Source organism: Colossoma macropomum, unplaced genomic scaffold (genome assembly GCF_904425465.1).
Source record: "Colossoma macropomum unplaced genomic scaffold, Colossoma_macropomum, whole genome shotgun sequence".
Lineage (NCBI taxonomy): Eukaryota > Metazoa > Chordata > Actinopteri > Characiformes > Serrasalmidae > Colossoma > Colossoma macropomum.
In genome coordinates, this window is record NW_023494786.1 from 5,136,807 (window position 1) to 5,377,921 (window position 241,115).

The 241,115-nt window shown below is 38.7% G+C and overlaps 4 protein-coding genes across 5 annotated transcripts; 1 reads left to right on the forward strand and 3 right to left on the reverse strand.

Moving 5' to 3' along the window:
• Window positions 1-21,117: 21,117 nt before the first annotated feature.
• On the reverse strand, window positions 21,118-23,388 carry sst1.1 (somatostatin 1, tandem duplicate 1). 2 transcript variants are annotated; one of them, XM_036558493.1, is made up of 2 exons: window positions 23,162-23,388; window positions 21,118-22,086 (listed from the first exon to the last, which is right to left on the reverse strand). In XM_036558493.1, the coding sequence occupies exons 1-2, from the start codon at window positions 23,385-23,387 to the stop codon at window positions 21,875-21,877; spliced, it is 438 nt and encodes a 145-aa protein (XP_036414386.1). In that variant the 5' UTR covers window position 23,388; the 3' UTR covers window positions 21,118-21,874. The 2 variants fall into 2 exon arrangements, with proteins under 2 accessions (XP_036414386.1, XP_036414394.1); XM_036558501.1 differs by having other exon boundaries at window positions 21,118-22,081; window positions 23,156-23,388.
• Window positions 23,389-43,787: 20,399 nt separating this feature from the next.
• sst1.2 (somatostatin 1, tandem duplicate 2) lies at window positions 43,788-45,973 on the reverse strand. The gene is made up of 2 exons (XM_036598403.1): window positions 45,747-45,973; window positions 43,788-44,185 (listed from the first exon to the last, which is right to left on the reverse strand). The coding sequence occupies exons 1-2, from the start codon at window positions 45,903-45,905 to the stop codon at window positions 43,976-43,978; spliced, it is 369 nt and encodes a 122-aa protein (XP_036454296.1). The 5' UTR covers window positions 45,906-45,973; the 3' UTR covers window positions 43,788-43,975.
• Window positions 45,974-51,645: 5,672 nt separating this feature from the next.
• On the reverse strand, window positions 51,646-144,083 carry col4a3 (collagen, type IV, alpha 3). The gene is made up of 52 exons (XM_036556678.1): window positions 143,667-144,083; window positions 112,618-112,674; window positions 108,389-108,478; window positions 104,122-104,166; window positions 103,906-103,950; window positions 100,315-100,377; window positions 100,152-100,205; window positions 99,909-99,935; window positions 98,410-98,484; window positions 97,579-97,641; window positions 96,460-96,495; window positions 96,337-96,381; window positions 96,062-96,136; window positions 95,938-95,982; window positions 95,404-95,466; window positions 94,877-94,921; window positions 93,545-93,598; window positions 93,252-93,293; window positions 92,575-92,656; window positions 92,400-92,435; window positions 91,825-91,989; window positions 88,545-88,634; window positions 88,332-88,427; window positions 88,044-88,114; window positions 87,393-87,581; window positions 85,844-86,012; window positions 85,526-85,618; window positions 84,464-84,568; window positions 84,179-84,273; window positions 82,987-83,137; window positions 81,572-81,685; window positions 80,634-80,801; window positions 70,952-71,041; window positions 70,686-70,820; window positions 69,963-70,061; window positions 69,697-69,786; window positions 69,442-69,581; window positions 68,895-69,021; window positions 65,693-65,773; window positions 65,410-65,511; window positions 63,946-63,993; window positions 62,190-62,375; window positions 61,252-61,382; window positions 60,105-60,177; window positions 59,074-59,145; window positions 58,650-58,775; window positions 58,340-58,438; window positions 56,939-57,151; window positions 54,077-54,254; window positions 53,837-53,951; window positions 52,586-52,758; window positions 51,646-52,089 (listed from the first exon to the last, which is right to left on the reverse strand). The coding sequence occupies exons 1-52, from the start codon at window positions 143,736-143,738 to the stop codon at window positions 51,993-51,995; spliced, it is 4,995 nt and encodes a 1,664-aa protein (XP_036412571.1). The 5' UTR covers window positions 143,739-144,083; the 3' UTR covers window positions 51,646-51,992.
• A 3,167-nt stretch (window positions 144,084-147,250) lies between these two features.
• On the forward strand, window positions 147,251-237,627 carry col4a4 (collagen, type IV, alpha 4). The gene is made up of 45 exons (XM_036556687.1): window positions 147,251-147,346; window positions 147,826-147,868; window positions 169,421-169,492; window positions 184,873-185,007; window positions 185,529-185,573; window positions 187,639-187,755; window positions 187,917-187,985; window positions 188,581-188,616; window positions 194,347-194,382; window positions 194,523-194,564; window positions 194,841-194,921; window positions 195,951-195,995; window positions 197,137-197,199; window positions 197,893-197,937; window positions 198,022-198,075; window positions 198,185-198,245; window positions 199,826-199,930; window positions 200,043-200,198; window positions 201,798-201,887; window positions 208,280-208,437; window positions 208,627-208,699; window positions 208,787-208,893; window positions 209,141-209,324; window positions 209,570-209,638; window positions 212,178-212,285; window positions 213,234-213,452; window positions 214,353-214,514; window positions 216,668-216,835; window positions 217,286-217,429; window positions 219,400-219,507; window positions 219,935-220,116; window positions 220,395-220,458; window positions 221,342-221,416; window positions 222,939-223,046; window positions 224,656-224,763; window positions 225,367-225,438; window positions 226,183-226,311; window positions 226,600-226,707; window positions 228,108-228,263; window positions 230,272-230,379; window positions 231,037-231,171; window positions 231,327-231,443; window positions 233,278-233,466; window positions 236,379-236,662; window positions 237,225-237,627. The coding sequence occupies exons 1-45, from the start codon at window positions 147,303-147,305 to the stop codon at window positions 237,495-237,497; spliced, it is 4,947 nt and encodes a 1,648-aa protein (XP_036412580.1). The 5' UTR covers window positions 147,251-147,302; the 3' UTR covers window positions 237,498-237,627.
• The last annotated feature ends 3,488 nt before the right edge of the window (window positions 237,628-241,115 follow it).

Genomic DNA, 241,115 nt, shown 5'->3' on the forward strand with positions numbered 1-241,115 from the left:
TATATTGTACCTAAATCATTGCAGAAAGATGCCTTGCATGGTTGCCATGAAGATGCAGGTCACCAGGGTCAGGACAGAACTCTCCGTCTGATCAAACAAAGGTTCTATTGGAGTACTGTGGATTGTGATGTACGGGATCATGTCAGATGTTGTGTCAGGTGTGTAATGAGTAAAACACCAGAACCTGAGAGTCAAGCACCTCTTGAAAGCATCAAAACTACTGCGCCGCTTCAGTTAGTCTATATTGATTTCTGGACTGCTGAAGATTCCAAGAACAAGCAAGTGGATGTACTTGTGGTCACTGACCACTTTACCAAACTTGCTCATGCCTATCATTGTCCTGACCAGACTGCGAAGTCAGTAGCTAGGAAGTTGTGGGACAACTACTTCTGCATATTCTGCAGATACACAGAACCATAGAGAAAGCGAAAGTAACTAGAATTGTTTTTTTCACAGTGTCTCTCCAGTGTTGGATAAAACTTCATAGAACTTTTATTGTTAGAGTATACATGGTGTAGTTTCAAAATTCATAGCCATTGCCTAAACTGCTTTTCCCCTTTTATGTATTAGTTTTATACTAATGGTAAAACTTTATTCTCTGTTCATATTGCTTTTGTGTTATTGTTTGCTATCCGATGTCAACCAGAGGAGGATTCTGAGTCTTGGTTCCTCTCCTTGCCACTGTTGCCACTGACTTGCTCATTTGGGCTTGGACCCTAATTTTTTTACAGACAGACATTGCCTGTTGTAAAAAGCGCTATATAAATAAACTTTGACTTGACTTTTGACTTACTGACAGTATGACACAAATGCAACAGACAGAGATTGGAGGGAGAAATGTTGTAAGGTTCCTTTAAAATATAATTTTTTAAAATTAAAATCTATTTTGTATGTAGATTCACACTACATATTTTGATTTGTTTAAGAGATCATGGCTGAATGAAAAATTATAAAATGGTGCCAAAATCCCAGCAGCTGTCATATAGCGACACACAGACAAACACATACTCACACGCACACACAGACTTAATGAGCCGAAGAGGAAACATGGCTTTAGGGCTAAGCCAGAAAGCTGCTACCTGCTGCAAGAGGCTTAACACACATATACTCCCAAGGTCAGTCTCTGACAGTGCTGGTAATAATAAAAATGCATGTAAAATAAACCAGATAAACTTCAAGAAGATCTTGATTTAGATTACCTATATACAAGAATTACATATCCCATATGCATTATATATAGTAAATACTGTGCACAAGTTTTAGGCAGCTGAGAAAATGTAAACATGTTACTCTGGGCAGTAAAATACAAAAATAATTATATAAACACAAATAAACAAACAATTTGTACATTGTGATTTTGTGTCTGTACTTACATTTACACTTATTATAAAGATTTATTTTGGAAGATTTGTATGAACAACATTTCCAAGACAAAAAAACACACTTTTTACTTTACATTACATCCTTTTTAAATAAAAACCTTGAAAATAATTATTATAGATCTCATGACTTTTATCTTTTTCCCTTGCCAAACAAGAGTTTCTGTGCATTTGAATTCATTGTTCTTAATAAAAATATTCATTCAAATGCATATCACTGTAAAAGGAAACTACCCACAACTATGCTAATTCATCTTTGTGTGAGGACTTGTACCAGTCATTAAGTCAATGCATCACACACACCACCAAACAAAGAGAATGTTTAATATGTTTATAAAAACGTGTAGTTTTTACTTTTATATATGTGAGCCTATTTAAATGTTGATACTTTTTACTTTTACTCAAGTATGTTGTTTGTTCAATACTTTTAATTGAGCAGGATTTTGAAACAGTACCCAAAGTTTCCCTGTACTTCTTACACCTCTGTCCAAACATTTCTCTGAGGAAGTCCCATCAAGTGTGATGGTGATGGTTATGTTCATTTGTATTCATTCTAATGTTGTATAGTGTCTTTATGTAGTAGCCCTGTAAAAGGGAAGAAATTAAAAGCCAAACTCTCGGTTGTGCTGTCTCTTCTCTGTCTTTATGGCGAATGAATTTCAAATACATGTTGTACAAGTACAAGATGTACATCTAGCTTAGGCTTAACACTTCCAAAAGACAAACGTGCCAAATTCAGTATTTTCCATTCATACTTTCTTTCTCCTTTCTACATGAAATCAATGAAAACAAAAACATAACAAAAACAGGCAAGCTAGTCACAGGAAAGCCTGTATTAACAGGTCACGCCAGAATACTACTACAGAAATGTGTAAAATTACGATGTTTCAACCATTGCAATCTGACATTCAGAAGTATGTAGGTTATTATTTTTTAACCAACCATATTCGGCTTTCGCACACTATTTTAATCAGACGGAGCACGCAAAGTGCCTCGTGGTCTTTTGCTAACCATGGGGTTAAAACACATTTAACTATGTACAGAACGCTTGTCCATCACAGAACACACATTATGTATGGCTGTATACTGGATTCAACTCATTCTTAAAAAGAACTGTTTATGTTTTGTGTGTTTTTACCTGTAAAAGGTATGATAATTAAAGGACAAACTCTCTGTTGTGCTGTCTCTTCTCTGTCTTTATGGCAAATGAAGAGAGGCACGGCGAGAGCGCCCCCTCATGGCTGGCACAGGCATGAGCAATCAATCATCGATCATCGATAGTGTTTTCAATCCAGTATATAAGCCAATACTCAAAGACAGCAGATCAGTTTGTTTTAAAGGTACCAACATGTTTTGATAAAGGCCAACAGATTTTAACCCCAAATCCTCCCTTTTAGCTAGCTGCCACAGACACTGTGTAAAATACTGTATCAAACATGGATAAGAATTAACACTTTAAACATTTCCTATTACCACACACATTTCTCATTGCACACAAACACCCGTTCTTTCAATATCCATTAAGATATGTAATTATTTTAACAGTTAGTCAATGTGCTGTTATATTTGCATTTTTTAAAAGGGTAACATTTACAGGCAAAAACTCACATGCACAATTTTGCATAATAATGCATTTAAATATTTATATATAATAAGAATTTTCTAAACCCAGCCTTAACCTCAGTAACCTTTCAGTTTAAATATAGAGCTTTTCTAGAAAAGTACTTTATAAAGTCAGGACCATTCTATGAGTTAGCCCGGACGTTTTCATTCTTCAAAAGAGGTATGAATGCTCATAACTGCTCAGTGAGCAATTGTGTCTTCTCTCAACAAGTATCTCCTTTAAGCTTCTCAATCACTGCTTCTTCCTCTTGAGAGAGAGCACCGCTGCAACTGGGCCGGTCCTCTGGGTTTCTGTCAGCTGAGCCTCTGGGAGAAAAAGCAAGCTAAAGATGTGAGAACCATTAAGTCAAGTTAGTTATATAATTGTATATTGTAATTATGTTCTTACATAATAACAAATAATGGTACTTACTAAATTCCATAAAAACCTACTTGGAAAGAAATATATTCCAATTGCATTTATCAAATATATTTTTGCAATGTATGAAAATGACCAAAAATCTATTTGTTAAAGATATTTTTAAAAGCATTAATTTGTATTTGTTATTGTATTTTCTCAGTTGTATGTAGTTTTAACAAAGATTACAGATGTAACAAATTGGTACTGAATTCTGTGTTCTCACACACTGTATTTCAAATAAAAAATGTCAAATCATCAATCTGCATTTTCAGTGCATTAATACCTACAACACTTGCTTTTGCTATGTTAAGTATTTATTTGCTAACACTTAAAATTAAGATGTTACACCCCTGAGAGGGGGAATGATAGAGAATATTAGTTTCAAACAAAAACAGGACACGTACTGCTTACAGCTGTATCACTTTATAAGTGATCTGATATTATGCATAGGATTAGGATTCATTACATTAAACTCTCTTTATAACGCATTAGAGAAGCATACTCTGTTCAGGTGCTGAGCTAACACACATACATACACATACATTCACTTCACAACTTTTCAAAAGAAAGGAATATGCAAGATAAATACAGAAGCTCTCAACTAACGTTAGTGCTCTCAATACGTATTCGTAGTATGGTTACTCACTTTTAGCTTAGCACAATCACAAGTAGCAGAATTTCAGTCCTTTCCCCATGTTTCCCACAATTTTCACTTACACAGAACGATAGTACCTAATTAACTTGGTACATAAAGCTGTTGAACTCCATATACCTCAATTTAACTCTATATCAGTCACATTTTGAGCACATAAACTAGAGCAGCAAATCTACACATCACAACAGGCTTAACAATAAACAGGCACGTTCGCATTGTTTAGCTAAGCCATTTAGCCTTTTAACATTACTCACTCCATAAGTATAGCTCAGTATAAAATTACTAAAGAACAGTAAAGTAGTTTCCATACAAAATATGAACAGTGGAAAAATGAGTAAAACTTACAACAGTTATATAAGTCTCTTGTTAAATGAGCATATAACTCCTTAGAACGAAGCTGGGTAGCTTATTTTTCTCTTTTAGCTTTTATCAGAGCACCAGGTCAATGAGCTAAAACTAGTGACTTGCATTTTAGAAACGTCACATAAAGACGGAAAATTTGCTATTAAAACCACAGTTAAACAGAATTTCACAAACAAGAATGCTTCTTTAAACAGCATACTGGCAACTTTCAATAAATATTTCGTACCTGAGAGGGGGAATGATACAGAATATTATCAAACAAAAACAGGACACAACGTGTACTCCTCACAGCTGTATCACTTTATAAGCGATGCAAGCTAAACGTGCATTCTCTAGGTTCCCGCGCCCAGTCCGAACTAATCGCACATCGATCACAGGCTCGACCAATCGATTACACAGTAATGGCTCATATAGAGAAACACAGTGTTTTTTAACAGTATCAAAACAGTTAGAAACATACTTTTTCTTTCTTTTCTTCTTTTAACAGATTTTTTAAGTGCGTCACACACTCCCCCTCAATACAGATGTCGTCCCAACATCAAAAGTTTTGTCTAATTCTTACAGAAGACATATATGCAACAGTCAGACCATTCAAATAAAGTGTCCTCCTTAAGATAGGTCCACACTGCACATGGCAAATGTATTGATTAAAGAGTCCACTAACCCAATCAGTGTGTTTCTGTATATTTTTTTCTTTCACAGTCCATGTCCCGCAAATATGTATGCACAAACACTTTGCTCATTCACAGTCCATGAGTGTTGTGTATATGTGAAACAGTCCTTGACTGCAGCAATTGTGTGTGTGGGTGCGCAACAGCACTGCTGGTTCAACAGTCTTTATGTATGTTGCAGTTGTGTATGTGTAAGTGTAAGCGATCTACAAGTTCAACAGTCCTTGAATGCTGTGATTGTGTGTATATGTGTAATGGCATTGCTGATTCGACAGTCTTGATGTGTGTTGCGGTTGTGTGTGTATGCAAAAGTGTTGTTAGTTTAACAGTCCATCAATGTGTATCCTGTTTTATGGGTGTCTTCTACTCAGTACCCATGCAAGAGTACTGGCCGGTAGTGTCGTGTGGAGGGGTAAAACTGGGTAGGGTCCATGTACGGCGTCATTGTGCATACCAGATCTTCAGGCAAAAGCAGATGTGGGTGAGTGTCACTTTCCAGCTGGGTAATCCAGTGATGCATAGTAACAAACTGGATTACCCAGCTGGTCATAGGTGAATAATTTTGGTGCTCACCTTTCCCTTCTGGGTCTCTGATGCTGATGCTCCCGCTCCAGTTCGCCATCATTTTCATTAACAGCAGTGGACAGAGGAAGTGATGTGTCCTTTCCCAAGATACGTTCCTCTTGCACTGGCAGTCCCTCTTGAACAGACACCTCTAACTCAATGTTCTGATCCAACGTGCAGTCTCTGTCTTGGGCTTCACTTTGCTGGAGTACATTTTCTGAGCCAGTAACTTGATTATCAGCATTCACTGTTGGCTCATGGGCTGCATGCCGACTATCACATTTGGTATTGACACTATAATGAGGCTGTGTTACAGGTACGTAGCAGTATCCATAGTCATCTTCATCACTGTCAACCTCTGCTTGAATTTCCTCTTTGTCTCCAGTCTTTGCTCGAGCTCCTCCTTTTCTCCTTGGGTTTGCTGTCTTGAGTTGGATCTCCAGTGGTATATAATCACATGGCAACAGCAGATTGCAGTGGAGAATGCTGCTTTCTCTCTCCTTTCCTTGTTCTGGAACAACTTCATAGATTGGGAGATCCTTATTAACTTGGCGAACAACTTTGTGGATGCGTTCTTCCCAATGGTTTCGGAGTTTACCTGTCCCGCCTCTGGGTGTCATATTTCTCACAAGAACACGATCACCTTCCTGCAACACAGAACTCCTGACTTTCTTATCATGATTTCTTTTACCTCTCTCGGCAGACTTCTTAGCGTTCTCTCGTGCGACCTCATAGGCTTTCTGCATCCCAGATTTCCATCTCTTCATGTATTCCTGATGATCGCTTGTCCCACTCTCAGGAGTTAGACAAAACCAATGGTCAATTGGCAGTCTCGGGGGTCGTCCATAGAGAAGATAAAAAGGAGAAAACCCAGTGACTTCGCTGCGGGTACAATTGTAAGCATACACAAGCTTGTTCAACGAATCCTTCCAGTTTGACTTTTCTCTTTCTGTCAGCGTATTCAACATCTGGAGGAAATGCTCCACTTGGCCATTCCCTTGTGGGTGATAGGGAGTCGTCCTAGAGCCTGAAACACCACGGTTTCTCTTTAGTTGTGCAAATAGCTGAATTTTGAATTCCCCTCCCTGATCGTGGTGTATTCGCATAGGGAACCCAAACTTCAATGCATAGTCACCAAAGATCTTGTCAGCTACAGTTTTGGCAGATTTTGACATTGTACCGTACACCTGCACAAAGCGTGTGAAATGGTCGATCACTACTAAAATATATTCATATCCACCTGAACATCTGTCTACATGAAGGAAGTCGATTGACACCAGTTCAAAGGGTTGAGTAGTGGTAATGCTTGTAAGAGGAGCTCTAGTTTCTCTACTTGGTTTCTTCTGCTTTAAACACGTGCAGGAATGGGAAACATAGTGCTCAACATCCTTTTGCAAATTAGGCCAGAAGAACCTGTCTCTGATTAGTGACACTGTTCGGTCCACTCCTTGATGACCCGTTTCATTATGCAATTCTCTCAGAACCATTTCCTTGTATTTTTCTGGTAACACCAACTGTTTTCATGTAGCTGTCTGTGAGCATAAAATGCCCTTTTCATCAAAGACCAGTCGTTCCCATTCGCGGAGCAGGCGTTTACTCTGAATACTCAAATTTCCTAGCTGGTGACCAACAGTGTCTGATTCCTTGTACTCAAGAACTTGGCGAATACCAGCATCAGCATGTTGAGCTTGGTATATTTCTTCTGGTGACATAGGCTCCCGTATTGTTTCGCATAACTCAGCACACTGGACAGATATAGCCATGGACCATGCAGCACTGGAATCTGTAGCTTCGATGGATGTGATAGCTGCTTGCACTGCATGAGGGGAAAGCTCCTCTGTACACTCTCTTATCATAATCTCCACATCCACAGGCATTCAGGACAAACTATCCGCATCAACGTTCTCTCGACCTGGACGATATTTGATGACTAAATGGAAATCTGCTAGTTCCGCCACCCACCGGTGCCCGGTTGCATTCAACTTGGCTGTCGATAACACATAAGTAAGTGGGTTGTTGTCCGTGTATACGGTGCAAGATGAGCCAATCAGATAATCGCGGAACCTTTCACACACTGCCCACTTCAGAGCTAGGAACTCTAGTTTCCCTGAATGGAGGTGATAGTTCTTTTCAGACTCTGTGAGTATAAGCAATCACACGGAGTTTCCCTTCCTGTTCCTGGTACAAAATGGAACCCAGGCCCTGATTTGAGGCGTCTGTATGTAGAATGAATGACTTACTCAAGTCTGGGAATCCTAGGTGGCTGAGTTAAACAATCAATCAGCTTCTCCAGTACCTGTTGATGGGTAGCTGTCCATGTTATAGGCTGATGAGAGTGTGCTCCCTTCCTTTTCCCCTTTTGCTGCTTTTCTTTCCCTTCCTGGCTCTGTCCTCTTGGAACTTCAGGGGTGGCCTTCAAAAGGTTGTAAAGGGGCCCAGCAATGCGAAAAAAATCCCTAATGTACTGCCGATAATAGCTTAACAAGCCCATTATTGCTCTCAGTTCTCCCACTGTTTGAGGTCTTTTCTCCTTCAGAGTCCTCACTGCCCTCAGCTGACACAATACGTCCTAGGTAACGGACCTCTCGTTTTGAAGAGTTCACATTTGCCTGGCTTCAACTTGATACCATACTGTCTGAGTCGCTGCAACACCATCCTTACATTATTAACATGATCCAAGAAGGATTTACTGAACACAGTGGTGTCATCCAAATATGGGATACATATCTCGTCCCTTAGCCCTTCTAGACATTCCTCCATGCACCACTGAAAAGCAGCTGGTGCGTTCATCAACCCGAAAGGGATCCTGATCCATTCACATAGGCCCCACGGAGTAACAAAAGCAGTCATTGGCTGGCTCTCTTTGGTCATAAACCCCTGGTGGTAGGCCTTCCCCTGATCTATAGGGAATAGGGAAAACCATGAGTTGCCTTCCAGGCTGGTCTTTTTGTTCAATTCCCGGTAGTCAATGCACAAGCGCAGCATCCCTTCTTTTTTTCGTACACAGACCATGGGAGATGCGTAAGGGGAGTTTGATTTTTTCACCCAACCCTGTGCAATGAGGTCATGCAAGTAGTCTTTCATCTCCTTATACAATGATTTTGACACACTCAAGTAAGCTTTTGCAACTGGCTCAGTGTCTTTTAGTGCAATGCTAAGCTGTAGTTTATCAATACAGCCTATGTCATTGTCAGATTTTGCAAATGAACTAGACTCTTGTCTCAGCATTTTACACACAATTTCTTTTTCTGGTTCATCAAGATGGTTTAAGTCGACTGGGGGATCCCACACATCACCAGCAACTTGATCTTCCCCTGCTCCTACTTGGCTTACTGCAACTTTGACAGCTGGGCGACAACCCTCTAATACAGTGGCTGGATAAACTGCATGAACTGGCTGTACAGTTCCAACAATCATTCTCCCTGCCAGTGTGATGTCATGATCTATGGGATTCTGCAAATTTACTGGGACAAATGGCTTTGCATTCTTTCCTAGTTCCACTAGCGTCTCTGAAAATTCAAGTCCATCAGGCCACTCTGGATTGATACTGGGCTCAAACAGTAATGTAGTGTCTTGCTGTAGTGGTTTTGCTTGTACACGACACTCAACCCGAAGGGACATGTGTTTTGGTACTCTGACAAATTCTCTTGTTGTCCTGACATCATATTCAATTATTCCTTCAGCGCTCACTTGTTCCACCAGAGCTTCTGCACTGCTCATGTGAAGGTCTGGAAAGGCTGCTTTAATACTTTGTGCTAATGTGCCACCCTTCATCACAAGTGCAGGGACAATTACCTCTGGGGAGTGTGCTGTCTCAGGGGCCAATCTAAAAGTCACCTCTATCCAACCGGTGTAAGGCATACTTTCTCCATTGGCTGCCACTACATTTAGAGTGTCTTCTGCATCCAAAATCTCAGAAAGAGCCCTTAATCTGACCTCTGGCAGGTGTGCAGCTTTCCATTGCTCATCCATGATGGTTACTTGAGACCCCAAGTCCCACAATGCTCTGACCATCTGGCCCTGCATATAGCAATCTACCTGGTATTTAGTGCCTATTAGTGGAGCCTTTTCCACTCCCTTCTTCCTCTTCTGAACCTTTGTGTGGGTCGTCATACAGAAAGGTAATGCACATTGTTGCTTATGAACACTCCAATGATTTGCCTGACATGTCTTGGAACAATATAACACTCTCTTGCACTGTGCACATTGTCTTAATTTCACCATGTCTCCCTTTCTTCCACAGGACATGCATTCTTGGGACATTCCGATGTGGTTGGCCACTCCTCGCCCCGTGGGAGTGACCCTGCTTCGTTTAAAGGAGCATATCTGTCTGGTCTTTGCACTTCAACTCTGCAGCCTGCCATAAAATGCTCGTCACTAACACACTTAAAACAGTGCATGCAATCTGCTTCAGCTCCACGTTGCTGACACTTAAAACACCCTCTCTTGTGGCTTCGTCTCGGCAGGGGAAAAGGGTACTGTGGAGTAAAATGATGCCATCCGGTTGCCCCCGTGTGGTGATGAACCACATCTTTTTGCTGGTCTGAGATAGTGGAGGGGTAGTAAGCTTGTGGTAGATTTTGCGGTTTTCCACTTGGTCCTTCAGTCTGAGCTAAATGCAACTTAGGAGGGTAAAGAGGTTGTTGCATAGACTCCTTAATCTGAGACACCTCTGCCCTAAGCTCTTTCAATAAGGCCATTCCTGACTTCACCTCTTTAAGCTCAGAGAATACTTCAGGATGTCTCTTACACTGTTTTGGTTGAGTTACCTTTTCTTTGTCTTCAACAGATGTGACATCTGAGTGTGCAGAATGTACAGCAACAGGTCGCTGTGGGGTTATCATCTTCCTTTTGTTCTGCCTCTCTGCTTCATAGGCACATGCAATGTTTAATCTCTCAAGCAACAGCTCATCAGAAATGTCACTCTGTTCTAGGTAGGGTTGAAGATCACATTTAATATTGTCATTATGAAAGCCAGTCAAAACAGTATGGAGAAACAAGTTCTGCACTAACCCTGGGTCATATTTTAGACCTGACTCAGACTCCTGCAACGCGAACAAAATTTTCTGCCTCAGATCTAAAGCACGAATGCGGAAAGCTTGAGGGGTTTCTTTAAGGCCTTGAACCCCTGAAGTTAACTGCTTATACCCTGTCGCGCTCCTTTCTTGGTAGTGAGAACGGAGGATTCTACGGAGTGTAGGTAGAGTTAGATTAGCTTTCCCCTCTAAATAACTGTGCAGCTGCATGCCAGGAGCAATAGCTCTGATAACTGCATCCACAATCTCCAGTTCAGGAAAACCCTTATTTAAACCATGTTCAATTTGGCGAGCTAAACTTGAAAAAGTTAATCTGTCTTTCTGCCCTGGCTCACCAATTTGACCAGATATTTTATATTCCTTGGGCCAAGATGAAAATGTTTGAGGCTGGACAGTGTTTTGAGGCAGCATGCTACTATTAGTGTTTCTCTGAGGTTCTTTATTTTTCCTCTGCATCTCAGTCTGTCTCTGTATTGATGAAAGCTGAAACGGCACTTCTTCAATTTGTTTTATGAGCGTACTCTGTTCTGAAGGCTGCTCGCTTTGTTCTACATTTTGGGGCTCATAGGAAGGCAGCATGTCAAGCTGGCCCACAGACTCCATTGTTCGCACCTCACTCTCTGCATGAAGTTCTAGGATTTTATCTTTAAGGCTGAGTAAACCTGACATTCCTTTATCCTCAAGCTCTTCCAACTCCTCTCTGTGCAAATGGTTATTGATCATTGTGACAAGTGACATCCTATTTTTGCCTGTCACATACTTGAGATTTGGTCCTGCAATGGTTAAAAAGTCACACAATTCCACCAAGCTTTCTCTGGGTGGCTGACATAGATCCCCTAATATTTCTAACTGTAGTCTCTCCGATTCTGATGAATTGATCTCATTAGCAGTGATGTAAGCAGTAATGAAGTGTAGTGGTAGCCCCCCTTTTTTTCTTTAGATGTGCAACAGCTATGGCTCTCCTGTTACCTCCAGTTAACTCAGATGACCAGCTTTAGCCTCTAAACTCGGAACTCCACTGACTTTCCCTACTGTCTGCACACACGCTCCTAGGTAAGTTGAGGGGCTGGATGACAGCTGAGCTCAACGATCCTCTCTGAATGGCTGACTCCAGTCACACCCATCCCAGCGGTGCCTCCAAAATGTTACGCCCCTGAGAGGGGGAATGATAGAGAATATTAGTTTCAAACAAACACAGGACACAATGCGTACTGCTCACAGCTGTATCACTTTATAAGTGATGCAAGCTAAATGTGCATTCTCTAGGTTCCCGCGCCCAGTCCGAACTAATCACACATCGATCACAGGATCGACCAATTGATTACACAGTAATGGCTCAGAAACACAGTGTTTTTTAACAGTATCAAAACAGTTAGACCGCAATAGACAGGTGACCTGCCCAGGGTGTTTCCTGCTTTCTGCCCATTGACTACTGGGACAGGCTCCAGCTCCCCCATGACCCAGAAAGATAAGTGGCTTAGAAAGTGTGTGTCTGTTTTTGTATGGTACATTTCTAAGTATAATATTTCTCCATAAATAAATGTATGAAACACATTTTAGTGCTTGGAATGTATTTCGACATGGATTGCAAAGAAATGTATTTCAAATACATAAAAACATTGAAAAAATAGAACCTGATTTAATTTAATGATGTGAACCTTAACAGAAAAAAAAACAAATAAACAACAACCAAAGAAAATACTAGTAGTTATATATATGCACAGCTACTATATAAAGTAGCAGCCTATTAAAATGCTTCTATTTCAGCAGTGTTCTTGGGCACAATATTTGTGCCCAACACAATTAATATTTAAGATCTACCAACAGATTTCAGGGGACTGTGCGGGCCATTCCAAAAGCTTCAGCTTGTGTTTCTTGAAGTAGTTCATGGGGGATTTTGAGATATGTTTTGAATGATTGTATAGACCCCCTTTTGCTGTCTTATGGGGGTTTGCTTTGCCTTTCTAGACAGCATATGAGCAGTTCTATACACAAGATGTCTTGGTATTCCAGATTTTGCCTTGAATTCAACAGCTCCCCTTGCCACTTTGGTAGGTGGAAACTGTGCACATGAAAGCACTTTAATATCTTTTTATAGCCTCCCCTTACTTTCTCTTGTTTTGCCACAAATTAGCCTTATTTTCAGATCCTCAGCTGGTTAGAGGAGTACATGGTTGTTAGCAAAAGGTTTGTAAAGTCAAAGAATTTGTTACATTCTGGAATTGTCATCAGTTGCTAATGACAATCCTTGACCTGCCTAATCAATCCTAAGAAGACAATTAAGGTTCTCAGACATTAGAACTGGAAGGGTGTCCAAACATTTGCGCATGCCACAGTGACTGGTTTATGTGCAAAAAGCAGTTATAATTCATTTTTACGTGACCTTTTTCTAACCTCCCTTTACCCTTCAGAATTAAACAGTTTTGTTAAAATGTCTTTAAGGGTGTTTGAGCCAAAGTCTAAATAGTTAAAATGCACCAAATTATACATGTGGGTGTTTTTCTGTCGTGAATGTGTACACAAACACAAGCACTCTGCAGCTTTCACATTTACCTCAGTGCCAAAAAAGAAATATTTTCTATCTGAACTTTCATTACCCTATCGTGCAGTAGGATCCAGATGTATGCAGTGAATATGCTCTTGATGAAATTTATAATATAACTGATTAGGTTATGTGAAATCAGAGACACTTAATGTCTAGAAGTGTCACAGTTAGAGTAATAAAAACAAACCTTGCTTGACCACTACTTCTTCATGATCAATTGGTTTAAATACAAATTAGTTTGAATTTGCCAGATCACTGATGCCTGATCCATTCAATCAAAAAATACTGTTCACAGTCAATTAGACACAAGTAAATACTTTGCTATTGCTCATCTCCCATTATTAGCAGCAACCCGTGCTGCAAAAACACTAGGAGAGTCAAATATTAAAATAAGCAGATTATGCAGACAGTACACTATTGACCTGATGCTACAAAAAGAGGAAAGCATGCTTCAGTGGTGAATTCCCTCATTTAGTGTGGACCATCATAAAAATGCATTCCCACTAAAGTGAACTGGCTAGGTTTCAATTGGAAGGAGACTGAGACCTGCAATTTTTGGCAGACCACGGTTCAGTTGTTTGGTGCACACCCAAGTATGGGCAAAGTGTTCACAACTGTAATAATGGACCCAACTAAAGAAAAAGTTTGATTGGCTCACACCAAAAAAGCACCCAAAAACAGACATATGTAAGTGATCTCTGTTCTGATTTGCTGCCCTATTTTGTGCCTCGTTTAAAAAGCAGAAACACTCCTTATAAGTTCAAGATGAGTGGGTGAGCAAAACTGCTGTAGCCTGTTCAGGCAGATATATGTAAATGTGTTGGTTTTTGTGACACCAACAAAAACAATTTATACAAAATGGGCGGTTTGTTCAGCTTAGTTCCTAAAATGCACAGTATGAACTGGGGAGTGAATCATCTTACCATGTAGACACTTATGTAACCAGAGCTGGGATGTAACAGAATACAAGCATTGGTAATATAGTATTCAGATATACAGTATACAGTATATACGTATTACAGAAATTGTACAAAAAAGTATCTGTATTCAGTCCAAGTTATATTTTGTAAAGGCAGTATTCAGAATACAATTACTTTGAACATTAATAGGAGAATACTTTTAGAATATTTACCCACTGAATTAAAAAAAATATATACACCATCTTTAAAGGAAACACCATCAATGCTTGTTTATGAACCATTTTAAAATCAACACACAGCATGTGAAGACTTACTCTACAGAAGAACTCATTAAAAACATTAAAGTTCCTTCTAAAGCCTGGGTAGACTGATGGATCTCTGTGTTGAGACAGTTTTTAATCTGAATGTCAATCTCGTATATAATATATATTGAGAGCCAGTCTGTTCTGATGCATTTGTTTCTTGTTGTCTTTTTATGGGGCTGCTTGGCTGCCTCCCATGAGAGCGGCCTACTGCTTCTTCCTGAAACAGAAGAGTGACAGAAGATTGTAAGCAGAGGAGGATGGTTAATTTACCTCAGCTGTATCTGGAACACATATCACACGAATCAGAGAAGCTTAGGACACAATTAAATACAGAATGTGAGTTAGGAGAAAGAAAAGCACTTGATTTTAAAACACAATTCTCAACATGCTCTTGGGACTTAGGATTTAGAGAACAGAGGTGTGAAAGAAGACAGACAGAGAGAGAGAGAGAGAGAGAGAGAGAGAGAGAGAGAGATTTAAATTGAGAGAGTATTAGCCTACAGTATTTAATGAAAGTAAGAGTTTTGTGGAAAGAAGACAGCGAGAGCAAATTGAGAAAAGATGGGCACAGTTGTAAAATGATGACTAAATATGCTAATGTCTTTGTTTACTCAAAACAGCAACATTAGTGTGATCATCACTCAAGGATGAAAATAAGGCGTATGCACATAATTACAAATCACGACGTGGTTTCTCTGACTGGAAAAGGGGAGGAAAAAACAAAACACCAATTACTCCGTGGAAATCTGCTCCCAGTTAGCCTTCATCATTTTCACTCCAGAGAACATCACAGGTCCTTTGAGCTGCACAGCCACCTGGAGCTAATGAACTAGACATATATAGTGTACTGTAAATGATGTCCTATACAACATAGGAATTTGGCACCTTTGCTTGATATAAAGCCACTCTACTTATGGCTGTTATAATTTTGAAGAACTTCAGAAAACAGTAAACATTATGACTACTGGTGTGTTGTGACAATGTTTAGTCAAGTATAATTTGTCTCAGTGTTTTTAACTTATTTCTCTCTCCCTCTCTCTCTCTCTCTCTCTATTTCTCATTTTCCCTTCTTACCCTCTCCTTCTTCTATATACACTCTTGACTTCTGCGCTATTAGGTCTTCATGATGATTGGAATCCATTATCACTTCCCCTTGAACTTCTGCTATGGTCTGTGTTTGGACTGGTGATAGCTGGTCCCTGCACCTTTCAACATGTCCAACATGCCAAACATGGATTTAATTGTCATTCTCATTCTTATTAGAAAACCAAGTGATGACTATAACATTAGTCATCACTTGTCTTGGTTAATATCAACACTTCTGTCTATTGATTTGGCTCACTTTGTTCCTTTATTCATCATTCATTATTGTACATTTATTAGTCATTTCTGTATTCATTACTCTTAAACATAAAATATATGTAATTATGGGAATCAGCCAAATGCCAAATGTCCCAAATACATAAAATTGCTCATGTGTACTTATTATCCTGGAACATTTGGCCCCTCATAAAGAATGGAATGCATTGCCACACACACAGTGACACACACACAGCCTCCCTTTCCTTATGTAATGGGTGGTGGGGTGCTTTGTGAAAGGAGAGGGGTGTTAAAAACACCACCCTACTCCTCTACTTTATGCAGCAAAGGAAATATCACCCCTCCAAAGGCATGAGAATGAATCTTTTCATGCTGCCCAAAAAAAGAGAGAAATTAGTCATTTAAACACAATATCACCAGGCGAATATTGAATTAAAGGTGCAGGGTTCTTACGGCTTCCTTTAACCGCATGTTAATGAGTTTTAATAGAAGGAAAGGCAGAAGTGTGCTCTCTATTTGAATCTGCTGAAGGCTCACTAATTACGCTAAAAAGCCTGGTAGCGGATGTTAGCGCTAGCGTGACGTGTGAATTGTAAATGGAGCCATAAACAGGTGTGTGTGCGTGAGTGTGTGTGTGTGTGAGTGTGTGCATGTTCTGAGTAGCTATTGATGGATATGCATGCCTAGACACGTCACCTCTAGACAGGGTTTGAGTGTTAGAAACAAAATAGTAAATTAGAAACATTAGACATAGCTAGATGGTACAAAAGAATAGGAGGAGTTCACACACATGCATACAAACACACACACACGCATAAGGAAAGAAAGGTCACACAGAATGAAAGTATGTCTTGCTTACGTGTATCAGTGAGCATAGATGACCTAACTTTGGCTGCAAACCAAAGTATTCTCACAGATATCCTTCGAAAGTCTGATTCCCAGAACAACTCCTACCCAACAATGACCACAACAACCCTAATGCTTACAGCATTAGCCTACACTAGTAAAGCTACCCTAAAAGAATAAAGGTGCCAGAGAGGATCAAAAAATTTCTACATGATGTAAAGATTCTGTCCCAATTAAACGTTTTTTCCTAAAAATGTATGACTAAGCCAACTGCCATTTAGATTTCTTAATAATAAATATTAATTAGTTTAATCTATATAGCACCTTTCTCAAGCCAAGGACACTTGTCCAGCAACCACAAATATCCAGCCAGCAGCGTCCTGCAGGCAGCATCCTGTGACCACTGATGAAGGACTGTGCAGCTACAGATGAACTATCCAAAACTTTACATCTACTAAGTGCACCAACAAATTACAAACATTCCACTCGTACCAAGAGTGATCCGCCACCCTGCCGTGTGGTATTTAAAAAAACACTGTATTAACATTTATACTTTGCAATTCTGTTCAAACAAAGTAAAGTCAGCACATACAGATTTCAGCACCACACATATTGAAGGGAATTTCACGAGATGTCAGGTCTTGTTCATTTGATTTAACCATGCGTTTAAATGAACCGAATACTTGTTCATTGTCCACAAGTATTCGGTTCATTTAAACCAATCTATACTGTGAGCTGAATTCAGTGAAACCACTCAATAGTGCAGAAATGGAACATTGATCCCTAATAATCACGTCTCCTATAGACACAAGGTGCTCTCCCATAAAATGTTTGCTTATTGTAAAGCTCCTAGATGAAGACAAGATCCAAGTGAAGAGACACACATATTAACAGATCAAGTCTTTCAGAATGTGGAGAGTGTAGAGTCAAAGTACAGCCAGAAGAGAGAGAAAGCACAAAGTAAGGGGGGAGTACAGTAAAAAGGGTATGTGCCAAAAGTGGGGGAGAAAGGTGGCATGGTGTATCTCCTCTTTCCACATTTAAAAATTTCAAGAATCTCTCTAAATGTCAGAATTAATGATCTATTTAAAATGGCTCTACTCAATACGCAGAAGAGTTCTTTAAGACAAAAAAAAATCAAATAAAAAGTAAGGAAGTAACACATTGTTCTAATGACGACTGGATAATATGTTTTATTTCTTACACTGAAATGACTCATGTTTGTGTCATGGTTGTGTTTTTCCAGCAATGTAAAGTCTCCAATACATCATTAGCAACTACAGTTTGTTAATGGTCTTACTTTTTCTTGTCATGTTTCCCCTTTATTATTTATATTTTAAGGCCAGAGGTTCCCAATACCACCCGTGGGGACCCCACACAATGCACATTTCAGTCTTTCTCTCTCATCTAACTTACCTGTTTCAACTCCGATTCTAATTAATATGCCTCTCATGTGCTGGGTCAGACATGTTCCAGTATTGAAAACACAAAAAAGCCAGCATCCGACCCCCAGGACTGACTTTGGGAACCACTGTTCTTTTTTGTTTTATGTCTTTATTATAATGTAGACTTTGACCAAGCACGCTTAAAAGAACTAACACATAAATAGATGCTCATGTTGTACTTAACTTACATTTAATTAAATAATTATAAATTTCACCTTAACCTAGATTAGATTAGATTAGATTAGATTAGATTCAACTTTGTCATACCCATACCTGACCCTAATCCAAACATTAATTCTGACTCTTACAAATATGACTCACGTTTCTCAACTAACAGCTGTTCAGAACATGAGTATTTATAAATCAGCCATGGGGGAGCATCAAAATAAAATGTGACTGAAATAAAAGATCCTATCATTTTAAGTATTCAAAAATATCTAGATTGACCTGTATTTGTATGCAGCACACCAGTTTAGTGCATGTAATCATATTTGTCACACATTTGCTTTAAAGGGGAATTCCACTGATTTTTCAAAATGTCTACAAAACTTATATGTAACCAAAGTCATTCAGAGTGGTTTGATGTGAAGTGGCTCACTGTGTAGAAACATACAGTGCAAATGCAGCAATTTTATTTATTTTACAAAACAACCAGTGAGCCATCACGTCTTCTGAGGTTTTACATGTCATTTTGATAATGGTAGAATAGTGTTAAAACTACTAACATTACTGCATTGCCTTATAACACCCTGCATGCACCTTTTTGCCTTGAATGGATTACTAAAATACATTTAAGACCAAAAGCTTACCTTAAAACTGTCGTAAAAAAAAGTATCTGAGGCATCAGGCAGCATGTTCACACCATTTCATGTTGTAATGTTCTGTGAGGGAGCTTTTAGAAGCATAAAATTCTTGAGATGTCTGGTTTCTGTCACCAGTACTGTGAGCAACTCTGACTCGATAAGTTTCACCAGAATGAAGGATTTCACATCACACCACTTTAAATGACAATTTTGTATGTCACAATCATTTGATTATGCAGAAATTATAAAAAAAAAACAGTGGAATTCCTCTTTCAACACGATTTGTCATGCTGCTTAGCTTAGAATGTTGCGGCCTAAGTACTACTTTCAACACATCTGACTTATGCAACTTGCTAGAATAGTTGTCAAGTCTCATGGTTTATCCACTTTTGTACTATAAATTCTGTAAATCTGTGAATTCTAAATGTTTTACATCACCCTTTTCTCTATCTATTAGGATTAGGATGGTAGGTATGTACTTAAGAGTCATTGTCAAGTATGTGAGTTTAATTCATCAGGAGAGAGATGGATGAGATGTCTATAACAACAGATAAACATGGATCTCTGTCCTTTCAGTGACATTTAATAGATGTGAATTCATTATTTAACCATGTGTCTTCATCAAACAAGAACTGCTATCAGAAATCAATTTGAACTTTAAGACGTGCTCCATGGAAAACAAAGACTTGCTATTTGCAATTGTTTTTTTCCACTATTTTCTGAATAGAGCAAGCCAAAATTAACTTATAAGATGTTTTAGATGTGGACAAAGTGTATAGGCACTCCAAGATAGGACTAGAGACAGTGCTTTAGAGCAAAACTATAGCCCAAGATAGAACATCAATTTTGAAAGTCTGGTGGGTTTTTTTATGGCCATTGCTTCCCAGACACATCTCACATGGATTTTCTTCTTGAATGGTGTGCATGTTATTTTGTGTTCCTCTGGCTTATGCGATGAAGTCACCAGTGTTAAATGAACACCTGAAGAGTTTATGCAAGCCTCCTCTGCCCATTTAATGCTGGTTGAGCTAATTTAACACTGGTGATTTTATGACTGAGATTGAATTTCCCCCCTCGCCAAGCAAAGGCGCTTGGACACCTCTGATTTAGAGAGGAAAGTCGATTTATACTTATAAAGGAAACAGTATGTACACTGTGAAAGCACAACACTTCAGTTAATACACTGTAGCTCTGTGCTGGTGCTTAATTTACACTTTTAAAAAATAATGGTGCTGAAAAGGGTTCTTTAGAGCAACACCAAAAAAAAGAACCACTTTTGTTTCCCTTCTTAAGGAACAAAATTTTAAAAATGAGATATGGAAGTGTGAAGAGTGTTTTTTAAGTTTAAAGAACCACATAATGCACAGATTCCTAACCAACTGAAGAGTTTTCCTACAAGTGTATGTCCAAGCCAATACCCATTTAGGATTTGTACTTTTAAGAGTGTAGTTTACCATTCGCCATTTTGTTGAACTATATAATTTTTCTTCTATGTGCTTTGTTTCAAATCTCATTATATTGCATTGCTGTGTCATACACTCTGTCTAGTGTTGTTTTACTTCTTATAGAAACATTTTCTTACAACTTAAGCCTGTAAAATTGCTTCCTTTTCCAGGGTCATTTATGAAATGAGCCATTGAACTTTTTTCAGGGTAATAAAACACAATATTTCATGAGTCTGTCAATCCAGGACTCTTGTGTAGGAACCCAGCCTGTGCAGGGAGATAACACACACACACACACACACACACACACACACACACATTCATTGAGACTCAGCCCAAAAGCAATCATACCCACTCATGGTTTAATTGTTTGAGAGCTTTCTTAACAGAAGACATTAGCGTGGGAGAGGTTATTAAAAGTCTAGCTAATTTACCAGCCCATTTTAATTGTCCTTAATGCTCTCTCTCTCTCTTTCTCTCTCTCTCCCTCTTTCTCTCTCTCCCTCACACTCTTACAAAGACTCATATTCTAAATTCTAAGTGAACTGTAACAAATCACAGTTATTCATGCCTCATTTTTTGTGTTGTGTTGACAAGCTAACCAAACCTATTCTTCCTTTAACAGATTAATGAAGGGCAGACAGTCTTCTCTACTGTACCATCTTCAAGTTGGTTATTTTATAGTTAATTATATAATTATTTTATTCTGTTCTATACCTTTATACAAAAAGGATTCAATGAAGTATCAAAAACATTTAAAATACTTTTAACAATAACCCTTTTCAGTGCTACTTACAGCCATTTTAAAAAGGTTTATTAAATAACCATGTACAGCAGGTCTTCCATCATAGAGAAAAGCCATTTAACAATGTAAAGAACCATTTATGCATTGAAATTGTTCAGTGGGTGTTCACAGGTCCAAGTATAACCATTGCCTTTCCTAAACAACCTTTGAAGAACCTTTTTTTTAAGTTTGTTTTCTTTTCTATTCTATTCTACTGTATTCTACAAATAGGTTTCTATAAAGGTATTTTCTCAATATTCGCTTATGGGTCAGTTTTTAGACACAAATTTGAACTTAGACCAAAATTTCACTGTTTGTAAACGTTCTCTATTAATATAAGCTTCTTTCTCCTTTCTCTCTCTCTCTCTCTCTCTCTCTCTCTCTCTCGTGCATGTCTTGGACTGGGATGACAAATCTGCATAACGCATTGGATCTGAAACATAGATATTTATTCAAACAAACAATTAAAAATATTTTTCTGCCTAAAGCACAATCATTAGCAGAATTTCCATACATTCGTAAAGCATCCTTTCATAGTTACTCACGAGTCTCTCCGCAAAACTTAAAATGATCAATGACCAATTAAAACTGTCGTCACTGTCGTCAAAAGACCAAACGTAACAACTTTTATTTTCTTATTTACATCTTTTTGGAGACATTAATAATGAACATCATGATGTGGTCGTGAATGCGTGGGAACCAAAAGGAGAGAAAAAGAGAGAAAAAACTGGGGAAAAAATAGACCTCGGCGATAATTTGATGACGAACGATTAGCAGGACGTGAAAGTTTTCCAGAAGAAATTCTTGCATCCGGCTTTGCGCTCGCGGGGCGCGAGCACGGGACCGGCGGCGCGCTCCAGCTCCATGCGCACGTCCTCCTGCTCAGCTCCGCGGGGCATGTCCTCCGCTTCCAGCGCCTCATTCTCCGCCTGCGCCAGCTCTGACAGCAACTCTGCGAGCGTGTATCTGGCGAGCTCCTGTTCAGAGGAACGCAAACACACACACACACACACACACACACACACACACACACATTAACGTGCGTCAAAAAAGGCTCCACTCACTTAAAAAGGTGCTTCTTCAAGGGTTCTTTAGTAAAGGTAATCGTTCTACTTAGAACAAAGAGTTCTATCATGCTTAAATGGTTCTTTGTATGATAAAATGTCTCTTCAGGTTGAATGGTTCTCTATAGCACCAAAAGGTTATATTATCTTATATTGATTGACTTCGTAACAATAGTAGAACCCATATAGAACCATATTCAAAAAGGTTCTCTATACAACTACATACAACACATTCTCTATCACTCTGAAGAACCATTTCGAGATGCAATGAAACAGTTGTTTATAGAACTCATGGTTCTAAATTGAACCACTGCCTGTACTAAAGAACCCTTGAAGAACTACTGAATGAGACGTGTGAGTGAATCCAAGTGTTCAAAGTGTTCATTAGGTGGAGTGCTCAAAGAACCTCTACATAATGTAAAGCCTCCATATCCATTAAATGGTCTGTGCTAGAACCGTACGTCCAACACAAGAACCGTTTAGGAGCCTTTGTTTATAACAGTATTAGGAGTGCAGTTCACCCGTAAATGATTGTTACTTTGAGACAAGAGAAGCAACCCGTTCAATGAATCGTTTAAGTCCTACAGACTACAGTCGTTGTTCTTTAGCGCCTTGCGTTGCAAAGATATTAAAAAAGAATGAAAACCATTCAAAAACAAACTAAAGGTCATTGTTTTAGATAATGCAAGTGTTCAAAAGCCTGCAGAAGAATGAAAATCCAAACATTCCAGCACTTTGCAAATTTTCAGAACCTTGGACAGCTCGGCGTAGCTCAGCGTAACTGCGCAATAGCTACGGTGCGTAACTCATTATAAAAGCGTTTTAAAACCAATTGTCGAGAATAAACTTTTAATACGATATTAACTTAATGTTTTGCAGACTTTGGAGCCTTAGGAGAAAGATGTAGAAAATCTCTATTGCGCTTTCTCTCATTCTCTCTCACTCTAGTTTTTCCTCTCTTTTCTCTCGCATTCTTTCTTTCTTTACCTGTTTTCCGGACGGGCCGAGGAGCGACCTCTGAAGAAACTGCCGCAGTTTGGCATCGGACGGAGCGCCGGACACGCTGCTGAGCGCGAGTGCGAGGGAGAGGAGCGCGAGAGCGCACTGAACACGCGTGGAGAGCATCTTTCCAACGTTGGGTTTGGCGGGAAATGGCTTGAAGAGTCGTGAGGATTTGGTGGTTGCTTCTTCTTTGTCCCTCTGTCGCAGCTGATCTCATCCCACCCACGAAACCCATCTTTTTAAGCGATCTGTCTGACGTCATGAGGCAAGGGGGGTTTCCATCGTGCTCGCGTGAGTGATGAGGAGTGACAAAGTTCACAGCGTCGATCATGCGCACGGTCGCACGGTAGCCATGGTTTTTGCGCATCTTTACGCAAGGTGCTTGGCACTCTCTACCAACTATGTTCATCTCCTTAAATGGTTTATGTCTTGCAATTAGTCATATACTGTCTATCAAACATATGAAAACTCCTGATGGACTATGAGTTCACGGTTTGCGTATGAAAACGAATAGGACATGAAATAACTGCAAAAATACCAACAACAATCAACAGATTTTGCCAGTTACAAATCCTACTACTCTATGATCAGTGCATACACAGAGTTGTGCAAAATACTTTGAAAAAGTAGTGAAGGCTGAATACTGAAAAAAATGTCCTAAATATATCCAGTAATGTATTACATTATATTACACAAAAAGTAATGCATTCAAAATACATTTAGAACATATACTATATTGTCAAAAGTATTCACTCACCCATCCAAATTATTGAGTTCAGGTGTTCCAATCACCCAATCACTTCTGTAGCCACAGGTGTATAAAACCAAGCACCTAGGCATGAAACTGCTTCTACAAACATTTGTGAAAGAATGGGTCGCTCTCAGGAGCTCAGTGAATTCCAGCGTGGTACTGTAATAGGATGCCGCCTGTGCAACAAGTCCAGTTGTGAAATTTCCTCGCTACTAAATATTCCACAGTCAACTGTCAGTGGTATTATAACAAAGTGGAAGTGATTGGGAACGACAGCAACTCAGCCACGAAGTGGTAGGCCACGTAAGATGACAGAGCGGGGTCAGCGGATGCTGAGGCGCATAGTGTGCAGAGGTCTCCAACTTTCTGCAGAGCCAATCGTTATAGACCTCCAAACTTCATGTGGCCTTAGCTCAAGAACAGTGCATAGAGAGCTTCATGGAATGGGTTTCCGTGGCCGAGCAGCTGCATCCAAGCCTTACATCACCAAGCGCGATGCAAAGCGTCGAATGCAGTGGTGTAAAGCGGTGCCACTGGACTCTAGAGCAGTGGAGACGTGTTCTCTGGAGTGACGAATCACGCTTCTCCGTCTGGCATTCCGACAAGTCTGGGTTTGGCGGTTGCCAGGAGAACGGTACTTGTCTGACTGCATTGTGCCAAGTGTAAAGTTTGGTGGAGGGGGAATTGCGGTGTGGGGTTGTTTTTCAGGAGTTGGGCTCGGCCCCTTAGTTCCAGTGAAAGGAACTCTTAATGCTTCAGCATACCAAGAGATTTCGGATAATTTCATGCTCCCAACTTTGTGGGAACAGTTTGGGGATGGCCCCTTCCTGTTCCACCAGTGCACAAAGCAAGGTCCATAAAGACATGGATGAGCGAGTTTGGTGTAGAAGAACTTGACTGGCCTGTACAGAGTCCTGACCTCAACCCGATAGAACACCTTTGGGATGAATTAGAGCGGAGACTGCGAGCCAGGCCTTCTCGTCCAACATCAGTGTCTGACCCCACAAATGCGCTTCTGGAAGAATGGTCAAAAATTCCCATAAACACACTCCTAAACCTTGCGGAAAGCTTTCCCAGAAGAGTTGAAGCTGTTATAGCTGCAAAGGGTTGGCCGACATCATATTAAACCCTATGGATTAAGAATGGGATGTCACTCAAGTTCATATGCGTGTGAAGGCAGACGAGCAAATACTTTTGGCAATATAGTGTATATTGAGAAGCCACTCCCCGAGCAGGAGCCCAATACAACACCAATGCTGAGCTTATCTTTTGCAAACATGTCCACTACTAAAGAGATGATTAGCTTGCTTGTCCCTCAAAAGAGCACTGAGATTAATAATGGGCTCATCACCTTGATTCATCAGTCTACTCAGGCTTTAGCAGGAACTTTGTTTGTAAAGAAGTACTTCAGTGTTCATCTATTGAGCACATTTTCTACACACTGTGTGCTGATTTTCCAAAAAAAAAGTTAATAAACAAGCATTGCCCTTGTTTTTTTTAAAGATTACATATGTTTTTAAATTTAGTGGTTAAATGTTTGAAATATATTCTCTGTAAATTCTAAAAGGTAACCATATTTTAAATACTGCCTTTACAAAATGGTCATCCGCTGGGTTTTATGGATGCATGCTTTGTAGGGAAGCATTGGTTGTTGTGCTAATGTTAACCTGTGCTCTAATGTGTAAGTAATCTTGCTGCTGTTTTGTCTTGACTGGAAAAAAGTGCGGCCAATAGTGGTGACGTGCTAACACTGTGGTTAGTATGCTGCCATTGTGCTGCTGCATAGGCCTTGTTTAACTTGATGAAAAATCACTGACCACCCATAAAATGTTGCCAGATAGTGGCCCACTAAACATTTGTGCCCAGGGGCCCATAACTTGATGATCTGAGCATAGACCTACTGAGGACTGACAACTAAACTACGATTAATTTCTTAACATTTACATGCAAGCTCATGATTTTCCACCTGGAGAACTCAAATGCGCGTTAAGGGTGTGAGGGTGTGGGCACTGACATCATAGTTCCGAGAAGCAACCCGCACATCCCGCTGCTTGTGCTTTGTTTTGCCTCTTTCCCTCTGCAGGGTGTCTCACGACCCCCCATCCCCCTACCCCAAGCACACACAGACCCCACGCATCGGGCCGTGCGCATCTGCTAAGTGACACTAATTGCCACTCAGAACACTCGCCATACCCTTAAGCAGAACTCGTTAGAAGTCAACCGAACCCCGTGACGGTATTTACGTGGAGCCGTGGACCTGGTGACACCAGCATCTTTGTGTATTTGCACTCATGCAAAGCGCTAATTTTTCTCTGAATGCTGATGGAAGTCTAATCACTCGGCCTGCTGTTCTTTCAGATTTGATAAGTCAGTAGAGGAGACAGTGGAGAAGGGTGGAGGCCCTGCAAACAGCAGGCTGAAGGTCTGATGGCTGTTAGAGCGATGAGTTCTGACAGAACCTGCAGAGAAACAGGGAGAGAGTTTTGGGAGTTTTGTAAGTGAAAAACTAGGGCAACTAATGCACTGTGATATAACACAGGTGAATGGCAAGACTCATCTCAATGATTGTTATCAACTTGTAGACTATGCTCAAGGACTAGTTCATAGTTATCACTCCTGTGGCATTACATATACTCTTAAAAAGATGGTTCTTCAAAGGTTGTTTAGTAAAGTCAGTGCTTCTAAATAGAACCATGAACACTCAAACCATTTGCATTCTTAAAGGATTTTTTGCATGGTGAAATGGTTCTTCAGATTGATGGAGAATGTGTTGTATATGGTTCTACATAGAACCTTTTTGAAAAGGGTTCTGTTTAGCACCAAAAGTTTCTTTTATAGTTACAATGTCAAGCTTGTAACAATAGAAAAACCCTTTTTTATTCCATTCCAAAACCATTGGTAATAATATGGAGTTGCTCCCCCTTTGCAGCTATAACATCCTCCACTCTTCCTTTACACAGGTTGAAACCATGTCTTTATGGCTTTGTGCATAGCTGGAACAGGAAAGGGTGTTCTTCAAACTGTTGCCACAAAGTTAGAGGCATATAATAGTCTAAAATGTCTTTGTTTGCTGTAGCATTAGCAGTACCCTTCACTGGAACTAACTTAGCAACTCCAGACCATTATCCCCACTCTACCAAACTTTACTGTTGGCACTGTGCATTCCAGTTGGCAGCATTCTTCTGACATCTGCCAAAATCACTTTGCCAATCCCAGAGGGAAAGCCATCTATTACAGCAGCACAAAGCACAGTAAAGAGCAAGTATTGCTGTGCACTATTATATTATATATTAATATACTAAAACAACCATAAAATATAATGTGTAGTACAAAAATAAGTAAGGAAAATTGCATACATTTTATGCAAGTGGCAATGCAGTAATGCATGTCACGTTCAGTGAATGAACCGCTTAACTAAACACTGTAAACAGTAACATATGTTAATAGTTGTGCAATATGCCTGAGTGTATAAACAAGTGGCAGTGCAATATGCAATATGTACAGATGTATAAACAATGTGGCAGTGCATAGTAATAAGTAGTTATAATGTCCAGTTGGTGCTCATTGAACCTGTCCTGTCAGTGGGTCAGTATACAAAAATGTCCCTGCACAGTTCTACTACAGCAGCACTGTGGTGTTTGACTCACTCATACCAGTGCAACACATACCAGCGCAACACACACACACACACACACACGCACACATGCACACACACGCGCACACACAAACACGCACACACACACACACACACATACACACACACACACACATACATACATAACATACATATACATATATATATACATATATATATATATATATATATATATATATATATATATATATATATATACACTAACATGCAAAAGGGGAAATTCATACAAACAACTTTAATACGAAAAATAGTTTACCTCTGTTAATATGTTTGCTTAACCAATTCTGAACCTCTCCTCATGGTAGCCTAGAACTCTTTGTCATTAGTCATTATAATCCAGTACCTGCTGTGGGTGGTCAACACTTCATTTCAATGAGAAATCTGTAACTGTTTTCTGTTTGAAAAAAGGAAATGAAAACTAAACAAAAAAGAAACAACAAAAAGTACATGCACTGTGGAACTGTACTTAGCGCACACACATCTAATTAGGTCTTACGGGCAGTTTGACAGTGATCGAAATGTTTTAATTAAAGCTATTGATCAGAGAATTGAGAAATGGAGTCTTGGTGGTGTGTGTTCTCTCTTTCTCTCTCTCTTTCTCTCTCTCATTTAGCTGGAGCCCCACAACACACATTCTCCACTGCAGTTATTTGATGAGTTGAAGTGCACTCCCATTGTAATGAGAACTGGGTTTGAAGTTGGAATGGAAGTTGGAATAAACGGAATGAACTCTGACTGGAGCTTGAAGTGAAAGCAGGAAAATATTACGGTGCTAGTGAAAAGAGGTCAACTAAATTCCACTGAAACGCTCCACATATCCTGTTCGCATTACAGCAATAATAGTTGTGCAGTGCAATTACTATTTCACACATTGAAGGGAGTAAGTCATTTCTGAAAATCTTTTCATTTTTTATTATGATACAGTTGAGTGCAATTGCTTAAATGCTGAACAAGTTCACCTGTTCAGATTTTAATAGAGACATAACAAGCAAAACTTTACTTCACATATGTTACTTGTTATTGCATCAGCTGATAAATCGTGCAGTGTGAAGTCTCTGCTGTTTTCTCTTTCACAAAAAGCAGGTGATTCTACAGGGTGTTAGGATTTCTGTGTCACATTGAGCAAGCATCCCACCCCACTCTAAACACCGTGGCCACTCACTCAAATAACTCACTCAGCTTTCATACTTTAACTGTTGCTACTGCTGTTTCACACATGGACGTCTCTGATGGACAGGACAGTGTAAAACAGTGATGTAATGTCACATGTTACTAACATTAAACTAATGCATTAGTGACTGATTCAGCTGACTCTGTCGTTGATATTAACATGCTTTCTGTAGGGAAACTGGACAATATCTTGTGCTACACACTTAAAAAGATGCTTCTTCAAGGGTTGTTTAGTAAGGGCAATGCATTTAGAACCATGAGTTCTGTAAAGAATCATTTCATGCTTAAATGCTTCTCTGCTTGGTGAAATTCTTCAGAATAATGGATAATGTGTTGTATGTGGTTCGTCCCAACTTTTTGGAACTGTGTTGAGGCATCAAATTCAAAATGGGTATTTATTTTATTATATTTTACAAAAACAGTGAAATCTCTCATGGTTCTCTATATAACCATTGTCTTTACTAAAGAACCCTTGAAGAACCATCTTTTTTTCCATTTTTCCATGCAACTTGGTCCTGTCCTATTCCACCCTCCAGCTAGCTGTCCCCTAGTCACACAATATCACCAGCCCTAGGAAGATGAAGTCTAGCACATGCTTCCTCCAAGTCATGGGAAATTTTTCGAATTGCCACAACATCATTGGACAGCTAAATGCGCTTGGAGGAGAGTGCTAACCGCCAGCCCAGTTACGTCAGCTAACAGACACCGGCACTGGCTAGCGTCATGCTGAGTGATGGGGGAGAGTGAAAGCAAGCTTCAACAGTCTTTCAAAGTGAATTACAAGGTTTCTGTTTTAAGCATTGCTGTGTAATGACATGTTTGTCTGGCACAAGCTCACAATTTTTGACTGTACGTGGATTTTCTGTTTAAATAAGCTTAAAAGGTAAAACATTTATGCTCTCTTTACACTGCGACATCTGTTGCTGAGCTCTTCACCACCTCAGAAGTGTCACTGATAGAACAAACTCATATCTGTTCAGCAGAAGGGAGAGCTCTGCAAGATAGAATCATACGATGGACGATTAGACATAGAAACCCATGACTTCATAATTGAATGGGTCATTAGCTTCTCCCTCACACACACACTAGGTAGGATAACCTCTGTAACAGAGCAATCTGACTATTACTCACCTGTGTGTGTGTGTGTGTGTTTTCAGATGCTGTCACTTCAACTACTCACACACTTTGCAACAGGCGTTTGTCACAGATGACCAACTCGGCTCTGTTTGATCACCATCTGGCTGAGAGAGAGAAAGAGAGAGGGATAGACAGACAGGCAAACAGAGAGAGAGAGAGAGAGAGAGAGAGAGAGAGAGAGAGAGAGAGAGAGAGAGAGAAAGTCAGAGAGGAAGAGAGAGAAGACAGTTTTGTGCTACATCAGCCCTGAAAATTTTAAATCATTCTAAGTCATTATTAAGTCATTCTTTTACCTCCCTCTCTTCTGTCGCTCCTCTATTTTCTGTCCTTTTTCTTTTTTTCACACATTCACTCTTACAGTTCATCATTGGAACAGAGGAGTAATGTACAGGGGGGGGAGGGAGAGAGAGAGAGAGAGAGAGAGAGAGAGAGAGAGAGAGAGAGAGAGAGAGCAATAACCTCAGAGATTTGAATCACACGGTATAAAATTAACCTGTCACAATCTGTTCTCATCACAAAGCCAGCACCTTTACTCCATACACTCCCCCATTACCTCATTCTTCTCTGGCATTTACTCCTCCATTTACCATTTACACACACACACACACGTACACAAATACTACAAGGGTAAATGCATTGATATATCATGGTGCATGTATGTGTGGATCAGAACATGACTACAAGTTATTCATTTTTCAGGAGATATTTCTGAGAATGTATAGCTGTCAAGAAGCTGTTAGTGGAAAAAAAATGTCAAAAAATTAGAAAATTAGCAAATCAAATAAAGAAGCTTCTGGTGTTCACAGAACAATGGATTGACCACCCCAGACCTCACTGTGTTTGGGATTGCTTGGACTTTGAGAAGCAGAAAATTCTAAAACTGAACTTTAGAGGTGTGAATAAAATATATTTGCAGATTTTTTTTTTGAAAAATGGAAAGCAGTTGGGCACCGCATTGCTGCTGACATCCAAATTTTACAGTTGGCCCTATGCATTTGGGCAGGTATCATCCTCCTGGCATTTGCTAAACCCAGATTAGTTAGTCAGACTGCCAATTGGTGAGGCATATGTCATCGTGAAACGCCATCCTTCAAGATGCATGGAAGACAAGCATCAAGACGTTTTCCGGACCCAGATGAACTGATTTTGATGAACTGTCTTCTTGCAGTTCTATTATAGTGCCACATTTAAGGTCACTGAGCTCTTCAGTATGATCTATTCTACTGCTAATGTTTGTCTATGGAGATTGCATTGTCTTTTGGTTGATTTGATACACCTGTTGCAATGAGTGTGTCAGCCGCTACTCCTCTTTGAGGGCTTTACACTAGATGTTGGAACGTTGCTGTGAGGATGTGATTGTATTCAGCCACAACAGGATTAGTTAGATCAGATACTGACTTTTGGATGATTGGTTTTGGATCACAAACGCCAACTCATCTTAAAGGTAATCAATGGTTCATCACTACAGAGAACTTTGGTGAGTTTTCATGATGTATTGAATCATCTAAAGAGTCATAATTAAATAAAACCAATCAGAACTTGGAGTTTGCATGATGCATTGAATCACTTTTGAAATAATCACTTGAATAGAACCATTCTGAGCTTGGAGATTTACATTAGATTAAGATTAAGAGACCCTTATTAGCCCCACAACAGGGAAATTTACCTCCGCAATCTAACCCATCCATGCAGTGGAACACCACATACACCTAGTCCATGACTGCCCCATCCTTACTAACCATAGACACTCGTATTACTATCTGTGTGATGATTTTCAATGAACATGTAGCTAAATGCTATTCCTACACTAAGCCCTAACCATAGCTTTATAATCCCAGTAACCACAAGGGCGTCAATATGAAATAAAGCATTTGTTATCATTTTACAGATTTGTTTCTCGTATATATTCAGTGAAAGATCAAACGGACAACAATATTGCCAGAGTGCCAATAATTCTAGAGGGCACTGAATGTTGATGATGTATTAAACAACCTGAAGAGCCTATTCTTGTCAATTGTTGTTTATTGTTTTAATCATTATCATTATCACTATCATCCTCATTCACTTACACACCCTCCAGAAATCTTTAATAATCTTCAGGCTAATTGGGAGAAATTGCAAAGCAGAAGTATATATGAGTTTTGCATGAGTAATGGACAAGGTGATCCATTTCTCAAACTGAAAGCAATCCTTTCAGCCCTTTCAAATTCATTTTTTTAAAGGTCAGGTTGCTACTGAGCTTTGCCATCTCTGGCTCATTCTGCTCTGTCTGCTACTATATCTCACTCTCTCTCATTCTCTCTCTCTCTCACTGAATTTTTTCTGTCTAGTCTGTCATTCACTCTTTTGTTTAATCTCTTTTACACATTCACATTATAATTTGCTGTAACTAAAAGCTACCCAAGCCAGCTTTATAGCTTCAAAAGAAACAGATCTGGTACCTCCTGTCACCTGGCCTACAATACTAGTCAATACATTTTCACTTTTTAACATATCCGAAGAAGATGCTGTCAATGCAGTGTCCCATACATAAGCACATACTGCACCAAACACCTATAAATGCTTAAAAAAAAGTATGATAAATTGTGTGTGTGTGTGTGTGTGTGTGTGTGTGTGTGTGTGCAAGGGGATGCATGTGAATCGTATCTAAGGAGTGAGGTGCAGAATCAGTGGTATTCAGAAGCAGCTCAGTGAGGCAATGAAAGGAGAAAAGAGCACCTGCCATCAGAATCACAGCCTATTGACGCACAAACACACACATACATTGCTTCACAAACTCACAATCAGTGCCTACTGATGCTTAAGTACACCCATACACAACCCAGCAACACACACTCACCATCAATCACTGCTGACACTCAAATACACCCTTACACAACCCACATGCTCACGGCCCCTACTGACACATTAAAATATGACCCTACCCACACAAACTAATCTCAATAGAACTACTACGTCATCCGGATCTGGTAAAATTCTGGTGGAATTGAATGGAGGATGTCTGTTGCCATTCATATAAAGATGGAACACTGTAAAGTCTTGGTTACATTTGCAGAATTTTCCTCTCACCCTAAAGGAAGTTGATCAACCAAAGCATGTTTGGTGTCCAGAGTTGCCTTCCTTAGTTTTACACTGGAACTATAAGGCCAATACAAGTTACCTACAAGTAATGAATGCTTATAGCCATCAGTTTAGCTTTAACTGTTCATTAAACAAATATTTTTTAAAAATGCTCTTCAAACAATATTAAGTTGTTTAGTAATCATAATTTCACAAAATAGGACAAACAAAATTCAGGCTTCAAGATGGCTCCTACTGCTATTTTTATCTATGCAATGTATACTGTGCAAAAGTCAGAGACAACCTTTCACCTTCCTAACAGTTTCCATTATTTCAGGAGTCTTGCTTTCAGTTTTTTTTAAAAACATTGCAGGGATTTTTTTCCACACCTTTAAAGTTCAGTCTTAGAAGTTGGTTGTATTTTCTTCTTCATTTCTTTCTCCTCACAATCCAAGTAATTCCAAATGTATTCAATGATGTTGAGATGTGGCCTCTAGGGTGACCAGTCCATTGTTCTGAGAACACGAGCAGCTTCTTTGTTTGACTTGCAAATCAAAATTGACAGCTACATATCCTTTTAGACCCATTGCGTTGAGTTGCAGTGCTTACAGTGGAAAGATGACCTGTGGAGTTTTTCAGCTCTGCAGTTTGCACAAAGCTAATTAGAAGCTATTGGCCATAAGCTTCTATTACCTGTTCGACCTTGGCTGTTGATTTGCTGAATAAAAATAAAGGGAAAATGATGGGAAAAGGAATTGGATTTGAGGTATTCTTCTCCTTAGCTTTCAGTCAAAAGTGGAAAACAGAAAATATTTGAGACTTTTACTTTTACATAGTATGTTTAAGTGTTGATATTTTTTTGACATTTGCTTAAGCACTTTCCGCTTATAATTAGGTGAGATTTTGACACAATGTTGATATTTTCACTTTCTGTATTTTTTTCACCCCTGCTTTCAGTGTCCTTTGTCATTTATTTTTTTGAAACCAAGACTCAAGCTCAAAATGTGCCCCTTCTGACAATAAAATACAAAACACAGCCCCACACACTTAAAACCTGTCACTACTGAGACTAACATATGTTGTCACTTAAGCTCACACACTGAGAAAAGATAAACACATGGGCAGTGACTTTGAGTGTGTGTGCTTTTGTATTTGTGTTTAAGTGAGCCAAACTAAAGCATGTGGCTCTTCAATGAAATAATATTAAAAAGTCTCCAACTAAGTGCTAATAGCTTATGCCACAATGTACCAGCAACAATCCTGTTTTTTTAAGAGTCTGATATTTTGCTTTAGAGTAATCCAATCTGTGCACATGAGAACACACTAAAGTAATTAGCACTCTGATATCACCCATTAAACAAATAAAAAAAAATATGACCGTCATTTAGTAAATTTGTTTTGATTTATAATTTTGTTTTGTACTTTAATAGAATAGTATGTGTGTGTGTGTGTGTGTGTGTGTGTGCGCGTAGAATGACCCATGGTAAATGAATGGCTCTCACACTGTGTTATCTTCCGCTGCACGCTCCAGTCAGCGTCACTCAAATGACACACGACTGCCCTTTTCCTGACCGTGTGTGTGTCTGTGGGGTGTTTGAGGGAGGAGTGGTTGATTACTGCTGTGTGAGGCTGCAATGGAAGGATTTCATACCTGTCGGAAAGACTTATGCAGGGGAGTAAATGTCAGAAAGGATAGGAGAATGTGGTGTGTTTATATGTGCAATGGAGTAGCGCTTTGATAGCCCTAAACTGCTGCTGCTCTTCTGTGCATACATACAGTCAACTCCAGAATCATTTGGCAATGCTCAGAAAAATAAGTTAAAATTGTTACATAAAATAAAGCACACATCCAATGAATGATATTTTGGGCATAACAAATGAGTAAACTGGAAAAAATGTTTTTTTGTTTTTTTTTGACAACATACGTTTAAAAAATTGGCACCCCCATTACTAGGATTTGGTAAAGCCTCCCCTGGTCTTCACTTCACTTTTGTGGTTTTCTATACACACTGTAGGTGTAAAATATTCTTTAGGGTGCCTATAATTTTGCCCTATATGTTTTTGAAAGAACACTGTAGGAATGATTTCTATTAAGAATAATTAAGAGTAATTTCTCCATCTTTGAGGAACATTTAAATCATTAAATGTATGGTTCATTTTATATGCCAAATGAGCTTGCCAGCCTAAAAACATAAAAATATATGCATCATAATAAATATGACTGGTAGAAAGAAAAGATTCAATGTTAAGCTTCAAAGCATTTTTTAAATTTCTTTTTTTTTTTTTTTAAAAAATGAATTTGTAAATGAAAGGTTGCTTTTAAATGAAGCATGGTAGCCTGTGATTTAAGGAAGGCATATGTCCAACTATTATAAGTACATCATCTAGAATTTAAATGCAAGTATAACTGAAATATGATATTAGTTAGACATATCAGAATAGTATATGAAAGAGTAAAACTTATAACAATCCATTACAATTTATAGCTTCAACAATTTTAGGCAGGCATGTACACACATGCAAATTCATATGCACTAACGCACATGCATGCACACTTAAATAAATGTGCACACAAACAGATAACACAAATAAATACATTTATGTGTTTAAGTATCTGCATCTAAATACGTAATGTTTCAAAGAAATAGAAAAGATGGTTCATTAAATATCTATTTGAGGTAGAAGACCTACTTTACATTCATACCCTTTTCTTTTAGCTCTCTTACTCTCAATGTCTTTCTTTTAATCTCTAACAAATGTATAAAGATTTTTATTGATATCTTTCCCAGGAGACTGCATGGCATTTTGCCAAGCATTTTGTTATTTCAAAAGTAATCAAAGGAAAAACAAGGACAGAAAAATATTGCACATGAGGAGTAAATGATTTATGAAACATCTCAAATGTGCAATGTTTTAAAAAGTAACTCCAAATGTTGCTGTCTTTTCTCTGCCATCGCTTGTTGTGAAGATAAACACGCTGGCAGTCAGAGAGATAACACTAAAATGAAAACAATGCAAATTTAAAAAAAAGGTTGTAGTGGTCTTTGGAAAACTTCAGAAAAGTTATGAATGTGACTATGGATTCCACAAGACCACAAGATGTGGCGCAAAACACAGCAGGAACCCCTCCTGCACCTGCACACAGGTCAAGAAAGTGTGCCAACAAAGTCATGCAGTGACTTGGTTGGCAAAAGGTCTCAAACTGAGCGCAGGTGCATCTGTCCACTGAGTTTGTGTGCGACACAGCCTGCTCACACTTCTCTTCTCACAAATTCCAAAACTCTGGCAGTCTTTCAGAATTCATAGAACTATGCAAATATGCAGGGCAAAGGCCTAGTAGCTGCTGTGCAGACGGTCATCAGTGAAACACCTTTTAGCATTGCAAGGATGTAGCTATAATATACAAATATTTGGTTTGTCTAAAAAAATTAGTGGTCAAGTCAAGACAGTGCATGCAGCTCACCCACATGTTTCACCAAAGTAATCACCAAAGTAATCATGAGTAAAATCCACCAGCACTATTTTGCTGTGACGTGATTCTCACCATGAGGTTTTTTACAGGGCCCAGATGAAAGCCATGCTGTCACATATGAAAAGATACAGTCGAGTCATCATGCGCAATAAATGCTGGAGTAATAAAAAGATGCAGCAATAAATGCTCAAAACAATGTAATGTGAACCTTTTTGAATGATGGTACCACTGTTTGTTAGCTGTGGCCTTGAGATGCAGTCATTGGGATCCATAGCCCTGAAGTGTGGTTAGCCCATTGGTTATGTTTTGTTCCATGAAAACAAGCCAGAACAGCCAAGTGTCTGCCACAGTCTTGGAGGATGTAGCCTACTGTCTAAAGTAAGGTAGCAAGGAGCTCTTTGGCCAGGTGGCTTATGTAAATGAAGAGAGCAATACGGCTAACAGATGGGAAAGCAAGTGAGGCCCAGTAGTGCCACAAGCAGCCCCTGTGAGGCCCAGCAGTGTCACAAGATGGAGTGAATGGTACAAGAGGCCTTCCAGGTTTACACCTGAGGCATGTTCTCTAGTCCATAGCAACCTTGTTCTGCTATGGTTGTTAGCATTCTAGCTGCTGCTTCTGTTTGAATTAGTGAAAGGTAGACCATGTAAAAGGATAGCAAGCTTATGAGATCTTCAGCATGCTAGATTATCAGACAGAGGAACATTCAGGAAAAGCCAAGTCCAGTAATCATTGCAACAAGTAGTGCAGCAAGCATTCTCGCAAAGTGTGTAGACATGAGTAGCTTTCACAAGACTCCACCAGGAGAGTACCTAAAATTAGTTAAAGCTATAGATTTGGCATCAGTGTCCTGTAAAATGAGTAAGATGCTCTGTTCCCAGATACAAAACATTGCTCTCATAGTCTGCAGGACAGTTAGGATTCTGAACCTTCAACTTTGACATCGGGCTGTATACAAGCAATCCTTGTATACAGTATCACTGTATGAACGAAACAGCTGGCATCTTCATTGACTCTTTTAGTTTATATCGCTAAGCGTGAATTTTAGACTGGAAATCCAGTACAAATCAAAAGGATGGTAAAAGAATGTTTCCCTCTATCTTAATAGTTATACAGTGACATTGCCTGCTTTAAACCTACAGATAGTTTTGCTAAATTTGTATTCATAGTGGAATGCTACCTAACAAGTTTTCATTGGTGGTTAGCCACGTTATTTGAATTATCCTTTTTAGAAATGCCTTAAGAAAAAAGGGAAAAGCCCTAATGTGGTTATATCAATCCACAGTTGAGGGTACGGCCCATTTTCTCTCTCACTGCAGGAAAAGCGTAACCATAAACCTGACACAGTTTAAATGAGTTTAAATGAACTTAAATGGAGATCTGGAGGCAGATTCAGCCTTATTTGAATTGGTTCATTTCTCTAATGCTCTTTCGCTGCTAATAGTATACAGTGCTGTTCATGAAATTAGCGTTAATGTGTGGCTTGGACAACTGGGGGGCATTATTCTCATTTTGTTGGCTATAAACTGAACAGAATGTTAGTTTGAATCAAAGTTCATTGCAGTTCATCTAAAATACACAGGCCAGCAAGTGTTTCATATGGAGTGTAGACGGAAACTGATAGAACCACAGACATCTTGACTGAGACACCACACGCACATGCTGTCTTTCTCTCTCTTGATATGCTTCTCTCTCCCATATGCAAATTGATTGTGGTGAGTGACATACAGAAATACTGTACACACACACACACACACACACACACACTTATCTGTGGCGTAGCAGTAGGGAGAGTGTTAAATGGTGTTTAATGAGATGTATCGTGAAGAGTGTTGTTTGAGAGGGCCACGTAGGCTAATGGACTAGCCTGGTGTGCGGAAACCATGCTGTTTTGCTCAGAACATGCACATTCACACGCACGCACACGCACACACACACACACACACACAGATGCATTTATAGACAGGAAGCCATGCTGTTTGTCTCTGAACTGGCTGATTGGTTGTTTGTAGCATGTGGTGTTTGGTTAATTTTGCAAAGGTTGATTAGTTATGCTTGGTGTTGTTCTTACGTTCTTAGGGTGATGGGTCCACAAGAGCCTGTCTCACACAGAGAGGCTAATACACACATACACTTTCTCCTACAGTTTTGTTCACTATGCATCATGCACCAGTGTCAAACCATGACTGTTAAAGCTATGCCTTCAGTTAGGGACATAAATGTCAAAACGTTATTCTGTGAGTGTCCCTACGTGATACAGTATGCAGTTTTATGCAAACGTTTGTCCAAATTCAATCCAACCACTTGTACTTCTTTACAATTGAATGTACAATTACTGTTTATGTGCTTAATTTCACATTAAATAAAACATTAGCACTAAGCTAAAGTCAATGCACATGAACATTTTTGACTTTGTCTGTAGCAGTTTTATGGTGACTCCTTCAGTAAAGCTGCCATCAGTGGTTTTTATTTCTAACAACTGACTGAAATCTGGTTAGACTATCATTTGTGTGTGCAAAAGTTTGGATATCTCTGGTAAATTTACATGTTTTGTTGATTTTCTTTGTTGAGTAAAAATATGTTACAACCCCTAAAAGGAACAAACTTAAATATTTTTCTGCAAAGTTTAACAGTCTGAGAAAAATTACACACAAGATATAAAATGTGCATTAACTTTTGACTCTTTACTTATTTTTTCCCTAATATATTAGCATCAGCAAATAAACAGCAATTGTGCATTAAAATGTGTTCTCTTTACAGTATGCATGGTTGTTTTTTACTCAGAAAATCAACAAAATATGTAATTGAATTTGGGTGTCAAAACTAGGACTACCAGGAGGCCTAGTGATTTTTTCTCAAGAAAGTGGTCCCATTGTAAATCAAAACATTATTGGTTGATTGCTCTGTAACATCCTCATAATGTTGGTAGTTAATCTGACACATTATGATTTCTGTCCAGCTCCTGAGGTCTTAATCAATGGGAAAGCTTGTTTGGCTGTATCTATGTAGATACTGCAGATAAAAAAAAAAATGTGATTGGGCAACTTTTCATTAGGTGAGTATTACTACAATACTTGTAGAGCTTAAATACAACAGGCATGATGATTAATTCAATAAAGATATAAAGATATAATTACAGCCATGTATTTTTCAGATTACAGAAATCAAGGTTACCCTCAGATACACAGACACACACACACACACACGTACCACTGTCACTGTACAGCAAGCTGAACAATTATCTTTCTTTGAAGTTCTGGTTCATCAGTCTTTGTGAAGTTCAGCACACATCAGGATTATAAGGAATATGTCTGTAATTGTTAGCTTACAGCAAATGAACCATTCCTACATTGTGCAGTCAGTCAGCTGGAAATATGACTCATCATTATGAGATTAGCATGATGAACTGGCTATTTGATTGACAGCTGAACAGCTGGTGGACAGTAAGGGCTTATCTCCATCTCTGCAGACAGGGACAGGCAAACAGTTTTAAACAATGAAGCCCAAAAGATGCCAGTGAAACACTTTTACACAATAAAGAGTCAAATTCTGCATGAAGCAGGGGTGAATGAATCTGATTTTGTGGCATTCATGCAGACCTTTAGCCCCCTTTACCACACCGGTGGAGAAGAGATGAAGATAGCGAGAAAGTTAATGAGGGTTTTGTCTGTCTATATGAGCACCCACATAAACTCACGACCATCAGCAAGATTGTGCTGCAGAGACTTTGTGAACAGCAGAGATAGGAGACATTGGGAGTTTACTGTTTAGCTCATTAGCCCATAGAAAAGAGCTCATGAATGTTGAAATGTGGTTTGAAGCAGACAGGGGAGCATTCAGAAGGGATAACATGGATGTCACTGTGCAGAGAAAGTTAGGAGAGAGATTACATGTGCCTGTAAGAAATATTATTGAAGCTAAGTTGGAGAGAAAATTCTGTCAAATTCCAGTATTCTGGCTTAAAGTAGAAGCTGTCCAGAATTTCAGAAGTCCTCTTTTCTCCTACAATCAGACAATCTCTTCCCATACTACAACCAACAAAACAGGAAACAGTTGTGGTAGCATGTGAAAAGGGTTGGACATCTTTCCAGTTGTAAAGTCTCAGAACATTATTAACTTATTTGGCCTTAATTGACTCTGTTAGGCAGGTCAAGACTTGCCAGTAGCTTCCATCTTACAAACTTTCCACTGGTTGAAATGCCACTAAACAATAGCCACGTTTACATGCAGCCTGATAATCCGTTAATAATCTGACTAATAGCTCAATCGGAATACGTCCATGTAAACATCTCAATTGGAATAGTCTAGTCCGATTGAGGCCATTCGGAATACAATTTCTATCCGATTGAACAAGGTGGGTAATCCTGTAAATAATCCGTTAAATAGAAGAATAATAGCCATGTAAACGCCTCTATAGGATTACATTTCCAATCGGAATGTGTAAGTACGTTCTGCGCATGTGTGTCGCGTCATATCAAAAGCATAGCACTCAACCGGCTCTGGCAAAAGTTTATAACGTTCAACATGGCGGAGCAGAAACTGGTCTGCAGAGGAGATGAAGTTTATGCTCTGATCTTTAAAAGACGGCGGTGGGACAGACATCCAGCTTATGTGTCTCAGAACACTATGTCTTCCTCTCAGCCTTCTTTAATAAGGACATGTAAAGGACGTTTTAAATCAGTTAAAAACTCCAGCGCGCCAACTGGAAACTCATCTCACTCGGACTGGAGCTCAGGTGATGCTCGCTGTCATGGTAACGTTTACATTAAATGGTACTCCACACATGCGCGTCAATTTGGATCGGTTTACTTGTAGTGAGCATATACACAAAGATTTTCATCAGATTGTTGAGTAGAGTGAACATATAAACACCTCAGTCTTAATCTGTAATCAGAATGTATTCAATCGGATTGGCAAAAAACTTTGCATGTAAACATGGTCAATGGCAGTAAAGGGGAACTGTCAAAGTCAAGGCAAGGACTGGAAGACCAGCAAAACTCTCAGACAGAACTGCTTGTATGGGCCGAAAGACAAAGCCAAACCCCCTAAGGGTTTACCAAAGACAGCAAAGGACCTGCTAGACAGTTTAGCTGAGAAAGGAGTGCTGGTGTACCATTCTACTGTGCAAAATAACACAAACATGATCTGTATGTAAAAGTCATCAAAACAAATCTCATTACAAAAGTCAACATCTGAGTTAACATCTGCAAAACAAAATATAGATAAGCTAAGGGCATTTGGAGACAAGTGCTGTGGACTGATGAAGTAAAATGAAAAACTTTGGCCACAGTCACCAAGGTATGTTTAGGGGGAAAAAAGAGCAGCGATTGATGAAAAGAAAATCTATTCAATCAACTGTTTTGCATGGGGCTAGATCTATTATGGGGTTGTATGGCAGACAGTGGCATAGGATACACTGCATGGGTAGATGAATGGATTCCACTAAATATCAGTAAATTCTGAAAGCAAATGTGACACAGAAAAGAAACTGAACCTGATAAAAAGCTGAAAATAAGATGATCCAAATATACCTTAAAATCCACCATGAACTACTTCAACAAAACACAAGCTGAAGCTTTTAGAACAGGCCTCATAGTCACATGACTTGTATATCATTGAAAAACTGTGGGAAGATCTTAAACATGCTATGCACACAAAAGATGGTTCAAGAATATTACAGAATTAGAAGCCTTCTGCAAGGAAGAGAGAGTGAAGATTCCTAAACAGTTGTGATGGTGGCTGTCATGGTGATAGAGTCAAAACTCAGAAGACATTTTAGAGGCAGGCATAAATCTTCACTTCTATCAACGATTACAAGAAACAAGAATTTAGCCTTTTAAATGACACAATATGATGAATTGTGCTTAATATAACCAGGGATATGAGCTAACAAAGTAACAAAGAGTCTTGAATCTTTGGATTGTGAGTGCGAGTTTCAAGAGTTTTCAAAGTTGTGTTTCAAGACTTGAAAAACAAATGTGCTAGCTAAAAGTTTTCATATGCATTGTTTGGCCATATGCATATTCTAGCAAGGCAGACATATGAAGGCATGCCTGGCACTACACACACACACACACATACACCTAGTGGAGAAGAAAAACATGCCTGCTTTACTGCTTTGTAAACATCTCAGTGGAAAGCCATTTTTAATGCCTGACAAAGTCTCTCCTCAAGGTTGTTAATCAAACAGACCAGATGAGTCTAAATATTTGCGCTGCTTTCAGGAGCATAATTAAATAACAATTACTGCTGACTAACTGGCTTTTCCACCACATCTCTGTGTGAGCCTCTGGAGGCAGAGCGCTAAGCCCAGCACAGCTTTCACAGCCAATAACACACTAATGAAAAATACATCAGACTGATGTGTGTCTGTGTGTGTATCCTATTTGTCCACACACCTCACGAGTGATCAATCTTCCACGCCTGTTACTGCCTTTCCTAACACAACCAGACGTTGCTATGGATGACCGTTAATGACGTGCAGGGACAATGATCATTCGCCCTTGCTCTCTTTCCATCTTACCATCCATCTTTCCCTCCCTTGCTCCCTGTCATTCTTAATCATGTGGTTAGGTAAGGCATCTCTCAGTCTTTAACCAAATGTAGGGGTCCCTCATGTCTACTAATTATCACTAATCATGCTAATGTGGCTGCCAGAATCACACACCCACAAATGCACTGAGAGAATACCTCTCACTAACTGGCTAACCATAAAAGGGTCCAGGTTGGCTGCACAGAACAAGATGACAAACACTTTAAAATGTGGTTAAACTACTTTCTCAGACAAAAACATGTTCTGAGATATTGTATCAGCTTAGACTCGCTGTCAAAAGTTTGTCGAATTGTATGTCACCCTCCTCTTCCTGAGAACCACAGTGATATTTAGTTGAATATTTTCCTTGCTTCAGCCCTGATTCAACTCAGCAGGTACTTGTCAAGCTCTTCATGAGTTAAAACTGGTTTGAGAGCAAAGAAACACAAAACTATGTTACAGCTCTCTATTCTGGTACTGTGTGCATGTTAGAAGTCACAAGTTATTACTGATGTTTTGCCACTATTCAGGCTTAATTACATTACTGTTTGTGTAATCACATAATGAGTAACGCAGTGGAGACTTGCATTTATATTTGATTTACATTCTCTATCAACAGGTTAGAATCTGCACTTCTGAATTTTCTGCTTGTTTTGAAGTTGAAGGAATGACAAAAACGTAACATTTTTTTCTTTTTGCAAAATAAGCAAAATAAGTGTGCACAGCAATAACTGAGCTACAAGTGAGAAATAATTTATATCAAATTTCACTGTGCTTTTATCACGGCGATAATGCTGACTTTTTTAATTGTTCAATAAGAAATTCACACACATCTCCATAAAGTGACTTAAAATTAAATAAAGTATTACACTTTATTTCATAAATTACAAAGTTACAATTTCATTCAGTCAACTGATTGGCAGAATTGATCAGCTCTTGATTTGACCTCGGAGGCCCTTTCGTGGCACAGGGTACTGAGCTGGGGGCCCCAACTGGCAGCTGGATGTCACGTGAGCAGATGGGCAGGGCCTCAGCAGGAAGTGAACCCTTTCCAGTAGAAGTTCTTGCAGCCTGCTTTGCGTTCTCGAGGGGGCAGGTTGTTGGGGTTCTCCGCTGACCGCTCCAGTTCCACTCGAACATCATGTTTTGCCCCCAGACTAGTAATCTCGCTCTCTTTGAGCTCGGATTCTGGCAGTGTGAGCTGGGACAGCAGGTCTTCCATCTCTCTCTTCCTCCAGTCCTGAAAATGAACCACACACACACACACACACACACACACACACACACACAGTAAATCTCTCTGCATATAAATATCTATCTATCTATCTATCTACCTATCTATCTACCTATCTATCAAATGTTATATAGTGTTTTTAAGATAAATAATGTTAAACAATGTTTCCTGGCTGAACTTTAAGACTATAACTAATACGGTAATGCCTAAAAGTGAAAAAGAGAGAGAAAGAGAGACAGAGAGAGAGAGACAGACAGACAGAGAGAAATACTATAAATTGCAACATCTTTTGAATATTACCTGTAAAAACGCATTATCTATCAATATGTAGAGATCAGCGCAACAGTTGCACTGATCTCTATTTCTGCATTTGTTTGAGAGATTTAGGTTAAACAACTAAGCCTTGAATCTTGATACAGTGAAAGCAAGTGGTCATCTGTTTAGCCATCAGTCTGTGAGCAGATTGACTGACATCTGCGCAGAGATACTCTAATATGAGGAGTAATAAGTGAATCATAAACCAGCCTGAATCATACTTGTTATGATCAGCTATCCACTTCCAGCAGCCATAATGGCTTAAAGAGTATAAAATTTGAAGGTGATCTTAGAAATAAACAAAATAGCCACCCCAAACAGTTAGTTATGGATTTAAAACTGGCAGAAAATATCTTCTGGTTACTGAGCTTTTCTGTTTAGCCAAGATACATCAAAGATGTATCTATGAGGTCAAGAGATGATGGGACTTCATATGAGGTAATCTTGAGATCGGTATGGTATTAATTTTAGTGCTAGGCTTTATGTTTAGTTACTAATATACATATTTAACTGTTCTCAAACTGGTTCTCAAGGCCCCCCAGACAGTTATTGCTCCAACTTAACTCACAATACATAGGGATAGAACATAACGTGGACTGCATGGGTGGCCATGAGGACCATGAGGACCAGTTTGAGAACCACTGGTTTAGTTCATATCCTAATCAAACACATTTAAAGTGTCAAACAAATATTACAGACAGTGCTAGATTGGATGTGGACATAAACTTGGCAGGAAGCAGGTAAGTGCTTCTCTGTCTTTTGAAATTGTCATCATTCTGATAACATACTGGTGTGTAGCAAACAAGTACAGTAACACATGCCTTATAACATATGAAAAATGCAAGTGTACAATGCTATGTAATGCAAGGCCTCAGCATCCTGACGTCATCTCGGTTAAAGGAGATCTCTAGCCTTTGTCAACCTAATTGCATACAGTTGATTAGCATGGACAATAATTCCCATGTAAAAGAACAGAAAACCTGCTGACTCAAAACACTCCTGTAATGGAAGCCAGTGGTCAGGTGCTGAGTTTTCTGCTTCATTATAAACAGGGAAACATCAAAATTACTGTACAAGCTAATCAACTGTATGCTGCAGATACAGCAGATAGTGTTTAGGCTGAAAAACACTGGAGTATTGCTATAAGATGCTAATGGTAATTAAGTAATTTCACTCCCATCACACTGACCTGTTTAGCTTTTCTGCTGTTTTGTGTTTATGTGCGAACGTGTGAGTATACATGCAGTCTAACCTGTGCAGCCATGCCAAGGGCCCGTGCTCTTTGCAGAAGTCTGCGGTACCGGGGGTCGAGGTCCAGGTCCAGGTCCGGCTGAGAGGAGGCACCGCTGCCACACAAAACCAGAGACAAACCCAGTAGGGCCAGACAACATTGCAGCACGCAAACCCTCATCTTCCTCACAGCTCTTGGCTTGGCTTCTTCTTCTGGAATGCTCTGACCGTGCTGCAGAGAGTTAGCTGTGGTTCTGGAACCACATGCGGTGCTCTTTTTAAACTCTGCTGGGTGACTGACAGCTGCCCCGGTTGCTGGGCGATAGTGGAATGTGATGTCATAAAGCGTCCAGATTTCTCCTTGTTCTCCGCGAATGGCACTGGCTTCTCATTAAGATAACACAAGTGAAAGAATATTGACTTTACAACGAGAGGGACAATAAAACAATTTGCGAGAATGGGCCGAGGCCCTCTCAGCTAATCTAAGGCAAATACAACAGAGAAATGTCTGTGCCGTCTACCTTTGTCTCCTCAGCAGGCGCACAGTGGCCTAATTAATGATAAAAGCTTCACAAACTCAGGCTTAATGGATTCTGAGTGCGAGCTTCTCTGTATAATTTCTTTACATTTCATAAAGGACAGCTGAATGGTCGTGCCTGGTTGACTGACATGCTCCATTGTTCTGCCTTGATCAAGCTTTAATCAGTCAACCTTCATTTAGATAGCTCTTTTTTTACATATGTGGAAATGCACATATGGACTGCACAAGTGACATGTATAAAAGGTACTGTATAGAATGTAGAAGAGCAAGGAACAGCATAGAAGACCGCTAATTAAAACGGTAAGAGGAACAAGGTAAAATGGCTCCCTAGTTCACAGTGTACTAGACCACAAAACTATTAATTCTTCCTGTATGGTTTAGTTTATAAGGAATAGGAAGGCATTTAGGCCTTCAGCTAGTGCTCCAGAGTTCAACATCTACATGCCTGACATGGCTGTGAGGCAGTACAGATTCTTTAGAATAGACACTGGTCAGAACAGGCGATATTGGTGTGACGTAAAGGTTAAAACCAGGACACAATATCTGACTACAGGTTAATGCAGGTAATGAGGGTGGAACTCACTAACATTTGCAAATATTTCCCCTAGATAAAGAAACAAGCCATTATGTGTATGGGCAAACACAACAGCACAAAAAAGTAGAGTGCAGTTAAATTTTCTGTGCTGTTACCAACGTGACACACTTAAGATGCACTTTAGTTGTATGTATACATGACAGAAATCAATTAATCAATTCATGACTATGTCTAAAAGTAAAGGTTAATGGATAATGTTTCCATAGACTTGCCAGCAAGATTTCCATTCCTCACTCTTATACATTAATAAGAACTTCAATGATTAAGCCTTAAGATGTGGTCATTCATGAAGTTCAAGGGGTTAATACATTTTCCACCTCTGTGTAGTCTTGTCTGCATTTAAAATTGAATTCCAGCAATTTTTCAAAATGTATGCATAAATAAGAAGTAAACAAAGCCATTCAGATTTTGGCTTTGATGATTTGATGCACTATTCCAGAGAAACTTGCCAAGTCAGAATTGTTCACAGACGTTTGAAGCGTTTAATGCCTCACAGGAGGTTTAAAGCAAACTCACAGGAGGGTATGACATGAAGTTATGAATACCTTGATTCGACAGATGCCTGACAATTTTTAACAACATTTTGACGACAAGGCTTTGCTTAAAACTTATTTTTTAAAAAGTAATTATGGCAGAGAGGTACATGCAGAACATTAATAAGCAAAATAGTTTCTAAAGAAATACCTGTATTTTTTCAATTTACTATAAGTTTATCAATTATCCTAGCATTAAATATAAAATCCAAAAGACATGCATATTCATTGGTTGTCTTGGACTGTATTCTTGGATTTGGACTGTTCAAAACACTGAATGACTGTTCATTTCTTAGATTGAACTAAGGAAAATTTTAGAAAAAGCAGTGGAATTCCTCCTTAATATTCAAATGTAGCTCCAATCTACCATCTTGTGGTCAACAGGGGACAGGAAACTGAATGAAAAATCAAGACTGGAACATCAGATACTTCCACAACTAAGGCTTTCAGACAGCAACACTGTACCAGTGCACAAACAGGGCAATAATGTTTGTTTTCAGTGTTCCTGGTAATGTTCACTATAAACTCAAAGATAATCTTAGAGCAGCAATCGTGCCAAGATGGTCAGTTGTGATCTAGAGATTAATTATACATCCCTAAATTTCTTTTGAAAAGGTCATTTTCAATTTTCTATTGCTATTTTCTACATCTACATCATATCATATCACATTTACTGAAGTTCACACAAATGTCACTTATATTAATAACAGGAGTATTTTAAACATGTCAATCATTCATATGTTCTTACTAGGCTATTTCTCTCCAGCAAAACTTGCTAAGTACTACTTAGCTATATATTGAAATGTTATGGTTTCTAATTAATGTCATCTACTACTGAATAAATCTAAAAACAGGACACAATGAGCAAAAGTTAGACACCAAACATACAAGCGTCATCAGAAAGTTTATTCATTCAATTAGTGCAACACCTTAATGAAGGTTATGTGTGAGTTAGAAGAGAAATTTTACACAGCAAATAAAGAAATGCAACAGTAAATATAAATATAAAATACTTTTGCAGTGCACAGTAGGAAGTCATTTTAGTTTAAACCGTATTTACTGACATATATTCATACATGCATATAAATCTTGGTTATTGCAGACCATTGTATCGTTTTTAACATAACAGCATTTATAAAACCACCTCCAATAAAAAAAACAGTGGGGAAAAACTCTTGTGTAGCTTGTTAAAGTTATTTAGACTGATACTTGCATCAAAGCTATTACTACAGTACAGAGTTCAAATTTTTCCTTTGAAAATACAGGCTCTCAGTACACTTAAAAAGCGGTTAGTTGGGCACTACATAGCAGCTTAGTTTTGTACAGCACCAATGAGCTTCAACCTATCACAAGCACCCGAGCTGAGAGATAGAGCCCAAACATGCTACTCCTGCCTCCACTGCTTCAGCCCTCACGTTCCACTGCAAAGCCACCGAGGTCAAACGTGAGGTGTGGTACAACAGCCACGCACTAGTCATTAAGCACTAGAAGTTTAGTCAGCTTAGTGAGAAAGCCTAAACCATAGACACTAGTACGCAGATTCTGCATTTTCAGTTTTTTAAATGTGAGGCAATACAATAGTGTTTGCCATGTTGGAGCGGTCAACATCAGCTTTTAAACAAATACGTGTACTGAGATATTATTCTCAGAGCTCTCTTGATTAAATCAGCCATAAACTCTCTTATTACTTAACCGAATTTCATATATTTTCTTTTAAAACTGGCAGACATTTCTGCATGGTGCTGATTATTTAAATGTCCAATTTACATGTCACCATATAGTAAAACACATTGGTTACCAACAGTTAGCTAACTGCCAAAATTGAAATAAAGAAGCTGATAACCCTAAAAATTGTGAGTGAAGTAATATTTACATTTATGTAAATGCTTGCAGGTAGTGATAAGATCCCTCGTTGCAAAGAGACAGCAGATCAAATACATCAACATGTTTGCAATCTAGAGTAAAAACATCCTGACAAGTTTCTAAACGTTTGTTAACATGAATTGTCAAAAAATCTTATTAATGCAAATATATACCAGTTATAAAGTGTAAGGGCCTAGTCCAGTAACAGAGCTTAATTTGAGTCTGCAGACTTGACTACAATGTAGCAAGAAGACAGGGGTGGGCAATATGGAAAAAATATACAATATTATGATACATCATCAGGAGTTTTTGTGATACACAATATGTCACAATGTCAACATCTGGCAAGTTGGGAGAAATACCATATATAAAAACACTATCAAAAACTTTCCAATTAACCAGGCCTAATAATATTTGTAATCAAACATGCAGTTGTGAAATGTTTCTAAGTACTGATGATGTTCATGGTATGCTAATTAAACATATTGTGACATATTGTCACAATTTATAAGCACGTTCTCATTTATGAAACAGAATAAAAGCACCCAGCAAAATGTCAGAAGTACTTGCAACCTAGCTGCCGATTTATTCTTTATATTTATATTTAGCACTTTTTTATTGACTATTTGTATGCATGTATGCTCTGGAGTGCTAAAAATAAATATAAAGAATAAATCGGCAGCTAGGTTGATTTTCCAGTTCAATCACACCTTATTAATCTCACCAGTTAATTACCAGGTTTAGTTGGCATGCTAGAGCAGGGAAACTGTGCTGGTCTCTGGTGCTCAGTTCCCCACACTAGGATCTATAACCCAAGCTTGGTAGTGTAGCATTTTAAACTGGAAAGTTGCGTAACGATTAACAAATATTAAAACTGTCTTATATCCACAGATTCTGAAGTTCTTCTTTTTATCCTTAAGTCACTTAAGTTGCTCCAAGGAAACAACTGTAGATTAGAATAACCTCAAGTAGAACTTACTGATGTTGGTTACAGAGACAACCTCCCTGAAACAACTTAGAATTAGGTGCCTTACTCCAGGGCACACCAGTAGTAGGACGACATCAGCTGGGATCAAACACTGAACCTGTAAGATCATGTCCAGTCACATGATCATCAGGAACAACCTCTGAATGTCTGCACTTTGGTTCAGTCTTAGTCAGGCAATTCACGGTCATATCTTCCATGACTCGACTCACAACTTAATTTTTCTCTTGCTTTCTCCAAAGATGGTTGTAATGCAAGTCTGTCGGTTTTACACGGATGCAAAACTATTATTTACGGGAATATACTCCAGTTTTTAATGCTTAGGCTAAGTCAGTCATGTTTATTAGAAAAATGTACATATTTTCATATTATACAGTGCAATGTATCTCTAATAAGATATTAAAATGTGCATACATTTAAGTTACTAGTATAACTATTTAAAAGCAGGCACAAACAAACTTTAAAGGTACAAAGAATATCAGGGTAAAATATGTAAAAATGTAAAATATACTGTAGTAGATGAGTCATATGGGTAACAGATGTTTACAAACTAAACCAATATAGACAGTTCTCTCCGTGATTCCTGGGGCAGTATACTTGTATAAACATATAGATTACCATGGATTTACTTTTTAAGTCACAGATACATACAAACACTTGAACATTTGACTGTGATTTGGGTCTGACTGGGTAGATGCTTCCAGTTACAGTGGCAGAGCACACATAACAGGCCTGTGAATGTTTATTCTAGGTCGCTGGTGTTCTCAGAACCCTGATCACCCCAGAGCTCAGACCTCAATATTACTGATGTTGTGACTGGGAGACTATGTACTGCTAGAAGCAGAAAATGCAACCTACTTCTAAGACTGAACATCAAAAGTATGGAAAAATACCCCTGCAGATATCTTTCAAAAACTGAAAGCAATCTCCCAAAAAGAATGGAAGCTGTAATAAAGGCAGAAATATGACATTACGTTTAGTTGTTCAGGCATCTATGTAATTTGCTGTTAAATATGTTGTTGCTTTTTCCCTGATGCCAACAATCCATTTTGACTGGAAAGTAAAACATTTGCACAGTACTATAAAAATACAAGCTCCTATACAGGACATTTACTTTAAAAAGACCTTATAAATATACACTGTCGCAGTGCTTATGAATAGCACTGTAACATATTGAACAAACACCGAACACAGACAAACACATCTCATCTCTCTTATCCTATCTCTCGATAAACTTGTAAAGGCATCAATACAAAAGCTTTTTAAGGCAAGAGTGACCATAAAGGCTTAAGTCAACTGTTTTGTAGCAAAGATGATGAAAAAAACAATTTGTTAAGACCAGGCTTTAAAAAAAGAATGAAAGAACTTTGCAATAAAATACTGTCGAAGTTAATTCTGATTTAAGTGATTTTAAGAAGTGCTCTGAACAAGGTGATCATTTGGATATGCAAAAAAAGAAAAAAGATACTAGATGAAACACATAGGACCTCTGTAGAGAATAGGCAGAGAAGTAGTCCATAACTTTTAAGTTGGCCCCATTACATTTCCTCATAGCGCTCTGTGCGTACAAGTCCATCCATCAAGACCCTTTGCAGATTGCAAACATGACTGAATATGGAATGCAACCTCAGTTTAAAGGATTGTACAAACTGAAACGGCCGATTCAGGTGGGTCTGTGAGGAACTTGCATCTCACCGTATTTGGGCAGGTGACCAATGTCTCTGTGGCAGCTGTGTGAGCTGTAAAGCTCACTATCTGTAACAACATTCCATGCGCTTCATGCAGACCCGACAGCGACTGATGACGTTGCCTTGGCAGTTTCGTTTCAGTGTCTGTGGGACTGGTTTACTGAGGGACAAAACATAGATACATATTTGCAAACATTTTCTCGCATCCAAAATGAATTCTAGCTAATATAACACCAGCTAAAGCTAAATTATGTTTGATATTCAACAAAATGTCAATTTTTTGGTGAGGATGGTATTTGTTAAAACTTCACTGTTATTGCTGGTGTATAAGGCAAATACAAATGGGCTACCAAACACAAGATGTCTTAGTAAGGTGGTAGGCCATCATGAGCTAAGCATTTTTATTTCTGTCACAGAGTGTCACATGATGTTTATTGCTTCAGTGTATCATGTAGTACACTTGTGGGAAAGCATGTGCACTTATGATGGTATGATTCCACACTCATTTGCTCAGGTTTTTCTTTTAATATGTCTCCCATCTGTATTGCAGATCTGACCACAAACTCTGCTTGATTACTATACTTCCAGTTTCAATTTCCTTTTCAGTTAAAAAAAAAAATCTATCTTCAGAAAGTGTACCACAGGTGAAAATTTACCTGAACATCTGGCTTGGGTCCAGAGCAGCCAACCAGTAGCTGTAAGAATCACTGTAAAAGTTACAAGTACCACTGCCGTGGCATTCAATAAATGGAACTTTTCGGAAATCCTCCAGACAGGAGCCCGGAGAAGACAGCGGCTGTCCTGAGCCTTCTGCACCCACACCTGTATGCTAGATACAGGAAAACATACAAACCAATCTAAAACATTTTGTAAAACATTTTGAACACTCTCAGTACACTCTTGTGGTCATAGAAAAGCGCAGCACAATAACTCTACAGTAACAATACACTTAAATCACGCTATCTAATTAACTAGCTTACATCTTGGCAGAGTTTGTTCAGTAATACAGAGTCTGTTTGATATCATAGCAGTTTATGTTACATGCTATTTTTTTTTTAAATGTACTCTAGATAACTGTCATGACATTAAACATGATGACATACACCAACCAGCCACTTCATTAAAATCACTTCCTTGTTTCTACACTCACTATTCATTTTATCAGCTCCACTTACCATATAGGTGCACATTATAATTGTACAATTACAGACTGTAGTCCATCTGTTTCTTTGCATACTTTATCAGCCCCCTTTCACCTTGTTCTTCAGTAGTCAGGACCCTTACAGGACCACCACAGAGCAGGTATTATTTGGGTGGTGGATTATTCTAAGCACTGCAATGCAAGTTTCTTCAGGGAACAAAAAAGCTTCTTATGTGGCATTGCTTTAAAGAAACTTTTTTTTGATGTGGTGGTGGTGGTGTGTTAGTGTGTGTTGCGCTGGTAGAAGTGGATCAGACACAGCAGTGCTGCTGGAGCTTTAAACACCTGTGTCACTGCTGGATTGAGTACAGTCCAGTGTTGAGAATGATCCACTACCCAAAAAAAAACCTACTCTGTGGTGGTTTTGTGGGGGTCCTGAACACTGAAGAACAGGGTGAAAGGGGACAAACAAAGTAGATTTTAGAACTGCAAAGTGCATCTATATTGTAAGTGGAGGTGATAAAATGGACAAGGATGATTTTAATGAAGTGGCCAATACAATGGTTATGTGATTACTGGACATAATCTGTGAAGCAGGGTTAAAGTGTTACCTATTATTCCACAATTACAGATTTAGCTGTCATAGCTATTCAGTAAAGTAGGTATGATTTTTTAAGAGATCAAGTTAAATGAATCAACTGATTTGCATTTAAATAAACATAAAATTGTGATATAGCTTGTGTTCATGATTGTTAGTGGTTCATACCATAACAAAAGAGTACCCCTGCCACAGAGACTGCCAGCCATTAGGGCAGTCTGGAATCCGAGTGGTCTGGCTGTGCACTGCTATTACATTAGTGGAAGCCTCACATACAGAACACCTGAAAGAGAGGTAGAGACAAAGATACAGTGGGTATGAGAAAATACCTTTGTGTCAATGCATGTCTGTGTGTGTTCTACGTTTACAGTATAAATTTGTCAGAAGTCATGGCTGTTCTGAGTATACCTGCTGATGTACTGCTCCAGAGAATCACCAGATATAGGAGCCAAGTCTCTGGGCACGGACGTGTTTGTGGACAGCCAATAGGAGAAGTCGTTCCGAGAGGCATAGCGACAGGTGCTCTCAGTATTGCAGTAAAGAAATGGCATTGTGGAAAACCTCTGTAGACAGCTCCCTAGAGTGCCTGCAGACATACATACAGACAGACACACACATACACGCATAAAAATACAAAATTCAGGCATTAGTAAATCATTAATGATTTTGGTAATGATCAGCAAAGCCAAGAAAAAAAGCCTGACAAATAATATTTGCATGTATTACAACAGCATTGCTTTTTATGAAAAGAGTCCGGGTGCTAAACTGGCCTGCTCTCAGTCCAGACCTGTCACCCATTGAAAACATTTGGCGCATTATGATATGAAAAATATGACAAAGGAGACCCCGAACTGCTGAGCAGCAGAAATGCTATATCAACAAGAATGGGAAAACATTCACTTTTAAAACCACAGCAGTTGGTCCTCCTCAGTACCCAAACGTTTACAGAGTGTTGCTAAAAGAAAAGGTGGTGAAACACAGTAGTATACATGCCCCTGTCCCAACTTTTTTGAAATTAGTTGTTGGCATCAAATTCAAAATGGGCATATATTTTTCAAAAAACAACAAAATTTCTCAATTTCAACACCTGAAATGTTGTCTTTGTAGTATCTTCATTTAAAAATATGATCTACATTATTTGCACATCACTGCATTGTATTTTTAGGTACATTCTGCACAGCATCCCAACTTTTTTGGAAATGGGGTTGTATATTACCTGTAGAAAAACAGTTTATTGTGAATGTTATTATTAATATTTACTGGACATTTATGTGATTTGGGTTGTATTTTGCTACCAATTCATTACAGTTATATTTTGCTTTAAATTGTACCAAATGTATAAATCAAAGACTAAAAATCAATAAAAAATAAATCAATTAAAACATCTTGTTCTTTAAAGAACAAGGACAGCAACTTTCTTTAGGGAACAAAGAGACCTCTTATATGGCACTGCTTCAAAAACAAACTTTTTGTCACCTGTATTTATTTTAAGAGCATACCACAGTTTGGTATAAGCATATATCAAAGGCCATGAACACAAAGTATTTTGTAGCTTGCTGTCTCACAGTAAGATATTAAAGGAATGTTATAGAGTGCCCTTTCAATTTATAAAAATGTATGTTATTTTTTGATAAAAGCTACTAATAGTACAGACTAAAGGCTAATTTGTCAACCCATGAAATTAAATTCAATACAGGTTTACCAGTTAAACCTCTGTTTTGCTCCAATTTTTTTCCACTTTCTATTTTTTAAGACTTACTAGACCAAAAAGTCAATCTTACTTTGCAGATGAAACTTTCTGTTCTCAGTTAATGACAGAATGCAACCTGACTCTGCTGTCCCTCTGACTTCCTTTGACTGTGTTTCTACCATGTTAACTCCATAAGAGACTGTTTAGTTGTTCAACTTTAACTGTAAAATAAAGCAAAAATAAATCTGATTATGTGTGAAGTAAAAACTATGACTATCAGAGGAACATATCACACTACACAAAGTCAAAACTGCATACATTGCTGATGTTGCTAATGATTTGAATGGCACTTTTTGGGTATCAGTGAATTTATACAGTTTGGAGGCTGTATTGTGAATTTAATGTGAATTTAATGTTTTTTGTCTCTAGAGGTTGAAACCTATGGGTATATGTACATAAGATGCTGCGTCCCTATATAAGGGCAACACAGTTTTTATTTGGGATTTGATCTTAATTAAGAACAGAATCAAGCACATTCAAAAGCACAAAAATGCAAACAATTCTGTAGACTTTTGCTTAGCTCCTTTCTCAAGAACAAATTTAAGAAAAAACTTAGAAAGATATGGTGAATGAGGCCCAATGTTATTGTAAAATATATACATAGTAGCCTAGCAAACCAACAGTAGCCTAGTATCCTACACATTTTCAATTATACGTTATACAAACACTCACTGTTCAGCCTATCTGTGTATTTCAACTATAGATCTACAGTATGTAACATTGTACTGTTAAATATGTTTGTATTTTGGGGGCTACACTGATTACTGTATGTTGTAGGGATTTAACTAAATTTGTATAGGTTACATTATTCCGAATAAACAGAGGCATTCTAATGTAATCTAAACTGATACTAATACAGGTACAAATAAATGATAATTTTTTTTTTGCTGTTGTACATTTATGTGGTAACACTTCATAATCCTAGCCATCAAAAATTCCTACCAAGAGTTTTATGTATGAAACTACCTACCAGTTTTGGTAGGTAGCTTTGTTTTAAGTTTTGCTTGTGCAAGTGGAGCTGTGGAAGACAATTTACCTGCACTGCTTTCGCACAGACAGTGTCAACTAAATGTTAATGGTGCTCTTCTGGCACACCAAAAATGCATCATCATCAAATATTGGTTTGAAATTTCGGGACAATACAGCCATAGGCCTGATACCATTTTAAAAAGCAAATGTCGGACAGTACTAATACGATTCTGATATCATCGTGCATCCCTAAAACCTACATTCCCTAAACGCTTATTCCAACAACTGTCAGTTGTCATAAAGGCTGCTTTTGCCAACTTTGTCATTTCACTTCAGTAAGCTGCATTACAAAGCCTTAGGAACAGCGCCCTTCACTTAAGTGTTACTATTTGTTTTAACTGCATGTGTCCCTGGTTTTTACCCGTACCGAGGATGTTGTTCATTCAAAATAGTTAGCGGTTGCTACCAGTCACAAATAGCAAGAAGAAATTAAAAATGAACTAAACAATAAAGCCTTGGTCTTAAAGGGTGTCTTTGTTTGTGTGTCATACCGAGGTCCTGCCCATGTCCCCTGTTGTTTCCATTGACAAAAAGGAGTGAAAATCCAGAGTAGAGTAGCTTGGATCCTCCTGGGCAGGGTGGTTCGTCGTGTCTCTGACTATGCCTGGTGAACAAGAAGCTGTCGTCGAATCCATTGGGCTGACACTGCCCTTGCGGCCCGCTTTTGCCTTTCAGACCAGCAGAACCAATCCAACCTGGAGCTCCTGAAAGAGCATTGGCACATCTGAGCACTAATACAGACACTCCTTCAACACCACATAGCACTCAGCTGAGCATGCTACACACCTAAACAGAGGTTCTGCCCAGTGCCCCTGACCACAACATTGCACATTTTGACCACCAAAAATGCAGAGCCTGCCTTGGACTTTTTTTTTTAAATGGGAAAAAAAATTCGTTAACAGTCACCACTGTGATAATGAATGAGGCAGTGTGCCGACTCTGGTGGTTCCCTTGGCTGAATGTCAATTCACAAGCTCTGTGTTATTAGGTTACGCTTCCCACTTAAAACTCATAAGACAACTATAAGTAATGTAGGATATAATTAAAACTTCAGATCTTGCAATTTGAAAAAAATTACATTCTTTCAAATCACAATTTTGATAAAAAAATATTCATCTTTTAGATCTACCTCAGGCAGCGTAGATTTATAATAGATAGGACTGGAGCTGACAACACGAGCCGTACCGAAGTGCAGTCAAAATTTAAAATGACTTTGAAATGTTCCTGAATTTGACTGAAGCATTCGTTAGCTGTTAGCTGCCAGATCATGGACACCTACCTACAAGACTGAAAAGAAAAATGAGTAAGGAAAGCGAAAATATAATTATTGTACTATGAAAATCATTCAGAATCCCAGATCTTCTTTGTTACTTACACAAACAAAGCTAAAATAGACGTGTTTGTGCTTTTATGCACAAACAATAAATATAGCAAAAGCACAAACAGGGTGAATGAGTTTGAAACACAGATATCAGAGTCAGAGTTGTAGAAATATTTGAATACATTTTTTATTTTAACACTACACTTTTTTATACTATATATTTCACATACTATATATTTTAATACTATATTGTACTAGTAACTGGCAGCTCACTTGAAATTGTAAAAAGAGTAATTATTTGCCTGAACTAAAACGCAAATTGAATACGTTCAAGGGCTTGTCACAAAATTACTCAAAAAGCTCAACCCCACGACACCACGCAGTACAACATAAAAAAATTATTTTCTGAATAAAACAACGCAAGTGAGCAACGTATGTGAATGTGTTGAATTACGTTAACTGCTTATGAATGCACCAGTTATTCCTACTTTACAGACTGGGTCATGATTTTGTGTTTGGGACCTGTCAAACAAAAGGCTCAATCAAAATATGGAGATACGGTGGCACCTACCCTTTGGCCCTGGATACCCTCTGTCCCCCGTCTCTCCAGGTAGTCCTTTATAACCGGTTCTGCCTACTTTGCCACTGGTTCCCTTACAGCCTTTGATTCCTACAAGAAAGAGAAATACATTATTGAGGCACCTTTAATGAAAATCAGCGGCAATGCAGGACTGATAGAGATGGAGAGACAAAGGGCGAGAAAGGACTTTTGCAAGCATATTTGCTTGTGTCCCAGTTAACATGTCTATGTGTATGCATGTTTCCTCATGCATGTCTGTTTGACTTTATATGTGCACATATGTGTATCCGTGTGCGTGTACCCTCTGGCCCAGGTGGCCCAGGAGGGCCACATTCTCCGTCTAATCCTCTGTCTCCTGGCTTTCCACATGGCCCCCGGTCTCCAGGGACAGAAATGTCTACGCAGACCGCTTCTTTCCCTTTAGGACCTGAACAGATCAATCACAGTGGGTTACTTCTACTGCATAAACCAGTTTCAGTTTACTAGTAAACAACAATAGCTCTCATCTCATTTCATCAATCTCTAGAGCAAAATCTCATCTGAACCTAAAATATCAATTTCTTTCAGTTCTAAAACAACATGGTTACACAAATGCTTCTTCAGATATTTCGGCTTTACTTTTTTCAGCTTTTTAATCTTTATACATCATTATTTTTAATTAATGATCAGAAATAACATCCCAGAAAGTATAGCAAGTTCAGCTTTATAGTTTTACGAAATCTTACCTGGACATCCTGGTGGTCCTTTCAGACCTGAACATCCTGGAGGGCCAAGGGGACCACAATCTCCGTTTTGACCTGGAAAGTGCAATTCATCTACATCAGCACATTCAAATCATAACTACAGTTAATGGCTACAGCATCTCAGAGTGCTTGTATGGTAGTACACATAAAAAACAATACACTTAACATGACTTCATTTACAAGTTACAGTCATGAATAATATATAAATTGCACCTATACACTATTCACTCATTTTGATTTTTCCTCATCTTTTGACCAGGATAATGTGATGAAAAGTTCATGTTTTTATGGATTCTAAAGAATTTGTTTAACAAATCAAGCATTAACGCTGAAAATAAAAATCCTTGCCTGTTTTTTCTTGCTGAAATGTAACTAATTCGTACACAAAAGTTTGAACACTCCCGGTCAAATTACATGTTTGTTGATTTTCTAAGTGAAAATAAGTCAACACATTCTCTACAGAGAACAAACCTAAATATGGTGGTTTTTCTGCAAATGTTTGTGCACAATTTCTATTGATCTGCTGAGTTTAACATATTTGAAAAAAAAAAAAAAACAGTATAAAATGTGTCGTAACTTTTGCATACCCCCCACATTGAGGTGCATATTAAAAATTTGTTTCAAACTTCTTTTTTTTCATTTTTAACCGGCAAGTTTGGGTTTAGTGTCATTTTCCAGTAAAGTAACCAGTGCTGACTAATTACTAATTTAAACACTTTTTCAGAAACTAAGAAATTTAAGGCACTTAAATTACTAGAATGAGCTTCAGAGAAAAGGGAAGTTACTTAGGACAACAATTAAGTCAATATGGTAGTACATCTTATATTAACTACATCAGTTTTTTTAACTGCCTTTTTAAATGTTATTATTATTATTATTTTTGTTATTATTATCATCACTACTATTACTACTAGTAGTAGTAGTATTATTTTAATCTTGTGTTTTGCTTTCATCTGAGAATATTCTTTAAATTTATTCAATTCTATTTGTATTTGAGTTGAGATACTTCTCACCCAGTGGTCCAGGTTCACCCTTCAGTCCCCTTTCTCCTTTGAGGCCAGGGCAACCATTAGTCCCATCAGCACCCTTTAAAGAAATTAATTAAAATTTTGTCACATCACCAGATTCCTTAAAAAACACTTGATTTTCTTATTATACTATTTTAAATATTTAACCAAATCTTATCATTATAAAATATAAATATATTCTACATTATAAAATATAAAATGATAAAAATGAAGACCATCTTCTTTACAAATTCTTTACATTAGCCTTGTGAAAAGCTACTCACTACAAGAGTGGAACTTTGAGGTAGATGTGCTACGACTGCAAAAGACCAGATTGGGTTGCATGAACAGGAATCTGTGGCTACAGTGGGCAAAGGTTAACCGAAACTGGAGAATTTTCTGCTGTGACATGCAGATGGTAGGGTTAGGATTTGGCTTAAACATCATGAATCCATGGACCCAAACTGCCTTGTATCAGTTCAAGGTGTTGTTGCTGATGGTGTACTGGTGTGGGGAATGCTTTCTTGGCATACACTGAGCCCCCTAATACGAGTCAAGCATCATTTGAATCTCACAGCCTATCGGCGTACTTCTGCCAACCATATGCATTCCTTCATGGTCACATTTTACTGTTCTTTAATGGCCACATCCAGTATGATAAGGTGCCTTGTCACAAAGCACAAGTCCTCTCAGTCTGGTTCAATGAATATGACAAAAAGTTTGAGGTTTTTAATGGCCTCCCCAGCCCCAGATCTCAATCCAATGGCACACCTTTGAGATGTGGCAGAACAGGAGAACTGAAACACATGCAGTAATTGAATATGACAATAAGTTTGAGGTTTTTAATGGCCTCCCCAGCCCCAGATCTCAATCCAATGGCACACCTTTGAGATGTGGCAGAACAGGAGAACTGAAACACATGCAGTAATTACAATCAAATTAACCTGGACCAGAATTTCTGGGGATTGCTTTTAGCACCATGTTGAATCTATGGCATGAAGAATCCAGGCTTTTCTGAGAGCAAAGAATGGCGTTTCTTATAAAAGGGCTGGTGAGCGTATATTTGGTAACTCTGTGTAGTCCAGCATCACTATAAGGCCAAAAACTTGGTGAGGATGTGAAAAAACATAAGTATATTGTTTTAGTTACTCACAGGTGGCCCCTGTAGGCCACTGTTTCCTCTGCAACCAGGGGGTCCCGCTGGTCCTAAAACCCCACAGTCACCCTTATCACCTTTCAGCCCAGGACCAGGTAGCCCTGGAGGACCACACGTCCCCGGGGGTCCTGCTCATACACACATAAGGCCAGGAACCACATGACACACATACAGTCACACAGATGAGTATGACATTTTTTTCATTTTCCAAAGAATAAGAAAACATTTAAAATTAAATTCAAAGTAAAAGAATATTACAGCGCACAACACAAAGAAACTTTAATGAACCTTTGCTGTGCCAGAAACATACTCACCAAATTTATTTGTTAATCTTTGCTTACATGTTTGCATCATATTCAGTTATACTGAACATATAATATTTTAAAGGAAAAGTGGAATTGACATGTTATTTCTGAGACATCTATGCTCTTTTAGCTTCAGGGGCAGCATGGAAAGAGGTGCAGTTTGTTGCATTCTGAGGTGAGGTGAGGTGAGGTGGCAGCCTGGAATGAATTTATAACGTATCCCAAACTAAAACAGCTTTAATTTAATGATTTAAATATAATAACAATAATTTATAATTTATATTTAGTTACAGCTGTTGTGTCTTAAAAAAGAATAAAGCTTCTATAGAAAATGCATGAGTAATTAAATATTCAACTTCAGCCCCTCGGTTGTTTGTGTCTGTGCAAACATCCCAGTTACAAACTAGACACAAACTAAATGACCATGCTAAAGGAAGAGAATCTTCTTCTTACAGTATATATGATTTTCAAAGCATTTTCAAAACAAATACCAGTTTCAGTCTTAAGACTGCCCCCTCTCCTGGCCCCCGCCACAAAAGTTGTGAATTGGAAATTACAATGTATTTTTCTTCCATACCATGATGTATCAATCATACAACATCAGATGATGTCTTACGACTATCAGCTCACCTGGGTTTCCTGGTGGTCCATCACAACCTCGCTGTCCCTTGGGTCCATCCACACACAATCCCTTTTCACCTGGTTTCCCAGGGGGCCCAGGTATTCCTCGCAGACCAGCAAGCCCAGGGTCCCCCTCTGGTCCACACATACCTGGTGGTCCCATGGGGCCCTCTGGCCCCGGATCCCCTCTTTGGCCTAAACACAATATAAACACATGCAGTTCAGGTTGGTAGGCTAGTTTATACATGAATTAAACAAGATGCTGTTGCTGTGAAAAAAGCATTTTCCCCTTCGCAATTTCTTCTATATTTGCATATTTGTCACACTTGAATGTTTCAGATCATCAAACTACTTTTAACATTAGACAAAGACAACCCAAATAAACACAAAATGCTGTTTTTAAATGATGATTATATTTATTGAAGGAAAACTGCTGTTTAACCCTACCCTACCCTATGCAAAAAGTAATTGCCTTAGCTACTAAATCAACCAGTTAACCAAATTAATTTGAGTACTGGGCTCAGTTTCACTAGCCACACCCAGGCATGATTACTGCCAGACCTGTTGAATTTAAACATCATTCAAATAGAACCTGTCTGGCAATGTGAAGCAGGTTTGAAGGTCTCAAAAAGCAGCATGTGATGCCACGTTCAAAAGAGATTCAAACACAAATGTAAAACAAATTAATTAATATCTACTAGGCTGGAAAGGGTTACAAAGCCATTAATAAGGCTCTGGGACTCCAGTGAACCACAGTGAGAGAAGGTCTGCTTGTCAGTTTGTGACTAATAGCTCAATTGCAGTTGGGTTATGCGGCAGGACTATAATTCAAGGCACCTAAGCACCTCTGAATGGCTTAAAAGAAACAAAATTAAGGTTTTGGAGTGACTGAGTCAAAGTTCTGACATGAATCCCATTTAGATGCTGTGGCAGGACCTTAAAAGGGCAGGTCATGTGTCATTTGTCCATTTATAGATTCCAAAATTCCTCCACAGTGATGTAAAAGACTCAGTGCAAGTTACTGCAAATGTTTTATTGCAGTTGTTACTGCCAAGAGTGGCACAATCAGTTATTTGGTTGAGGGGGCAATTACTTTTTCACATGGGTGATACAGGTTTTAAATAAATCTTTATCTTCAATAAAAGGAATGATCATTTAAAAGATGCATTTTGTGTTCACCCGTGTTGTTTTTATCTTATATTAAAATTAGTTGGACGATCTGAAACATTCAAATGTGACAAACAAATACAAGCATAAATACAAGAAACTGGGCAAAGGGCAAATACTTTTTCACACCACTGCATGGGTCCAATTACAGACTCTGTCATTTGCATGGAATGACGCAGAAAAAGGCTTTGCCATTTTTGCAATATTTTGGCCACTAATTTCTTCGCAACTGTCCAGTCTGATAGCATTTACAACTGGGCATACCAACAATACTGAATATTGTATAACATGATTTTTAAATGCAAGAAGAATGCAGCACATCGGAAAAAATAATCTAAAATGTGATTTGATCTGAAAACAATAAGATCACATAAGGATTAAACATTTGTACTCATACATGTGTACAGAATTGCTAAAAATGAAGAGCTTTGTAATGATATTAAAGCAAAATGACTATGTTACAACTAGTTGTAAGCTGCATGTACTTCTGCCACCGAGAATGCCACCAAAACATGCAAGAAACAAACACTCCCACTTGAGGAGGTGCAGAATCTGGTGTTATATCAGGCACAAAATGTTATTTGTAATGGACACTTACCTTGCCCACCCATAGCACCAGGTGGCCCTGGTGATCCATATCCAGGAACTAAAAAAGGAAATTACAATTAAGTTGAAACATTGTTTGTGTTCATGTGGGTAGCTGCATGTTGTCAGGCTGTCTTTGTGCATGGTTGGCAAATACACAGCTGTACATGTATTGTTGTGCTACTATAATTGACCATTCTACAAAATGAGTTCAAACCGCAGTCCCTCAGGTTTAAAATTATTCAGACCTTAGATAAATTAAAAAAATCATGATAACCATTGTATTATCTTAGTTTAATGTCTTTTCAATGTATTATGGTCGTTTTCTTCATAACAAGCATAAAAAAATCTCTAATAGCATGCTAATGTCTCGGTAGCTAGCTAGCTAACCTTACCGTTCCACCTTAAATAATCCAGCAGTATTGACGACTGAAATGCCAGAATGTAACTGAAACGATTCAAACAAGAAACTGGCGATAGCTGACTTCAACGTCATATTACTAAAGAATCAGGGATGGGCAATAATAAATAATTATCTTATACCCCCTCTTTGAAAGCATATGATGCACTAAATGTAACTAAAATGGTAGGGATAAAAAGAAGGGTAGGGGTAAAAAGAAGAAATGGGATTGGGCCTAAATATACACAAAATCATCATGTATAGGGTACTTTTAATTGGGGAGTGCCAGATTTATTGTTACGTTAAGCGCGACCAGCATGGTGGTAACATGTTTACTCAATCATAAACAAGGATTACCAAGTGTTTTACCACTTATGCAAAGTGAGGCATCGCCGTGTGTTTCCTGGGCGATGACCATTTTTGGCGGTATTGACTCAATCACACAATTCCCTAAAAATGATGCCTGTTAATAATAATACTGATTAAATTATATTTTCTATAAATGTTTCCAAACATGTTTTGCGAAACCCCCTTCCTCTGTATGGAAAGAGTTTTATTTTGGGATCTAAATAATTGAAAAGTAATTTGGGTTGTTGAGATTCTCGATGCTCGAACTGATTTTATTGCAAGCAAGCTTTTCATCCTAATTTTCGATTTGTGCTGATCACAGCCACAGTGACTTTCTGAATAACTCTTATTTACAACGCCACACATTTTGAGTGGTGTACAGCTGCTACCGCATGAATCTGGCCTGAAGAGTTTTAGTCCATAGGCAGTGCCTTACTTTAGCCACACCCCTGCACCCCTTATAGCCATATAGTGAGCAGTTTAAACCAGTTATTTTGTAGTGAATTTTTGTAGTGAAATCACTTTGAATTGTCACATTTTTTGCAATTAAGTAAACCTTTTTGTGATTTAATGAAAATTATTATGAGCTGTGTACGAAGCAAAAGGATTTTAGTCCAAGTCAGTTAAAAGTCTGAAATGTGTCAAACTGAATTTGAACCAATTCAGCAGAATGATCTCCTAAGCATCTGGGACTGATAATGCATTTGCATGTTTGTGCAAAGTCTTTACCCCCTTTCTCTCCTTTCAATCCAGGAGGTCCAGGGATGCCATCTTTGCCCTGGCTTCCTCTGGGCCCTGCACACCCTGGATCACCTGGTAAGCCTGGACAACCTAATATACAGAAATAAGAAACAGAAACATCACTAACACAAAACAATTTTATGAAATTAAATATGAATTTAGAGAAGAACAAGCAGAAATGCATACATTATATGGATGCACACAGGACACACACACACACACACACACACACACACACACACACACAACATAAACTAAATGAAGGAAATACCCAGAGGGCCTGGTGGTCCTGGACAACCTGGGGGACCTGGATTTCCATCGCAACCTCTTTCTCCAGGTGGCCCTGGGCATCCTGGAGAAAGAAAGAGAGAGAAAGAGAGGGAGTAAGTGAGATACATTACTCTACATGAACAAAAACCAAAAACCTCTATACCAAAACACAAGTGTTTTTTGATTACTGAGTTGTGGAAAAAAAGTCACAGAAGTCACGGCTTTATTATTTTAACCACCCATGTGGAGGATGTACTATAGCTTGCCAGGCTAAAGAACAGTTTCTGCCCTTTGGGGTTAGTTTTAACACAATGTGTAACTGAAAAATGATAGAAGTCCATATCCATCCATGTAAATGCAAAACAGGCTCCTGAGTGTTGCAACCATCTAAGCGTTGGCCCTATCATCGGAAGATCGCGAGTTTGATCCCTGGTGATGCTACAATACAATCATGATACCTAAAGCAGCATTATACGAGAATTGGTATTTTTTACTCTTGGGCTCCCCCTACAGTTTCAGAGTGTATTTCTCTTTTAAACCACTGTCGTAAACAATAATCACGATGTGAGCCTCACTCATGTACACGTGCGTTTGTTGACGAGCTGAAGGATACAGAATTCAAATCCCCTTCACATGCACGTGTATCACCGAGGCATATGGACAATACAGATTATACTAGCGATTTCAGTTGATTCTACGTGTAAACAACCAAAATCGCAAACGTAATCTGTAGTGTCCATATACCCGTGTGACGCTCATGCATGCGAAGGGGAGTCGAATTCTGCCAGCAAGACGGAATCCGGCACAATGCTGCAAAGAATATCAGAAGAGAAAGAACCATGTTGACTTGCAAAGTATAGTAATACTACAGAATTTTATTACAGGAGGTTACAAACATTCAAGGCTTATCTTGCATGATACTGACAAAGACCGACCAAGATGAATTTAGATGAATTTATTGCTTTGCATGCCAGGCTGAAACAAACGACTTTTAGCATCCAGAAAAACTACAAAACACTGTGAGACAGATACAACCACCAGGTTTTATTGCCAATCTCCTATTCTTGTGCTACATTTTGCAGGGAGTCTGCAATGTCTGCCCAGGTGTAACTTTTATGTCCTGGTCTAGCTTGGAAAACGTGAGACAGCAGTTCATGAGACAGCACAGACATAACACGCTGTCACATAGGAATCCACTGTCCTTGACGTCCATGCATCGCACATTAATGCAGTCCTTCCTGCTGTACTCAAAGATTCCTCAACTTTAAGCTTCACTTCTCTGTAGAGAAAGAGTGTTGACGAGAGTGTTGACCGTGCTGAGCTGCTGTATGTACGCAGGTCTTTGCACATGAAGTAAGTGATGGATTATGCTATTTTTTAGCTTGCTCAGAAATGGAATGTAGCTTTGGTGAAGCTGATTCAATGTTGGCTTTGCCGACTTCGATTTTTTTTTCTTCTTTCATTTAAGGTGGAACGGAAAAATTCAAACAAGAAGCTGGTGAAAAAGAAGCTTAAAATTCGAACAAGAAGCTCCCTATTACCCCAGTGAAACAAGAAGTTATGAATGACCACTAAAAAGTTTGTAGAACTATTATCTTTTGGTGCCTGAGGCTATAACAGCTGTACCATTTAAGGGAAAAATCTGAACAAGAGGCTGATGAATAGGAAGTCAACTTCAGCCTTGTTTGCAGTCATCGGTTAACACCATTTCTATTTCTGGATGGTGGCGTGTGAGGTGAGCCTCCATGCTCGTAGTATTCTCTGAGTATTTTATTTTCGTACGACACTCCTTTTAAATCATGTGTCATATCCATGTCCTTTGTCCTTCCACCTCTGCTGACCTCACCAGAAAAACTCAGCACCATCTAGTGGACTAAAAAAAGCAATTGATCAAGTTATTTTAGTACCAAAAAGATTCACTCATATTTGCACTTTATGTAACAAAGTATACATACACATGTAACAATATTGGGCACCTATGTATCGATACAATATTGCTATGCAAAACATCACAATAAGATGCTGTATCAAATTTTTCTCCCTCCCCTACTTTTTAGTGACATTTACAACTTGTTACTTGTCCATGTGTTACCACTAACCCTGCTTATGGAGTTAGTTGTAACACTTTCAGCCTTACTACTGATGTTTATCTTTTTAATCTGTAGCAGAGATATGTGCATATGAACTTGAGTGACATTCTATTCTTAATCCACAGGGTTTAATATGATGTTGGCCCACTCTTTGCAGCTATAACAGCTTCAACTCTTTTGGAAAGGCTTTCCACAAGGTTTAGGAGTGTGTTTATGGGAATTTTTGACCATTCTTCCAGAAGCGCATTTGTGAGGTCAGACACTGATGTTGGACGAGAAGGCCTGGCTCGCAGTCTCCACTCTAATTCATCCCAAAGGTGTTCTATCGGGTTGAGGTCAGGACTCTGTGCAGGCCAGTCAGGTTCTCCACACCAAACTCGCTCATCCATGTCTTTATGGACCTTGCTTTGTGCACTGGTGCGCAGTCATGTTGGAACAGGAAGGGGCCATCCCCAAACTGTTCCTACAAAGTTGGGAGCATGAAATTGTCCAAAATCTCTTGGTATGCTGAAGCATTAAGAGTTCCTTTCACTGGAACTAAGGGGCCAAGCCCAACTCCTGAAAAACAACCCCACACCATAATCCCCCCTCCACCAAACTTTACACTTGGCACAGTGCAGTCATTTTACGTGGCCTACCACTTTGTGGCTGAGTTGCTGTGGTTCCCAATTGCTTCCACATTGTTATAATACCACTGACAGTTGACCGTGGAATATTTAGTAGCAAGGAAATTTCATAACTGGACTTGTTGCACAGGCAGCATCCTATTACAGTACCACGTTGGAATTCACTGAGCTCCTGAGAGTGACCCATTCTTTCACAAATGTTTGTAGAAGCAGTCTGCATGCCTAGGTGCTTGGTTTTGTACACCTGTGGCTACGGAAGTGATTGGAACACCTGAATTCAATTATTTGGATGGGTGAGTGAATACTTTTGGCAATATGGTGTACTCCAAAAGCAAGTGTTCGGAAACTGTACACTCATAAAGCTCTAGAAATTCTGACACGGTGTATTGCGTTACACTTTTTATAGCGTAAGAAGAGAGATGAGAAGGATCAGAAAATGAACAAGAAAAATAAAGAGAGGTTAGAACTGAGTGATAGATGATAATACCTGGTGTGCCTGGTGGTCCATCATTTCCTTTGGCTCCACAGGGTCCATCTGGACCTGGACATCCTACAGGGCCACACAGTCCTCTTTCTCCCTTTTGTCCTTTTCTGCCTGAAATGCCCTGCACACCCTAAAAGGGGGGAGGGTGTGTGAGAGAAAGAGAGGCTTGAACCTAGAAAAAGAATCAAGACCAATCTTCGGAAGTCCAACAGCACGTTCGTGAGAATATAAAATATTTACTGAGCGTTCTCGGCACACCACTTAACTGGCACAGTAAGGTGTGTTGCGTTAGTACAAGCGCATCAGACAGATCGGTCCTTGCTGGGGTACAACGGCTTTGCTTACATTTCAGTGTCACTTCTACTTTGAAAGTGATGCGCCACCCAAAAATATCCAGCCAAGAGTTTAAACATCCAAATTTGACAAATTCTATCTCCATCAATGTTAAACAGCCATAACATTTAATACGGGTTTCTATGCATGAATGTATTACTTCAAACAGTGGGATTGTACTACCCCATGAAGGCAATAAGGTCTAAGTGATATGCACCTTATTTCCTGGGCATCCTGGAGGCCCTGGCTCAGGTGGGCAAGGTTCGCCTTTGACCCCTTTTGGTCCACATACTCCTGGAGGTCCATCAGATCCTGGTTCTCCAGGGAGGCCATTTTCACCCTTAAAGCCTTTGATACCTGGTGACAGAAAGGAAGCAGAGACAACATAATATGTGACTGACAATAGGATCAAAAGTAGGCAAACATACACAGCTTAGGACTATAGTTTTCTCTGCATCTATGTGTGTGTTACCTGGCAACCCCATAAATCCACAATCTCCTTCGTTGCCAGGGGGACCAGGGCCACCAGGGCAGCCATCAGTGCCTGGGTTTCCAGGAGGACCTGAGAAAAAGAAAGAGAGGGAGTTAGAGAGGGTGAGAGAGAGCATACAAGAAGAGGAGAAAGAAAAAAGAGTAACAGGAACAACAAGAGACAGAAAAAAAGCAATGGTGAAATGGTGGGGGAAAAAACAGAATAGGATGAAGTGATATGATTTTTAAGTGGACTGAGATTGTTACCTGGTGGCCCCGCACATCCTGGTGCTCCATTCTTCCCATTGTTGCCATTACATCCTGGGTCTCCTTTGTCACCTTTTTCACCAGTAAGGCCAGTATCACCTACATAACACCAAGCACAACAAATAACACTTAAGTTGGTTTAAGCATTCCTTCTCCTGGAGGAGTGTCAAAGTAAATTTGTGAACGTTTTGTTTTCTGATATGCATTAAATTAGTGTTGGGTGACGATCAAATTAAACATGATGATATTTGTCATATATATATCAGTTTCATTGTATTTGCTGACATTTAAGTTTGCATTACAATTTGCTGAGATTTAAGTTTGAATTAACAGATTCTACCTGAGTACCAGTAAAAAGAATGTCTTGCAAACCTGTTTTGACTGGACTAACCTAACACAGCTTGTTATATTCTAATTTTAAAACTACTCAAAAGAGGACTTTCCATGACGGTTGTCTGTCGCTAAATAAAAATAAAAAAAAATCAATATTCCATTGTGACGCCCATACTGGTGTACCATTATAGCCGATATTTTGCCCAGCATTATATGCATAGATTCAAACAGGGAATACTTTGAATTATGCTAGTTTAATAGAAAGTGTATATATTCATACAGGTATGATGAAGGCATAATATAGATTGATCAACATGGAACAGTGAATGAAGGGGGTATCCATGCTCCAGTGCTCTTGGGACAACAGTTTTAGAGGATTACTGTACCCACCTGGGGTTCCACACTCTCCTTGATCTCCAGGGCATTCAAAAATACTTTTTTGTCCTGGACAGCCTGGATCGCCAGGGTCTCCTGGAATCCCTGGTAGACCTTTGCAACCTGGTTGTCCATCAGTGCCAATAAACCCTAGGTAGGAGACACCAACAACCTCATCACCATCTTCATCCTTACGGTTATAGTCCTTATTAGTAACCTCAGTATCAGTATTTAAGATAAAGTCAAGACAAAAATAAGATCCAGTCAATGCAATGCAGTACCTTTAGGTCCAGGCCGTCCAGGAGGGCCACAGTTTCCAGGTGGTCCAGGAGGGCCACAGAACCCAGGAGGCCCCTGGTCCCCTCGATGACCTAAAAGTATGCACAGCACAGAACCACAATAATCACTAATGATCTAGTAACATTAACAGTTTCAAGTGCTGTGTTAATGTTATTGAAAGCTTCTCGACAACAATCCATTTAGAGACTTTGTGAATGGTCCCTTAAAATCATTTAAATCTGCCTCCAGAGGAGTTATGGCATGTGCATGTCCATGCTGGCCAGAGTAAAACATATCAGCATGTGGAATTGACAGGGGAGGGGGAAGGTAGGCGGGTAAGGTAGGCAGGAAGGTGACATACAATGTTAGATGTACACACAGATCAAAGACATGACAAAGACAGTACAAAATACACAGCCAGACAAAGAACACTGCATAATCCAATTGGAAACTAGAGCTCTTAAATCATACACATTCTCCCAGTTACGTGTTGATTGCTTTTCTTTATTAAGCTTAGATGTTAGATATAACAATATGTTGAAAACTAGATATCACTGTAAGACAGTTTTTTGGTAGCTTTAAAACCTGCTATTGCCATCCTCAAAGAAAACTAAAGAGTTAAGTCATCATTTAGGAGACATAAATCCGGCAACAGTGGAACACAGAAATCAAGTAATTTTCTTAATATATAGATGTTCCGTAGACATAGATGCCCTGTACACTGTAGACGTCCGAATATCTGCTAATTTAGAACATCCCCAGAACATGTGTATAAATTACAAATATTGCAGGTGTAACTAGAAATGTGCTTCATTTGATCTCTTGTAAGGTTCTGCATATGCTCTGTGAATTATTTTGTAGTGGATAAACTGATAAGCCAAATTTCTAGAGGTCTGACCTAAATTAGACCACATAGTATATGAGTCTGAAGCAGGACCAGCTCTTGCTCCCAGAGTTGTTCAACTGCCAACAGCTTAATATGTTGAGAACCAGACTATTTTATATGAGCGATACTTTGCCCGTAGACTGTCTAGAGGTCTTATCCAGTCTGCCAATGGGCGAGACTCATGAGTACTGTCCCACGGGTCTCCGATCAAAGTTGTAAATAAAGTATGAAGAGGCAGGGAGTTTGAAAAGCATCTGAAGATGCTAAAATGACAGCAGACCATTATAGCCACTCATGTCTTCTATTGTATTTATACTTTGAGAGGACCAAAAAGAATCACAGAATGGTTTACCCCAAATTCAAAACTTAAAATTATTCCTTTGGGGGGGTCTGTAAACAGGTTTGGGCTGAAACACCCATAAAACACTTTTCAAATATTCAAGGTGTTGGACATTCTACAACCCAGTCTTTAATTACAATTTGTCCTACCACTTCCAGTCAACAATAAGTCCTGTAGTCTAAAAACTAAAGACTCTTCCACACAACTCCAGGGAACTTTAGAGTGTTGGTCCGGGGACAAAGGTGTGTCTTCCAAGCCGAAATGGAGAAGATGTTTTGGACCCTCTCATTACGCATACCCTTGGGGAACTAAAGAGTGTCATGATCATGGATATAAACTTATTACCAAACCCATAATTGCACAGCACTGCCCACATGTATTTCCACTCAAGCCTATAGAGGTTTTTCATGGCATCTAGAGAGAGAACTGCCACAGACTCAGGCAAATCAGCTGTATCCAGTATATGAAGCAATGTGACTGAAGAAGGCTCATCTCCCCCTCCCATCCTCACCATGTTCTACAGGGGGACTGTGGAGAGCATCCTGAGCAGCTGTATCATCGCCTGGTTTGGGAATTGCATCGTCTCCGACCACAAGACCCTACAGCACATAGTGAGGACAGCTGAGAAGATCATCAGGGTCTCTCTCTCCCCTCCATCATGGACATCTACACCACACACTGCATCCGCAAAGCCACCAGCATTGTGGACGAACCCATCCATCCCTCACATGGACATTTTTCACTGCTGCCCTCTGGCAGAAGGTACCGGAGCATCCGTGCCATCACTGCCAGACTCTGCAACAGCTTTGTTCCTCAGGCGATCAGGTTTTTAACTCACAATGACTGATCTGAAACCCCTCACACACATACCTCTTTTGATGCTCTTCTTGCACTATCTGGAACATTGCTGCTAACACTGTGTTTACACTGTTTATTCAAGTACTACATCAGTAACTGGTGTGTTTATGTATGTTATCTGACTGCGTAAACTCACAGATCACAGCATGTTAAATCTCTCTGCACCTTATTCCACTACCTCATATCCAGAAATGAGTGCTGTGTCGGCGCTGCACTGTCCTGTCTGTTTACTGTGTCTAATGTAATGTAAGCACACTTACGTCTGCACGTTTGCACTTTGTACTCTTTTGTTCCATGTTGCACCGTGTTGTTCCTGGAGGAACGTAATTTCACTCCACTGTGTACTTGTACATGGATGGAATGACAATAAAAGCCTCTTGACTTGATCTGCAAATCAGCCTCTAATATAACCTCTGATCATAATGTGTCACTTTATCCACAGAGTTCTATTCTTCAAACCAAAAGTTTTATATCACAACTGATCAGCGAAATGGGTCTTAGCGCATTAGCACACTCAAGGTGATCTTTCCCTTTTTTAACAGAAAAGAAGTGACAGCCATATTTTGATCTCTGTGGAAAATACCACAATCTAATTTGCCTTTATTTAGAGACCTAAGTGCATCATTAATTCTTCAAATGTCAAGGGTGATTTCAATTGATCACCTTAACTGGGAGAGAGTTTTAATAAATCCAGCTGGTTAAGAATAAAACTACTCTGAGAGGGACCCCACTTGACTTCTGACATGTAGTTACAGATTTAAGTAAAAATCTTTCATATCGCATAGCGTTCAGACTAAATTTGTCCCCTTGGGTTCCTTATAGTAAATATATTTGCTTTAGATCAGCTTTCCCTTAATGTCACCGCAGAGAAACGACTAGGCCTCTCTCCTCCTGCATAATATGTCTGCCTAATACCAGTGTCCAAAATAATGTTTTTCTCCCACTGGGGAAAAAAACACTTTTCTATTAACCCATCAATTTATTAACTGTATATACACTGTAATATTTTGTTCAAACAACAAATAACTGACTGATTTTCTTCATAGAACAATTTAAAGAATTTAATATTAATTTTAAATTAAGCTCGGTGTTTTTAGCTTCTAGCTAAGGAAGACTGCGTTTTTAGCTCAGCGAGCTAGCTAAGAGTTTCGCCGTTGTGCGAGTCATCAGTGAGCGCGTCTGTTGTTTTGGTTTTGCTGTGTTCTCTAACGAATTTTTCAGAAAAGGCGAGTTATGGACTGTAACCTTGAGTCGTCCAAGTTTCTCCTGAGAACCCCCAACGTCACACTATTGATATGTGGTGGGAACTGTGGATCTTTCACTGAAAGCTCCTTCTCATGTGCTTCTTTTGACATTGTAGTCGAACTACTGAATAAGTAAAAATCCTGTCAGGAAATCGAAGGTTAGCTCAGCGAAGCTGGCGAACAGCGAGGGAGGCAAAGCTAACCTAAAGCTGAACCCATAACGAAGTTCTTAATTATAATAAAACGTTAACGTTAGCGAAGCTGAACCGTAAGATGAACTACACAACTGAGCGGAGCGGCGGCAAACGGGGCAGTGACATCGTAAGCTAATTTGTGCACTCCTCGTTCAACTTAACCAAGAAATATAAGGCTTCTTGTTGAATCTCTTCACAATTGCAGCAATACTACAAGTTGCACGTCTCGTTTCATTCGTTTAATATCACTATTTTGTGCCTTTCTTTTTATTTACCACAGTAGCTGCCTTCCTCACCTCTCACTCACTGTTCAAACACTCTTCAAGGATTGGGGGTCACGGATCATGACGCTGCTGTGGTTCTGAACCCTGATAGGCCGGATCATTTGACACTAGGTGCAGGGGAGGCTTCTCTGCAGACCGCTGCTGCTGAGCACACGACATAGGGCGCGTTATATTTTGCAACGGTCCTTTAAATGAGCCACACCGACTGTCACTGGCTAGCCAGCGATATACTTGTTTTACTAGCCATGGCCACTGCTTATGTCAAACAGTGCTTTTATGATGTAAAATGAATTCAGCTTCGGAGAGAGACCATTTATTATATTCGGACTGTTAAGCAGCAAGCATAGTGGGATCGCCAGAACGACATGGTTTTTGTTTTGATTCTATGCTATTGTATGCTGTTGTAGATTCTAGTTCAACAAATCTAATACTGTTGAAACTGGAAGAAAAACAGACGCAAAATGCTCTTGGAAAACACTTCGTTGCTTCCCAGAAAATCTGAAAGTTATCGCATTGTTCATTTTTTCACATTTACTTGCTCTGGAAAGATACTCAGCAATGAGGAGGTATTAAAGCGCTATCTTGTGGCTCTTGTGAGCATAACATCAGGAAAAAGAAACGAACACACAACAGGAGCACGATTTGAAAGGGTGGAATAATATCTGCTTGGGCTCATTTATCAAGGGAAGGGTTTTTGTCTATTAGAAAAAAAGTATAATCCCTCTCGTGTGTATTATTAGGACACCATGTATCTACCTGGTTTAACCCAGAAAAATCCCTGAGAGCTCTGTTTGATATTGGTTCATTATCATTAACAGGCATTATGTTAAGTTTGTTTTTACTCGAATTCAAATAATCTTGGGCAAACACCCTGTACTGTACTAAGTAAAGTCCTTGGGCAACACTCTTCACAGTACCTGTGCCCACCTGTGTAAAATTATCAAAGGATAAAAACATCTGCCAAATATCATAAATGTAAATGCCACCAACCACAGCTTAGATGCTGTCAGCCAAGAGGAAGGAAAAACTATTTACAGAAAAAGTGCAAACTGCGAGGATGCTAAGCTCCTACAGGTTTTGCTAAGCATAAACACAGTTTTAGTTGTGACTGTCAGCTGCAACGCCAGAGGAGAGTTAGCAGAAAACGATTAAAGTTACTCCAGCCTCTTTGCGAATAGCCAAACTAACTATAAAAAATGAAAATCTTACTATGATCAATCAGATCACACTATTAGACGTTGGTAATACAAAGTTCAGGGGAGTTAAAGGTTAGCCATTCGCCTTGTGCTCAAACTTGAGGATTGGAAGGTAAATGAGGAAGGGGTGATGCCCAGCAGCCTGCAGGTGTTTGATGACTTGTGTAAATTTGCTCTTCTTTGCAGCCGTGGTAAGGCTGTAATCCGAAAAAAAAAATGCAAAGTGACATTTTAACGCTTGATCGGAACTGCAAGCCTCATTCAGAATAACTTGCCTACCTGCATACCTCAGCAGCCGAAAAATGATTGTCCAAGTCTTCTGGGTCCTGGCTGTGGGCTTCCTATCATATATATGATGGCAGTGGTCGATTTCAATGGTACGACCAGCCAAAGATGGAATCCACTTTGGGAGATGAGACTGTAAAAATCACATGCAATCAGACCCTTCAGCTGATTCAGGCAGGCTGATTCCCACAACTCTGTCACTTTGACCTCCATCTTGGACAGCTTGTTAGCTGTATCGCTAATCTCATGCTTGTTTGAGCGAACCACTGCTTGTAGAGAATCAACGATGGATTCAGTTCAAGATCTGCTGCTAATTTCTTTAAAGGCTCATATGCTGAAGACATTTCAGTTTCTAGAGATGCCAGCTGAGGTGTAAGAGAACAACAGCTTATTTCACTGCCATAGCTACAGAGGCATCGGAAATTCACTGTTGTTCATGAAGGGCCTGGGTAATTTCCTTCAATATGGCGGTATCGAGGTCAACTTTAGATATCGTTTCTACGTTTCTGAGCTTTTCTTGACTGGCGATGAATGTTCAAGCTCTCTCTTTTGCCCATTCTTGTTAGGTACGGATGCTACGTTAATTCAAATGCAAGGTATGAAAGATTCTTGTAGATTTGAGGAGTCTGCGACCAGAGCTAATTTTTTTCTGAGCATAAACTCATTCAGAGTGCTGTTGAGATTTGTAAACCCTTATTACTGTTCTGTAATCAGAGAAAAGAATCTGGTCTGTGACTTCTTATTCATGTATTTTCAATGTCAAATTATATAAAAATCTAATAAAAAAAAATAATTTGATCATGTTTCCCCCCCCATCAAATAATTGTAACAGCAGCACTGAGGAATCAAATCATGTTTTTGCTTTGGCATTAATAGGTTAAGGCAATCTTGTTTTTTAATAGCAAAGAACATAAACATAAATATATAGAATAGACTAACACACCACAGTGGTGCAACCATCTAAGCACTGGCCTTATCATCAGGAGATTGCGAGTTTGATCCCTGGTGATGCTACAGCCATCCATGGCCGGAAGTCCAAGAGAGCACAACTGGCCTTGCTCTCCCTGGGCCGTTGAATGGCCCTTTCTTCCCGATCACTCAGCATGATGCTAGCAAGTGCAGGCGTCTGTAAGCTGACATGACAGAACTGGTGGTTAGTGCTCTCCTTCAAGTGTGTTCAGGTGTCCAATGACATTGTGTTAGCAGCAATTTGAAAAGATTCAGTGGTTGGCTTCACATGACTCGGAGGAAGCTTGTGTTTGCCTTTGCCTTCCTGGTGCTGATGGTAAGGTGTGTGTATAGCTAGTGGGTGGAATTGGATATGACTAAATTGGGGAGAAAATTGTTAAAAAATGCTCCCTCAAAATAGCAAAATGTTTGATTCATTTTTCAAGAAAGTTTATAAGAGGGCAGTGTTCCAGTTTTCTAACAACTGCAATTAAGAAACAGTATTAAATGTGGATTGGTCATGTCTGTATATCCATTTAATCAAGTTAATATTGGTGTCAATACTAATTCAGTATATTATAATCAGTGTATCACAAATCACCACAAACACACCAACAAACGCCACAAATTCTAGCAAAATGTTTTTGTGTCATTATTCTTTTTCCTTAGTGATCAAAAACCTATTTGCTATCCTTACTCCACACAGTTTTTATAGAAGAAGGTTTAAAACTGAATGTGCAGCCAAGGGATGTGAACATGGCTGGCTGATCCAACTGCCTCTGGAAGCAACGTCAGCAAAAGACCTGTCAGGAGTTTCATGAAATAGGTTTTTGTGGCCAAAGGAGCTGCACACAAGCCTAAAATTAAAATGTGCCGAGCGTCAGCTAGAGTGCTGTAAAGCATGCCGCTACTGGACTCTGGAGCAGTGGAAACGTTCTCTGGAGTGATGAATCACGTTTCACTAACTGGCAGTTTGATGGATGAATCTGGGTTCGGTGGATGCCAGGAAAATGCTACCTACCAGAATGCATAGTGCTAACTAGGGGTGAGGGGGAAAAAATCGATTCTCGGATGCATCGCATTGCAGACGTGAACGATTCTGAATAAATTCACTAATGTCAAAAATTGATTTTCTTAATTCTAATTTATAATGTAATTTTGATGGAACTCAAAAGACGGAACTTGGAAGTGCGGAAGTGCAGCGGCACATAACAAAAACACAACTGGATGAGCGAGAAATCCGACCTGCTCCCTCTGCATTAAAAGCTAGGTTAGATCTGGAGTCGACAATCCAAATGTTAAGAAGATCCATTTTGTCCTTTCCTGTTCCAGCATGACTGTGCCCCTGTACACAAAGTGAGCTCCAAAAAAGGCATGGTTTTGAGGAGTCTGGTGTGGAGGAACTCCAAGGACTTGCGCAGAGCCCTGACTTCAACCCCACTGAACACCCTTGGTGTTTGGTTTTTGGTTTTTGATGTTTGGAACATTGATTGCAAATGAGGCCTTCTCGTCAAACTTCAGGTGTCTGGCCTCAGAAATGCTCTTGAATGAGCACAAATTCCCGCAGAATATTTTGTGGAAAGCCTCCCAGAAGAGTGAAGGCTGTTATAGACCATAATTTTGGAATGGGTTGTTCAACAAGATCGTATGGGTGCCATGTATAGGTGTCCAAATACTTTTGGCCATGTGTGTGTATTATTTGTCTTGTAGTTGTTATTATTTTTTATTGGTGCCATTTATTGATATATTTTTTAATATCATTTTAGTATTTTGTCAAATATTATTGTGTTAGTACTGTACACCATTTTTTCTTTTTTTTACTTAATTTTATGTATCTATATTTTTATTACTAATGTGTCTTATAGTTTTTGTTTGTTTATTTGCTATATTGTTTTGATTTGTTAATCTTCTTTGTATTAAAGTTTCCTAATTTTTATGTATTATGTACTATTTTAATAGTAATGTTTTGGTCTTATTTATTTTCTTTGCTATACTTGTCTATCATACTTTTATGTTTACTCTTGTCAACCCCTTTTTTTGTATCACCCTACTTAAAGTTTAAATAAAGTTTGATTGATCAATTGAGATCCTTTGTAAACTTAAATACAACATTGATCTCTTTTACTGTAGACCATGAAGGTGTAACTGACACTGTGCTTTTGGATACTAGACTTTCTTAATTCTTTCTAGTTCTCTGTTTGCACATGGATTCATGAAAATAGCTCGGTCAAGATAATCAGGCACCCTGATGAAACTACCATCAAGAACTAAATTCAGACTGTGATAAATGTCTCTCCAGCAGGAGGTGGCCTGTGGGTTAATGTGGTGTGAGGTCAATGCAATCATTTCAACACCTCCAAAACCAAGAAATTCATCATCAGCGACAGCAATGATATGTGCATATTTGATATAATACATCAGAAATTCTGGAAAAAATGTAATTATTTGGACTTTCTGTTTAGAAACATTCAACTTCATCAGGCTGAGATGAGCAGAACTTGAACTCTGTGCTAAGTGCATTTGGAAACTGCATTTGGAGTGATATTGTAAAATCTCTGAGCTCACCCAGGTTGTTTGGGAATTGTATGATGTATGCTTAAGCAGTACTGCTGTGTCTGATCCACTTGTGCCAGCTTAACACACACTAGCAGACCACCACTATGTCACTGCAGTGAAGAGAATGATATGTGCCTATGTATATTTACAAACCAATGAGCCAAAACAAGCTGCCAAGACATGGACTTTACAAGACCACCAAGGGTGCCCTATGGTTTCTGGCACAAAAATGTTAGCAACAGATCCTTCAAGTTCTATAATCTGAAATGGAGCTGCCACAGGTCAGGCTTATTGTTCTTCTTGGGAATTTGGAGGCCACAACAACACCTGCAACTCTTTGCAGTGTTGCAGGATGCATTACCTTGATGAAAGAGTCCACTGCCATTGGGGAACACCATTACCCTGAAGGGGTGTTCCTGGTTTGGAATTATGTTTAGGTAGGTGACGTGTCAAAGTGATGTCCACATAAATGCCTGGACCCAGGGTTTCACAGCAGGACATTGCCTAGAGCATTACACTCCCTCTACTGGCTTGTCTTCTTTCTACAGTGTATCCTAGGGTCATCACTTACCCAGGTAAATAAGCACCATCCGGCCATGTGATATAAAAGAAAACGTGAATCTTTGGACCAAGTGACCTTCTTCAATTGTTTCAGGTCCCAGTTCTGACACTCGCATGCTCACTGTAGGTACTTTTGACAGTCCCATACACTGCAGGATGTGATGCACTGTATGTGACACATTCTTCCCAGACTATTAAAATTTTCTGTGACTTGTGCTACAGCATCCGTTCTTTCGGTTCAAGTTTCTGATCTCCCACTATTGAATACTCAGCAGGTATTTGTGTGTGAGAGGTGTGTGCATGTGTGTGACGTCCAGATGTTTGTTCAGTACCTGGAGGGCCACACAAGCCATCCCTTCCTCTGACCCCTTTTGGTCCGATCGCCCCATCTAGACCAGGTGTTCCCTGACACCCAGGATTCCCAGCTGGACCTGTAGGACCAGGTAAACCCAACCCACAAAGTCCAGGGTCACCCTGCTCTCCTCTCTGCCCCGGGGGCCCTACAAAGAAAATTTATTACATCCTTTTGAATACAATATAGCGGTATCAGTTGAATGTTTAAAGTCTGCATTTTCAAGAGAATTTCTCAACAAATGAGTACTAATTTATAAATAATTACCATATAAAGAATTACCATATATTTTTTGCATCACTAGTGATAAATGAGGCTTCTAAGGGCTAGTATTTCTAAGTGTGATATTGTAAAATTCCATACCAATATGTCAAAACATTAGTTTGACCTAATACATCAGAAATTCTAGAAAATAAACTTCGTTTAGAAACATATTTTCAACAGGTTGAGATGAGCTGAACTTGAGTTTTGTGCTAAGTGCATTTGGAAACAGTGTGATGCTGTAAAATCTCTGAGTGCACCCAGGTTGTTTGGGAATTGTATAATCTATGCTCCTGCAGCACTGCTGTGTCTGATCCACTTGTGCCAGCGCAACACACCCTAACAGACCACCACCACTTCAGTGTCACTGTAGCGCTGAGAATAATCCACCACCGAAATAATACCTGCTCTGTGGGGGTCCAGAATAAGTGCTTCCTTATGATAATCTCCTCCCAGTATTGTGTGCTTTGAGAGAGAAACTCCTCTAAACGCATGTACAATGCATCTATTTGGTAAATCACGACAGCCACTTTTTAATGACAAAATGGAGTTTGCGGTGATGTAAAACCTTAGTAAATCTGCCCCACAATGTCTCTGTAATTTTCCATGCTTCTATTGCAGTTAAGGCCAAATTTAAATCTTTATGAATTTACTTACCTGTGGTTCCAAGTCTTCCCCTCTCACCTAGGGGTCCTTTGCTACCTGTGTATCCAGGAACACAGATTCCAGGATTGCCAGTAAACCCCAGTGGCCCAACAGATCCCACCGCACCTGACAGCAATATAAGGGTAAATTAGTAAGAATGGGTGTGTTATGCACATACCTGGATCTTTAAGCAATCCTAATATTAAGCAATATTCTGCCATTAAAAAGCAACTTTTTGGGGCTGCTGAGTGGAGCAACTGTCTAAACGTTAGTTCCATTATCAGGAGATTGCCAGTTTGATCTCATGTGACACTAAAGCTATTCATGGCTGGGAGTTCAAGAGAGCACAACTGGCCTCGCTCTCTGGGTGGGTAGGCTGCTCAGTGTACTATTAGCCAGCATGGCATAACAGACTTGGCAGTTAGCTTTCTCCTCCAAGCGTGTTGAGCTGTCCTATGATATTGGGGCGATTCGAACAGATGTGGTGCAAACAGGGTAAAATCAATACATTACGTTTACACGCACTACATTACACAACATTGTCAGCATCAGGAAACAAAGCAGAAAGCACTACATTACGCAATACATTACGTTTACACGCACCCAGTAGTCTGATCATAATTGTATTTCTGCAGTTATCTGATTATTCAAATGGTCTTGAAATAATGTTGTTTAACCACAAGATGGGGAAATTATGACATGCATATATAAACTACTGGACAGCTAAAAATTAATTTACAATGAACCAATCAAAATGGCTTTTAGCATATACAAGAAAAATACACCTAATCAGGAAAAGTTGTGTGTTTTACTGACAAGCAACTTGCTAAACAGCACACCTGCCTCCTAGGCTTGTAGCCATAGGTATGCCCAGATTGGTCATGAGCCTAATCAATGAAATAGGAAAAGAATATTTATTAAGCTGTATTTTAAGAGAATGAAACTCAATTTGTTTTCTATGAATGTTGTCATTGGCCAGTCAAAATCCTGACGCTCTCAAAGACAACATTCCATAAAGATTTTTTATGCCAGTTGTGGCAGTATGCTTTAGTTTAGATGATTGACAGTTTAGATTTTATATGTTCTGGTGCTGGTTTTATGTTATAGGCTATTTGTTAACTTTTACATGATTATACCTGATGCCAACCCATGTAGCAGTTCTAAAGCCAAACCACAGCACACAGAACTAGAACATTTATTTTTCATACTCCAAGGTTCTTCACTCTACTTACATTGATGCTTAAATTAATTCTAAAAATTGCTACGTTCACTATGTCTCACACATAGGAAGAACAAGTTTTTTTTTAATCCCAGAAGGCAGTAAAAAGGATTTTTAATGCCAGGAGGTTGGCAGTCTCAATTTGACTTGAAAATAATAAATATTCTACAAAAGAAATCTGCAGATGGTTATCAGTCCATGTAATTACCTGGAACCCCCGGTGCTCCTTCTCTCCCTGGCTGTCCACGACATCCAGTGCATCCTGGGCTACCAGAGTCACCAAAAAGGCCAAGTGGCCCATCATCTCCTGGCAGTCCTGGCCTGCCAGTGGGCCCTGGAGGGCCAAAACCTATATTACCCTAATGACAAAAACAAGAAAGATGCGATAGGTAAGATTCTAAATATTCATTTGAATCTGCACAAAAGAAAAAAGGATGGCTTTTTCATCAGCTCTGTTTAGGCAAATATACATCCCTTGTCCCTGATCATACGGTGGCTACAATGATTGACACTTTTGGTAAAGATAACCAAAAAAGGCAAAGGTTGTGTGAGGCTACTGAACATCCAAGATAAATGGTCACATTTCTTAAAGTCAATATGAATCAGATACCACATCTTCCTTCCATACTGTGACAATGAATTAAATGTGGTAGGCAGGATCTCTGAGCTAGCTGAATATTTCACTCAGTGACAAGTGGGAGAAAAAGGAGGAGTTTAACATGACATTATTGCTTAATTTTACTTTTCCTTCACTGCTGGTGCATGGTAATTAAAACTCAGAGACATTTTTTAAGAAGGACAAAAATCACTACACTTTTTTCAAAGGTTACGGGAAAACAAGAATGTTGTCTTTTTAATGGTATGGTATGATAGATTGTGACCAGCCACAGGAACAATGTGTAAAAACCGATTCCTTTTATATCATGTTGACTTTAAATTCAAATGAACAGCAGAAATTCAGTCTTGAGACAAATATTCTGCACAATCCTTGAAAGTTAAAATTTGGTCATTTTATACTTGCTTATTTGGTTCTTTGGTAAGGTGGGGAGTGATGGTGAATTAACGGGATAGATATAGCTGCTGTTCACCTGAATACTTTCCACTGTTTCAGTAAAGAGTTTCAACAGCAAATGTTTTTCAGAAAGAAGCCAACTGTCTATTTTGTATTGGCTCATGATTGTAAGGTTCTAGAATTTTTGGGGTTGATTTTGGAATAAGATGTTATGGTGGATTAAAATGAAAATGTCTGATGATATTTCATAACCGTTAGGTTATACAACTGGCGTGACTGCATTTCCGTGTTTTATCATGTTCTCATGTTATTTTAAACTGTGATACACTTTTACATTACACAATGTAAGGCATTCTTTGTCGATGTCTTTTAATGTCATTCATCTAACCTTCAAACCTGGCCCCCCAGGTGGTCCTGAAGGCCCTGGGCGACCTGGTTTCCCAACGCCAGGATCACCTGGACGACCTTGCTCACCCTTCTCACCTAAAACAGGTACAGGAAGACAGTATGTTATATTGTTGACTATGTGGATCCTAGTTTAAGTAGTCAGGGTAATTTGGACTTGATAGGTATAGTATCTTCTGTATCTTGTGTTGTGAAATCATACAAATAAATGTACACATATAGATGTACACATGCGTGCGCACACACACACACACACACACACAGGCACCTCTGGGTCCAGGATTTCCCACGTCTCCTGGTTGGGAAAGTCCCTTCTGGCCTTTTATGCCAAATGTTCCTGGGAACCCTCGCACTCCAGTGTATCCCGGATAACCTGGAACAATCCAAGGAAAAGGCAAGAAAAGTGTTACACATAAATTTCTTTTTTGTAGTTAGAGTTTTAATTGCAGCTAAAATTTTGCTCTGAAGCCAAAAACATCCCAAGAAAATGTCGCCTGAGCCCAAACCGACCAGACCAGACCCAACCCAACTTTTCCTAACCCAAGTTCTGAAAGCCAAACCTGATCACCACAAACTGGAGATGGAATAAAACTCTTTACTTATTCTGAACATTTCTAATGACAGTACTTGCTTTTAGGTTATGTATGATTTTTTTTTTTGTGTGATTTTTATAACTAGTGTAGCTAGGTCAAGTTTATTGCAGTTTTCTTTTTTCAGGTCAGTTATATACATACATATATATATACATATATATACACACACACACACACACACACACACACACACACACACACACACACACACACACACACACATTTTTTAATTCACTGTTTATTATTTTTGAATCTCCTCAAAGCAATAACTTCTGCTGCTTAAATGTGTTCCATGCAACACTGAGGGGCAAATTAAATAAGTTTATCAACCTGTTTTCCAATAAACATTCAATAAGGTTGCCAGTGCTTGCTTTTTTTTAAGGTTTTGATTCATCTTGTCCTTTTTTGGTCCGGTGGCTGAGCACCTCAAAAACCACCTCAAAAGTTTTTAGTCTGGATAAACTTTACATAGGCAAATGCGTTAGTTTCATCCTAGCACTATAGACCTCAGTGGATCTCGCTACCTTAACATAGGTTAAACTAGCTTGCCAGATACTAAACTAACAACGTAAATTCAGGCCAAAATTTCTTAAAACAGGACATGAACTACAAAATTTAAATGTGACATTGAAACCAGACATTTAAGGACCAAGCCCAACTTTTGAGAAAATATGTCCAAACAGCACTAAACCCAGTGTGAGTAGTCGGATATCATGTTTGAACTTCCTTTAATTCACCTGCTGGGCCCTGTGGGCCCCGCTGACCCTTTGCCCCCGGCTGCCCGTGTTCTCCAGGAATTGTGCAGACTTCTCCAGGCTCTCCTTTTTCACCTGTAAGACAAAATCTGTGATTTCATGGCAAAATGCTAAACAAAGGAATATCCAATGATACGAATATACAAATAAAATGGCACAAATTGTGTGAATGTGTGAGTGTTGAAAAACAACATGAACAAAGACAAAAACAGCTCTCCCTGATGGCGTTATGACACACTTGTGTTCAGATCCTAATTTCTCAGCACCATCTTACATGCACTTTTCTCTTTAGCCTCTTACCTGGTTCCCCACACTTCCCTGTCAGACCCTCTACACCAATGTCACCCTTCTCACCAGGGGACCCTGCTGCCCCTACTCCAGGGAACCCCTGAACACCCGCTGGCCCAAGGCGTCCTGGCAATCCATCTGTGCCTGGGACGCCACGGTCACCCTTCTTTCCAACAGCACCCTAAAGGACACTGAGATAAGTTAGTATGATCAAAACATATACAGTCAAATACTTTCAGTCACTTAGCTCATTCTCACACTGAAAACTTGGGCAAAACCTAATCTTTGAAGTAAATTTAGTCAAAGAAAAAAAACCTTTTGTAACAAAAACACGACACAATTACTGACATTTAGCATGTTGTGCAACTTGCCTTTGCCAACAGAACAGCAAGACATTTTCTCATACAGCTCATCTCACAGTTTTTCAGGAGGGTTTAGGTCAGAGGACTAGGATGACCATATCAAAAGCTTAATTCTATTGGTCACTAAACCATTTTTATGTGGATTTGGATGTATGTTTTGGATCACCATCCTGCCGAAAGATCCAAACATGACCTAGTTCTAGCTTTCTCGTAAATTAATTGACCAAATTCAGATTAGATAGAGTAATTTGGCCAAGTAACCAAATTAATTCATAAGTAGAACTAATTAAACTAGTCACACCCAGGCTTGACTACTGCTAACCCTTCCAACATCACTTAAAAAGAACCTTTCCATCAATGTGAGGTAGGCAAAAAGGTCTTAACAAGCAGCACACTCTGTTGCAAATTCCATACAAGAAAAAAACTTATTGAAATATATTCCACCATTAGAGAGAAATTGGGTAACATCTGTATCCATGGGAGAGTTGGCATTGGCATAAACTACAGCTAGCCAAAATGAACATAATGGCTTATCTCACATTTGCCAAAAAACACCCCGAGCCTCTTGCAATACCGTTTTGTGGACAGATTAGTAGAAAGTCGAACTTTCTGGGAGTCAAGGGTCATGTTACATCTGGCAAAAAAGCTAACACATTTCACAGCAAGAACATCAGACCAATAGTTAAACATGGTGGTGGTAGTGTTATGGTGCAGGGATGCTTTGCTGCTTCAGGACCTTGGCGACTTGACTGCACCATTAATTCTGTTCTCCACCAGTGCTGTGGTTTCATTATCTCTTCAAAAATCCCACCTGCACTGCAGCTGGTTCTCATACAAAATCTGGTAAGAACTTTAAGTTTTCTTGCTAGGGCTGCAGGTAACAAATATTTCTATAATAAGTTACCCATCGATTATTTGTTTGATTGGTCTGCACAGCAACTGATTCCTTCTTTTACAGTACAATAAACTATTAGAAACAATGTTGCTCCCAAAGATTCCAGAAGTAAATTCATTCTGTCAGAATGAAATGTTACAATCTGCATATTAACATTCACTTTCTATATAGGGGTTGCAAGACGATATGTGCTGTGAACATACATTCCATGATATTCTTGCAAAAGTAAAGTAAAATTTATGATTTTTTCTAATATTTTTGCAGCCCTACTTTACACCACTGATTGAAAGCCCTCTGTACTGACCGGATTGCCCTTTCCTCCCATTGGACCTTTAATTCCAGGAGCTCCTGGTATTCCACTCCTTCCTTTCACCCCTGGAAAACCACGTCTGCCGGGGTCACCCAAGTCCCCTTTTTCCCCTGGTCCTTCCATAAAACCATGGTCCCCTTTGGGCCCCTGATGCCCTTGCGCTCCTGGATTGCCAAGAGGTCCCTACATATTGAGAGTTTTCATAGACAATGCTGACATCATCATACTCAAAGTACTTAAATACTCCTTACAAAGCATACTTAAAAGAAGAGATGTGCAATTAATGCATTACATCAGAATTAGGAACTGGCTAAATGTGATCACATCCACCCACAATTAGCACTGACTTTACTAGCAGAAAAATCACAAACATTACAAATTGTAAATTTTATTAGGGCTGTTGTTATTGTTCAAAAACTAGTTGCTACAGTTATGACTTATGGTTATGGTTATGTTATGGTTACAGTAATTCCTGCATGGGTCCATTTCCAACTACTAAATTAAACCTGCACATTTTTGTATGTTTTAATGGATGCACTGGTACTACTCAGAAGTCTGTTTTGGCTGCCAACTGCTATTTAAAGTGGTTTCTTATTAAGTATTTAAAAATTATTTAAAAAGTGCCAATGGACCGGGGACACTCACTGGTGGGCCAGGAGGACCTTGCAAACCTTTTATACCCTGTGGTCCTTTAGTGCCTGGTGGTCCTACATCACCTGCACAGATAAAAGCAGACATCAGAACACAGATAAATGTGAGTGCACAGTTCAGACTATAAGCCATAATTTTATTATTATTCATTTATTGTCACTCTTTCATTTCAGAACACTACTGTTTAAAATCACTATTCATGATTGTGGACTAAATTTCACTGCTCTACTTTTAGTCTCTCTGCCAGCCTCACTCTCACTCACACCCTCACTTTATCAATACCTGGAACTCCAGGATTACCAGGGTGACCAGGTTTTCCAGGTGGTCCTGGTTCAGTGCCTGACAAATAGCACAATCTACAGATGTCTCCTGGGTCCCCTGTGAAAGAAACATTGTCTATTGTAATGCAGCATGGACTAATGCATTTTATTCGAAACAACAACTTGTAATTGTACATGACAGTCTGTAGTACACCTTGGTGTTGGAGATTCTTACCGTCTCCCCCCTGCTCTCCAACAGCACCTCTGAGTCCCAGCAAGCCTTCCTCCCCTCTGGATCCCTTAGGCCCCACACGTTCATAAAAACCTATAGATCAAACAGTGGAGTTCAGAGCTTTATCTACAATTTTAAACATTCATTGAATTGAAAAAAGCACTTCCAGAAACTCAGACAAACAGAAGAATTTAACAGATCAGAACATTAGGTACAGATGTTAATCACACTGCTCTCCTTCTTTCAGGTCATTCAGTACCAACCATCAGTTAACCAACGCCATCTGATCCAATAAACATCTAGAAAATATCCAAAAATTCAGAATAGAGTGGATGGAAGTGGATGTTGAGATGTCTCTACAGACATATATACTAATATCTGTACCAAACTATTTTGTTGTATTTGTGTAAATGATTAGAAGTATGGGTTTAGATTATATATGTAAGACATTTCAAATATTTTTTTAATGTCAACAGACACATTTACACTGATGGTCTAATTTACCGACATAAGAAAAGAGGTCTTAACTTTTTGTAGCATTTTTATGCCTTCTTGTAATTTAGTTGTTTGTGTTAAGTATGCTTTCATGCTCTGTGCTTATGTTTTGGGTTACATATGGTATTTTGAAATTACACATTGAATCACATGCATATGAACATCATGGAGAGTCACAGAGAGTTTTTTAAAGTAAACAATGCAAAAATAAGCATGCATGCTGTTGGGGAGACGTCTGTACTCAACCAGTTGCGAATATTCATTTTGAATAAACTGTATTTAAAAGTGTCACTGTGCTCATCTATGCAGAGATTATGTGTGATTATAAACATACTGACTATGTATTTAATTTCTGTATTTTTAGCTTAGAATGCAATGTGTGAAATCTCCCACTATGGTCTGAGTGGTAATTCTGTGTCTCTCTCCTCTCTTTATAAATGATGTTGACTTATGGAGTCATTGTAGAAGTTATTGTGAATAGATCAGATGAAGTGGTTCACTTATGAGGACAAAGCTGTAAGAGAAAAGTCTTTGTAACAGAGATGTTAACAGGTCACCATGTTATTCCCGTTCTCCCACAACAGAGCATGAGCAAACAAGGATTACAGAGAGTCACCCTCAGATGCCCAAACAGTCTTCCCCTTCAAGTACCATGGTTACGTACCAGTGATAGAGAGGCAGAGGAAAAGTACAGAACATTCTAAGATGACCCAGTAGAATCAAGTCCTTAGAGACAGTATGACAGTAGACAAAATAAGTATATAAAAGCTATAAAATTAACCACTTTCCAACAGTGACCACTGTGGCACTAAAACCTCTGGACTCCAGCTAACCATTAAACTGTCATCAGACTGCAGACGAATCTGCATTAGTTACAGGCCTGTTACCATTTATTATTTATTTTAGAAATTGAGTGCTCTGTGGGTTATTTCAATGATTAATCAAGTAATGAGAGCTTTAAAAAAGGTCAGACAATACAATTTAACAGAGCAGTAATAAGCTATACAACATAAGAGTCTAAAATAATTTCCTGAAAAAGATAAAATAAGAAGCAATAAAAAACTTCCTTAAAAAATTAATAAAAAAAAAAGGTAACATAAATTGTAGCATCCATCAGGCTCTGTTTATTTCTTTAAGAGAGACCTGTAGAGAATTTAAAATATACATTAGCATCATGCAAGTTTCCAAGTAACTGTCAATTTATTGAAAAGTTACTGAGCAACTATGAATCCTAATTAGTTCTTGACAAGGAAAGTCCTGACTTACAACATTATATAAAGATGGGGCTTCTAAGGGTGCCATGAGCAAAGCTGTGGTGCATCTCAGCATCAGAACCAAACTGATCTGCCATATGCCATAGATCTGCGTGTTAATTCTTTTTGTCATGTTGTAAATGTCAATTTTATGTATCATAGAATTGTTCCTAGCGAAAAAGTTCTTTAAGTAAATCTGACAAGGACAATTTAGTATTGTTGATTCATTTTTGTTATAAAATAATTCCTGATACTAATTTGTTAATGAATCTGTGCTGTTACTTTAAAAAATGCTAATAAACTACAGTACCATGTAGGGCTGGGGTCACTTATCGATTTATGATGATTTAACAGCCAGGAAACTGAACAATAGATTTGATCATTTTTTTTCTTCACATTTTGTATGCATTAGGGTTTGGTTCTCTCATCTGTTATCTCAAATTCAAGTCTCAGTTCTATACTGACATACTGCTATAGAGAAAATGCTGTCAGAACCAGAATTTTTATTCTTGTTTTTAGTTTAACCTCATAAAATTACAATGTATGGGGCCCACATTTCATTGAGAGTGGTTTGATGTGAAATGGCTTATGTAGAGCAACTTACAGACTCAGATATCTTTACAGTGGTGGTGACTGGAACCAGGGATTGCGATGTCTTCAAGTCGAATATAGCCAGTTTATATGTAATGTAAAACAAGGTACAAAAAAAAGTTTTTGCCTATCAACGCCCTGCATGTCTCTCCCCAAAATGATTGGATTTTTAAAAATACCAAAACACAAAACAAGAGATTTAAGCTTAAAAACGGAATAACAATCTTGCAGTTGAAGGGGTTACTGTTTAGTTGTGAGATGATTTTTATGTATAAAAAAAGCATGTGATTTTTAATGCAATTAAATGTTTGTTTCGATGCAGTTTTTATTAAATGCTGGTGGTAGGAAGGTAAAGAGGAAGAAGAAATGAATTCACAGAGCAGTAATAAGTTATCATTTTTCTTTTAGCCAGTGCTAGTCAAAGACTTGGACAGTGGATAACAGCCCATTCTGCTAAATATGTTCATGGACTCACAGGAACTGAAGATCTGCAGCAGCACTATATGTGTATGATGGAGTTTTAGGCTGTGCTTCAGCTTGGAACTGTGAGCATTTACAGGAGAAAACAAATCTCAGAAGCAACTGTGAGCTCCTATGTGAAAGATTCCATTAGTACTAATGTATAACTTTTGAGTCTTAACATGCTTTTTTCTGTCTGCAAAACTCCACAATGATGGTGAGCTTTATCGCCCTTTTCTGCCACAAATGGAAACTGCCCTACTTGTATTGAATATGTAAATGGAATATACCTGTGATTTGAAATAAAGAAAATATCTAGATTTATTGATAATGTAGTCTGGACTTATCACCACGTTACACAGACTTTTATTTTAAGAAACTTTGAGGTGATTTCTTCTGCAGAAAATTAAAACACAAACACACACCCACACACCCACACACCCACACACCCACACACCCACACACACCACAGTTTGGTTAGTTACCTGGCTGTCCCGGAAGGCCTCGCTCACCAGGAGATCCAGGTGGCCCCTGAGGTCCATCTAATCCTGGGGGGCCTACTTCATATGGTGCTGGCTCTCCCTTATCCCCTTTCAACCCCTCAAGGCCTTGCTGGCCCCGTGGCCCAGGATCTCCAATTTTAGAGGATGCTGGATTAGAAAAAAATAGGTATATTTTGCGTAAAAGAAATTAAAACACCCTGTGACACATCTCAGTCTCTCTCTAAACACAAGGGCAGATGAATGCAAGTTAGAAAGCAAAGTGCAAAATGTGACCTGATGTGCTTGTGAAGTCTCTGAAATTAGGACTGCCTACTCACTGCTCTATGCTTAGAAGATGGAGGGTTTCAAAGTCTAATTTAAATCTGGTTTTAGGAAGCAGAGGAAATATCGCACTAAACTGACTGCTGAAAATTGTAACAGAATATATAATCTAAACCTCCAACCCATTTTTTGCTTGATCCTTCCACATTTCATGCGATTCTCCCTAAAAAAAAGCTGTAAAAAGCTTAGTATAGCTGAAACAAAGTGAAGATATAATGAAGCAAAACACTGTTTACCTGGAATGCCTGGACGTCCTGGAAATCCAACTAGCCCTGTTGAAACAAAACACAATAACTCTATTATAAGGCCTTATTATTTTCTGCTACATAAAAAAAATACATACTAATTTCAGAGAAAGGCACTTTTTGTATATTTGACAAATTTGTGATTCTGACCAATGTGTCTTCTTACCTATACTGCCTTGAGGGCCAGGAGGTCCAGGTAAACCAGGAGGCCCTCTTTGGCCTTTCAATAGTTCACGTCTTACATAGATCTACATGGAGACAGAAACAGAGCTCAACTTACTATATAATTCTGTCAATCTCAATTAGTCTCAATTAATCTCAATTCCCTGTTCCTGCAACTGTGCTCAGTTCTGCTTAAGTGGCATAGCAGGCTGAGAGTCTTGGCCTGAAAGCTGTCGTTCAATCTTGCCCGCAAGAATTTTACAACGAAGATTAGGCAATTCTCAGATAAGTGTGATCAGCGATTTTTAAGCACTGTTTTACTATACTTCTGTCTTATTTTTTGTTTATTAATACCTTGCTGAATGTAATGTAATGTAACAATCAGCTGTAGTACCATATAAACATTGTAAAGCAGCACTATGGAAGTTTTTTTTTGTTAAAACTGAAAGAGGTCCTGTTACTGAGCACGTTACCACGTCATATGTCTTTATGTATTAACGTACTTGACAACAGATCTAGTTCCCTGGTTTGTTGGGGTTTGGATTCTTCAGCATGTTGTGTGCAAGTACATATTTCCAGAGGTCTCCAAATCCCTAAATGTTACATACTGCTGCTTTAAATATTTTGCACTATGTTCTGTGGGAAATCAATTCAGCAGACATAGAAAGTTACAAAACTCACTTCTCCTTGGGGACCAGGGGGACCGGGATTACCTCGTTCTCCCTACACACACACACACGAACACACACATCCACACACCCAGGGACAAGGACATGGGCTTATTCCACTGTATGTTGTTATGACCTGGACACCCAAAATATAGGACTGCCCTCAAGTGGAAGTTGAGTGAGTTTACATTAAGGATTATATTAATCAAAATATTAAGGCATGGCTAGACACTAGTCATCTTAAAAAAGTAATTATTTATGTAGCAAATATATGATAAAAGTGAAGACTTTAAAAAAAAATCTGACCTTTGGACCAGGAATCCCAGAAGGTCCAAAGTATCCCTTAATCCCTTTAAAGCCCTGTGGGGCACAAAATCCAAGCAACAGCATAAACATTAGTGATTTATTTCAAATTTCTCATTCAAAGAGGTGATTTCGGAAATTGCTCAATCACTGTTTAGGTTGGCATGTGTTGTCAGGTTTTCAGTGACACTGGAAGATTATTTAAAGGCCCTGCACATTTTTTAATATCTGTGCAAAATAAATATTTCAGCAACCAATTTAATATATCTCGATTACATTTTAATATTTTCTCCAAAAATGACATTAAAAGGAATGTTTTAACATTCTGCTGTGTGGGCATGGACACCAGCAGATTGATTGACGGCACCATTTAAGGTGGAACAGGAAATTTCAAACAAGAAGCTGGCAAGTTAGAAGCTGACTTCAGCTTCATGTTAACATTATAGTTAAAATGCTAAACAGTGCCACTGAGAAGCTGCTAAAAAGGCTGTGATTTTCAGGTTCAGGTTCTTACTCAAAATCCTCCTCATCAGGTTCATACAAGTGAGGCCGTGTTGATGTTATCCAATTTCCAGCCCGCACCATACTGAGGTGCCTACACCTTAGATGTCAACTACACTGTTAATACAAAGCTGAATAATCTTTTTGGCCAGGTTCTTGTTTGAAGTTACCCATTCTACCTTAAATGGTGCAGAAGGCATCATAATAACTGCTGGACCATTTAAGGTGGAATGGGAAAATTCTAACAAGAAGCTGGTGAGTAGGAAGTAGACTGCAGCCTCATATTGTTAACTGTAAATTTGATCTGAATATTAGCTGGATGAGCTTTTTACTGGCATGCTATCTCCCTTTTTTAGGGGGTGCAGGTGCACCACAGACAAAAGGAGAAAGGCTGCACAGTGAACACTCAATAATAAGCCCCTAGGGATGTAAATTCTCTTGTTCAGAAGAGTGCATCCAGAAACAATAGCAGTGTGTCTCTTTTATACAGAAATAGAAAATGTGGCAACACACAGAAATCTCCTTTTCCACTCACTGATACAATTTACTATGCCTAACAACATAACTACTCTGGGGACAGATTGTGAAGTTAAAGGGGACATTAGTTACACAGCCTCTAAATGTATTGCTGGGCATATGTTAGATAAAGCAGTGATTCTCAAATCTGTTCTCAGCCCCCCCAGACGGTCCATGCTCTACCCTATGCATTGTGAGTTAGGTTGGAGTGAAACTGTGAAGTGTTTGGGAGGCCGTGAGGATTGTTTTGAGGACCACTGATATAAAATATGGTTAAACAGGTTAATTCCTCTGCCAAACTCTCCCTTGACTGCTTACCTGAAGACCGTCCTCTCCCTGAAGACCATCCTTTCCATCTTTTCCCTAAAAATCAAGACATCATTCATTATTAATACTAATCACAACACAAATCAATATCAACCAATATTAGTGCTGAACAGTACATCAGTCAACATCCCTACTAGGGCACTAAGCATCCGATAACACGATTGGTTCAACTTGTCATGGTACTTGCAGTTTTTCTTCCTCTTTATTTAGACAGAGTGATCCAATACGTTTTTTGTACAGTGCAAGGAATGAACTATAGTCACATTTTGTTTCAGTTAATGCATAATAAGAAAGAAATAAAGTATCTAATTAACATCTCAGCAATTTCTCTTAGACAACAATGAAATCAGATGGAAAAACAAAAGAGACTTTTGCGAAAGTCTCGAGCCATCAAAGAGTAACTTTTGAGCACTGCTTTTGCTCTGGGTGGAGATTCAAGCGTGAAGACATCTGTAATGGTAAAATACAAATGTGGAAAGACAGGTTTAGATATGATATTCCAGTATCAAAAATTTTACCGGAGGCCCAGGATCTCCTCTCTCTCCTGCCTCTCCCTTGCGGCCAAGCGCTCCCCTTGGGCCCTTTGGAACAACAGAATGGAAGTCACTCAATTAGAAGCAGTGAACGTGTTTGGAAAAGGGGACAGTGCAAGACGGAAGAGGAGCCGCCCAATACATGATTTTGTGACATGCCATGAAAACCATGAAGTTATGCTATTTATGGAAACTTCATAAAAAATTATGAAAAAAATTGTTTATTTACAGAATAAAGTACAAATGAAGAAGTGCTGATTCAGTTATCTTTGAACTGGGATAATGCCCCTCCAAAAATCACATTTTTATGGCAAGCTGTTTTACAGGTTTGACAAGGCCAAATAATCCTTGGTATAATAGGTGAAAGTCAGTATTCAATAATATATTTTGAACCAACTAATAAGCACACACTTTAGGCATACTTTTGGCCATGTACAGTCTCAGAGGAGAACATACAGAAAGGTGAGATTTCTCTGTGAATGAGTGCATGCATGTCTCTGAGTTTGTTTATGTACTCACTGGCATTCCAGTGCAGCCTGTTTCTCCAGGATCTCCAGGTTCCCCCTGTAGCCAGTGAGAGAGTATTTATCAAAGAGGTACTAAGTTATGGAGCTAACCATTCTTTAACCATCTGAGTGCTTACTTTATTCTCCTTGATTCCTGTTGCATATAGCTTGATGCCTCTCTGTCCAGGTAAACCAGGTGGACCTCTCTCACCCTGCAATACAATGAACATGTAAGTGAATGTAGCAAACACTGTCTTATTAAGACCAGCAAACCGGTTGTCAGTTTTAATCTTTCATAAACGAGTCACTGATTTAACATACAGGCATGTAATTGTAGGCATGCAGTCAGGTGTTTTACTGACAAAAGCAACAAGGGGGTCAATTTAAACAGAACACATGGTGTGACACTGACCTTTTGACCTTGGGGGCCTGGTATTCCTGGTATTCCCTCTTTACCCTGCAAAACACAAAATTATTTCAGAGATACAATAAGATATATACTGATTACATAAAAAAATGCTACTGTAAGACTAACCTTCTCTCCCGGTTGCCCAGGATTCCCTCTTTGTCCCTGAGAAGAAAAAAAGACTTCCAATTAGGTGGCCACAAAACCAAAAGGTTAGCACATTTGCACATCCATTTCTGAAAACAAACAGATATGGTCAGTAATGCAATGGCCATTTTCTACTTCAGTAACTTTTAAAAAAGCTGTATTTGTTTTAGCTACACATTGTTCTAAACAGTAACAAAGAAAGACATTGTTAGCTAGCAAGACTAAGTAGTTATCTAACTTGTGCGTTTCATTTGGTTTTTGATGAATTTAGTTAATGTGGTCCTCCACAATGTTTAATCCAGATCCTATATACCTCTTTTCTAGTGTCTTCAGTTTAGCAAAAGGGTCAAACTCTTAGCATATCATGTAACATTGTGATTTGATTTACAAAGTAGTGGTATACTGTAAAGTTTTGAAAATCAAAGTTTCTCATTCCTGGTTACAGTTGCTAAGCTACGACAATCAGTATTTAAGGGAAAAGGTTAGCAAAGGAACACTTAAGGACTTTTCAAGTTAATAAATGCACTTAAAGCATACACACATGAATTCATGAACAGAATCTCATAGGGTATATATCACTAGCTATACTGACAGCACTGGCTATACTGAATGTACCAGCTGCACTGACTGTACAGACTCCATTGACTGCATTAGCTGTATGGATTGCACTAGTTGCATTGACTGCACTGAATGCACTGACTGTACTGACTACACTGGTTCTGTGGAACTGGTGAAACTCTCCTTGTCTGCCAGGATTGTGTTGAGAGCTGAATTAACCAGTCACCTCCATTACTGCAGCATAAAGTTGCTATCTAACTGTCAATCTTCCTATTGCCTTGCCTTGTATTATGCGTTTTGCAAAGGAACATATCATTATTACCTATATGTAGTGACCTATATACATTCAGTGCTATTGATGAAAACGCAAAGTGAGAATAATGCATTTACTGTGTTTTGGACTGTATCACCTGAAAAAAAACAAAAAACAAACACACAATAAATGCCATATTCTCACTTTGTATTTGTATCAATAGAACGGCATGCATATATATGTGCTTGTAGAGAAAGCAAGAGAAGAAAGATTCCAAACTGTTGTCTTACTGGAACTCCCTGTGATCCTTTCAGGCCAGCTGGTCCTGGCACACCTGGAAATCCGGGCCCTCCCTGCAACATAAATCAGATAATCAGATGCATCTATTCTCTTACCAAACCAAAAACAATTACCAATCACATCAATATACTGAATGTATAATCATATCTAATTGACCAAAGCAAAAGAAACTAATCAGGATTTCAGTTTGTTTCAGTAACTTCAAAGCCCATAAACACAGTCAGTAATATTGATGGCCTTGATGCTACCCTCTGGTTCTGTAGAGATTATACACTTGCAGTGAAAAACAATTGATCACAGCACATTTGTCATACACTGATGTTTAGCAACTGTTTTTGAAGTGTTTATCCTGTCTGTCAACTTAAGGAAAAACACAACAAACAGTGGGTATTTCAAAAAGAGAACGCAAGATGCCACACAGTTAAATTCATGCACGATTTAAAACCCATTCAGATCTTGTGGGTCTGTGTTGGGAAACGTAGAGAAGAAAAATATCTATGGTTGATCTGTGGACAACAGTAGGGAATGTGTAAATCATCTACAGCAGTGTTATTATTTAATTTTCTTTATGGTTTCACCGGGTGCTAAGGTTTTGTTTTGGCAATAGAACTTTGCCCAAATAAACAAAAACAAAATTAATACTGATAATTCTTTTGTTTGTTTTTTTTTACTTCCATATCAAAAATGTACTTTCAGTCACACACACAAAAAAAAAAAACCACAATACATATCATGAAAATTCTTGTTACACCACTAAAGCATACAGCAATCTAAACTGGTGTTTTTGGAATTTTATAATGATACTGTTCTAGAACTCTTACCGCCGGCCCATCTTTACCCGGCAAACCTTTCTGTCCTATCTGAGGAGCTGAATAATGAGAGTAGTGTGTTTCCCCCTGAAAGAACAAAACAAATGTTTATTTCAGAAGTAAAACAACCATGACCATAGCTACTCTCGTAACATGTGCACAGCTTAAAAGAGACAACAGGTAACTATGGCTGTGTGTTGTAGGTGTGTGCAGTGTATAGTTTTGTTTTAACTGTATATAATATGGGACTGTGTATGCTAATATAGTCTTGCGGGGCCAGACGTGATAAAAGAGAAGGCCTGTAATGCTCAACAAGCTGTCTGTTCATGGGGGCCCACCCTTTAGGAAAAAGAGCCAATCAGTCTGCTGACAAAGCCAGAAGTGGGAAATGCCCCAACTCATTGTGGATTTGTATGTATGTGCAGTAGCCACAAGCTGAAAAAAATACATTTTTTGTGAGTTAATTGAGGCAAAGAATACAAATAATTGTTGCTGTTCTGTCAGATTTTGCCCTTGATTTCAAATCAGCGTATGTGAATGGTGCAGAGTGGTGAGTAGAACGACATGATCTCGCTCACTCTGAAATCGCTCCAGTACCACTCCATCCTACGAGCCAGACTGTCCTTTTTCTGCACACTGACTACCTCTGCATGAAATGAGTGATGGAGCAGCATGACTGCTGCAACTTGCATACGACAGTCACTGACACACAGTGTTCAGCTGACCTACAAAGCGGAAAATCTGATCACAGCAAATTTCTACATACATTACACACAATCAGTCTCGTGTTGTCCGTTTTACTGCGCAAATGATAAAGAAGATCATGTCAAAAGCACATGCATTTGTTTATCTTCAACAGTTTTCTGGCTTGTTATTGGACCATCGTTTCAAGAAAACAGAATTCACTAAATTAAGTGTGTGGAATATTGTTCACAAAATAAATATCATAAGAATAGGCATGGAGTGGGATTGATTTTCTAATACTTGTTCTCAGACTCCTGTAGTTTGTGCTCTTTTAATATCTGGATTAATCGATAACACAAGCAAAACAAGCTAGGTAGCGAAAACACTATCACTGGCGAACTGAACTGTTTTACCCTTGACGTTGTTATTGTAGATGATGTTATCCTGCATGTAATGTGCTTCTGCACACGAGACACATATCTACATGCTAGACTAGAGTTTTGGGGGGACTTTTCAGCCATGCTAACTTAGGATACATTCATGAGCTGACAACAGGCACATCATCGGCCCTTAAGGTTCGCCTTTGTGAGATCTTGGATTGATTTAGAAAACTCACACCTTATTTGTTCCCTCCCTGGTAAATCTACAAAATTCTCAAGATTTCTCAAGTTTGTGCTCGTTACATGATCACATCTGCCCCCGCAAGACTAATGCCATTATTGCATGAGCTATGCATAGTGTGTAGCATGCGAGTAGCGTATTTCATAACTAGTCTTTCCACTGATTCCTAATATTATCTACTTCCCACATGCTGAAGGAATACACACCTTGTCGCCTTGGACACCAGGTTGTCCCTGAAATAAAAAAAAATAATAATAATAATAAAATAAATAAATAAATATTTATATTTTACAAAGGCCGTTAAGCAGCCCAGGATTTCATATACCGGTTCTGCAGATAGAAATACAAATTACACACTGTCAGATATCTGAATATTGATTGCTGGCTGCTGACTTCAGTGTACTTTGGCAGTTGCTGTGAAAGATGACAGACAGTTTTTAGGGGCTTACTTTTTCACCGGTAACACCAGCAGTTCCTGGGGGTCCCTGAGGTCCCCTTTCACCCTAATAACAAGGCACAAGCTCCATTCAGTACTTGTGCAATGGTAGTGCAATACTGCTTGAAGTAAATGTGTCTTCTCATGTATTATCTTATTATTGTATTTGTTGTTACCTTTGCACCATCGCACCCTGGGGCACCAGGCCGCCCTCTGGGGCCCTCAAGTCCTTGCTCTCCCTAAAAAGAAAAGACACCAAAAAATTGACATAGACACTTTCTCTCGTTTTAAAATCAATAATGAGCTGATGCAATGCAGCAAGTATTCATCTCTTTAATGTTTTTAAAAGCCTTCTCCTGTGCATCCTCCTCCAGTACTTTGTCTATCCCTTTCCTCTTTCGCTCTCGTCTCTTGCACAAATTTGTTTATATACTGTGTATTTTCCATTAAAAAATGCTTAGCAACACATTCTCGTTGTTTGGGTTCTATACTCCAGCAGATTTAGATTTAATTAGAATACTGTGCTACACATTTGAATTAATCCTTTTTGTAGATACCTCACCACACACATACATACCACACAACACAGAGTGCTGCTTGGGCTGGCCCAAATAATTCCAACACTTGTGTATTCATCCTTCATATTAGTATTTGTTTCCTTTTTAGTATTCAGAAGCTATGTCTTTTGTTAATGCTTTAAAGCCCAACAAAATCCTAGAACCCTCTAGAGGCTTATTTATCACTGTTAAATTAAAAACAAACATTTTCTCATAAAACCAGGAGAAAATGGCAGTGACTTAACGATGGAAGCATGGATGTCAATGATTGACTGATTAACCATTAACAACACATACATAAATATTCGTCCAACGCTTTCGGTTAAAACATTAATTTTATTTATAATAAATAATTGATATTTAATTAGGTGGGTTTTTCTTGATGACCGTTGCTGAATTGTACACATGAGGTAGCCATGCTAGTGATGTACTCTGGGTTTTCTGGAGTCAAAGAATCAACTCTTTGACAGTCTACCCCCCATTACACACAACAAAATGAAGTGTGTGACTAAGAGTGGTGTTATATGGGACCACTATTTTGCAAGAAGGCAGTGAGGTCAGACATGAACTATGCAATGATTTATTAAAGTTCAGTAATGGCACAAGTACAATGTTGTACAATATCAGCAGCAAACATCTGCAAGTGCTGACCAAGACGCAACTATTTCGTCTATGTTCTCAGGGAGTAAGTGTGCTGCAGGGCATCGAGAACGGCTTCAGCTGACTATTTTTTAAATGTCTTGAGTGTAGCCTTAAGCTACAGCCTACAAACATGTTTGTTAGCCTATATTGTTAGTTAACTTGTTAGTCCCATGACAAAAAAAGTCTAAAGGCTGCAAGCTACTGTTTTCATTTTAATTGGTTTACTATGCGGTTAGTGACTCAGACTTCTATCAGGTATAGAAGTTCTGTCAGTCCTGATATGTCAGTTCACATGACGTCATTCTTCATGCCAAACTCCACCAATATCACACCTCAGGGATTTTTTTTCTAAAGTTTATGACTTGGAAAGTTGACCACCCAGATGAATGAAACAAGGTTCAAATTGACCAGGCTGATTTGTGAAAAATTTTACAGTCCTAATTCTGTCAGTCTGTGGCCTATGGAGACAGCAAGTAAGGAAAGTATGAGTAAGTAAAATGTAAGCTTTTATTCAATAAAAATGACACCAAAATATATAAGAACGTGTTTGATTTAACAGAGCTCGATTTCACAAATAGAACTCAATATATGTGATTGCTTCATACAGCTCTATTGCAGTGGACTGTGACACTTCACTGCATTTACTTAATATTACTTAAAACACACAGAGGCTCAAAATAAGCCAGGCTGGTAAAAACGGCCCCCTTTATATCTGTCAGTCAATCATGGGTCTTTGCATCAAAAAGTGAGAAACAGGGCTATCTGACTTTGGAGTTTCATTTTATATACAAACACTATCAAAAACTTATATAGCCTGAATTGTGTAAAACGTTCACAAACAGAGTTTGTCACAGGTGATTGTTTTATGCAGGTCTTTTTCCATTATCATGTGTAAAAATAGGAATGTGTAAAAATAGGGTATTTTGGTTAGTTGGCCAAACATTGGCACAATAATACCCACTGGCACACTAATACTCATGTAAAAGAGATGAACGCAGGCTCAAATTGACTCACCTGATCTGTGAACACTGTCACAACTATATTTCTGTCTGTCTGTCCCTTACTGATAACCTTTTGTACTTTAATACTGATTTTTTTTTAAGGTTTTGACTTTGGAACAGTATTTCAGATATATACACCACCAGTAACGCCATATATTCACTTATTTGATTTCACACAGTTCATTGTCTTTGACTGATTTATAGAATAGTTGAAAAACACTTTTCTATACAAGCATAGCAGCGAAAATGTAGATAAACATCAAGCTCAATTTATACTCTAATCGTATAGATATAATAAAATAAAACTTTCAACATCATTTGGTTGATTTCTCATGTTTGGAATCAGCTAACTAACTCTTTATAAATGCCTCACAGGCACCAGGATATAACTGTTACACCTTTTAAGGTGGAATTGGAAAATTGGAATAAGATGCAAATGTCAGCATTGTAGTAAGTTACACAGTGATACTACCACTACCGATCAATAAACCTAACGTCTCAAAATGTGTTGTTTTGAGGTGAAGTAGGTTAAGCTGTGACTGGGCTAGTAATGTTAGCTGAGCTACCAGGTAATTAGTGTTTACTCGCCTGGACTTTAGATTGACAGTTTCTTCAGAGATTCATGTGATCTACTATGGATTTTGCATAGGTTAATACTGTACAGTACATTCATTCACAGACTTTTCAAGACAGTCGTATTGCTAACAATAAAACAATAAAAATCGGACAGCAGAGTGTACATCCCTGTTGTTATTTATGAAATATTGCGATGTAGGCTGTAGTTTGTCGGGATACCAAAAATCATCTAACCTCAGTCCCATTTCAGGCTAGAATGCATAGAAATAAATTCATTTCAAACCAAAAAGTTTGTTAAGTCTTTATCAATCTCACACCAAATCGACATGGTTCTTTCTCTTCTGTTGTTATTTGCAGCTGTTGTGCTGACTTCCGTTTCCCTGGCAGAATCCGATTCCACTTTGCATGTACCCGAGCCATACAGGCATATGGATGCTACAGATTACACTCATGATTTCGAACATTGTTGAAACATAGAAAACGTGAGTGTAATCTGCAGCCTTCATATGCCTGCATGACGCACGTACATGTGAAAGGGAGTTGGATTCTGCCAGGGAAACGGAATTCCAGCTCGTCAACAAATGCATGTGTATAGCTGTCCATGACGAGAGCTCAAAGAACAATGTATTTACAACAGCAATGAAAAAGTGAAATACACTCTGCAACTGCAGAGTCCAAGAGCAAAAAATACCAATTATCAAATAATGCTGCTTTAAAAATATAATATTCCTTTGATATTTTTTTTGCCCTCCATTGTTGTTGTCAAACCTTTTGCATACACAATATACATTATTCAATAAAGCAAAAAAAAAAGAACAAAAAAAGTTTGAGAATTTGAGTACTTCTTTGGACACACCAATGAAGCTTGTAAAATGCTATTCGGGCCAGCCCTAAGTGCTGGACATAGGTTAGGTCACTGCTGTTCAAAAAGTAATGGACCTGCAACTGTATCATTTTTAGCATTCCAGTTTTGTCTCAGTTATATACATACAGGTATTCCTGGAGTGCCAAAATGTCCAGGGTTTCCATCAAGTCCCTAATAATAAAGAAAAAAAACAACAACAAAAAAAACCAGTTATTTCTGAAGAAAAATACACATGAAGATACACAAGCTTACGCAATACACACATATTACATACAGGCAACAAACACACACTCATACACACACATATACACACACATACAAAAACAAATGAAGGGTAAATACCCGTGAGCCTTTTGGTCCTGGACTCCCTGGCCCACCCATAGAACCCTGTTAAATAAAAGACAATCATTTTACAACTGAAATAGGTTATAATGTAGCCATATGATCATTATATGGTTCTGACTATATGAAATAATTATCATAACACATAAATCTATTTTCTCTTATATCTAATTTACTTCCTATTTTATATTCCTTTCCTGTTAATGTTTTCCCATTTCACTTAAAATATTTTTTTTTGTATTCTAAACATTTACATTTTAAATATTAATAACCCCATGTTTGTTAAAGACCACCATACAGTTGTATGCAAAACCTTTGGCACCCATGGCTAAATGACATATTTTGTTGATTTCTGAAGAAAAAAAGAACTAAGCACAACCTCTACAGTAAACTATTTTAAAGAAACATTTTCTGCAAATGTTAGTGTAACATACTGTGGTACTTGCAAAAGATTGAAAACTACATAAGTCTTAGAACTCCTTAGGCCTTAAATGAGTCTTTAGGACAGGATAGACACGTGTCATGGCCTAAAGTAACACCAATCACCCACGCCAGACTATTTGTTAAACAAATTACTTTATCTTTAAGACTTACATTTCACTTACATATAGCAAGTATTCTATCTCAAGTTTTCAAGGAAGACTTCAGATGCTGGGTTCAGTTGGAGAAAAAAGGCTTTAATTTTATTACAGTGAAAGTGCATTCAGCCCAGGCATTAGGCTCTTGACCTCTAGACCTAACTTCCATGTTTTTATACACTTTTCAGAGATGAGGTAATCCCTTCTCTCTCTTTTGATGTGTCATAACCTGTTTTGCCCATTATTAAATTCACTTTTCGGACCCAATTAAATTTGATCCATTAAAAAGGTCTTCTTTGTATCTTAATCATTAAAAAGGGCAAGCTGCATCTTTGGTACCCAGCGCCTCCCTTGGTGCTTATCAAACACCTGTTTATACACTGGCCTCCTTGTGGCTTAAGGTTGAAAGGGTTCACTTGAAGGCATCTGCTGGTCTTTTCCAACAGACAAAGCCTCAGGGGCTTTGCTGTCTTATACATACCTTGCAATGTCCTATATATGTACATATGTAATGTACATACTTTTTATTAATGATGTTCTTTTAAATCATCATGTTTAATTATTATGTTAGAAATTTTCCTTTTATTCCATCACAGGTCAAGAATTGTCATTAGTAATTGTCAACTGATGACAATTCCAGAGCGTAATAAATTCTCTGCCTCTTTCAACCATGCAGTAATCCTGAGCAAATCATAGGCTCCTCTAAGCAGCTGGCTAAGGAACAACACATTAATCTAACTGAAGCATACAAAGCAGGAGAAGGCTATAGCAAGTTATCATAGCACTTCCAGCGTGCATTATCCACTGCCTGAAATGTCATTAAACAGTGGCATTTAAGGGGAACTGTGAAAGGCAAGAACTGAAAGACTAAGAAAACTCTCAAATAGAACTACTTATATGCTGGCCTGAAAGGCAAAGCCAAACCCCCATAAAGGACCTGTAGGAAGGTTTAGCTGACACAGTAGTGGTGGTGCAACATTCTAATTTGCAGTGCTGCTTGTGAAAACATGAATCATCAGAAAAAAAAAACATTACCTGCGACCTGCATCAGTAGCAAAGTAAAATGAAAATGTAATATGTAAAATGGCAACATATTATGTTTGAATTTGAATTATTTTTTTTTTGCACTTATATATGTGTGATTCTGGATTCAAAATAAAAATTAAAATTCAAGTTTTAGTACACTAGTATTTGACATTTCATTTACACAGAGATTTAAATGTTTTCCAACAACTTTACTTAAATTAAATTGTATTTCCAGAACTGCATATTTATGCTTCATGTGAAGATACAATAACAGTACAATCAATACAATCAAAATTATAATTAAAATGTAATGTACCTTATATGCATTTGCATTCTCTAATAATGCATTTGAAACTGTATTACAAAGATAACACCAAGCTAAAAAGATGGCAAAAATCAAATGTAACTGTAGCAAAATGCCTTTGAAAATGCATTTGGCCTAATTGCAATTTTATTTTCCTAGATATCCCAACCTGACATAGTGAGCTGGTTCATGTTAGCCAGCTGGTAAAAACTGCAAACTGGGGCCTTGTTTGGTAATGTAACATTAGCTAGCATTACAAATGGCTTTTAGCTACCTCAGTTCTGTGGCCTTCCACAATTCACAAAGTGTATTATCAGGTGAGGTGATGGCAGAGTAATATACCAACATCCGATGCTGACTTTGTACAAGATATCCCTACATATTACCAACTGAAATCTGTATGATGGGCCTCCCTGCTCCTCTGGTTATAAAGCCTTTCAGCCACCATTCTCAGTTTATGAAACAAGGCTGAAATTTGTTTTTTATTCAAGTGTTCCAATCCACCTAAATGTTGTTGCTGTAACATTTGGCCACATTTAGGCACCAGAATGTAACTGCCGCACCGTTTAATATGAAATGAATATTAGAAAAAGAAGCTAGTGAATTGGACGTGAATAGTTCAGCTTTATTTTATCAACCAGAGTGATAAACCAGAGAATTTGGCATTTGATTAAACGCTTTCTCATCAGGCCATGTATGAAACAGTAATCATCATAAGTGGATATATTTCTCTGCTTCATCGCATCTGCTAACATAAGAATAGCCATAAATTCTTCGGCTGCCATGTTTTCAGATAAAGCCTTTTTTGAGTGTGCTGTTTGCCCCACCCTGACGAGATTACTGACAGATTGTCAAGTCTATGAAAATGAAATCAGGTCAAAAGCATTTTCAAAGACTTCTTGCCACAGAATAAGTTCAGTATGCAAGAAAATGTAATTGAGGAGTGGCGTGTTTCCTTTTTCACATCTGAATTTTGCCATCCTCTTAGCCTGCAGTTCTCTTTGCTAATGAAATTTCAAGTGCATTATTAAAGAGTGCAAATAAGTATAAAGTAAATTACATTCCAATTATGATTTTGACACCATTATTGTATAATTAGATGAGGCATTGTTATGCAGTTCTGGATTAATTTCAATAACGGCAGTTAAAAGGTGTCAAAAATGTCTGTGTAAATGGAACGCCAATGCTAGTTTATACATGGAATGTCAATACTAGCGCATTAATCATAATAAATGGCAAAATTGAAAAAAATGGTAAAACTTATTTTGAATTTTAATTTTGAGCCAAAACTTTTATATATGAGCGGAATATTTATTTTAAACATACCAATACACTGACATTTTACATATTACATTTTTATTTTGCTATTAATACGCTTCCATAAAAGTAGATGTCTGAAGTATGCAAAACTAGATAAGCCAGAGGCATTTTGGGAACAGGTGCTGTGAACTGATGAAGTAAACTCTTTGGCCACCAAAAATATGTTTAGAGAAAAAAAGCAGCAGTGAATGATGAAAAGAACACCTTGCCAACTGTTAAGCATGTGAGTAGGTCTATTATGCTTTGGTGGCAAGCAGTGACAAAGCAAGCTGAAAAGAGGCTGGCTACTACAACAGGACAATGATCCAATGATACATCAAACTCCACCATAAAGTACTTCAAGAAATGCAACCTGAAGCTTTTGGAATGGTCCTCACAGTCACCTGACTTGAAAATCATTGAAAATCTGTGGGTAGACCTTAACCATGCAATCAACGCAAGATGGCCCAAGAATATCAGACAACTATTAGCTGTCGGCAAGACAGAGGTGAAAAATTCATAAAACAGGTTCAGAAAGAATCAAAGCGTATTCGCAAGCTGTGATCTCTGACAAAAGGGGTGTTAGTACTGCCTTAGTCAGGTGTCCAAACTACTAGTTTTACTGTAAACTGTTTTACTTAATGGTGATGAGTGATGTCTCTGCCATTTTGCTGTTTTTCCCTTTTTGCAGAAAGCATTTGTTTCTGCAGGCTGCTAGGATTTGCTGTTTGCTGCTGCATCAGATCAAGAAAACATCCCGCCCCTCTGGAATAAACACTCTCACTCATTTGACAAACAAAAAGTCACTCCCCATTATGGCACAAAGTTTACACACCCTGTCCCAACCACTGAGACAGCCAATGAAACCAGTGATCACTGGCTCATAAAATAAAAATGCAAAATCAACATTTTATTGATAAAGACATAAAATCCTGTTTCACATGTTATATTTTCTAGAGTGTGTTATTAATGCATATGTTTTCCTACCAAATTCAAAATACTGGCTCAAATGAAATTTCTGATGAGTATTACTTCTACATCTATTTTTAATTTTACAGACCTTGATGCCCCTCTGTCCAGGCTCGCCTTCATTTCCTGGAAGTCCCATTTCACCTTGCAGTCCTGATGGACCTGGGCTACCTGGCACACCCTAAGAGAAAAAAAAAAGAGAAAGAGAGGTTGTATTGTATTTTAATGTTTTCATCACTCCATGTACTTAAATTTGTATTTTTTACTTAATTTGAAAACCCGGCTGCCCTTTTATTGGCTTTTATATTACGCAAAAAAAACACTATAACAAAGAAAACAACTGGAACATTAACAAATGTAATGTGTACAATGTATTATCAAATGTATTATTAAAGTAATAAGATCAAATTTTGATAATTTCAAATGCATTATTAAAATAAAGAATATAAAACATGAAAATATATTGAAAATATAATTAAATATATGAAAATATATTTAATAGTTTTTACAGGTCAGTAACATATACAAGTTTTTAAATGAATTCTGACCCAACTCTGTCCATAGATGTTTCTTGTTGCCTGAGGTGGGCTCAAGTGCGTTACGTTTCCCATAAACACATTTATGAGGGGGAAACATTTCCTTTGTAGATATGAATGTTCCATTAGGTAGTATGCTAAACATATGTACAAGGCACATGAGCATACACAGAGGCACATTCAGACACATGCAGAGCTACAGGTGTGTGACCATTGCTGTTAAGTGTAGTGTATCTTCAAATGTCAGTAGTGTATGACACACTCGATCAGATAACTATGGACACCTGGGTGGCCCACAGTTAACTCTGAACTTGGCCACATGACAGAAGGCCACCCACTAGCACTTACACAGTCTACTGGGGCTTGAGTCAATGGCTGTATCAGTTTATGCTTAAATCTATTCCATGGCACATTAAACCATATTAGCAACATGTAGACTGTATCTTTTGCATCCACCAGTAGAGGGCAGCAGGCTACTACTATTAATATTTTGGTAAGTTTCACATTCTCACTGCCTTTTTCTTTACTTTGCAGCCTGTTGTTCACACAGACACTAGAGGGCAGCTGTTTCATTTGGCATTGGTCACAGACTAAAACCAACACATCATTTGGATCTGACAACGTCAAAGGCTTTTTGTTATGCATGCCCAGCGTTCCCTACATAACTTTGGCTACTAGAAATTGCCCCCCACTCCCCAAAAAAGCCACCCACTGTACAAAATAGAAAAAAACTCTACCTACTGTAAATGGCAGCAGGATTCACTAGGCTGACTGATATTCAGAAAAAGTCACATTGTGATAGTTTAGAGTTTTGCAACAAATACGGTGATATTTGAAAAATAAATTAAGCAATTAAAGCAGTAGTTTAATTTTTATTTAATTTGATTTAATCAACCTTGTTAATTGCAACAGAATCATTTGATAAAACAATTAGTATTGCATTAATACTGACTAGTGCCAAACAGTGTTCAGAAAATATTGTGTACACTGTAAAGTTGGCATGTCAAACTGGGGACCTTCCAGGCCAAAGTGATGCAGAGGATAACATTTACAGTCTGATGCTCTGAATTTAGTTCATGAAGGCCTTGTTAATTAGCGGATGAGCTAAATCAGGTGTGTTAGTGAGGCAGTGTGCTGAAGTTTTGAGGACTGGAGTCTGATATGCACGGTGTAAAGAAAACCAGTTTTAATACAAATGTAGTGAGCAAGTTAGATCCGAAAACTCTTTGCACAGTAACAGCCAGCTAAACTTCACGTTAACCAGTCCCATGTATCTGGTGACACTAGAATGCTTTTAATAGCACAAATATGTTGATGTTAGACTATGTGATACGTGCTGTCTACATTTTCTGTGTAATTTTAAAGAAAGCTGTGAGTACCTGGTGCTGTTAATGGTTCTATGGAGACGTAGGTTAAATCAAAAGGGAAATTGGTGATAACAAAATGTCAGTAAATATGTCTTTAAACAACAATCCCACTCATCATACGTAAAAGGTCACATCTAAAAAAAAAGGTGTTTTTTGGTCTTGAAGCACGGAGCGTGTTTACAAGCACACTAAAGGGCGCTTTCACACCTACCCTGTTTGTGGGTCTATCTTTAGTTCAGTTCATTTTGACAGGCGTGAACACACCACCCGTACTCTGGTGTGACCACGAAACAAACCGTGGTCTGGCAAAAAACACAGGTCTCGGTGCACTTAAGTGAACCCTGACTCTGTTCACTCCTGGTGGGAACACATTTTTGTGATGGTCCGAACCAAATGAGGGAATTTAACATCAGAGCATGCTTTTATGCTTCATCAGCACTGTAATGTCAGCATAGTCTGTTTCTATTTCATAGTCTGTTTCTATTACTCTGCTGCTGCATGTAATTATATTACATAAGCTGATGCTAATGAGCAATAAAAAAACAGCAAAGCAATGCCTTTGATTTTGGCACATGGATCACGTATTGCATCGCCAGCCCGATTGGTCACATTCACATTGACAATCCAATCATCAAGAAGCAGATATCAAAAAAGGTATATTATTACTGCTTTGACTGTGATACACAGACATTTAATTCCATGCAATTGTAATTTAATTTACCAGAATATTTCAATGAGAATATTCAAATAGTAATGGATTTCAAGATAAAGACATTTTCAAAAAATGGTAACCTGCCTTCCAAATGCTAAATGATCTTTCAGGGAGGCAGACAGACAGACAGACAGACAGACAGACAGACAGACAGACAGAGCATTCACATCCTCACAGATTGTAAACAAACTAGCCACCACGCATGCTGCCCCCTACAGAATTCCTGAAGAACAGTATGTTGACAATAACAGATTTCTGGATGCATACAGAACTCTGACTAAACATGCTGGAGTCAGAATACAGATCTACAAAACGTCATCAAAGACAAGGGTGCAATCAGCAAGTCTAACTAGGCTACATTTATTCTAACATCTCTTATCTCTTATAACATGCAAACCGTTTTTTCTAAAGCTGCGAATCCCCATAACATAAATAGGGATAATCAAAAATACCTAAGTAACAAGGGCAATTAGTCTTTATGCTGCAACAGTTAGCAGAAAAGCAGCAGCCACCTCAGACTTAAATGTATAATTTATTCAAGTATTTGAGATGCTGATAGGGAAGCCTTTATATATCACAGAATCTTTCCCACTTCAAAAACAACTGATTGAAGAGCAGTTTCTTTCATTTTGCAACTTGGTGGACAACTCTGACTCACAGGTGACGTTCATAATCCTCTGGATTGAAATGTTGATTGCATACCTCATATTTGATTATCTGTTTTGTTTGATGTGGGTGTTTTTGTTTTGAATTGCCAGTAACCACAGCAAAGTTAGATGTTCCTTTGGTAAACAAATGCAGGCGAGAGTCCTTGCTGTTGGTTTCTTTAAAATGTTCTACTCAGACACAGCACAAAAAGTCGCTGTTTTTGTGAATAGTACATAATTATCTAGGCTAAATTTAAACTCGCAGTGCTCTTTTTGCAGCATCTGGACACTCATGGGTAAACAGGCCCCTGGCTGGCTGCCGCACTGCACTGTGGAAGTTGTAGTCTTCTTAGCTAAAGCTTATAGAGCCTCTTTACATATACATTTGTTTGAACAGATCGCATCTGAAACTTTTGCCAGATTCTGTTTATACTTTTGACTAACATGCGTCACCAGTTTGACCAGATGAGATCTGACTGTACTTTCCCCGTGTAAAATGTATATAAAGACATGCATCGTTTCCATTTTACTTTGTTTTTTACTTTTCCTTTCCCTGTAATGATACGAATGGACAACCTTGGCCTGGACGCTTTCGTCGGCCCAGAGTGCGTGAAGCCACTTGTTTGAGGTTAACTTCAGCGTATTCTTCATCTGTTCTTTTGTTGCTTAGTCTCTGACCTGATAGTCAGCGTTCGGCAGACGCATTTTTCCACTTACTTAATTGCATATATTTACACCTGTGTTAAATGCGGTCAAGATCCGTCTCTGACAACCTCTGAATATGTTTTGAGTGATTTGAATCACATAATCCACTCACATTGTATCCTGGCTTTTTATGCTGTCAAGTGAAATCCTAATGTAATCCATGCATGTTAATGCAAGGTGTAAACAGGTCCATAGAGACCTCAGTGGGAACAAACGTGTGAATTTCTCAGATTGTGTTGGGGCAGTTTGACACTTCATCATGATTCAATGCAGTGGTTAAGTAACTCCTCAACTCTTTAGCAACACAGTATGGTCACTGCATTATTTGAATGAGCATGAGATACAATACGTACCTTGTCACCTTTGACTCCTTCACAGTAGCATCTGGATTTCCCACCACACAAACATCCCTGTGAAAACGAAAACAACAAACATATTTACTCTACTGGGCTAAATCATTAGATAAGGGAGATTTTTCATCTGAAATTTAGTAATTGAGAGCCCTATATGAATGGGATTAGTTTTATGTGAGGAGGAGGGGTAGTGTCATTTCTCTACCATATCAGTAATCTTTACTGACTGCACGCTCCTAGGTCAGTAAAGATTCTGGTGCCTCTTACCTTCTATAGAACGAGGCATAAAAAATAATCTCAGGTTATATTAATCCCATGCGAATTGACTTGTCAGTAAAAATACTATCATATTCATATTCATTCTTAAATACAGAGGCACTTGAAGAACATTACTTGTGGTCTAAACTACTTGTGATGACTAAAATCAAGCTATGTAATGTTACCGTCCTACCTCACATGTACAACTTAGAATGTTAAAATGACAGATTTGATTGACAATCACGTTTGATTTTATGCTGTAATGTTGACTGTTGACTGTGAATTTTCAAGCTAATGGCAAGAACACAGAAAGACCAAAGGTTAGGTTAAACTAAATAATGGCTAAATTAAATGTTTTGACATGTTTTCTACTCTTTTCTGGAGTGAAAGCAGTACGTAAATTGAGTAGCCACTCCCATCTAATTTACATGGAGATTTCTCATCTTGTGCGAACTGGTCATAAACATTACAGAAGGCCTGCATCTTATGGTCCCCTCCCCATGAAAAACTAATCCTGTCCAACTAGGGCTTAGGATTTTTAACGTCTGTTTGGAAAAAAGATTTGTATAAATGCAAAAAGAAACCCAAACAAAATTACACACACACACACACACACAATGACCTCTTAAACAAAGAAAAACAAAGCCTTGAGTTTCATAATAGGTTTCCCACCTCTATTTATCCTACCCGCACTAGAGCCAGCTCTTCCCCAGCAGACACAACACCACTCAGCCCCCACTTCATTTTATACAGATTCAAGTGCATGCTCCCAATTTGAAAACACATTTTTAATAAAACTATCATGATTACTCAATTAAAAATGAATACTCAGCTAAAAAAAAGCCTAAAATTTACCTTCTCAATGACCATTTGGCAATTTGCCTATTTAAACTTCTCCTGCTGGTCTGTCCTACAGTAATAAAAAGAACCTGATGGAAACACTCACATATATGTGTATTTTTCCACTGTGTGTTTTGATAGCATCATTTTTAAAGCCTTCCTTGTATGTGCTGCATAGCTTGAATTTGTTCACTTAAATCCATTTTTACTGCTTGGCCTTTTTTAAAAAAAAATATATATAAGTTAATTGTCAAAATATATATAATCAGTACTTGATTACTAATATAATAGATACTGGAAGCCTTACATTTGAACATTAAAATATGGGCCACATTTTCATGTCAGTAGTGATATTTCGCTATAGTACTGCTAATTTGGTCTGGATATTTTGTTGTTAGTGGACTATTTATAAACACAGCACTCTTTCCAAACTGATCTTTCAGCATCGTCTTAGAACTGACTACCTCTAATAGTACAAATAAGATCTTACATTTCAAGACTTTATAGGACTATGTAAGGACAGTGTTATTTGCTTCCACAAAATTATCAGTGACTGGAGCCTCTATCAGTCAAACAGCTTCAACAGAGGTGTCTAGTGCTAGGGGCCAAGAGAGCACATGGCTGTCTTGGTTCAAGCCGTGTGACTGTGTTATCTCAGATAGCCTCGAACTGGGTCAGACACAACAGACTTGAAGATTATCAGAGATCAGTGCTGCAGTGACGATTCACCCCATTTTTCTCTATGTAACAGAATCCACCTTTGTCTGAGCACGCGTTCATGTGTATGCCGTTCTGATGAATAAAAACATCTGTGTGAGCCATCAGAGCCTAAAATGTACATTCATAGACTGTTCTGTTCAAATCGGTTGTTTGGGTTTTCCAATGCATGCAATACTGGCAGTGTGAGAGAGAGAGGGGGGGGGGCAGAGAGAAGGGAAGGGAGTAAGAGAAAGAGGGCTTGTGTGACAGAGACACCGTAGAAAAAGGATGTTGCTTGACCATTTTCAGAAGGAACTTTCGTTTTTATTTTGACCATACAGAACACTAAACGTTGATGTAATGTCATGTGTGGGATTTGCTTTGCTGATTTGTACAGGACAGATTTGTGTCGTTTCCTCAAATTTCCACAAATAGTGCAGATTAAAAGGGTCATAATCCAAACGTTTATCTAACCCAGCAAAATGGGTGGGTCCTGCTCAGGGTTTCAAAAACATGCTGGGGCTGCATGATTAATCCTATTTTATTATCATCGCAATATGTTATAGCACAGCCCCCATTTTTTGGTATCTAAAACCTTGAATGACTTTACAGTACGTATAGCAAAATAAACATTAAAAATATGTTTAAGGTGCTGCTGTGTGTTTTTCACAGACCATCACTGACTATCTGTCATATCGATAACTCAGACGTTAATGTTATCAATAAAGTTTACAATTAAGAAATGGAGTAAGTGACGTTCAACCTACGGTGAGTTAACAAGATTTAAAGAGGGCAGCAATCCACTTGTGTAAGCAGACAGTGAAAGAAAAAGAACAATTATGGCTGAAAGTTAAAAAAAGAAGCAAAGGCTGAGAAGATTTTTTTCATGAAGAATAAAATAGTCACATACAACATATGCAAGTCTGACTTAGATTTCCTTGGAAGCACAACATTATCTTCAACTGCCGGAAAAGAAAATACTTTGAAGCAGCTGAATGGCGAGTAAATGGTAGCTGTCTCTCCATGCCAGTGGTCTAACAAGCTTACCTACTCCCCCGAGGATATGCAGTTTGCACTGTAAGTGATTTATCAGTTGGAATGAAAACTGTATTGGTTTCTTTTAAGTAGAAGTATTTAGCTGGCTGCTTCAACAAAATATTAAACACTCAGCAGCTTGTCCTCTCAGAACATTACGTATATTAGCAAGGCTAACTATGTACAACTGGTTAATTAATGTTCACTTAAAATACATCTCATTTTGTAAACACAGTTTTCACTTTAAAAACAGCATCCACTCATCGTGAAACCTATTAAAAAATAGCTCATCTGGTGAAGTAGCATGTTAAAATGTTTAACCAGGTGAACTTTTGTTGTTGCAAAAATTGTTACAGCACTTCACATTTAAGCTTCACATTAATAATCGAATTTCAAAATATTTGTATTTTGCAGCTCTAGTTTTATTATGTAACTGCTTAATCTCAAGGGGCAAATTTGGGTTTAACGAAGCCACGTAGAGTATTGAGTTCAAAATTATATTAAAGGGAAGAGTCATTTCTCATGAAGAAAATATTATACCGATTACAAAAACACGAGGTACAAGGAATGTAAATAAGATTAAAGAGTCACAGTTTTGAATATTGCTTATACCTCTGAGGAAAGAAATACCCTCTTTCCAAGTAAGAATAAAGAGACATTCGTAGACTTACTCAGTTTACAGTCCAAACACATTCGCGAACACTCACAACATGAACACACATGCACCCCTTCACGAGTCTGGGAGGAAAGAATGCAAACAAATAAATCTGTTTCATCACAGCACCGAAGCAAAGAATGTTCAAAATTTGTATTATTCATTCCATTTATATGTATGGTGTGAGATATTTCTTCATATACATTTGTGCATACGATTTTGACAAGCATGCATTTGCTTGTTTGACCTTTCTGTGAGTGTGCATTTGAGTGTTTGTGAGAATCTGCGTGTGTGTGTTTGCATGCTATCAGTTCTAATTGATCTGCAGTTGTTTCAGCCTGCACACAACAGCAGAGACAAAACAGAGGATGCAAAAATAAAGAGTTATAAAGAGTGAGGTGAAGACAAAGAGTAGGATGGGACAACAAAATCGCAGACATATAGAGAAGACGACAGAGGAGGAGGATGCGAAGAATAAAGAAAGACAAAGAAAGAAAAGAGAAGGAAGGACATGAAAAGCATGAGAGAGAAAAGAGTTTGAAGACAAGCAGAGCAGGGAAGGACAAAATATAGACAGAGTTGAGAAGAAAGAAGCAGAACAAAAAGAAGACAGATACAAAGTAGAGGAGGTAGAGAAAAAAAGAGAAAGGTACATAAAGGAAGAGAAAGAAACTAAAGATGACAAAGAAGAATAAGGAGAAAAAGAATGATAAAGACCAGAAATGACAGACTGAGGAGAATACAGAGACAAAAAGAGGAGGTAGAAAACAGTAAGAAAAAGAAGAAGAAGAGGAAAAAGAGAAAATGGTACACAGACAGGATATCAATGAGACAAAGACTGTATTACGCTTATCATCATCTGATGACTGCTAAAAAGTGCTGTGCTGAAATCAACGTAATCATGGCTGGGTTTATCTAACTCAGTAAAACAGGTTAACCAGGCAAGCTAGGCTGACCGTTCAGCACATATTTTGGTTCACACTGACTAAAATGTTGGGTTATTTTTACCCTGTAAACTGGTTATTATTATCATATTGTCCTTATAGTAACTCCTGTAAAAATATCATCTAAATCAAGGGTGGGAGTCCAGACACCAGCATAATTTGGTGATTATGTTCCCCACCCCAAATATAGTTAAGATGTAGTAATGAAAATCAAACATATAAGCAAGAATAAACATATGTAAATATATTCAAAATACATTTAGACAAAAAGCACTCTGCAATATGAGTCTGAAATATGCATAACATCCAGCCAGAGATGTTCTCAAATTGCTTTGTGTGACTCCTATGATGAGTCGGGTGTGAGACTATGCTCAAGCCTCTGGGGTGTGAGTTGAACTCAAATCTCCAGTATTTAGTAGAAAATTTTAGTTTAGTCTCGTTGTGAGAGCTAGGGACTGTGCTGCATTGCACTGCAGCACTGTATTGTACACCGTAGAAAAGAAACTGTTGAGAGAACTCAACATTTCAAGGCAACATGATGCACTAATATTTTGAGTTTTCTCAACAGCAGATTTAGTCACCCTTAATAAGGTTCATTTGTTTCACAAGCTTAGATTTATTTGTTCATCCAAAATCAGGCTGCCAATAAAACATTTTTTAAAGGGGAAAAGGCCTATATTACATTTACATCTGTTGGAAGACACCATCATCCAGAATGACTTACAGTCTAACCATGTTCCTGAGGTAACTAACATAGCATTAAGAGTCATTTCCAAGGACTCTTGGTTCAGTTTGGGTGGAGGGCAGCAGAGTTACCCAGTACACTGTAACAAGTGAATTTCTTTGTTAAATACTTGTTTGTATAGCATAATAGATTGTACCTCTGTCCTCCACCCAGCAGGCTGGGGTCTGATTCTCTGCCTAGTCGAGCACATCATACCAATAAGCATCCCTAAGCAAGATACCTAATGCTACATAAGCAAACCACTCTAACACTATTAGACTGGAAGCCATTCTAAATAATAAAATAAAAAATAATGAATAAAAAAGTGTATGCTTTTTTTCTGAAAAAGCTCAATTTTATTGCCAGCCCTAATGTGGGACAAGCAAACGAATCTAACTTATCAAAACAAATGATTATTAGTAAGGGAGACTACTAAAGCAACTCAAATATGCATTGTTGCCTCAAAATTTTGAGTTCTTTCAACAGCTTGTAAGCCAGCTGTTTCAAGAGATTTTGCTTCTTTCCTTTAAACAGCACATTTACAGCATGTAGCTTTTTATGCTGTGCATTAGACAAAGTTTTTCTGTAATGAAAGGCTTGTTACTTCAAGCTGTATTGAATCTGAACCTGCAGCAAGAGAACTGCTCTGCATAACTGATTGAGGATGACCATAGCAAAACTGACAGGCAAACTCACATAGGTAAGGTTGGAACCGAAAGGTTTTATTCATTACCATCTTAGGATTGGTGGTCCTAATTTGATTAGTTTTACTCGCGTTTGTTTCTCAGGCTAAAGTTTCACAAGTCTAAAATCTTGAGTTCAAGTTGAGTTTGTAACTCAAGTTCCCACCTCTGAATAGAAACATGACATGTATTGCATCATGAAATTGCTGCCTACCCAACCTTGACCAGAACCGAACTCTCCTAGTGGAGACTCTGATATGAGTGTAAATACAAGGTAGGTGAACAAATGAAACTGGCAACTCACTGTATATACAGTCAATTAGTACTTATGTGGAGGGGAGGTAAGTGCAGCAACTTCATAGAGGTCAAAGTTCAACTTTCAACTTTAAGGAAAACATTTCTAAAACTTATTGTCTTGGTAGAATCTGAATCACTGAACACTTACTCTACCTACTCTAAATGTAATGTCAGGAAATGCAGTTTGTCTGACTTCCATCACAAAAGCACTCTTCCATCTGAGTGGACACATGCATGTCGACAAGTTGGTAACTGCTTCAGAATTACCTGATGCATTACAAATTTGTTTTCCACTCCCAAAGATCTCAATCTTCAAGACGTTTTTCGATTGGCATGTCAAAGTGGTTTGGTAATCAGGAGATGGGGACTTCAAAAGAATGATCATCAAGGTCTTTGGTTATGGCTGAACTCACAGATTGAAATGATAATGCTACTGTTGGAACAGGCCTACATACATCCATTAGAAAACCTGAGGCAACCAATACAACATCTGCTATTTTACTTACCCACATACACAGACATAAATACAGGTTTGGTTTTATATAATGTGGCCATGTGATCAGACTTATATCCCATATGTATTACATATAAGTAACAAAAAATATGCAAAAATTTGAACACAACTGTTCAGATTACGTATTTGGTTGTTGTTCTAAGTGAAAGTAAGTTCTTCTACAAGGAACAAACATAAATATTCAGTGCAATTTTCAGTGCAGTTTCTGTTTCTTTGCTTTGTTTAACATATTGGGGGGAAAAAATATTTAATGTTTCACAGTGTTTTTTACATGCCACATTTTATGTTGTATTTTTTTTCCTCAATATGTGAAGTTCAGCAAATGAACACTAATTGTTCTTTCAAATGTGCAGAACTGTGCTCTAAAATGTAATAAAAAACACAATTTGATCAATGCGCCCAAACTTTTGCATGACTATACACTGATTTACTATTTTATTAGCTCTAATTACTATATAGGTGCACTTTGTTGTTCTACAATTACAGATGGTAGTCCATCTGTTTCTCTGTATACATTATTAACCCTATTTCATCCTGTTCTTCAGTGGACAGGACCCCCATAGGACCACCACTGAGTAGCTATTATTTGAGTTGTGGATCATTCTCAGGACTCCAACAAGGGTAGTACATCTACTAGCATGGACAGTAAGTGGACACAGTGTTTAAAAACTTCAGCAGCACTGCTGTGTCTCATCAACTTATACCAATGCTATACCAACATACCACTAACATGGCAGTGTCACTGCAATGCTGAGAATGATACATCACCGAATAATACCTGCTCTGTGGTGGTCCTGTGGGGGTCCTGACCATTGAAGAACAGTGTCAAAGGGGGCTAACAAATGACGCACAGAAAGAGATTGACTACAGTCTCTAATAGGTGAACTACAAAGTGCACCTATATAGTAAGTGGAGCTGATTAAATGGACAAACAGTGTAGACACAAGGCTTAATGAAGTGGCTGGTCAGTGTATATGTAAGAAGCCTAGAATTAAGCCTAATCTTAAATCTGACCCCAATTTTAACTTAAGAAAATCAAACATCAAACTTTGTTAAAAAGACTTACCCCTATTTTTTCTCTTTTTCCTTTTAAGTTATGACATTTTGTCCTGAAAATGTGCAAAAGCAAACACGCACACACACACACACACACACACACACACACACACACACACACACACACACAAAAAAAGACCCAAAGAGACATCCCACTTTCACACATGCACACAAAAACCTCAGAATGCCTGCTAGGAGATCTCACGATTATTGAACACAGTATTTAAGCTGGAGCGGCTGCCGATTATGCAGGGGGCTTTAGAAGACCATGAAGCATGGCTGAGCTTCAAAGGCCCCCTGCAGCGCACTACTGCAGATTCCAACATCAGTGCACCAGCGATGTGTGCATGAACAAAATGCGCTGCCGCTATGCAGGTGAATTCAGGTTCAGTCACGTTTGGACAGATAAACATAGTGCACCATACACACACACACAGTAATTGAATTCCATTTCATCAACACGCCCTAGCATTACAGGTATCCACAATATACAGGCACCTACCTAGAAAAACACACCCTACACACGCGTTCACCGTCACGCACATGTGCACACACATAAACACACTCTTTCTCTCTCTCTCCTCATCTTACTCCCTGCTATGCTTACTGAGAACAATAAACATGCATAAACCATTTTATCTTAAAATATTCTACACATTTTGACTTTGTGTACATATATCACATCTCTCTCTCTGTTCTCTTCACAACTTTATTCTCTCTTCCCATCTCTTTTCACCTCCTTTTCGTCATCATTCTTGTTCATCAGAGAGGCTTGACCATGTGAACACGTACATATAAAGATTGTGGCCTCATACTACAACCTATATGGGATTTTTAAATACTTTGCTTTTCAAGGGTATATGTTTCTCCACTTTTCAAAAGCCAGCATTTGTGGACCTCATCCCTTCCCATTTGCGATGTGGCCTTAGGCTAACTGAGTTAGCTAATATTAGCTGGTGCTAACAATACTCTTAGCTGTAGTCATACAGAAAAAAGATTTTGTTAGCTTCTATAGCAAAAATTAGCTACCTAATGTCCATTAGGAATCTCTTGTATACACTGTGTACTTTTGGGGACGCCTAATAATTTATGCAGGGTGCCCCATTGTGAATTTAGTAGAAATTACATTAATATAGATGGGGTTTACTGAACCAGTATGCATCCTACTTATTTTCTTAACAGTGTATTTTTTATTTTTATTTATTTACATTTAAAATTCTGATATTAAAATATTTGATAAATGAGACAAATTAAAATGTAATTTCTGGTCCCATCTAACGGCCCATGGTAGGAATAATTATTATATTATAATAGCATGGATAGATAGATCACTTTATTAATCACAGAGGGAAATTCTCCATTGCAGCAGTACAAAGCACAGTAAAGCACAAACAAGAGCAAAATGAACAGATGCAAAGTATTGCCGTACACTATTCACAGAAATACAAAAAGAAAGTAGAGATAAATAATAGAATAAAATATACTAAACCAAACCAACAATAAGAGTAATGTGTGGATGCATAAACAAAATGACAGCGCAATGTGCAATATTAGTTGGAAAACAGCCTAATGTGGAATGGAATGTGAACATCTTATGTTAGCTAGCTACCATAATGCTAGCTATTAGGTGTGTCACAATATGCCTGTTCATTTTTTGGTTTTCGATATAGGGGTTGTGAGATGATACACACAGTGAATCAAATGCCTGTTTATATATTATCCTATAAAACCAGGATTGGTGTCAATAGTTCTATTTAACACTATCCACAATATTCCTGAAAGTCATAACATAAATAAAAAAAAAATACATTCATACATACATACATACATACATACTAGGGGTGCAGGAAAAAAAACGATTCTTAGATGCATCGCGATGCGGACGGGAACGATTCTGAATCGATTCACAAATGTCAAAAATCGATTTCCTAAATATTTAATTTATAACGTACTGTTGACGGAACGCAAAAGGCATAACTTGGAAGGGGGGGAAGTGCAACGCTCGGACACTCTGCGGCGGCACATAACAAAAACACACATGGATGAGTGAGAAATCTGACCGGCAGCCTCTGCATTAAAAGCCAGGTTAGATCAGGAGTCACAACCCAAATGTTAAGAAGAGCCATTTTGTCCTTTCAACATAAATCAAGCCACCTTGGCAGCCACAACATTTATGTCCAGTATGTGTCAGTGTGTGCTGATGTTCTAGTATAGGCTAAACAATATAAACGAAAATGCAGACATACTTCGCTCTGCTTTAAGCTTTAACTACAGCCGCTTTCCTTCCATCTCTGCCAAAAAACTTTTCTTCAGAAGTCGATCAGTTTCTCGTAAAATGCCTCTCAGCGTTCGACTGTTTTTCGAGGCTGAAGTAACTTCTTATTCTCCAGCTTCTTGTTCGAATTTTCCCGTTCCACTTTAAATTCTGACTGAGGTGCCGAATGTAAATGTGGCACCATTTAAGGTGGAACGGGAGAATTCGAAAGAGAAGCGACTTCATCTTCGTACCTGTTTAGTGTCTGACAGTCTCTAGTTGCAGATTTAACTTGCCAGGAAACCAGCTGCGTTGCTTATGAATGCGAGTAACGCATCGTTGCTATGTGACCTGCAGTCTGCCAGTTCTCAGTCGTTGCGAAACAGGGCTTTGTTGCACACGTCCCGTCTCAAAGACACTTTACTGACACAGCGATCCCCCCGTCTCTACAACGACACCAAAACCGAAGTTATAAAGTCACTGAATTAAACGGTAGGACGGCTGTAACTGCTGATCTAACCTGGCTTTTAATGCAGAGGCTGCCTGTCGGATTTCTCACTCACTCATGTGTGTTTTGCGCTGCGTGGACCACTGGATCTTATTTCACTGTAACTGCGCATTTTAACGCAGATGAGTGGCAGCAGCGTCTCATGTGCTCCAAACAACAGCAGTGAATGAGAGACTTTCAGTTCACTTGCCACATAACTTCCATTTGTTTTATTAATAAAAGATAATGGAAGTAAATTCATTATGGATCATTACAAATACTTTGCTTTAAAAGTACCAAGTCCTCAGACAGTAGGAAAATAGAAATCCTGTGTAGAAAAAAAAAGATGCATCGAGATGCATCAATAATCGTTTTTATCATCGCAACGCAGCCCTCTGAATCGTAATCGATTCAAATCGTGAGGTGCCTAAAGATTCCCACCCCTAATACATACATACAACTCCAATGTGCAGCTCCCTTAAGTGGAAAAAACTGATTTGGTTAGCGTACCTTGAACGAAGCGGCAGAATGTAATTGCTGCACTATTTAAGGTGAAACAGAAAATTTGAATATGAAGCTAACTTCAGCTTCTTATACTTTGGACTGTTGATTAGCCAAGCTATTTGAAATGGTGAGTGGAGAGAGCAAGCTTAGGCTGGAACAAGCAAAGTCATCCTTGCATTCACCTCCTGTTGAGAAGTTGAGTACAGTAAAGATGGGCAGAGTGGTGACAGAGTGCTGATGCTGCTCAATGCAGGTATCAAATGTCTCATTTACAGGAGCGAGAACAAAACACAAAATGCAGCAGTTACTTCTACCCACAGGATTTCAACAGCTGCTAAGTCTCCACTCTGATCAGGCAGTGAACACTCTCTCTACCATTTAAGATGATCTTAACACTAAGATGCTTTGGGGAAACTTGTAGCCTTACAGTCCATTATTTTTTTTTGTTTACTTTTATTATTATGATGAGCCATGATAACACGTTTGCCAAACACACACGTGCAACATGTAATATACAACGTTTATATTTTCTAATTCTGTATTCAAAATGCATTATATTATGATGCAAAAATACTTATATTGTAAACGCTGCATATTGTTACACCTTTACTTTACTAGCTACTAAATTGTTTTTTGTATGTGCGTGTGAGGGGAGGAAATCTGGTCTGCATCAAGACACCAAGTATATACACATATACATAAGTATACACACATACATACACACATGCACTCATCTGTGTTGCACAAACTCTTTTCCATGTGAGTCAGTGATTCAAGATGCAAGAAAAGCTCAGACTTCACCATCTATGAACATCATCACTCATGGTTTTTAGGGAAAACATTTCTTACTAGACATTACTAACACACACACACACACACACACACACACGCCACCCTCGCACACCAATAGACCATCATCTCAGCTAGAACCAACACTAAAGCAATGCCAGAAATGCACAACCTCTCATATATTTTCACACATGAACCAGGTGGCTGGGGCATAACATTTTTAACTGTGACCTCAATGTTAAAAAGTCTGACAGTGTAAAAAGAGATTTTGAAAAAAAGGTGTAAGGGGATCGAGCATAGCTACTGCTGGGTGATATATTATCTATACTGGCACACTGTGATGCTGGCATACCATGCTATTGGTTTTCAGTTTCACTGATATTAGTAGTAATACTTTGCTGATGGATAATAAGCATTATATCTTTAATATAATGTTTATAAAATAGCTGTGTTCTTTTTGACAAGTGACATGCTTTTTAGTTTTTAAAATTCAGATTGTCCCGTAAACTTTACATCTTTGAAACAGCACTGTAACCATAATCAGTAACAAAGCTTTCATTTGGTGTGACTTTTTTTTTGAGAGGAAAACAGGGGGAAAAGTCTGTAAAAAAAGGTCTTGTAGCACAGTAGCAGTACTGAGGGAGCAGTTCATTAACTTTATTCAGAAAAAAAAAAAATACCAGTATTTCCCAGAACTCAGCTTAGCACTGCATGTTGGTACTAGATAGTTGAACAGAACCCAAGCTGAACGTAATGTGCTGTGAATAGAAATTCCCAAAAAGAAACCTTCACCTTCCCTGACCACAAACTACCCATAACCGCAATTAAGCCTGTCTGCACCTACAGACATGTTTGGACTAAACAGGGTCATGAGCCAGTCAACACATGCACGTGTACACACACAAAACAGTAAAAACAAACGTGTGCAGAATTTTGATTTGTCTACCTCACTGTTCTGTTTTGCGTCAGTGAAACAATTGAAGTGAGAAATATTGCAATGTGTATAATACTCAAATATCAAATCTTTAAAAATCACAACAACAGAACTGAATTGCTCTCATAGAATAGAATAGAACAGAATAGAATAGAATATGCTCAAGTATTGTAATATTTTATTGTGGGCCTGTAGAAAATCCCATTCCTACTGGACAAACACAGTAAATATGGCTGTGTCCAAAACCACACACTACTATATTATACATACTACATTTCTGTAGTCAAGACCACCTTTGTCGAGTCTAGAGTCAAGAAGCAAAACCCAAAAAATCAAGTCCTCTTAGGTCCAAGCCTTAAGCAGTCTTAATTATACAAATTACTGGAAAAGGTAAAGGCAATGTAAAGGTTTCTTTTTGTCCATTCTCCATGAAATTTGCAAACAATGTAAAGGACAACAGGCATTTTCAAATGTCAAAAACTGAAAAATGACAAAAATGGAGAAACAAGGTTTTCTTCCAACAGCAGCAATATGAAAATATCTTCCCGATTTTTTCTGACAAAGATGAAAGTCAAACTAAAGCCTTCAGGCTATCAAAATGAACTGTTCCAAATAATGATGCCACTCATATGACTTCAAGAAAACATTTCTGTCCATTTTAAAATGTATGCTCAGCACAGCTGCCTCCTGTTTTTAGAAAGTGCTGGCAAAGACAATACAATTTAACAACAACAACACTGTAAAATGTCCATTTCTGTGCAACACTTTACTGAGAAGTGTTCAATGCCATCCAGATTTGGAAACATGTTTCTCAAACAACTGTAATTCCTACCAAACACCACAGACTAATTTAACTGTAGTTAGCAATATTAATCAACACTGTTAGCTAGCTAAGTGCAAATATGTGCCACAGGGTACATTTAGCAAAGAGTCAAATTTAGTAAAAACCCATTTACATGGAATAGTACTACCATTTAAATAAATGTTGGATTTAGTTTCTTCAGCCATGACAGCTGTAAGTTATCTGGCTCTGTGAACCTGACTAGATATGTGACAGAATTCATCAGAATGAAAATAAAATAACATAATATATAATAACAGCACATCATCTAAGCTATTTGTTGAGATACAAGAATATTTTAAAAAATCTATTTACCAAGATTAGATAGCAGGAGCAATGACTGTGAAAGCACTTTTCATGATTCTGAAACTCTCTACAGCAGCTCCATTGATGGTGATGGGGGTGTGCACTCTCTCGTTTCCTGAAGTCCACTATCAGCCCCTTGGTCTTGTCAACATTGAGAGAGAGGTTGTTCTCCTGGCACCAGTGTGTCAGAAAGCTGACCTCCTCTCCGTAGGCCTCCTCGCTGTCATTGGAGATCAGGCCCACAATTGTGGTGTCATCTGCAAATTTTATGATGACATTAGAGCTGTGTCTAGCTGAACAGCTGTGGGTGTACAGGCAGTAAAAGACAGTGGTGCACACAGCCCTGAGGAGCTCTGGTGTTAATGGTCAGTAAGGAGGAGGTGATGTTGCCCATCCTTACCACCTAGCGTCAGCCTGTCATGAAGTCCAGGATACAGCTGCACAGAGTACTGTTCAGATCCAGAAGCTTCATGTCGAGCCTTGAGGGCCTGATGGTGTTGAATGCTGAGCTATAGTCCATAAACAGCATTCTCATATACATGTTCTTTTTGTCCAGATGAGAGAGGGCAGTGAGGTGCAAAGTATGTCTATGTGCATTTACGGATATTTAGCACTAAACTGCTAAATGCTAAACAAAAACTGCAAACTATTAAATGCTAAATAACAGCTAAACTAAACAGCATAATTTGTAGCATAATATCTGTGGTCTGTCATATACATGTGCTGTTATGCTCTATTATGTTCTGAAAAATGCAGGATTGAATGTGCCAAGAGAAATTCCGGTACTTGACAAGTACTGGCAAATAAAAAAGTGATCCCCATTCAGACATACACACACTTCATTTAACAAGGCATTCAAATGAAATCACACTTGGCTGATAGTTATCAGAATAAAACAAAGTTGTTAATATTAGCCTGGAGCCAGTTACTTCTGCCATAATTACCCAGCACACCTAGCTTTAATCAAATAGCCCCATTAACAAGCCAACTACCAAAATGACAAAGGTCTGACTTTAGTGCTGTATTTTATATTCTAATGTACAACTTCATTTCCCCAAGTTGGGAAGATGTGCAAAATGTAAATGAACACAAAATGCAAATGATGTGCAAATCATTTAAACCATATATTGCATTGAAAATAGTACAAAGGCAACATATTAAATGTTGGAACTGAGAAATTTTTATTGTTTTTTGAAAAATATATGCCCATTTTGAATTTGATGCCAACAACACATTCCGAAAAAGTTGGGATGGGGCAAAAGGCTGGTAAAGTTATGTAATGCTAAAAAAAACACCTGGTGGGTAATTGGCAACAAGTCAGTAACCTGAGAGGCTGAGTCTTCATGATGAAGAGAGGTTCGCCACTGTGTATTTGCGTGAGCAAATAGTGCAACAATTTAAGAATAACATTTCTCAACATAAAATTGCAAAGAACTTTTGCTTTTCATCATCTACCATACATAATAACATTAAAAGATTCAGAGAATCTGGAGAAATCACTGCACAGGCTCAGACACTTCTGAAAAACACAGTTTGTTGCTGCACCACAAATGCAAGTTAAAATTTTAAAACGCAAAGAAGAAACTGTACATAAACAGGATCTAGAAATGCTGCCATCTTCTCTGGGCCCAAGCTCATTTAAAACGGACTGAAGGTAAGTGGAACAAATCAACATTTGAAATTTTTTTTGGAAATTACGGACACCGTGTCCTCTGGGCCAAAGACCACTCAGCTTGTTATCAGTGCACAGTTCAAAAGCCAGTATTCATGAGGGTATAGGGGTGCATTAGTGCACATGGCATGGCTGACGTGCACATCTGTGAAGGCACCATTAATGCTGATCAGTAAATACATATTTTGGCAACATATGCTGCCATCCAGATGATGCCTTTTTCAGGAAAGGCCTTGCTAATTTCAGCAAGACAAAGTAAAAACACATTCTGCATGTGTTACACCAGCATTGCTCAGTATTAAAAGAGTGTGGGTGCTAAACTGCCCTGCATGCAGTCAAGACCTGTCACTGAAAACATTTGGCACATTATGAAATGAAAAATATGACAAAGGAGGCAAACAAGAACAGGAAAACATTTCACTTTCAAAACTACAGCAGTTGGTCTCCTCCATTCCCAAATGCTTACAGCGTGTTGTTAAAAGAAGAGGTGATGAAACACAGTGGTAAACATGCCCCCATCCCAACTTTTTTGGAATGCACTGTTGGCATCAGATTCGAAATGGGCATATATTTTTTTCAAAAACAACAATAAAATTCCTCAGTTTCAACATTTGAAATATTGTCTTTGTAGTATTTTCCTTTAAAAATATGGTTTACATGATTTACATATCATTGCCTCCTATTTCTGTTTTTGTTCTGCACAGCATCCCAACTTTTTTGCAAATGAGGTTGTAAAACTACAACAGTATTTAACAGTATAGACTAGTTAGTAATAGATTCATCTAATCACAGAATTGTTACCCTGTATATTTTTCTGTCTTTCTAAATGGTGATTTCTAGAGCCTGGCGATAAATGTGCACGCCAATATTATCAGCCAATATGAGCTAATTGGAAATGACAATTAAAAAAGAAACAGAGTGATGGAAGACAAATCCTTCAACCACGTTATGAGTGGTGTGGTTGCATAGTTTGTCCATCTGCAACTTCCCTGTTTGCAACACATGTTTGGAACACCACAAATAACAAAATTCAGCTGACCCAAGCTCAATCAAATCAATCAATCAAAATCAATCAATCAACCTTTATTTAAACTCAGGGTACATTGAGGGAGATTTACATTTACAATGTAGCCGAGACAATACAGAGCTCAGGGATTGAGAAGTTAAATATTCAAAACATAACAAATGCTAAAAAATAATAATAATCAAAATTAATCAATAATTCATTAAAATTACATCAATATAGTAACTTAAGATAAAACAAGGATAAATAAAAAATATAATTAGTAAAATAAATTAAAAAAGTAAAAGAAAAACAATAGTTTGGCAACATAATATAAATAAGAACAGAATAATAAAAATGAAACAATAACTAAAAACATACCAAAAATCACTTTAAAACAAACATTAAATTCAGTTAAAACAGTTGCAGGCTGATTGGAGGTGGTTAACATTTTAAACTTTTAAAATGTCTCTAATGTGACACCAGCGAGCGAAGCTTTAGGGAATAAATTTCAGCTCGCCGGTGTACTGTAGCTAAAAGTCAAAGTCCTGACGCACAGACCAGCCAACCTTTTCGTATAGTACACAGTGATGGGTGTTTTATGGGTCACCAGTAATACATCTTACAGATTATATAGAGTTTAGAAGTTTTAGAGTATTTGCAGATGCATTTCTGTTTATCACCTCGGCATAATCCAGGGTAGACAATAGTGTTGCTTCAACAATCTTTTTCCTTGTGTGCTTTGGGAAACATACTTTGTTTCGATACATGAAGCTAAGTTTTTGCCCCAGTTTACATGTGAGCATGTTAAAATGGTGTTTAAAAGTGCATTTATCGTCTAGCCATATGCCAAGGTATTTGTACTCACTAACTCTTTCAATGTCAGATCCCTTCAGGATTGTGATTTTAAAAGCGTCAAGATCAACATTTAGATGCTCTGGAAAACAGCACAAACTTTGTTTTCTCAACATTTAAGACTAGTTTATGACTTTTAAAAGGTAATTGTAAGGCATTAAAAGAATGCTGCAGTTTATCCACCTGTAATCCTTGCAATCAACGAGTGAGGAGGCAGTGTCATTAACATAAATATTACTGGTCCAAGAATAGAACGTTGAGGGACCCCCTTAGTTACCAGTAGTACCTCTGATTTACTTTGTCCCAGGGCCACACATCGCTGCCTATTGGGCAGGTAATTTCTAAACCAATTGGTAACCATGTGGTCAAAACCAATATTCTGTAGACTATAAAAAATAGCAAATGACCAACTGTATCAAAGGCTTTAGAGAGATTAATAAAAATTATTGGACATTGTTTCTTTCTTTCTTTCACTGAACAGGTTGTCTAAGATGAGAGTAGCAGAAGAGATTGTGCTATGCTTTGTTCAAAAACCAGACTGGTAGTTAGACAAGACTGAATTTCTGTGAAGAAATGTCGAGTTGATCATCCAGTAAGGCTTCTAAGATTTTGGCTAAGCATGACAATTTTGAGATGCGTCTATAGTTATTGAGGTCTGAGACATCATCTCCTTTGTGAAGTGGAATAATATGTGCTGTTTTCCAGATACTGGGAATTCTGCTTGTTCATTAAAACAGATAAACTAAAAAAGTCTGTAATGTGTTCTAAAATAATCACGGTCGCAAGCCTCAGAAAGAAGGGGTCCAAGCTATCGTCTCTTGTACTTTTTTTTAGTGTTTATGGTGTTGAGGGCTTTGGCTACTAAGCGTGGCGAGATCTCTCTGATCAGTAAGCTGTTGATCATGAATTACAATATGAGTTGAAATATGCATTGATTTGTTTTTGAGCAAATTAACTGACTTTCAGAATTTGAAGGAATTTGAAGCTGAATTTGTAAATATCTCAAGGTAATATTCAGCTTTAGCTTTTCTGATGCAGTATATTTATACCTTAGCTGCCAATGTTTATCAGTAAAAAACAACTAGTGGTAATATGTGGTTAAACTATAGTGTTTAATTTATTCTGCCAAAATGAAGCATTGGTAACTATATTGTTAAACCAGAGGGGACACATAAATAATGTGAGCTGAAGTATCTAATTGGGTAGCTAAACAAAGTTTTCTAGCTTCTCTTTCAAACATGTAGTGGGTGTGTCGCGATGGCACTATTTTGGTAGAGTGTAGAGTGCACTGGTATGCTGTGAGACGTTATTTTACATATCAAAAAGAAGTTCCAGTATAGTCGGCTAATTTTGACAAAAACCAAGTTTAGTTTTAAAGGCCCAGCACAGTATTTTTTTCCTTACTCAAAACATTATATTAGTAGGAAGTACATAATTATCCTCATACTTCTGCTTTAGTCGAACATTTAGTGGGCACTGCGGAGTGCATAAAATGACCTCTACTGACTATTTTTAATTTTTTTAGCATACAGCCCCTAACCATCGTTTAGGAATTACACTTTATTTGGTGTGATCTCAGACGTCACAGGTAACACTAATTGACTATAGCGAATCATAAGGTACTTTATATTGCATACTCATAAACTGTGAAATCAACTGACCCTCCCACACTTCACACGCTCTGCATTGCTCTACTGGAGTAACATTACAGCTGCTGGGAGATGGCACTTATTTACAAATGCTCAGCTTTTGGATCCAAGAGGGAGAATGGTCACTTCCTACATTCTTTTACAAATAATGAGACCAAATCAAAATGGCTCACATTTTTTTCTGGTGTTGAAGTGACACCCAGTACAAGTACATTACCCACTCATTTGAAAATTGGGTTCAGTACAGCTCCAGATTTGCCAGTCGGCTTAAGCTGAAAAGAACAGTTGTCCCGACACTTCCTGGAGGCACTGTAGATGATAATAAATCTTAATTTTTAAATAACATCATTTTCATTGGCAGTTTATTCAATAATGTAGCAAGCATTGAGAATGTAGCAAAATGTGCAGGCCAACATTAGCTAAATTTGTTATCTAATTTAGCTTGGTTACATTCATTCAACTGTCATGAAATATTTTGCATCTCAGATGCAAGTCACCTACAAACTATATAATAATACAACATATTGACATTTTTGAAATTGCCAAGTCATTGACTTTCCCACGTTTAGCTCCTGCTGTGTACAGTTAAAGCGTGAGAGCTAGACCTGGTTTTAGTCTCCGTCAACAGTGGAATCCACAAGGTGATTAAAAAGTGACTAATCTAATTCTCTGGATAAATTAATGTAAAAGTGATCAGTGTGTAAGAGATCCACTTTCTTATGTTCTTAAATTATGAACTGTGGTGTCCTTTAATTTTATTCAACCACAGAATTTGATTAGCTTTGATTTAATCACAGTGCAGATTTTGCTGTTGACCGAGACCCCTAACAGCCTTTCTCCTGTTGTCTGTAGGGCACCTGCACCGCCCAAATAAGGCAGATAGCATGCCAGTATAATGTTTATCCAGCTCATATTTAGATCACTTTGGAGTTACAAATTTACAGTTAACAGTGTGAGGCTGTTATAATTTGGCTTACTATTCACCAGCTTCTTGTTTGAATTTTCCCGTTCCACCTTAAATGGTGCAGCAGCAGCAGTGCCTGTTTTTGTGTTTTATTTGTTGATGTGATAATTGCCATTATTGTTGCTTTGAATTACACTATATATGCAATAGTATTGGGACACACCTCTTAATTCTTGAATTCAGCTGTTTCATTCAGTCGCACTGCCACAGGTGTATAAAATCAAGCACCTAGCCATACAGTCTGCCTTTACAAACATTTTTGAAAGAATGGGTCATTCTAAAGAGCTCACTGAATTCAAACATTGTATTGTAAAAGCATGCCACTGTTGCAACAAGCCAGTTCATGAAATTTCTTCATCATCATCATCATCATCATCATCATCATCATCATCATCATCATCATTAACCGCTTAGTCCAGATAGGGTCGCGGTAGCAATTGGGAGTGCAGAGAATCCCGGGGATCCCAAGCCGCTCCCAGGTCAACTTGGAGATATAATCCCTCCAGCGGGTCCTAGGATGACCCCGGGGTCTTGTCCCAGTAGGCCGTGCCTGGTACACCCCATCGGGAGGCATCCAGGGGGCATCCTGGCTCCTCTCAATGCTCTTCTCGGATGACCGAGCTCCTTACCCTATCAAGTAAAGTGAAGCCCGCCATCCTGCAAAGAAAGCTCATTTCCGCCGCTTGTATTCGCAATGGTGAGGGTCGGGATGTAGACCGACCAGTAAACAGAGAGCTTCGCCTTATGGCTCAGCTCCCTCTTCACCACTACAGTCCGGTACAGTGACCGCATTACTGCTGCTGCCTGTCCCAGCCTGTGGCCGATCTCACGATCCCTCTTCCCATCACTCACGAACAAGACCCTGAGATACTTAAACTCCTCCACCTGGGGCAAGTCCTTTCCCCTTACCTGGAGTGGGCATGCCATCCTTTTCCGGGCTAGGACCATGGACTCAGCTGCAAACCACTCCAGTGAGTGCTCCATGCGATCCAGCCAAAAGAACAACATCATCTGCTAATAGCGGAGACGCCAGCCTCCACACATAATGCCCTTCTGACTTCGGCTGCGCCTTGATACCCTGTCCATGAATATCATGAACAGGAGTGGAGACAGGGCACAACCCTGGCGGAGTCCAACGCTAACGCTGAAAGAGCCCAACTTAATGCAGAGTATACGAACACAGCTCTCACTCCAGAAGTTCAGAGACTGAACGGCCCGGAGTAGTAGCCCCGGCACCCCTTACTCCCGGAGGACCTCCCACAAGATATCTTGGGGAACACATTCATAAGCCTTCCCCAAGTCCACAAAACACATGTAGACTGGGTTTGCAAACTCCCATGCCCCCTCAACAATCTGAGAGGGTGAAAAGCTCGTCCATTGTTCCACGGCCGGGACGGAATCTGCATTGTTCCTCCTCCATCTGAGGTTCAACTATCGGTTGAAGTCTCCTTTCCAGCACCTTGGCATAGACTTTCCCAGGGAGGCTGAGCAGTGTGATACCCCGGTAGTTGGCACACACCCTCTGGTCCCCTTTTAAAAATAGGGACAACCACCCCGGTCTGCCAGTCCAAGGGTACCGTTCCCGAGGTCCATGCAATATTGCAGAGGCATGTCAGCCATGACACCCCTACAATATCCAGAGCCTTAAGCATCTCCGGACAAATCTCATCCACCCCGGTGCCTTGCCACTGAAGAGCTTGCCAACTACCTCAGTGACCTCCACCAGGGAAACGGAGCTTAACATGCCAGAAGCCTCTGGCCCTGACTCCCGTGAGGGAGGCATAACTCCCAGATTAAGTGCTCAAAGTGCTCCTTCCATCGACTGACAATATCCTCATTTGAAGTCAGAAATTCTCCACCCTTGCCGAATACAGCTTGGGCGAAGCCACCCCGACCGCTCCTAAGTCGCCAGACAGTTGTCCAGAACCTCCTTGAGGCCGACAGAAAGTCTTTTTCCATGGCCTCACCAAACTCCTCCCACAACCTGGATTTTGCTTCCACCACCGTTGCCGCTGCCACATCTTTGCCTGTCGGTACCCATTTGCTGAGAAATTTCTTCCCTCCTAGATATTCTATGATCAACTATGCATGGTGTTATTGAAAAGTGGAAGCGTTAAGGAACCACAGCAACTCAGCCATGAAGCAAAAAAGTTATAGAGCAGTGCTGAGGCGCATAGTGCATAAAAGTCGCCAATGCTGCACTGACTTAACAACTGCAGAGATCCAAACCCCCTATGACATTAACAGCACAAAAACTGTGCACGGCAAGTTTCATGGCATAGGTTTCCATAGCCGAAGAGCTGCATGAAAGCCTTACATCACCAAGCACAACGACAAGTGTCAGACGGAGTCATGTAAAGCACGCCGACACTGCTCTGCAGGAATGGAAATGTATTCTGTGAAGTGACAGTTTTCTATCTGGCAGTCTGATGGTTGAGTCTTGATTTGGCGAATGCCAGGAGAACATTATCTGCCTGACTGCCTTGTGCCAAGTGTAAAGTTTGGTGAAGAAGGGATAATGCTATGGGGTTGTTTTTCAGTGGTTGGCCTAGGCGCCTTAGTTCCAGTGAAGGGAAATCTTATTGCTTCAGCATACCAAGACAGTTTGGACAATTCTATGCTTCCAACTTTGTGGGAACAGTTTGAGGAAGGCCCTTTTCTGTTCCAGCGTGACTGAGCCCCAGTGCACAAAACAAGGTCCATAAAGGCATGGTTGGGTGAGTTTGGTGTGGAAGAACTTGATTGGCCTGCACAGAGCCCTGACCTCAACCCCACTAAACATATTTGGGATAAACTAGAACAGAGATTGTGAGCCAGGCTCTCTTATCCAACATCATTGTCTGACCTCACAAATACTCTTCTGGATGATTTCCCACAGACACCAAAATGTAGTAGAAAGCCTTCCCAGAAGATGTTACAGCTGCAAAAGGGGAACCAATGCCATATTAATACCAATGGATTTAGAAAGTGATGTCATAAAAGCTGTACGTGTTATGGGTAGGTGCCCCAATACTTTTGTCCAAATAGTGTATGTTACTCAGGTGCAGATACAATTTTGTCAAGCTATATTCAGATTCAGACCGAAATTTCAGTCCCAAATGAAGCCTTTGGGTGGTGTGTATGGAAGGTCAGTCTGGTGTGCAGTGTTCATCAAATGCATACATAGGCAGAAGGTCATGTTCAAAGTCTACCATAAACCTGTTTTGCTGCTAATCTTAAAGGGACAGACAGACACAGAGAGAGAGAGAGAGAGAGAGAGAGAGAGAGAGAGAGAGAGAGAGAGAGAGAGAGAGAGAGAGAGAGAGAGAGAGAGAGAGAAGGTTGAATAAGGTTGACTGGACAAGAAGTGTCTGGGAATACCAGCCTCTTTTATCCTGCAACTTACATACCCGCACATACACAGACACTGCATGACCCTGCCGCCCCGGTCACTCATTAAACCCCCCCGCATATACTTACAAACATAGGGAAATTTACACACACACACACACAACACACACACACACACACACAAGCTACCACCAACTTTGACTTCCTGCAGCCTGGCATGCCAGAGCTCAGTCGGGCCTCTTGATTGGCTAAACCACGCAGAAAGACAAACGCGGCGGGGTTGGTGCTGCCTCACTAAATCCCCCGGGGGGCGTCAGTGGGTCTTGGAGGCTTTATGTGAATAGAACAGCTCTGAGTCAACAGCCATGCCAGGACAATGAGCTGAATAGAGGCTAAAATCACATAGGCCATGCCCGGGATGTAGGATTAGGGACTAGCTGTGGACAGGGAGGAGAGGTGGTGGGAGGAGTTAAGAGGAGAGGAATGGACAGGAGTGAAGATTTTTTTGTGTACAATTAAAACCAAAAATTATTTAATATGAAGTACTTAGTATTTTTACCATGATTTGTATTCTCTTGCCTCTTTTTTTTATCCTGTTCCTTTTTTTCTCTCTTTCATTTTGTTTGTTGCCTCAGGGCTTCTGCCCTGGTTATTTCCTTCATAACATTCCTGATGTTTTTCAATCTTTTCCGACATTTCCTCCACAGCTCACAGCAGAGCAGAGCTCACATAACTGCAGGTACCAAAACTAAACATACACATGCACACACACAATTACATGCACAAAGCTGCCCTTAGCTGGAAATCCTATAATCATTTGACACTGGCCAAGTTGAAGACCAAAACATGTCTCCATAGAGGGTTAATATCACATTACCAGACTGCATGTAAGGTTTAATAATCTGAATATGTGAGAATGTACAGTTAGACCCATAAGTATTTGGGCAGTGACTCAATTTTTGTAATTTTGCCTCTGTATACACTACCACAACGGATTTGAAATGAAGCAGTCAAGATATGATTGAAAGTGTAGACTTTAAGCTTTAATTCAAGCGGTTTAATAAAATATTGTATTGACTGTTACAGCTATTTTTACATAGTTGCTCCATTTTCACAGGCTCAAAAGTAATCAGACAAACTCATGGACATCATCAAATGCTGAGTTTCCTCCCTTGATATGCTTTGCCAGGCCTTTACTGCAGCCGCCTACAGTTGCTGCTTGTTTGTGGGTCTTTCTGCCTTCAGTTTTGTCTTCAGTAAATGAAAAGCATGCTCAATTGGGTTGAGCTCAGGTGACTTACTTAACCATTTAAGAACATTTAATTTCTTTGCCTTAAGAATCTCACGGTATGCTTTGGGCCATTATCCATCTGTATTGTGAAGCGCTGTCCTGTTAATCTAATCTAACCTGTTTTAAAGCATTTGGCTGAATCTGAGCAGAAAGTATAGCTATATACATTTCAGAAATCCTAATGCTACTTCTATCAGCAGTCACATCAATAAACACCAGGGGCCCAGTTCCATTGGCAGTCATACATGCCCATGCCGCCATATTTGACACTGCTTCCACCATGTTTGACAAAGGATGTGGTACGCTTCAGATCTTGAGCCCTTCCTTTCCTCCTCCATACTTTTCTCATCATTCTGATACAAGTTAATCTTGGTTTCATCCCTCCAAAGAATCTTCTTCCAGAACTGCACAGGCTTTTATAGATGTTTGCTAGCAAAATCTAATCTGGCCTTTCTGTTCTTCAGTGTTACCACTAATTTGCATCTTCAGGTAAAGCCTCTGTATTTACATTCATGAAGGCACCTCTTGATAGTAGAATTTAACAATGATATGCCAACCTCCTCTAGAATGCTCTCAACCTGACTAGAGATAGTGAAGGGTTTTTTCTTCACAGAAATAATTCTGTGATCACTCACTTTAGTTGTCTTTGTGGTCTTCCAGGCCTTTTGGTGCTGCTGAGTTCACCAGTGCACTCCTTCTTTTAAAAGAGTAGTACACTGTTGATCTGGCCACTTGTAAAGTTTCTGCTATGTCTCTGATAAGTTTCTTTAGTTTTTTCAGCCTAATGATGGCCCCCTTCACTTGCACGGCACGTCTTTGGACTGCGTATTGAGAGTTCCCGTGAACAGCTACCAAATGCATATTTAAACTTGGAATATGCATATTTAAACTTCAGACCTTTTATCTCCTTAAACTGTCATGAAATAACAGGAGAACAGGCCACACCTGGCCATGAAACTGCTTATCAGTCAAATGTCCAATTACTTTTGAGCATGTGAAAATGGATAGCAATAGCAATATAGCAATATTTTTGTTAAAACCCTTGACTTAAAGCTGAAAGTCTACACTTCAATCACATCTTGATTCTTTCATTTCAAATTGACTGTGGTGGTATACAGAGACACAATCACAAAAATGGTGACACTCTCCAAAAACTTGGACTTGACTGTAAGTTTATGTACAATACTGTGCAAAAGTTATAGACCGACCTTCATTTATTTGATTTCCAGTCAAAGCAGCTATTAAGTACAAGTGATTAATTTTTGGGGGAAATATTTCTGAGGAGATAAGATACAAGGCAGTTCACCTTTATCTAAGTATCTAATCTCCTTAAAAAAGAATATAAGTGAAAAAAAAGGAATTCCAAAACTGGAGTTTAAAAAAATGTATTAATAGATATGGATAAAATGGGACTCCTGTGCAAGACATATACACTACCACAACTGTCCCTATCGAATAAACATGTCTTAAAGCGTAAATCTTTGGGAGATAGCTTGCTTATGATGTGAAAATCAATGGATTTCCATTTGTCCATCTTTTTGCAATGAGAAGACATGTGACACGTACATGTCAAGAAGCTGTTATAGACAAAAAAAAGAACAAAATGTGCAAATCAAACAAAGAAGCTGCTGGTGTTCTTAGAACAATGAACCGGCCAATGAGCTGGTGTGCATGTGATGTTGATAGGTATTTCAGAGTGAGAGTGTGTGCGTGTGAGAAACATGGGGTAGGAATGCAAGACAGAACCTGCATAAACAGATGTCGTCCTCTGATAAGGGGGCTATAAAAAAAATAGTGAGGAAAGGTTCAAATATAAGTCCATTGACCATACATTATAAAGCACAGCCACACACACACACACACACACACACACAGGCATCAGTCAGGCATCATAATTTGCTGATGAGTTGAATCAAATCTCAGATCCTGCTATTATGTTTTGTGTTAGTATTTTCATCCAAGCCTTCATCAACTAATTAAACATAGCTTATCCAGATAGCAGCTAGGCTAAGTAAGTTTTAATTTATCCAGTAAACTAAGGGAAAAGGAGTGAATGAAAACGGGAGCTGAGGAGGGTTGATGGCATCAGTGTGTTACCGAATACCATATGAGAGCGAGAGCGAGAGAGCGAGAGAGCGAGAGAGAGAGAGAGAGAGAGAGAGGTTAACAGAAATAGAGAAAAAAGAGGACAGGAAAGAGCCAAGTAATGACTCCAAACAGAAAACAATTAAAAAACATCAATGTTATCTAAGAAAAGCATAAGAAAAACTCTCACTAATGACCAGTGGCCGGATAAAACATCTTAAGTATTTAAATCGTTTAAATATTTATTAGGCAGGTAAAAGTTGTTATGTTTACATATGAATTAACAAAATGGTCATTTTTGATTTCAGGTTAACTTTAAGGATATTTCCCTGAGCTTGTATTCATAAGGCCTTCTCAGAGTATGAGCACTGATTAAGGATCTGCTCCTGTCAGTAAATATGAAAGGAATCTGATACTAGATCAGCACTCCAACTCTGAGAAGCCTAACGAATACGGCTCCTGAAGAGATCATGGAGCTCACTTAGGGTAAGTTGTGTAAAACTTACACTCACATTACACTTACATTCACTAAACATGTTTTTAAATTCACTTTTGAGGCTTTATGCAAGCAGCAACAAGCCCTGTTTTCAATGCTCTAGAAGTTTGTTTATCATTTAGCTGACAGTACAGTGCAGCGAGTAAATTGGGGTTAAGTGTATCGCTGAAGGGCCCGGTAACCCGTCAGCTGGGACAAAACACATGGTCTGCTGAATCATGGTTCTCTAGCTACTGGGCTGCCCTCAATGGTGTCACAATCAGTCAATGGAAAGTGGGTTATAGGTTCTTTAAAACACTGACACAAAACATTTAACAGCAGTCATTTTATTGCCTTTGACATTGTGAGAAGGCACCAAGCTACAGCAACCATTCTTTTTTTAAACCCCTATTTCAACTTTCACTACAACCACAAAACAGACGTACATCACATCTGTACCATCCTCGGCCGTTTAAAGAGATGCCTTTCATGGTTTTACGACTTGCATGTCTGCAGGGGCCCAGGATGAGAGTAACTATCTGTTTAAATGAGTTAAGGCAAGCCAGGCCCCCCAACAAATCACTCACTATCGTCTAGTCAAGAAAATGGATAACTTCATACAAGGTGCTTCCTGCTATTTTTGTATGTATTTGTCTGAGAATAAGAAAAAGGAGTTTAAAATGGCACCTAAACAACATTTTCATAGAGGTTTCACTTAGAATACAGAGTCATACAGTTTGCATTGTATTGAACCCTTCGCACAGCACAGAATCCTTTCAGTATATGTCATGTTGGAGACTGACTAAGCATATTGAGATTGAGTATCTTTCATTATGGGCATGAACATAATTTGAAATGAATCTGATTCTACTAAGCACATCTTTAGTGGACTGACTAATCAATACGAATAGTTGTATAAAGACGGGACATCAATCAGAAACAACTTTTTATGTTTTGAATTATATATCCTGCTCATGGGCTGGAACCTTGTCAAGGTGAAGAGGCTTGCGTGCATAGAGGAAGCAGAGAGATATGCTGCCTGGAGTTTTAACTCCTTTTAGGGTCTCCTAAAAGTCTTAGCAGAGGTGCCAGACTATACCTATCACTTATACTGGGCAGCAGCAATACAGGACGATGCCACTGGCAGATGATCACAGAGATCACAACAGCAAAGACATCAATATAACTCTGTGGAATAAGGCAATGGTGAAGCACTCCTGTACTTTACCAAGAAAACAAAAACGACAGATACAACAGAATGATTTGTCGAGTGTCTGGACACCACCAGATGGATGTCACTGAAACCAAGTAGACTACATTTTTTTGCACCAAGAGATGGAAGAGCTCCATTATAGTCGCAAAGACAAGATTATGAACTTCTAATGTATAAGCTCCAAGTGAAGTTGAGAATAAACAAAACAACATATGATAAATTACCAAAATATGACTTGGAGAACATGGCACCTGTCTTCAAAGCAAACATCAGAAATCAATTTTTCAAACGCTGGACATAATTAACAGAGAACCAGAGGAGCCATATACTATAGAAAAACCTGGGAGGAATGAAAAAGAGAAAGAAATCAAAGAGGATGACTGGTACCGTCATTACAGTGTTACAGTGGAGAAAAAAAGATGGAAATAGTATACAGAAGACCTCAGCAAAAAAGATTTCAATTTCCAAGACACTTTTGGCTACACAAATGAACCTTTCGTGCTAGAAGATAAAGTCAGACTGGCCCTAGGATCGGATCATTGCCAAAGAACAATGCCAGAGGAATCAATACCATTTCAATGGGAATATTTCAAGCTTCCGAGGAAGTTTTGGTTAAATAATTTGGTTAAATAATTTTCTTAATATCACATACCTGTAAAATTATGTTTAAGAACATTCAACACAGACTTGAGCCTCACATCAAAGAGAACTGCCAGATGTACAAGCAAGGTTCAAGAAAGTCAGAGGGCATCATTGCTGATGTTTGCTGGATTATAAATAGTAAAATACAAAATTACAAAAGTACTATTCATTATTGTGTAAAGTAAAAAGAAAAGGTTGTTGTGACGGTAGCCATTACCACCTCTAGTGTTCTCTCGAGTGATAATTCACACTAGCATTCTGATGGATAAAAATGGGTTTGATGGATGCTAGGATGCTAGCTTTCTACTGGAATGCAAAGTGCCAACAGTAAAGTTTGGTGGAGGAGGAATAATGGTCTTGGGCTGTTTCTCCAGGATTTGTCTCAGCCTCTTAGTTCTAGTAAAGAGTAATGTTAATGATACAGCACACAAAGACACTATACACAATTATATGCAGCAGTCTGGGGACCGCCCTGTCCTGTTTCAGCATGACTGTGCTCCTATGCGCAAGGTGAGGTACATAAAGGCATGGTTTGATGAGGTTGGTGTTGAGGAACTACTGTGGCCTGCACAGAGCCCTGACCTCAATCCCACTTAACACATTTGGGATGAACTTGGATGTTGATCACCAGTCAGGCCTTCTCGTCCAACATTAGTGTCTGACTTCCCAAATTCTCTTTTGAATGAGCATAAATACCCACAGACACACTCTAAAATCTTCTGGAAAGCTTTCCCAGGTAAGTGGAGGCTGTTATAGCTGTGGGACGTAAAACGAGCTCATACAGGTGTGATGGGCAGGTGTCTACATATTTTTGGCCATATAATGTACATTGAATACATATACACCGACCTATCACTTCATGAAGTATGCCTCCCTATTTCTACACTCACTGTTGATTCATCAGCTACATTTAGCATAGGAGGTGCACTTTGTAGTTCAACAATTACAGACTGTAGTCCATCTGTTTCTCTGCATACTTTTTTACCCCCCTTTTACCCTTTTTTCAATCGTCAGGACCACCACAAGGCAGGTATTATTTAGGTGGTTACCAGTGAAAACAGCAAAGGTTTATTTTTCTGATTTTGTTTTGTTAGGTTTTTCAAACAAATGCATTATTAAACTGTTTATGACCACAAAACGTGGCTGTGTCATCATTTTCAATCAGCACTCATTTTCAATTCAGGGAAATAATGATTCTGTGCAGATCTGTCCTAAGTGTGTGTGTGCAAGCCCAAAGCCCAACCACACAAATCTCAGTTTTAATCATTATAGATACAATCATCTGAACAGTTTCAGAGGCCTTGGACACTTTGGGTCACAGTTTGCGCTTGGCACGTGTGACGTCACGCCCTAGAGCGCTCCTACTGGTTTTCACTGCAAAACTGCAACAGATACCAAACCACAGTCACATCAAATACATCCGAATCAATGTTACAATAACAGCAACTTGCCTACGGTGACAATACTATTAAAGGGGCGTTTCCCTCCTCTTAAAAGTTTACACGTTAAGTCATTCAGTGTGTTCGGTTTAAGGTTTTGTTTTTTTTTTTAACCATAAAAGACTGAAATTTAACGGCTGCTATTAAAAGAAAAGAAATTCCTCACCTGGAGTCAGTTCCTCTTTCTTTGTCACATCCTCGCTCATAAAAAACGCAACTGAACAAACCCGGGAAAGGAAGAATGGAGTCAGTCTCTCTCTAGTCTCTGACAGGAACTTCTGACAGGAGTCTTCACAAATTCTACTAAACCCAACTGATTCACAACCTGCTACTCTGAAAAATCACCAGTCACATCTTTCCTAAGAAATCAACATGTAACGTTAAGGAGTAGCCTTAGTTAGTGAAGTCAGCCTCTGGTTCGAATTTTCCCGTTCCACCTTAAATGGTGCAGCGGTTACTTTCTGGCGCATCGGGCGCCGGCCCCAGAAGGTAACTGCTGCACCATTTAAGGTGGAACGAGAAAATTCGAACACGAAGCTGGCAAATAAGAAGCTCACTTCATCTTCGTAGGATTAGACAGCTGTGAAAGGCACACAACACAATTTACTTACTCTCTCAGCGTTCGCGAGCGGCGCGAGTCCGAAAAGCAGCAGAGTTATTCCCACGAGAGCCACTCGCTCCATGGCACGTGTGATCCAGTATCACTCACTCAGAGCGTCACAGCTAAAAGCGTGTCCTTTTTCCCTCTGCCAGAAGGACTGAGCGGCCTCTACCTCAGGTAAATAAATAATCGTGGGGATCCCCAAAGTATCTCCCCACTGCCTCCCGTGTTCCCGCGTTATTCACCTGCGCGCGAGGCCAGCGTCCCCAAACCGACCTTCGCTGACGCTCGTAAAAGGCGCCGCCATGTCAGTATTACTGAGAGGAAAACGTGGTCAGATTAAGTAGCGTGCATCGAAAACGGGTTGTATACGAGAGTATGGGAGCCCAGGGGGTTTCTGACATAAAAATTATACTTCAGTGAAGGTTCAGGTGGAGAAAACTCTCTGTACCGTAATGTGTAGCATAGTTGCGCGTATGGTGCGCTGTGACTGGCTCTTTCTGCTGTGGACGAGATCAGTTTAGCCTCAACGTGGGCGGCGTTACGGTAAGCCAAACCGAGTCGCTGCAGCTGTAGGCTTTTGCGTTTCTGTGACAGTTAAAAGTTAGCCGTGTTTCTGTTAAAAGTTTTCGGCGTGTACCTTCGCCTCTATATGTGTTTTTATATTCCGTTTTCATGTGAAGTCGGCGCCGGGGGGCACTGGAACAGAAAGACCAGGTGAGTCCGGTTTTTATGCTTTCTTTCTCACTTCTAGTGTGATGTTTTAACGGGCTAGGGACTAAATCCGCGAGTGCGTCTGTCTGACTGACGCTTACTGTCTCCGTGAAGCTCTGAACGCGCACTGCCTGTACACAAAGTCATTAGGTCAGCCTATTTGCTTTCTCCACTAAACATCCGACCTTCTCCACTTTCTCCACTAAACATCCGATTAATAGCACACAGCACAGTTCCAACTTCAATTTGAATTGTAGGTTAACCGTCGTTGCTCTTCTGTGGGATTTCTTTGGTACTCGCTGTTGTCATTTAAGGTGGGAAACATCAGTTTCCTCAACTTTACCGCCGTTCCCCAGATTAAAGAGGAATTCCACTGATTTTTTCCAAATTTGTGCATAATTAAATGGTTACGATGTACACAAAGTCATTTAGAGTGATTAGATTTGAAATGCTCCGTTCTGTAGAAACTTGCCGAGTCAGAATTGATCTCAGTGATAGGAACCAGACGTGTAAAGAGTTTAATGCGTCTGTAAGCTCCCTCACAGAAAGTACGTTATATGGTTTTGAATATGCTAAAGTCTGAGACATTGTTTTACTATAATTTTGACGTAAGGATTTGGCCTGAAACGTATATATTTTAAAGCCATTCATGATGGAGGATTACATGTAGGGCGTTGTGAGGCAAAATAGTCCCCAAAGAAATCTACCGTCATCGTCACATATTAACAGAAATAAATAAATAAATAAATAAATGTAAAAAAAAAAAATCAGAAAACGTATGTCGGTTCACTGGTGGTATTGGATAGTAAATAAATTGTCAATTTTTGCATTAAAGACAGTGCAACCCCTGGTTCCTATCACCACCTCTCTAAACAAATCTTGACAGGTTTAAAAAAAAAGTTGACTAGTTTGTCTACAATGAATTGTTTCTCATCAAACAATTAAACTGTGGTTTTATTTAAATCTCAATGACTGAATTACACAGACATGAATTATACAGAGTTCCCCTTTAACTCAGCTGAACTCAGCTTATTACTGTTTCCCCACTTGGATCAATTCGCTGCTTTGAGGCTTAGCTGCTCAAGAAGCGTGTGAAACAGAAGTACACACCCATGTACATTATATGGACAAAAGTATTGGGACACCTATACATTACACCTACAGGAGCTTTTATGACATCCCATTCTAACCCTCCCCCCACCCACCTCCTTTTGGAGCTGTAACAGCATCCGCTCTTCTTACAAGATTTTGGAGTGTGTCTGTGTGAGTTTTTGCCCATTCCTCCAGAAGAGCATTTGTGAGGTCAAACACTAATGTTAGACGAGAGGGCCTGGCTCGCAATCTTCGTTCTAGTTCATCCTAAAAGTGTTCGATGGGCTCAGGGCTCTGTGCGGGCCAGTCAAGTTCTTCCACACCAAACTCACCCAACCATGCCTTTATGGACCTTGCTTTGTGCACTTTGCTGGAACAGAAAAGGGCCTTCCCCAAACACTTCCCACAAAGTTGGAAGCATAAAGTTGTCCAAACTGTCTTGGTATGCTGAAGCATCAAGATTTTCCTTCACTGGAACTAAGGGGCTTATGCCAACACTTGAAAAACAACCCCATAGCATTAGCCCTCTTCCACCAAACTTTACACTTGGCACAATGCAGTCAAGCAGCCAACATTCTCCTGGCATTCGCCAAACCCATACTCGTCCATCAGACTGCCAGATAGAGAAGTGTGATTCATCACTCCACAGAATACGTTTCCACTGCTCCAGAGTCCAGTGCCGATGTGCTTTACACCACTCCGTCCAAGGCTTGGCACTTGCTTGGTGATGTAAGGCTTGCATGCTGCTGCTCAGCCATGGAAGTCCATGCCATGAAGCTATGGGGGCACAGATTTTGTGCTGTTAATGCCAGAGGGGGTTTGGAGCTCTGCGGTTATTAAGTCAGCAGAGCGTTGACGACTTTTATGCACTATGTGCCTCAGCACTCCCTGACACGTGGCTGAGTTGCTGTGGTTCCTAAACACTTCCACTTTTCAATAATACCACTCACAGTTGTTCGTGGAATATCTAGGAGGGAAGAAATTTTGCAACAATGGCATCTTACTACAGTACCACACTCGAATTCAAAGAGTTTTTAATTGGTCTAGAACGACCAATTCTTTCACAAATGTTTGTAAAGGCAGACTGCATGGCTAGGTACTTGATATTATACATATGTGGCAATGGGCTTTGAATTCAATGATTAAGAGGTCCCAATACTTTTGCTCATATAGTGTATGTGCCACTGAATAGTAAGTCTGTCACAGGCAATATTGTAAAACTACTGTGACCAACTCAATATCATCGGTATCAATATTTTAACCGGATTTGACTTTGCATACTACCAAGCTAGTGATGGAGTGTGATATCTCAATCATCTGGCTCCTTGACAGGTTTTTTTTTTTAGATTTTTTGGCTGGTGGTGGATTTTCTTTTATCTTATTTATCCTGTCTAGGTAGTTTTGTGTCTTAATTGAGTTTAATCCCATTTTGGTTAGGATTGACTTTGGTGTGTCAGGGAAAATAAATGATCCAGAAAGATCAACTTTGTCCCAGTCCAGTAAGCCGCAGACATGCAGCATTGCCATCTATTATCTCTCTTGCTCTCTCAACCTCTGCTTCTGTCTCAGCGGTAATAAGAGTAAGATACAGAGAAGAAAGTATCTAAATGCATTCCTGGTTCATCCATCCATTCTTCTATCCATCCATTCATCCCTCTTTAAACCTTTCCCTGAGTCTGCATCTTTTTTGAATCCATTGATTTTTCTCTCTTAATTTTGCTCTTAGGAGTGTCAGTCAAGAGGTCAAGGGGCAGAGCTACAGAATTGGCCCCAGCAGACAAACACTTACAGAGATTGAGGGCACTTCTAGGACCGGAACACGCCCTGAGTGGCGGGTGAGATGACACGCCCCCGCTGGATTTCCTGGGCCAGCCTCTCTCTCTGGTGAGAGTTTACTTTGTCCTACAGTGCTTTCGTACCCAGATGCCTACCGTTTCCACAATTCTTTGCATTCTTCTCTTGGCAAATCAGGTTTATTTTCCCAATGTTTTAGAGTTACCTTATTTTTGAGTTTTCTAACTATTTGTAGATGCTCCCAAACATTACTAATGGTCACCATGTATGGCTAAACATACTGACCTCACCTGGGATGCTTTTGTTGAAATATTTCAGCATAACCACTTTTGTGATATGGTAGAGCATCATAAGCATTCTGTCCAACACATAACAATTTAGATTTCAAAGCCCTTTCAAAATGGATCCTCTAACATGATTAATCATAGCAATGAAGTTTGAGAATTGTCTGTGGTCAGATATTAGACAAATCCTTCCATAATTGTAGTAATTTTGTTTTTCTTGTCTTGAACGTTTTATTTTCTTATGTGCTCCAATTCTTGGTTCATTTTCCCCCTGTGTTTCGGCAGGTGGCTTCTATTGGCATATGTTTCCAGACAGACCGTGCGAGGGGTGAGTTGTTTACTTTGGATGGCCGGCCTTTCAAAATGTCTCTTTTTGCTGCCTTGCAGCAACTCTATGAAAATTAAATGTACACAAAGCTTGTTAACATTGATTCCTTGAAATGTAGGCAATAGTGATAACTGTCCCAGATGCTCCATCATCTCTTGTGTTGTAATATGCTCTGTTAGGCCTAGAAGTAGAAAGTAATGGTTCTAGAAACATGGAACTTTTATGCTGGTTGGAGTGACACGTGAATGGCTTCTGTGCTTTGCTGATAAGGTGTTTATGTATTGTGATGGCCCAGTGTTTGATTTCATTCTGATAAAAATAACCAGATTTGATCAGATATCAAAGCGTAGGCCCCTGTAGGGTTTTGGTAGCATGGAACTGCCTTTGAAGCCCAGTAGCACATGATCCACGAGGGTTATGAAGGCATATGCGATCAAAACGTCAACTGCTTCTGTTACCCCCAGCCAGAAGTCTTCAAATCTGGACCTTGAATCCAGTTTCCAGTCCTGTATTTTGTAAATACCGGTGGTTAATTGAATTGTTGTTGGAGCTGATTGGTCAGCAAGAGTTATACCTGCTAAATAGACCTTAAACTGGATTTAAGGTCAAGATGTGAAGACATCTGCAGAAGGGCTGTTTGAGGGAAGTAGAAATATTCAATGGAAAAAAGGCTGGAGGTAAATGATTTTTAATGATTACATGACAACTGCAGTATTGTCAGTCAGTTGTCAGGAACACAAGGTGCATCTTATGGACTTGGTTAAGAGTGTATATGTATGTACTCAAGTACCTCTATCATGATATTGATCATCTGTGTGCAGTAGACTTGTTGTACTTGGTGACCTTGTCTGCAACCTTATATCAGGCTGGATCTCTGTGAGTCTGCCTGATAGAGGCACAGAGCCACAGCTGGATACAGAACATTACTTATGAGGGAAGATGGAAGCAGATAGGTGGCATTCTTTCAGCAGTGGTGAAGAAAATTAGGAGGGAGAGAGAGAAAGAGAGAGGAGAAAAAGCACGGAGCAGATAAGGCAACACGGTTTGCATGGATGCCTGTCCTTGCCTCTGCACAAGGGCCATGGAATGCAGACATCCATTCGATCAATATAAACAATCCAGCTGAACAGCTAGCACAGAGACAGTGAACGGAGGGCTTGAGCCAAAAGAGAGAGAGATAGAGAGCAAATAGAGGCACAGAGGATGGAGAGAAATGGCCCTATATATATGCATTTTTTAAATATATGTCAACAAATTTTAAACATATATATTTTTGACATAACATGGAATTTAAAAGTCTGAGACCACATTGGAAATCTGGTGTTTGTTTCATTGAAACCTGGAAATAAACAACAGAAAGTTTTAGGATCTTGGAAAAATTAAAACAAAGAAAAGTTATGACAAAATGAAGACAAAATATTCTAAATTCTGCATTATTTCTAGATCATTATTACAATTGAAGCCAATTTGTGAAACTGATCATGTTAAGGCCTTTGTATGAATAGGTCATTGAAGAAATACATACGTGTTCAGACAGTGCTTAGGCTGATTTGATCTACACTCTTAAAAAAGATGGTGGTTCAAGGGTATTATACACACACACACACACACACACACACACACACACATACATACATATACATACATACATACATACATACATACATACATACATACATATATACTATATATATATATATATATATATATATATATAGATATAGACATATATATATATATATAGACATATATATATATATAGACATGTATAGCAGAGGCGATTGTGTGTGTGTGTGTGTGTGTGTGTGTGTGTGTGTGTGTGTGTGTGTGTGTGTTCCCCAGGTGCTCTGAATTTTGAGAAGGGGATCAATAGGGAGATCGCGAAGCTAAACCAAAATCACTAGGTGTCAGAATACAGATGCTGTCAGGGCACACTCACACACACATTAACTTCTCCACACCCTTACACACAGACAAAATACTACATTGAAATACATACTACATACATTTCTACATCTGTGCACCCCACTTCCACCTGCATACACAGACAGTGACTGTGAGATAGCAGGCAATAATTTCTTCTAGAGGAAAGCTGCTTTTGTCATTTTCCACTGAATGCACACCACCTTCACTCTGCCTGACTCTAATCTTATCCTTATCTTTATTCTCACTTACAGCCAAGGTGGACTGCATGATCAATTGCATATTACTAAACATTTAAGTTTTGTCATTAGCACTAGGAATTTTAGTGCTAAGACATCACTTATATTGCAATATCTTGTACAAATGAGTGACAAACTAATAGAAAAACCCTCTGAAAATCCTCTAGTACAGTGGAGCAACATAACAAGTGTTTGAGTGTTCTAAGTGAAGATGCATTCAGAGGTGTACCGCAAGACACAGCTGATCAATTATAATACAACCACTCTCTGTGGTATGTTTAAAAATGTTCAGTAGGCCCAGCTGACCTTGATTTTGGATCAAGATAGCAAGAGGAAAAGATAAAAGAAAAAAGAAAAGATCAAAGTGACCTTGGATGGCAGGAGCTTCAGTTACAAAGATGGCTCAACTGGCTAGTGTTTCAACAGGAACAGTGACTAAAGTGACATCTGTGAGAAAGACATCAACAAATGGCATTGCAAAATGTGATCAAAAGTGCTCAGTGATGCTCATGCATTAGTGCAATATGTGAAGTGACTGAGAATGTCAACGCAGGACATGATCAGATTTCGTCAGCAAAAACTGTCCGTCAGCAGTGACGTAGAGAGGGATGTTATAGTAGGGCTGCAGTGCATAAACGCCTAATTACAAAGACTAATGCACTTTTGAGACCTTAGTGGTGCTAAAACCATAGGTACTAGTCTACAAAGATGTGGAATAAAGTGATATGGTTGGGTGAGTCATCCTTCACCATATTGTCCAAAAGCAGACGAGTGCATGTGTGGCACACACAAAGAGAGCTGTACAGGCTTGAATGCATGACTCCTACATAAATGATGTCTGGTGAACCTGTTTTAGTGTGAAGGGGAATTTTCCAGCCATTGTTTGGGCCTAGCTGTCCCCTTAGACAGAAGGGTTACTGCAAATTAGCGCATAGTTATTCTGACTGATCACCTTTATCTTACAATGAAACATTTGTATCCTGATGAGTTTGTACTGGGTACATCAGTATTGGTATAAATAAATGTATAGCTAAATGAAGCTGTTAAAAGTTAGTATTTGGTTCCAAAGCCTTTGCATGCAATAACTGCCTCAAGTTTGTGACCCATTGATATCACTAGACTCTGCGCTGTCGAGCCTTTATAGGGGCCTCTTTTAGTTGGTACTTGTTTTGAGAGTGTTCTAATTTCAGTTTCCTCTTCAATAAGTAATAAGTATGCTTAACTAGGTTTAAACTGACTTGGCCAGTCTATAACGTTCCACATTTTATTCTGATGAACTCCTAAGTTGAGTGTGCAGTATGCTTTTAGGTCATTGTCTTGCTGAATTATGAGTTTGAAGGCATTTGCTTGGACATGGGAGGAGGAGATGTATATGTACATTTCAGAATTCATTCTGCTCTCCAGAAAAACTTGATGAAATGAATCTTTACCTCATCTGTCTATAAAACTTTACAGCTGGCTCCTCTGGCTCATCAATTCTTTGCATTTTCTTGCCTTTTTTTCTGTTCTTGGTGGTGATGAGAGGTTTGCGTCTTGTAGAGTAGCTTCTCTATTCTTTGAACGGTATTTTGGGGTTTTCCTTCACAGCTCTAACAATGTTCCTGTGGTCTTTGTGGGATGATCTGATTGTTGTAAAGTGCTTTCAGTTCTTGTAGCTTCTTTCTTTTTCAAAGGATTCCATACTAATTGCACAACTGTCGAACCTAGCTAGTGGGCAGAATTGAACATGACCAGCATGACAGGGGAAGAACTGCATGATTGCTCATTTTGTACCTTTTACATCAAAACAAGGCCCCTAATGCAAACTCCAATGACTACAATCAACTCTACACATTCATAGCCTATTTATGTTTACAATTAATAGGAACATGGGACACCTGAGCAGTCAGAATGACCTGTCATTCATTTGTCCCAATATTTATTGTCAGCTGAAATTGATTTCACACAGGGAATGACAAAAAGCAGTATACTTTATTTTGTAGGGAAAACACTGGCCAGAAATAAAAGCTCACATTCTGTGCTTTAGTGTCATTGTCATGTTTTATCTGGAATGCAAATAACAAAAATTACACGTTTCACTTCATTGTCCCAATATTTTTGCTCCTCACTGTATATTGCACATGTATTTTGCATGTGAAGAAATATGTGAATATTTTCGCAAATATAGGCTTAATTGATAGATTTCTGATTACACACACATTATCTAAGCCACTTATCTTTCTGGGTCATGGGGGGAGGGGGGTGCTGGAGCCTATCCCAGCAATGAATGGGCAGAAGGCAGGAAACACCCTGGACAGGTTGCCAGTCCATTGCAGGGCAGACACACAGACACGTTCACACCTAGGGACAATTTAGTGTCTTCAGTTGGCCCGACTGCATGTCTTTGGACTGTGGGAGGAAACCCATGCAGACAGGGGAAGAACATGCAAATTCCACACAGAAAGGACCCTGTTTGCCCAATAGGGGAATCGAACCTTGCCCCTTCTTGCTGTGAGGCGACAGCACTGCGCAGTCTTAATGATGTGTGACATTGTGTTTCTACTTTTTTTTTAACGTTAGGTGCAAACCCAATACTTTCCTGCAGCTCCGGACAGCTAATCAGCACAATCACAATCTTTAAATAGAAATAAAAGCAATCGAGAGCAGTTTGTTTAACCTAGATTAGTCTGTGGCTGAGGATTATAACAAAAGTTTGGCGAAAATCGGTTGAAGGAAGTGATGGCAGATGTAATTCATGAGATCTCATCTCGCAATACACGTGTGTTTGTTTACAAGCGGATCTTGACCGTTCCAACATGGCGGACGCGCAGACATATCGCCTCAGGTAGAGAATGACAAACAACATGGCATCTACGTTTTTGTATCGATAGCGGCGGTAATGCACCCTAAGTTAGCTACACAGCGTTAGGTAAGCTTGCATTTCATTGTGGTGTGTGTCCTTGCTTGCCGCACACGAGCTGAGGGAGCTCTGACAGCTCCGTATCGGACAATTAAGCCGAGAGCAAGCTGTGGGAAACAAAAGAAAAAAGAACACGTAGCGTCGCCAACTTAAGTGCAGAGTAGCAGAGTTTATCATTCGGGACGAGTTTGTCTCTGTTGTATTTGCATTCTGATTTGTATCAGTCTCTGTTTCCAACAACCATTTAATTTTTTTTTCGTTTAACGGCCGGTGTTGCATCCGATTTAGTTTCTGCTCAAATTCACGTTCCCCTTTACAGATTAGGTCTTCAGGCGTGCACGTTCACTTAACAGAAATCAACGCCAAGCAGCACTGGAACTATGGAAAGCGAAAAGATTCAGAAAATGTTAACGTTAAATGGTCATTTGTTGTAGATTGTGTCAACCTTTCGGCCATACAGCCTTTCTTTAAGGTTTTTTAGGTTTCCTAGTTGATTGTCGTTGATTTCTGTTCAGTGAATACGCACGCCGGGGGACTTGATTTGTGAGGGTTAACTGAATTGGATGCAACACCTGCACGCGCTGACCGGCACTCAGCAGCTGGGGGGTTAAACTGGGCCGGAGCGAACGGGAGCTTCGGCGTCTTTGGTTCAATAGAGTCTGGCTGCAGACATGCACTCTCAGCCCCAGTGACGTCACGTGCACATGCACTCTCTGCCACAATGGCAGAAGCAGCCTAACTTTTGGTAACTTTTGGCTGCTGCTGCTTAGCGATATCATCACTTAATCCATTTTTCGTCCATAACACGACTAGAGAGTTACATTTAATGTTATGTTGAAAAAAAAATCATAGAATCCATTAAAAGTGTCTGCTGGTTCCTGGTGGTTTTCAGTAGTCGCTGATGGTATTCTGTGTTTTCCTGATGGGTTGACGTCACAGTTTGAAGGATTCAGGTCATTTAATCTCGTGTTTTTTTTTTTGACTGATTCCAAATACATTTGATCGTTTCCTAATGGCCTCTAACAGCAACCATCAAGCTAATTCCACCAGGTTTTATTCCTAACGGCGCTACAAACACAGTCATGTTGTGACAACGTACTGTTTTAGCGCCCACAGCGTCGTCTGCTTGGTGCTCTCTACGTTGGCACAACGCTGAAATGTAAAAATTATGAACGTTGTCTGACAACTTTCTAGGAGGTTGTGACACGTACGTTGTACGTTGTCACAGCCTCCTAGAATCTTTAATGAGTTCTATTTTAATCAATATTACAGTTTTTGATAACCGGTTCTAATCGTCTTCAGCATGGCTTTCATGAGTTTCAGCAGTAGCCTTTTTGTTTTTTTTTTCTGCGAATAAGCCCAACATTCATGTCTTATAGTCGTGGTACGTTTAATTTGGAAAGTTTCCATATTTAATTACCTTATTATCAGTATGGCAATGTTAATATACATTCAGTGTAACTCTGTAGCCCAGCAGTACGTGATTCGCTGTTTTTCCTCATAAAACCGACAAAAACACTGTCGTGGCAGAGCGTGCACTGGCGTCATCAATAAGCTGGAGGCGCATGTAGGCTGAGAGTGCATGTCTGCAGCCAGACCCTTCTCCTTTCAACGGCAAACAGAGCTTAGCTCTTTGTAAAAATAAAAACAAAAAACTTAATTGTAAATAGCCAGGTAAATTACTCGACTCGAAATTACTTTCATGATGTTTCATGATGCAGACATTGGTTTAATTAATTTAGGATGAGTATTTGTAGCATTGATTCAGAGAATTCAGAATGGGCTCTGGTTGAATTCTTTTAGAGTGTGCATCGGTTGGATTAACTGAGATTGGGCATTGGTTCCATTCATTCAAAGCAGACATTGGATGCAAAGAAACTTCAATCCATGCTGCATGTGTGGTTGTAAGTACAATCCTAATTCCAAAAAAAGGGACGCTGTGTAAAATGTAAAAACAGAAGTGAGGAGACCAATTGCTGGAGTTTTAGGAGAGGAATGTTGTCCCATTCTTGTCTGATGTAGGATTCTAGCTGCTCAACAGTCCTGGGTCTTCTTTGCTGGATTTTAGTGTAATGATGTGCCAAATGTTTTCTATTGGTGAAAGGTCTGGACTGCAGGCAGGCCAGTTCAGCACCAGGACTCTTCTTCTGTGAAGCCATGCTGTTCTGATGGATGTAGTATGTGGTTTAGCATTGTCTTGCTGAAATATGCAAGGCCTTCCCTGAAAGAGATGTTGTCTGGAAGGGAGCATATGTTGTTCTAGAACCTTTATATACTGTTCAGCAATGATAGTGCCTTTCCAGATGTGTAAGCTGCCCAAGCCACAGGCACTAATGCAACTCCATACCATCAGAGATGCAGGCTTTTGAAGTATGCACTGATAACAAGCTGGATGGTCCCTCTCCTCTTGAGTCCACAGGACACGGTGTCCGTGGTTTCATCTGACCACAGAACAGTTTTCCATTTTGCCTCAGTCCATTGTAAATGAGCTTTGGCCCAGAGAAGATGGTGGCGTTTCTGAAACGTGTTGACATGGCTTCTTCTTTGCATGATACAGCTTTAACTTGCATTTGTGGTTTGCACAGCGAACAGCATTCATAGACAATAGTTTTTCTGAAAGTGTTCCTGAGCCCATGCAGGGATTTCCAGTACAGAATCATGCCTGTTTTCAATACAGTGCCACCCGAGGGCCTGAAGATCACAAGCATCCAATATTGACTGTCGGCCTTGTCCCTTGCATACAGGGATTTCTCCAGATTCTCTGAATCTTTTGATGATATTTCTGTGCTCTTGTTTGGTGGGATATCTAAAGTCTTCGCAATTTTATGTTGAGGAACATTTTTCTGAAATTGTTCCACAATTTTAGAGGCAGTTTTTCGCAGGCTGGTGAACCTCTGCCCATCTTTACTTCTGAGATACTTTGCCTCTCTAAAATGCTCTTTTTATTCCCAGTCATGTGAGTTAGTTGCAAATTGATCTTCCAGCTGTTTTTTATTAGTACCATTTACCTTTCCAGCCTTTTGTTGCCTGTCCCAATTTTTTGGGATGCGTTGCAGCCATCAAGTTCCAAATGAGTTAGTGTTTTTCATGAAATGGTAAAATGACTCACTTTCAATGTCTGATATGTGTTTTACGTTCTATTGTGATAAAAAAATGTGTCTATGAGATGCATTCTGTTTTTATTTACATTTATTTACATTTTACACTGCGTCCCAACTTTTTTGGAATTGCGGTTGTAGAAGAAGAGGTATTTTATTATGGTTTGTATTTGATGGTGTTATTTTTTTAGTTTTGTTTTATGGAAAGAAAATCCTTCTTTTATATTTTTCCAGTAATTTGTACTAGAAGGAGACAATGACTCGATTTTTTTGGGAAATGATTTTTTGGGGTTTGTTATTGCCTGGGTCAGGCTTTCATAAAGACTCTATCTTGACTCTATCTTGCTTTGATTTGGGCTCTGTCTTGACTTGGCCTCGACTAGTCATAGTCTTGGACTTGTCTTGGACTTGACAAAGGTGATCTTGACTACAGCCCTACTAAATATACAGCAAGCTGTTTAACAGTAAATAAGCCCTATCTATTTCCCAACACAGCAATTATCCCCATTTAAGCACTGACACTGGGTTAGTGGTCTATCATTGGCGATGTATGATTACATGCCCTATTGTCCAGAACTGTATGACAGAGAAGTCATTTCTTTGTATGTGTACACCTTCATGTTTGCACGTATACATGTGTGTGTATGTGCATGTTTGTGTGTGTGTGCATGTGAATCTATTATCTGCTAGTTTGTAGAACGTTGTGTCTACTCTGTATCCTGTTGCATTTACTCTGTGGAGCGGGCATACAGGTGAAAGAGGTATTGTGATGGGGGAAAGAGAGAGAAAGAGGGAGAGCGAGAGATGAAGAGATGATAGTGATAGAATGGAAGGGAACCGATGAAGTGAAGGCAAGTGAGAGCAAAAGACTAGCTGTTAAGGGAGAGGACAAAGCGAGAGAGCAAAGGAAGAGACAGATTGTGTTTAAATTCTTTACTGCATGTTCACATCTGTTGACCAGTCCAGTTCGAGTACATTTGTATACCATGAACATGAACATTGCTTTGTTTTGAATAGTGGTAGAGATAAGAATAGAGAAAGGAAACAAAAAATGCAAATAGACTTATACATATAGTACAATCACTATTTGATTTTGTTATTTTTCAGTAATCACAGCAATACTAAGAATCTGAATTATTCTTGTGTGTGTATGTGTGTGTGATGTCTGGCCTGAGATCACCTATTGTGCCACCTAAACCAGACGTCTGTTTGAAATGAGTGGACTACTTGTGTTGTTCTGGATCTAATGATGAACATGCCCTATGTTGAACCATAAGCTTGGTGACATAAGACACAGAGCTGCAGTGTTGGCCACACACACGCAAACACACACACTCACACTCCTATCTGTGATGCAGACAGCCATGGGCAATGGCTTGGTGCTGCAATTTTAGCTTGGTGCTAAAATTATTATCTATTATCTTTTTGGCATGTGTGTTTTTGATATTCTTGTGCTGCTGCTTGTGTATATGTACACTCTTAAGGCTGGTTTCCCAGGTACAGATACAATCTTTTTCCAAGAATTAGGCTGTTTTTGCTGGAGAAAAGCCATTGACAGTACTAATATTTAATGTCTCATAGACCTAGTACTCCGCCCTGTGTCAGCAGACAGTTGGTGAACTAGTTGATGATCTAGCTCTACTCGGGCTGGACAAGATGATGTTTTTGTTATCATGCAAAATTACATCACAAAATGCTTTTCAGAGTATTACTGGTAACATCAGTACTTCTAGAACACTGAACATATGAATTATTATACAAAAGACTTAGACTAAGAAGGAAAGGTTTAGATAGAGCTGGGCGATATGGCCAAAAACGTTATCACGATAAACAAAATTCATATCGTTCGATATCGATACATATCGCGATAAATGTCAAATCATGATTTCTTTCATGTTTAAAGGCTGATTATGCTCCTGGGTGGTTAATTGTGGTTTTAAACTATCACTTATGGTCGGATCATGACAAACACTCGGCAAACAGTGGAACATTTCACTAATCTGTCATGGAAGAGTGGGACAAAGTTTCTGAGCTGTTTTTATCAGCTTGAAATGCACAGCTGCAATTTTTGTAATAGTCATGATTTAAGAAAGAAAACAGATTATTTTTAGCTGTCTGGTGACGAGCACTTGGCTACCCCGTTACAAATGCTAAACAAGTGGCCAACAACAGTGCTAAACTCTTTAGTTTCTCAACGACGTCAACTCGGTTCGGGAGGTCACTGCCGTCACTCCTACCACATCCATGTCAGAGCATATCACAGTATTCAGACACCAGCTAGCGACGACTGGGTTTCTCTATGCTATCGTGGGAGTTTAAGGGGTGAACCGCAGTATATCTGACGTTCGCTGTGTAAAAACATTATCTGCAATGTGAATCTCTCACACCAGACAAACGTCCTCCTGTTAGGTATGTTTAAACTGAAAGCGGTGATTGTGTCTTGTTTGATCTACCGTATCATCAATTCACCGTGTTTTGCCTGTTTCAAGATAGCCAGCAGCTAAAAACAGCTAGCCTGGAAAGATAGCGCTCTCCCGCTCTCCAATGCCTCACAGCTTCCTCAGTTTACTTTCGTTTAAATCAGGGCTGTAATTAACACCGCTAAAGCTGTTAGAATGCATGGAAACAGGTGAGTTCACTGTAGGTCAGTACAGTTACACCACTGACCTCGTCACTCATACTCAGTCACAGGAGAACAGATCGCTGATAACATCCACTCAGAGAGGGAATGTATAACTCCGCGTTTCAGCCGTTGCTAAAGTATATTTGGCGACCCTTTTTTTCTCGTGGCCCCCTCCCTCTCTAATCAAGTCGAAAAATTCGGAAATGCGCCCTCTCCTGGCGACAGCAGAGTAGTGTCGCTTTCCTTGCAGTAGAAAACGCCACCAGGGCTTTCGCTAAAACGTGGAAGTGTGAGAATGGTGTATATCGAACATTTATCGAACATGTCTTATCGCTCTATCGAGGAAAAGTTATATCGCGCAGCCCTAGGTTTAGACTAATGAAAAAGAGCTTGTACACAACAACAGCCAGTGTATAGAAATTGTATGAACTGCATAGCAACATTACTGTATCTGATTACTGTAATTTCTGTATTTATCTGTCTTCATTTAATTTAAACTACCTTTGCATTTCCACTTCTTGTCCACACCTTGACTTCCTATTTGTTTAGAACTGTTCTGTACAGCATTGGATTGTTCTAGATTGTTAATTTAGGGATTGAAAACACTTTTATGAATCAGATAAATTAACTAGTTACTGCTGAGCTATGCAATGTACACATTGACTCTATTGATCCAGAGTACATGCACAAACATGGCAGGCACAGGGTACATACACATGCACATTGTATGCACTTGGCTTACAGCACTGTTTGCAAGGATGTGGTGAGATGGTAGATCCATTAAGCGAACAATACATGCTTTGTTGTACATGATCTGCTGGATTTGAAAGGTATAAGTATATTTAGCTATGTAGTGAGAGAAAGATGATAGTGTGGGAAAAGATGAGGAGTAGAAAGGGATGTGGGAAGTGGGGTTGCACTCCCTGATATCAAGACTGCAAATGCTAAAAATAATATTAATTATACAAATGTTCTGGACTTTATGATAATTTGAGCATTTGTGCTTGTTTGGAATTTGTATTTTTATATTTTAAAAATCTGCAGTAGCCCTGCTCTGTTTAAGTGAATGCTGTATTTTCATAACAGTGAGCTGAAAACTGTTGGCCGCTTTGGGTCCATGTCGCTCAAACACACACAGGTTGAGGTGCAAAGGGAGAAAGTCTGGACAGGTTTATAGGCAGGTTCTAAGTCCCAAAGCAGCCTATATTGCTTTTTAAACTTAAAATAATCATCTAAAATAATCATCTATCATAATAATGACATTTTTGTCAACTGTTATATCTCCCACTCAGACTGCGCATCAGTGTTGAATCTTGCCGTGTGACAGTGGGCATGACACAATTGGTTACCCTGCCACATATTAACAATCTGATTGGTCACCATTCACTATGCTCATTTGCATAAAGTTTATCCACAACAAGAGAGCAGAGAGGAAATGCAAGCTAGTGGTCTGATGTGTCAGTTGTACGTTTGTATTGTCGTCTCTCACCTCATTTTAGCACATGACACATTCTGTTAGATGTAAATTAGAAAAAAATAACAAATATTAAAAATTGAATAAAAAAAGGCAAATAATTTTGCATGATGTCATCGATCACGTCACATATACACTGCATAAAATTTCAGCATCCTCAACATGGAACACCTCTTTGTGTACCTGAGAGTAGATATAAAACTATTAGTGAAAGAAGGATAGAAGGATTTTTTTTTTCTGTAATGCAATATGCCTTACAACCTATGAAAAACACATTGATTGCTGATGTTTGGTGAATTATGTGAATGTCTTGATTTGATACAAACATCCAGAAATATTCAGCATTGGCCAGAATGTTCACAGCACACTAAAGGCTCATTTCCATATCGTACCCAGTTTCAGTACTGTGAATGCTGATATGGCAAAAAAAGATTAGCCATACAATGCCTTATGAACAAGTCTAGGCTGGCAGTGGCAGGAAAACCTCTTTAAGCAGCACTGGAGAGTGGAATCTTCTATAGATTCAATTTACAAAAACATGTTTAAAACAACTTCCAGATTTATGGACGGTTAGGGCGTCTAGATGAAGTAGTTCATAGCAGCAGAAGAGTGAACGGCAAATGCAAATAGCTCCAAAGCAATCAAGCAGGTGCAGAGGACAAGAGGAACCATAGCATGGGTATCATATTAGCATCCTGTACTGGCATCATATCAGGCAGCAAGAGTTCACGTACAACTCAACAAAAAGACAAAAAAGATTGTCTGGTCTCAAGGAACCTCTAGTTATTTCTTCCTAATGTAATTTCTTTCTAATTAGGCTAATCTTGCTGTTGTGGGAACACAAACATACAAAGCAGTGGTTTAACATTTCTATCTTTCTGCAGGTTGTTTAATATAAAACTGAATTTTGGTATCATATATATATTTAAAACGTTCCCTTGGAAACTGATAGCCATAAGTGATCCCTGCATGCTATTTGTAGAGCTTTGCTTTTAATACTGACTTCTCTTCCATAAAATGAGGCAAGTCTGTGTTCCCCCTCTTGTCTGCTACTGAATCCACAATTTATTGGAGTCATTCCAAAAGCTTCAGCTTGTGATTTCTTGAAAAATGTTGGATCATTGTCTTGAAGCCAGCATTTTTTCAGCTTTGGTTTCTTGACTGGCTGTGTCATATTTGTTGAGTTATGGAGCTATGTATATTTAAATTTGCACTAGCATTTTTGTTGCAGCTCTCTGTTCTGGGGAAACTGTGCTAGTGTAGCAACAAACTTTTTGCTTTCTTCTCTGTTTTATCTTGTCCTAATGTCAGGCGAGGAGAGTGAGTAAGAACGACAGAGTGAAAGTGCTTTTATTGTAACTAAAGAAGCTGTCTACACCAGCTGTGAGCAGCTTTTTGATTAATAAAAAACATTGACAAAAATAGTTTCTATTTTTGACAGCTTGCACCTGTCTGCCATTCCACCTCTAAGTGGATAAGGACAAACATCCATGAAGTGGAGAAAAGGAGGGATATATCCAACTTTTCCAGTAAATATTTTAAGGATTTTAACAGAAAGGAAACAATTTGGAGATATATTTCCAGAGTGCTGAAAGTTGGAGGTAACTGAATACCATTTGTGTTGTGTCACTGGTTGATACAAGTTTTTCACATCAGTCTTCACACTGTTGTGTCCTCACAGGTGACTATCTATTTTGCCTAGTGCAAAGAATGCCTCATGCAGAAGTCCAGGTATTTCTAAGAGTTTAGAAATATTTTTATGCAACTGCACATACAGTAAACACTTTCTGTTTTTTTTTTGCTTATTGTTAACAGATTTGCAGATCATTAATTCCCTTTTAAACTTGTTACAGTGGAAGTGAAATATTGACCAAAGGCATGAATAATCATGTAGGTTTGTGACTGAGACTTCACTGTAAATCTAAATGTTCACATTGTTAGCACTTTTCTGTGACACTTTTTAAATGCGTCACAGTGTTTAGTCAGGCTATTTCAATTGGTAAGGAATTGAGGAATACTTGACTGTAACATCAAATAAATGTAAATGTTGAAAAACCAAAACTCACATAATTTTTCTTAAAAACAATTGTACTCTTCTTCAACATTGGTGTTTATTTGATGTTTATAACTAAACATCGCGATGTGTTTAACAGAAGCATGGATTGACAGCATCCATCCGATTTTTTTAAATGCTGACAGGATGTACAGCTGAGGGGCTTTTAAAAAGAAAAGTAATTCTGCCACTGCTTTAATTTTCATAATACTGAACGAGAGTAAGAGTAATAAAAGGAGTGAAGGAGGTGTGGAATAGGGGAAGCCGGTGTTTCAGTCATGCATCGAACCCAGTACCTGAGCACTCAAATCTCTCATATCAATCTGGCAAAGAGCAAAGCCTGCATGCTTCTCAGCCAATCAGCAAGCTCCATCAAACCCTCATGATGTCATTGCAGGCACTCAAAGCATTAGGGCTCATGTAAACCACTGTTCCCTTTGAAACAGCTGCCAGACACAATTAGTGTTTGTGTCTGTCTGTGAATGTGCTTTTGCGTGTGCAGCATGATGATGAATTTCAGTCATTTTATGTACAATCATATTGCCATTATTCCAAAGTTTATATAAAAATAAACGAAGAATATCGTAATTACAATGTTAATGTCTTTCTCAGAGACACCCTTGCATGGTAATGTGTATATAGGAGTGAGTGTATTCTGCAGGATCAGAGCGGCAGACACCTCGACTCTTTCTCTCTCATCATCTTTATCCACCATGTGTTGACTTTGGCACAGAGCATTTCGCATTTCAGACTGCATAGCAGTAATTACCGCTATAATCATAGAACTGCTTGTTTGTGTCTGTTTGTCGCTGTGTGCCTGTGTAGAAATACATTCATATGTCACTGCTTATCATATATATGCTTATCATTTGTGTGTGCACGTTTAGTTCATTTTTAAAAATTCACATTACTATGTGTGTTGAGAAACAATTAGAAAACACAAGTCTGTGCTCTGTGTTTACATAACAGGAATTTGGTGCAGCAGGAATTTGGTTGAATTGTGTGGATGTAATCCTAGAGGGCATGCAGTGGTTTAGGTTTCTTTGAAAACTATTCATCATAGGGGTCTCAACTTGAAACTGCAGTTAAAAGGAAGTGCATTAAGAGTTTCCATTGGTCCCTTTTCCTAGTTTCATTCATAGTAATACTGACACATAATATTAAGGCAGTCCCAAAAAATTTGATTTAAAGAGTAACTGTGTAAAATGTACCTTTTTGATAAATCAGCAATGATTAAATGATTAGCAATTTGCACGCCAATAATATTTACGTATAATATAATATACGTATAACTATGTATATTTTAAACTGTTCATAATGTTTGGGACAAAGCCATAATTTTTTTTTATTTGCCTCTGTACAGTTTTGTACTCAAGCAATTCATATGTGTTTAAAGTGCATAAAAGTTCTTCTCCCATTTCAAGACACCATAATGTGTGGGAACAAAGCAGTGGTATGTACAGTAAATTAGTCAAGTTTCATATCGTTTGCATGCAATGACTGCTTGAGGTCTGCGACTCATAGACATCAGGTGTTGAGTATATTTTCTGGTGATGTTCTGTCTGGCTTGTACTGCAGCCATCCTCAGCACCTGCTTGTTTTGGGGGCTAGTCCCCTCAAGTTTTGTCTTCAGCATGTGGCAGGCATGCATAATGGGATTCAAATTGGGTTAACAAGAATTTTCCAGTTTGACTTTGAAAAACTCTTTTGTTGGTTTGGCAGTATGTTTGAGATCTTTGGGTGTCAAGTTTTTCTTAAATGTGTTCTTGAGAAAAGTCCTAAAAAAGGCCACGTCAGATTCACCATGTGTTGTTAAACCATCTGCGTCTTTGTGCCTTTGACTGCTGAATGTCAGAATCTTCATGAAGTGGGTTTTAAGAAGAAAATACTTCTTAAAACGGTTGGTAAATGAGGCCCATTGTCTTGCTGTAGAATGAAGCACCATCCAATGAGTTTGGAGGCATTTTCCTGAACTTGAGCTGATAAAATTTTCATCTCTAATAGTCTTGACTACAGCACTAATATTCAGCAATTACAGCTTTGTACAATTGGATCTTTTCCTGTTAAGTCAAGCATAGAAAGAATAGGTTAAGCACAGCCTTTTTATGCTGACAAAGGTATTCCAAGCCATAGCACACCTATGCTCTGTCTTCGGGGGGAAAAAAAAGGATAAGAATTTGCCTGAAAGGGTTATACTGTGCAGTGGTTTCTGTAGTATGGTTGTGCTGTATCTTTAAGGAGGGCTCATTTGTGTATTGAGTAACAGAGCAGGGAGGATTTTGGAAACATGCTTTATGTTTACTTTCATATCACAAATTTATATTACACTGTGTAGTAGGTGCATATATGTATATGTTACTTGTAAATCATTCTATAGATTTCATTTTGAATAGCTGTTTTTTACCCAACTTGCTTGATCAGTGGACCAAAAGTTTTCTGTCCAAAATATTTTATAATGTCACAAACAAAGTATTGCTTTTAAAAACATTTTTTAAACGTAAATAAGCACATATGCACACATTCCTTTAAGGCAATCATTTTATTCTTAAGCTATTACTGTGATTAGAGAGAGAGATACAAGTATATGGGTATGATGGGGCAGTTCAGATTTGACCAATTGGCTGGTTCAGATCAAACAGAATTTTGTTGTACTTGTGTCAATTTTGGACTCATAATGTGGTGATGTGTTTCAGGTCAGTCTTGGACAAAAAAAAACAAAAAAAAAAAAAACTCATGCTCTATTTAGGTTCATGGTAAAAAAAAAAAATCAAGCCAGATTATGGCTCTAATATAAGCTGCCTACAAGCCATTTTAACCTTGTCGCTCCAGTGTAAAACTAAAAATTCAAATTTAAGACACCAAGCATGTCTTGGCTGATCAACTATGCTTGGGATAAAGAGAAAATTGTGATTTTTGGCATTCGCTTTAAGAATTTTTCCCCAATTAGTCTACAGTGACTACAGTACCATCACATGGCGTAATGCTGCCACTGCAGTTAGAAATTATAGAAATCTATGAGTGTAGAGCTGGGCGATATGGCCAAAAACATTATCATGATAAACAAAATTCATATCGTCCGATATCGATACATATCGCGATAAATGTCAAATCATGATTTCTTTCACGTTTGAAGGCTGATTTTGCTCCTGGGTGGTTAACTGTGGTTTTAAACTATCACTTATGGTCCGATCATGACAAACACTCGGCAAACAGTGGAACATTTCACTAATCTGTCATGGAAGAGTGGGAGAAAGTTTCTGAGCTGTTTTTATCAGCTTGAAATGCACAGCTGCAATTTTTGTAATAGTCATGATTTAAGAAAGAAAACAGATTATTTTTAGCTGTCTGGTGACGAGCGCTCGGCTACCCCATTACAAATGCTAAACAAGTGGCCAACATCAGTGCTAAACTCTTTAGTTTCTCAACAACGTCAACTCGGTTCGGTAGGTCACTGCCGTCACTCCTACCACATCCATGTCAGAGCATATCACAGTATTCAGACACCAGCTAGCGACGACTGGGTTTCTCTATGCTATCGCAGTAGTTTAAGGGGTGAACCGCAGTATATCTGACGTTCGCTGTGTAAAAGCATTGTCTGCAGTGTGAATCTCTCGCACCAGTCACAGAGTCCTCCTTTTAGGTGATTTTGTGTCGTGTTTGATCTACCGTATCATCAATTCACCGTGTTTTGCCGGAGCGCTGCTTCAAGTTAGCCAGCAGCTAAAAACAGCTAGCCTGGAAAGATAGCGCTCTCCCGCTCTCCAATGCCTCACAGCTTCCTCAGTTTACTTTCGAACATGAATCCACTTCTTTTCTTTCACTTTCGTTGCTCGAGAATGCACTAATACTAAAATATGACGGTTTGGCGCTGTAACACGGCGCTGCAGACGTGATTTAACACCGCTAAAGCTGTCAGGATGTTGGTAAAGAGGTGAGTTCACCGTAGGACAGTACAGTTACACCACTGACCTCGTCACCCACACTCAGTCACAGGAGAACAGATCGCCGATAACATCCACTCAGACAGGGAATGTATAACTCCGCGTTTCAGCCGTTGCTAAAGTATATTTGGCGACTCTTTTTTTACTCGTGGCCCCCTCCCTCTCTAATCAAGTCGAAAAATTCGGAAATGCGCCCTCTCCTGACGACAGCAGAGTAGTGTCGCTTTCCTTGCAGTAGAAAGCGCCACCAGGGCTTTCGCTGAATATGGAAGTGTGAGAATGGTGTATTATATCGAACATTTATCTAACCTGTCTTATCGCTCTATCGAGGAAAAGTTATATCGCGATACTTATCGTTACCGTTTTATCGCCCAGCCCTAACTGAATGCAACACTATTTTGTTAGAAAATAGTGTTTTCCATGAAGAGACCTGTCAGAGTTTTGCTGAGAGTTTGCTCCCGTGAGATTTTGTCTTTATATGTCATCGTGACGTGCTGGTTGGACAAAAAACTACCATCATGCACCGTACTAATCCAGTTGCCGATCGATCTGCCAGACAGTATTTTAGTCACACAAGTTAGTTTCACCAGAGATTTTTAGATATGCAGTGCAGTGCCAGTTTAACACGCACTGATCATGTGATAACGTGTTAATCAAAAATGTGTGGTAATCAAAAATGTTCCAAAGCTGATACTTTTTGTCTTATGGATTTTTTTCTCTCAAATATCGCTGCATTGAAAATTTTATCATTAAAGAGTCGAAATATGAATATTGCTACAAATAAGCTGATGCTACTGCACACTGGATTGACGTCATTAGACTTGCAGCCTCCTTAAAAAAAACGTGCAAACCAGCACAATTTGCCAGTGTGGTAGTGTATTTCCATGTACAAAATGAAATCGGATAAAAGAAGCCAGAAAAAAGAAATATTTTCTCTTTTAAGTTTTGATGCAATTATCTGTTCTTCATCTGATACTCACTGAAACACGATAGATTGTTCTTTTCTGTTCATAGCTTGCTTTGACAAGCTCTACAAGATTACCTCCACTCAGACTAATTCAGTACAGACTCAGGTTAATATTACAGTGAACAAAAAGCAAAGAAGCTAACTTAAGCCTCGTAGTTTTATTGCTGGTGGTATTTTTTGTTAAGGAGTTTTATATCCTACCTAGAGTTTGAATATATGGAGCTACCTATGAACATGCGTTACGGTAGGTCATTTCAATAAGGTAGCACAGTTCGTCAGAACACCACCTAGCATGCCTTAGTGATGTGAAATTGATGCACAGTAGCTTTAGCTTACATGTAACAATATCAATATCATGAATCCTCATCTACCTTGTAATTGAGAGGATCCAGTGATATTTGAGAGAAAAATACACACCGGACAAAACGTGCTGGGCTCTGAACATATTTATTTAACACAGGGCCTGAAAGAGGTGATTATTTTAAAGCCCCTTTCATTTTGGCTATAGAGAACTCGAGCTTAGACAAGCTTAGAGTTTCAAACATGGGCATACGCAGACTGCAGAATGACGCATGACTTCAGTGGTTTATAGCTTCTCAGCAGTAGCATGCAGCTGCAGCTCCGCACAGCAGATGCAATGCAGACTCCACTTCTGATTTAGCACAGCTTGCAAGACTCTAAAAGGAGACAGTCGTTTAACTCAAGGTGGAGTCCCAGTAACTTTCCTACTTTTCTGTATTGCTAGCTAGCTAGCAGGCTCTCAGTGTTTATTATCGAAAATAAACAAGGGTGTGCCAGCTAGCTATCCAAAGCTGTAGGACAATTATTAAGCATGTACCAACTGTTAAAGGCGAAAGGGGTTAGTTTAGCACGTTGTCCAATATAGAGCATCTTAAAAACCTTTATAACTCTACCGTTCATTGGCAAGAGTTCACCAAAAAGTGTAATTTATAAGACAATGATTAAAAAGTCACTGTTTCTGCTCTCTACCACTATTTATTGCTGCCTTGACAGATTAGGTAGGGCCAGCATTTTAATGCACTGCATCTAGTAAAAAAATTGTGACCTGAATGTCTGTTCCAAGCTTCAGATCTGTTTGTAGCCATATATAGACTATCTGTATGAAGCCATGTGTTGGCTAGTACTGTGTGGTGTGTAAACCCGTTTGCTTGATGCTAACTATTAAAAAAAACCCTTGGCCAGATAACAGAAATTAGCATTATTGTAGTTGTGGATAAACAAGTGCTGCTTATAAACTACAGATTTCAACTGTAATTGTTATGAAATACATAACTGTTACATATTCATGATTATATGATCAAAAAATATATTTTAAAAGTTTTAGAGATGACTGTGAGCAACATCATGTGGACACTTTGTTTTTTTATTTTAAATGATTATTTTATGAACACATTGTACATGTGTAGCCGCCTATGCAGCACTGCTATTGAAAACGTCTTCCAAAAGATATTGTGAACCATAAAAATGGTTAAATAATCGCAATGATACTTTTAAAATCAGCACATGCCTCATTATCATGATGCAAATTTGCAAGTAATCATTGTTGATCTATTGAGAAGGTATTTTTGGTTATTTATTTATTTATTTTGACATTTGAACACAGTAAAGGCAATAGCCCTAGGAGGAAATGTCTGCTTGTTTGTGCATGTGTGTTTGTGTAAAAGTAAGTGTGTATGGAAGATGGAAGAATGGCGTCTGATTACACACTTTATCTCATGCAGTCCTCTTTCTCTCTGCGTACATACCCATCTACCTCTAAAAGACAAAACAACCTCCCTCCACCTCCCACCCCCCCGTTCTTTTCTGTTTATCTGTCTTTCGTACAGTCTCTCACCCTTTTTCTCCTTCATTTCTTTTAGTCTCGCCTCCATTTTTGTCTCCTTTCACTATCTCTGCATGTTGACATTCCTCATGCCCTACCTGAAAGCTCACGTGCGTAGTCGCAGGTCAGAGAACATCATGTCCAATGTCTAGTCAGGTTGACTGCAAGATAGTTTAGGTATGACAGCAGGCTGTCAAATAGACATAGCAGATAGATGGGGTCTGGGGTTACACCTAAGAATTTAAGACAGTTACACTGTCACACACAAGTGTTCTATGAACAAAACATATGCCTGATAGGATTAAAAAAGAGAAAGCAATAAATGAGATGTTGCATTTGTGTGTCCATTTTGTAATAAATGAGAAATGTTTATATTGGAGCAGTTAGCTATCCGCATACTCTGTTATCAGAATATCACTTTTATTATTTATAGTTTTATGTGGAACTGATGTTGATCAGTGTTTGTGTGCTTGTTTTTCTGCTTGGTTTTAGGGTGGTCAGACAGAGGAGTGTGGTGGGCGAGACTGCAGCGTGTGCCCTTGTTTGGCAGCCAAAGGAGCCAGGGTAAGCAAATCATGTCATTATTACCTCATAATTCCAGCATTATGACTTCATTATGCCTTGACATTATGATGATCTCTGGACTGCTACATCCCAATTTCATTGCTACAAAGCTTGGTATCCCTTAATCGCATTGTGTAGGGTTAAAAAATTCACAACCATTGGCTTTGCCTACAATGGATTCCTGTTTGCGTGTTAGGGCACTACTGAGCACGACAGCCATTTTTGTCTTGGTGTTTGAATCCTAAAACTGGAGTTCTAGAGTGCTTTTGAGGGCACTATAAAATCCCCACAATGCACTCGTAATATCTAGTAAATAGTGTAGATGACTTTATCAGCTGAATATATACCAACATGCTTTGTAAGTCTCTTGTTACTAAGTAATGGATCGAGGACTTTATTTAATGGTGGCTGCTCAGCCAAAAACTAAATGTATCAGACACTCTCAACTCTCTGGAGAAACTCTACAAAAAAAGTACAGTTAAAAACAAAAATCTAAATGCAGCTCACTGTACAGCAAACACACTGATTGCAGTCATGGATCAAGAATTAAATGTTTAGCCTAGTCAGGTTTTGTTCCTTTTCCTTGTCTCCTGCACGTTTCTGATCATTATGCCCATGTCCGCAGCTAAGAGAGCTTAGGTTGGTTTGTTTTATGCAGGTTATTGATGACAAGGTATCCAAATTCATTTATGATTCATGGGTATTTTTCCACGGTTTAGTAAACGAAATAGTTCACCTATGTATCGTGCAATACTAGTGAGGGAATAGGGATCCATTTCTGTCACATAGTTTTAAATGAAGATGTACACACTGGCATCCACATTTGGTGTTGATGCGTCCCGATTCAGCTGTTCAATTTCTTTTGCATCGCAGCGGGCTACTCAGCATTTTACCATTACTATGTTAAATTGAAGCCTTATCAAGACCTCAGAATGCCATATTTAAATGATGTGTCTTGAAGTTTACTCAATGAATGGCAGTCAGATAAATGCAAATGGCATGATGCGTTCAGTGTGCGTTCAGAGGCTGGCTTTACACAGTAAAACTTACATGCAAATTCAGCTGCTTGAAATTTACATGAAAATAAATTTCACTTGAGTTACATAATGCAAAGAATCCTGCGAATAATTTGGAACTCAACCTCAACAGTTGCAAGCATCTCAACTTTGTGAAATCAGTTCAATGGAGCAGTCAGTCAAAACGCTGGTTAAAAAATAAAAAGAAAGAAAAAAATAGAAGATGGTGGGTTGGATGAAATTGAGATCCTCCTGATTATCTTTGAACAAGGTTGGTAGTTTTTCATTTCATCCATTAACTGTTACCTGAGACATCACAGCAAACAAAGAAATTTCTCTAAGCAAAAAAATTACAAAGAGAAAAAAATGCTACCAGTATGAAAATGTAAATAACATGTTGCAGATTACTTTATTTAATGAAAATTATGTATGCAATATGTGTGAGCTGCGCTAATCTGGCCAACTAGTAATTGAATTGAATTGGAGTAACTGAATGTGTTGCATGGAAAATAAGTTGCACGCATCTCACAACATGCTTGAAAGTTTCAACATGTAAAGCCAGCCTTGGTTTCAGTGATACCAAAGAACTGAGCCTTTAGTTGAGTTACCTCTCTTTCAGAGAATGACATTGTAACAATCTGACCAACTCAGCAGTTACTAATAAAGTTCGATCACTAATTTGGTGAGAGAAAAAAAAAAACGTGAGCACCAGAATACAACAGAGCTTGCACAAGTTAGCTTTTACTTATTACTCCCCAGAACAGACAACGCCCTAACAGCATCAGCAACAGCAACAAAGCTTAAAAAAAACAAAGTAGAAAAGCAGTTGAGTATAAGATCGGCTGCAGAAGTCCATTAGGTGGGATAACTATATCAAAGTCCAGAGATTGTCTCTATTGAATCCAGAAGAAGTCCAAAAATGTCAAACTGCCACCACAGTCCAAGCAAACAGTGTCCCCAAAAAAATCCCCAAAAATCAAAAAATCAAAACAGGGCCCAGCAATGCAAAAAAACAAAAAACAGGAATGAGCTCACCCAGTTCCTTGAGGTAACTCCACAGTTAGAGGGGGATCCACTCTTCAAGGACAAAGATGAGTAGAAAAGGAGTAAAAGTTTGTTAGGGCTTGAACAGCAATGATCCACCAGGCCTGTCTTCCCCAAACTTAATCCTCCAAGAAAATGGCTGCCACACTTCCCTTTCCTGTTCCCAAACCAGGGTTTATATTCAAAATAAGAGTCCCCGTTGGAATGCCCAGGAAACATTTTCAAACAAAAAATATGGAAAACATAATAAAAATACCAGACATAAGATGAGGCCACAACTTCTATCAGACCATCCCAGTGAGAAGTCATAAAAGAAATTAGAGACTTTATTTTCTGTGGGGTAACCTAAATAACACTACCTGAAATCTATATTAGTGTTGATCATTATAAATAGGTACTCCACAGGTCCCCTTATGTGGTGGTGTCACAACATCAGGCCTTTGTTACAGCTGTGTCCATCATTATCCAATATTAATGTAATCCTTATATGTCAGTTAATGCCATAAACTTAGCACATTAGTTGACAGCACACAGGTTTTTACATTGAATTGTTTCTGCAAAAAGCATTTTACAATACATGATCATTATTCCAGGGACACGAGAACAGGGACAAGAAGGTATTTTAAGTTTGGGATGCTGAAATTTTAAGCAGCGTTTATGTGATGTGACCAATGAAGTCATCTGCCTTTTTTCATTTGATTTATTTTTTGCTATAATTATGTGAGAGGGAACGATATTTACATATAACTGACACATGAAACCACCGACACACATCATCTCTCTGCTCTGTAGTTCTGGACAAATTTTATGTAGAGGAGCTGAACAGCGACCAGTCGGATTGTTGATATGTAGCGCGGTAAATTATTGTGTCATGTCCAGAGACACACACTGATGTTTAACGCTGAAATGCAAAGCGGGAGATATAATAGTTGGAAAAACTTCATTATTATGTTAGATGGCTTTTTAAAATTTAAAAAAAACAATATTAGGCCACCTTGAGGTTTAGGACTGACTTCTGTCTCTGCCTAGAGTTTCTCTCTTTGAACCTCCATCTGTGTGTATTTGAGCGACATGTCCTCAAAGCAGCAAAGCGTTTATAAACAGGTTACATAAAAGTACAAAACAAGCACACATGGTTCTATGCTACGCTCAAATTGTTATGTTATTAGAATAATAAAATGATTAGAACATTTAATATTTTTAGCAGTTGCAATCCTGAAATCAGGGGGTGCTGCTTCACCCTCAGTAATCCCATTTCCCTCATCCATGCAGTACATAGTATTATCTGTTCTGAGGCATGACTGGTGAGCCTCCAGTTTATCGGTTTGTTTACATGTTAGACAGAAACATGTCTGTCATGTAACCTTTTCCCTTACTAGTGTAATGCACTGTAGTAAAGTTCCTCCAAAGAGCGAGTCCCAGACTAAATTGTTATTCAGGAACAGGTCTGTAAGCTTTACATTTTACTTTTAAATGCTTTGGTTTTCTGCAAGGCAGCTGATTTACCTGATAGTTTTTTGGTTTTCAGATATCAGCCATTCATAATTTTCCTCAATAGTGGAGTGTCTTGTCCAGAGTGTAGACAGGTATAGTGCCATGCCCTTTAAATTACTGTGATAAGCTGTTTCTAAATAAATTACTGAAAGTGGCTACTGGGTTTTCCTTTTCACTAGTAATACGTTAAGTAATCACATTTCGGTTTCATCTAAGTAGTGAGTCATTTATAATGGCTTACTTTTTTTTTGAATACATACATACAAACTTGTTGCCTTTTGGTGAAATTTGCCATCTTGAATGATGAATGTGCCATTCATGTGAATTTTCACATTTATGAGTTATTGTTCCATAGCTTTCAAATAGTGAGGTTAATATGTGTGCTGTCACACACGCACACACACACACACACACACACACACGCACGCACATACACACAGACACACTCTGTCTGATCATTTGTCTGCTAGACTTTGGCACACTGACCCAGTTTGGGACCCGTGAACATGCTCCTGCCTGCTCCCACCTGCTGTCCCTCTAGGCATGTACCAAACCTCTCCACAGTGCATCAGCAACGTTCCCGCAACCACCTCAAACATGCGCAGACTGTTGCTTCCTACAGGTCCTTAACACAGGTTCACATGAGGGGAAAGGATTAGATGAAATAATAATGAGTGTCTCCAGTGGTTGCTTTACTTCAGCTGAACATACTTGTCAGCAAGGAAGGAATGTTGGCAACTGTGTGTATGAGAGGCGTGGTTGCACCAGGTGTGCCTGCAACATATCAGAGGTGCTTCAGCAGCATCATTTATTTGCCCATTTAGTGACATATCACTCAGCTGCATTGGTCCCTAAATAGAAAGAAAAATGCTTGATGTACATATGTTTTTCCTACCAGCTGTCATTTCATCTATATTTGAATTACCAAGGATGCTTTAGAACAGTAGTCAGTGTTTTATTGTGAGTTCTAAGCTGAGAATCTCTGAGTCCCTGACAACAGCTGTTGTTTGTGGCCAGTGTTGTTTTTCTTAAGAAGAAATACTTGGGGAGAAGGTGAATTAAAGAGAAGGTGAATCAGAAAGTGTAATGGGTTAAGTGTTTGTATGTACATATTTGTGTATGTATGTGTATGCCCTTGCAGAAGGTCGTTCAGCTTTAATGATATCCTTTACGGTTAGAGTGACATATTTACGATGGCCTTGTTAAACTGCTGCAGCCCAATTATAGTGCAGAGCACAGTTAAGAGTAGGAACGCAGGTGCCTAGAAAAATGTCTGTGCATATATATATATATATATATATATATATATATATATATATATATATATATATATATATACAGTTATGTAGAGCACTATGGGTCATCACCCAGATTACTTTGCAGACATGTTCGTAATGGGCAGAGCTGCATAGTAACCAAGCACATTTACTCAGTTACATTTACAGTGGTGCTAAAAATTTTGTAAACCCTTTAGAATTCTGTGAACTTCTACATAAATCTGACTTAAACTGTGATCAGATTTTCATCTGAGTGATCTATAGCGATATATTGAGAATTGTCAACCCAAGCAGTGGTTTCGTTTTTTATTTATTTATTGAACCAACATTGATCCTTTGTGGTCAAAAGTATGTAAACCTCCGTAATGATCAGTTCAGTATAGGACATAATTAGGGTCAGAAGGTTCAATTAATTTGTTGGCAGGCAGCTGAGTGTGGGTGACCCTGCAAACACTGAACAAGAATAGTGTGTATGGAAGAACATTAGGATAGTCTATATGAGAATGTCAGGGTATCTGTCTATGAACTGAAGTTCAACAGATATCAACAGATATCGCAGCCAGTATTTGAACGCTCAGCACTAACTTCATATTTGTAACCTATAGCTAGCTAGCTAACTGCTGGACTGTGTTTCTGAAACAGCAGCCGCACAAGCTACCGTTATGAGACAGCATTGTCATATTTGCAGACACTGTAGAGAAATTTCTAGTGTGCTTTATTGTGCGCAATGCCTGTAAAGTACAATTGCAGGGAACCACTGTGTGCCTTGACGTTGGGGGTGAGGTAGCTGATGTAATACTGAGCTAACATATAATTTTATTCCTACAGTTAAGGTGGACTGTTAGCTCTCACAGTCTTGTAAATGAAGTAAATCACTTAATATGATCCTGCACGTGACTGACGTAAGTAGAAGCAGTGTCTAGCTCTGCTACAATCAACGATGTATTAAACCCTCATAACAAGCAACAGATGTGAAAATGGCTAAATGGCTTTGGCTAGGACTCTGCAGGACAGCACTCACTTATGTGAGGGAGAGGAACGAGAGTAGCTGATGTGTACTTATCCTGATTGGTACTTTGGCAGATCTGACATCACTTACACCAAATTTAGTCCCACCTAACTTGAATCAAACTGAAGAAAATAGCAGAAGAAAGTAATTAAAAAACTTTCAACAGAAAAGACCAATATCATTCTTTCTCTACCAGTCCATAGTAAAAACATCACGAAAACTATGAATAAAAGCAAATCATGAAAATGAGAAGCCACAGGCTTTAGTTAGTTTAGTTAATGATCCCATGCTTCTTGAGGTCTGGTACTCTTGCTTCTCACTATGTTTTGTTTTCTCAAACATTCTTCAAGAAATGATCTCACTACTGTCATCTTATGTTGTGGGAGGTTGAGTCCACATCGTTTTTATTAAAAAGAGCAAGATCAACAAACAGCATATCACACAGTCTGTACTTAAATACAAAAACACTCAGCTAACAAAAGTGATTTATAGTGATTTATAGTGGCTTATTATACTATTAATTTAAGTGGTCAAGGTTGGGAAGAATGAATTTTTCCACAGATTACAGATTATATAATTAAAACGAAAATTCAGTGACTAAAGGATGACAAAGTGCCAGTAATGTCTTCTGGTTATATTCCATCACTTTTGGACTACTTTATTTTAAAGTCTCTTAAGGAGCTCAAAGATTTTTTTTTTTCTGCATCAAGGCACTCATAGTTCTAAGGATTTCAACAGGCATCTAAACTTGTCACTTTCACCAAGTCCTCCATGGAACAGGTAGTGTGTTGTATTTGGCAGGTTAAAGTGTGAAACTGAAATTATCATAAAAATTATGAAACTTATGATATTTAGTGTGGACTTATGAGTTTGTGAGTTTTGTACACTCTGCTACTGTCACAGTTAATGTTACAGTTTCAAAAAAGTTTCACTACACATAACCCTGCAACAGTCCACATACTTCTGGCAAATGTTAGCAAATTAAGGTAATTCCACCAGTTTTGGTATTATTTAAAGGAATGTTTTAGCAGCAAATCTAATTGACAATCTTCCTCCTGCCCCAAATGTAGTCGATCAGCTAAGACATGTTTGATGTTTAAATGTTACTTCTTTATTTTAACCCGGGAGCTACAAGGCTAACGTTGCTAACAAACACTGGACATCACTAGTCACCCTATTCTTTTCTGCAAATACAGCCCCAAAACTTCTCTTAACCCTCCAAGTCTTCCTTAAGGTCACACATATTTATAGATGAGATTTGGGACATGGCATGACTTACTGTAAACTTTAAAAATGACCAGAACTTTGCTGTGTAGCTGAATGTGTGTGTGAGTGACACACATTGTCTTTATTCAGACTAGAGGTCTTCAAGCCATTGCTGTATGTATGAGATGTGAAAAGGAACCTATGATTTTCTGACTTTTTTTGAAACAGCAGTTTCAATAGTAAGAATGCAAAGTGCCATTTCATACAGTAAATAAGTAAACAAACAAAAAAACAGGGCCCTACGTAAACATAGTGTGTGTGTTTCTTCTGCCTGTGTGTATTATTTGGACAGCTGTATTTTGCTGTGCTTTTCTCTGTCACTAAGCAGAGAGAGAGAGAGAGAGAGAGAGAGAGTGAGAATGAGAATCTGTAGGTGCAGGAATCCACTGGGTATTTAGTAATTATTACACTCTTGTGCTCTCTCTGAAAAGCTGTGAACACACCCCTCACACACAGATCAGTTTTTGTCACAACCACTGAGAATATGCCCTGTCTAACAGCACAACTCTCTCTCTTGCTACTCAGGCACTCAAAATCCTGTTCGAATCATTTTGTCCTAAAATCATTGATGCATCAGCAACATACACATTTCTTGACAATTAATGACCAGCTATTGGTGCCATCATTAGAAAATGCACACAAATTAACTGTGGTACATAAAGTATTGCTTCTACTGTACACTATTTGGGGAAAAAATCTTTAAAGTGATGGCCAAAGATCACATAATACACAGTTTTTCTGTAATCCCAAGCGTAGTTAATCAGCCAAGACATGTTTGGTGTTAAGTTTACTTCTTTTGTTTTTACCCTGAAGCTATGAGGCTAATCGTGGCAAATTCAAATTCAGGATCTATTTGGCTTGTTTATTTTCTGTAAATCCATTTACTCATGAGTGTTTGCATCGTGAATCACTTGTGTGAGTGACTCGGTCCACCAGATTAAAAAATGATTTAAGGTAGTGAACATATGGAGGAAGAATAAAGTGTCGGGTTCGGACAAATATGTCAAGGTCTAGCTTGGAAGTTGGACAAAACAAGTGGAGCAGAATACACTGCATGTCTAAAAACAGTAGTAGCAGCCATCTTGAAATGTGTCTGTACTTTTGTTAGTTGTTGGAGTGTATGTCATTGCCAGACTCCACATAAGGTGTTCTATCTCAGATTACTTAACAATTCTTTGCAGTTTGAGACAAGTGTGTGATGATTTGGAATTGCAGTTTGCAGGATGCCAATTGGTAGCTATTCTCTTTAATTGGCTTTTAGTTGCATATTAGTCTTGAAGCTTTAGTGCAAAACTAAAAAAGAAACTAGATATCAAAAATGTATTGGATGATGTGTAAATTAGATATCTGGGCACTTTAAAGACCAAAGTAGATCACTGGTGTTCACTGGTGAGTTTTTTAGTATTTGTAGCACGGCATGTGCTACCCCAGCTGAGAGGGAACGAGAGCTCGCTGCTCCGCCTCCACGTCACCGCCCCCAGCTTGGAGCTCGGCTGCCCGGGTCGAACGTGAGGTATCGTGAAGCGGCTGCGCTGCGGAACAGGGGGCAGGGCCTGGGTGCCGGAGCTCAGGACTCACTCCATGGCCTCGTGCCTCTCGCGGCCGTCATTGTCGGGGCCCAGGGGGCGGGCGCATGCCACAGTATTGCAGTGAAAATGCTCCTAAAAATAGACATATATGTACTATGCTCACAGCCATTGTTGGGTAGTAATAGTCTACTTGTAATCTGGGTTATCCCCTAATTACAACCTCAGATCCTCTGTAATTCCCCCCCTGGTACTTTTGGGAGATTGACATGGGGAAGGGCAATATTAGGACTATATCTTCAGATACAGGAGCAGTCCATGAAAACCTATGGAAGGTTTAGCTGCAAAACACATTATAGATCACTTATAAACCAGAATTTTAGAGAAAATGTGTTTTCCATCAAAAGTCAGCTGTTATTCAGCATGTTTTCCCCTTTTTCTGTACTTTCATTAAAACGGTGCAAGATTCTACACTTAAGTATAGTAGAAGTAGGAAGTAGGTGGAAAGTAATTCAGAAGGAATCAGACTAGAATACTTTGAAGTAATCTGAAGTCTAAAGTAATATATGACATTTTTAATAATTTGTAATAGTACAGTACTGGAGTAAGTAATCAATTCATGACACCTCACAGCTAATCCTTGGGCAGATGAAGTACTGTTCCAGGACTTCCTGAAGCTTTGAGCTATAGTGGTCTTCACTGTGTTCCACACTAAAAGGTGTGTCAGTCTCAGACCTACCCTTAAATAAAAAAGGACTTTAGAAGTGCTGTAGGCCTGGGTGATGGGGCGATGTAGTCTGACATCGGATAATAAGATATATGATAGTAAGGAAGCCGATGACAATTCTTCAAAGACAATAATTGCCTTTTTGGTACAGAAAACTAACTAATTTCATTTTAAACCACTTGCTAAATAAAAATAATATGTACTTATGATGATTTGTGCTTTTTTAGCACTGTCTCTGCTGCAGGTTTTCCACAGTGAGGAAAATTCTGTACTGCTTAAAGTCAACCTGAAATCAAAATGGACATTTTCTACCTTGTTAGATTATGTCCTTGGTCATGTTAATAATCCATTGTGTCATTTTAAAGAAACAATTCTTGTTTCTCTGTAATCTTTGATCAGAGCGCAGTGATTTTTGCCCACCTTCAGGGCCAATCTTACGTTTGGCTGCACCACTGGGTGGGAAAAATTATATTAACCAAAAATATCTTAGCATATTTTTTTCTTCCCACCCCCAGCATCCTGACCTATGATTGAGTGAGAACACTTGTTATCTCCACCACTCCCAGCTGCATGGGCATGTATATCGGCAGAAAACCTGCTTTATTCTTCTCACTGTAGTTTTAGGGCCAGTTGTAAAATAATCACTTATGAGTGATTTCATTTTGTTTTACGTTGACAGTCCGTGTTTATGTTTATGTTAATCATGTTAACACGTGTTAGGTTTTTCAGATATCTGGCATTTTTTGCGATGCTTTGAGGGGCAGGAGTGACTTGCACAAACACACAGTCCAACTCTTGCTCACTCGTTAGGTAGTTACCCTCGTACACAGGTTTATTTTATGATAACGTCTTCTATACGTCACATTAAAGAAGAACAATACGTTCTGATTTCTGATTCATGTTGACTTTTAAGTGTCCTGACGGTTCGGATCATTTAGACTTGTACAGTTCTGAAAATATAAAACTTCCACAGCTATAGCTGAATTCAAAAGAGATTACAGTATACAACTGAAACTGATATTTTTTTTTTTAACATCATGGCTTTGGACTCACTTATCAGGAGTTTCTCCACAAGAGGGAGATGTTTGCTTGCTTTGTTTGTGTTGTTTAAAGAAAAGAGACAGGTTAAATAAACAAACATTACTCATCATTTCCCTTTAAACGTGTTCAAGCACAAATCAGAAGTTAGAGCCAATGACATATCGCAATAAATGCATTTTCTGCTTTTTTTTAATATTTAAGTGCCTCAACTGACATTCTGTCAAACATTCTGTTTGTTGCAGTGTAAACATAATTTGGGGAGCTAACAATTGTGAAAAATATTTACGGTTACCTTACATAATTGTGATTACCTCAAATAAATGCAATCAGACAAGTATGTACTAATTGTGAGAGGCCCAGGGGAACACTCATACATGTTACAGCTTGTGTATGAGTTTTCAGTGCTCTCTTTAACTAATGTTCTTTTTTATAATATTAACTGATTTAATTAAGGTCTTCTTAATCAATTCGATTCTTGGAGAGATCTTCACAACACACAGTATCACAATACAATATTGTATTTTTTTAATTTCATTTGTTGAACTGTGATGACACGTCAACACATCACCAAGACTGTTTCACACCCCAATATTTGTGAGACTAAAAGGACTAATATATTAATACTTACCTTAGTTTCATAAAACTGGCAGTGCAGCTGTCTGTGTCTTCTTCTAGGGCCCGTGTGTCAAACACAAGGCCCGCAAGCCAAGTCAGGCCCATGGCACAATCCTGCCTGGTCCGCAAAACTATTTTAATTTTCTATTAATATTAGCCCATTTTACCATGAGCTGCACTACAGTTTCCAGCATGCACTGCAGTGTAATGTATGCTCAGACCCCCTCCCCCCCAACATTAGTCTATGAGACAGCATTACACCACAAATGAAAAGCCAGGTGGTTAGTTCAAGTAAATCGGCAGAAAAATAAAAAACCTCCTGGGGACATTTAAAGAGGTTTAACGCTTATCTGTATATTATGTAAGCTATTGGTTTATATAAAACAATGTTTTTATTTAAAAGTACTTTTGAATAGTACAAGTATTCATGTAATATTTCAGGCTTTACTACAAGGGTCTATTTTGCTGTTGCAGTTTTGGCCTATTATGAATAAACAATGGCCAATTCGGGTCATAGCAACATGATAATTGAAATGAAATAAATCATAGCTGGTCCACAGATTTGTTGAGATTTTTTAATATGGCCCTTTTTGTGGTTCAGTTTGACGCCCTTGTTCTAGGGGCTGGTTGGTGCCACAGTAAACAGGGAGGGCAGAAACAAATGAGGAAGTGGTCATCTAAGTACTAACTATACTGTTCATGTATTTATTATGGATTATGAATAAATAATTGAATGATCTAAACCCTTTTACCTGTTTAGGTTTATTTGGGGCTCAGTTAGGGCAGGGCTAAGGGGACGAGACAGGATATACTGGGTTACATTAAGGGTTTTTTTTTTTTGTGTGTTGTTTTTTTTTAGGCTGGCTCAAGGGAGCCTATTCATGTGGTTGTCTTCCAGACAGGCAAATGATACAGACTGACAGGTAGTCTTTTCGTGAGAGTGACTGCAGACGATTGGCTGAAGAGTCAGTAAAGTCACTGCATGAGAGACTGTTTTAAATGCTCTTCAGGTTGTAAAAACTTTAAGTTGGGTATATGAAGACTTAGTAAAAGAAGAGCACTTGAGCTTACCTGGATGTGTGTGCGCAGTCTGTCCAAGGCAAACCTAGGTCACCATTCCTGCTCACAGCCTCACTCTACCTCAACACATGAGCTAATAAGGAATAGGAGTATAATTTGAACAATTAATAAAATAAGATAATAGCATAATTGGCAGCTAATGTAAATGGAACATTTTTGTTGTTTAAAGGCTCTCTACACTTTCTCTTTTTACAATACATCTAGTTGTTCAGTGGGACATAATTTATCACAAAAACACCATATCACCCAGTCTCAGTTTGCAAGAGTGAAGGGGAAAGAAGGTGGGGAATTGCTTTGGTCTCTGTCGCAGGCATTTTGTCTGTAGACTTGCACTGTCAGAACAATGCTATTGTCTATGATCAAAGTGACGTACATAACCTTTCAGTTCAAAAGACAAGCAAGTCATGCTCTGTGTGTCTGTATATGTAAGCGGATGAAATGTTGTTGCTTCAGCTAATGTCCCATGTACATTTGTTCTGTTTTACTAAAAGAGTGAGAGAGAAACAGAGAGTTAGAGAAAGACAGACAGAAAGAGAGAGTGAGTGAGAGAGTGAGAGTGGGGGTGTGCAAGTGGTATTTTTTAATTAAAAGAGGGCTGAAACTGTCACAGAACAGCTGTGGAAAAAGCCTTCTATTAGTGCAGTTTCAACATAACCTCCCTATTAGGGGTGTGTATACAATGCCAGTGTGTTTAAGAATGAGGGCGTGTCCACAGAAGAGTGTATGTGTATTTCAGCCTGGTATGTTTCTTTTGTTCTCATATTTGTATACTAAGCTATAAATGTATCATGTATGTAGTCTACTAAATTGTACATAAGCATTAGGTGTGTAATAATTAACAAAATCCAATACAGTACAGTTGTGTCTTGATTCAATAATGACAACGGGCCCTTAAAGGGCCTTTATCATCGAAAACTGAAATTTTATTGCTTTTTTAAAACCTATTAAAATGGTTCAATACAGAATGTAAAACTGTTAAAGTTTTCACCTTGTCCATATGTGAAAATTAAGCTCAAAAAGCAGCCCATTTTGAATTCACTATTTTTGTGTAATCATTTACATATATCCGCCTGTTCCACCTACAGCAGTTTAGCCCCACTCATTCCCACTAAAGTTAAAGTTTCAGCCCAGACTGCTTTTTGCATGACACATAGTACAGGACAGCCAATCAGAACTGAGCACATCTACTTATAAAAATCTTAAATGCACAGTAACAAAAACATCCTGTTTAATTCTAAGGGATAAAGAGTGGTTAGACATAAACCCACACAAACATCATAATTGGACCTCAAGGGAAAAAAAAATAAAAATGTAGGATGGACCCTTTAATGTGTCCATTTTCACTTTATTAGAGCATTCAGCACTATAAAAGTGCAATATTTAAATTTTTTAAAGTTATGAAGGGCTCTAAAGTGTCCCAATCTAATGGTCTTGTCACAAGCTAATATGTTAGCCCCAAGCTAACATTCTAGTCATGATACAATTTGAGTCTGTATGAATGTGTGTGTGTGTGTGTGTGTGTGTGTGTGTGTGTGTGTGTGTGTGTTTTAACATAATGCTACTAAACAACAGCAATTGTAAGGCTGCAAGACAATACATAAATCTTTACTGACAAATGAAAAACAAGAGTCAGTTGTTATAAAGGTTGCTTTTGTAAATTAATTGATGTCATTTCAGCGAGTGACGCTTGTTGAAATAAGCCTTTGTAAATTATATATCTAAGTCAGTTGCCATGAAAGACTTATGTATATATAGCCTCATGAACAATGGCCTTCAGTAAAGTTTTACCATAATGACACCTGCTCAACATTTCTTAAGAAAACAAGGGTATTGATAGTGTTTAATATAATAATAATATTAACAAATATTAATTTGCCCCTGCTTTACTGCAGATATAGCCTATACTCTTCTGGGAAGGCTTTACACTAGATGTTGGAACATTGCTGTGAGGATTTTATATACCACAAGAGCATTAATGAGGTACTAATGTTATCTGATTTGTTCTGGATGACAGTGCCGTTCTAACTCATTATACGATGGAGCATCATGACTCCAGAGAAAACAGTTCCACAGGTCCATAGCCCAGTGCTCAAAATCTTGATACCCCTCTAGCTGATGGTGGACATTGGACATGGAGCATAAGATCATGTGCGATGGCTCCATTGCATTCCATTCTATTGGCAATACTTTACTTTATGATTTAACTGTTTTGATTTAACTATTTCAGATAAAACTTAACATAGCATATTTATATCACCACTGTTTATAACATAGCATATTTATAACACAACTGTTTTCTGGAATACAATGTTATCATGAGTAAAGTCCTTGTTTTCTATTGGTGTCACTTAAAATTAAAGTTAGTGTAAATGTTGGCTCTGAAATAGTCAATGTTTCTCATAATTCTTACACACTCTCTCTCCTGTTCATCCTCCACCATGTGTAAAAACATTTGTGTTTAAGACTTCATAATTACTTAGAGTTCAACTGACAGTTTTTGCAGCAAGTCATCAGTCAAGCTCAACCTTTTAAAGTGGGAAATTGTTACTCTCCTCTTCATATCCTCTTCGCCATAGCTTTCTGATTATTGTAGAAGAGATTAATAAGGTAGAAGGCTTAAGTAATGAAGAGCTTGTACTCACAATCTAGGACATTTGTCACCCTCTAGTGGTAAAAGCTTTAATTTACAGTTACTTACCACTTTGCAGCTGTACCATTGCAACTGTCAGTTGGATTTGTTTCTGTCTGAGTCACTCGGCAGCTTTGCACCTTGATTGTTTACTTGTGTAATCCAAGGTTGTTTGAGCTGTTCAAGACATTTAGGAGTCAGTATAAATTGGTAGGGTTGCCTGCAGTATGACATAGACTTATGTCTTCTGGGCAGGTTAAGGATGCAGGGATTTCGTCCTTGGCGTCCTGCTATACTATGTCACTCAACAAATCTTGTGGTTGGATGCACAAAACTCTGTGGGTCAGTTTCCCGGTAAAAGGTTAAGCATAGTGTCGAACTATATTTTTCCTTCAATTATGAAATTCCATTCAGGATGTTGTGTAGTCTAGGACTTAGCTTAGTCCCTATTTCGGAAAGTGACCATAAATTAGTATAAGCAAAAGCAAGTATCACCATACATTCTTTTTAATTGTAAGAGGCAGCACTTTATCAGATACAGCACAAAAATGCCAAAGGGTTTAAATTAATATAATTGTTGATGTGCTAATATGTAATTAAATCAAAGGGCAAAAACATTTTATAATGTTGTATTGTTACATGTCTTCTCCCTGTAGGGATCACCTGGTGCTCAAGGGATACCAGGTCCTCCGGGGCCTACAGGTTTTCCAGGCCAGCAGGGTCCTAAAGGAGATAAAGGATTCCGTGGATATGAAGGATTTCCTGGAGAGTTTGGACGAAAAGGGGATGCTGTAAGTAAAACACATTAAGGTAAACTGACTTAAAGCATGTTATTTAGCACTAGCAGTAACAGTCACCATTATGGGGCTTGAACCTCAAACAGATTTCTGTATAGATTCCCATTTTGGGTCAGTTTTGTGGACAGGAATTATATTTATTCCTTGTCCTGGATTATAGTTTAGTACTGAAGTCAAGACCATTATGGGCAAATCTGAATCAAGTCTCAGTCAAGACCAAGATTGAGACCGATTAAAATTTCTTTTAGAATATAAAAATTAAAAGAAGGGGAAAAAATGTAATTCATTTTTAGCTCATTGTACATTCATAATGATTGTACATGATATACATTATGTTAATAAATGATGTGTTTTCTGATATATTTTGTTAAATACAGAATGCTATGTATTCTTTAATCCCTGTCCAGGAAACTGATCCATAGTGTTATATTATGGAAAAAACATATAATTGTGCCTCCTCATAGTATTATCACCATATTACTTTATTATTAGGCACACCTGTGTTTTTATTTCAGGGTTTGCAAGGAAGAAGTGGCTTTCCTGGACTAAATGGGGTCCCTGTGAGTGTATTGTGAACAGTTTTTTGTTTTTTGTTTTGTTTTTGTTTTTTTTAACCCAGTTGTCACGCTGGACATCACATTTTAAAAAGTTAGGGTTAGAATAAGGGTGGGCAATAAGGCAAAAAAATAATATCACAATACCTCAGCAACTTTTCACAATATATGAAATGCTGTAATATCTAGTTTTTCTGATATCTGGCAAGTTGAAACAGACAAAAAAAGAACCAGTATCAAAAACCATGAATACAGTAAGTTGTATTGAATATTTCACGTTCTGCGCTGCACTAAATCTGACTGAACGTAATTATGCTTTTTTTGTAAAGAAACATGCAACGTATTGTGAGATTTCATCACAATAACAATAAATATCATCATATTGCCCAGCTCTAGGGTAGTATCACTTTAGACTAATTTATGTAATTCATTTGTGTTATTCACATATATGCTTTTTTAAAAGTTATAGTATATGGATTTACCAGCAAGAAAATGAAATGATGAAATTTCATATTGTTATAAATAAAAAAAAAGCACAGAAGGTTTAACCTTTGTTTATTGTCTGCAATCATTGCAATGATGTTCCAACAAAAAATGCCTCTAGCTTATATAAATAACCCAAATTCAAAACCCTTTTTTCTTTATTGTGTCTTTTTTCTTTATATGTATAAAATAGACAAGATCCAAATTGTAAAGGATATTCGGCTTAATAGGCATTTACATTGATTCCAGCACAGCAATAGACCCTAGCTTCCCTCCATAGTTGGCTGTATTAAGGTGTTATGGGGTTCCATGCACAATCCAATAGCAATTAAATCTGGTGAAGTCAATGTATATGTAATTAATGCTTTGTGAATAATCATAATGTCATTCATAAAGCTGGATTGCTCTGCATAAAGTTCAGTTTTTTTTTCCTGATGGGCTACATCCCCCAAATTCACCACTTAGGTTCCATTATGCATTATCAAATAATAAATGAATGGGATTCATCTTAACAGTGTAAATGCAGCATAAGACTGCAGATAGACTAGTAAATTAGTATCTTCACCTTCTCCTTAATGTTGCTACAGTTAGTAATTTATCTTTGTGTTTGTTATTCAGCATACTGCCAGTTAACCTGCAGAAGGATAACTCCCCAAACGTGTTTTATTTATTTGTTTATTGTTATTTTTTGTGGAATATTTCCATATACAATTCTTTAGAATACCCAGTTAAAGCTGCACTAATTAAAGAAATAGCATTATTGAGCAATAATAAAAACAATGTTAAAACATGATGTTCTTGTGATGCTGCAAGTCACCTTGTAAAGCCAAAAATATGCAGTTAAAAGTTAGAGCTGTCCAGTTGGATTGTGAGAGTTTCGTGCCCTTTTACACCTTGTGATCTTGTATCTTGTTAACTGTGGACCCATCAAACGTCGGTTTTGACACTCCGTTTCCTCTTGGGAATGAATAATGCTTCGGCCAAAATTGTGGGTCTCGGTACGCTTTCAAATGAACCCTGGTTCACACATTTTTGTGATGATGCACACCAAACAAAGAAATTCAACCTAAGAGCATGCTTTTCTGCTTCATCAGTGCTGTAATCTCTCTTGATAGACTTTAGCAAATGAGCTAGGTATGAAAACAGTGTAAAAGTGCTATTAAGAATGACAGTGTAGTGATAGCAACATATAACATCCACTGTGCCCTGCACATGAAAGAATGAGGTAGATTGAGCAACACCATTGATATCAATAAGAGTCCTTGGGCAAGACTCCAAATGCTGCATTTGCTTACAATTGTAAATTACTCCATTATCATGGAGGATGCTTTAACAGAATAATTCGCTCAGGGGACGGAAACACAGCTGACGTTTCAAAAATGTTCTTCTAGCAGCTGCTTGCAATTTGCGTATTTCCACCAGAAATGTCTAAATTCACTAAATTCACTAAGCTTACATAGTGCAGCTTTAACTAAACAAGTATTAGGATGAGTTCAGATATGCCTAGTTGTCATTTACCATGGAATGGTTTTGTTTTTGCACCTACATCTCTCCCACCTTTTACTGTGACTTTGATTTTGTTTGACAGGGCCATCCTGGACCACCTGGTCTTCCAGGTCTTCCAGGATTAGATGGCTGCAAAGGAATGCAGGGTGACCCAGGACCCAGCGGCCTTTGCGGAGAAATTGGCAGATGTGGACTTCCGGTAAGAGCAGCCTAGAGCATACCAATTTTATTTCCTTCCATTGTGAAGGACATGAGAGTAAAAGATTGAGAACTATTTTAACATTTCAGTGTGCATTTCCCTAAATCTGGAGTGCACAGATACCATACATGGCACATTATCTTAATCATTGTTCTGTGCAGGGTTCTAAAGGAATGAAAGGACCCAAAGGAGACTCTGCACACAAATACTCTTGCTATCCTGGTCCTCCTGTAAGTAGAATAGTTACACTCTTCATATTCATATCGATATTTCAAATCATTCAATAAATTAATGTTTATTCAACTTAAATGGATGTTTCTTAAATGGTATTTTGAAGTTTTAGGCCATTTGAGAACATGAGATGTAAACCTGTTTAATTGGACAATAGTCATTTGAAAAACACAAACCTTAAAATAAATACACATACATAAAATTTCAATGTATTGTTCATGTCAAAAATGCAGGTAAAAACACACTAATAGCTGTCTAAGGCTTTTACAAAGTTCTGTACAAACATATAACTTATATTGTACTACACTGCACTTTGTAAAAGTCAGAGACAGTATGAAAATTGATTCAAAGTTTTTTTTTTTTTAAGCAGTGTGTTTGCATCTATAAATAGCATTAGGATAAACAGTTATTGATTTTTATTTATTTATTTTTTTAGTACACACAGAGGTAAATAGCTTTACATGTCAAGCTATGTATCAAACAAAATATTTTTATCTTAATCTTTTTGAACCAAAATAAGCAATTTGTAACACATTGGCAAATTAACACTGAAAATTGTTTTGCATTTTCTGTCCTTTGATCTCTGTTTGACAGGGTTGTACTGGAAAACCTGGTGTGCCTGGACCACCTGTAAGTGCATCTGAGGGAGATTTTAAACAATTTGGCCAAAGGGTTATCAACCACAGTACTGTACAGTTGACTGCATATCAGATAATTATTAACCTGTTCACCCATTATACTGTTTGAGAGTGTATCAAAGACAAGACTGTGGATGTCTTGGATTTACATTAGAACATATTTATACAAAGGTTTTGCGTTAAGAGAAAAATGATACTGATGGCCAAAACATTTCACCAGAAACCTTAAAGTAGCCTGCATGCAATCTTCAGCTCCTTTTTTGGTAAGAATATGTCTTTTCATCACATTGTGTCCTTTAATTTTGAACTTTTGAAAAGTTATTGTTCTTTTCGCGTAGACATGTTTTATAGGCAGAAGAATTGTCTGTGATGTTTTTTTCATTTTTGACATCGAACTTGAATCTGTTGATATAAAATGTAAATTAATTGTCCATGTAAATAAATGCGTAATTAGTGAACCTCTAAGGGTAGGAGACAGGACACTTGGGGCCAATTCTATTTCTTATTTTTACCCCTACTCCTTGTTTTTGAGCATCACTTTGCCCAGTGAAACTAAGACCATGTTCTCACAGCAGGTAAAAGTGGCTCAAATCTGATTTTCTCACCAAATCTGATTTTTTTGTTTGGCTGTTCACATTATCTTTTAAATGTGCTCTATATGCGACCTTAGTCTGAACAGATCACACTCCAAAACTGACCCGCATGCGCAAAAGAGCAATGCTTCACGTGGCTCATCCAGAGCAATCCTGATTATGAACAATCCTGATTATGAACGAAAGCCAGTCGCTCCTGGAGCTTTCAGTTTTATCTTCGCCAGCATCACAGGAGTGATCATGAAGTTCCAGTGGCTCACAACTGGGCTCATCACCCAGAATGTGTTCCAGCTTGCTGTACAAAAGACACATTATTCGGCCACCGTCACTTCTTTGGCTCGCGTCCTCGGATTCTTTAAACTTTGCTTAAATGTTCTTTGACACTGCAGCCTTGTTCTTGTATGGCCGCATTCAGCCATTCATTTTGAAACTTCTTCAAACACAGAGCGGTTGCGGTAAGTCTCTTCTAATATTTTAGTACAGAAACATCAGCTTAAATGTTTATGAGGTCTCAGCACCGTGAAATGATGACAAATGTGGAGTTGGACTGACGTAAAAGTCACATGAATTCTGATCTGGCTTCATATTGAATTCTGATCTGGCTTCATATTGTCACATATCGGATATGTTCAGATTTCAGTACCACATATGAAAGCGTCTCAAATCGGAATTGAAAATGTCAGATTCAATGTTTTTTGCTGTTCACACATCTTTGTCACATATGAGGAAAAAGATTGGATTTGGGCCACTTTTACCTGCTGTGTGAACAAAACCTAAGGCTACGTTCACATTACCAGGTCGAAGTGGCACAAATCCTATTTTTTGCCCTAGTGTGGCTCAGATCTTTTCAGGGCTGTGTGGACAGGCAAATCTGATCTTTTCAAATCTGACCTGAGTCACTTTAGCTACATTCACATTACAAGCCTCATTGCTCAAATCCGATCTTCTCTGACAGGATGGTTCACACTCGTTTAGATAAGTGATCCAAATCTGTCAATAATGTGAACGAACCGGCATCAAGAAATGACCCGCATATGCACATCCTACTCAGTAACGTCACGTGAATGAATCATGTGCGTCACGTGCATCATCACATTAGGGATTTGTGCCACTTCAACCTGGGAATGTGAGCGTAGCCTTTCATATATGCTCCTAGATCAGATATGTATCCGATTCGTGGTCATGCAACCTTAATGAGAACACTTGGATGGGAATTCATGTGCTTTTTTTTTTTCACTGTGCGTGCACCATCATTTAGCATTACCATGGCAGCTTTAACGTAAGTTAAAGCCTGTAAACGTGGAAAAGCAACACATCTTACCTTTTTCGCCATCGTCTCACTCTAATAATGAACAGCTGAGAGCTGTTCAGACTTAATTATCTTCGCAGCGAAGGCTCGTTCTAACCGTTAGTTTGTTTGCTGATGATGCATGTGGCACACGCGACTCATTCATATGACATTACTGAGTATTATGTACGCATGCAAGTCATTTCAGGACAACTGTTCCTTCACATTAATGACAGATTTGAATCATTTACGTAAACCAGTGTTAAACATCATGTTAGAGAGATTGGATTTGAGCAAGGCTTGTAATGTGAACGTAGCATAAGTTACAAGGGTTGAAAACTTACGAACCCTACGAAATGGGACAACCCTCAAAAAAGAACATGACTTCATTAACAGGTTACTACGGTGCTCTGTAGACAATTTAGCAGAGGAGGGTAAAGTTCAGCAACCTCACTCCTGGGCTTTAGTTACATTTAGGGCATCATATGTCAAAAAGTGGGGGATGTGACAATTATCTATCATCACCCACCCCTAATTCTTCGGTGATATGAAGCTGAAGTCAGCTATTCGCTAGCTTCTTGTTCAAATTTAGCCACCTAGGTACCGAGACATTAGCATGCTACTAGTGATTTTTTTTGCTTGTTTTGAAGAAAAGGACAGTGATACTTTGAAACAACATTAAACTAAGACAAGACAATGATTATCATAATTTTTTAACAGAGAAAATACTTAAGTTTGTGGGTTTCTTTGGTCACTTGCGCAGCCATCTTGCCAGTTTCTTTTTTCACAACATTTCCTTAGGAGTGTGCCACTGAAAAACCTCTGTTTCTAGGGCCATGTAGCCTTAACTACAACAGCATTTTAGGACCACTGTTAATAAAAATAGTTCGACAAAAAAGTCGTACAATTTCAAGAAAAAAGTAATATTTTGAGGAAAAAAAAGTCACACAATTACGTTTAAAGTGCCATTAATACCAGGAAAGGTTGCAATATTGTGCCCAAAGGCTTTGCAAAGGGAAGGCAGCACCTTCTCGTATTAAAATGAGGGGTGTTTAGGAGTTGGTGGAGTAACACTTTCGTATCGATTTCACCCATAAAGAAATACTGAGTCTCCCTGTCTCTCCTGGCACATCAGGACCAGTCTGTTATTAGTATAAGTAACAGCTGAGCAAGAAACTGTATTTATTTAGAATAAAGTACCAGATGGACTCTGAGGGAACTGTCTGTCTGTTTTGTTGAAGGGCAATCGCAGGCAGGGTCATCTACACAGCTATCAATGGCTACATCTCCGTGCCATTCAAAGAAGGCATGAAGTTTCACAGACAGTGAGAATGATAATCAAAATGAAGGAGACAGGAGTGAGTGGAACTCCGACACAGCAGTACAACAACCGAGACCCCAACGGCCCCCCTACAGTTAGCCCAATTTATCCTCGAAATATTACAACTTTTTTCTTGAAATATTACGACTTTATTCTCAAAGACTACTATTTTTATTTTTATTAAAAGTGGCCCTAAAATGCCGTCGTACTTAACACTTCGCCCCTCTATCTCAACAAAAATTGAGACACCTGACCCTTTGGCGTGAACATGCAAAATGGAGGTGTAAGGGGCTAAGTGGTAGGGACAAGGGGTGAAATGGGATTGGGACTTGATACTTTTGCATGCTTATAGAATATTGAATTGCAACTCATCTGAGCAACTTACGAGCAACTTACTACTAAGTGAATAAGTAGTAAGTATCTCTGTCTGTGTGTGTGTGTATGTGTATCCCTTTTGGTCATTTTGCAATGAACTATTTTGTCTTTGACAGGGAATTCAAGGACCTTGTGGCTCACAAGGGTTCCCGGGATTGCATGGGGAATCTGGACCAGCAGTAAGAAATTATGATTCCTAGTTTGTTATTGGTTATACTAATACACATAATAATACATTTATTTTAGAGTACCTTTCATAAATAACAGTAATTAAGTAGTAAAGTAATTCATATTAATGAATAAATGGCAGATGCATTTTGCCAAAATTTTCTTGTCTTGCTGTTAAATGACCATTGCTAAGCTTGGGTAGTGAGTACGTAAGCAGTGTCCTCATCAATCACAAGGCTGATGTGAGTTCTCCCCTCCCCCACCCAGGGGGGTCTACAACACCACCTTGAGGACAGTTTCATTCCTTTCTCCTCACTCACGCTGTTGTGTTTAGTTCTGCTTCAATGACGTAGCTGTTTTGTTCTTCATTCAAACTTTGAACACTCAATTTTAGTATCATACTAATTTTCTTTTTATGATTTACACTGTGTTTGCTGGGAGAAGAATTTGGTGAAAAAAAAATAATCTACATGATTTTCCAAATTTTGTTTCTTGAAGCTACTAGGCTAATGTTGCTAACAAACATTGGAAATCAGTAGTCACCCTAACCATTATTACAAATACATTAGGGGTGAGGGGAAACATCGATTCTTAAATGCATTCCAATGCGGACGTGGACGATTCTGAAGCGATTTACAAATGTCAAAAAAATAATTCCAAATTTTAATTGATAACGTAATGTTGACAGATCGCAAATGCAGAACTTTGCAAAGCGCGGAAGTGCAGCGCCAGGACAGTCTGTGGCGGCACACTACATTAAAAGCTAGTGGGTCTGCAACCCAAATGTTAATAAGAGTCATTTTGTCTTTTCAACAAAAAGCAGACCACATTGGGAGCCACAACATTTTGAGTCCATTTTACCATCTTGGTTGTACATGTGTCTCGGTACGTGCTAATGTCCTAGTGTAGGCTAAAAATATAATACAAACAAAAACACAGACTTACTGTGCTCTGCTTTAAGCTTTAGCTCAGCTGTGGCCGCTTTTCTTGCATCACCAACTAGAAACTTTTCCACAAAATTGAAAGTTTCTTGTAAAATGCCTCTCAGTGTTCTACTTTTTACGAGGCTGAAGTCAGTTTCTCGTTCTCCAGCTTCTCGTTCGAATTTTCCTGTTCCACCCTAAATGGTGCTTGAGGCGCCAGAATGTGTCTGCTGCACCATTTACGGTGGAACGGGAAAATTCAAACGAGAAGCTGGAGAACGAGAAACTGACTTAAGCTTCACATTTTTTTTAGTGTTTGACGGTTTCTCGTTGCAGATTAAATGTATCAGGAAACCAGCCGGAGTGAATATAAATGCATTCTATTCGTCTCCAAATTATCGATGTTCATCTTAAATCTTTCTCTTTGCCTTTTCGTTAGCTACTATCTAGGTGAACTAGCAGTTATAGGCTACATTAATTCCAGCATTTAAGATCATTTATTGTCAAAACTGTGTTTGAGCGATCAGCAGAGCTTTATTTTATCGCAAAGGAGGATTATTTTATTTTTTACCTGGAAATCTAATTCCGATGTGGAGCCGCAGCCGGCCAGTAAAAGAGCCGCAGGTGGCCAAGCCTTGAGCTAGCGTATGGAAGCACTTTTGCTTCTATGGATTTGAAGGGGAAAACCATATTATATGTTTCCATCAATTTTCTGCCCCATTGTAGTTGCTGCCAACCAGAGGACCATCGATCAAGCGATGTCAAAACTTCCACCCAGCTCGGAAAGAATGTAGCAAACTGCAAATTCTATCACAACTTTTATTGCCAAGGATTTGCATCCTATGCAAATAATTAATAATAAATGTTCGGTGTTGTTTCATTGTTTTACTGATGCTGGCTGCTGCACAAAGTAATCCAGGAAATCCAGCAGTGCATTACAGTAGTATAAACAACAAAATATTGCAAAAAAAAATCAACCTCCTAACATTCCTGTGGTGATTAGGTTAACACTACTCTCTCTCTCTCTCTCTCTCTCTCTCTCTCTCTTCTGCAGGGTTTAGATGGTAACCCTGGTTTTAAAGGTCTTCCAGTGAGTTTCACTCTTACACATGAACACACTTTTTTCCTTGTTGTTAAAATTAATATCAGAATACAATTAATTAAATGTGGTATCCCTAATTAAAAAATGATTTGTCTATATATAATTATTATTGGTTTTTTTTCCTGTAGGGAGACCAAGGGAAGTCCTTACCTGGTGAGAAAGGAGACGAGGTAAGGTTAGGGTTGGTGTGGATGTCTATGTTAAGGTCAAGGTTAAAGTTGTATTTTTTTTAATAGTATGTTTATAAATTTAGAACACAAGGGGTTTTCCCAGACCATGGACAACCAAATTTTCTATGTTTTTGAAATAAGAGTTTAATGTAGTACATTCACAATAAGAGTACATCACAGCAAACCAATAGGATATAAAAATAAGTTGGTTAGTTAGTTAAACTAAGATGTCAGTAAAATTATGGTGTCTAATGGTGTACTTCGTGTGATTCAAAGGGATTCTCAGGGGACCAAGGCCCTCCAGGACCTTATGAAATAGTTGAGCCCCCAGAAGAGTATTACCCTAAAGGAGAAAAGGTAAAATTGACCTGATGGTGAGTTGTCACATCTGTAATTGACCTATTCTTGCTCCGCCCTTACAGTCATATGCAAAAGATTGAATACCAGCATGTTTTATTGAAGTGAAAATAAGTTAACACATCCTCTACAGGTAACAAAGTTTTTGGTTTTTTTTTCTGCAAATTTTAATGCATATTGTCTATTTATTTGCTGAGTTTATTATCTCTGAACTTTTGCATAGGCCATATTTTATGTTTTAATTTTTTCCAAGATGTTAAATTCAGCAAATTACAGCAATTATGCATTAACATATGTTCCCTGTGCTGTAAAAACATTGTTTGGTCAGTAAAGTTTTTCCCAACAGAAGGCTGGTGAAAATCTTATTCAACCTATATGCAAATTGTAGCACTTTGTTAGAATGCCTGCATTTTGGCTGAAATTCTGTGTTGTTTTGTCCTTTATATGTGTCTCCTTACCAGTTTCGATTAGCTACGAGAACAAAGCCCAGATCTGTAGCATAATGGTGTAATTCTAAACAAACATTGTGGTGGTCCAGTGTTATTTTTTTTTTAACCGAGAGCTTGTACTCATTTTCTTCTTAAGCTTCTCAAATCTTGAGTTAAATAATCTTAAGATATTAAAACCTAATACATTCAGTCATGTCTGTTTTTGCCCCTTTTTTTATAAAGGGTTAAATGTTATTTGTCATTGCACTCCCACTAAAACAAATAAATTTATTCACCTTTGTTTTCCCCAAAAACGACTGTGAAACATAAAGCACTGAAATTGCTTATAATCTGTTATTTACTTATTCATCATCTTTATTTAGTAACGACTGTATTCTAATATGCAAGTTAGGTAATTATGAGAAAGTAGACCTGCACACAAGACATGAAAGTGGTTAATTAAGAATCATGACAAGAATTGACATTGGTCACTGAAAAGTGGATGAGTAGATGGATAAATGGATATATTTATGGATGCAATAAACAGATGTATGGATTCTCTTAGTGGATGTGACCAATCATAATGTTTCTCTTTAATAAGGGGAGCAAAGGACAAAAAGGACAATGTGGACCTGATGGCATTAAAGTAAGTTGGGTGTGTGTGTGTGTGAGTTGTCTGCTGTTGTCTGATTACCTGTGCATTTTGAAATTCCATGTAAATATTCATAGCAATGAAAAAACGTTTCTAAACTTCTTCTTATTTATTGTACTTTATTTGTGTATTTGTGTACTTTATTAGTGTTCCTTTTTAAAAGAAAGAACCATTTGAAAATGTTATGATTTTATGTTGTAGCCATGTGGCAAGGGGCACATATGCAGATAAGTGTCACTCATGGTCATCACTAGTTCTCCTAGAATTTAGACGGCCATGATTGGTGCACAGTTCAGCCATAACCTCTGTACATTGTATGATAGTTTTACCCACTCCAACTCTGATATATCACAATAGTTAGTTTATTTTCTGGTTCGTTACACCTGACCCAGCACTTTAAGGTTTTAAAATTAGCTTAGAAATCAAATTAGTGCATTTTTAGAAGAAATGTGGACATTTTTTTTGTTTGCATCACAACCATGTTAATAGGAATATACTTTGCACTTCAGCCTCATTTTGTTGTTACTCTGTTTAAACAATTCATAAATAAGCCCTTAGCAATCCGAGTTCCATTCTGAATGTGTCTGCATGCTCTCACAGAAACTTTTGCAGTGCATCCAATTGTGCATTGTGTTTATTTTATATAGCATTTGAAAACAATGCAGCACACGGAACATGCTGATGCATTTTACTATGCCCATTGTGGACACATATGAGTCATCATTAATCTGGTGGCAGATTTAAAGGGGAAATTGTTAAAGTCTCTCATTGTATCATTTTTGTGACTAAATATTTTTACTGAGATATATTTGAAAAATATATTGCAGCTGAAATTCACTTAAGAGCAAAAAGCAGTCAAATACATATATATGCATAGAAAACCATGTATCTCCATTTTTGTTGATTTTTATTTTTCTACATCATTTCAACACACCAGCTGTCCGTTGTGTAAAAATTCCATAATGCATGGACCAATAGAAATGCTCTAAAAAAAAATATATATATATATATATATATATATGTATATATATGTATATGTATAATATAATATAAATTTATATACACTTTTAACATAGTAGAAATATTGTTCTAAGAGAATGGGCACTGATGTTAATTGATGTGTTAATTGATGCAGGGAACTGACAGACCTCCTGGAGAGATGGGAGAGAAAGGCATCAAGGGGCTTCCAGGAATTAGAGTGAGTCTGGATTTTTGTTATCCACACCAGTCCATGAACTATTCAGTTGTATGCCATACTTGTAAATTTGGGGACCCTTTGCCACATTGCATATTTTGTTAACTTTTGAAGTAAAAAGAAGTCAACCCAACCTCTGCAAGCAGACTGTTAAAAAAAATAGCATTTTTCTGCAGACATTAATGTATAGTTACTTTATATTAGATTAATTAGTTTTTTTATTGACTCATTAGGATTAGTTAAGCATGTCAAGAATTGTCAGCTGATGATAATAAATTCTCTGACTCTTCAAATCATATGCTAACACTAAACAAACGACCATGTGTTCCGCTAAGCAGCTGGCTGAAAATCTAAAAATGCAAAAAAATGTCAAAGCGCTTCCAGCTCGCAATTTGAAAGATGAGACAAGAATATTGCAGAACTCTGAAAAGCTTTACCAGGAAGAGTGGGTCAGAATTGCTCAAACAAAAGTAGAAAGACTCATGGTTGGCTTTTTAAGCTAATCAAACTTGCGTTTACTTTTTTCACCTCAATCAACAAACCTTTGCATACAACTGTACATCAGAACATCAGGAGTCCTAGCAGTGGTTTATGCAGGGAAGGGGTTCTGACATCAGTTGTTTAGTCGTTGTGGTAATAAAGGATTACAAGGTTTCATCTGTGTTTTACTCATAACACACTCTGACTTGTTTAAAGGGACCTAATGGCAGTCCTGGAAGTACTGGCAGACGAGGAACTCAGGTACTGTGCAGTATGTGAAAGCATGTGTGTGCATGTGTGTGTAATCATACTTATGGTGAATTTACTTTCTTTTTGTGCTTACAGGGAGAACCTGGTAGCCTTGGCCTCCCTGGTCTTATTGGCAACCAAGGGATAAAGGTTTTTTTTTTTCTCCATCTATTTGCTAAAAATAATTCCAGGTTTTGATCATATTGTAATGTTGTAGATAAGTGATTTCACTAATAGTGTGTTTGTGAATGTGTGACAGGGACTCTCAGGTGATCCTGGTCCTCAAGGCGTGACGACTTATCTTTACTCTAATGTTACAGGTAGTATATTCAGTTTGCATGTATTGCACATGTCTACCAGTGCAAAAATTAGCTCACTGCTGTGCTTTCTCTGGTCAATGTTGTTAACCCTTAGAAGTCGAAGATTATTCCTATTGTTTTGCTATACTATTTAAATGTAATTAAGTAAATAATTACAGCTGGTTATGTAGTGAATTACACTCAATTAACAAAGTATTAAAAAAGTTCAAAATGTGCACAAACAGATTTGTGGCTGCATTTGCTTCAATGTTAGTGGCAAACGTGTTAGAAATGGAAAGGATGGCTTTTCTTTCTGCAAAACAAGACTTTACTTACAACAATCAAAATATTCTATTGACTGAAATTTAGAATGTGCATTTTTGATGGAATTTCTCATTTCAAAGAGCTAGGATGATGAGCTATGTAACTGTGACTTCTAAGGGTTAATGTGGGTTTTTTTGTGTTGTAAGTTTGTGGGTCTGTCTGGCTGACCACTTTTGGACCACCTCCTGCATTTCCAAACAGCAGAGTGACTGGGCTCAGTCTATTCATTTCAACCATTTCAAGGGATGGGCTGCAGAGTATAGAGAGGAATTTGTGCTAAATCACTATACTGGAAAAATGCAGTGCACATGACATCACTTTTCCATAGTGACCTGCAGAGATGTGCCAAAATAAAAAAAACCTTCTATTGCATTGTTTTCATGCTGCTTGACCTCTTTACTGAAAAAAAAACAGTCCATGAGAATTTGCGTTTTAAAAACTAAAGGCTGAGAAAATCTGTTAGAAGTACTGCATGGTAGAAAGCAGTATAACCATGCCCTCCTTACAATTTAAAGTTCGATTAAATTCTGACATGAATTCGGCATTTTGTTTTTCAATAAAAGAGGTCAAGTGATGTAAAACAATGTAAAAGGGGGTTTGTTTTTCATTTTGGCACATATTCTGTGTGTCACTATTTAACAGTAATATCATTTGTGCATTGCATTTCACATTCTTCCATATTTTGTTGTACCAGTGCTGCTGCTGCATGTTGCTTCCATCCATCCTACTGCTTTATTCCTGCTTAGGAGCCATGCAAAAGAACAAGAATTCTCTTTTCAGCCCACAGTACACACACGCACACATTATCTAAGCCGCTTCTCCTCCTGGGTCGCGGGGGTGCTGGAGGCATTGGGCAGCAGGCAGGAAACACCCTGAACAGGCCACCAGTCCATCACAGGGCAGACACACAGACGGATACATTGACAGAAACATTCACACCTAGGGGCAATTTAGCACCTAGCCCACAGTACAAATTTGCAAATTTTGATTAATTGATTTTAAGGAGATCTCTTTTAAGGAGACCACTTTTTGATTTTTCTTCCCCATTGAGTGAAGTTCTTCAGCATTGTCAACCTTGACTGAAAATTTATCACACCTGGTCAAACTGTAGTGGAATAGACCTGAATCCTTATCGGAACAGTAGAGAGAAGCAACAATGTCTTTGAAACTCTTGAAATATTACTGTACATTTTTATAATTGAAAACATTTCTGCAAATAATTGTTCTCTGCAGAGGGATAGAATGGTGTGTGATTTTTGTGCTTTTGAATGCTTCAGGATCTGATGGAGATCCAGGACCTGTTGGGCTCAGTGGTCCCAAAGGAAACATGGGCGAAATGGGCATGCCTGGCCTGCCTGGACCCCCTGGAATATATGTACCAGGTATGTGAAAAGGGGACTGATTTGTATGCTTTTGTTATTGGTGTGTTAGTGTACATACAATAATGACATCAGCTCTGTCTCTCTCTCACTCTCTGTCTCTGTCTCTCTCTAGCTTCCTTGGGCTTTAAAGGGTTAATGGGTTTTACAGGGCCCAAAGGTCAAAAAGGAGAGCGTGGACAGAGAGTAGGGAGCATCATAACCCTCGGGGAGCCTGGAAAAGATGGACTCCGGGGGCCAAAGGGAGTTCAAGGACACAGTGGCATCCCTGGTGAGTGGATAGGGAATGGGCAAGAAGAAAAAAATGTTCATCCTTTGTTTTTCTTATTTTTTGCATCTCCATGATTTTCTGTGCACTGTTTAATGTGTAAAAGTCACTGTTTTTTTAGTATTTCTCAGTATCAGTCTAAGATTAGCTTTAACATCTTAGAAGTCGCTGTTATCACTGGTTACAGTGATAAAAGTGTGGTAATGTGATAAGAGTTTGATGTAATTTCATACTAATTGCTTCTCAGTGTTAGCTACACTTGTGTTTTTATATTTAATTCCAACAACAAAATGACAGTTATAACACGACTGCTAAGCGTTGATGAAAACAGGTTATTTTTGCTGCTTTATTTCCATATGTGGTTTTCCATGATACGTGTCTCTTAAAAGGGAAGTCCTTATTGATGTTTTGAACAAATCAAATAATTCCAGTGGTATTATGAGGATCAGGACTTTGTGCCTTTTTTTGGCATGTGTAACCAACATGGCTCACCATGCCTGCATTCCTCAGAATAAAATGTCACAAATTCAATGCACAATTGATTATATTTCCCATTTAGATTTTAGTGTGCTATGCAATATACATACAAAAAAAAAACATTAATCGTCATCAATTTGAGACAACGCAGTCATGATAGCGCAATGCAGACTGTTAGAGAGTCGGAGATGGAGAAGTTTCCAAGGGCACTTTCACACCTGCCTTGTTTGGTGTGGACCTACCAGACTTTTTCTGTAGTTCTGCTCAGTTTTGACATCTGTGAAAACTTGCAAGTGACAGTTTAACCTGTGACAGTTTAAGCTGTGAAGTAAAATAATAATAAAATCTGATTTTGGCTCATAGATCGGAACGTATTTTTGGCCGAGATTCTGGGACGCAAATTTTGGGACCAGTGATAGAACCTTAGTGGACGATCTGATGTTTTTCAGGCCCTGATTCTCAGGTTTTCAGTGTCAGCACCTAAGAAAAGAAAAAAGAAAATTGCATTTAAAAAGTTGATTTTAGTTTCCTGTGGGCTGCTATGCTTTGTATTTATAAACAAGTGCGCCTTGGGATGGAAAGGGTTGAGAACCCCTGGTCTAACTGACTTAACTGCTGTCTGCTCTTCATATAGTGATACTAGAATAAGGACAGACCCACTGATCTTTGCCCTTATTTTATTGCTTCCCTCATACATAACAAGTAGCTATACAAACTTACATTCTCTTTATACATACAATGATTTCATTATTATCTGCCAGTGTCATGTCTATTTGCTTGTTTTTTTTTGTCTCTGTTTGTCTAATCTCACATCATCATTTTGTGTGGACAGTACATTTTAATAAACACAACCTTTGCTAAAATAACATTACCTAACATAGTTTTTTTGAGCAATATTGTTAAAAGACTATAGAGTTTTAGAATTGTTCATTACTTAAATATATATCTTTCATTAGTGGCATCTACTATATAGTAATCTGTTTCAGAATGACAAATGCTTTGTGAATGTTATAACAAGCTTTATCATGGGTTTTGCAGGTGATATATCTGAAGACAGGTGATATATGAAGACTAACTAAACTTTGTCTGTTCTTCTGCGTGCGCGCATATGTGTGTGTGATGTAGGCACCAAATGCATCCCTGGTCCCAAAGGAGATCGTGGAGAAAAAGGAGACAGGGGTCTGCCTGGGCTGATAGGTGATAAAGGCAGAAAAGGTGAATATGCACAAAGATCAAATGACACAACCACATGCACAATGCAGTGGCCAAAACGAAACCAAAGTTCAGGACACACTTGGTCAAGCTAATAAATTAAATCAGTTAGAAATCAGTCAGTAATTTAAAAATAACTGGTCTAATATCCCTCATAAAGCCTTAGAATAGTTCCACACAGTCAGCATTTTAACTGTTGTTTTGCTGGTGCATAAACACATCTGTGTTGATAGGTGCAGGACAGTGAAGAAAACAGCATTTTTAATTACACTTTTAATTACTCTCATTATCGCTAAAGTTATTTATTAAATGTTACATTTTTACACAATTGTAGAGCTATTTAATATTTTGCTTTTTCTAAGATATACACTTTTTGTGTCACAATATTTACCTAACCTTTTATCACAGTTTTTGGTATACAATATAGTTTTGTATATACAACTCCATTTCCAAAAAATTTGGGACGCTGTGCAGTATGTAAATAAAAAAAGAATGCAATGATATGCAAATCACGTGAACCTGTATTTAAATGAAAGTAGTACTGAGACAACATATCGGCTGTTGAAGCTGAGAGATTTTATTGTTCTTTGAAAAATATATGCCCATTTTGAATTTGATGTCAGCAACACATTTCAAAAAAGTTGGGATGGGGGCATGTTTACCACTGTGTTGCATCACTTCTTCTTTTAATATCACTCTGTAAGTGTTTGGGAACTGAGGAGACCAGTTGCTGTATGTTTTGAAAGTGAAATGTTTTCCCATTCTTGCTTGATGTAGGATTTCAGCTGCTCAACGTTTCAGGGTCTCCTTTGTCATATTTTTTTGTTTCATAATGCGCCAAATGTTTTCAATGGGTGACAGGTCTGGACTGCAGGCAGGCCAATTTAGCACCCAGACTACAGAGACATTCTGTTCTAAAACATGCAAAATGTGATTTGACATTGGCTTTCTAAAATAAGCAAAGCAAGCCTTCCCTGAGTCGTGGGCTGGAGGTAAGGGAACCAGCCTTGTGACCAGAAGGTCGCCGGTTCGATCCCCTCAGCCGACAGTACGTGACTGAAGTGCCCTTGAGCAAGGCACCTAACCCCCAACTGCTCCCCGGGCACCGTGGATAGGGCTGCCCACCGCTCTGGGGAAGTGTGCTCACTGCCCCCTAGTATGTGGTGTCACTGCACGGATAGGTTAAATGCGGAGGTCTAATTCCGATGTGTTCAGACACGGCTGGTTAAAAGGTTCATTTCATTCGTTCATTCGTGTATACGTTTCATATAGGTCTATTTGCAGTTAGAACTAGCGTTGAGAACTCCCACCATAGAGCACTGCAGGCCTTTCTGGGAGCTGGGCCAACGTAAATTAAATAATAGGATATCCTAGTCATTTCTGAAACTTACATTACATCGCATCTGTTTCAACAGTCCTGTAGTTCTAACCAGTGACCCTCCAGTTGCTCGCTTGCTTCTTTTACCACTAAGCTATCTTGATGAATGAGAGTAGGTGGGCATTAGTTAACATTTTAATATTTTCATAATATTAACTGACTCCTGCTAGCTCTTTCAGATGTTTTTTGGATGAATACTCCTAAAGCAACTGTCTGTGGTACTCAAAAACCTTCCCTTTGTTGCTTTGTGCAGTGGTGACCACAAGAGGGCATTATATTTCCATTACATTCCTCTATATTTAATTGTAGATGAAGTTCCAGATATATTTAGTTTTTAAGTGTCTTTGTGGATGCTCTTCCTGGCCAGTATTGTTAATACTGATATACTAGTATTTGTGTCACACTGATTGTCAGTATCAGTGGTATTAATAGACAGTGAGCTGTAGAAGTATGATGATGTATTATGGTTATTGTGATCAATTTAATCACCATACACTTTTCTGAGCATATCATGGATATCGTCAGTACGTATGATCTGTTTCATTACAAAGAGAGCAATATTAGTCATGTTGAATTTGATTAAGTGCAGCATATCTTGTGAAATATTCAATGAAAGTACTTTTATTTATTTATTTTTTTGGTAGTATTTTCTGTTTGTGACCTGACTCTTGCTTTTTTGCCAGTTTCAACTTATCAAACCTAAGAAAAATTAAATCTCATGTATCTTGAAAGTACCTTGTCACATCGTATGAAGTATCCAAACCCTAACTGTACCAGGGGAACCAGCCTGATGTCTGGAGAACACCTAGCCAGCCAGTAAGACAATGGGATGATGCAGTTTTATAGCTGGACTGATGCCAAGATTAGGTCCAGCCTATACATGACAAGTGACAGGTGTGACCGTGTAGGGATAAACAAGAATAGGCAGAAGAGTGTAAGGGTTCAGCCGGCCCCGCCTGCTGCCGGCAGAGGGCGACGGCGGCAGGGTGTCCAGCCTGCGCCGCCTGCTGCCAGCAGAGGGCGACGGCGGCGGGGTGTCCAGCCTGCGCCGCCTGCTGCCAGCAGAGGGCGACGGCGGCAGGGTGTCCAGCCTGCGCCGCCTGCTGCCAGCAGAGGGCGACGGCAGCAGGGTGTCCGGCCTGCGCCGCCAGCTGCCAGCAGAGGGCGACCGCGGCACAGGGCCATAACTTCAGGGAACTCTCTGTCCTCTCGCCTCTCTAGTTCAGCCTTTGTTTGAGCACGCTGCTCTCAGCGTCTCTTTTGTTTGCCGTTCGTCATTTTCCCGCCTTTTCTTTTCCCCCTTCCTTGAGGCGTTATTGCCAGTAGTTACCTGTGCTCCTCAGTGGCGCAGTGGCAACGCCACGAAGCGCCGATCAATACATCGTCGGTTCGAACCTGGCTTTGGGTCACCTCAGGTGCATGTTTCGGATTCACAACCCAGTATCACAAACAACTCATTTTTTCCATTTTTTTTTCTGTTTCCATTTCTGCACTTGGGTCCGCCTCCCCGCCGTCCCGTAACAGAAGAGAATATTCTAAATACAGTCACACACAATACAGAATATAATGACATATAACACAGCACTGAACACTTTACAGAGCAGTACATTTCTACATTCCCCCTTAGAACATACTCTAAAATGTATGTTCTCACAGTGTAATCAGTCTATCCTTTCCTCTTACAGAGAAATGTGGCCAGTATTTCCCCCTTTCTATACATCCTAAAGATGGGTTTCAGTCTGCATACAGGCAAATTGGGGAAATTAAGTGTTTCCATGTTTATAAGGAACACCTATGCTGGTGTAGTTTAGTCATTTAAGCACATAGAGTAATTTTGAGGCAAATGTAAATAACAATAACTACTATTTTATAGCTATGAACTATAAAGTTGTAATTAGTGAGCTTTCAGCATTTGTATTGTTTGTACTCTATTTGACTTTAGACATCTAACAATGGGCAATGGCCAGCTATCTTCACTTATACCATCTATCATCATTTGTGCTATTATTCTCATGGGTTCAGAAGCGGAATGATCTGCACAAACAGCTTGTACAGAAATATTAGACACCGATCACATAATAGCGGTGATGCAAGGCATGACAAACAAAACAACTATCTCCTCCTAAAGTATGATTTTGTGCCCACAGGATCGCCTGAGCACAGACCATGTTGTGGTCACAAACATCCTCCATCATGCCTGCAAAAGCTATTGTCAGAATGTTTATGAAAACTACAGGTTTCATTCTTTTTTGTTCCCTTTTTGTTATAAACAGTCCTTTATCATGTAGCTTGTTGCAGTGGTAGCTGTCTTCTCTTCCAGAATAGAGGGAGCAAGTGTTGATATGTCCAAAAAGCCTGCAGGGCAGAGTCAGGAGAGCTAGTTAGGCTTTGCTGTTAGTTCCTCGGCCACCAATCAGGAACCTGTCTCATGTCCTGTTCCTTCGTCCCTGTCTCAGGTTTGTTCTGGCATATCCTAAAAACAAAACACAGACACAGTGGCAGTATCGTGTTCTTCTTACACAAACCATTTCATATACCCTTGTGTAAAGGTTTGGTTTAGTCATTGTCATGGATACCTACTTTCCCTACCTAACGTGGGTCCTGGCCTCTGGTGGGAATAAGGGAGTGCTAGCCGCAAAGGGGAATTAGGAAAATCTTCATGCTGAGGGTAACCCCCATGACCTAAATATCACAGTTCCTCCTCAGAGTATCTCCCAACCAGAGTCACCCATTCAACCCCTGTGCTAGCCGTCACCAGCAGGTGGTGGTTCCCACATATCCCTTTTTTTCCCTTGACACTTTAGAGCAGAGGGTGTGGTGATGAGGCCTTGATATGGATCTTCTCATTTTGGCCCTAATGGCGGCGTCTTAACCTCTTGTCCAATAGACAATAGGGTGACCCCCCTTTGTAGGTTCTTATGCATCCAACACCTGTTTCTTAGCAGCTGCAACAACTTCAGATAAAGTTTGACAGTATTGCAGTAGAACTATCAGACATAACATGTATGTCTGCAGCTTTCATAATAAGCCGTAGTTGTGGCATTTGCCATGACAAGACATTAGCTTTTAATATTCTTTAGCAAGAACACAGGTGATCTGGCAGTCTACCCGTAGCTATTTCTACATACTGCTTTCCGACAGCCCACACTGTGTGTTGTCTGTTGTCAAGAACGTTGGAAGAACCATCTGTGAATAAGACAACTTTAGCATTTGACAAATGCGTTTTGCATACATACTTTGCACAGAACTAGAAACCAGCGTTTCAGTCATGATGAGCTGAATCATATTCCAGTTCCACCAAATGACTGCAAATAACATTTACAGGTGCCCTTTTGATCGCTAAATTTGGGGCAGTTAAAACTGCAAGCCAGTTACCCCACCTTTGTGCTGTCACTCAAAGAATCTTGTCATTTAAGAGCAAAGAGGAAACTCAGTGTGGACATTACAGTGAGAACAAGATCCATAAAAATAGGAGCAACAGCTAAAACATACAGATGGGTTGCCTGGGTTGCTCTCAGGCAAGGTGACATTCCTAGCATGACCATGTCTATTTTAGGAGAGTAACAAAACATAGACCTCTCTTTGTCACCATGATTTTGAGTTAAACAGCTAGACACAAACCCTGGAGATTGCAAAACATACAGAGTGAAAGGTAGTCCCATGTTCACTAGGCCTAGGGCACTGCGTAATGCAGATTTAGGAGAATGAAAAGCTCATAACTGATGATCATTTAGCTGAAACTCAGGTTTCTGATTTTCTGTTAGATTGTATAGTGGTTAAGCAGGTTGTCGCATAAACATCAATTCAAGGTTGTCAACAATTGCACAACAGTCAGGTAAAATTGAATCCTGAGCCTGTAAAACCAACTGTCCTAAATATTGAACAGAGGACTGATTAATATTGGCCTTTTTTATATATATATAATGCTTTGTGTCCTAACGAATGTAGGTAATCTAACAAATCTAGCAAGTCACGTTCATGTTCCTCTGCATTTGAGGAAGCTACCAAAATATCATCTATATCTGGCTAACCGATCACATAGGACTTGATGATAAATAGCAATAGGATTATGAAGCCCTTGTTGGGAACCTATAGTAAAGCTAGCCATGGTTGGTAATCTTCATGCAAAAGCACTGATCAAAATCCATTTGTCATATTGAATACAGAGAAAACACAATGTTCAGGACACAACCCATTAAATATTGTGGATGGATGCTCCTTGGTATTCAGGCAAGGAAAACCCAGTCAGTTTGACATGTTCAACCTTTAGTAAGCCACAATCTGCAAGAGATTTAGACCAATTTAGGCATAAAAATAAAACTAAGACCTTGCCCCATGATCTGATTGATGACACCTAATGCCACCATGACAACACAAGACAACCATAAAAACTTGCACAAACCCCAGTGTAGGGCAGAGGTCAGCGCTACTTTGGGCTTTTAAACACAGCTTCACTTGTATCTGAAGCTTCTCATCTAGGGACCATATTTTTTCTGGATAAACAGGCACTTTCTTTTGATAGTATTTGTCCAAACTAGATGAGTCTATATGTTTATATAACTGTTCATCCACTCTGACAATGAAAACATTATCAGACTAATCAGGTGCCACCCTACCACCCCTCTGTGTGGTAGACTTCTCTCCTGCCGTGGGCTTACGGCAACACTACCGCAGTCTTCCCCTCCGTTCCGTCAACGAGAGGAGGATAACCTACTATTTTGCCATCCAATAATGAGCATTATATTTATGTGTACGCTAGTGTCCTTGTTGACAAGATTTTTTTACTTTGATTTTAGTTTTTAAATTAGGTTAGATTTGTAAATTGTAAAGCATGTCCAGATTGTAAAACATTCTTTTAGGAATGGATTCATTAACTTTATTATTACTAATTTATTTATCAGCATACCATGATACTGCAATATATGTGGAAATAATACATTTTACCAATATTACCCAGCACTAATTTATGTATGTATGCTTCTGTTCATAAGGGTTTGTCTGTGTTTGTGTTTTTTAGGTTACAGCGGTTTGTGTGCATGTGAGCCCAGCCCTATGGTTGGCCCTCCAGGTCACCGAGGTGACCCTGGTGATCCTGGTTACCCAGGAGTGCGGGGGCCTCCTGGTACACAAGGTGAACATGGTCTCTCTGGAGACATGGGACTGGAAGGATTACATGTGAGTAAACTCTCCTCACAGTGTTTGTGTGCGAGAGAGATAGAGAAATAAGAGAGGGCAAGTCAAGTTAAAGAGTGTTAGTATTAAAAGAACGCATTTGTTTATATCATAATGTCTTTCTGTCATAAGGCATCTGTGTATCTTGTATGATGACGTTCATACAATGATGTTGTACGTTGTGTTTCACAGGGTTTTCAAGGGGTTCAAGGTATCAGAGGCAGCAAAGGAGAAAAAGGAGACTTATATAAAATGGACATCAAGGGTAAGCCATACATAGCACACAGCTTAAACATTGTCCTGTAAGTGTTTTTAAAAATTGTAAAACAATGTGTTTCTTATAATATTTAAGGTTGCAAGGGAGATGCTGGACCAGAAGGCAATCCTGGTGTGCTTGGATTGATTGGCAAGGGAGGGGAGGATGGAAGGCCTGGTCCTCCTGGAGATACTGGTCCAGAGGTCAGTTATCAAGGGGTCACAGAGAAGGAGTTTACTGCTGGTTAGCTCTAAGCTGCTTTTGGAGTTTTACTCAGTATACCTGAAATTGGCTGGGCTGATCAATGGATACATCAGTAGAGAATGAGAGTGCAAACAAATTGATTGTTCAGTAATATGAGTATCTGGTATCTGTGTAGGTGTGCTGGCTGAAATATGGAAATGATTGACACAAGACATCATTCACACTCAGTGCTATTCCTTTTTTCAGGGTGACAGTTATCCTGGTCCACCTGGTGATAGAGGGTTTCCAGGTAGTCTTGGTTTTAAGGGCTGCAAAGGTGCATCTGGATCACAGGGTCCAGGAGTACCTGGACCATTAGGTCAACGCGGGGAAATAGGAGACCCAGGACCCCCAGGACGGCCAGGAAGTTGTGGGCTCAGAGGGCTTAAAGGTAAGAGCCAAAGGTCATATGTCAGAGTAGTATCTCAAGGAACGTTGTCAAGCTACTGTTTTTATGTGAAAAAGAGTTTAGAGTATATAACAATTTGTATTTATTGTTTGGTCTGGGTAAATGGGTGCACTTACCTAAAAAGACTCTTAAAGCAACACTGTAGAAGAACCATTTTGCTTCTCCAGAAAAACCTTTTAATGGAAAGTTTTAATAAATTCATCATCTTCATCTTGCTCTCTGTGTAGGTGATAGGCCACCCTATAGACCTAGCAAACCCGGAGACCCTGGACCTAAGGGAGAGATTGGTGACAAAGGTGACTAACTATAACAACTGAATGAATATCTCTAATGGCAGTTATTTCTGTCATTTTGCTATACTCTAGAAATGGAATTACACAATTATATTATTAATTAAGGAGTTATATGAAGATTTACATATGATTAACCTTCTGGATTAAGTCTGCTTCTTGTTTTTTCCAATTGTTTTAACATCAAGTCGTTTCTGTGCAGTTTTAAGATATTCAAAGAGTAACAACTATGTACTACAAATAACTTTCATATCTTAACAAAGTCATTGCCTTGAGATGTTTTTGACCGTTGAACATTAAAAACCTAGGCTATTTGGACATATCTTTTTCTGAAGTGGACCAAATGTAGATAATACCTTTTAATTTTGAGAGCTCTTTGTGACACTTCAACAGAATCCAGACGCTCGCGGTGTAAAAAAGGCGAAAGGAGAATTAATGGAATCAGGCAAAAACGAAGTCAAAAAACAAGCAGGGGTCAAATCCAAACAGCCAATACAAAACACAACAATGATAAAATCACTGTGTGAACAAAACCAGGGGGCAAGACAAAAGGGCAAGTCGAAAAACAGTCCAGTAGTTCAAAAAACACAGAACACAAATCACAGGCAACAGTATCCAAAAGGGTAAAGGCAAAAAGCAGAGTCGAGTAAACAAAGCAAAGGGTCAAAAACACAGCAGAGTAAAGATCAGAAATAACGCTCAGTAGGGTTCGGAAAGAAACAATACCTCGCACTGATCTTCCCTAAAGCCCGGGCTTAAAAACTATCCTGTTCTGATCATATGATCTAAAGCACAGGTGCAAATAATCAGTACTCAGGAGAATGAGAGCGCTGATAGGAGCGCAAGATATTGTCCGAAGTCATGTGGTCCCCTTGAGGATCGTGGGAATTGGAGTCCGTATCATCCCTTGATACTGGCAAATGCGTGACACTCTTGTTATGTATTATGTATGTAATTATAAGGTTTTGTCTGTGAATAAACCCAAACTGGATTGAAGGCTTTAGCACACTGTTGAAAATTTAAACTGTTTTGAAATTCATTAAATGAAGGTGAATATAAAGGTAACTGTTTTTAGTGCAGTACAGTGTAGTACATTGTATTACATTCATTTTATTTTCAAATATTTGCACAGGTTTCATGAGCTATGTCAGTATCATCAACATGTTAATCCAAAACAAATCCAGTGGCCGGTTGCACCAGCCGTGCATAAGTTTAAACATAGGCTATTTGTAAAGTGTTTACATTAAGTTAAGGTTCATGCCGTACTAAATCAGAACAAGTTGCACGACACAAACTAGTTACTAAATATTTACACTTCCCCCTGTGTAAGGTGTAAGTTTTGAGGAAGCCATCAGAAACCACAAGCACGAAAAAATACAAAAACATGACATTTTTAGCTTAGCTAAGCAAAAAATTGAAACACTGTATGCTGTGACTTTACTTACAGCTCTGATCACCCTAGTTTTAACTCCAGCTCAGAGAGAAAGCTGCTGAAACGTCTAAACTGAGGCTGCTGTGGTGTCGGTTAGCCAGAAACTGTCATGTAAAACGCTGCATATTTGATTGTCTCAGTGAAATATGAAAGAATAAACAGACAGTGACTGTAGATAATTAGTTTTATTTAGTTTGACTTGTACACATCATTCTCTTCTATGCTAGATATTTTGTTCCATGGAGAAACTCAGCACAGGCTGCTGTCGCCTTACATGGCAGGAGGTTAACTGACTGGTTCTGAACATGTTATCGTCATGTTAAAGCAACGTACGCATTAGTTAGTCGTCAGTAATTAAGACATTACTTACAGATTTGTGGTGCAACCTAATTTGGTAAAAGGATAGTTTGAAACTAGCGTTAACTGAGGACTTACGCAAAACTGGTGCAACCCAGTCGAGATGAGAAGTATAAATTAAGTATCAACTTTTTACCACTATAATTTTTATTAAATTCTTACTAAAATATGAATTCTAAAATTCTACATTTTTTCTTTTTATCTTGTGAGCCAACAACATAGCAAACCTAAACCTAAAAAGTCCTCTAAAAAAATGAATTTTGATATCTTTAATTTTCTCACACTGAGTTGGCAGCAGATAGAACCTTATAGTGCCTACTTGGGAAATACACTTTATGATGCTTTAAAAAAAAAAAATTACCCCAGAAACAATAGTCTGCACTAAATAATTAACTAAATGTGCATAACTCAATTTTGGCAAAAAATGTCAGAGAGAACTAATCTCACATTGATGAAAACTTGGCTAGAATTAAACAATTCTTCTCCTAAAAAACAACTAGACACATAGAAATAACTTTTCATCAAATTTAAATTATAGTAAAATATCTCCACTTCTTGTGGTATTGATTTAAAAGTGTAGAATCTGCACTTTCCAAAGAATTCCTTCCTGTTTTAATGAATTTATTACTACAAATAACTACTTAATTACTATTTATTAATTATAAGTAATAATGAATTTCAAATAGTATCACACTTTTATCAGTGAGATCCAAAGATTACAGGTATTTGAATGTAATGATTTTATTTTCTATTCAGGTTTTCCAGGGCAGAGTGGTTTTCCAGGCTCCCAGGGGCTTGGAGGACCAACCGGACCCAAGGGAGAGAGAGGCAACCTGGGTGACCCAGGCCCTGATGGCCTCACAGGTAGCCATATACTGTAGAATTACTCTGTCTAAAATTATTTTGTTTCAATTTTGATAGTTTTCTTGCAGTGTTATTACAAAAAAAGGAAAAAGTCTATATGAAATTTTACTGCAGTGCTGCCCGCTCCTTAAACCAGTTTTTAAACCAAACCATGTTAGCAACAAATAAAGCATATTACAGGATAGGCAACCGACAGTGTAGTTGTGTTGTTGAGCATATGATCTTCATGGGTTGAACACAACACACACTGAAAATTCCCCCGAGGATTTCTTTTTAATAGAAAGTAATGTGGCAAGTAACTGGTGCCAGCGGGTCCCAAGAGATTTATCTGTTTGACCGGTAAGGTCACTGGATCTCAATTATCTGAGAGTGAAAAAGTGGAGAGAGAGCATGTTAGACTGTGTTTGTTGTGTTTTTTTTTTGTTTTGTTTTTTTTATATGTTTAGACTTTTTGCACATGTTCATTAATTACTGTTCATTCTAAATCATTCTTCCTGAATTGTTCACTAGTTCAGTTCATTCGTGTTTCGTGAGTGCAGTCTGGCATCACTGCATCACCAAACTGCTAAAACAGATAGACTAAACAGTTCAGCAAGCTGCTGTTGATATTGTAACTACATGACCACTAATTAGGCTCCGTATCATGAACTCATCTGAATGCATTTCAGGAAAATTGTTAATTTAAGAAATTAGGTCCTCCCATCAGCTCAGGCTTTTTCTTGGGCCGGTGAGTAGAGGCAGCTGTTTGGGACAGCCTTGTCTTCTGAGTGATGCCTTCAAGTTACTGGGCTATGCAGCCTGTCCAAATTATGCTGAAGATGGTGGTGCTGAAGTTGGTGGTGAGTCAGTGCTTCAGCACCCTGGATAGCATTGCAGATGGCACATTGCTGTGGTGTCGGGTTGATCGTGTTGGTCACACAATTAAGCAACTAGCCCTCTGTTTGCCAGGAGCACCTGGTTATGTGGGAAACCCAGGAGACACTGGACCCGATGGCTATAGTTGTGATGGAGAGGCTGGGACACCCGGCAGCCGTGGACCTGCAGGGTTAAAGGGACCCACTGGAGACTCATTTCCAGGAGCCCAAGGGCCAAGGGGTCCCATTGGACTTAACGGACGTACAGGGCCTAAAGGGATCTGTGGACCCCCAGGGCCAACAGGTAGTGAAGGTAAGAAGGAATAGTTGTAATAAACATTGTGGGCCATGGAGAGAGAGAGAGTCATGCAAGTCCTCAAAGGTGCATAACCAATTTGAATTAAAGACATTGTTGAGTGTATTGACATTCTTATCTGACATGAATTCAGCCTCTTAATATGAACACATTAGCATATATAAATGTCAGCACTTGATTGTTACTGCATTGTCTCTGAGTTCTGTATCTTGGATCATCCATTGTCATAAGCTAATTTGAAAATATTTTCTCAGTTATTGCCACTTTAGCTGAACTATCCTTTTCCTAGCTTTTTGTTACAAACACTAGTGCACTCACATATGTCCACCTATTCAGTCTACAGTTCATCCCTACTCATCCACACTGAAGTTAAAAACAATGCTTTTTGAAAGCATCAAAATACAGTGTAGCCAGTCAGAACACTTAAAGGCGCACTAGCAGAACAACTAAACTGTTTCTTTCTTACTTGTTTCTTTTCAGATTTACTTAATCTGTTACATGTATTATGTGTAGTGGAATCTTTTATTATAGCTCAAACAGAACAGTAATAAGCTTTAAGGTTTACCAAATAGTTGTGCTGATATTAAAGGAGAGAGATCATGCCACTTTGGTGTGGTGAAGGTGGTGCAGGAATCAGTGACAGATGTGTTACTTAAGAAATTAAAAGTCGTAATGTTCATTTTAAGATATCTAAGTACAACAGTAACAGGAAATTCTACATCAACACAACTGTATAAATAAAAGTGACATCACTCACTGTTAAACAATCTAGAATATAGTTAGGCCTCACAAGGGTTTATTTTAATAAGGGATAGCTAATGTACTCAACAAAAGTGACTGAGAGAAGAGAGACTGGCTAAAACACAGTATATATGCTGTGTGTTTATGCCTTTATAGGCACTGCTGGGGAGCCTGGAGTTAAAGGTAGGAAAGGAGAGCTTGGACCAATTGGGCAACCAGGGAAAACAGGGTTCTGTGGGCCATCTCCAGTACAGTGTGATTGTGGGTTACAAGGCCCCTTAGGGGACGCAGGACCCCCCGGAAACTTAGGATACCCAGGTGAGTAGGCCTACTTCACTGTAAAGCTTAAATATGCATTGCGTTCATAAGTAAAGAATTGTTTATTTTTAAAAACATGTAAATTGGTAGTATTCCGATGATGTCACAAGTGCGCTGCCGCCATTTTGGTAGTAAACGCCACGTTCGTTCAGCAGTACTGGTGCTGTTTGTAATGAAATAACAAAAATAACATGATATCTTGATAGATGCAGCAAAGGCAGTAAAATATATATATATATATTTTTTTTTGTTTTTGTTTTTGTTTTTTTTTTTATATATATATTTTTTTTTTTATTATTTTTTTTTCGGATGACTTTTTTAAATCTCATTTTTAAAAGTGTATCAACTGATATATTTGAGTGCATTGCCTTGATTTTATTTGGTTTGTTGCTGTAGTGATGCACATGAAGGCTGAAATCTAAATGGCTGAGATTTCCCACTGTGTTTCAAGCGCCACGTCCCAAAGTGTATACTAGCACACTAAATAGTACATAACAATAATGCATATACCATTAGTGCCCTCATTAGTGTAGCAGATGAAGTACAGAAGTGTATGCAGCGTTAAATCAGCCAGTGAGAGACACGTTTAACAGCTGCTCTGCTGTGCTTTACATTAGCTGCTCAGTAAACATCATGCGAAAGCTCAAGGTATTTGTTATGTGAGGATGCATTTATTGAGGTAAACTGATGTTGGCTTTGTGTTTGCCAACTTTCGTAATTCATTCTGTGTTTAAGGCACCACATTGCAAGTGCAGCACCATTTAAGGTGGAATGGAAAATTGAAATGAGGAGCTGATGAGTAAGAACTTCAGCTTTATAAATGTGTATGAGTTTACTATTTAAGAGCTTTGACAGCTTTAGTAGCTATTTCTATTAGTTTTTGTAAAATCAAATGGATTGGAATTTTCACACTGGAGATGTGCAGGTTATAAGGATCCAGTCCACCAATCTAAGTTAATCTTCTCTTTGTTCCGCTTTTTTGGAGACTGGATCTAAAGTGTCCACATTTTTTTTAGGTTTTTCATAATCATTCTGATATATTTTGCTCTCTTGCTTTTGGTGCAGTAACGGTGATGAGATGAGCTCTATAAGAGCTCAAAGTTACAGCTTGCTTACCAACAAGGCAGTGTGGTCTTTTTAATGACACAGTCGAATATTATGAATTACAATACTGTCTGCAAAATATGTACCTTTTAATGCAACATTAATATATGAGTATACAACATATTAAAGGATGCTGCAGACAGAGATTAGGTTTAAGAACACTGAAGTATTTCAAAAAGTATAAGTTCAACAGCGGTACATGAAGTGCTTGACTTTGACCCGTTTAACTTGTCAAAATCTGCTCCCAGAGTAGTTATGGTGCTTTGTTAGACCACATTCTTTACATTCCACATAAATGCAATGACAGCAGTGAAACATCACGTAATAAACGATGGAAAGTAGATTAAACAGCAGAAATTAACGCTTTTTGTGTTGACTTTAAAGGGGAATTTCCACTAATTTCTTAAAATTTCTGCATAATTAAATCAGTTATAAGTCATTCAGACTGGTTTGATGTGAAATGCGCCGTTCTAGAGAAACTTACTGAGACAGAATTGTCCACAGTGGTGGGAATAGGAAACAGACGTCCGAAGATAGAATCGTATTCTTTATTCGTATTGCTCTTGTTGTATTATTGTTTTGCTATCCAGGAAAGGGCCCCCATTTAAGTCTTGGTTCCTCTTAAGGTTTCTTCCTCCTCAGGAAGCTGCCTTTGGCTTGCTCCTTTGGGGCTTGGACCTGGATTTTCTGTAAAGCTGCTTTATACAAAGCCTGTTGTCAAAAGCGCTATATAAATATAATAATTTTGAATCTTGACTATTACCATTAGTGACATTACATGTAAAAACTCAGAAGACACATATAGGTCCTCTGGTTGCTGTGCATTTGCAATGTAGACGTTTCAACCATAGGTTCCTATCGCCACCATTGTAAAGAAATTTGAGTTAACAAATTTTTCTAGAATGGCATATTTTACATTGAAATACATTGAATCACTTTGTTTACATATCAAACATTGAATTAGACCCCAGCAATGATTCTTAAAATAATGTTGAGTAGGCATGTCCTTTGAATGCTACCATCACTGCTTGTTTATGTGTGTGCTTTAGGTTACCGTGGTGAAAAAGGATTTTTTGGTCTGCCTGGCCCTGAAGGGGTGGGACCCAAAGGTGTTACCGGAAAGGTTGGACCCCCTGGTTTTAAGGGATCCATTGGTTTTAAGGGCTCCCCAGGGCCAGTTGGTGACGATGGAATTTCTGCTCCTAACGGACAGAAGGGTAAAAATGCTGAGTCAACTTTCTAACACTGTCTTTGAATTCAAGAATCAAACACAAAGAGCAGATATATCTTTCATCCCAGTGAAAGGTCACATTACTAGGATAGGTCGATAGATCAAAAATTAGATCCAGTGGAGATCAGGTGTTGTTTATTTATTTATTTTTTTTTTATGTAATCAAGTTTACGTTAGCAGTGTAGTCCACCTAGTGTAGCATTTTAAACTGGAACTCAACCATAGCAGCCCACAAATTGTGCTCATTAGTCATATATCTATAAGACTTCTTGCCAATTTCTTGCCAGTTGCCAAGGTTCAGAAGAAGGGAAACAACTGAAGAATAATCATTGTTGTCAGTAAAGGAAGCAAGGATGTATTCGACAGCAAAGAGATATTTTGTATGTTAAGGGCTATTCACATTGTGTAGATGATGTCAAGATGTGATATCATTCAGGTTTGCCTGGGCTACCTGGTAGGGATGGTCCACCTGGTGGTTCAGGTGAGAGTGGAAATCCAGGACTTCTTGGCTTAAAAGGAGAGAAAGGGCTTGATGGGAGGACAGGTTTGCAAGGAGAACATGGCTCCAAAGGAGAGAAAGGTACTTCAACAAATACCTTACTCATATAAATGTTTTACATAGATGTACACTGTATGTACATATGTAATTTGTTATATTGCTGTGTATTTCTTTTCCCGGTTTTTTTAATGTTTCTTTCTTTGTGTTTTCCTGTGATCTATATATGGCACTTTTCTTATTTTGTATACATTAGAGACATAAACAGGAATGCAAAGGTACATGACCAGAAAACACTTTGAACTTTGAAAAGCTCATACTAATACTGGAAGGTATGTTAAGACCATGATTTAGTAAAGGCTTGCATGTGTAAGAACTTTTGCAACTTCATAACACCCACAAGCCAATCTACTAAGGAGGATTGCTTGTTTCAAATAAGTAAAATGGCACATACTGTCCTTTTGCATGTTTGCTATAATGAAAGTGGCACGTGAGGTGTTTCTTCCAAAGATTGCAAAATATAGGTTGGTGTAAATGCAAATCAATTAACTTAGCACTCTCAGTACAATTTACTAAGCCTGAAAATAATTTTGAGGATGGCAGTTGCATGTGTGAATTAATACTGTGTGCTTATCTGCTGTACACTTGACATTGTTTCTGCAGAGCTTGATTTTTTTCATAGCTGTATGGACACAAATCTGATCATTTTGAATCAGATGTAAGCCACTTTTATATGTGGGGCTAAATCAGATACATATCTAATTTGTGGCCGTGCAGTTGTCAGATTGAAATTCATGTGTTTTTTTGTATGTTTTTTTTACTGCACATGCTCCAGAATTCAGTGTTAACATGGTATGGACAGTATATGAAATGCTAATAAAACAGAAAGCAATGATTAGAAAATTCAGTTTGACCTGTATTAGATTGAAAACAATACAAAAATACCATAGGAAAACAATACAAAAATACCTTACAAATAGCACTCACAGTCTTTGTTGTAATACATGCAGAATTTATCTTGTTGAAATAAGCATGGGCATCTCTGGAAAAAAAGCATTGGGCTTTGTTCACCAACAGATCTTAAACATAAGTTTCTTCTTAAAACCCACTTACATAGTTTTCATGAAGATTCTGATATTCAACAGTGTTTTCTTATTAGGGATTTGTTCTTAGGTAAGAACAGTTTCTACGCATACTCGAGCACAAAGGTGTGAACAATTTTGTAGTTTAAGAATATGTCATGAATGTGGCAGACTTTTTCCTAGGACTTTTCTCAAGAACAAATTTAAGAAAATGATCAAAATTATAAAGGAAATTATTGCTGAATGAGGCCCATTGTCAAATATTTTCCCAAAAATTGTCCTGTTAATGATCCCTTCACAGATGTGCGAGTTAATCACACCATAGGCATTATTACACCTCCATAGCATACTTTTGAACTTGCTGGTAACAACCTCGATAGTTCTTTTCTTCTTTGGCCCAGAGAACACGATCTATTAATTCAGTATTTAGTCTGAAAGTTGTTCACATATAGCTTCTGCTGTGCGTAGTACAGTCTTAACTTTCATTTGTGGACTGTGTGAAGAATGGTGTTTGTTGACAGTGGTTTGTCAGAATATTCCCGAGCTCCTGAAGTGATATCCATCACAGAAGCATGCTAGTTTTTAATGCGGTGCCGGTTGAGGGATCAGAGGTCACAGGCATTCAGTTGTGGTTTTTGACCTTGCTCTTTATGCACAGAGATTTCTTGTTTTTAGAAAATTTCACAATGTTTCTAGTCTTTTTGGAATGTGTTGCTGGCACCACTTTTAGAAGGAAGGTGTATTTACATCTTGATAACCTAATTTTTATTTACCATCATTTTCCAAACTCCTTTATTTTTATTTTATTTTTTTATTTCACATCATTGACTCAATCTTGTTATTTTGTTTTTTTTCTATCTATGTCTTTTTCAAATACTTACTCTTCAAGGAGTTGGTAAAAGGATGACAGATGCAAATTAAAACTCTGCCAGTTGGTTTGACACATCTAAAAGTGTGTTGTCTTTTCTTCAGGCAAGCCTGGAAATTCTGGCATACCAGGACCAACTGAAATGGTACAAATAAAGGGGAAAAGAGGCCAAGTGGGGTCCCCGGGACAGATTGGCTTCCCTGGACCCAGAGGTGAAAAAATAGCGAATCTGAGTTTTTATAGATGTATTAAATATTCATGTGTATTCTATGATATGCTGAAACTTATGAGAAATTATCCTTTAAAAATACTTAAATGTTATGGTTAAAAATGCTTACGTGCTAAATGACTGGATATCATAGTGCTGGGCGACATATTGTCTGTATACTGCTAAATATTAAATTTTAATTTTAGTCATATTTAGTGAAAACATGACTAAACAGTAAGTTAATGTTTACAGTAATGTGTAAACAAGTGGTGTCATTTTATGAGAAAACAAGGTTTGTAGTGCAAACTTAAATCTGATGCTATAATACCATATGTTTGGACAAAATTGTGATTCTGAATTTCAGCAGTGTCACCCAGCAGTATGAGCTATTGGGAATAGACTCACAGTGTGTTCTTTCTCCCCTGTTTCAGGTGATAAAGGTACAAAGGGTATTCAGGGTTTACGGGGGTACTCAGGGGAAGATGGACCTCCAGGGTTTGAGAATGGCCCTCCGGGGCCGCCAGGTGCCCGTGGAAAACCAGGTGTTCCTGGAGTCCCTGGGTCACGAGGGCCAAGCGGCGTCACTGGATTCCCCGGAACAGCTGGAGATCCAGTAAGTAAATAGGAGGAAATAGGGAGCAGTGCATAGGAGCTTGTTTCCAGGCAGCAATAGCTGAATCAAGTAGGCATTCTTAAATCACTGCTGTTTACAATGCTGAACACAGATGCAGAATAGATCATTCAATCTGTGCTCATCCTTATACAACTTTTGAATAAGGAATTTTGCGCTTCACGCTGTTTATTTAATTTCAATAAGCTGGCATTATTTATGTGTATTTTGACTGTAATCTAATACATATCGCTTTTAATTTGTTTGTTATGTCTTATCAGGGTGACCCAGGGTTGAAAGGGAAAGATGGAACACCTGGCATCTATGGATTCAATGGACCTAAAGGTAGAGTGAATTATAGCTCCCTTTTCCACCCCACCACAAACACACACAGGCTCACTCATGCTCACATGTAGACACACTCACACATACACAAACACAACACAGGTTTTAAAATAACTTGAATGGCCAAAAGAACGTTTATACCCAAACAACACATCCATATATGCTAGTTGAACATCTCCAACCATTAACCTTAACCTTTTAAGGCTAACGCCACCTCTTCTCTGTTAATAAAGTGATTTCTAAACACTGTTGTTACATTCATTTGATATGGAAAGAACGTGATCTAACAATACTAAATATTCTCACGTCTCAAAAAACTTTTTGAACAAGAAAACAAATGAATATAATTCACACATCAGTCACTTTTTATCTTTACTATGATTAAACCAATCTGCAGTAAGTGCTTACTGATCCAAAATGGCCAACCATGGCCAACGTCAATATGCACGTGTGCCTTAGAATTAAGAATTTACTTTGCTAGAACTAAGGGCCTCACCCAAACCATGAAAAATAGCCCTGATCTATTATTCCTCCTCCACCAAACCTTGGAGTTGGCACTCTGCATTTGGGTAGGTTCTGTTCTTCTGCTCTTTTGTATTTATTTGTATAACTGCAAAAGGCACTTACATATGACTTTTGAAATGTGAGTGTCATGCTTATTGGCAACTGCAGAGCACTCTTTAGGGAACAAAAAATGACTCTTCTATGGCATCTCTCCAAATAGCCATCTTTGGTACCTTTTTTACAAACATGGCCACAGCCTCAAATGCCTGCCCTTGTAATACCTGAGCACTTAAATAATACACTCCTTAATACTCTCCACATCCTCAACCCATACCTACACTCTCATTTTTCTGTAAATGAACTTGCTTTATTTCATCAGGTGATAAAGGATATTGTATAGACATACCTGGAGCTCCAGGTCAGAGAGGCCTACGTGGAGATAATGGAAACTCAGGCAAGTATAGCGACATTATTATTTTCTTTAGTGTTTGTGCTTTTAATGTTTATGTACACTCACTGTAAACCCCAAAGTTCACAGTAAATTCATTAACAGAATTAAATAAAGAAAACTAATCCATCAGTTATATTAAAGCAGCAGTTTCCAAACTGTGCTACACATATCCCCAGGGGTACTCTGAATGACTTTGGGGATACGTCAAAAAATTCCAAACATTAACTTTCCTTTAATTTAATTTAATTAGCTAGCCGCACAATAACAGAGATACTACTAACTTCCAGCACAAGCTCAAGCTCTAATAGAGAAAAAAGTGCTTCACTCTGGCCCCTTCTGAGCACCGCTCGTTCAGAAGAAACTGACAACAATAGAGTTAATTTAGTTTAGCACGCCCTGTTGTGTGCATGAATGATGTGAGTGTCCTTTACTACCTGTTGTTAAGGCCTTTGTGATGCTTGTTAGTCATGTACTTAGTTTCACTTCTACATTTAGGGAACCCAAAGTGATTTTTCTATGGCAGGGGCTCTTAACCTTTTTTAGAGTGCGGCTTTTTTAGGGTTAAAAATATTTTGCAACATGTATTGAATGTAATGTTTGCTGGTCAACTAGTTTTTTTTGCAACTACAAGTTATCATTGACAATATATCGCCTACACTTCTGAGGTTTTCAAGTTTGCAGGGTTAAAGTCCACTTGGCATGAAGTTAAATGTGTTTTATAAGGCATATATCTTTACAGCACCACTCTTGCGACCCTGGAATCATGTCGGGACCCCCAAGGGGTTGTGACCCCTAGATTAAGAATCCCTGTTCTATGATATAACTCCAAGAACCTTCCTTTTTTTTTTTTAAAGGAGCAGTGTATAACATTTAGGGGGACCTATTATCAGAAATGGAGTATTGTGTACAAAACCATGTTTTCATTATATCTGTGTATATATATTATATATGTATCACCTGTAACTACGAATTGTTGTGTTTTGGTTATCTTAGAATGAGACCGTTCATATCTAAGTAGGGAGTGGGTCCTCATCCAACAGATACCACCATGTTGCGTTGCCATGTTTCTACAGTAGCCCAGAACAGACAAATCAAGCACTGGCTCTAGAAAGTTTTTTTTTGGTGGCGCTATAGATCCTGTAAGAAAAAACAGAAATCAGTGGTTGCTGCCAGTGCTGGCTAACTGTTTTATGTTCTGAGAAGTTTGAGAGCCCAAATTTTGACAAATGGAGGATCAGTACTTATTTGGCACAAGAAAAAGCAAGGGAGTGTGAATCCTCTTCGTCGAAGAGGCAAAAACATGAAGTGAAACAAAATATGATGCTCTTCTACAAGCAACTGAACTTCCAATTAAAAAGTTTAATTTAGAATAATTTAATTGAATGCATATTTAAAAATATATTTAACAATTTAATATTGTTTGAATGGCTAAACTTTATTTTACTTTTTTAATATTGTAGACAAAAAAGTGCAACATATAATTTCCCAAAACCTTCTGCCTCCTCTTCATTCTCCACCCAAACAGCTCCTATTGGGGAAGAGGGAGATCCAGGGGACGTGGGACCCCCTGGGCCTTGTGGAAAGTCTGGCACACCAGGACCTGCTGGAAATCAGGGCCATCCTGGATGTCCAGGTAGGTACTCACTGCTTTAATTTGAGAAGGTCATCGCAAACAGCCCAGTTTAAAAAATACATTCTTGAAAATAAAATAAGTGTACACTGCAACTGTGTACTATGTAAAGTGAAATAGATCAAAATCTAAGGATGCCTTTCCACAGTATGGTACCGGCTTGACTTGACTCAGTTCTTTTTTGGTTTTCCACTTGGCAAATCTGGCACCTGGTACCAGGTGCTATTTTTGTTATCACCTCCATTGAGGTTCCAGGCGAGTTAAACTGATACCAGTAGGTGGCGTAAGAACGCTGCAAACTGCTGATCATTCGGAGAGAATTCTAACACCCTATCACAGATCACATATGTTAGCGCTACCTAGCCTCTTTCATCACAGTCTTTTGTCTTTCTGCCATCAGCCTTTTCTGAACAAAATTTGTCTTCTTCACGTCAGCAGTTTCATGTGGCGTCACTATGACCACAAGCTTCATTGAGGATGTACTACTAAAGTAGAAAACAAAGTAGCTGATAATAGTAAAGTGAGTAAAGTCAAGCCGTTCCATGCAGTGGAAAGGCATCTTAAGACTTTACAAATATTTGAAATGATCATAAAAATAAGAAACGGTGATTTAAAAATGCTGTTTCCTTTCCTGTGCTGGTCAGTGCAGCCATGTTTGAGCAGCAGCAGAAAAACAGTGAAAAAATACGGCCTTGTGGAACTTTTTTTATGGTTTCTCTGAGGGACAGTAGACAAGCGATTTATAACCATGCCAAGAATACAGTGCTCAAGAACTTTTGAAAGTTTGACATTGCTTGAAAATACAAGATCCCACTGAATATGCAGAATACAGCAAAACAACAGAAACATAGAGGAAGGTCTCTGCTAGCACAAAGGTGCAAAATTGCAAAGTTTAAAAAAAGTAAGATTCAGATTCATTACCTTAAATGGAAAATTGTTCTCTGTTGTCAAGAATTTCAATTTCATTGACAACTACATTGACACATATAGGTGATGTAGCTGTCTAAGATTCCACCTGGTTGCTCTGCTTAGATGTGGTCATTTTGCTTAATATGAGATACATAGATCACCTGTTTGTTTCCACATGTTCTATGTCAGACCTAAGATGATCAATAACGGAAACAAGCAAATACTAAGATAAGTCAGGTTCACCTAGAATAAAGGGTTCTCTAAGGTTGAAATGAAGGTAGAACTTAAGGTAAAATTTTGTCTAGGCCTCATAAAGTCTAGATCTGGTGCTGGATCACAGTAAGCTGTTAATAATTGGTTATTGTATCAACAACTTCATAAGAACAAAATACTGTAATACATACTGTGTATCATGAAAATGTACTTTTACTGTATGATCCACCCCTGGCAAGAATAGGATATATCCAAACACAGTGTAATGTAATAGCTGACTGTGAGACTTGCCATATTGATTTAAGTAAAAATAAAGTCAATTTCAATGTTGGAGTAAATGTTGCAGAGACAGAAAGAGGCCTTATTACATATTGGTAATGGATTCAAAGCAAAAGGCCTGGAACATAATTATTCTCATAATAATTTTTTACTTTAAAATAAATAACTAAAAATGCATGTCTTTCTTTTCTTTTTGTTTCTGTATATCCAGGTGTAGCTGGGCCTCCAGGTCCCTCTGGAAAGTATGGTCCAGAAGGCCCATGTGGTCCTCCTGGAGTCATTGGACCTAAGGGAACCCCAGGCAGCAAGGGCCTTCCAGGTACTGATGAATACACATGCAATCATATAATAGTGACTTTATTGACCTACTGTAATAGCTTAATGCTGTATTTGTTTTTATTAAAATAGCTGCTGTCACTGTCCAGACCTAACCCTGACATTGACAGTAGTAACCAATAAATATTTGGCTGTATTATTTTTCATGTGTAGACACATGCCAGAATTTGTGATTTTATTTTTTTTTTTGATAATATTGAACAATTGCAAACAGGGTATGCTTTTCCATATTAAATCTTTCCAGCCTTTATACAACAAAATGCAAACATAAATGCACGTTTTTATCTTAAATTTATCTGAATTTTATCTTAAATTGTGCACACTCGTACAGAAAATACAACTATAAATACACCATTTAATTAGTTTAATTTAATTTTCAAATTTGCATTTCAGTTTGAAGTTTTCAAGTCCAGAATATACTGCCGTACACGGATACTGCTATTTAAAATGACTTTCAGAACATATCTTCTTGAAATTCAAAACATCTTTATGGTCAGTGGTCAATGGTCAGTGAAGGATATTGATTCCCCACAGAACCAGCACACAAAAAAGTAGTTTTTCGTATTTTTTTGTGGTTCTCTTTCAGGTCCTCCTGGGCCACTGGGGCTGGATGGATTGGATGGGCTGAAGGGTGTCAAGGGCAATATAGGGTCACTGGGTAAGAGCTGTTCACGTATGTGTATGTTTGTACATTTTTGTATGCCCATCTTAGTTGCGAACCATGACTAGGACTTCAATATGGACCATTTCTGTTAGCATTTCAATGGGATTCTAGTTGTTTGTTATCACTAAGTTAATAGTTTTTCACATTAATATTTTTTGGCAGTTCTAGGTTAAACACAGACTGCTGAAGAATATCTAAAATATATTGCGTGTTTTACCTGAAGCTTGTGACAGACATATTAGCCTATGTTTTGCCTTGTGATTGTTTTACAGAGTCGTTCAGTAGAGAGGCCTGGTATAGAACTGGTAAAGGGGTGGTATGGAGCATTTGTAATTACCAACTGTTTAGCCTTTGCTAGAATTCACAGTCAATGACATATCTAGGACATCCTTTAGGCCTAGAGTGACGTTTTTTACTCATTTAAAAGGTCCGGCCTGGTTGATTACTCTGTCAGTTTGTAATTGTGTTAATTTTACGTGTTAAAATTTTTTATTACTTTTTTGCTTTCTGTGTCGTAAAAAGTGGATGAATGGCATTCAATTTTATTTTCACGCTACGGTGCAGGGAGTAAACAAAGGGTTATACATTATTCCCTTAAGGCGTTGGTATGATGAGGTACTGGGTTTTGAAAGTGGAGACTGCAGAGTCTCAACCCATGTCCTTGTCTGTCCCATGTCCTTTCACTGTTTATCCTTCTCTCTCAACTATCTCTCTCACTCTCTTTTTATCTTCCTTTAGGAATGGGTATACCTGGTAATGTAGGGCCTCTGGGTCTACCAGGCGAAAAGGGATGCTCCGGAGAAACTGGCCCTCCGGGTCAAGTCCAGCAAGGGGTCCCTGGTCCGAGAGGCCAGACTGGGTGCCGAGGTACACACTAACATTATCCACTATCTTTCAGTCATTTCTCTAACCCACAGTTCATAATCCTCCTGAAGACCCACTGCCCTGCACAGTATGAATTATTCTGCCCCTGAAAACAACTGATTCAGCTTGTGAGCTGAATATTATGGGGCAGGAAATAGTTCAAACTATTCAGGGCATTGAGTCTCCAGGATCAGCGAAACCCTAATCTGACATGGCTTGCTCTACTATTGTTATGCTTCCCTTTTCTTTCTACTTATCTCTCTTTCCCTCTTTCTTCCTTTCCCTCCCTAGGGGAGCCTGGTGATTGTGGTCCTTCTGGATGCCCTGGTGAAGACTGTAAGGACCCTAATCCAGGACAGTGTGGTGAAGCTGGCTATCCTGGTCAGGATGGCCCACCAGGTGTGTGACTGTAGAAGCTCAGATATGTCCAGTTAGTGGATTCAGGATAAATGGATATATCCACCTATTCAGCATACAGCAGATTAGCCTACATGTTCAGGTTGCATTTATCGGGAGTGTTTTAGCCTGGACTGCTTTAACAGGCTGTTTAATTCTAGGAGATCAGTGGAGTTTGGAAAGTAGTCAGATAAAAGAATTTTGACTCTTTTTCAGACATAAAACCACACAAATGTCATAAGTGGACCTCAGGAGATGGCCACTTTGAAGAGCAACCACTGTTAACACAGATGTTAAAATGTATACACATAGACATGCAGTCTCCAAAGTGAACATCTTATTTTCTCAGAAGGGAAGCAACAATATTGTTGGCACTCAAAAATAATGTGAACAATAATATTAACAAAACACAGGAGTCTCTTTATTGTTTATCAGATCAATATTTTTGTTGAACAGCTTCAGTATAAAATCAACTGCCTTGTTTTTGACAATACTATATTTGAGCAAGTCCTGTAATTCTGAAAAAGACAAAAAATGGCCATTCAACATTTTATTTTGCATCTTCAGGAATTTGTTGCTTGATTTTGGATGAAATGTAGAATAAGCAGATGTTAACACATTTTTGACATAAGGTTTTATTGTCTTGAAAATGATGTTTAGAGACTTGGTAACTCCAAAAAGAAGTCAATGTCTACATTCACTGCATTCTTTGCCTTTTAAAACTGGAGGTGCACTGATCATAAATGTTTATCATCTATTCCTGTTATGAATATTTTAAAGACAAAAATGATTTTTTTGCTGTTTTTTAAATAAAATGCTTCAGCTTCAGTGGTACTTTATATCAGCCAAAGATGCAAAATAACATTACCTGCTCTTTATCAGGCCAAACTGTTTGGAAAAGTCATGTCCCTGTTTAAATAACATGAAATCAATTGATGTGCTACATCAAATGCAGCTGGCAGCTGCCTATTTAGCAGAATGAGTCATGCATAATTGTACTACAGCATTTTGGTATGAGTGTAGTAGTAGCATTCAAATGCAGCACAAACACATTTTCTTGGCTCACATTGTTCAAGGTGCAAAATTGCAACAGAAATCGGTCAAAGTTAAAATAATAAATTGGCTGATCGCCTAATTGGAGCAAAAAGCATGCTGTTCCAGTACTGGATTTTTTACACTGAAAGTTTTATTCAGTGTATATTGAGTTTTTTTTTACAATGGCTACATTACAACAATGTATATTGAGTATTTTCAATCAGATTTTAGACCAGAAATCTTTTAATAATTTTCTACATATGTAAAATCAAAGCTTATTGGAATGCTAAGTAACACTTACCATGATCAAGTATCTTAACAGCGTCTGAGTGTTGTTCTCTGTGTGTATGTTTGGTTGAAAATTGTAGGACCTATGGGGGCTAGGGGACCTCCAGGCCAGCCCATTCCTGTATGTGGGGATGTCGGTGAGCCTGGAGCACAAGGTATTCCTGGATGTAAAGGTGAAAGTGGGCTTTGTGGCGCCCAGGGACTCCCAGGGATTGAAGGCTTGAAAGGACTGAAAGGTAATACACAAATTGTTGGCTTAGAATACTAGGTTCTATCTGTGTTCAGTGCAGTTTTGATATATTGAGGATCAAAGATTTCATGTTCAAAACTCAATTGACAATTAACTTTTAAATCTTAACCAAGTCATTGTCCTGAGATGTTTTAACAATATTGCGAGATTGAGATAATATGGTGTGGTATCACCATGGTGAAATCCATAGAGCTCTCTGAGGCCTTCAGAAAGATGGGTGTAGATGCCTATTAGTCTGGGAAGAGATTTGAAAAGATCTCCAGAACAATTAGAAATCAGCCAGTTTAATTTACTTGGAAAAAACATTTAAAACAACTGCCATTGACAGGTCACATTGTCCTTGCTAGTTCAGCCCAAGAGCAGACCGCAGATGCATAAAGAAGTCTCCAACAATCCTAAAATATCATCACGGGACCTACAGGTAGCCCTTGCTACAGTTGATGTGAAAGTACATGCATCCACCACCAGAAAGAGATTTTCAGGGGGGGGGAGGTGCAAGGAGGAAACTCTTGCTATCAAAGCAAAGTTTTCTGGGGAACACCAAATACAAAAAAAAGTGCAAACCAAATACACCAAGCATGGAGGATGAAATGTCATGGTTTGGGGCTGCTTTGCTGCAGCAGGGCCAGGTTAGTTCTCCATCATAGAATTTACTGTGAATTCTTTATTCTATCGGAGAGTGTTTGAGGAAAATGTGAGACCCTCTGTCCAAAAACTGAAGCTGAAGCAGGGCTGGGCGATGCAACATGGCAATGGCCCAAACCAAAGAAAGAAATGGAGAGTTCTTGAATGGCCAAGTCAAAGCCTAGAGCTTAATCCTATTGAGATGCTGTGGGGTGATTTTAAATGGGCTTTGCATGCAAGAAACCCCTAAAACATCACACAGCTGAAAGATTTCTGCATGGAGGAGTGGGAAAAACATTCTCCCAGTCAATGTCAGAAACTGGTAGACATTTTAGAAAATGTCTAATTGAGGTTAATTCAGCAAAAGGGGGAAATTCCAGCTATTAGACATAGGGTGTCCCAACTTGGGACCGTTTTTCTTTTTTTTTGTTGTATGATAATGTATGATAATCAATGTGTATTATCTATAGATATTGTTAGAAAGAAGATCAAATATCGTTTCGTTCATAATTCTTAATAAAGTCCTAAATATGGGGTGTCCTAACATTTTCACATGAATGTATAAGGTTCTTTCTGCGTATAAACCCCTAGTTAAATAGAAACTTCACTGTATTTATAATACATGAAACGTAAGTATATATAAAGGCAGCTGTTTCAGTGTAATACAATGTAGTACACTTAACAGTGTAGTTTAACATTATTTTTGTGAGCCACATTAGCATCATGTACATATCCTCCTCAGTCCCTAGACTGGATATTTAAAAAACAAAAGTGTTTTGTTATGAAACATATTCTTTGCTGATGTTATTTATCTGATTCCATGAGATGATGTTGAAAGTTGTATTTCATTAAAGTTATATGATTAGAGTACAAAGCAAACTGATGTTTATGGTTTATTCACACAAAAACCATATCAAGTTTTGAAAACAAGCACAACATATGCAGCGCTGTGTAAAATTGTAGCTAGCTGTCATGGTTACTGTCCAAACAAATGTGCATCATGATGGCAGCAGAACAGCTTATCTTGCTTGTTGCAACTTTTGTAGTACCAGTGCTACATATAAAAAAAATTACATACAGCCCTGATACATCTGGGCCAGTGAGAAACATGCAGCTGCTCCCACGCACACTCTAACATTCAATACAAATAATTGGATGGAACAGTTCAAAGTGTTTGTGAAAGCACAATCAATTGCAGAGGACCACATTGATGCAGTTGCTGGCAGATTGACAGTCACTAGATGGCTCTAATGATACCATGCTCAAATTATCGACATAAATGATCACACTCTTCTTTAGAAAAGAGAAAAACCTGTGAAGAGAGTGATTTTGCGCTACATGTGTAATTATGTTTATCTGCATTTCATCAGGTGAGAAAGGAGACATGGGGTTTTTGGGGGACCCTGGACCCTGTGGTCCCCCGGGAACATGTGGTTTTCCTGGGCCCAAGGGACCCAAGGGACTGCCAGGAGATCAAGGTTAGTGCTCACCCTTTTGCATCTTATTTCACAACAATATCTTACATGAACATGCATACATGCCCTACATGACACAGAACAAAAAGCCAAATTGATCTAAGGATCTTTAGCAATGGTTTGAACACTACTGTATAACAGGACCTTTCTGTAAAAGAGATTTTAATCCTTTTTTTTCCCGTTTAAATAAAGGAAAATTAGTGTACACAGCTGTCTTGTGAAGATCGACTATGGCACCTTTCTCAAAGTTTAATGAAAAAAAACAATGGCATACAGAGTTCTTAAATATAGAAGAAACATCTCTTGCACAAAATGTAAAAAGTGGAAACAAGAAACAACTCACAGAATTGGTTTTCTTTTTATGTGCTGATTTGTATACTACACGCCATACAGAAATTGGATTTCAGTCCGACTAGCCAGAGACATTTGACTACTGAGTGTAAATGCATGTGATTGAAATCCTTTTCAGAACACAAGATTTATTAGACTAGATACAAGTCAAATAAAAGGACTAGGTATAAACGCTGTCTTAGATGACATGATGTGGATAAAACCAGAATTCAAACCAGAAAACGATGCATTCATAGACCAGAAATTAACACCAGCATTAAAAATGTACCAGCTTTACTCTTCTCATGCACTCTTACTCTTTTCATCTAGGTCCTTGCGGAGAACCTGGGAATGTAATTCATAAAAAAGCATGCCCTCTCCCAGGTCCGTGTGGACCTCCTGGTCCATGTGGTCCACCTGGCTGCCCAGGCCCTGCAGGACCACAGGGTGGAGAAGGCCGAAAAGGTGCAGCCACAAATCAGATACATCATCAACCTTTTGCTTATCAAAAAACATAAAGGCTTAAAATCTTAAAGGCTTTCCCACACTGAATTTTAGGAGGTCTGTCTTGTGCTGTATTATTTTGAAGGTGTTTTCTTAGTTTTTGGTTTTAATCTCAGGGCAAAAAGGTGAAGATGGAGATTATGGATTGCATGGCCTGGCTGGAGCACCAGGATCAGATGGTGCTCAAGGAAAGTCAGGCGAAAAGGGCGAGAGAGGACAGCCAGGCAATGACGGTGTGTGTTGCATTAGTCTTAAAAACATCATTGTCAGTGTTTGCTTTGTTGAATAGTGCTCATGTTGACATGCATACAAGTTAGCAAAGTTAACTGGTGGCAGTGTTGCTACAGCTGTTTTTGGTGCAAAAAAAGGAGCCCAGGATCAGATTTCAGTGGCTGTTAACTGATTTGCACATCTCCAGTGCTAAATTTACCCTTATGGTCAGCACCCACCTATTTACACTGGGGGTGGATGTTGTTTAGCTGTGGCTCTGCTGTCTTTAGACTATGCGTTGTGTTGTGCACACTCAAGTTCAGTAGCCACACACATCTTTTCCTAAATATTGGTTGGGATTTGACTTTGCCTCCCTCACTGTTCATCGTAATGGCTACAGTATTATGTTGCAATTTCAAACTAAAACAGACTTTCACTTTACAAGTTGTAGCAAAAGGTTTGCACACTGCCACTAATTAACTTACCAATAAGCTAAGTACTAAGTTGGGACGGGGCAAAATAAGAGTGTTTTTTAAGTTTATAGAATATTTAGGTGACTGGTAACAGGTGAGGGTATCATGATTGGGTATAAAAGAAACATTCAACAAAGTCTCAGTCTTTGTAAGCAAAAATGGGTCATGGTCCACCACTTTGTGTCAAATTTGTGAGAAAAACAGTTCAGAAAGAGCATTTCTTGGCGCAAGAAACAACTTAGGTCTTTCACCATCTACTGTGCATAATATTGTAAAAAGATTCAGGGAATATAGAGAAATCCCAGTCTGTATAGGGCAAGGCCAGAAACCACTGCTGAATGTGCGTCACCTTCAAGCCCTCAGACGGTGTTGCATGAGAAACCGTCATGCTTCTGTGTTAAATATAACCACATGGGCTCCGCAGTACTTTAGAAAACTGTTGAAACGTAAATGAGTCCACTGCTGCGTCAAAAATGCAGCTTGCAACTCTGTTATACTAGGAGAAAGCCATACATCTGGGCCCAAGCTCATCTCAGATGGTCTGAAAAACATTGGAAATGTGTGCTTTAGTCAGATGAGTCCATGTTTTAGCTTGTTTTTTTGGAAGAACATAGTCCTCCTTGCCAAAAACTAAAGGGACCATCCAGACTTTTGTCAGTGAAAGGTGCAAATGCCAACATCTGTTGTGGTAAGGGGATTCATCCTGATATGGAAGGCTTGCATATGTGTGAAGGTACAATTGATGCAGAGGCATAAATTGGGATTTTAGAGAGACAAATGCTGCTTTCAAGATGATGTCTTTTCCCAGGAAGTCCATATTTCATCAGGACAATACCAGGCCTCATTCTGCACATGCTACAACAGCATGTCTTTGCAGGCATAGAGTGCATGTGCTTGACTGGTCTGCCTGCAGTCCAGATCTGTCTCCTATTAAAAATGTATGGTATGATGCATAATGAAGAGAAGAATCAAGACAACAATGACCACAGACTGTTGAGCAGCTGAAGTAAGCTATCAGGCAAGAATGGGCAGAAATTGTACATATAAAACTGCAAAAATTAGTGTCCTCAGTTCCCAAATGATTAAAAAGTGTAAAAGGAAGGGTGATATAACACTCTTGAGGCAGTCAAATAAAAGTTAGAGAATTAACGAATCACAGATTCTTGTTTTTATTGCATTTTGCAAAATGTCCCAACTTTTCCAGAAATGGGGCTTGTCTATCAACGTTATAACTGTGTTACAAATGGAGCATCAACACTGGATTGTCAGACAGTCCTACAAAATTAAAGACAAATTCAGTACACAGTTTATTCTGTCTTTCTTTTTGTCACTTTCTCTCTCTCTCTTTTTTTTTTTCTATTTCTCTTTCCCTATTTAAAACTAGGTGAGCCGGGCCCTGTTGGAGACCGTGGTCTTGATGGCATCACTGACATGTGCAAATCTGGCTTCCTGATAGTCGTTCACAGCCAGTCACCATATGTGCCTCAGTGCCCTTTAAACTTGCCCATGCTCTGGGAGGGATACAGCTTACTGTACCTAGAGGGACAGGAGAAAGCACACACACAGGACCTGGGTATCTATCTGCCATACACTACATGCGCTCATGCGCGCACACACACACACACAAATAAACTGAATGCAACATTTAAGAGAGGAGCTGTGAACATGTGGAGAGAAGCTTGCGATGTTTTCCATGTAGTGCCATTTACTTTTGTAACGTGACAGAACCACTCAGAGGCTCGCGGATAAAAAGACCAAAAAAGGCTTTACTATTTGAATCATCAGTCAAAATCGTTGTCAGGAAACAGGTACAGGTCAAATCCAGAAAGGGCAGCAAGTAAAGAAACACACACATAACAACAGGCAAAAACAATCCAATAGGGGTCAGGCAAAACGGGTGAGTCAACGGGCTTTATACTAAAGCTAATGAGAGGTCACAGGTGTAACAGATCAGTACTCAGGAGAGAGATCTGTGACAGGAGCATGGTGGAGGGTCAGGAGTCATGTGTAGTCCAGGGAAACCTCTGAGCCTTAGGGATGCGTGACAACTTTCTTGCAGCATAAGTCAGAAATAGAGGTGGAATCTGTGCCATCTTTGACTCGACACTACGTGTAGAGACATTGCAACTGGCCTTCAATAATGCAGTCTAGTTTAGCAGGCTCTAGGGTTGATTAGTGATTCTTACAGACATTTTTATGATACACAATACAGACACAGGGCTGTGGGTATAGTATTTTTTATTTAACATTTTAAACACTGTACTGGATAGGGGTGGGAATCTCTAGGCACCTCACGATTTGATTACGATTCAGGGGGCTGCGATGCGATTATGAAACAATTATCGATGCGTCTTGATGCATCTTTTTTTGCTATACAGGATTTCTATTTTCCTACTGTATTTTCCTAGGACTTGGTAGTTTTAAAGCAAAGTATTTGTAATGATCCATAATGCATTTACTTCCAATATCTTTTATTAATAAATCAAATGGAAGTGATGTGGCAAGTGAACTTGAAGGCTCTCATTCACTGCTGTTTGGAGCACAAGAGACGCTGCTGCCACTCATCTGCGATAAAATGCGCTGTTAGGGTGACATAAGATCCAGTGGTAATAGATGTCCTTGCAGCACATTACAGCTATTCTACTAGTTTTCTTTAGTGATTTTATAACTTCGGTTTTGGTCTCGTTGTAGAGAGTGGTGGGATCTCTGTGTCAGTAAAATATCTTCGAGACGGGACGTGTGCAACATAGCATGAAAGCCCTGGTTCTCAACGGCTGAGAACTGGCCTGCAGACTGCAGGTAACACAGCAACGAAGTCTCGCCTGGCTAGTAGCGAACGAAAAGGCACAGATTTAAGACAAACATTTGGAGATAAATGGACTTATTCGCATTTATAAGCAGCGCAGTTGGTTTCCTGGTATGTAAAATCTGCAACAAAAGACTGTCAAACACTAAAAGTCGCAAAGATGAAGTCGCTTCTCTTTCAAATTTTCCCAGTCCACCTTAAACGGTGCTGCATTTACATTCAGCGCCTCAGGCAGAACTTAAGGTGGAACAGGAAAATTCAAACAAGAAGCTGGAGAATGAGAAGCGACTTCGGCCTCATAAAACAGTCCAACGATGAGAGACATTTTACAAGAAACTGGTCTACTTTTAAGGAAACATTTTCTGGTGGAAAGGGGAGGAAAGCGGCTATAACTAGTTAAAGCTTAAAGCAGAGCAAAGTAAGTCAGCGTTTTCGTTTATATTGTTTAGCCTATACTAGAACATTATCACATATTGAGACATATTGGACATTAAATGTTGTGGCTCCCAATGTGGTTTGATTTTTGTTGAAAAGACAAAATGGCTCTTCTTATCATTTGGGTTGTGACTCCTGACCTGACCTGGCTTTTAATGCAGAGGGAGCCGGTCGGATTTCTCACTCATCCAGTAGTGTTTTTGTTATGTGCTGTCACAGACCGTCCGGGCGCTGCACTTTCCCACTTCGAAGTTCTGCCTTTTGAGTTCCGTCAACATCACGTTAGAAATTAAATATTTAGAAAATCGATTGTTGACATTTGTGAATCGATTCAGAATCGTTCACGTCCACATCGCGATGCATCTAAGAGTCGGTTTTTCCCGCACCCCTAGTACTGGACTACATCCAATTAAACAGGACTAGTTATGCTCTCTTTTTCATGAAACATGCAGTTGGTCAGTGATCTTTAAGTATATCCTTGAAAATTTTCACAATAGAATTCATCACAGTCATGATAAAATTTTGTCATATTGACTCCCCTTCTTGTGGGTTCTGCAATACATGAAGAGAATTTTTTTCTAATAAAGGTGTTATTAATCATAATATAGTATTGATATTTCTAAGATGTTTAAGGTTCATGGTAATGCTTTTGTAATGAACCCCTTCATATGCACTGGCAGTTTATTACATAATTGTTCTTACACTCACTGGCCATTTTATCAGGAACACCTACCATTTACATGCACTTTGCAGGTTTACGGTTACTGTCTGTATGCCATCTGTTGCACAATTTATCACCCACTTACTACCCTCTTAAACAGTGGAAAGGGACCACCACAGGACCACAGCTGACCATATATTGTTTGGGTGGTGGACCGTTGTCAGCACAGCTGTGATGCTGAGAGTAGTGGCATTTTAGTGTGTGTGGCGCTGGTACAAATGTATCAGGCATTCAGCTGAGATGTTAGAAAATCTTAATGTCACTGCTCAGTTGAGAGTTGTCCAGTGACCAAAACTATCTAGCCAACAGCGGTCCTTTGATCAGGAAATGCTAGAGGACGATTAGGACAAGAGGAATGCAGTATTCGGTGGTATTTTTCCTGCTTTAAGACATCTGAATCAGCTCAATAGCTAATTATCAAGACTTGAATGAGTTAAATTAGGTGTGTTGGAGTAAGTGTGGGGTTAAACACATCTATAACATTATCTGTGTTTATCTGTGTGTGTGTGTGTGTATGTAACAGGTCAGGCGGGCTCATGTGTGCGTGTCTTTAGCACTATGCCTTTCTTCTACTCAAACCGGGGAAGCTGCAACTACGCCAGTCGCAACGACAAATCCTATTGGCTCTCCACCACTGAGGCATTACCCTCAATGTCTGTGAAAGGGCCGCAGATCCAGCGGCACATCAGCAGGTGCGTGGTGTGTGAGGCTCCTTCACCAGCCATCGCCATTCACAGTCAGAGAAGCGACGCACCTCAGTGCCCTCCGAACTGGACTACTCTGTGGATGGGATATTCATTCCTTATGGTACGTTCAGTAAAAGTCATTAAAGCAAAGACACTAACTAGTTAGCATTAACAGCATTTATAAAGTTAAAACAGTACGCGTTCGAACAAGCTGTGTGGTTTGATGGTTACTTTTGCAGCTAACGTAGCTTACTTCTCAGCTAAATTAGGTCACACAAGTAGTGCAAAACATGTTCTATGTCGTAGTTTACCCAGCCAAACTCATTCCTCCAAGTGGGAATATATTTTACAGACATTATAAATAATGTTGCCATGTATGAGTCTGAGAGGAAACGAAAACGGATTCCCATTTGGTGGATTGAGCTTGGTTGGCTGCCTTCTTAGACCCATACATGGCAACTTTAACTATAACATCTGAACTGACAAGTAAATTCATCCTCCACTTGTTCATTCATTTGTTCCTGACAAGCAGATGAGTATAAATGTCACTGTCCTGTGTCACTGTTGGTGCAATTTGATCTGACATGTTTACAGTGTTGGTCTCAAATAGTGTAAGTGTGTGTAAATTCTAGACCACTTATCAGTTGAAGTCACGACATGATGGTGTTGTCTGTGTCCTCCAGCATACAGGGTCTGGAGATGAGGGTGGCGGCCAATCTCTGACATCAGCAGGAAGCTGTCTGGAAAGTTTCCTCACGCATCCATTCGTGGAGTGCCAGGGCCTGCATGGCACTTGCCAGTTTTTCAGCAACATTTATAGCTTTTGGCTTACTCAAGTGGGCGATCAGGGCTTTAGCCCCATTCCCAAGAAGATTGCCCTTAAAGATGCATCTGATCAACGCAACAGTGCTAGCCGATGCAGCGTCTGCATGAGGTTTCCCCGTGGCAATTACTAAGCACAGACTGCTTCCAAGTTCCCTTTGTAACTATGCAGAGGATGTGCTTTTGGTTGGTCACCTGAGTGGGAGTCATGCTAACTATGCAGGTCACTTTCTCTCAGTCAAAAAGTAAAAACAATAAAAGGAAAAAAAGGAATGAACTGCTTGCATGGGACCGCTAGCATTGAAAGAACAACTGTGAACTCATTCTTTTTCTCTACGATCTCCCACACACTATTCCATTTACTTGAGCTAGTATGTCTGGGCATCTTCAAGCTGCTTGCCTCATTTCTCAGTCGTAAGCTAAGCTCACACTGCAGGTGGCTCAAATTTTTTGTCTTCATATGTGACAAAGACCTGTTTTTTTTTAAAGTGTAAAAAAGAAAATACACACTAAATTTGTCTCTTTTCGTTCTGATGTGGGACACTTTCATACACCATGTGTTTAAAAGTTTGTGGACACCTATTCATCCAGTATTAACAGAGAGTTTGTCCCTGCTTTGCTTAGCTGCCTCTACTCTTCTGGGAAGGCTTTACACTGGATATTGGAACATTGATGTGAGAATTTGATTGCATTCAGCTGCAAAAGCATTAGTAAGTTCAGGTACTGATGTTAGATGATTGGTTCCGGATCACAAACACCACCCTAAATCATCATAAATGTATTTGATGGTGCCTTATCACTCCAGGGCACTTTACATTGTTGTTGTGTGCACAGTTGAATGCTTATGGCAGCAGTGGGTGCTCCTGAAAGTAACTAAATGTATTAATTAGAAAGGGTGTCTGAATACTTTTGGACATATTGTGTATGTGATACTAAAATCCTTTACCTGAGATGTGACATGACCATTGAACATCCAGGAATTCATGCAACTTTTATGTCTGTCCAGCTCAACATTTTTCATAATGCTGCACTGGCAGAAATGGATTTTAAGAAACTGTAGGACAACTGGCGATTGAGTGTGTTCGCTTACTTTTGAATAAGCTTACAGGGTGGAGAGTTTTACGAATGTTGGTCAGTTCAGGAGCATGACCCTTATCAGACAAATGTCAGATATAAACTAAAAAAAAAAAATTGCAAACAACCAAACCAACACATCGGAATTGAGCACTTGCAGTGTGAACATAGCCTTAGTTACAGGAAATGAAAGGTGTTTGTCTGTTTCTTTACCTTTTGATTCTAATTCCATGCTGGTGCCCGCCACTGGCCAGTTGCACAGACTCCTGATGAGTCAACTTTATTAATTACTTGTTTAGCACAATTTAGATTTGTATAGCGCTTTTTTACTACAGATGAGTCATCTAGAACTCCACAGAGATTTGACACCAAGCCACAGTTGACACATTCCTTTCTTATTACTATTGCACCGTCTATCCGATGAGATACCGTAACACTTACTGAGCAATTGGTACAAAAATAAGAACATGGTTCTTTACTGACTAGAGTCATTTTTTTCAACATCACTTGGCCTCGCCTTGAAATATGGTGCTAAATATCATAAAGTAGCTTTTTTTCCAGGTACAGAGCATTTTAACTTTTCTGAGAATGTTATGCTTTGTCTCTTTGTTATTGTTTCAATTTCTTCTACAGTTATTCTTTGATTTTGTAACCACCTGTTATATTATCAGTGTGCATCACTATTGCTTATTCTTCTTTTGACCAGTATTCTCCATTACTATATTCTCTAAATGAAGATTACAAGTATTTGCATACATTCATGTCACTGTAGCATGCAGCATCACTTTCTCAACATTTTGCAGTTTATTGTCAACTGTTACTGCTAATATACTGATTTAAGTCATCAGCTCCTCTATCTCAGAATAGGTAAAGGCTTAAAATTAGTCGGATTAATTTCTTTCTCTCATCATCTTTTTCTGCTGTCAAAGTAATCTAAGTCTTGTATCACAAAGGCACCAGTTATGAGTAGTTTAAAATGCTTGAGAAGCCTCCCTAAAGCAGATACATTTTGTTTTATTTGGGGTTGTTGTTTTCCTGGTGGTATAATAAGACAGTGCTATCTTTTTAGAGGCCTGAAGACTCAAACAGAAAACAGAATATTCTGGAGAAACACTATCCAATCCATATGGTCGCCAGGAGTCGGAACACCTTGGTGGCACTTAATAATAATAATAATAATAATAATAATCTTTTCTCATGCTGTCTGTTTTAACTCGCACTATTAAAACAAACTAACTCCAGTGTTCTTCGCTCCATATCACATATTACAGGAACTTTGGATACAGGAACTTTTTTCTTTACTTCTTCCTAAAGCTTCTTGTGTTTTTTGGCATTATATATTCCACTTGTATGTACATATGTTTGCACTGTTAAAAGTACAGCATTGCTTTATATTTTTACTGTAAATTTAAAGAGTATTTATTTAGATAGAAATTATTTTGGTGCTATTTTGGAGAAAAAAATAATGGCAAATGGCAAAACCCTTTTTTTTTCTTGCTACTGCAAAGAGGAGATACTTTTCCTTGTCTGTTTTGGAGCTTGTCCTCCGACCATTAAACCACCGTGAGTGGTGACATTCATAGACTGAATATGTCTTGAGTACTGTAACGTCTTATGTACCTGAGATCACAGGTCCAACAGACACATATGCATGAGAAATTAATACACATGCACACATTATGACCTTCATTTAAGGCTTTTCTCCTTTCTTTATTCAAGTCAGTCAGTGAAACTTGATGAGGGATACAATTTTACCTGTAGTGTGGGGCTGTGCATTTTCACATGCGCTACTTTACTGTTTATTATTCTGTATTTAATTGTTTAATTTACTACAATTGAGTTTTTTTTTGTTTTGTTTTTTCACCAGATGACCCTAAACGCAAAGTTCAGTTTATATGTGGTCTAATGTCAACTGCAGTAGCAGCTGCACTGAGTTTAAATTGTTTTTGTGGCCACTGTAGTTTTGCTGCACTAGAAAGATCCAGAGACCAGCATAATAGATACTGTCACTGGGCATATGCGAATGCCCACCCATTAATTGCTGAAACAGTGGTAAAACTAGCATAGGTAAATAATCCTATTGTACTTTCATAAGTGTTACTAGAAAAGGAGATTTTTTTTTCCTTTTGATATTAAATACACCTATTGCAGTTACTACTGAAGTATCAACAGCAAGCTTCTGAGTGTAGGTGCTGATGTTGGATATAGTTTTTGAAAACATGTATATTAATTATCTACCTGGACTCCCAAACACACACACACATACACTGACACAAGGCATGTCATTCAAGTGACTTCCCTTGAACCGATCAGGAAAAATCTTCTTTGAATATTCTTCATCCTCATTGGATAACACGCTCACTAACACTCATATTTGTCTAGGCAATTACCAGTATTCTTAATGAAATAAATAATCATCATATGTGGACTGTTTGTAAGGTTAAAATAAATGCATTTTATTTCAAAAATGTATGAAGTTTTTTGTGTAGTTATTAAAACACAGTACTACACCCTTTCTGTCTGTCAATCTGCCTATTTTCTGTCAGAGACCACCCTTCATTTATTTCATTTCCAGTCAAAATGACCATTAAGGACAAGCTAGTCATTTGTAGATGTGATTCTAAGGAGATCAGCTACAAGAAAGTCTACTTGTATCAGGACAGGGAAAGTCAAAGGAA

Excerpts from the sequence above, each read along its gene's own strand:
- sst1.1 (XM_036558493.1), bottom strand. The coding sequence starts at position 23,387 with ATGAGATCAGCTGCGACAGAGGGACAAAGAAGAAGCAACCACCAAATC. Across the intron at positions 22,087-23,161 it reads CGCTCCTCGGCCCGTCCGGA|AACAGGAGCTCGCCAGATAC; the intron begins AAACAGGTAAAG and ends TGCGTTCCTCTG.
- sst1.2 (XM_036598403.1), bottom strand. The coding sequence starts at position 45,905 with ATGAGGGTTTGCGTGCTGCAATGTTGTCTGGCCCTACTGGGTTTGTCT. Across the intron at positions 44,186-45,746 it reads CCCTTGGCATGGCTGCACAG|GACTGGAGGAAGAGAGAGAT; the intron begins GTTAGACTGCAT and ends GTTCATTTTCAG.
- col4a3 (XM_036556678.1), bottom strand. The coding sequence starts at position 143,738 with ATGGAGCGAGTGGCTCTCGTGGGAATAACTCTGCTGCTTTTCGGACTC. Across the intron at positions 69,022-69,441 it reads CAGGATGCCCAGGAAATAAG|GGTGTGCAGGGCATTTCAGG; the intron begins GTGCATATCACT and ends CCCCCCTTTTAG. Across the intron at positions 54,255-56,938 it reads GGGACATGGGCAGGACCTCG|GCACTCTAGGGAGCTGTCTA; the intron begins GTATGACACACA and ends GTATGTCTGCAG.
- col4a4 (XM_036556687.1), top strand. The coding sequence starts at position 147,303 with ATGACACGCCCCCGCTGGATTTCCTGGGCCAGCCTCTCTCTCTG. Across the intron at positions 188,617-194,346 it reads CTGGTGTGCCTGGACCACCT|GGTTTAGATGGTAACCCTGG; the intron begins GTAAGTGCATCT and ends TCTCTTCTGCAG. Across the intron at positions 224,764-225,366 it reads AGGCAGCAAGGGCCTTCCAG|GTCCTCCTGGGCCACTGGGG; the intron begins GTACTGATGAAT and ends GTTCTCTTTCAG.